The 269020-nt window shown below is 54.4% G+C and overlaps 73 protein-coding genes across 73 annotated transcripts, besides 1 other annotated feature; 39 read left to right on the forward strand and 34 right to left on the reverse strand.

The window, feature by feature from the left end:
- Positions 1–2483: 2483 nt before the first annotated feature.
- CORC01_04290 (uncharacterized protein) lies at positions 2484–4066 on the forward strand (the record flags this gene model as incomplete). The annotated part of the gene is made up of 5 exons (XM_022615938.1): positions 2484–2597; positions 2671–2718; positions 2786–3071; positions 3134–3906; positions 3959–4066. The coding sequence occupies 5 exons, from the start codon at positions 2484–2486 to the stop codon at positions 4064–4066; spliced, it is 1329 nt and encodes a 442-aa protein (XP_022477453.1).
- A 727-nt stretch (positions 4067–4793) lies between these two features.
- CORC01_04291 (signal recognition particle subunit SRP19) lies at positions 4794–5711 on the forward strand (the record flags this gene model as incomplete). Its single annotated transcript, XM_022615939.1, has 1 exon — positions 4794–5711. One exon carries the CDS (start codon positions 4794–4796, stop codon positions 5709–5711), a length of 918 nt encoding a protein of 305 aa, XP_022477454.1.
- A 301-nt stretch (positions 5712–6012) lies between these two features.
- On the reverse strand, positions 6013–10016 carry CORC01_04292 (CAP-Gly domain-containing protein; the record flags this gene model as incomplete). Its single annotated transcript, XM_022615940.1, has 2 exons — positions 6013–9564; positions 9621–10016. The coding sequence occupies 2 exons, from the start codon at positions 10014–10016 to the stop codon at positions 6013–6015; spliced, it is 3948 nt and encodes a 1315-aa protein (XP_022477455.1).
- A 727-nt stretch (positions 10017–10743) lies between these two features.
- CORC01_04293 (HMG box protein) lies at positions 10744–12949 on the reverse strand (the record flags this gene model as incomplete). Its single annotated transcript, XM_022615941.1, has 2 exons — positions 10744–12488; positions 12652–12949. 2 exons carry the CDS (start codon positions 12947–12949, stop codon positions 10744–10746), a joined length of 2043 nt encoding a protein of 680 aa, XP_022477456.1.
- Positions 12950–14359: 1410 nt separating this feature from the next.
- Positions 14360–14608, forward strand: CORC01_04294 (uncharacterized protein; the record flags this gene model as incomplete). Its single annotated transcript, XM_022615942.1, has 1 exon — positions 14360–14608. A coding segment is annotated over one exon (249 nt), but the record flags the coding sequence as incomplete, so codon positions are not given.
- Positions 14609–15495: 887 nt separating this feature from the next.
- On the reverse strand, positions 15496–17139 carry CORC01_04295 (uncharacterized protein; the record flags this gene model as incomplete). Its single annotated transcript, XM_022615943.1, has 4 exons — positions 15496–15628; positions 15773–16104; positions 16169–16936; positions 16996–17139. The coding sequence occupies 4 exons, from the start codon at positions 17137–17139 to the stop codon at positions 15496–15498; spliced, it is 1377 nt and encodes a 458-aa protein (XP_022477458.1).
- Positions 17140–18824: 1685 nt separating this feature from the next.
- Positions 18825–20261, reverse strand: CORC01_04296 (integral membrane protein DUF6; the record flags this gene model as incomplete). The annotated part of the gene is made up of 1 exon (XM_022615944.1): positions 18825–20261. The coding sequence occupies one exon, from the start codon at positions 20259–20261 to the stop codon at positions 18825–18827; it is 1437 nt and encodes a 478-aa protein (XP_022477459.1).
- A 1086-nt stretch (positions 20262–21347) lies between these two features.
- CORC01_04297 (uncharacterized protein) lies at positions 21348–22172 on the reverse strand (the record flags this gene model as incomplete). The annotated part of the gene is made up of 3 exons (XM_022615945.1): positions 21348–21502; positions 21563–21679; positions 21737–22172. The coding sequence occupies 3 exons, from the start codon at positions 22170–22172 to the stop codon at positions 21348–21350; spliced, it is 708 nt and encodes a 235-aa protein (XP_022477460.1).
- Positions 22173–23951: 1779 nt separating this feature from the next.
- Positions 23952–24875, forward strand: CORC01_04298 (uncharacterized protein; the record flags this gene model as incomplete). Its single annotated transcript, XM_022615946.1, has 1 exon — positions 23952–24875. One exon carries the CDS (start codon positions 23952–23954, stop codon positions 24873–24875), a length of 924 nt encoding a protein of 307 aa, XP_022477461.1.
- A 3164-nt stretch (positions 24876–28039) lies between these two features.
- Positions 28040–29650, forward strand: CORC01_04299 (uncharacterized protein; the record flags this gene model as incomplete). The annotated part of the gene is made up of 1 exon (XM_022615947.1): positions 28040–29650. The coding sequence occupies one exon, from the start codon at positions 28040–28042 to the stop codon at positions 29648–29650; it is 1611 nt and encodes a 536-aa protein (XP_022477462.1).
- Positions 29651–29966: 316 nt separating this feature from the next.
- On the reverse strand, positions 29967–32565 carry CORC01_04300 (uncharacterized protein; the record flags this gene model as incomplete). Its single annotated transcript, XM_022615948.1, has 2 exons — positions 29967–32184; positions 32288–32565. Coding segments are annotated over 2 exons (2496 nt in total), but the record flags the coding sequence as incomplete, so codon positions are not given.
- Positions 32566–33520: 955 nt separating this feature from the next.
- On the forward strand, positions 33521–35339 carry CORC01_04301 (uncharacterized protein; the record flags this gene model as incomplete). Its single annotated transcript, XM_022615949.1, has 2 exons — positions 33521–33954; positions 34010–35339. The coding sequence occupies 2 exons, from the start codon at positions 33521–33523 to the stop codon at positions 35337–35339; spliced, it is 1764 nt and encodes a 587-aa protein (XP_022477464.1).
- Positions 35340–35737: 398 nt separating this feature from the next.
- On the forward strand, positions 35738–37279 carry CORC01_04302 (seryl-tRNA synthetase; the record flags this gene model as incomplete). The annotated part of the gene is made up of 1 exon (XM_022615950.1): positions 35738–37279. One exon carries the CDS (start codon positions 35738–35740, stop codon positions 37277–37279), a length of 1542 nt encoding a protein of 513 aa, XP_022477465.1.
- Positions 37280–37705: 426 nt separating this feature from the next.
- CORC01_04303 (chromosome segregation ATPase) lies at positions 37706–44603 on the reverse strand (the record flags this gene model as incomplete). The annotated part of the gene is made up of 2 exons (XM_022615951.1): positions 37706–44408; positions 44506–44603. The coding sequence occupies 2 exons, from the start codon at positions 44601–44603 to the stop codon at positions 37706–37708; spliced, it is 6801 nt and encodes a 2266-aa protein (XP_022477466.1).
- A 6778-nt stretch (positions 44604–51381) lies between these two features.
- On the forward strand, positions 51382–52538 carry CORC01_04304 (chitin synthase export chaperone; the record flags this gene model as incomplete). The annotated part of the gene is made up of 5 exons (XM_022615952.1): positions 51382–51411; positions 51469–51504; positions 51594–51775; positions 51836–51929; positions 51993–52538. The coding sequence occupies 5 exons, from the start codon at positions 51382–51384 to the stop codon at positions 52536–52538; spliced, it is 888 nt and encodes a 295-aa protein (XP_022477467.1).
- A 1432-nt stretch (positions 52539–53970) lies between these two features.
- On the reverse strand, positions 53971–54801 carry CORC01_04305 (cytochrome b561; the record flags this gene model as incomplete). The annotated part of the gene is made up of 2 exons (XM_022615953.1): positions 53971–54575; positions 54654–54801. 2 exons carry the CDS (start codon positions 54799–54801, stop codon positions 53971–53973), a joined length of 753 nt encoding a protein of 250 aa, XP_022477468.1.
- Positions 54802–56894: 2093 nt separating this feature from the next.
- Positions 56895–58053, forward strand: CORC01_04306 (allantoicase; the record flags this gene model as incomplete). Its single annotated transcript, XM_022615954.1, has 2 exons — positions 56895–56988; positions 57083–58053. The coding sequence occupies 2 exons, from the start codon at positions 56895–56897 to the stop codon at positions 58051–58053; spliced, it is 1065 nt and encodes a 354-aa protein (XP_022477469.1).
- A 1027-nt stretch (positions 58054–59080) lies between these two features.
- On the forward strand, positions 59081–61684 carry CORC01_04307 (DIL domain-containing protein; the record flags this gene model as incomplete). The annotated part of the gene is made up of 4 exons (XM_022615955.1): positions 59081–59222; positions 59310–59686; positions 59739–60137; positions 60188–61684. 4 exons carry the CDS (start codon positions 59081–59083, stop codon positions 61682–61684), a joined length of 2415 nt encoding a protein of 804 aa, XP_022477470.1.
- A 4862-nt stretch (positions 61685–66546) lies between these two features.
- CORC01_04308 (TBC domain-containing protein) lies at positions 66547–69496 on the forward strand (the record flags this gene model as incomplete). Its single annotated transcript, XM_022615956.1, has 3 exons — positions 66547–67943; positions 68011–69094; positions 69149–69496. The coding sequence occupies 3 exons, from the start codon at positions 66547–66549 to the stop codon at positions 69494–69496; spliced, it is 2829 nt and encodes a 942-aa protein (XP_022477471.1).
- Positions 69497–73653: 4157 nt separating this feature from the next.
- Positions 73654–74394, forward strand: CORC01_04309 (uncharacterized protein; the record flags this gene model as incomplete). Its single annotated transcript, XM_022615957.1, has 3 exons — positions 73654–73706; positions 73770–73846; positions 74102–74394. 3 exons carry the CDS (start codon positions 73654–73656, stop codon positions 74392–74394), a joined length of 423 nt encoding a protein of 140 aa, XP_022477472.1.
- Positions 74395–75803: 1409 nt separating this feature from the next.
- On the reverse strand, positions 75804–77329 carry CORC01_04310 (uncharacterized protein; the record flags this gene model as incomplete). Its single annotated transcript, XM_022615958.1, has 2 exons — positions 75804–76240; positions 76309–77329. 2 exons carry the CDS (start codon positions 77327–77329, stop codon positions 75804–75806), a joined length of 1458 nt encoding a protein of 485 aa, XP_022477473.1.
- A 1257-nt stretch (positions 77330–78586) lies between these two features.
- Positions 78587–78961, reverse strand: CORC01_04311 (uncharacterized protein; the record flags this gene model as incomplete). Its single annotated transcript, XM_022615959.1, has 1 exon — positions 78587–78961. The coding sequence occupies one exon, from the start codon at positions 78959–78961 to the stop codon at positions 78587–78589; it is 375 nt and encodes a 124-aa protein (XP_022477474.1).
- Positions 78962–79685: 724 nt separating this feature from the next.
- Positions 79686–80000, forward strand: CORC01_04312 (uncharacterized protein; the record flags this gene model as incomplete). Its single annotated transcript, XM_022615960.1, has 1 exon — positions 79686–80000. The coding sequence occupies one exon, from the start codon at positions 79686–79688 to the stop codon at positions 79998–80000; it is 315 nt and encodes a 104-aa protein (XP_022477475.1).
- Positions 80001–80216: 216 nt separating this feature from the next.
- CORC01_04313 (uncharacterized protein) lies at positions 80217–80627 on the reverse strand (the record flags this gene model as incomplete). Its single annotated transcript, XM_022615961.1, has 1 exon — positions 80217–80627. The coding sequence occupies one exon, from the start codon at positions 80625–80627 to the stop codon at positions 80217–80219; it is 411 nt and encodes a 136-aa protein (XP_022477476.1).
- Positions 80443–80556, forward strand: CORC01_04314 (uncharacterized protein; the record flags this gene model as incomplete). The annotated part of the gene is made up of 1 exon (XM_022615962.1): positions 80443–80556. One exon carries the CDS (start codon positions 80443–80445, stop codon positions 80554–80556), a length of 114 nt encoding a protein of 37 aa, XP_022477477.1.
- Positions 80628–81955: 1328 nt separating the features above from the next.
- CORC01_04315 (uncharacterized protein) lies at positions 81956–82084 on the forward strand (the record flags this gene model as incomplete). Its single annotated transcript, XM_022615963.1, has 1 exon — positions 81956–82084. One exon carries the CDS (start codon positions 81956–81958, stop codon positions 82082–82084), a length of 129 nt encoding a protein of 42 aa, XP_022477478.1.
- Positions 82085–94338: 12254 nt separating this feature from the next.
- CORC01_04316 (hsp90-like protein) lies at positions 94339–102073 on the reverse strand (the record flags this gene model as incomplete). Its single annotated transcript, XM_022615964.1, has 4 exons — positions 94339–94782; positions 94836–99362; positions 99442–101830; positions 101943–102073. 4 exons carry the CDS (start codon positions 102071–102073, stop codon positions 94339–94341), a joined length of 7491 nt encoding a protein of 2496 aa, XP_022477479.1.
- A 447-nt stretch (positions 102074–102520) lies between these two features.
- Positions 102521–102736, reverse strand: CORC01_04317 (uncharacterized protein; the record flags this gene model as incomplete). The annotated part of the gene is made up of 1 exon (XM_022615965.1): positions 102521–102736. The coding sequence occupies one exon, from the start codon at positions 102734–102736 to the stop codon at positions 102521–102523; it is 216 nt and encodes a 71-aa protein (XP_022477480.1).
- A 3193-nt stretch (positions 102737–105929) lies between these two features.
- CORC01_04318 (UDP-galactopyranose mutase) lies at positions 105930–107841 on the reverse strand (the record flags this gene model as incomplete). Its single annotated transcript, XM_022615966.1, has 5 exons — positions 105930–106964; positions 107026–107376; positions 107470–107550; positions 107618–107687; positions 107831–107841. The coding sequence occupies 5 exons, from the start codon at positions 107839–107841 to the stop codon at positions 105930–105932; spliced, it is 1548 nt and encodes a 515-aa protein (XP_022477481.1).
- Positions 107842–116366: 8525 nt separating this feature from the next.
- On the forward strand, positions 116367–117758 carry CORC01_04319 (triose-phosphate transporter; the record flags this gene model as incomplete). The annotated part of the gene is made up of 4 exons (XM_022615967.1): positions 116367–116509; positions 116573–116640; positions 116697–117328; positions 117384–117758. 4 exons carry the CDS (start codon positions 116367–116369, stop codon positions 117756–117758), a joined length of 1218 nt encoding a protein of 405 aa, XP_022477482.1.
- Positions 117759–118957: 1199 nt separating this feature from the next.
- Positions 118958–119796, reverse strand: CORC01_04320 (ribosomal protein L27; the record flags this gene model as incomplete). The annotated part of the gene is made up of 2 exons (XM_022615968.1): positions 118958–119365; positions 119734–119796. 2 exons carry the CDS (start codon positions 119794–119796, stop codon positions 118958–118960), a joined length of 471 nt encoding a protein of 156 aa, XP_022477483.1.
- A 411-nt stretch (positions 119797–120207) lies between these two features.
- On the forward strand, positions 120208–120446 carry CORC01_04321 (uncharacterized protein; the record flags this gene model as incomplete). Its single annotated transcript, XM_022615969.1, has 2 exons — positions 120208–120356; positions 120416–120446. 2 exons carry the CDS (start codon positions 120208–120210, stop codon positions 120444–120446), a joined length of 180 nt encoding a protein of 59 aa, XP_022477484.1.
- A 92-nt stretch (positions 120447–120538) lies between these two features.
- On the reverse strand, positions 120539–121333 carry CORC01_04322 (uncharacterized protein; the record flags this gene model as incomplete). Its single annotated transcript, XM_022615970.1, has 1 exon — positions 120539–121333. One exon carries the CDS (start codon positions 121331–121333, stop codon positions 120539–120541), a length of 795 nt encoding a protein of 264 aa, XP_022477485.1.
- Positions 121334–121439: 106 nt separating this feature from the next.
- CORC01_04323 (uncharacterized protein) lies at positions 121440–122099 on the forward strand (the record flags this gene model as incomplete). Its single annotated transcript, XM_022615971.1, has 2 exons — positions 121440–121618; positions 121751–122099. The coding sequence occupies 2 exons, from the start codon at positions 121440–121442 to the stop codon at positions 122097–122099; spliced, it is 528 nt and encodes a 175-aa protein (XP_022477486.1).
- A 323-nt stretch (positions 122100–122422) lies between these two features.
- On the forward strand, positions 122423–123679 carry CORC01_04324 (4-hydroxyphenylpyruvate dioxygenase; the record flags this gene model as incomplete). Its single annotated transcript, XM_022615972.1, has 1 exon — positions 122423–123679. One exon carries the CDS (start codon positions 122423–122425, stop codon positions 123677–123679), a length of 1257 nt encoding a protein of 418 aa, XP_022477487.1.
- Positions 123680–124027: 348 nt separating this feature from the next.
- Positions 124028–125526, reverse strand: CORC01_04325 (uncharacterized protein; the record flags this gene model as incomplete). Its single annotated transcript, XM_022615973.1, has 2 exons — positions 124028–124916; positions 124973–125526. The coding sequence occupies 2 exons, from the start codon at positions 125524–125526 to the stop codon at positions 124028–124030; spliced, it is 1443 nt and encodes a 480-aa protein (XP_022477488.1).
- A 10294-nt stretch (positions 125527–135820) lies between these two features.
- On the forward strand, positions 135821–141847 carry CORC01_04326 (hsp90-like protein; the record flags this gene model as incomplete). The annotated part of the gene is made up of 2 exons (XM_022615974.1): positions 135821–141577; positions 141629–141847. The coding sequence occupies 2 exons, from the start codon at positions 135821–135823 to the stop codon at positions 141845–141847; spliced, it is 5976 nt and encodes a 1991-aa protein (XP_022477489.1).
- Positions 141848–143489: 1642 nt separating this feature from the next.
- On the forward strand, positions 143490–145551 carry CORC01_04327 (uncharacterized protein; the record flags this gene model as incomplete). Its single annotated transcript, XM_022615975.1, has 4 exons — positions 143490–143700; positions 143928–144207; positions 144326–144739; positions 144792–145551. 4 exons carry the CDS (start codon positions 143490–143492, stop codon positions 145549–145551), a joined length of 1665 nt encoding a protein of 554 aa, XP_022477490.1.
- Positions 145552–146146: 595 nt separating this feature from the next.
- On the forward strand, positions 146147–148094 carry CORC01_04328 (T-complex protein 1; the record flags this gene model as incomplete). The annotated part of the gene is made up of 6 exons (XM_022615976.1): positions 146147–146171; positions 146255–146321; positions 146372–146580; positions 146633–147223; positions 147273–147910; positions 148002–148094. 6 exons carry the CDS (start codon positions 146147–146149, stop codon positions 148092–148094), a joined length of 1623 nt encoding a protein of 540 aa, XP_022477491.1.
- Positions 148095–148532: 438 nt separating this feature from the next.
- Positions 148533–149186, reverse strand: CORC01_04329 (uncharacterized protein; the record flags this gene model as incomplete). Its single annotated transcript, XM_022615977.1, has 1 exon — positions 148533–149186. One exon carries the CDS (start codon positions 149184–149186, stop codon positions 148533–148535), a length of 654 nt encoding a protein of 217 aa, XP_022477492.1.
- A 2455-nt stretch (positions 149187–151641) lies between these two features.
- CORC01_04330 (phosphoglycerate mutase) lies at positions 151642–153272 on the forward strand (the record flags this gene model as incomplete). Its single annotated transcript, XM_022615978.1, has 3 exons — positions 151642–151696; positions 151772–152227; positions 152278–153272. The coding sequence occupies 3 exons, from the start codon at positions 151642–151644 to the stop codon at positions 153270–153272; spliced, it is 1506 nt and encodes a 501-aa protein (XP_022477493.1).
- A 1207-nt stretch (positions 153273–154479) lies between these two features.
- On the reverse strand, positions 154480–155766 carry CORC01_04331 (uncharacterized protein; the record flags this gene model as incomplete). The annotated part of the gene is made up of 3 exons (XM_022615979.1): positions 154480–155205; positions 155266–155412; positions 155464–155766. 3 exons carry the CDS (start codon positions 155764–155766, stop codon positions 154480–154482), a joined length of 1176 nt encoding a protein of 391 aa, XP_022477494.1.
- A 4564-nt stretch (positions 155767–160330) lies between these two features.
- On the forward strand, positions 160331–160655 carry CORC01_04332 (uncharacterized protein; the record flags this gene model as incomplete). Its single annotated transcript, XM_022615980.1, has 2 exons — positions 160331–160415; positions 160471–160655. 2 exons carry the CDS (start codon positions 160331–160333, stop codon positions 160653–160655), a joined length of 270 nt encoding a protein of 89 aa, XP_022477495.1.
- Positions 160656–166406: 5751 nt separating this feature from the next.
- On the reverse strand, positions 166407–167347 carry CORC01_04333 (uncharacterized protein; the record flags this gene model as incomplete). The annotated part of the gene is made up of 3 exons (XM_022615981.1): positions 166407–166561; positions 166923–167100; positions 167183–167347. The coding sequence occupies 3 exons, from the start codon at positions 167345–167347 to the stop codon at positions 166407–166409; spliced, it is 498 nt and encodes a 165-aa protein (XP_022477496.1).
- Positions 167348–173677: 6330 nt separating this feature from the next.
- On the forward strand, positions 173678–174142 carry CORC01_04334 (uncharacterized protein; the record flags this gene model as incomplete). Its single annotated transcript, XM_022615982.1, has 1 exon — positions 173678–174142. One exon carries the CDS (start codon positions 173678–173680, stop codon positions 174140–174142), a length of 465 nt encoding a protein of 154 aa, XP_022477497.1.
- Positions 174143–176657: 2515 nt separating this feature from the next.
- Positions 176658–177134, forward strand: CORC01_04335 (uncharacterized protein; the record flags this gene model as incomplete). Its single annotated transcript, XM_022615983.1, has 1 exon — positions 176658–177134. The coding sequence occupies one exon, from the start codon at positions 176658–176660 to the stop codon at positions 177132–177134; it is 477 nt and encodes a 158-aa protein (XP_022477498.1).
- Positions 177135–191280: 14146 nt separating this feature from the next.
- On the forward strand, positions 191281–192757 carry CORC01_04336 (3' exoribonuclease family protein; the record flags this gene model as incomplete). The annotated part of the gene is made up of 2 exons (XM_022615984.1): positions 191281–192060; positions 192131–192757. Coding segments are annotated over 2 exons (1407 nt in total), but the record flags the coding sequence as incomplete, so codon positions are not given.
- A 188-nt stretch (positions 192758–192945) lies between these two features.
- On the reverse strand, positions 192946–193843 carry CORC01_04337 (uncharacterized protein; the record flags this gene model as incomplete). Its single annotated transcript, XM_022615985.1, has 2 exons — positions 192946–193350; positions 193445–193843. The coding sequence occupies 2 exons, from the start codon at positions 193841–193843 to the stop codon at positions 192946–192948; spliced, it is 804 nt and encodes a 267-aa protein (XP_022477500.1).
- A 1625-nt stretch (positions 193844–195468) lies between these two features.
- Positions 195469–195952, forward strand: CORC01_04338 (cytochrome c; the record flags this gene model as incomplete). Its single annotated transcript, XM_022615986.1, has 3 exons — positions 195469–195705; positions 195776–195870; positions 195928–195952. The coding sequence occupies 3 exons, from the start codon at positions 195469–195471 to the stop codon at positions 195950–195952; spliced, it is 357 nt and encodes a 118-aa protein (XP_022477501.1).
- A 2326-nt stretch (positions 195953–198278) lies between these two features.
- CORC01_04339 (ATPase) lies at positions 198279–200675 on the reverse strand (the record flags this gene model as incomplete). The annotated part of the gene is made up of 2 exons (XM_022615987.1): positions 198279–200309; positions 200361–200675. The coding sequence occupies 2 exons, from the start codon at positions 200673–200675 to the stop codon at positions 198279–198281; spliced, it is 2346 nt and encodes a 781-aa protein (XP_022477502.1).
- Positions 200676–201779: 1104 nt separating this feature from the next.
- On the reverse strand, positions 201780–205471 carry CORC01_04340 (uncharacterized protein; the record flags this gene model as incomplete). Its single annotated transcript, XM_022615988.1, has 9 exons — positions 201780–202017; positions 202069–202867; positions 202922–203392; positions 203442–204210; positions 204264–204985; positions 205035–205106; positions 205163–205235; positions 205302–205331; positions 205406–205471. 9 exons carry the CDS (start codon positions 205469–205471, stop codon positions 201780–201782), a joined length of 3240 nt encoding a protein of 1079 aa, XP_022477503.1.
- Positions 205472–207026: 1555 nt separating this feature from the next.
- CORC01_04341 (alanine-glyoxylate aminotransferase) lies at positions 207027–208327 on the reverse strand (the record flags this gene model as incomplete). Its single annotated transcript, XM_022615989.1, has 3 exons — positions 207027–207469; positions 207523–208148; positions 208239–208327. The coding sequence occupies 3 exons, from the start codon at positions 208325–208327 to the stop codon at positions 207027–207029; spliced, it is 1158 nt and encodes a 385-aa protein (XP_022477504.1).
- Positions 208328–209633: 1306 nt separating this feature from the next.
- On the forward strand, positions 209634–210387 carry CORC01_04342 (MJ0936 family phosphodiesterase; the record flags this gene model as incomplete). The annotated part of the gene is made up of 3 exons (XM_022615990.1): positions 209634–209702; positions 209770–210180; positions 210265–210387. The coding sequence occupies 3 exons, from the start codon at positions 209634–209636 to the stop codon at positions 210385–210387; spliced, it is 603 nt and encodes a 200-aa protein (XP_022477505.1).
- Positions 210388–210741: 354 nt separating this feature from the next.
- Positions 210742–213088, reverse strand: CORC01_04343 (shugoshin; the record flags this gene model as incomplete). The annotated part of the gene is made up of 3 exons (XM_022615991.1): positions 210742–212482; positions 212535–212979; positions 213040–213088. The coding sequence occupies 3 exons, from the start codon at positions 213086–213088 to the stop codon at positions 210742–210744; spliced, it is 2235 nt and encodes a 744-aa protein (XP_022477506.1).
- A 443-nt stretch (positions 213089–213531) lies between these two features.
- On the forward strand, positions 213532–214080 carry CORC01_04344 (DASH complex subunit Dad2; the record flags this gene model as incomplete). Its single annotated transcript, XM_022615992.1, has 3 exons — positions 213532–213745; positions 213800–213859; positions 213914–214080. 3 exons carry the CDS (start codon positions 213532–213534, stop codon positions 214078–214080), a joined length of 441 nt encoding a protein of 146 aa, XP_022477507.1.
- A 1000-nt stretch (positions 214081–215080) lies between these two features.
- CORC01_04345 (uncharacterized protein) lies at positions 215081–217340 on the forward strand (the record flags this gene model as incomplete). Its single annotated transcript, XM_022615993.1, has 2 exons — positions 215081–215597; positions 215647–217340. 2 exons carry the CDS (start codon positions 215081–215083, stop codon positions 217338–217340), a joined length of 2211 nt encoding a protein of 736 aa, XP_022477508.1.
- A 746-nt stretch (positions 217341–218086) lies between these two features.
- On the forward strand, positions 218087–220058 carry CORC01_04346 (carboxylesterase; the record flags this gene model as incomplete). Its single annotated transcript, XM_022615994.1, has 3 exons — positions 218087–218426; positions 218483–218757; positions 218856–220058. The coding sequence occupies 3 exons, from the start codon at positions 218087–218089 to the stop codon at positions 220056–220058; spliced, it is 1818 nt and encodes a 605-aa protein (XP_022477509.1).
- Positions 220059–220744: 686 nt separating this feature from the next.
- CORC01_04347 (transmembrane alpha-helix domain-containing protein) lies at positions 220745–222028 on the reverse strand (the record flags this gene model as incomplete). Its single annotated transcript, XM_022615995.1, has 1 exon — positions 220745–222028. One exon carries the CDS (start codon positions 222026–222028, stop codon positions 220745–220747), a length of 1284 nt encoding a protein of 427 aa, XP_022477510.1.
- A 207-nt stretch (positions 222029–222235) lies between these two features.
- CORC01_04348 (uncharacterized protein) lies at positions 222236–222574 on the forward strand (the record flags this gene model as incomplete). The annotated part of the gene is made up of 1 exon (XM_022615996.1): positions 222236–222574. The coding sequence occupies one exon, from the start codon at positions 222236–222238 to the stop codon at positions 222572–222574; it is 339 nt and encodes a 112-aa protein (XP_022477511.1).
- Positions 222575–224446: 1872 nt separating this feature from the next.
- CORC01_04349 (uncharacterized protein) lies at positions 224447–224809 on the reverse strand (the record flags this gene model as incomplete). Its single annotated transcript, XM_022615997.1, has 1 exon — positions 224447–224809. The coding sequence occupies one exon, from the start codon at positions 224807–224809 to the stop codon at positions 224447–224449; it is 363 nt and encodes a 120-aa protein (XP_022477512.1).
- A 3351-nt stretch (positions 224810–228160) lies between these two features.
- Positions 228161–230615, reverse strand: CORC01_04350 (uncharacterized protein; the record flags this gene model as incomplete). The annotated part of the gene is made up of 3 exons (XM_022615998.1): positions 228161–228404; positions 228460–230352; positions 230407–230615. 3 exons carry the CDS (start codon positions 230613–230615, stop codon positions 228161–228163), a joined length of 2346 nt encoding a protein of 781 aa, XP_022477513.1.
- Positions 230616–235277: 4662 nt separating this feature from the next.
- On the reverse strand, positions 235278–237374 carry CORC01_04351 (helicase associated domain-containing protein; the record flags this gene model as incomplete). Its single annotated transcript, XM_022615999.1, has 1 exon — positions 235278–237374. One exon carries the CDS (start codon positions 237372–237374, stop codon positions 235278–235280), a length of 2097 nt encoding a protein of 698 aa, XP_022477514.1.
- Positions 237375–238037: 663 nt separating this feature from the next.
- CORC01_04352 (CUE domain-containing protein) lies at positions 238038–239598 on the forward strand (the record flags this gene model as incomplete). The annotated part of the gene is made up of 4 exons (XM_022616000.1): positions 238038–238058; positions 238148–238478; positions 238540–239094; positions 239162–239598. The coding sequence occupies 4 exons, from the start codon at positions 238038–238040 to the stop codon at positions 239596–239598; spliced, it is 1344 nt and encodes a 447-aa protein (XP_022477515.1).
- A 4204-nt stretch (positions 239599–243802) lies between these two features.
- CORC01_04353 (ankyrin repeat protein nuc-2) lies at positions 243803–247404 on the forward strand (the record flags this gene model as incomplete). Its single annotated transcript, XM_022616001.1, has 7 exons — positions 243803–243808; positions 243882–243962; positions 244204–244326; positions 244390–244440; positions 244505–245306; positions 245365–247157; positions 247222–247404. 7 exons carry the CDS (start codon positions 243803–243805, stop codon positions 247402–247404), a joined length of 3039 nt encoding a protein of 1012 aa, XP_022477516.1.
- A 223-nt stretch (positions 247405–247627) lies between these two features.
- On the reverse strand, positions 247628–248455 carry CORC01_04354 (uncharacterized protein; the record flags this gene model as incomplete). The annotated part of the gene is made up of 2 exons (XM_022616002.1): positions 247628–248238; positions 248353–248455. The coding sequence occupies 2 exons, from the start codon at positions 248453–248455 to the stop codon at positions 247628–247630; spliced, it is 714 nt and encodes a 237-aa protein (XP_022477517.1).
- A 553-nt stretch (positions 248456–249008) lies between these two features.
- CORC01_04355 (cytochrome oxidase assembly) lies at positions 249009–249743 on the forward strand (the record flags this gene model as incomplete). Its single annotated transcript, XM_022616003.1, has 2 exons — positions 249009–249180; positions 249256–249743. 2 exons carry the CDS (start codon positions 249009–249011, stop codon positions 249741–249743), a joined length of 660 nt encoding a protein of 219 aa, XP_022477518.1.
- A 282-nt stretch (positions 249744–250025) lies between these two features.
- On the reverse strand, positions 250026–251078 carry CORC01_04356 (50S ribosomal protein L3; the record flags this gene model as incomplete). Its single annotated transcript, XM_022616004.1, has 1 exon — positions 250026–251078. One exon carries the CDS (start codon positions 251076–251078, stop codon positions 250026–250028), a length of 1053 nt encoding a protein of 350 aa, XP_022477519.1.
- Positions 251079–251403: 325 nt separating this feature from the next.
- Positions 251404–251917, forward strand: CORC01_04357 (uncharacterized protein; the record flags this gene model as incomplete). Its single annotated transcript, XM_022616005.1, has 2 exons — positions 251404–251753; positions 251821–251917. The coding sequence occupies 2 exons, from the start codon at positions 251404–251406 to the stop codon at positions 251915–251917; spliced, it is 447 nt and encodes a 148-aa protein (XP_022477520.1).
- Positions 251918–254226: 2309 nt separating this feature from the next.
- On the forward strand, positions 254227–255496 carry CORC01_04358 (uncharacterized protein; the record flags this gene model as incomplete). Its single annotated transcript, XM_022616006.1, has 4 exons — positions 254227–254500; positions 254599–255021; positions 255075–255227; positions 255282–255496. 4 exons carry the CDS (start codon positions 254227–254229, stop codon positions 255494–255496), a joined length of 1065 nt encoding a protein of 354 aa, XP_022477521.1.
- Positions 255497–256550: 1054 nt separating this feature from the next.
- On the forward strand, positions 256551–259378 carry CORC01_04359 (uncharacterized protein; the record flags this gene model as incomplete). Its single annotated transcript, XM_022616007.1, has 5 exons — positions 256551–256766; positions 256834–256950; positions 257008–257280; positions 257339–259140; positions 259198–259378. 5 exons carry the CDS (start codon positions 256551–256553, stop codon positions 259376–259378), a joined length of 2589 nt encoding a protein of 862 aa, XP_022477522.1.
- A 7-nt stretch (positions 259379–259385) lies between these two features.
- Positions 259386–259469: a sequence feature (Short protein (CORC01_04360, OHF00379.1) was converted to a misc_feature.).
- Positions 259470–261125: 1656 nt separating this feature from the next.
- Positions 261126–262024, reverse strand: CORC01_04361 (Snf7 family protein; the record flags this gene model as incomplete). Its single annotated transcript, XM_022616008.1, has 3 exons — positions 261126–261359; positions 261472–261835; positions 261987–262024. 3 exons carry the CDS (start codon positions 262022–262024, stop codon positions 261126–261128), a joined length of 636 nt encoding a protein of 211 aa, XP_022477523.1.
- Positions 262025–264168: 2144 nt separating this feature from the next.
- On the reverse strand, positions 264169–265464 carry CORC01_04362 (arginine-tRNA-protein transferase; the record flags this gene model as incomplete). The annotated part of the gene is made up of 1 exon (XM_022616009.1): positions 264169–265464. One exon carries the CDS (start codon positions 265462–265464, stop codon positions 264169–264171), a length of 1296 nt encoding a protein of 431 aa, XP_022477524.1.
- Positions 265465–266511: 1047 nt separating this feature from the next.
- Positions 266512–266721, reverse strand: CORC01_04363 (uncharacterized protein; the record flags this gene model as incomplete). The annotated part of the gene is made up of 1 exon (XM_022616010.1): positions 266512–266721. A coding segment is annotated over one exon (210 nt), but the record flags the coding sequence as incomplete, so codon positions are not given.
- Between the last annotated feature and the right edge of the window lie 2299 nt (positions 266722–269020).

Raw genomic sequence — 269020 nt, forward strand, 5'->3', positions numbered from 1 at the left:
ACGCCTTTGTATTGTGGCGTGTCCAACAACTTATGGGACGCTTGCTTTTTTGCATTGCAAGTATCTTCCCCACCCTTTTTGATATTATTATTTTACGTGAATGATTTCCAATTTCTTAAAGAGGCCCAGCTCTACTTACTTTACCTAGTCCTAGAAGTTTGCACACCCTCCACACCCCGGCGAGTGCTCTTCCCGTCTTACGTCTCCCGGGTCCTAGCAGATCAATATATAGGATTACTGCTTCACCGCTGCTTCTTCCTCTCACCCTACTGTCAGGTATCGATCGGGAGAGAAAGTAGACTACGGACGACGGGCATCTTAAAAACTCAAAACCGTTTGTCGCTGCGTTGTTCCGTCTCGCAGGCCCCTTCGTAATATTTATTCGGTTTTTTTTCTTCTCTTTTCACCTCCTACATAAAACCGAAAGACCGTCTTATTCATCGTTCGTAAGGCGCGGGAGACCAAAAAAAAAAAAAAACCAAGGAAAAAAAAAACAGTCGTATATTCAGAACTGACGGCGAGAGCTACCCTTTTTTCCCATCTCCCCGGCACCCACCGTTATTGACTTATCTCATGTCAACCTCAGACATACGCCCTTCTCCCTTCACCATTCTCGTCCTAATCCCTCATCGTCGTTTTGCCTTGCGTTGCAGTGCCTTGCTTCTCCTTACTCAACGGTCCATCCACCACAGAGGCTTTCTGGCACTACCTACTTCAACTTCACCCGGCCACACCTCACCGTCTGGCTCAGGTACCACCTATTTATCCGTACCTTGCCTGACCGACCATCTTGAACGTCGTCTCCAGCCCCAGACCCAGCCCTATTCAGCTACCAACCTTATCAAAGCCATCGCCGATCGACTAGAAGTAAGCAGCGCTAGCCCGGTGTCTGTCTCTCCTGCTCGTCTTTGGCTACATCTCGCTCTGCTTTCCCCTTCTTACATTTTTGTTACCTACCTTACTCCCAACCCACCAGCCTAAGCTTTCTGCTGCACGGCCCTCATTTTTCATCCAGCAGCTCACGCAAAGGTCTGAAAGTGAAGGGTTCAGCTCCAAAAGATTGTATTTCCATACCTGATTATTACACCAACCAGCCAAGACGGAACCTGCTAGGTGCGCACTGGCTAGGTGTATTTCTTGCTATCCCAACACCTGCGTCAGGGCACATCTCATTATCTACCTGATCCGGCTGGGCCATCACACCAAGCATCACAAGCACAAGAGGCAGGCACGGTACCGTACTATCACCTTTACTTAGCTAGGTACCCTACCTAGGTACCCAACCAAAGGTAAGGTTGTCTACGTCCCGTCCAAGCACATACTCTCACCCAACTGCCACCGTACCTGCACCTGCATCCCGGCGCCAATAGAGAGTACAGCGGTTGAGACTACCGCCGCAACTTCTTGCCTCGTCTCTTTGGCACACAAGGACTGCAGCGTCCGCCTCACCTTTTTGATTTGCTCGCCCCTAGGCTTTCTTCTCTCTCCAACTCTATTTCATTTTCATTCGTTGTCCTGACGGCAGAAAAGAAGCAGCCCGGTCAGCCCAAGAGAGGGGGACCAAAAAAAAAAAGAATATGCCCACCACCACCCATACCACGACCGCCAGGTCCGCCTTTGACACCAACACAAACTTGGCCCCTGTTCTTCCACCTTACCTTCGCGCCAGTAGCCAGTCCCCGTTGCCTTCTTTTCCTTTCTCGCCGAGCAACACGTTTCCCTCGGCCATCGGAACTGGCACACCAAAAGAAAAATCGTCTACCAAAATGGCCTTAAATAATGCTGAGATCATGGACTTTGTCACTCGGTATCAGACATTGCAGGGCTTTCAGAACGCCAGCGACCAGCTGATGAAAGTGGGTTTGCGCCTTTCACTTACCTATTGTTTGACCCAGCCCCCCCCCCGCCCCCTCACCCTCTCGCCCCTGGCCCCCCTCCCGCTCCTGTCTCGCGGGGGCGCAGCTCCGCGCGCCCTCCCCCGCTCCGCTCCCCGCCCCCCCCCCCCCTTCCCATTTGATCTTCAGCGTCTTTCCACGGCGTCTTCTGCGTCTGCAGAGAGACCAAGCTTCCTCTCCCTTCCCCAGTAGCGTCCCGCAGCAAAGCCACCCCCGGATTGAGCTCTTTGAAGAAGGTCGTCAACTTGTTGGCTACTGCGTCTAGTGCATTACGTCGTTGGCGTTGGCGTTGGCGTTGACTTTGGCATTGGCTTTGGTGCTACAGCTATCATCATTGACGCGCTTGGGCTGCTGATCCCCTACTCTCTCACCTCATCGCCACAATCTCAAGTCTACACAACCCACCTCCCTGCACGAGACGCGACGAACTGCTGTTCCTGTTGATCCAAACATGGCCCGCCCCTCTGAACAAGGTTATGAACCTGGCGATCAAAGTTACATCACACTAACCTCGTTTGATTTCCCACTCTGCAGGACCTTTTGATATACTGCAAAAAAATTCAGGGCCAATATGCCGATGAAAACCAGATGCTCAAGAAGGAGCTACACAATGTGAAGCTTGACCTCGAGCATGCCACGACTTCCAGGAGAGAGATGCAGCAGGCGCTGCAGGACCTTGATTTTGATAACAACTACATGAAGGTAGACAGCGGCATCGCCTGCTGCGCAGCAGCTTTCCCCCCACCTTTTCTTTCCGAGTGACTAAACCTCACAGAACCGAAATCCCTATGTCTTGATTCTAATTGATGGAGACGGACTCCTTGTACGTGGTCCCAACCTGCCTTCTTAGTGTGCATCGACCTGATGCTGACCGCGGCGCCTCTCAACAGTTTCAAGAAACGTTTATCAGACAAGGCATCGAGGGCGGCAAGCAAGCCGCTTACGCTCTCCGAACCGCCGTTGCCGAGTACGTTGGCAGCCAGTCGAGTGAAGTTGAAATTGTCGCCAAAGTTTGCGCCAACCTATCGGGCCTTGGACGTGCCATGCGCAGAGACGGCTGTCTAGACAGCGAGTCCGAGCTCAAGGAGTTTTCTTTGGGTTTCACCCAAGCCAAAGCTTCGTTTGATTTCATCGACGTCGGTCACGGTAAGGAACGTGCCGACTCGAAGATCAAAGGTACAATACCTTCAAATGTCTTTCGTCATGTTGCAACGACAGATGGACTAACCTTGCCTCAGAGGCCACCCGTTGGCATTTGCGAAACTACAACTGCAGACAGATTTTGCTAGGTATTTCCCACGATGCGGGTTACGCCCCTTTTCTCGATGAGATCCTTCAGGATGCAGATACTCGTTCGAGAGTCAGTGTAATTGAGGGCATCGCTGCGGTCAGAGAGCTAAAAAACACCAACGTTCATATCCTCGACCCGCTGCCCAGCCTTTTCCGAAACCAAAAGCTCATTGATAGAAGTGGCGACCGCGCTGCTAACTACAGTGCGGAGGCGGCATACGCCAGATCGTCGGTGCCGGCTCCGGCACCTTTCTATCCGGCTCCATCGAGGGCCTCGACATCTTCGCCTGCCTTGGTCCTAGCTTCGCCGACCTCGCCTTCTGCCCCGACAACCTCCTCTTGGGCCGGAGTTACCGCTAAGGCGAGCCCGCCGCCTGTCGTCACGACCCCTTTGGCCAACAAATCCGTCAATGTTCCGGTTCGAAAGGCCCCGGAGCCAAAGGCGTCAACACCCGCGTGGAACCCGGGCGACCGCGGCATCGATCCTCACATTCCCATCAACCCGACGGCCCTGGATAATATTAAGAAACGAACGGGTAAGGACAAGCTGTGCAATAACCACTACCTACGCGGACCTTGCGCCAAGGGCGACGAGTGCTGCTTTGAACACAAGTACAAGCCCAACGCGGACGAGATCAACGCCATTGCCCACTTGACTCGTCTCAACCCTTGCACCAGCGGTCAGGAGTGCGACGTAGACAATTGCATCTACGGACATCATGTAAGTTGCAACTTTTACGGTTGCGAGGCCGTTGCGCTAACAACCATCGCAGTGTCCTAGTGTGATGGGTACCACCTGCACCCACCCATACTGCAAGTTCAGAGTTGAAGATCATCCTCCTGGCACAAAGTTCAAGAACGCCAAGATTCACGAAAACTGAGAAGCTTTGAGAGACTGGTTTTCCAGGGGCCAGGGACAGAGAGAGAGAGAGAGAGAGAGAGGGAGGGTGTGTGTGTTTGCCTTGGCACGGGGGAAATAAGTGTGGCACTAGGAGCCGCAACGCATCTGCTCTTGAGGCCAAAATGTGGTGGGCAACTGGCATTGCTTTTGAGCATGAAATCGCGTATGTTTGGCCTGCTCGCTAGCAGCTAGAGAATTGCACCACTTCGAGCTCGCTCCATAGAGCTAGCTATACATTGAGATACTTCTTCAGAATGTTGACCATCATGTGAAGCTTTGAAGGAGTATTCAGGCATCAATTCATTGCGAAATAAAGCTGCTGTGACCTTGCAGAGCCATTAAATGATGCTCTAGCTGTAAGATAAGTGTAGATGACCCAAAGCTGCTTGCCCTGTCTGCCGAACCCCGGCCGGATAGTGGACCCCGCCACTTCAGCAAACCCCACCACGAACCGTGGTCTTCCCAACCCCACACACTTGGGCCAAAATCCCAGAGGGGACTAGCAGCGAGCCCTCCTCTTCAGTCGACAACTGTATCCTCACCTCACATCCCACGCACGACCCGACCCAACCCACCAACGACGAGGTTACCAGCGGTTGCATAGACGACAGAAAGCACTCGGCGCGGTCGATAGCTTCGATTTACGAGGTTAATCGGCACACCATTACCAAAAAGGCGAACGGCGACCAACTAGATACACAGACATCATGTCGCACCCACGCATAGAAGAGGTCGAGGACAGCGACCTCGAGGCATCAGACCCCTCCGAAGGCGACATTGACGACTTCGCCGACCACGACATTATGCGGCGCGTCGAGCCCAAATCCTCTGCATCCTCATCAGCAGCAGCAGCAGCAGCCGCCGCCGCCCGCGCAACTCAAATCAACCCCTCCAACATCCCCGCCGCTGCCGCCCCTCGCCCCGGCGCCCCTGGCTCCGAATTCCAAACGACCGTCGACCAGAAACAATACGCAGACTTCCAGTGTCTCTACCCAGTCTACTTTGACGCCCGCCGCACCCGCGCCGAAGGCCGCCGCGTGCCAAAGTCCCTGGCCGTAGAGAACCCCATTGCCCGCGAAATCGTCAACGCGTGCGCCTCCCTCCGCCTCCCCACGCTCTTTGAGCCCGCCAAATTCCACCCAAAAGACTGGTCGAACCCGGGCCGCGTCAAGATTCGCACGCGCTTCGGCGGCCAGCAAGGCCAAAACGGCGGCAAAGCGAGCGCGTCCGCGCGGCCGGCGGGGTCCCCCGAGATCAAGAACAAGCACCACCTCTACATCCTCGTCGCCGAGCACCTGCGCAGGAACCCGACGACGGAGGACAGCCCCGCGCTCAAGGCGCGCGTGCAGGGCGCGCCGGCGCACGACCCGAGCAAGCCCTGGCCTAGGCCCGCTGTTCCGCGGGGCTGGAAGATGGGCGAGCTGCTGCCGTACATCAGCCCCGCCATGACGGGCGGCGGCGTGAGCGAGAACCTGTTCAAGGATATGATGAAGGAGATGCAGGGGGGTGGGGATCCGATGGCGGCGCTGATGCAGCAGGCTCAGGGCGGTGCTTTGGGCGGCGGCGGCGGTGGCGGCGGTGAGGAGAAGGCGGGTAAGAAGAAGAAGGGCAAGGGCAAGGCTTGAAGGAATTTGTCAATTGAAAGAGCTTTCAACCGAGGTGCGGTTCATGGGGGAACCAGAAGGGGGAGCGGGCGGCCTCATTCAAGTCTGGCTAGGCGTGGCCATGGAGGTCTGACCAGGTCGACAGTCAACGTTCAATAACGACGTCACGGAGGGACAAATGCGGAACCATGGAAAAGCTGCACCAAAAGAACCCAGTCATGAGACACTAGAACCTGAAGAATAAGGGTTGGGGGATTTCGGTCGGGGGTATCGAACATCCTACTACTAGTCATCTTACCACAAACCGTCGCTTGCTTGATAATCATACTGCCGCCAGTCGGCCCTGTATCCCCTCCCACTCGCGCGATCCCATAATCTGCACATCCCTCCCGCCGCCGGGCACCGTCTTGCCGTCCACGTCCGGCAGACGGATCTGCAACCTCGCCGCCACGCTCTTCATCATCTGCCTCTTCTCCGCCGCCGCGCCGTCCTTGCGCCCCAGCACGACCTCTGACTTCTTGAGCACCGAGTTCCGCCAGCTGTTCCAAGCCGCGAGGTCCTCCCTCTGCTTGGCCGCGAGATACTGCGGCGTGCTGCGCGCGGGCTTCCACGCGAGCTTGTCCTCCGGCAGGGCAGCGAGGTCATAGACGCGGGCGGACGTCGTGAACTTGACCAGCTCGCTGAGAACGTCCTTGCCCTCCGCTACGACGAGGGCGCGGCGCTGCTCAACGACAGATGGCGACCTGGTGAGCGGCTCGGCCAACCAATCGTAGTTGTGCTGCTCCGTCGTCCTGGCGCGCCTGTTGTCCTCGCGGAGGTATCGCACGGCAGCTTGCAGGCTCGCAATCTCGCTCTTGAGAGCATCCATCTCGCGCGCCGTGGCGACCGCTCGCTCCTGGCCGGCCTTTGCGCCCGCTGCACCGGCACCGTCGGCGAAAGCCTTGCTGTCGCCGGCAATCTTTTTCCACTTGTCGCGGTCCGTCTCCAGCGTCTTGAGCTCGCGGTCCTGCTTGTCAATGTCCTCCTTTAAGCTGGCAGCTTTTTGCTTGGCAGCCTCGATCTGCGCCTCGAGGTCCTCGATGCGGGATGCCTTGGCATTGGCGTCCTTCATCCTCGACTCGAGGGTCTCGATCTTGAGGTTGGCCGTGCTGAGATTCTCGTCGCGCTGTGCAATCGCCACGCGGGCTTCGTTGTGCTCCTCCTTAAGGCGGCGCATCTCCTCCTCCGCGTCGACAGGGATCGTCTTGATGGCCTTGAGCTCCTGGGAACGAAGCTTCCACGGTGCAGGGCTGACTTCAAACTCTTGTGTCTGAGATAAATCTGCGCTGAGCGCGGCCAGGTCTGAAATCTGGCTAGTAAGGGTACGAAGCCTGGACAGGTATGTCGAAAAGAGATCGGACTCGCTCGACATGGTGACCTTGGTGGTGGCCTTGGAGATTGTGTCTTGGACTTCGCGGTACGTGAAGGGCTCGTTACGACCTTCCTCGTGCAGGAGCGTATGCAAGTCGGAGCCAATCTCACGAGCCAAAGCCGCCAGCTGTTGGGTAGCCTCCTGGCACTGCTCAAAGGATTCCTTCGTCTCTTGCGGCAACGCTAGCGAGCGAGACTTGAGGTCTTGCAGAGCCCGAACAGCCTTTCCAGCAATGACCTTGGCACTCCGGGTCTGGGTGACGACAAACTCCGATTTCTTGCTAAAGTGCTGCGCCATCTCGTCGTCTTCGGACTCAGAGGGTACAGCTCTCTGTACCATTCCTCGCAAGGCAGCGAAGGTGGCCCCCGCAGACTCAAGATGGCTCTGCATAACGACAGTCTGCATGTACGTGTCCTCGGCGAAGTCGGGCAGCTCGTTGGTGAGGTGGACCTCGGCGAGATGAGACATGAGCGCGATCGTGCGCTGGAGTTCGTCCGCACACTTCTGCTCCTTGAGATCATCCCGTCGCAAGCCGTCAATCCATCCGTTCAGCGCACGCTCCACCGGCTCTAGTTCGAACAAGGCGTTCTGGAACCGCTGGAATTGCTCGATCGAGCAGTGGCTAATGGCGTTAGTGAAGCGCTCACACATAGAGGCGACCCATGTCAGCTTGTCGATGGCATCGCAGCCAGAGAAGACGTCATCCTCGTGGCCGGGGTGGGGCTGGCCGTTGACGCGCTCCTTGATGAATGACTGCAGGAGCTCTGCTTTGAAAGCTAATCTTCTGAATCTCAACAGTGCAAGCACAGAGTCCTGGTCCTCCTTGTAAGTGTCGGGAAGGAACATCTTGACAATCTCCAGGTGCTGCTCGGCCTCCTGAGCCTCCAGTCTTCGCAGCTCGAGGTCGATGGTCTTGACTTGGGCCTTGGAGGCGGAGATCTGGAGCTTCATGTTCAGGTCCATCATAGCGCGGGACTTGCTGTTAAGCTGCTCGGATTCCGTCTCCGTCACAGCGTGCGACGCCCGTATGTCCTCGAGGTCGCTCTGTAGGCTGGTTACCAGTCCCCTGAATCGAGACAGGGTGTATTCCATGTCCTCCAGGGCCTCTTCCTGCTCGCCCGCCCGTCGGGCCTGCTCTGTAATGACGCTATCCTTGAAGTCGAGGTCCTCTTGCATCTCCTTTTCGTTCTGGACATGGTTGATCTCCAGCTCGTCGTTGATCTCCTTGAGGTTCTCGAGGTCTTCGATAACAGCCTTGAGTTCTTCAATTTGCTCAGACATGCTCATGTTCCGCTCCGTGAGGTCCTCGATCATATCTTCGGCGCCCAAAGCATTGTCTAGCTGTTGCCGAAGATCCTCAACGGCAGCCTCCGATTGAGCCAACTTTTCCTTTGCCGCATTGAATTGCTCCTTGACGGTACCAAATTCCAGGAGGTCGTCCTCCAATGTCTTAATTTGGTCCTTGAGCTCCTCCTCCTGCTGCTGTGTGAGGTCACGTAATCGCAGCAGAGCCTCGCGAAGACGGTCGTTGGTCCTCTCCATTTGTAGCCACCCGGTGCTGGCTCGGTCTTCCGCCGACATGCCCTGGCCGAACTCTGCATTCTCTTCCCGGAGAATCTCCACCTCGAGCTCCAGCTCCTCCGACTTCTGTTTCAGAGCCTCGAGTTCAACCTTAAGAACCTCGGCCGTCTCTTCAGCCATCTCGCGGTCCAACGTGGCTAGCTCTAGGGCGGTCTCATGCTCCATTTGCATCGACTCGATCGACTCGAACCTCTCCTCTGCCTCCTTCAGCTGTTTCCGCAATTCATTATTCTCGCTCTGCTGAGGCTGGTATTTTGCCTGCAACTTTTCTATAATCGACTGGAACCTGTCCCGCTCGCCTTGAACCTGGTCCAACTGTTTCAACTTCTCCCTGTCTTCCAACCTCTTCCTCTCAAGCACTTTAAGTTTGGCCTTGAGGTCCTCTATTTCTCTATTCGCAGCGGCGGCATTTGGTGTAGAACGGGCGGTTGGCGCTGGTTTTGTTGAGCTCGTAGGCGTAGTGGACGCCGAGCCTGACGTGAGCTTCTCTAAAGCCTTTGTCCTTGCTCTCACCGGGCTTGTCTCGCCGTCTTTGTTGGGCGACGTGGCACCGCCATCTTCGCCGCTGTCGGCATTCTTCCCAGCTCCCAGGTCCGCGGATGGCCTTCTCGCAGAACCGGCCGTCCGTCCAGTCATGGAGAGTCGACCACTCGCTGGCCTGCCGGGGGTGGGTCGTGTTGGCGCCGAAGATGTTGAGGGCTGTCTTGTTGTTCTGGTGGTAGGTATTGGCGGAGGTCCCATGGAACTACGAGAGGTTCCCACACTTGGCCGCGTTTTGGCGGCTACAGCTGGTGTGCGGGTATTGGACGGTGTGGTGGTTCGCGATGGCGCGGTACTCGATGTCGCTGATCCGAGCTGTTTTGTGGGTGACTTGGTGGGTGACTGCACGCACATTGTTACTCGCTGCTCCTAATACACAGAGGTATCTGCATACTCACCCTCAATGTGCTCGTCGGCCGTGGCGCCTTAGGTCCCGGGCTCGGACTTGGAGCATTCAGGCTCATTCTCTTGGTCAGTCCCGTATCGCTGGTCGTTCGGCCAGCACCTGGGTTGAAGCTGCTCGGCCGGCTAGGCCTGCGAGCTGCTGGCTTCGACGTCGGAGCAGGCGCCTGGGCGATGATAGCCAACGTCGTCGGGCGCACAAACATGCCATGTCCGAGGACACAGTCGAAGTACCGCTCTCCCTGGACGCTTCCATCGTTCTTCCCGCTGTCATCCTCGAGCTCGATGCCCACCCAATCGCCGCTCGCGAAATGCGTCCCACCGGCGAAGCGCACGATGCCAGTACGGCCGTCTGATAGACGCACCGTCTGGCCAATTGCGAGCTCCGACATTGTTTCGCAACTGTGACTCTACTGGAAGATAACCATGTTCGTAATTACTGTCGGTGGTCGTGTGGCATGGGCCAGTCGTTGAGGCCCCGTCGTCGTGATGCGTGATGTGTACTTGGACGATTACGTTGTGTTTGGATGTCACTTAGGGAGCCACTCAGAGCGCGTCCCAGTCGGATAAACGCGCAGGAGCTTGGAGCTTGCTGCTGCTCTGGCGCCTGCAACTAAGGTAGTAACTGGTAAGGTGGGGGTGACAAGGGGTTCATCTGGGGTGATGTCAATACAAAGCCTGCGCCTGATTGGCTACTCCTCCTATGAAATTAAACCATATTAAGAAAGATAATTGCATAAATTGACGTAGAGTAAGGCAGTCGACAATGCTTTCTCTTACCACAAAGCAAACGGGCTTCAAAGAAAGTCTCATACCCTTCAGCGCAACACTCGTGGAACGTATTATTCGATGAAATTGTCATTGCGCGGCAGATTGGCTCTCGATGCAACACAGGGAGAAATGGTTTGACCTCTTCAGATGCATTCACACTTGCACTCGCCGTCTCAGTATTCAACTAAGTACGTATGCTCAGTATTTTGGTTTTCCTATCTACGCCTACGCTATCCTATTGTCAGGAAAATTCAAATATATGTCTCAATCAAAAAAGCAAAAATCTGGAAATTCGTCACTCCATCCCGTTGAAATCATTACATTATTAAGTTCGCTTTTGTGGCAACCTCAACCTCGCCCAAATCCCTCCTGGTAGCTACCTCCTCGAATCCACTCCACCACCTCAAAAGAGATGCGCCGCCCGGTCTTCTCGTCCAGCGACTTCTGGTGCGCAATCCTAACCACCATGACACCGGGACCTTGAAACTCAACGGCGCCTCCGCGAGTAACTTCTTCCTCCGCCACCGAATTCACGTAGATGACGAGGTCCGGTCCAATGATTCCCCTCCACAAAGTCGACATCCATTGCCAGTGGTCGACCGGGGCGTAGGAATCTCTGATGGGTGTTGTGCAAGCGTACTTGTCTGACATGGTCAAGCTGAATCCCGCAGGGAGCAGGGCGATTGGCGTTTTACTGATGCAGGGTGCCGATATCGAGTTGTGCCGGGACCCGACAGCCTCCCCTTCCGATGCCCGTCTCGTGAGCGGAGGCGCGTCCGGTCCGAAAACCGGCCTAGTGGATACGTGCTTGATGATCTCTCGCGATTTTACACGCCACTTCAACATGGTCTCCATGTAGTCAGAGAACAGGTCTGAGGCTTGTAAGTTGAGCTGCGAATGGCTGCTCTTCCTGCTGCTGCCAACAGAGGCGGTGTCGTTCATCTTGACGTCTTCTTCGGCTGATAGGATAGACACCGGCGTGCTTGGTCCATCGCTCCACGTCTTCAGATCGATCTCGCCTAAGCCAAGGAGAGACCGGTGCACTGCCGTTCCCACCTGCTCCAGTTGTCGAGGATCAGCTCCTTCAACGGCGACGACTGCGCCACGAATCTCAACGTCAGGGCTGTCCGGCCCCGGCGGAGCCAAAGTCGGACTAATTTTTTGCAAGACCATGAGCTTGCTCCAGAAAGGGATCTTCATGATCTTTGCCTCGAGGCTTTTAGCATTGCTATCTCTCAAATTTGCGATGCCCAAGCCAGTCACTGGGTGTGCACTCGGGCGGTCGTTCCCATCGCTGTCTCTGTAGAGTGGCGGGGACGACTGGGTCTGCAGGGGTGGCAGTCGAAGACTCTCATCATAACCCGGGCCACGGCTCGGCCCTGCGTATGCTGGATGATGCGGTCGTGGAGGGGGCGCCATATTGCCATGCCCGGTCCTTGCAAGTGACGATGGGCCGGGCAACGGTCCGTAACTGGCGACCGGCGGCGTGGGAGGCGTGCTCAGCGACGATCTGGGCTGCCTCGATAGAGGATGGCCCGTGTATGGCCCGGGTGAAGAGACTGCCTGATAATGTCCTGCGGCATTGAATCGGCGTCGTTTGAGCTCGGGAGATGGCGACATTGGCTCGTACTCTTCTTCCACCTCCTGCACGTTACTATGTTGGTATTGATAAGGCTGGTTCCCTCCTGGTAACATACGTCGGAGGTGATCGCTGTCGCCGCTGCGAATGTCGCTCGGGGGGTTGGGCTGCATGTTCGATTTTGCGGCTGTTGGTGTGCCGAGCGGCGTGGACGGTGTTCTCAGTGTTGCGATATATCTGCCACCGCACTTGGTGCACTGTCCTGAATCAGCCGAGGGCGACGAGCCTGGTCGACTGCCGGGCCTACCGCCGCGGCGAGGTCGATACCGGTAGTCCGGGTATTGTCGTTGGTGTCGAAGCTTCTCCTCTTCTGCAAGTTGCTTCCAGCTGTCCTTGACTTCTGGGTCCTGTTTTCTCCACTGCTCTCCTATGATTTTGGATATCTCTGGGTTGGAAAGACCTGGGTGGTCGGCAATCACCTGGGCCTGGTGGTGCTGCCTATACAAGATAAAGGCTATCAAAGAACAAGTCAGCCAACGGGCATTGCACAAGTGTCTAGCAGTCTGTTTGGATTGTCCGACAAAGATGAGTCCCTGGAGGCCGGTCTCAGACCAGATTTGTGACGAAGATATGTCGACCGATGATGGTGGGCGAAGAGAAAAGGATGTGCGACTCACCGTTGCGAGGCCTTGGAACCTTAAGAGCGGGCGTGCAGAGACAGATAGAGTCCTTGCTCCCCTCGCTACTCATTGGTTCAGTCTCTAAGCTGAAATTTCTCACTCTGGGGCTATTCGCTTCCTCGATATCGATGAACGCAGCACGCTTTCTGCTCGCGCGACTGCCAGCAAAGCCTGCGGAGTCTGCTCCCTCGTCCGTATCCTGACTTGCTCTTCGTTCCATGACCGAGTGGACAGAGATATCCCCGGAGAAAGAGGTTGACCGCTGTGGCCGAGAAGTGTAGACCACATCTGTCATCTTTTGGGTTGGAAGGGTTTGCAGGTGTGCAAACGGATGCGAGTAGGAAATGGGGACAAGCGGGCGAGGCGTTCGAAGCTATGCAACGTTTGGACTTACAAACCATGCTTCGGAAGGGGGCGTTTGAAGAAGTAGAAGTAGGTAGAAGAGACAAGGGGTGGATGTACGCTGTTGACGGTGAGAGAGACACGACGGGATGCTAGGGTTGGATTTGGGTTTGAAGAGAGTTGGTGAATCGGCGTAGCTGTGGACTTGGGCGAGCAGGAAAGACAGCAATGATTTGAGAGACGTGAGAGAGACAGGTGAAACAGTTATCGGGAAATTGGAACGAGACGAGACGGGGCCGAGATCACCTCTGTTTGATGGCTTATTGTCCACTCCGACCTTTTTCCCTTCTCCTTTGTGATATCGAGACGACGGCTACTCATTCAGCAGAAATCGAGCAGACAATGACCGTCTGACTCAATGACTTTATGTTCAAAGATGGAGGTTGCCATTATGGGGGAGAAAGGGCATCAGGGTAGGCAGGGCGGGCGGTACGATGCTGTTGAGACCCCGGCGACGAACAGCGACCAGCCCCAACAACGACGGGTAACCGGCGGCGAGGAGGAGGAAAGGAGACAGTTCTGAGTGGTGAGCAAAGGGAGAGGCGGGGAGGACGAACGAACGAACAGAGATGAAGAAATGGAACAGAGGTGAGAAGGGGAAGCTGAAGGCGCGCGAGAGAGAAAATGATGGTCCTTGGGGGGGTGGGAAATGTGTCTCGGGAATGTACCGGAGACCCAAGGTCGTTGCAGATGAGGAAAATGGGATCCTTTGTGAAGAAGCGTTTGCCCTGTGGTGGCCGGTGCCCGCGTCGTCTCTTTCTGCCCCTTCTCTAGTACTCGCCCAGGCGTTCCATTCGCATGGAGCGTTGTAGAGAGAGAGCGAGAGAGAGAGAGAGAGAGAATCTGGGCCAAGGAATGGGCAAATGCCTTTCTCGCCCTCCGACCTTGAGAACAAGAAATGGGCAAGTTTCGGGTCCCAAGTCCGAAGATGAAGCCGAAGAAGGCGGGAAAGGATGTGGCGGTAACAAGAGCGACCAGACGAGGACGCAAAAGATGAATGATCACTCAAAGGTATGAACAACGACGAGACACGGAGACGCGACTTTGAAGAATATCCCTTCGTCTTCAAGTTCAAGTCACGTTGGGTGAGGGTGGAGGTTTATTCTGGTTGGATGAAAGACGAGGGAAGCGTTGTGCTGCTCAAAGCAGTCGGATTTTCCTCCTCCCCCCCATGTTGTTTTAGGCATTTCGTTCTTTCACGCCATCAGCAATACAGTCAAGCCCAGACCATCCACAATGTCCATCCCGCATGTGTTGCTGCTGCTACTAATGCAGCAGCCGCTGCCTCTGCCGCCGCTACTGGGCTCTTCCTCCTGTCCCTGTCTTGCCAGCCGGCCCCTCTCTTCAAAGGAAGCTGCAGACCAACTGCAGACTCTTGCGCTGGTGGGACGTCAGAAACAATGACCCTTGGGGTGGGTGTGGCCAGGACCAGAATGAGGACTGTGTACCGGGGGAGAAGATTAAAGGCGCCGGCAAAGGAATGAATGCAACGAGAGGAGGACAGCGCTGTCCTCCCCGGTTGGAATGTTCAATCATAAGCACGCCCCGGTAAAGGAACAAAGACAATGGAAGAAGTCTGCCCCCCTCCCTCTCCTCACTCAACCCGGGCCGAAATTAGGCTAGGTTGGTTGGACACATCTCCCACGTGATGAACAGAAGAGAAGGGTGGATAACCTGGGTCCATGAGGAAATTCCTCTGCTTCATTCTTCTACTTGTTGGGTCCTAGAAATTTTAAAATTTGATCGGCAGGACACAATGCGTTTGGCGCTGGTGATGTCTCTGATGACAGACGCAAAAGTATGGACGGATGGGAAGGGGGAACCAGGGTTCAGAACGGGAACTCTGGGAGAGCAGCAAGAAAAGACAGGACGCCGTGAAGGGCATTTTCCCATCTAGTTGGGGAAGAATAGCACTGGCACTGGCACTGGCACTGGCATTAGCGGTGCGTGGATTGTCTCTCGTTAAACTTGCATTTTTCTGGTTCGCGGCCTGTAATGTCTCAAAACTTTCGGGATGGGCGGTTCTATTTTTTCCTCATCTGGAAAGCTTGACAGTCGTCTTGTTTTGCAAACAGCGCGCTCTCTTCTCCAAACCTCAGGACGCCCAGCCAGGCCGAGTGGGATAACGAGAAAAGGAATCAATGCCTTTGCTCGCAGCTTCAAGGCGTGCGCTGCGCCCTGTCGTCTAACCACACCCGTTTACTGATTCAACCACATACAGTCGGGTCCCCCAGACCGCTTCTCGACAGATGACTGGTCCTCTCTCCCAGTAGAATATCTCATGTCAAAGAACAACTCCATGGATTACCTGTTGGTCTCGATAATTGTAACAAGTTCTTTTTTACAACGCCGCCGCCGTCCTTCATTCGAGGAAGAAGCCGGCATAGTCCCCGTGACTCCTTCTCGCGTATCATCCAACCATTATCTTTCGTGCTCGTCTCACGAAATGTATGCTTTGCCGCTTTCGCTGCTCAAGAGACTGGCGCTGCGCCGCGAATCCAAAAAGAGGTCTTCGCACTCGGCCACATCCTGAACGTCGATTTGGCTGCGGCCGTTTGCCTTGGAAAGAATGCTTTCATTGGGGTTAGCTCACATGTCTCACACTAGCCGGTCGATCCATGATCCACAACAGGGAGGGGATGGGGAACAGCTTTAAAGGATGAAGCAAAGGCGGTGGGAAACAAGGCAAAGTTGTCATAGTTCACCGTGAACTTACCTGGCGGGTGTCAGCAGCTGCAGGCAGTACCGCAAGCTGATGCGGACGCCGTGCTCCGCGATCTTGTCCAGGGCGGCGTCGGTAATAGGCACACCCTCGGTGGTGGCCCTGATGCGAACAATACGCTTGATCTCATCGGCCTGGTACGGCGTGGTTGGAATGATGAGCATGCGGGTCAGAAAGTCTGCCGGAATGCCGTGCGCCGCGACAATATCATCCGTACCGCGAAGCGTGGCCATTCCTCTGTTTGATGCCAGAATGACAATCGGGGCAATGGGCGACTCCAGAGCCCGGTTCAGGTACGTGAAACACTCGACATCGAGCATGTGTGCCTGTTGTTCAAGATTAACCCCACCGGTCCCAGTCGACACCACCAGACAGTCGGAACTCTCTTACCTCGTCGATGAAGAGCACACCGGGGACGAGCTCGGCAACACCTTGATCAATGTACTTGCTCACCACCTTGTTGATTTCTCCGCGCAGCTTGTCCGTGATCTCGGTCATCTTGGGCTTCATCAGCTGGCCCATCATGCTCATGATGTCCTGGCCACCCTGGGGCCGCGCGTTGGCAACATCGAGGTCGTGTAGCGTCACATCCTGCACGATCTCCTTCTTCTTGTGTACCTCGCCCTTTGGAATAGGGACGTACTCCTCGGCCTCGAGGTCGAACTCGGTCGCATAGGCATCTGATCTTCCCACGCGCTTGCAAGCGCCCGTGTTCGCCTCAATATAGACAACATCTCCCACTGACACTCTCTCCTTCTGGATAGCCTCGTATATGCTGGGGTCCAAGCGCAGCTTCTTCTGTCCCTTTGCGCTCTTCAGGCCGATCAAGAGCGTGCTGATGGTCTTGCCGTATCCTCCCAGAGGATTCTCAGCCTCCTCAGGTGTGAGCTCTGTAACCTCGCCTTCGTACACCTCCTTCGTTTCCCTAACTTTCAAGCCAATGGCTCGGCGGAAGTTCTCCATCAACATCTCCGTCTTCTTCACTTCTGTCGAGTAAATTTCGCTGCCGACAATCGGACAGAACGGGATCTTGGTTCCGAGTTCTTGGCTGATGGCGAGAGCGAGAGCCGTCTTTCCAGTGCCAGGTCCGCCTGCCAACAAAACGCCGCGGCCAGCCATCTTGTGCGCTTTAATGAGGTCTACTACAACACCAGCTGCCTGTCGCCAAATTAGTGACTGCCTAACTATGAGGTTTTGAGCATCAACTGTCGACGCACCTCTCTTGCCGTCGACTGGCCGACAAAGCCAGCGGCTTGCTTCTCTGCTGTGCCATCTTGCTTCAATCCCAGCCCCTTGATGTGGGTGTGGGCAGCCGTGCGGTTCTCGCGACTATTTCCCTTCACCTCGCTGATTTGGACCATCTTCACGGCGGAAGCGTCGGGTGCCGGCGGTCAATTCGTGTTATATAAACAATTCAATCGTGTGCGAGGAAGTCGATCGGATTATCGGCAAATTTGTTGCGGTCGTGATTGTTCGATGGCGTCGAGGATGGGTAGTTGGTGTCAGACAGATTTGGATGAAGCTCTAGAAGATTTTGGGGCGACGCGCCTCACTCTATCCCTGCAAAACTTCCTGGCGCACAGTGCAGGCGCCGACTAACACATTAGGAACCAGGAACCCCACACGTGACCTGTGGATAGCTTCCCGTTTGCGCCTCACTCAACTTCATCTCAACCCTTACTGTTTGTCTACTTGCACTACGATAAAATTTTGAAATTGAAGCTATTTTAACACTTAAATTGGCACTCATAGTACTCTCTTTAACTCCCATGACAAGATGATGGAGCTAGGATGTCACTTAATCGAATGCTGTACACAATTTCGAAGCAGGGACCGACACGGAATCCACGGACCGAAACGACTTCCACTTATTTCGTACAAGACGTGCCACCACTCACCAGCGCCCGACCTTCTTCGAATATTCCGCAGAGGAAAGAAGCTATCGTTACACAAAATGTCTCTCACAAATCGAAGAATTTCTCATCGGGTCATTATGAGCAATCGAACCCGTCTAAACCCATGTGCGCAAGCCAAAATTGACTCAAAAGCTAATTTCAATTACGATTCTGTTCCCGCGTTCGGGAATGTTGAGACTGCTGTCCCACCAGGACACTTTTCACCCAGTATAGCCCACAAACAGCGTCCCGCCGTGCTGGAATCCTGAAGTCACCCCTTGGGTGCACACGCCACGATATGCTTGGAGAGGATTTGAGGTGTCAGTCCAGAGAAAGGCCCATCGACGATGCTCGGAGACTGTCGCCGAAGTTCGGCTTCACGTAGGGAGACGAAGTGAGTGTTTCCTGACCAAAATTCTACATCACTTTTATTTGTCCTGTCCCAAGCTGGGGCTTTGATGCACACAAATCATTATTCGAATTTTGATTGAAACAAGTTGGGCGCTTAAAGTAGGAGATTCGCGCCGAGAAGCGAGGTGATACGGCGACCCGATGTTCTTCCCAAGACTTCAAACAAACACGTCGATTGTTAGGCCGCATCCACCTCTTCTTTCCATAAGCCTACATTTTCAACGCCATTTGCATTACAGGATGAGATGTGATTGGGTACCTATTGTACGGAATAATTTGGGCCCTCAGTACCTTAGGTATTTGGTGCTCATCCAAAAGCGAGAGCTTTGTTTCCTCACAATGTGTGGTCTGTCCCTTTCCTTCTGTCCTTCCATACTATCCCCAATGAGGCTCTATGCACAGGTACCTACGCATGGAGGCTCGAAGAGATTGGCAAGCTCGTTATCATGGGCACGCCGTACTAACAACTCACAGGCTCGGTCGAGTAACAGCTCGGGTGAAATTGTCGTGCAAAGCCCCGTCAAACAGCATGTTGAGTGGGGACTACTACGTCAACACGTTTGGATGTCTGTTGCCCAGCTCCGCAGCGAATATTGGTATAATCTAGCCCAAGAACCCTTCCTGCAAGCGTCTATCAAGTCTCGCCAGACTTTGGCCGGTAAATCTAATCCCCGAGTTCCTTTTGATCATCTTGTGGCCCCATATCTGATCAGCGTACATCGTCAAATCGTCATACATCATCACCTCACCCTCTGAAGCTCAAAATCCTCATCCCGTCCACCATCCATATCCGCCAACATCGGTACAGCCTCCGTATCTCGGACGTTGGCAACCTCCACATCCGCCACGACCTCCCTCTTCGGCGCCGGTGTCCTCTTCGTCAGTACGACCCACATTGCGCTTCCTATGATTAGCCCGCAGCCCGCGAGGCTCATCCACCCCATGACGTTCCCGAAGATGAAGCGGTCGAACCCAGCCGCAAAGAGCATGTGCGTGTACACCATGGCATTCGCCCTGTTCGACCGATCCGTGCCGAGCCCTGCCGTGAGGAGGAACTGCATGACGAACCCAAACACGCCCAGCAGCACGAGGAAGAGCCACTGCCGTCCCGTCTGCGGCAGGCCCCATCGCAGCGCGGGCTGTCCAATCTCGAGCATGGGCGCGGTGGTGAGCACAAGGGTGCAGACAATGGTGCACCACGTTGCGAAGTAATTCACTGAGATCAGCGGGTGCGCCCGCTTCCCGATCCATCGGATTGTCGTAAACGCCCCCGCGGCGCCGAATACACCCACTATCGCAACCGCGATAGCTGTCAATCGCTCCGCCGTCGTAGCCTGGTGGTTCAATCCCGGTAGCGTCGACGTCATCGTCCCATTATTCGGGCCCGGGATTTCCGGCGCGGTAGCGGCGGCCGTGGACGTCGAGTCTCCGGAGAAGAGCGAGGTCGGATGGGCGATGAGGACGACGCCGAAGAAGGCGATCACGGTGCCGATTTGCTCGTTTCGGGTAAACGGTTCGCGGAGGGCGAGGTAGCACACATAGCCGGCGACACTGGGTGCCAGGAAGGTGATGACCGTGGCCTCAGCGAGGGGGAGGTACATCATCGAGTACCACATGCCAAAGATGCCGAAGAAGCCCGTCACGCCTCTAGCTATGAGCAGCCACCTGATTTCTCTCTTTCCAAATGGGAAGTCGGGCGTCTTCATGTAGTACATGTAGAGACAGCAACACACCATCGTGACGCTCTGCCGAGCGAAAAGCACTTGGAGTGGGTGCATCCCTTCGCCTTCGAGCTCAAGGAGCCGTGCTGTAAGGTTCATCAGAGCACCGAAGAGTTGCGACAAGGCCACCAAGACGACGCCCTTGTTGGTCTGCCATAATGCCAGCAGTTTTCCCTTCTTTTGAGGACTCTGTAATATCGGCGGAGAGTACTCTGCCCCTGGTAATGGCGACGCCCTCCCATTCTGGAACGGGCTTGTAGAGTACCTGCGGAACGTTTCTGGATCTGGTAGGGCTGAGAGTTCCTTTCCATGGTCATGTGACCAGGACATCTTGCTGTCTATCGATAACCTCTGGCTGGCTTCATCCGTGTGCTCTGGCTCAATATCATATCTCGCCTTGGGCTCGGTACTTTGAGGAACCGTCAGGTTATCATGGTTCTGCTTCTGTTCGGACATGGCGGCTGGGTGAGGTCATGTCTATAGGTACAAGGCTAAGTAGGGGTATAAGCAGTAGAGCCGCCGTAGGAAAATACAAAACTAGAACAGTATCTCCAATGCGAGAAGTTATCTCCGACGGCTCACTTAGTATTCGAAATAAGAACAAACTCTCACTTGAACAGAGAAAGACAGAGATTTCCAACCATGCAGTGAAGCGGGGTGTCGTCATGGAAATGGAAAATAAAAGGTGCAGAATGGAAGGGACTCCCATTGTTCATCGGAAGTGGGGAGACTGGACTAGTCAGTCACTCGGGATCGTTCCTCGCCTGGGCGGAGAGGGGGCCGGAGTTGGGAGCGGAGGAGTAAGGTATCGATGGGCAAAATGTGTTGGCTGATTGCGTGCGGCGGCGTGGGCACATGCTACCTAGCGTGTCTGCATAGCCCACCACCAACCACGTCTCCCACCCCTACATCTTCTCTTGCTGGTGTTAGTGGCAGATGCATGAGAAAATGACACCCGCTCACTCAGCTTAGCTAGAATATCACCGGATGCCTCTGGCTCTGGACGGTAACGACAGCCGGGCAATGAAGTGAGAGTATACCAGTATAATTATTGTATCCTGCGGAGCAAAGCTTCCACAAACGTGATAATCTCAACCATTATATTTGGAAGTCTGCAAAACTAGCCTATACGATTCGACGAGTCTTAAGGGTGTCTCAAATTATCATGTCGAGCAGCCGCTGTAGCTGTCATCTGTCATCTCTTACAAGCTGCCTTTCCGCACTCGTCTCTCTGCGACGTTTGGCTAAGGTAGCTTACTAAACCGCTCTCCGCTCGACGGGCACTTTCTTTACTCCCGTAACACCCCTCTGCCGATGTACCAATCATTGCGACAATTTCATGCCGGACCGGCGGCCTTGAAAAGCTGCGCACCAAGCCCTTACTCCCATCGCTTCGCCTGCCTCTATTATGCCGAGTCATGTCCCTCGTCACGTCCGTCCCGGTAAGTTGCCGTGAGACGCCGTATTTCCATCCCGTGCGAGACCGAACCTTCCAAATCTACCATGCCGCCGTGTTGCAAGACAGCCTCGGGAGTGATTTCTTCAGTAGGAATTGATGCTCTCGCACCATGTCGAGGCGATCTCGAAGCAGGATTCAATAAATTCGGGGGAAGAGGCGGCCTGCTGCTTGGCGCCGTATATGCCCCCTGCAGCCGTCCTTGGTGTTGAGCTTCGGACAGATTGCTTGGCGTCTGAAGCTGCGATGTCTCCATCTCCGCGTCATCGTGGATAGTTATTTGTCGCAAGGCCTGCATTACCACTGCGTGGTTGTCTTGATATAGGGCAGCGGGTGTTCGTGTTGGCAGTGTCTCCAGCGCCATATGTGCATTGCGTCTTGGTTCGCTTGAATGCAGGTCCCTCGGCAGCCAAATCATCTGCCGGACAACGAAGGTCAGCCCATTGCTAGCTGGCACCCAACCTTGAACACCAACGGACATTTCCAGGTTGGTTCGTTGATGTTGTTACTCTTGTTGTTGCGGAGAACGGCAGAGGGAGCGGCAACCTCGAGGTGGATAGGCTCGGTGTCAGGTCATTATAGAGCCCATCCCGTGTCCTGCTTCCATCGCCACTGGAGGATCTGTTGGTCTTTTCGTCGTCATCATCATCATCATCAATAACAACAATATCATCATTGTCAGGGTCGAGGACAGGTGAACCGGTATACGTCTCAATAACCTCTCGGGCGGATGCAGCATCGTGTTGCAGGAAGCCGAGTTGTTGCGAATGGTGACTTGTGTTGCTGCATGGTTGCGGGTTGAAACGGCCAATGGTACCCCGCCTGCTGCGGTCCTCAGTCTTTTGCTGATGTTCAAACAGCTTTACATCTGAGGTGGTCACGCGAATGACGGTGGGATCCAGCCGCAACATTGTCGATCAGATGGGTTCCTGTCTGGCGGCACTATGACTGAAGAATCTCTCAGAAGGTTGCTCAAACAAGCATTATGTTGTGGTTTCATACGACGAATGCCGTCGTCCATGGACAATCAGCTTACCTCGTACCTTGTAGCATCAAGTCGGGGGGAAGGCATGTCCCAAAGACTACGAGAAGGTGCCAAGTCACTGCCGAGTCACTGCCGAGTCGCTGGCAAGTCGCCAACACTGTAACCATGGCAAGACAGAGACTAACAAGTACCTGACAAGCAGCTGCTCTCGGTAGCAAGTAGAAAACAAAGAGGACTGCGATGGAATCAAGACAATTGTCGCAAAGTCGACAGTCGAGAGCACGTTGATGGTGGCTCCGCCGAACTCACGGATCCCAGGCCAGCTTCAACGCGTTGACTGTGCACACGCACGACTTCACCTACTTCAATTGGCCAAAAACCATACATTGTAACACCGCTAGCGTCTGCACCGTCAGATATGAACTCGAACGCCGTCTCGCCAGGGCTGAGTTGAGTACCTTGTGGTTAAGCAGTCACGTTAGTCGTCCCGTTCCTCGAGTATCGAGGCCATCGAGCAGCGAATATTCAGAAAACGGGGGCGCATCGTGGTAGCGTGGGTAGGTCCCATCCCTAGATCTTCATAGCGAGGCGCAATACGACGCCAGACTGCAGCTGTAGCAACTGCGGGCGAGCATGCTTCCCAGCCAGCCCTGATTCGGCAAGGATGCGTAGGGAACAAGGACCCAAGTTTGCCTCGTTTGCCGGTACATAAAATGCTGACAGATACTAACTCGATTTTGAGAGCTGAACTTACAAGTGGGGACCTGAGCACCAAAGACTGCCCGTGTTCTCCGTGCAAAACAGAAGTATCCTGTCTGGCGGACTGGGATCCTGCGCCCGTGCTCAAGATGACCTGCCATACGCCCAATCTCGCGCGCCATCGTGGAACGAGGCTCGTTGAAGTAGCGACAGGTACGTACCTCCAACAGATTGCCCTAAGCTGAGAGTCTCTCGGCAACAACACTTGAGACCGGGGGTAGGACGGCTCGCAATGGAAGGCGGCGTTCCCTTGTCTACCACCATCCAACCCTCCAAACCTTTTCGTCGGCCCTTTCCTGCCTATTACCCGTTGCTCGCGTCTTCCTTCCGTCTCTCAATTGACCTTGTAGGATACAAAAGGATAGCTCCTTCTGCTGCCGTCCACTTACTGGCGGCCCTTCCCTCCCTCTTCCTCACCAGTTCATCCACTCTCCTACCGCATCTCGTCTAGTCTTTGTCTCTTGGACAACGTCTTTCCTGATACATCTGCCAACTCTTACATGTCTGCTTTCTGCCATCTTGTCAGACGCCTTTCACTGTTCAATTAACATCTTCTCTCCTGCCTACTCAGACTCCCATCTCATCTGGTACTGAACAGGTTCCTCGACCTTGCCCATCTCCTCCTTCTTTCAAACAACCTGCTCCTACCCATCATCTTGGGTCTGCCGCTAGCTCGCTGTCACCATTTCCAGGCCGCGGCTTCTTTACCTGCCTGCCAATAACTACCCATCGTCCATCACCACCCGGCCATCGCCTTCTTGTTGACATACACCAAGGAAGCAGCCGTTCTTGGGCCCTTTCACACGCCACAACCATCCAGCCATCAGACCTTGCAGTCAATCTTCTCACCACGAACGTCTTGCAACTACTAACACGTAGTGATTCGTAAAAGAGTTACTTGAATCTGAAGTCTGAACTTACCTTGCGCAGGTCTAACAATACAGCCATGTCTTCCTTCGGTCGGTCTTTTTCCGCTGCTTCACCCGTTATGGCTCTTCCTCCCCAGCCCGCCCATCAAGCGAGCTTCGGCATGGAACCATACGCACCCCAGGCCGCGCCCTTTGGCCAACCCACCGCCTTCAAACGCTGCCCTGCGCCGCCGGCAAAGCCTGCCGCAAGCTTTCGAGTCGCCGGTCGCAAACGCTCTCGCGACGAGGCTGCCCCCAACCTGGTTACGGACGAGCCTGAACCACACGCCGCCCCCAAAGAACCCGAGGAAGAGTGGGAGTATGGCCCTGGCATGGTTCTCATCAAGAAGGGTGGCTACGTTGCGGACGCCAGCAGTCAGTCTGGTACCTGGGTTGAGGAAAAGGCGGCGCAGGAGGATGTTCGCAAATCACAGGAGGCCATCACACGTCTCCACGAACAGCAACAACGCCCGTCTTTGCGTAGCAACAAGTCTCAACGTCTTACTCAGGCCATCATGCCAACCCTCGACGTCGCCCAGCCAGCCATGGCGTCTACATCCGAGCCTCTGCCTCTGGAGAACTCCATGCAACCAATTATCGACCAGTTCACACTTCACCTCGGCATTGGCTGGAGACGCATCAGCGAAGACCAACACATTCAAGCCGCGGCACGCGGCTGGGCCCGATTTATTGAGAACCATTACCCTGTTTCTTCCGCCATTGTTCGGCTGGAAAGCAAGGGACTACAATCGTACCTCGTCGAGGCCGCGGAGGGTTTCTTCCTCTTCGCAGAGGATCTCCGTCAAGGCCGTCTTGTAAGCAGAGACGCGGAGGGCGCTATGAAGAATCTTCAGTGCTCGCCTCCGACTTTTGATGGTTCAGAGACTTTGATTGCGACAGAATCGCCGGCAGCAACAGGACCAGCCAACATGATGGAGGCTGACAGCAATATGGTCATGTAAACCGCGACCAGGCGATCCACAGCGGCGTACTCAGTTTCATTTTATTTCCTTGGGAATCACATAACAAAACGGCAGGCTCTGGGGGGGCGCAATGGTCTTTTTCTTCAGAGGTTCACTTGGTGGGGTCGGGTTGGATGGTCTGAGTATCTGGGTGAATGTACATCACATCGTCACGGCAAGCAAATGATGGCAGCCAGCGAAAAAAAAGTATTTCACAATCTGGGCACACTAGTAACGAAACCCGGTTATCATTCACCATTCTGGTTTGTTACTGCTTGTTTCACGTTACGCCATCGCGTAGAGGAGGCCGTTTTGCGATGCCAGCAAAACACAACAGACAAAGAAAATACAAGTGACAGAAAGCAAAGTGGCATTCGCTTGCAATCTATTGATTTGCGTCTATCGATTATCATAAATCAGAGCACACGCCTGTTGGTGTTTGGCGTTTAATCGGTGATTATCGCAGCGCAAGTCATGTTTGGCATGAGAATACCTTGCTCTATGTCTTTTTCGGAATGAGATTTCCTGCGTTGCCGAGGCGTCCAAGGCCGTTTGCAAGACAAGAAAAGTCTGACAGCGCTCGATGCAAACCCGAGTCAAGACGCGAGTGACCTTGGACGAGACGAGACAAGGTGGACGGGCCTGCTACTTTAGCCAGCGATGGAAATATGTGGGTGTAAGTGCCAAATCCGTCGTCCAGTGTGGCAGGAGGGACAGTCAGCGCCAGTGGAGCGCCAATGGGCAGAGCTAAGGTAGGTATGCTGGCTCAAGGTTGGAGCACGAGACCCGGGAGACTGTAGTGGGCAAGCATCCACCTCCGCCCCGGGTGAGACCGTGAGACCGAGACCTTAGGGAAAGGGGTCACGACACGCAACTACCGTCCAGTGTCGACGAAGGTCACGGGTGGACCGGGGTGGTAGAACGGCAAGTTCCAGCATGGCGCCGCCAGACAGACATGGGTCGTCGGAGTGATCCAGGAGTGAGTGGTGGACCGTGGTGGATGGCTGGATAGTGGGAACCATTGGATGCCCGGGGAACCTGCCTCCAGCTAGGTACCTTGTCACTCCTTTGCGCGACACGACGAGTCTGTGAGGGCTGCACGGAGGTTTGCGACAAGCGGGCAACGCATTGAAGTCATTGGCCGCAGGCATTGGCGTCTCGGAGAGGGAAATACGGGGCGCTCGCTCTGGTGGGTGGAGAAGTCGGCATTGTGCAGGTGAGCGCGGCCAATGGAATGGTGCTAAAGCAGTAAGAAACTGCTGAGATGACGAAATACTTTGATCGACATGCAAGCTCAACTGAGTTTCGGGGTACCCAGCTATTGTAATAATTGTGGCCAATCAAAAGTTATATTCACAGACTCCAGCGGAGCCGCCAAAATCCGGAGGCTGGAACTGGGAACTTGGAAGCAGTCCAAGGACAGCTTTGATTCTCGTTCTCATTCACGTGACCAGAACCTTGAAGCTCGGGCCCACGGAATGAGGATCGGGTAATCAAGAGCTCCGTCAAGAACGGGCAATATGCCGCCTCTCGGACCACTCAAATCCACATCCTGTCACGTTCAGGCTTCTTCTCCTAACCCTGACCGTTATCTTCGCACTTGGTCTGGTTCGGTTCCATTCGCAGGCTGTTGCGGGCAAGCAAAGTCCCGTCGTGAACTGGCGCCCGGGGTGGCCAAGGTGAGGTGCATGTGGGAGGACGGTGGCCAGTCTGCCTTGCCAGCATGCACGATGATCCCCCCTGCATCTCCTCGCCTCATCAGAGCGAGCAATGGTTGGATGACGATGAGAGGAGGCGACTGGCCTGCACCCAGTATCGGCGAGCGCAGACTCAGACGCAGCTTCGAATTCACCGTCGTCCTATGAAGCCAGGCTAGCTGGGCAAGATTCCTCCTTTTGTGTCCCTCATAGTATCAAGGCGGATTGTCGCCTCCCGCTCTTTGGAAAGGTTGGGCACATCGACCCATCTTTCACCCGTCATCTGTCACCCGTCATCTGTCACCCGTCATCCATCATCCCGACTTACATTATTATTAAGGCACGTTTGGTTGGTGGGTTATGGGTGCTTCAAACCTGGTCAGTGATTTCTCTGAACGCTTCCAGGTCCCTCGCCCAGCTCCTTACCCAGGGCAGCCCGTCCATTAAGCCTGTCTTCGCTACCTTATTGGCAGCTGCTGACCGCAGAGCTTGCCGACCATGTCCCTGTCCCACTTCTCGTCACCGGCGCCGTCGCAATAACCTGGTTCACCGTTCACTCTTGGGCTCTACGCGTCCAACACGTCTGTCTCATCGTACAGCTATTTTCTCATCCTGCTCTACGCCAACACTCTCTTGGCTTGTGCTAATCTACGCTCCTCGCCATTGTTGAAGTGTTTTGTATGGTCTTGTCGCCAGCAGTTGTATCACGGGGTGCTCATTATCCGTAGCGTCTTCCCGTTCGAGACACCTCCCTCCTCAGTGGCTCAGACTCGGTCTGGTCTTGCTTCTTGATTTCTCCATCTTCGGTTGTCTCCGTGCTGATTACCTTGCCCCAAGACCCCGTTAGATCAGCAACAAATCAACACATCTACAGCTCAACCAAGCTCGCTTCTATCCTCTACACGCTTCGCCTCTTCGTTGATCTTCTTGGCATACTTTTACCTTTCTCCATCACCACACACCGTGTTTCTAGCTCCCGCCATCGCAGCTATTTACCTCGTCACTGGCGCACTGCACGCACGCACGCACACTCTTCCCCCGCGCATCGCGACACGAACAAATTCAGCCGCCCGTCCGCTCCCCGCCTCCTCACCTTTTCTTGGTGCAAGCAATCCCGTAGTTCTTGGGACTCTCTAGCTTTCGGTGACTCGGCTCGATCCTGTCAAACTGTCGCACGCCTCCGTTGTTGTTGCTTTTGTGCGCCCGCCGTCGCAGAATCACCACCCAGACCCTTAAGCCCGGCGGCAGCTTCCCCGTCACACAAAAGTGGTCAACTCTCGGTCCATTTTTTTGATCGACGCCTCTCCGCCAGCTGCGCGCTTCTTGCGCGCTCCTTGTGTCGCACCTTCGTTTACTGTTTGTCCACCGCAACGGGACCCCCAGTGCGCGCTCCTCCATGTCCAAGCCGCCGTAGGCCGTCAGTCCTTCCTCAGACCTTCGCGGCCTTGGTCTCGATACGCCTTCTTCATGGTCTCGCAGCCCGACTCCGCGTCCTCCCTCACCCTGCGAGGCCCCTCCTCGGTCGTTTCGCGTCCTTCACTATCGCGCACGAAGCGATACAACAGGTCTCACGTTGGCGGTGCATCCTATATATCCCAAAATGAGTTTCCCGTGTTCAACAATTCGGGCGATGTCGAGATCATAGTCCAGGCTGGTGGTCACCACAACCGTTACCTGCTGCATCGCCACACCCTCACTCAATGTTCCGGCTTCTTTGAGGCTAGCACAAGTCTTGAGTGGTCCAAAGCAGTTCCCGATGGCACCTCGAGCGACCTAGCCCGTATTAGCGACGGGTCTTCGGTCGACTCGTACAATAATCCTCTGGCCTCCAGCCGGGCCTTGACGAGTTCATCTGCACTACCAAAAAAACGATGGCGCTATGAATTGGATCCAGGCATGGGGGATGGCGATATACCAATGCTGGTACAAAAGGCCGATGATCGCTCAAAGGGTCTGAGCGCTGTCAATAACTCTGGGTCTCTGTTTGGTTCTGGCAGCGCGGCAAACAACGACCAACCCGCAACATATTCGCGGAGCAAGACGTCGGGCCATTCCCATTCCTCGTCCGCACATTCGAACCATACCTTCTTCCGCTCCGTTGCCAATCTGAGCCTCGTGCCGAGCTCGACAGCGACGGCGACAGCGACAAGTCAGCCACTTGCGCAGGCCGACCAGGATCTGCTGCGCGATTACGACAACCTCTTCCGCATCTTTTACAACCACTCTCCGATACTAGACGGCGTCAACATCGCTGATGCCTACGTGCAATGCAAATCTCTCATCACCTTGGCGGACCTGTATGACGCATTGGCCGTGGTTGGCCCCAGGGTCGACCACCATCTACTTCAATTCCAGTCGCGACTATGGAAACAGATTGCCAAGTATCCAATCTCATACCTACGTCTTGGCTACCTTGCCCGCAGCAGGGTCATCTTTCAGGAGGCCCTGATACACGTGGTCGGGCAATGGCCGGCAGGAGAACGCAGCCTTCGTGCTGCACTTCCCGATATAGTTCTAGACATTATCGAAGACAAAGTTGACGAGCTGGAAGAGGTGGTTAGTCGCGTCGAAGGCCGTCTCTTCCGATTGAACTTGACGACAGCGAGGGGCGAACGTGTCACACCGCAGACGAATTATCTGGACTGGCTAGCCGTCAGCCTATTCCGTCAGTGGCTAGCAGACAACACCAGTCCTCCGCCTCCAGACCGGCGAACCCAAAGCTCACGCGACAGTCGGAATGGAAATACGCAGCAGCTGGCCCTCCCAGCAGCTGTCCCGCCGTTGGCAACCGTCGGCCGCACCTATCGCACACTGGGCGCCGCCTCATCTGCCTATCTCGGCCATGACGAGTGCAAACGATTCTTAAAATTGACACCTGAGCTGTACAGCCGGGACAACCTCCGACGCTTTGAGAAGCGCATTGACGAGTTGAAGTCGATGGCTCGCGACATTGTCCGGCCATTGATGGGCAGCGGTCTCGAGCTGGATATTAACAGCGGGAGGGCCGCCGATGGGATTGGCTACCTAACGTGCATCACAGTTGGGGATCGCGACCTCCCATGGCATGGCGAGCATTGACACGGAAGAATCGCTCTAATACCCGGCTGCACACGGCTGCATACGGCTGCAGAAGGAGATGAAGAAGCATAATGGTTATTCTTCCGTCTAATGATATACGAAATTACTGGCCAACTTTTTGTTTTAATCCTTTTTGTTCGATTTTCTTTTTATTTGATTGTTGGACGGATATATTTTGGGATACCCATTGATGAGCCCGCATCCTGCGTCGACACTGCAAAGGCCTGGAATCAGGAGGCATATAGCATTAGATTTCAGACATATTCCACCTTCATTAGTCGAATGAGACTGATTTGCTTGGTAGTAGTACAGGGTATCATTGTTCGTCGTCTCCTGTGAGATCTATGATGGAAATCTCGCTCTGTCTCCAAGTGCCCTTTGTTAAGCGCTTCGATGCCGTCACCTTTGATCCGGCTATCCCCTCCTCGTCGCTCACTTCGACCACGCGGAAGAATCCGCTGACGCTTGTCCGTGGCACCATTCTTTTCCTGGCCTCTCTCGAAGCTTTTGCTTCGGGCTCCGGCGCAAAATCATCGTCAGAGTCTATCCAAGAAACTGCGGCTTTGGTCGTTCGGAGATTCAAACTGGACCTGGCATTGACAGTCTGGCTAGTGGAAGTGGATGGTACCGAGCGAATGTGGCTCTGGATCCCCGGCTGCCTCTGGTTACTTCCCTGTTCCGTTTGCCTCGTGGTGCCAGTCACAAATGACTCCATGCGGGTTTGCTTCAAACCCCGCTGGCTCCTCGACGGAGTGGTGGGCAATACTGGTGATGGACCCTCTGTCGGCCGAGGTTCCCCGGAGATTTGAGAGAGACGAGGTGCAGGCATGGCAGGCACGTCCGACTTTTTAGTTGCCCGGGTGGGCTCGACGAAGGGCGTTCCATCGAGGCCGGACAAGTCAATAATGTGCTGAGGTGAAGCTGGACGCGGCGGGCTCAGCGACGAACGAGCAGGCGCAGGCGAAACGCGCACGGGGCTAGATGACAGGAGAATCGGCTCTGCGGGCTGCCGAGACTTGGTGATCCTAGGCATATGTTGTGAGCCAGCGTATGCCCAGGGGTTACTGTGCGCGGTCGGTTCCGCGGCGGCAGACACTTTCCCGTTGGACCTGGATTGCTTACTTCGGTTGGTTGATCTCGGCAAGGGGCTCGGTCGTTGCGACGAGAAGGTTGGAAACGTTGCCGTTGTCTTTGATGGATCAGGTCTCAGAATAGGTGGCCGAGGTGGAAGGGTTAACGGGAGGACGTCTTCGTCGTCTACGTGATGTTGCGATGCTGCGCCGGCCTTGGCCGACGTTGTGCCCTTTGTGATTTGCATCCACTTATCAAGAGCGCCGGCTTCGGCTGGGGCGGCTTTGGTAGACTTCCTCTTACTGATAACCTTACCGGCGCTCTTGGCCTTGCTAGACACACGACCGCCCGCCTTGGAGCGCTGCTTCTCCTCCCAGTCCTCGACAGTCAGAGGTGCGCCCAGCTTGACGAGCGACTCGGGCAGCCAAATCAGCTGAGCGGAATATGGATCGAATGTGCTCTTTGACGGGACTTGGCTGCTCGCTGGATCTCCCTCGCCGTCGATGGCGGCTTCGAACTCGTCGTCACTATTGAGCCCGAGACCCTGACGATCAAATGGCACTTCTTCAGCTTCTTCTAGCTCCAGTGAAAGGTCAAGACCGACTATGTCAGTCGGGATGTGTGCTACACGCAACTCTTGAATGCCATCGGTGCTGTGATGGCGTCGAGTTCCGGTTATACGTTTGATCAGTTCCGATTCTTCCTCGCCCATCTCCCTTGCTGTCTGGTTGCTCGCCTGGTCGGAAAGGTGCCTCTCTAGCAACTTGTGAACGAGCACTCCAGGAGACAAAACCCGAGTGAGTTTGGTGGCACCGATTCTATTCACCCAGTCGAGCGTCTCCTCGGCAAAGTACCGGAGGCCTCGCACGTCAATCGGGCGACTCCAATCGAGACCCGCCTTCAACTTGTTTATGTTAGCGACAGTTGAGACAACCGGGTGGGTATAATGCCTCAGCACTTGGCGACTCGGAAACTCATCCGGGATGGACAAGGCTTTATGCCGGACCCTGAAGAAGCCGCTCTCGTTGGTGCGCAGTTCGTGTCGTAACGTCTCCCTCCACTGCTCAAATTGCATATCATCGTCGATTTTCAAGCGACAGATCGACTTGCCGAAACCAGCCTTTGCCGCTTCGCAGGCCACCTTGACGCCACACCCGGGTACACCCTCCGGTATGTAGTCGCCTCCACTCATCAGTGCGACCAACACCATGCCCTCTCGATCGAGGCCCGTTTCAGCAAGCAACAAATCGTCGACATCGTACATGCTGACGTGGGTGGGCGTCTTGGCCCCGCGAGTCCCCTCTGACGTCCAGTTTCGCAGAGTTCGAGTGCAGCCAAACATGATTGTGTCGACATCTTCGCTTAGGACTGCGTCGACGATATCCTGTTGTTGTAGGAGAGCGCATTCGGCCTCTGCTTCTCCCGGTGCGTCATGTACTGGGAACCCAAAGAGGCGAATGACCCTTTTTGCCATGGCTGTTGCAACGCCATCCCCTCTGCCGGAGCGCTTATTGCGCTTGAAAGCCGGCTTATGAGGACCATCAAAGACAAAAATGGGGTGTATACCAAGGTTTAGGAGTCGCACTAGGCGATAAAACAGAGTCCTTATTGCAGGATTCGTTCCGCCTGAGGAAGTTTGTCAGCTCTAAAGAGACGGGGTCGGGCGCAGAGTTGACGCTACCTCGTGCGGCTTGTGTTTGGAACTGCCAGATGGCAATGTCAATGGCAATCCGCAACGGCCGGCTTGTGCTTTCGAGTTTCTCCGTGGCCAGCTTGGAAAGGGATATTCTCTTGCCTGGCCCAAGTTCACGATAAATGCTATGGTTGAGACATGAGTATGAGCCCACTGTGATGGTAAGAAGAAGACAGGGGTGTTCGTAGATACCCTTTGATTCCCATCGCAATATTCCAATCGCTCGAATTCCAGGAAAGAAAGAAAAACTTAAGCCAAGAAGGAAAAAGGGGGCACGAGAAGGTCCGTGTGTCGAGTCTGACTTGTTGGATGTAGAATTCCGTTCGAGGAGTGGAGGGGGAGGGGGGGCGAAAGGCAGGAGGTTGCGGATTGCGTCGACGATTCGGACAGCCTTACTTTGGGAATAGGCCAAAAAGGACAGCCGTGCAACGCTGGAAATAGAAGAGTTAAATAATTGTGGTGAAATGAGTTCCCAAAGGACCCGCTAGAGGCGAATCATTGTGCTCAATATCTCATATATAAGTCGTATCCTAGGATTTCTTTAATACCAGATCTGTCTGACGAGGGGTAGGTAGGTGCCTTTCGGTGTGTTGACTGGAAGGGACGTTGACAGTTGGTCACCTCCAAGTGGTTACTGGGACTACGGACAGTGACCTTGCAGAGAACCCCACTCCCCCTTTTCTTTAATAACACCCTTTTGCTAAATACATTTTAGGGAACAGTGTTTTACCCCACTCACAGACGACTGTCTTAGGTAGGGAACTACTTACTTCTTACCTTGCCTTGTACATTGGATCAGCTCTGAGCTTCCGGCGCAGGCTCCCCCAATCTACTTCAGCCTTACGACCAATCCCTCATACGCGCGGAAATACAACAAAAGGTCCAGCCCAGAACGTTGTCCCATTGACAACACACCATTATATTAGTAGACGATCCCACGAGCTTCCCGTTGCCGCCACCTTCCACCTCGGCCATCAAATGCGCAAGCAGTGTCTCTTGACATTGGTAAAGGGCAACCTCTGACGGCCAGAGACGTGAGGCATGGGCTGCTAAACCCGAGCGCAACGCTCCCAACCCTACCTCGTTTCTTTGGCGCCTCCTGCAAGATGTCGTCGTCAGCAGCACCGAGCCTCGCCCACCGATCCATTGCCAATATCCGAACGGAGACAGGCTCTGGCATCAGCGGTGGTCCCGCAAGTCCACACACCCCTTCTCGCAACATCTCGTCCACATTCGGCTCCCCATCCAGTCTACGCGCCGAGGAAGACAACATCGTTATAGAGCTGGGTTCTCGCTTCATTAAGCTTGGGTTCGCCGGAGAGCCAGCACCGAAAGCTGTACTGTCTCTAGGCCCCGAACAAGTGCGACGTGTTGGCGATTTCCGCACCTGGGACCCAGAACACAAAGATGATTGGCGGCGACGCCCAACGGGCAAGACTTGGGGAAGTGACCACGAGCTCTGGCAGTATGACGTGCGGACTGTTGACTTGGGGCTCGTGGAGGACAAGATAGATCGGTCCATTCGAGAAGCATTAAACAAGTGAGGCTTCCTCGCCCTAGGAGTCCATCACGAATCACTAATTTCCGTCATCCAGGTTCCTGCTCATCGACTCACGGCCGCGAAGGACTTCTCTCGTTCTTTCCTCGTCGATACCCCTGCCATTGCTGTCATCCACCCTCGACGTTCTTTTCCAACGCTTTCAGGCACCAACTGTATCTTTGATGTCATCTGCAGTCACGTCGGTTGTGGGAGCTGGCACTCGGTCAGCATTGGTTGTGGATCTTGGCTGGGCCGAGACCAGTGTGACGAGCGTCTATGAATACCGCGAGATCCGCACAACAAGGACCACCCGGGCAGGCAAGATGCTAGTTAATGAGACACACAACCTGTTGCAGGATGCACTGTCGACTTCACCGGCGCACTCGCATAAGACTCGTCGCGAACGGGAGCAAGGGCAGCATTCTCTAAGCTTTGAGGAGTGCGAAGAAGTCGCCTGCCGCCTCGTCTGGTGTCGCCAAGTCAAACGTGGTGATCTACCAAGTGTTAGGCGGCAGCAGCAGCAGCAGCAGCAGCAACAACAGAAATCCGAAGGAGAAACATTGCCCACAGTCGAGGAACAGGACGAGTACTCGCCTCCATCGCCCGTTGACGAGGAGCGGTCTGATGGTAATGTGGAGGTTGTGATTCGATCTGTGGAACCAGCCGAGAACCTGAGCTTGCCATTTCAACAACTGTCCGAGCCGTGCGAAAACACCTACTTTGCACCACATTACTCACGAAGTAGCTTCGACGACGACGAGCTCCCTGTCCATCGCCTCATCTACCAGCATCTTGTCCAACTTCCCATAGACGCTCGCGCAGTCTGTATGTCGCGCATTGTATTTATTGGCGGCTGCGCCAGAGTCATTGGCTTAAGGCGCAGGATATTCGATGAGCTGTCAAAATTAGTACACGAGCGTGGCTGGAACCCCGTTCAGGGGCGTGCACCAAAGCAGTACGAGGATAATACGCTGCTGAAGAGAGGCAGCCGCCGGGCAACCGACGGCCCTACGGAGATCGAGTCGGCCGCAAGGGAGACGGAAGACGGCAGAGTTACGGGCGAAGATGAAGCTCGAAGCGCAGCGGATGTCATCGAGGATTCCCTGAAGAAGCGAGACAGCCACTATCCTAGAATCCAAGGCACCCTCCGGCCTCTGGGTTCGCTCGGGCCATGGGGAGGGGCCAGCCTGGCGTGCCAGCTCAAAGTGATGGCGATGGCCAACATTGACCGTGAGCTGTGGCTACAACAGGGGGTCAACGGGGCTTCACGGCCGAATGAAGTCGACGTAAAGGCTCAGCAACGTCAAAGCATGGGCCCCGGTGGATTGATGCGCGGAGCCGGAGGTCAATCGAATTGGACGTTGGGGGCATGGGGATCTTTATAGCGAGGTAGGCGTAGTGGCGGAAAGCGGTGAGAACAGTATCCGCCGGCATGTGGAACAAGGCATTGATACCCCGAGGGCCTACTAGTCTTTTACTTGTGAAGAGAAAATAAATCAGAGTCAAGGTATTCGACGATACACTGCTGCACGTATTTTCAGCGGAGTGACCACACCTGTAGCTCAGTCCACCTTCCTTACCTTAAATATGCATTAAATGAGCGAATCGACCAGTGAAAGATACCCTGTCATTATGCTTGTAAGCGGCTCATACAACTAATACATCGCCCTCACATCAGCTCATTTCCTCGTGGGGTAGGCAGCTCACTTTGAATAAGGATTGAGACAGACACTCTAGAATCTCAGTCTTGAAACCTCCCCTCCCCGGTCATCGTTCTTCAAAAATGGGGAGAGATCCAACATGTCTCCTGCGCAGCTCACTAGGGGCAGCAAGGAAGCGCCTCCTGCCAATCTCACCCACGCCGCGCATCAGCAGAGTTAACTGCCTGGCACCCCAACGTCGTGCCTTTGCCGACGTCAAGCGCCCCTCGACTGCGCCAAAACCCATCATCGACATCAGACACATCAGGGAGAACCCGGAACTACACGAGCAAAACTGTCGCGAGCGCAATTACGTCCAACAGAGCAAGAGCCCCGCCCGCATCAAGGAAATCTTTGCACAATGGCAGGCCCTCCAAAAGGACAGCCGCGCCGTGCGCGAAAGGTCGAACCTCTTGCGGCGCCAGATCGCCAACCCAGTGTCCAGCCGCGACGACGCAGATTTTGAAGACAGTAGGCAAAAGTCTCGCGACGAGCTGCTCGAGGAGGCGCGTGTGCTCAAGCAGAAGCTCTCGGCGGTGGAGCAGGAAGAGGCGAAGCTCGTCGAGGAGATGGAGGCCCTCGCCCTGGCCATCCCCAATCTCACCAGTGAGGTCACCCCCGTCGGCGATGAGCCGCGGCTGCTGAGCTACATCAACGAACACCCGGCCGAGACGCCCAGCGCCTCGGACAAGGTGTGGCGATCTCATGTCCACATTGGCTCGGAACTGGGCCTGCTCGACTTCGCCGCCGCCGGCAACACCTCGGGCTGGGGCTGGTACTACCTCCTCGACGAGGCTGCTCAGCTGGAACAGGCCCTCGTCCAGTATGCCCTCGCAGTCGCCACGAGACACGGCTGGCGACAGGTCGCTCCGCCCAGCGTCGTCTACAGCCACATCGCCTCGGCCTGCGGCTTCCAGCCACGCGACCAAAATGGCGAGCAGCAAATCTACGCCCTCGCGCAGTCCCAGGCCGACGCGGACCGCGGTAAGCCAGAACTCTCCCTCGCGGGGACCTCGGAGATCCCCCTGGCGGGCATGAAGGCCGAAACGACCCTGGACGCCTCGGAGCTCCCGATGAAGCGCGTCGCCGTCTCTCGATGCTACCGCGCCGAGGCCGGCGCCCGCGGCGCGAGCACAAAGGGGCTGTACCGCGTACACGAGTTCACAAAGGTTGAAATGTTCGCCTGGACCCCGCCAGACGCCGACGAGACTGTCGACGTGTTTGAAGAGATGCTCGACATCCAAACCGAAATCCTCGGGTCTCTAGGCCTGCACTGCCGCGTCCTTGAGATGCCGACCGCGGACCTCGGTGCCTCTGCCGTCCGCAAGTGCGACATCGAGGCCTTCTTCCCGTCTCGGCAGGAACAGAACGACGGTTGGGGCGAGGTCACGTCCGCCAGCATCTGCACCGACTACCAGACGCGAAGGCTCGCCACGCGGGCCAAGATTGACGGCAAGCTCACATTCCCCTGGACTGTCAACGGCACTGCTCTCGCTGTCCCGAGAGTGTTAGCTGCGCTCTTGGAAGCCGGATGGAACGAACAGGAAATGTCCGTCTCCATTCCAACTTGCCTGCAGCCTTGGATGGATGGAAAAGAAAAGATCGTCCGGAAGACTATCTCATAGCACACTTCACAACTCCTTACTTTGACTGAGTACAGGTACATTGTGTCTTGTAACAACACCTTTATTCGCACTTCCAGACATAATAATAAGCAATGCCCACGTGCATCTGGCGCGTCTCGGAAAGAAAGTCCGAGGCGTAGACGCTTACCAAACGCATGGTCATCCCGTGGCATTAAACAGTCGCGAGGAGGAGCTACTTCTGTACTTTACTACTCCCAAAACACTACCTACAATACTAGACATTGACTGGGCCCATCCTAGCATTACCAATTGCAGACAAAAGAGAAAGGAAACCCAGTAACTCCATTTTGATACAAACTGCCGTTAAACCCAGATGACGCCTACCAAACTGGCTCATGCGTTATTCAGTAATCGTCAATGTTTCCATGTGATAGGCGCCGTTTGATGGACACCAATCTCGCCACCTCAGGCCGCTTCCCCCACTATTGCGACCTCATCATTGAGAGTCTCTTGACTAAGGTTGGAGCCAACGTCTGAATTGAGATTAGAACTGACGTTTGAGCTTACGACACTCTCGGTCCACTCGTTCTGGAGGTCACTCTGTAAATCGCTTTGGTTGTCGTCATAATAGTCTGAATAGTCTCCGTCGCCAGTATAGTTGTCGGTGCTCTCCGTTACGACAGTTGTACCGCGGCTTCCACGGCTCATACGGCTGCCATGACTGCTACGACGCAATGTCTCGGTATCACTGGGATCATCGCCACTGGCTGGATTTTCGTGCATTGTTGGCGTGGGACTGGGCATATTCTCCTCCTCAGTCTCCTTCAATGACATGTTCTCCTTGTCGAGATCTCCGTAGCCCTTCGAAAAGCCTCCAGCCCAGCTAGACTTGCGATGGCCCTTCGCACCAGCAGTCCTGACGCTCTGGCTGCGCTGAACACCACCACTAGGCACATTGTTCGTAATCTGGCTCAGGGACAGGATGCGGCGGGCAGCACCCGCTTGCGATGGAGGCTTCAGGTTGCGTTTGGCAGAAAGAGCCAAGTTGACGGCAGGGGATGCAGGCTTCTCAGGCACCCCGTTCTCTTGACCCGGCTTCTGGTCCCGGACACGCTTACGGCTCATAGCGTCGCGCCCTTTGGTAGCCTTTGACATCAGAAGGACGCGGGAATGGTCCATAACGCCTTCCAGGATGCGGCGCTCCAGCCCCTCGGCACGAGATTCCATGTCGTGAAGCTCGTCTCGACGAATGTGCAGTGCAGTCTCTAGAGACGAGACATCACCTGTGAGCCTTGTCTTCTGGCGAATGAGACTTTCTTGCTCCGTTCGCAGTCCGAGAACAGAAGCCCTAAGTCTCTCTTCCTCCTGTTTCAGATCCAGCAAGCTGGCCTCGATCTGCTCCTTGAGAGCAAACTTGCGTTCTAGATCGATGGTGACTTCTTGGAGGGTCTGTTCTCTGTCGTCCTCTTCCTCTTTGATCTTCTTGGCCTGGCTAGCAAGGAAGAGCGAGATGTCCGTGGCTGTTTGAATTACTTGCTGATGGACCTTTTCAAGAGTGTCAAGCTGGCCAAGCGCCTTCTCAGCAGCGTGACTATGGTCAACAAGCTCGTCCAGCTTCACGTGAACGGCCGCATCGTCGTACTTGTCGATGGGAATCAAAGCCTGCTGCTCGGCAATACTGTCCAGCTTGTCTCGCACAGCTGCGTCGTCGTACTTGTCGGTCGGGATCAGCAACTGCTGTTCGGCTAGAATTCCTAGCTGTTCCCGAATTGCTGTGTCATCGTACTTTTCGGTTGGAATCAACGACTGCTGCTCAGCGAGCTTGTCCAGCTTCTCATGCACTGCCACGTCATCGTACTTCTCCGTGGGGATCAGAGACTGCCCACAGGCAAGCATGTCGAGCTTCTCTTGAACCGCCGCGTCGTCGTACTTCTCGGTTGGGAGCAGAGACTGGAACTCAGCAATCCTGTCGAGCTTTTCATGGACCACTGCGTCGTCGTACTTCTCCGTTGGGATCAACAACTGCTGCTCAGAGAGTTTGTCAAGCTTCTCATGCACTGGCGTATCGTCGTACTTCTCGACAGGCACCTGAGAGTGCTCCACAAGTTTGTCGAGTTTCTCATGAACGGGCGTGTCATCGTACTTCTCGACAGGCACCTGAGAGTGCTCTACAAGTTTGTCAAGTTTCTCATGCACTGGCGCATCGTCGTATTTCTCGACAGGCACTTGAGAATGTTCTACAAGCTTGTCAAGCTTTTCATGAACGGGCGTATCGTCGTACTTCTCTACTGGCGTAGAAACATGGTCCACAATCTTGTCAAGCTTCTCATGTACTGGCGCGTCGTCGTACTTCTCAGGAGGGACTGAAGCATGTTCGACGAGCTTGTCAAGCTTTTCGTGAACACCTGCGTCATCATATTTCTCGACCGGAACCTCGGAATGCTCGATCAGCTTGGTAAGTTTCTCGAGGACCACAGTGTCGTCATATTTCTCGGGAATTGGTGGCAGAGCGAGCTCGACTGGTTTAGCATCCTCGATTGTCTTCTGGATGTCGTTTGTTGACGTCTTGGCGTAATCGTAATGTTGACCGACGATGAGCAAGACATCTTTGATCGATTCCAGGATCTGAGGCTGGGATTCAACAAGCTGACCCTGAATACCTTCGACGGCCTCGACAGCTTGTTTCAGGTGGTCCCGAGTTTGCTGGTGCTCGGCTTTCCCATCCGAATGGTTCTCCTCCGACTTCATCATGAGATCCTCAACCCTAGTGAACACGGTCTTGGACGCCTCCTCCATCTTCTCCATCGAATCGGTAACTGCAGCGCCAAGTGTGTCAACGAGAGATTTGAGCTCTTCGGCAACAGCCTTGGTACCCAGGACCGCCTCTTCAGTGCTGGCATCTCTTTCCTCCCCGGCCTTTGCGCGGTCATCGAGGGCAACGTGAAACTCATCGTATTTGGTCATTAGAGCCGTGACATTTTCCTCAATCTTGGCGCTCAGAGCATCGGTGGTTTGCTGGAACTTTTCGTCGGACTCCAACTTAGCACCCACTACGCCGGCCTTGGACTCCTCGAATTCTATCTTCATCATGTCAGAGAGATCCTTCAGGTCCTGGCTCACGGATGCGTTGTTCTCTACTGCTGTCGACACACCCTCGAGCAGCTTTGAGAGGCTTTCGACTCCAGTGGCACCCTCTTCGAGTTTGCCGTTGACCAAATCCCGGAACTCTCCAAGGAGGGTCTTGACTTCGGTGACACGTTCGCCAACACCGACAATCTCGGCCTGGCGCTCTTCGCCCCCTTTGTCGTGTGACTCGGTCAGGGAGTCAAGTCGTGTCTTGAGCTCCTCGAGTGGAGTCTTGAGCTCCTCCATCGGAGTCTTCAGTTCCGTCTTCAGTTCAGTCTTCAACTCGTCCAATGGGGCTTTGATACCCTCCTGCAGTCCTTCCTTGAGCCCCTCCAGGACAACCAAAGCCTGGAGGGGGCCTTTGAGTTCCTCCAAGGTCGTCTGTGTCTTTTTCAGATCTTCCTTGGTGACTAGGACCGCCATATCCGTCTTGAGCATTTGGTCGAATACGTCCTTGATATCGTGGCATGCGGCTTCCACAGCCTCAACGTCAGTCTTGGTGACACGCTCGGGATCCTCCAATTGCTTGGCAGCGCTCTCCTTCATTTCTTCGAAGCCTGCAGCAACTTGCGTAACCAATGCTTCCACGGATGTCACGTCATCCCTTTTCGGGAGAGAATCCAGCTGCGTTGTAATGAGATTGATGGCCTCTCTGGTTTCCAGTATGGTGTTCTCCAGGCTGTCCAGGTGCTCTTTTCGCACAGCTTGCTCATTATCGATGAGATCGTCCAGCCGACCCTTGGTATTACGAAGGATGGTTTCAATCGCTTGGACGTCCTCCTTGGTTGAAGCATCGGTGCTTACCGGGCTCTCCTTGGACTTGACCCACTCCTGAATTGGCTGAATTGCTTCCTCCAGACGTGCTACGTCCTCCTTGGTCACGGAATTCTGGGCATTGAGCAAGACTTCTTCGATCCGGGAAGTCTCGTCCTTAGAGACGGACTCTTGTACGAGTCGAAGCATGTCCTCGAGACGGAGTATGTCGTCCTTGGATGCAGATTCCTGAAGAGAATGAAGCATATCCTCCATACGGGTAAGATCGTCTTTGGCGACAGGGTCGGCGTTCGCAGGTTCCATGGCTTCGATCTTGATCCGGAGCTGGGTGATGAGTACCTCGAGGTTCTTGATGTCATCCTGCTTGAGGGTATCAGCCGGGACAATAGCGCCGTCATGCATGGTCGTCAAAGCCTTGTCGTTCTGGCCTTGCTGTTCCCGAAGGCTATCGATTTCCGAGCGAACGTTGTCCAGCCCGGCTTTCAATACATCGAGAATCTCATCGTTGGCTGTAAGATCGGCTGGCCGGTTCGCGACCTTATCGATGCTGATGCGCACATCCGCCAAGCCATCATGAAGAGCGTCCAAAATGTCCGTGACTCCGGCAAAGGGTCGGCGCAGCTCTGCACGCACGCTGTCAATTCCTTCTCTTACAGCTTCGATGATCTCCTTCTGGTTGACTTGTGGAGTTACTGGCACCATGGAGGAGTTGACAGTATCGCGGAGTGACTCCATGTGTGTCTCGATTGTCGACCTGGAATCGCTCGAAACGCGGTCGACCAACAAAGCCATCTCGTCTCTGAAGGTATCCAATGTGCCGAGAAGAGTCTGGGTGATGTCTTCTTGCTCGGTGCTGCCGCTCAAATGACTGACAAATGCCTCCATGTCGGCACGAAGCTTCTCCAGACCGTCCTTGGTGGCATCCAGAATCTGCTCAGTATCGCGTCCGTTGGCGGCGGCGTTCACTTTTGCATCCTCTGTCACTGCTCGGAATTCCCCACGCATGTACTCAAGGATCTCCTGCAAACGAGTGACGACCTCCTCGTTGTTGTTCTGGTGGGGTACTAGAGCTCCGGCGCTGGGCAGATCGTATCCGCTGAGGCCTTCCTTGACCGCCTGAAGCATGTCCTCTCGGGTGAGCTCTTGGGTGAATGCCGATGGGGCAACAGGGAACTCGAATTCCTCCAGACACTCGCGAACAGCTTCGAGAATCTCGTCTCGCGAGAGGCTTGCTGGTGTCTCGACGCGAGGCGGTGAGAAATGCTTGAGACCCTCAACGACTGCTTGGAAAACCTCCTCTCGCGAGGCTCCCACGGGCCCCTGGTCCCTGTCCACGTAGTCCTGCAAGCCTTCTTTGAGGTACTCTAGGATCTCCTCCCGCCCGAGGCCGGGATCTTGGTTTTCAATCTCTGGCTTATAGTTTTCCCAGGCGTCCCTGACAGCCTCAATGACATCCTCCCGGTTCAGATCGGGCTCCTTCTCCTGCGATGATTGAGAATCTCGGAGCGCTGCTCTCATAGCATTATAAATTTCTTGATAGTCGACTGCTATTGCCCTTGACGACACAGAGTTGGCGGACTGTCGTCGATGCTCACGAAGAAGCTCGTCCATGTGCTCTCTCATCTGTTCGAGGCCCTCGTGTACAATCTTCGAAATTTCGTCATTATCGGTCGAAGGCTCGGCAGACGTTGGTTGCGCGTGGGCCTCGTCCAGTCTCCTACCAATTTCCCGTCCCATACCGAGGACTTCGCCACGAAGCTCCCGGACGAGAGCCTTGACTTCTGCAGTAAGGCCGCCCCCCTGTGCTACGCTATCCTTGACGGTACGAATAATTTTGAGCACTTCGTCACTGACAATCTCAGAAGCATTGGCAGATGGCGCAGCAGATCTTGAGGCAGGCTCGTTGTATAACGCCCTCTCGGATCGGTGGGTGAGCTGACTTGCGTATCCAGGGTCGAAATCAAAGTCCATGCTGTTGGTATCATCGTCGAAGCCAGCTGCGCGAGGCAAGTTCCTGTTGCTCTCTCCATGGCCGCCGCCACTTCGTGAGATAATGGCATCAGCTGGCTTAGTCTTGACGAGCTGGATCAGCTCATCGACCTTTGAAGCGGGCGCCACTCCAGCAAGCTTCTCGACAACGTCAGTCAGGCGAGCAAGAAGAAGGTCGTGTCCCTCCTTCGTACCCATGTCCCTGATAATCTTGTCCAGTATCGCGATGGTAGTCGGGGACTCTGAGTTACAAAGCGAGGGCGTACTCAAGGCATCTCGATCTATGTTTGCCGCAAAGCTATTGGGTGAAGGAATTCTAGGCAGAGAAAAAGGGCGTCCAGATTTGCTTGGTGGAGGGGAAGTGTGGTGGGGCTTGCTATCGAGGAACAAGCTGTTGACAAAGGGGTCGCGAGAGCTCGGCCTGCTGCTCGCTGCATCCTGGGCATTATTGATGAGCTCGCGCAAGCTCTTGCGGATATCCTCGTCCCGAGCTTTTGTTGCTTCCTTCAGGCTCAGCAAGTCGGTGGCATTGTCGCGACTGCGTCGGCTCAATTGGGCCATGTCTTTCTGAAGAGCTGTAGCGATACCAGTGAGGCTCAGGATCTGCCCTGAAAGGGCTTCGACCTGTTGAGGAGCCTTGACGAGTGCAGTAGAGCCATTTGCAACGTTCTCTTTTTCCTGCTGACCTTGAAGCGGCATATTCTGTATGGCAAGCATGGTAGCAGATTGCGGAGGTGTGTTTTCACCCAAAATGCTTTGTTGTTGTCGTTTCATTGCCGGACGCGCGACTGGCGTCTGACTTTGAACTGAAGACGGCGTGGTCGCCTCTCTCTCCGTAGATCTCAGGTCTGCAAAGCTATCTCTTCGGCTGTCGGCAAAGCTGTCTCTTCTTGTATCGGCAAAGCTGTCTCTTCTGTTCGCTGCCGGGGTGGAAGGACGCGTCCGCTCGGGGGACTTGGTTGGAGACGGGGGATTGGACTGCTGGCCACTCTCCAACAGCAGGCTAAGGTCTCTGACGTTTCCTGGTTGTAGGGATTGCATGCGTTTGTGGTGGGAACCTTTGATAAGAGAACGCTCGGGGGAGGTTTCTGTATTCCTTTTGGTCAAGGGTGCCGGAAGCATGGCGCTTTCGCGAGCCCTTTCGTTCAGAGCGGCGTGGGCAGACTGAATGGCAACAGAAGTTCCTTTTCTAGAGGTTGTAACTGGCGATTGCGGATTCATGGGCAAAGGCGGTGGTGCCCTGTCGGGATCTGAGCTGTCCCACCTGGTCTTCATCAGTCTACGCCAGATAGCAGACATGGCCAGCGCATCATGAACGGGGTGTATAGGGAATAAGTGTGACGGTAGAGGAGGTTTTGTGTGTTTCGGCGACTTACATGGGCACCAGAGCTCTGCCCTGATCAGACGACATTGATTGCCTGTGTCTCAGAGGACGATCAGCGTCCCTGGAAGCTTCGCGCTCCACGGGCGCCATTGTTCTCGAAAGGGGCGACGAGGTGAGTGGAATGTGAACAAGGTCGGGTGGGTGATGTTGGTGGTGAGGCTAAGAGGCCTTGGAATGCGGGCGCGAGGTACGTAAGTCAATGCAATGCGACACAGTCCTCTAGGCACTTGGGTGGTGATGATGGGATTATGGTGTTAGTCGTGCGTGAGCGCCGCCGCAATGCACAAGCAGGAATGGCGTAAAGCGGTAATAGCTAGGAGCAAGCAGATCTAAAGGAGCTCTGCGGGAGGTGAGGAGAGCGAATGCGCAACGCAAAGCAAAGCAACACGAGGTAATGTCAAGTCAAGGTCATCCGGGACTCTGTGATCCAGGGCAAAGGTCGAGTCGGTGACAGCGGTGATATGGGTGGGCGCTGTCTTAAGAGCCGGTGGGGGCTTCAATGTTTGTTACCCGGGGGAGTTGGATGTGGATGGGGCTGCGGAAGAGTGTGGATGTGACGACGACGTGGTGCGGTGAGATGTTGTTCGGGGGGCGCTCACTTTGATGGGCCCCTGCCAATCGAGGTTGACGGCATTTATTTTGTTAGCCGTTGCGGAGCAACCAGCCCCAAGCAGCGGTGCCGTCGGCGCTGTTGCTCAATGTTTGGCTGCGTTGATCGGGCACCCACTCGCGGCTGCATCCAAGCGGGGGCCGCTAGCGAAGCGCCCGTACCCAACCTAAGGTACTGTGTATCCGTAAGGTACGTGCCAAATCCGCCAGGTAAGCGACTTCCAGGTTCCATTGGATGACATGATGTGGTGGACATGAAGGTGCGATAAGATAAGAGAGGGACATTTCAAGGCGTTCGTTTCCTTCCATCCACCTTCCTGCGCTTCTCAACTCATTGGGCTTGTGAATCATTCCAGCCGTGGTGCTTTCCATTAGTCTGCCAGTGCCGTTAACTTCATGCCGGGTTTTGTGGATAACGTCAGTGGTAGTAGATACATTTGGCGAGGCGCAAAACTTGCTGGCTGTCACTCCCATCGCAGGGCCTCAGCGCCAAGGTCATCAATCTACTTGGAAGAGAAATCTACGCCGTACCTTTTTGGGATCACTTATAAAGACGTCTACAGATTTGTAACATCGTGATTATGTCTTCATCAGCTGATGGCTTTGGATTCTGGTTAGCGACGTCTATGTCAAAAAGCGAGGCCTGTTCACAGGGGTATCTAGGTTTGATTGACACCGGCTGACAGCGTGACCGACGTCAAGAAATCGCGGGTTCAAGATTTTCAAGTCCTTGGGTAATTTCGAATTGACCGGGACCTGGAACACTTTCTAATCCAGATATTTCCTTGGTTCAAAACGTCGAGGCGAAGGGAGTGCCAAAGGACATTCCCATAAGCAAGTCACCTCCGTCAAAGACACAAGCTCAAAACCTCTTAGTTCTTGTATATTAGTCCTGCAGAAGCGGCCACATCGTCTTTGGGTGGCACTGGACACAATACCAAGTCCGTTTGCGAGGGTTGCTGCTGAGACAGAAGCTCAACTACACCATTCATTGAGTCTGCCATCTACAAAGCCGAAGATTCACTAGTAGTAGCTCGATCAAGTACAACTTTCCGAATCGGAAACGACGGACTCTGGGGTCCCGTCCATTCGAAATCAATTGTAAATCTGCGCCCACTTACTTCCCTCCACGAGGCCTCCACGAGGTTTCCATAATCCGCATTGCACATTTGTATGAAGACACACTTATACATGACACCCCGCGCAGTTGAGGGTAGGGTAGGCGATGATCGACGCGAGGGATCCAATAACTCTAATTTTGTTCCTCAGTCGCCACATTGGCGGGGCGGCACGTACGCTGCGAAGGCTTGGCCACAGTTACCGAGAGACGACATAAGAAGTATAAAAAGGTTGTGCCACTGCTGGTGAGGTTCATATCCCATCCTTGGGTCCGCGCCTGGAAGTGGCAATTTTCATGTACACTAACACAAGCCATGGTCTGGCCATTAACCCCCTCCTCGCAAGGTGTCTTGCATGGGTTGAAGGCAGATTGTGGTTGTCCGACGTTAGACGCACTGCCACATTTACAAATCCCGCAGAGAGAGTGGCGCAAAGTGCCGCGCTGCTGTCCAGAGTGTTGGAGGCCCGAGGGTTGCCACCAAGGAAGTTTTGCCAGATTCTAGAACGACTCTTCAGCACGGCCAGGATGTTCAGACGTAAATTCTTCAGTCCGCAACCGCTATACCGAGTGGCAAGACGGAGCGGCGAAAGGCCGAAGCAGTGGCAGAGCCAATCTTCATGCTGTTGAATCAATTGACGTACTGTCGAGAGACTCAGTGAGGGGCGGTGTGTTATGCTGCGTGTCCGAACAAACTTCATACTCCATTCAATGGTAGGGAGACCCTCGGTCTCGTCGAGTATGGGACCCTCATGGGACGTCTTGCTCCAGTCAGTTGCAGTCCATCTCAGCCCTTCAAGCCCACGACCGGCTTGGGTCAATGCGCTCCTACTGCGTCATTCCAATCAACAAATCGAAAAGATTTTCCCGTCCGTTAAAAACACAATATGTGACCCATGACACCCACAGTACCAAAAGAGCGGATGCCGTTGAAAGATGGCTTGGTTGGTGGCAAAGATTTGACAGCCACGGCGACAAGCCTGTAAGAGTATCCGTAGGTAAATAGTAATTCGCTGCAGGAAGGTTCTGCAGTGTGTTGGCTCATTGAAATAACGAGGGCGCTCTCGATTGTTATCGAAACCATGGGAAGACCCCTGCTTCGAAGTGTAGCCAGCCGAAAATTCGATCTGGGGCTAAGCCATCGTGGGCCGCGTTCAGGTGGGAGCACCGGTAGACTGCGAGGCGGTGGACAGGCGGTGGACAGGCGATGGACAGGTTGGTAAGACGCGTTAATGGGCGGTGTCCGTTGTCTAGCATTTGATATCCGACATTTGAGTGTGAAGTGGGCTATCTACAGGGCCTCGCGATAGTTCAGCGGACTACGGATAAAACCAGACGGAAAAAAAAAACAGCCCTGACCGAGGAACCCCAAAGTTTGGAGGCTGGGGCCCGGTCGAGGCTAGCGGCCTTCCTGTCCCGGCTTGGTTCCGTTCGAGCCGGCCGCGGTGTGCGAGTGTGCTACCAAGCTACTTCCCCCTGGCAGGCTTGCTTGCAAGATGTGCGGGGGCGAGTACCAAGGTTCTGACGACCGGTGTGAGGTGTCCTTTGTCTTCCTCTGCACCTATGGAGCTTGAGGTGACAAGATCCAGGAAGTATTCGAGAGTCGGAACGCTGGTTCAGACTCCCTGCAGTTGCGAGGGCCATCTCATTGGCCAAGCGGCGACGAAACTGGTTCAGGATGCTTTCATTGGGCGGCGGCCGTTGGCTAGCAGACGTTGAATGCGTGCGGCAGACACGTGCGAGGTAGGTAGGCGACTGATGTACAGATGGCTCTTGTTTTGGATCCGGGCGGCAACGGGTGGCCAGTTGGCGGCATTTGCGAGGTGGGCAGTCGTTACTGAAGGCCGTAGAGCCAAACGTTTGCAAGGCTTTCCTCCTGGATTATCGATCGAGTTTTATCCGCTGTAAAGATCTTTCTCCTGCGCCTGCATGCGATTCCCGATGCAGTGCGCAAGAGTTGGATCGGGCCGGGAACAAGCGAAATTGAAGCCATGAGCAGTACTCTGTCGTCGGCGTGGACTGTGGACAGAGCAGCTCGGCAGGTCAAGCTTGATACTTGCGGCCGTGGAACGTGTAGGGTGCAGAGACATCTTATTACCTACACTAGTGATGACACTGATGAGGGCTATGAGTCTGTGCTAGGGTGGTGGACGCGGGTCTGCTGGGAATTGGGTGGTGGCGCATCTTGATTGATGAGACGGTGTACGATAAACGATGCGCTAGGTGTGGAGTGATGCACGGTGTCTCTCGGTGGGTACTTTGTACCTTGCGATGCCATGCGATGGTCTCGAGATGCTGTAAAGGAATGCGAAGCACAGGCTCCAGGGTGCTGCATCCGTAGGGCGAGGGAATACCGATATCTCGGCCGAGCTGAGCTGAACCTCTGAAGCGCGTTTGATTCGGATGCGCTGTCGTTGCGAAACACGACGGGAATGGATAGCATGTAGTGGTACGGATAATGGGCCGTCGCAACTGGAGTAAAGGGAAGAGATAGAGAGGACCAAGGGCCGACGCCGTGACGCTTCAATAATGCTGGGCTCTTAGTGGAGCACAGGGAGTGGGGAGGGCCAGGCAAGTGACGATCATGGAGTTTGCGACGGCCGTGGAGGTATGGCGAGGGAGTGGGCGAATACAGATGAAGAGGATAATTAGCACAGGATGAGGAAGGAAGGTGGTGTATCCGTATGCCCACCCGTACTGTGTAGAGCAACATGGTACGGTGGTTATGGGAAGAAAGGGGAATGCCATGGCTGCGAAACTCGAAAGGGAGGTGTGATGTTGCAGATGGCGACTTCCCAGCTCATCGCGCATGAAAGCCGCCAATTTACCGGCTTTATTGCCAAGGCGGCGCAAGAGTCCAAGACCCAGCCAGCTCCTGCTCTTCTTACAGCGTGGGTACTCGACGAATCGGCCCCGAGATGGCGCAACATACGATTCCGCTTGCTTTTGTCTGGTCCTATTCAGCCGTCTCTCGAGTCACCCTTCTTTCCCTCTGCCATCCCCTGTCCCGAGTCGGGTTGCTGCGATGCCATCTTCTCCATTTGAATTGAATGACGACAAGGCTTCATTTGGTATTAGGGCAGCCTTGGATCAATTATTTCGACGGTGAGGATAGAGCTTTCCGATGAGCTAAGCTAGGTAGATACACTGTACTCAGCGGCTATTGAGTCGCAGTGATGGTACGGAGGATATAGTGATGATGCGTAACTGTCGAGCGCGAATGAGGTGGCGTATACTCCGTATCTGCCACACTACCAAGGGCCGACCGGAAGACGGCGAGGAGGTGGTGGTAGTAGTTCCCACCCGTATCTGGTGTACGACATCAAACGAGCGTCGTCTCCGTCGCACTTGGAAACCCGCTCTATTCGTGCCTCGCGGTCTACCTATGAATGCCTGTCGCGAATCTATCTGCCCCGGGCTGCCTATTTTCCTTCCTTGTCTCGAAAATAAAAATGAACAGATGCGGCAAGAGGCTGGTGAGTACGAGAGCAGTGGCTGCACTGCCGTGATACAGAGAGAACTGCAACCAAAAGATTCAAAGCAGGGGAGAGGACACCAGACCGGGGGGTCGCCAAATTACACGTCGCAAGGACCCGCCAATTGTTGGCGAGTTGCCTGGAAATCTTTCGTCCCAAGTGGCTGCATCGTCCAATCATGGCGCGTGCAGCTGCAGCTCGGAAGCGCCAGTTGCTTAGCGTCACCAGCCAGGGGTGTGGTGAGGTATTACCTACAGTGCAGATACACTACCAAAGGTGTAATTCATCGCAGCAAACTTGGAAAGAAAACCTACTAGGTAGGCACGGAATACGTCGAGTCTCGAGTGCCTCAAACCCTCTCCAGGAGTCCAGGTGGGCCGCGGCTGGTGAGTGACTTTGTACACTTGCATCCAAATCTTGTCAGTTCCATTAGACGCGCCCAGCTCTGTCGCTTCAAGTTCAGGTGCTCAGGTGCCTTGTCGATTTCAAGTCTGGAAGGTGACAAGCAGCTGAAGATACCCTTCCAATTCCTTGCCCGACGTGCTACGGTGTAAGGTGAGTAAAGAGGGAAGGAAAGAAGAAGACGCTCGGGACGTACCCCCGTCCTCAAGCTGGGCCCCCTCCCCCCCAAAGCTACCTAAGACAGCAACGGGCACTTGGAAGCAATCTCGTACATTAAAGGTACTTATCCGAGGTCCCTCAGCCCAGTGCTTCGCTAAGAAGGCTATCCCCCCACCTCAGGCATGATTCCCCAGGTACCTGCCTGTACCTTGTTCCTGCCTTAGCAGCCCTCCTCCCTGCTTTCCTGCCATTGCTAAGGTACCTCACCACCTCACTACTTACCCAGTTGTCAATCCTCTCCCCCGGTCAATCGCCCATCAGCGCTATTACTCGAAGGGCACCGCACGAAACCTCTCTAGGACTAAACACCTCCACTCTTAACTCACTTGGCTTATATTGTCCCACCGCCCACTGCGCCGCCTCCGACGTCCCTCACGCCTTTCCCGTTAATTTGCGCCTGCGAAACCAGCTGCACCCCCAGCTGCAACCTGCCTGCATCTGCTACCCACCGTCTTCCTCGCTGTCGTCCTACTTTATCCCCAAAGAAACCGCGTCCCCCAAAATCCGACACCAATCGAGACTTTCAGTCGCATCATCCTTCAACCATTGCGCATTCCTGCCGACAGTCACTATCGCGGGACCGACAATCCACACAAGTGGGAACTGCGAGAGAAGAAACGGTCATCGAAAGCCGAGCAACCGCTACCTCGAAATCAGCCGAGAGGGAAGTCGCATCGCGTTTACGGGGGAAGGATTGAAAACGAGGCTGCGAAACAGGACCCGCTCTCTCAACCAGCCACCCGATAACATATTCCTCATCTTCGCCAACTTTTGCAGACAATCACCAACCTCAACCGAGGAGCAACAAGACTCGTGGCCATCAGCCGACCGTTACCGTTTTACCGCCTCGCCGTTCTATGTGCACCTCCACGACGCGACTCTAATACTAGCTACGCAGTTCGAACCCACTCGTCCTCGAGACATTAAAGCCTTTGTTGTTCTTGCCGCCTACAAAAGCTCTTCGAATTTGGGCGCATTTGACGTTCAAAGGAAGGGAACACCCGTTGGCACGCAGCCGTTAGTTTCGCCACAGACGTCAGCCACAATGGGATCAACAGAATTTGGCAATTTTTTTGTAAGTAGTGCCCGCCACGTCGCTCCTCGCCTATCACGATGCTAACCAAGTTCACAGAACTTCTGCCGAGACTCAACACTGCCCGTCTGCAATGTAGGTTGAATGTTGAATCGACGTCTCGCGATATGCTCTGCCGAGCTTTCGCGAGCTTACGCAACGCAAACTAACTGGTTATGCCTTAGGTGCTATCCAACAACCACAGTCAATCCGGGCCGTGGGACAAATGCGTGTTGAAGGGAATCTCTCTCAGTGGAGGCCGCAAGCTGGGAAATCTCGGCTCGATTCTCATTGCCGCCCTTGCCATCGTCGTGACGCTTTTTCTATTACTTCGGTCTGAGCGCAAGAAAGCTGCAGTTGGTCGGAGGTAAGCCCGAGACGTCGCTCATGCACTGCGCCCGACCGCCATGCTAACCTTGACGCACAGAGAAATGCAATTGTTCCTCGTTAGCTTCATCATCATTGAAATTTGCGAAATCTTCACCGTTGGAGACTTTCCATTGGCTGAAAATGTTCGAATTGTCAGTTCCCCCTGTTGGATGGAGCCAGAACTTTGGGGGGCAACCATACTAATTAGCGTATAGGCTTTCACCGGAATTCATATTGGTATGATTATTGCGTCGACCTGGATCCTAATGCTTAATGCGGTCGTTGGCTATCAAATTGTCGACGATGGAACGCCAACGTCTATGGGGTTGATCATTGCTTCAGCCACCATCCTTTTGGGCGGTACACTCTACATCACGCTTGACACCGGCTTCAAGTGGACGAATCACTGGAATTCATCATACAACCCGCCAAACCGCCATATCGCACTGTATGTCTTGTACCAGCTTGCGCCGCTAATCTTCCTCGTGGCGTTTTTCGTCCTCGAAGCTATCCTAGTCGTCCGGGTTCTAGGCGAGATGCGACCGATGATCTACCTGACCGCGGCCTTGCTTCTCTTTGCTATTGGCCAAATCTTCAACTACGTCGTGAGCTCTCACATCTGCACTGGCACTGATGGTGCAATCGACGGTGCGCTCTTCGAAACCTTGTTCACCCTGCTTGCGGTCGTAGCAGTCTGGGTCTTCTGGTCCAGCATTACCGAGGACGACTGGCCCATGCCTGTCGGAAACACTTTCCCCTAGAGAGGAGGCCATACTACCAAGAGAGGAAGCGGCACGACGAGGCCGTACCGAAGCAGATTTGTTGAGCACTTTGACAACGAAGTCCAGTCGTAGCAACGTTGGTGCTACTTTCAAGACAGTGATATCATACGGGTCTGGGCCACCATCTATGCCGTCGCAACGGGTCGGCTCGCTCCGACGGCACTCCATACCTGGGCATTGGTGGCTGTGTACTCCGTATGTGAAGACATATTCAATTGGCGCTATCCACCGGACTATGCAGCGGAGAACCGATGACAGTCGGAGAGGTTGAGCTAGTCGCATTGAGCCAACGACGACCCACAACGAGGTCGCACCCATAATCGAAGCCGGAGACACCCATGGCTCATTCTGAATATTTTTCTTTACACTCTTTCGCGTTGGACGGCCTGAAAGGTCGAACGATGTGCACGAATTTTGGATATGGAGGGCATGCGACATGACACATGCATGGTGAATATTTCATAATTTCAATCCCACCGACCACTGAAAGGTTGGGAATGGTAATGAGGCGAAACACTACGTCGTCGGTATGAAGAGGCAGAGGGAGAGAGAGGAGATGCCTCTTGGGCATACTCATGACGTTTGGAGGAGTATTTTCATGTTTGGAAAAGCGCAAATGCATGAGACGATGAATGGACGAGCGAGACGTCTCGTCTTGTTTGTACAGCGTATGGATTCTGATATTCTACGTAGCGGCGGACAGTATACCCCAGAGGAGCGACTAATGTATATGAAGGTCGAATGATGGAATTGACAGATGAATGATTTACTTGAGTGTTTGTTTCGGCAAAGAACGTATACATAGTGTTATTGCTAGACCGGCAGCATAGAAGCGATGTAATTCTATTTGACCATTATTGTGAAACATACAATAATGCCCAAAGCCACATTGAAGTCTGTGTAGTCGATCCCGTCGACGGGTAATGACCGAGTCACACCCTACTCCTGCTCCCAAAAAAACAAGACTTGAACCGCGGTAACGTCCCCTTAGATGACCCAATTGGGCTTCTTGTCGTACAGAGCACACGGCTAGCTGTGATTCAATTTGATCTAGAAGTGCAGCATTAAAATGACCTTACGTAAATAACTAGATAGCCACTCCGGAACTCGCGATCGCTACGAGCAATATAAAAAATAAATCAATAAATCATAGTAACAACGCCTGGTAGCGACAGCCCATGCGAGTTGATCCCAACATGTGAAGTCTGAGAAAACCGCACCAAAGAAGCAAACGCTTGTGCGATATCTTGCAGTTTGGCCAAATTGCCAACCTTCCCCTCTCAAGCCCCCGTCAGTACCCCAATCTCTCTCATCGTTCTTCATTTGAGACGAGCGGATCTGACCTGGGAGCGATGTGCGAAGACCAGCCTCCTCCGTGAGCTGGTAATGATGCAGTCCTTATCCACCATGTCTAGGACGAGAAACCAAGCTTCTGCTTTTGCACACGAGGGATGATACCCACAAGAATCAAGAGGGACGTGACGATGACAGCCCAGAGCTTCAGCTTCAGAACGGTGTAGTTGAAGGATGTGTCAATGGCCGTGGCAGCCGTCACGAGCAGGAGCACAAGAACGACGTAACCGCTCCAGCGGTGATACTTCCAGATGGACTTGGCGGTGTCCTCACCTCCGTACAGCTTCGGGGTAGCCCACATCGTGAAGCCGACGATATACTGCAATAGAAGGATGATGGAAACGATGACGCCGAGGTAGCCATGAACAGAGTGGAAGTGGGAGGTCGGGCCCTGCAGGAACTTATTGTACTCTATGATGCCAACACCGACCACGAGGAACAAGAAAGCAAGCAGGTTGAGGACGGCGTGAACACGCTGACCGACGCGCTTCTGGTCGGGGGTGTGCGTCGGCTGCAGCGAGAGGATCGACTGGGTGAGGGTGAAGATGGCGAGACTCTGTGCGAGCGGATGGCCAGAGAAGAGGATTACGTCTTTGGTCAGCACAGCGGCCCAGATCATGGCGACGAAGATGACTGCGCCGAACTGGGCGATGATGCCGGTGCCTACAGCCAAAAATTGGGAAATCAGCTACTGGGAAACGGCAAAGGGAGGAAGGACGGGTGCGACCGTGCAGAGCATACCGATGACAAGGTTCTTAGCGATGAATTGGCCCGGTGGCTGCTGGGCGTCGCCAGGTCGACCGAGCAGAGGCTCCAACTCATTCTCGCCATCGCCTCGTTCCTGGTCCTGGGAGGGGGGTGGTTCCGGAAGCCCTGTGGCGGAGGACATTGTCGTCGCTGTCGTCGGTGGGAAGTGAAAGCAACCTCGAGGAATGCTTTTTTGTATGTCTAAGAGCGAGGCGCAACGTGCGACGGTTTCTATCCTCGATTGGTGCAAACGAAGATTGGAATTGTACTTGTGACAAGTACTCAGAGTCAGTCAAGATGAAGAAACAACGTTGGGCTAAGCACGCATAGCGTTGTTGAAGTTAAGATGTGTTCCAGCACCGTTGAGCATTGAGGAGGAGCCGGGTTTGGAAGGAGGGTAAGGCGGGTGAGGGAAAAGGTGGCATTTTGGCGGTCGGAAAAGGTCTAGAGAGGTCGTCGATGGCGGCATCGATGACGGCGAGGTTGTCTCGAGCTGTGACCTATCGGAGGCCGTGTATTTCGGATTGAGCACCAGTTGCAGGGGGTGACTGCAGGGAACGGTGCGCTAATGGTTACAGGTGGGGTAACCTGTCGCTACTGGTCCGCGCTGTAGAATTCGGGGCAAGGGTAAGGTACCGCAGGAACGTACTCTGTGCAGGCAACCGCCACAATCGATCTTACCGACCATCCCGCACAGCTGGCCACCTCATTGCACGCTAAGGACGGTTACTCTCAAGCTTCCCCCCAGCATGGGCCGGTTCGCATTGTTGTTGCCATTTAGTCGTCTATGCATTCGTCTGCATGAGCGGCGTCCGGCTTCTGTCTGGGTGATGACTGTTGCGCGTCTGAAAATGTCAAAGACAGCAGCACCTTGCCAATGAGCCAATGGCGAAGAAGAAGAACAAGAAGAGGAGGAGGAGGAGGAAGCGGTCGGCCGGACGACGTCCTACGGTGACCAACGAAGAGGTCGATAGAGGAAGACATGAGATGTGTGCCCAGGAATTAGAGCTCATACTGACACCTATTCACTGCCTTGCCTTGGCTACTTTGCAGTATGCTACATCCTGGAACCGCAGGTAGTGTGCGTGTCATCCATCCCGTACGAAAGAGTGTGAAGGGGGTTGGTTGTTGGTGTTGCTGATGCGGCCTGGGTTCGTTGCGGCTCACGTGATGGAACGAAGGAGGAGTGGTTCTTTGCCCCCTTTGTTTCTCTTTCGCAATTCTTCCTAGCCGCGCTATACGACATCTTGACATGCAGGCAGCAGCAACATGCTCCCCGTAATGGGTGACCAGGCTGACAGTGGTAATGGTTGTCGGAGCGTTCGTTGCCATTTCTTATCAGATCATCATGATTGCAGGATCATCGATGTTTTAGAGAATCCAAACTTTCACGCTGCAGATTGCTACCGTAGTACTGGACTTGAACCATGTACATCACACACGCATAGTGTACACACAGAGAGTGGGGGAGGGAGAGAGCGGCCTATACGTAGTTCGGCACACAGACCTTCCATAGTAAAATCTGGGCTTCCATAATATCATATCATATTATCATATGTTCAGTAAAGATCGGGAAGTCTTCCGGATGGCAGTATCTCAGAGCCTCCAGTCCGACCTTGGCTCGCGTATCGGGCTGGACCCCAATTTCTCGGCGTCAGTTCTCCCTGGAGCCTCCCGCCCCGCCGACCGAATAGCGGGGTCACACTTACTGGGCCGGTGGGATTGCGGGGAAGAAGGAAAGCAGCTGCGAACGGGAAAAGTCGCAGATTGGTCCGCCGTCTGGCTGTTAGCTAATTCACTCGAATCATTACGCCTTTTTTTTTTTGCTTATCGCCCGCGACTGCCAGCGACTGCCCGCTGGCCGCCGGCCGCCGGTCGCCCCTCGACCCCTCCACTGCGGCCGTCAGCTGTGGCCGCCCGACCTCGGAAATGGCCGCTCGGCGCAATGCTCAAAGAACTATGGACGTGGGCGAGGCGAGACGCCGAACGGCCAGAGCCATGACTCTTGCGCGGCTTTTACTTCTCGTCAACCGATAATATTCACATTCAATTCTTCATTCACTTCTCTTCTAATTCCCTTCCTTCAGTCCAAGATCCGCAAATTTCAAGTTTGGAATCCGTCCATCCATTCACCCTCAAAGGACTCATATCTTGGTGAAACTCGGACCCCACGCCCAAGTTGCTCTGGTCTACCCCTCTTCAATTCTCTCGATACCACGCAATTCAACCTTCACCATGGCCAGCGAACAAGAATACACCCTCGAGCAGGTCAAGGCTTCTAGGGTCGCCTCAGATGAAATTGACACAACGTTCCGCTCAAGCAGTATTGGTCAGTAATGAAGGAGAGATCTCATCGTCAACCCGACCTCGTACACATGAGAACCTCAACGCAACAAAGAAAACGCACTGACTCTCCCCTCCAGACTTGATCTCTGCTGCTCTGGGTGGAAAGATTCTCGCCTTCTCAGATGAATGGTTCGCCGAGGCTACCAACTTGCTGACGCCAACCGCACCCATCAGGCAACCGGGAAAGATGGTCTACACCGGCGCCTGGTACGACGGCTGGGAGACCAGGCGTCACAACACGGAGCCCTTTGACTGGGTCATTGTCCGTCTCGGTGTTGCCTCGGGCACTGTCGAGGGTGTCGAGGTCGACACTGCCTTCTTCTCCGGCAACCACGCCCCCTCAATCTCGGTCGAGGGCTGCTTCAACCTCAATGACGACGAGGTCGTCTCATGGAAAGGCGGTAGGGGCCAATGGGAGACGATCCTCGGTAACGAAGAATGTGGTCCGTCGCAGCGATTTGGATGGAAGCTGGCCGAACCCAAACAGAAGCAGTACACTCACGTTCGTCTAAACATGTACCCGGACGGAGGTATCGCTAGATTCCGCCTCTTTGGCCACGCCGTGCCCGTCTTCCCCGACGACAAGGAGGCCATCTTCGACCTGGCTGCCGCTCAGAACGGCGGCGTGGCCATCTCCTGTAGCGATCAGCACTTTGGCACCAAGGACAACCTCCTGCTGCCGGGCCGCGGCAAGGACATGGGAGACGGATGGGAGACGGCCAGATCGCGGAGCAAGGGCCACGTCGACTGGACCATTGTTCGTCTCGGCGCCCCCGGTTACGTGCAGAACGTGGTCGTTGACACGGCGCACTTCCGTGGTAATTTCCCGCAAAAGTCAAAGATTGATGCCATCTCATGGATCGAGAGCGGCGAGCCTGGCGCGGACGCTGCCGGCTGGACGGAGATTGTGGCGCCTAGCAAATGCGGACCGGATGCGGAGCACGAGTTCCTCAGCGCCGTCAAGGACAAGGCGTTCACACACGTCAAGATCACCATTATTCCGGATGGTGGAGTGAAGAGACTGCGCGTCTTTGGCAAGAGAGCATAGACATTGCGGAGCGGAATATGCAAGCTAGATATTCGGTGTTTTGGATTTTCTACAAACACGGAAGTATGGGTTGCGAAGAAGGAAAAAACCCAAAATAAAAAAAGATAAATACAGACAGAAGAGCAAATCTCATCTAAAAAAAAAAAAAATTGGACTAAGCGAATAAAAGAATAACTAACGTCTTGCCAGGACCGACCTTGCTCCGTCATGTCTGTGGGTGAGTGTGCGTGAAGCCGGTCCTCCGATGGTTTGTCCGGCCTGGTTGATCATGAGGTAGGTTACCTTGCCTACCTATATAAGGGAGAAGAGGCGTAACGGTCTGTATACAGCCTCACTATTCTCACTTATGCCGCTGTTGAGGCTCCAAAGAGATATGATCAGTGCATGTAAAGTCCAAGTACGTATGATGAAGCCATGGAGGTGTTAATGGGAGAGAGTGATCCCAAGGTGGTAAAGTTCTGTCAGGGGGAAGCTTAGTGGGTGGGACCCGACGGAACGCTGTATTACACAGCAAGGCGGGGGCCGCTGGAGAGCTTTCCTCCAGCGCCGCCTGGGTCCAATATTTGGGTGTTCGGGCAGTGCGTGAAAGGAACGTACGTGCCCGTTGTAATCAATTAGTGACATCAACAGCCCGATCGCCCGTCGTTCATATACCTTGCCTGAACTGGGCCCCGTTGGCGTGGACCGTTGCGGGACTCGGGCACTGAAAGTGCTTTCCTATGGGACAGGACTGGGACCGGGATTGGGCACGCTGCACACACAACTCGACTGGACACGGAACACTTCGACATCACACGACAGTAGCGGCGCCGAGCGCTATTTCGATTCTATACGACTACCTCTACCATCCAGTGCGGAAGAGACAGACCTCGCTCGACATCTCACCTTGGAGCCACGAAACTTTCCGTGCGCTGTTTCCCACAAACACCCGTCCCGCGTCTTGCATCGAAACTCGCACCGCATAAAACAATACCCTCGGCCGACTCATTAATGCCTACCGGGCCTCCTGGTTGCCCCTCCTCCCACCATGGACTTCGAGGACGCTAGTGGTGGTTTCGGCGACAAGAAGCCACGCCCACTGCCAGACGACCTGCCCAAGTCTCTCAACGACCGCAGTCGCCGTCCCGTCGAGTTGGTTCCCGAGACGGAGATGTATGATGGATGGCAAGGTTTGTAGAGGTTCCCACGTCATCCGCACACTGCCCACGAGCAAGAGGGGGGAATCGCATACTGACGACGCTCAACACATCACACAGGACAATCACAGTTTCTGACCACGCCTGTCCTCGCAAAGCCGCTCAACTTTGGCGACCTGAGTTTAGACAATCGCACCTATGACGAGGACATTACAGCCGGCCCCAAGAACAGCGACGCGCGCCTAATGGAGATGATTGCTGCACAAGCCGCCCACCGGGTCGGGCCCGGCTTCGACGACGAAGAAACAATACTTGCAAACGAAAAGCTGTCCGAGGACGAAAAGAAAGACTCGCTGCAAAGAGCTCTGAACATGGCTGCCAGCAATGGCGACGTCGAGAGGGTCAGCAACATCGTAGGCGGCAAGGCAAAGGCCTATGTCGATATCAATGCGCCGGACGAAGACGGGACCCCGCCGCTGATATATGCCAGCTGCTTCGTGAGTCAAGGCCTGACGCAGGGCGGGAGTGCTATCGCTGACTCGGATCCAGGGCCACGAAGGTGTCGTGCAAGCGCTCATCGACGCCGGCGCAGACGTCGACAAGCAAGACCGGAATCAGTGGAGCGCTCTTATGTGGGCGATGACGAATAGGCATAAGAGCATCGCAAAGATCCTCCTCGATAACGGTGCTTCAGCTGAACAAAAGACGTCGTCTGGCCGGACGGCATTTGACTTCGTCCCTCCTGACAGCGACATGTCCTTCTACCTACACGATAGCGGCTACAACATTGGCAATGCCGGTACCGACGATTTCTACAACCCTGGATTTTCACAGGATCGGTTCGAGGAAGAAATGGCCGAAAACGAATTGCGGAGACGGATGATGATGGATAGCGCTCGGGACCTTGAGGTCGATCTAGGCAACGTTGGCATGGATGACCAGCCAGAGGTAGGCTTTGTTCAGGTGCATCTTGCCGACCTGCTTGCTGACTTATACAGAACTCCGAGGAGCTCGAGGAAGAGCAACCAGAGTTCGAATGGTCACGCTGCCTCCACGACCAGATGTTTGTATTTCAGGAACACGAGCTCGACCGCATTCTCGACATCATAATTACCAACATGACTCCCCAGCGATCACCGGCACAAAAACCCGTACCGGCGAACATGATTTTTCTAAGCGCACGATACGCGCACTACCATTCTAGCCCCGATCTCCTAGCCAAGCTAATGATATCGGCCATGGACAAGATCAACGATGTTGTCGAACAATACCAGTGGGACATGACGATACTGGCCTTTTGGATATCAAACGCCACGTTGTTGCTTCACTACCTAAAGAAAGACGCCGGGCTTGTGGAGGCCACGGCCGAGTTCCAGGCTCAGCTGTCCGAGCTTATCAACGAGATATTCATCCTCATCGTACGTGACGCCGAGAGACGTTTAGACAAGGTGCTTGACGCAGCGATGCTAGACCATGAGACAATCCCAGGCTTCGAAGACATCGCGTTTCAGAACGAGTGGAGGATCTTCAAACGAAAAGCCCAAGTCAAGGAAGAGCCCATGGAGAAGCGCTTCCGGCCACCCTCTCCAAAACAACGGGCGAAGCCTGCTCCGCGCAACGTCACTTCCTTACTCTCATCCACCTTGTTCGTTCTTGATCTTTATGATATCCACTCAGTTATTACGGCGCAAATCATCTCTCAACTGCTTTACTGGCTGGGCGCCGAGCTCTTCAACCGCATCATGTCCAACCGGAAATATTTAGCTCGGACAAAGGCGATGCAAATCCGCATGAATGTATCGACATTGGAGGACTGGGCTAGGACCAACAACCGCCAACCAGAACACTACGAAGGAGGCGAGACGAAGTCATCGGGAGAGACGACAGTTGACGCTGCGAGGCGGCACATGGCCCCCGTTATCCAGCTGCTCCAATGGCTGCAGTGCTTCTCGTCACTTGGCGCCGACGACCTTGAGGCCTTGGTCGGCACCCTACAACAGTTGAAGAGGCTGAGCCCGCAGCAGCTCATTCATGCAGCTTCCCATTACAGGCCGGAGGTTGGCGAAAAGGGGTTGCCCAAAAGCGCACTCAAGTATCTCAACGCGATCCAGGCGGAACACGTGCGTCGGAAGGAAGACCGTAAGAGCAGCGCTCCGTCAACGCCAGTCAAGGCGAAGCCCGCAAACGGCGGTATCACGGAAACGCCAGGGAGCCAGACGGCAACAAAGACACCAGGGGCCGACGAGAGTGACGAGGAGGAGGACGACGCGCCGGAGAATCTTCTCATGGACCCGGCCATGATGCTACCCTTTACCCTGCCATCGGTCACGGATATGCTAGTCTCCTACGGCGCCGGCTTCGGCGGCATCAACAGAGAGAGGGCACGCAAATACATACCCACAGTGCCACCCGAGTTTCTGTCGAAGCTCGAAGCTAGTGGCGCACGAAAGGGCCCGATGTTTAGTGAGAAGGACTGGGAGAATGAAGAGGTTTGAGGTGCAAACCTGCGGAGGGTGGATAAAGTATATGAGTAATGGGAATCAGTATTCGACGTTCAGGTGGCTGCCCCATCGGGCGCCGAGGCGCAGATACCCGCACAGCATCAGGGTATGGGTGAGAAGACGAGTAGCAAGTCCTTCTAGGACATGACACGATCGAGGGCACAAAGACCGCAATATGCATAGCGTTTGATTGATTCGATGGAACGTGAGAAGAGGCGGCCGCAGGTAGCACGGGCGATGCAAGGGCAAGCGGGCAGGGGCCACTGCGATATTGCGATAGTTCCCGGAGGGGAAATCTTGCAGACCAGCGCACTTCTCGTTCATGTTGGACTTTGGTCTGTTCCGAAGCGAAAGGCAACGCTCGAGAAGGAGAAATGGCGGCGCGATGGGAAGACGCCTGGTCTGCGACTTGGTTAAGGAGACGGATACTTTGGCTGGCAGATGCCCCGCCTATACGATGAGGAGATGGGAACAGCACACGCTGTGCTAACCAAGGGCAGAAGAGCTCGGCGGGGGGTTAGAGAATATTCAGTCTATTCCAGAAAAAAGTGACCCACGCGCCGTCTTCTCTTGGTGTCCACGGGCACCTTTGATTGATTTGACTCATGCTGAATTGCGGTGGCCCCGTCCCTCCGTGGCTTCGAAAGGTGGTTCCCACTTGCCCGTTTGCTCGTGGGCGTAGCGGGGAGAGGGAGAGAGGGGCAACAAGAGGGGAGGGGAGAAATGCAGGCACGCGGTATGGCGATAGTATTTCGTCCCCGAGTCAGAGTCAGTTTGACTTGAGCCACGTTGACGAGGCACAAGAGTCACAAGATGTCGAGATCCACGAGGAGCCGCGGCTCAGCAGTTTAGTCATTTCGCGTTTCGCTCCTCCTCGAGATTTGCTTGACGTGGATCGTCGTCCAGGGGCGAGAGGGGGGGGGGATGCAAAGCTACCTATGAATATTCAGTGCACACTTTTGCTAGACGGCGCGGTAGACCGTGGAACGCCTGGTGGGACGACCCAGTAACACGGAAAGGGGGGGCGAAAGAAGGTCATGGGAAGGGGTGTGGAGGACCCTGAAGTTTGAACTGGAGAAGGGGGGAGTTCATCAAGCCGAACCCAAATGCGGGATATCGAAGAAGTGAGGTACGGATATTTCTTGTACTGTTGTGTACCGGTATGTCTCGGATCCCTCCGACTAGAGCCATGGTATCCGTACCTACCTATGAAAGGGTGAGGGAACAATTGGTTGGCCCTGGCCGTGTGTCCTTCGGGGACTAGAGTGAGTGTGCCACGTCAGATCTTTGTTCCTGTGCCGCTGGCCTGGGCACTGCGCCGAACTGCACCGCCTATTCCTCTCGAGGAAAGCGGGCGGCTTTTCCAAAAGTCCAAGAGACGGGACGCAAACGCTGTTGGCGCTTGGCCTTGTATGTATTATCTCTGCGCCTACTCCTACCCTTCATAAGGGCCAAATACTCCGTATGGCATATCCATATGCATCACACCAACCGCGCTGATGCGTCGTGAGACAAAAGGGGGAACGACATGAACAGGGCTCACAGAATTCCCTTTGCTCCAATATGCTGTACCAAGGCGTGGCATGTTGATCCGTTGCAATTTGGAGTAATTTGTCCGGGATGGAGGAAGAAGAAGGGGGAGGGGAGGGGGAGAGAAGAAAACAAAATGACTTGAGCTGCCGAGACGATGTTGCGCATTCCTGGGCATGCTCCCGAATGAACGACTACTTTTCACTCACCTGACGGAGCATGGTGCCTGGGCGAGCCGAGAAAGATAAAAAATCGAAACGTTCGAAACCCCTCACTTCATTTCAGAATCCTCGTCGACAGCCTTTTCGATCCGTATTCATTCGAAGGTTTCAGCTCCACGTGAAAAGGGAGGGCATTTGGCCTTTATTTTACATGGGCATGTAAGTAGGGCAGGTGGAAGTCAACAAATTTGTTTTGGCCGACCAGCCACAATTCTGTTATCAGCTTTCGGCTGATATGCGTCGTTCATTAACCTTCCCTGCTCGTCTTAGTCTGACCCCTACAGTGTCTCTGAAGGACATGGAAGGCTGAGACAAAGGGTATTAGATTTTGTTCCAGACGAGCCGCATCAGAGGGCCTGTCGATCAAGGGATGACTTTAAGCTAGCTACATCGTGTGTTTACCGGCGATGATGTGCGGCACGGCTTCAGATCTGGCTTGAGGGCAACCTTGGGACCGGGAGCAAGGGAGACGGGAAGCTGCCCCATGTGACTGTGGCCGACTTGGATTGGTCGCCAGACGGGCAATGGCTGTCGACAAGTCGTAGATTGCAGCCTCCCGCATCGCTAAATCCATCAAAGGTCGACAAAGAGAACTGGTTGCAAACGGAGAGAGTCTGGGGTCAAGGGCTCGAGCGCGTTTGTCCGCATTGGATGTCGGTTGACGGAAGGTCTCTCCTCTCCGCTTTTTTCCCCTCCTTTCTTCTTCTTCTTCTTCTTCTTCTCTTGTTCTATATCGTAGATTAGCGGGCGTAGGAGAGATGTGTTTCCGATGGCCGGTGCATAATTAGTGACGGCTGCCGCCAACGTAGAGGGAGCTGGGACTGAGAGCTCCAGAGACGCTTGGCTCTTGGCCGTGACCAACCAGGCCCGAGGTAGGAGATAACGGAAGAGGGATATATCGTGCTGCTTCTTCACCTCGGACATGTGTGACGGCAATTTACCACTGCCTCAGCCGGCCGTTTTTGTGTCGCTGTGCAGAGATGGGGATGTAACTGTGTATCCGTAAGGCAGGCCGGAGATCAAACGGGCCAACCACCCAACAACCAACCCATGTTGCACCATCGTCGGTTGTTGCTGTGGTTGTCGCCCTGAGATTTGGCGGTCATGAAGAAACCAGCCATGCGGACGGAGCTCACCATGCAGCAGCGTGGGTCCGTCAATGATTGAATCGCAAGTAGCGGTATCTTCTGCAGTGACGAAGAGACGGAAAGAATGCTCACCGACTCAATGGCATACCCTGGCGACGAGGGTGAAGTAGGGCCCTTTCTTTCTCTCCCACTCTTTGGGTAGGGACGCAGGGACAGATGGCGGGAAACGGGGCCAGTGACCCGATCAAGAATCGTTTGCTGTCCAGGGTGACATGGATCGTTGGCGATGTGGCTGACTGACCATGTCTCTCTGCTTTCTTTTCCTCATCATCGTCGTCGTCGTTGCTTCTGTCCGCCTGTCTCGTTTTCCCATGCGAGCATCCATATCAAGTGAGTGCTGTGCCTGGCTACACTGTACTTGAATGTTTCCCCAGCCCACGGTCACGACTGGCAGACAACATGTGCCTCGAAGTCAAGGACGGCCTTTCCTCTCCAGATGACAAGTTCAGACGACGACACCCACTTCCATTGCCGGGTGTGTCGAAGCAGGGGAATCCACTCGGGCCGGCCAGCCCAGGCCACTGTCTGTCCAATAAGACAATTACTTGTGGTGGACCCACAGCCCGTCTGGGACGGAAAGCTGCCAGCATATGAAGGTGGGAACGTGCTAACCTCAGGCAAGTTCCGATTCCAGAAATGTACGTCCCCGAGACACCCTAGGCACCTGACCTTACCTTACCTAGATACTCTCGCTACGAGCGCGTTCCCCACCCCCGACCGCCTCCAACCTTACTACATTGTATGTACGTGTTGTGGACGTGTGTGGACTCGTGGTTCTGGTGCCGGGCCACTACCGCGATGTATTGCTGCCACCGCCGCTGCCACCGCTTCCTGCATTTGCAACCCGACCCTGCCGGGCTTGAGAACGACGGCCATCAGCCTGTCATCCGTGCCGTTTTCTATTCAGTCAGACGAAGACGGCAAGGACGGCTGGGTGTGTAGGAAATAGAGGGGTGACCATTGCGGAAGAAACAAGAGAAAAGTAAGGATGCCCGGCTCTCTCTCTCTATTTTCCAGCCCATGTATCCATACTTTCCATTGCCTTTGCCTCGTCCTGCTCCTCCTTCTTTGCTATTTCGCATCCGGACCTTGGATTTCCACATTCACCAGCTCAAGTCTACATACATCCTCCTCTACCTTCAAGAGGCTTTCTTTCCTGCACCTGGCATTCATACAGTCATCGCCTCCAAAGGCCCCCCCCTTCCCCAATAGACCGCCTTGGAGCACCCGATTCTAAACACTACCAATCTCATCCATCCGATCTCTCTCACCTCATAAAGGTAACCCTCCCTACCAACCGTCCCTTCACCTTCAGGCTCCAACGCAACGTTGAATAGTATTTTAACTTTTTTCTTGCTCAGTCTTACCTTGGCCTTGCTGCTCTTTTGCTATTCGGCACAGACTCGCCCAGGTGACTTACACGACGCTGGCACCACACCATCCTCTCATCATCATCTTTATCATCGTCGACCTTACATCCTGCTTCATCCTACCTGTTCGACCCTCGATCATCGCCGCACGTAATACGTCACGGCTTTTCTGGATCTGCCTCCGACGACCTCCTCTTGGGTTGTTGACAGAATTGCACTGCATCCCTCTCCATTCCTCACCTCGGGCTCTTCATCTTGTTTTCCCGATCTAGCTAGCGCCCATCTACCTAGTCCCCCGGGTCTTAATTTGGCACACCTGAAATCCAAGCTTACGGCCCTCTGCGCCCTCGACGGTGAGCCACTCACCCTCCACTTATATCGTCACCACACCCGCCTTGGCCGCTTCTTCAGTCCATCTTTGGGTCCTGTTGTGCTCCTACTGGCGTGCTGCCCATCACCGAGGAGCCTTCAGCCCGACGCCGGCCCCCAGATATCGCGGCTCGGCCTGCTACTGAGCAGTTGAGCACGGTCGGATCGGCCTCAGCAGCCCACTCGCGCCCCGGCCGGAGCACCCTGAATACCACGCTATGGCACCCCAAAAATTCCCCAGCATGCGCTTGAAGTCCCGGCCTACGCTCGTGCCCTTCAAGGACGATGCTAGCCTCATTGCTCTCCGCTACGAGAAGACGGTCCAGGCAGAGCCTCCCATCCCTATTCTTACACGAATTCCCCAAAGATCTCTCTCCGTCTCGACGCGCCGAACTTCCACCTCTGCATCATCGTCCTCCTTCTCGAGCCCGCCCTCCAGCCCTGCCGTTGTTGTTGTTGTTGCTCCTCCGCCCGCCATCGAACAACACCCTGCGTTCCGTTCCCGCGCCGCGGCTCGCAACACCACGGTCAACGATTGGAAGAGAGATTCTGGGCTGGCACCTACAACATCGTCTTCGGCCACCATCGCAGAGGAGGATTGCGAAGACGAAGAGAGTCGTGCATTCGCCAAGATTGCTGCACTGGATGCCAACACGATTGTGCAACAAACGGAACATCCTGTGACACCTTCCGTCTGCGAAGGTACTTCCATCGATGAGTTGGTTTTGAGCAAACAAATCTCTGGTCGTTGGTGCACGCCGTCAACCGATAACGAGGTCGCCGGCATGGATCATTGTCAAGATGCGCAGCTCGAAATTGCTGAACCACAAAAGTCTGGGAGTCTGAGCAGCAGCAACTCGTTGGTCGATTCTCCCGTCGAGTTGCGGGACAAGAGTCTCAGTGACCTATCACCTGCATCAGCGCCAACCATCCCCCAGTCTCGAAGCTCCTTTGCAGCCTCCGATAACTCGCCTAATTTCTCCCCTGTCAACCTCAACGAAGACTTGCATCTCCTGAGCAAGGATGCCGTTCACTTTTCTCCCATTTCAGTGTCCATCCCCACCGACAACCTCCTCGAAGATGATTTCCTGACCACCTTGTCCTTCTCCAATCGAGGCAGTCTCATGTTTGGTGGTCTTCGAGCGTTCCCCGCACAAACCACCGACGGGACAATGGATGGACAGGCGCAAACGGACAAAGCCCACGCGCCTCCGCCGACCCCTGCCGAAGCCCCTGCCGAAGCCCCCATCCTCCACATTCAATACGAGGAGCCGCCCCAGCCCACTGCCGTCAGCACCACTGAGACCAGCGCGAACCCCATGAGCGCCACTGACACGACCACGACCACGACCACGACCGAAGCAACGACGCAAGAGACGACGGCGACTGACACAACGACGGCAGAGACGACCGCAGAGTCGGCGTCGCAAGCCACGATGACGACCCCGAGCATCTGCGTCTTGTCCGCGGACGTGGAGATGGAATCTCGAAAGGTGAGATCGCTCTATGAATCCGGCGAAGGCCTCAGATGGGAAGACGGTGCTCAACCGTCGGATGTTGGCGAGCGCCTCAACTCGACCGCTGAAAATCCGACGGAGGAGGTCGAGAATGATCCGTATGGTTTCCTTTCTTTTGCCTGGACCGGCGCACAACCAATATGCTAACGTGTGTCCTGTCTGCAGCGTCGCCGAACTACAGCCTCCCGCTTGGGGCACTCCAAGATCTGGAAGTTCTTATTCCCAAAGACCCGAAACACGCAGCGAGTATGAGGTGGCCGGCGGTCTCGAAGACTGGGAAGACCTCGACGGATATGATATCGACCGTTACGGCTTCATCAGCCCACGCAAGCCAGAGAAGAGCAATGGCACATCCACGGACCTTGGGTCGTCGCAGTCAGCGCCCAGAAGGAAGCACGTCTTCTCCAAACGAGATGCTTTTGGTCTAGCCTTGCCATCCAGAGGACCCAGCCGCAAGGTGTCTGCTAGATCTCTCAACACCCAAGGATCGAAGGCTTCTGTTGCGTCTCGTCGGTCGACCCGATCGGCAATCAGACAAGCAGGAAACCTGCTCCCACACAACCGCGATCGACGATGGATGGACGAGGCTGGAGAGATGCTTTCGCTTTCCCTAGGAGATGAAGAGAAGGTGGAGAAGATCTCCGAGGCCATCAAAAAGAAGGAATGGGATAGATCTGAAAAGTGGCGTAAAATGGCCAAAATCGTCAAGAAGGGGAAAGACGGCGAAGGCATGGAGTTCGATTTCGATGTCAAGAACCAAAAACTCATTGATAGGACGTGGAAAGGCATTCCCGACCGATGGAGAGCCTCTGCCTGGTACTCGTTCATGGCAACCAGCGCCAGGGCTCACAAGGACTCACCATCTGAGGATTCCATCATCACCGACTTCCATCGGCTTCAGTGCAGAGGATCGCCGGACGATGTGCAGATTGACTTGGACGTCCCTCGCACCATCAGCAGGCACGTCATGTTCCGGAAGCGCTATCGAGGCGGTCAGCGTTTGTTGTTCCGGGTTTTGCACGCATTATCGCTCTACTTCCTGAATACTGGCTACGTCCAGGGCATGGCCTCGTTGGCGGCGACGCTGCTCTGCTACTTTGACGAGGAGAAGTGTTTCGTTATGCTTGTCCGCATGTGGCAATTACGGGGACTAGAGAAGCTGTATTGTCCCGGCTTTGATGGCCTGATGGCGGCTCTGAACGATTTTCAAACCAAGTGGCTGGACGGCAAGGACGTTGCCAAGAAGCTGGTAAGAGACACCCATATGCCTCTCGACCGAGGACGTCGGACTGACCTATTCTAGACTGAGCTCTGCATCGATCCTACAGCCTATGGTACCCGATGGTATCTGACACTATTCAACTTATCCATCCCCTTCGCGGCCCAGCTTCGCGTCTGGGATGTCTTCCTGCTCCTTGGAGAAAACCCTGGAGACTCTAACAAAGTGCCTGAATCACCCGTCACCATGAACGGCATTGATATTCTGCACTCTACCAGCGCGGCTTTGATTCATGCGCTGCGCGACGTTCTTCTTGACGCGGACTTTGAGAACGCCATGAAGGCATTGACCTCTTGGATTCCGGTCAAAGATGAGGACATATTGATGAAGGTGACACGGGCCGAGTGGAAGGCCGGACAGAAGAGGAAGTAGAGGGTCTTGCTTTTGATGCCTGCTTGAATGTCGGCTGGCTCGCTGCCACATTTCCTTTGTTTCACACCACGACCTCCGATTTATGGATATCCGTGCAAGGCGTTTATGGAGTCGATCATGTTGACTTCGACGCATGTCGTCGACCAATACCCCGGGATGGACTGCAAACCTCGTTTCTGCTGCTGCGGGGGATTTCATTTGTGCACTTGAAATGACCGAGATGCTGGAGAGAGCAACGTGGGTTGCGGGAAGCGCTAGCGAAAAGCGGTTCAAGAGGAATGGGACCACACACAGCACGGATTTTTCATATACCCTTTTATGCCATACAATAGCCTGGTGCCAACCTCATATAGAGCATCAAACCAATATATAATGTATTATTCGAGTAAACTTTAACCACGTCATCTGCCATGTCAAGTTGTCAAGGTCCTTGGGGGAAGCGGGCAACAACGATTCCGGTACCGCTACTGTTCTGTCTCGATAGCTATCTGCTGGGCCTTGCTGGGCCTCTTCGGCCTCGTTCTCGGTGATTCTACCCTTCCCTGTAGTATTGACGAGACGGTGGCAGTGAGGATGCGCTTGTCCACAGGTCGAAGGCTAAGAGCATGTAGTATTTCTCATGGCAGTCATGCTGTTCGTGTTTCTATCATGCGTGTACCGCAAGGCTAAATGCGTCCTTTTAGTCTTCATGTGTGGATTTTGCTACACAAGAAGATCTCTTCCGCAACATGGCCTTTGCTAAAGCTTTCGAGGGTTGCTTTCACTAGAGACGCTTTCCTTTTATAAAACGAGGTCTGTCACATTCCCTTCCTGTGCTATTCCAGGTGGTAACAATGTGTTCACCTTGCCTACACACTATTGAGTTGCAAAACATTGTTGTCTTTGACACTGCTCGGACGCCCCTTTTTCTTCACCGTTTCATCGTTGGGTTCTCTTGGAGGACGAAGAGGTGTGTGGTCTTTTCAGGTACAATTTGAAGCTGAGGTTTCTCTGACAAAACGTTTGTAACTACTGGGGTCTCGGGCGAGAGAGACAGATACAGGGAGGGGGAGAGAGAGAGAGAGAGAGAGAGAGAGAGAGAGAGAGAGAGAGAGAGAGAGGAACTTCAGCTTGGCTGATATGGATCACGATCAGTTGGCAAACATCAGCTGTGTGCAGCAAGAGGGTGACGTTTGCAAGGATAATTATAATCCATTTATGACAAAGTCTCGCCCTCCACGGGCAGTCGGAACGGAGGACGCCAAGACGGAATTCATGGACTTAGTGATAGCACCGTTGATCGGGCTTCAAGCTCGACTATCATGTCAGTGAAGAGGGCACCATTCAGACCTCGGTATTACAGTCTAGGATTCTAGACATTGCCACTACATGGCATGCCCTCCTCCAAAGCACTGTTCCCAGTCTCGTGGTATAACGAGTAACGACAAGCTGCCTGCCGGACGCGATCAATCGTCACCCACCGCAACCCACCACAACTCGCCACCACGGAAACACTACGATGCAAAAAATAATTGCAAAAAACATACAACACCAGGTATTCGCTGGTCGTCACCGACCCAACTACTAATCCGGCCCTCATTAGCTTATCTATGGGAGAGCGGACGGGATCCCGAGTTTTCCAATGGGTATGGTCGTATGTGACAGAACGAGCCGTGGAAGGAAGCTATAGCCTACCAGTGCGCGGCACAAACACACACCGTGAGCTTCGCCAAGACCGGAACAAGAGCCCCCCCACAGGCGCGTCATTGGTATTCCTACATCTCTTTCATGGTCTATCTTTTTTGAAAAACGCAGGTAGGCAAATTTGCCTGTAGGCTTGCGCAATGATGTGCCTAGCATGTGCTCCCGGCCAGTACAGATGAAGTGTGGCTTACACGGTTCTAGGGGGTGTTTAGTGTCGACTTCTACTAACTTTGAACATTAGCAGGCCGCGGTGGGAACTTTGTCAAATACACGAGAGCCTCGAGAGACAAGTATTTTCAGGTACCTGCCCGTCATTCCGTATGATTTACGTTCTCCCTCATCTCCCGGGGCTGTTGGAAGGCTTAGGTGGTGGGCAATGGCTCAACGGACAACAAGCAATGCTATAAGAGCGGTACAAGGCCATGAGGATATGGCAGGCACATGAGTGGGAAACATTTTCAATGGGCCGAGGGTATGAAGTTGAATGCCGTTGTCGGCTGTATACCTACGGATTGAACTTCTTCCATCTACATACTGGCCCGGGTGACCCGTGATCACAGCGCCCGACTTGCGGCAGGAGGAGGCGCGAAGCGTGTTCGTCGAGTCCTTATTACTCCCAATGCCACACAATTACTCCAGAAATCAGTATGGTCTCCAATATATGCTTGGAGAGGCATTGTATCGATCCCCCCGGTCGCCGACATGCCATTGACAGGCGGCCTTGACCCTGGCCACCCTTCTCCTGTCCTCCCAGGGTCCCCGTGCCATCGAACAATGTCACCTCAATGTCCCAGACGATGATGCAGCAATCTCGTCGAATGTCCGTCCGTTCACAGGTACATTTCGCAAACCAGTGCCGAGCAAGGTCCCAACATCGAGCCTGGGAGATTTGTCCTGGTCCCGTGTGACCCCCCCACCGGGGTGGAAGACGTTTGCTACTTTGCAACTTTCCCGTTCTGGTCTGGGTGTGCTCAGATCACCGTTGCAACCTCCAAAGTATGCTGAATACCTGCTTTCCTGGCATCGGGTAACATCTGACAGCCGGGAGCATTTAAAAAAACCGGAATTCTCTCCCTTGTGTCCTTGACGAGATTGCACCGTCCAGCTCCGCTAACGGGAAAGATCAGCATCGGTCTCCGTCCCGGGAGAAGACCCCATATGCCCCGAGAGCAGGTTTTTGTGCCCGGGCGGCACCCTGACAGGTCGATTCAACATGCAAAGCTGGATTCGACGGGAGGTCTCTCTCTTTTTTTTTTTTTTTTTTTTTTTTAAACTTTTTTTCATAAATTTTTTTTTATAGATTTGCTTTGCTGGTGGGCTGCTGGTTACCTTGCGGGATTGTCTTGATCATGCCGAAATGTCGATGGACCCTGCATACTCATCCCGCGTAGTACGTCAACAACGATGCTCCATCATCGGGGCTGAAATGAGACCGGCCATAGGCGCTATCGGAGCGTGGCACCAAGAGCGAACTTCAAATAGCTGCAGGAATTCGGTCGTGATTGTCGGACCGAAGCACCATCGGACCTCCTTCGCAACTTCCACATGATCATTCTGGAACGCTCAAAAGGTGGCTCTGAATCGAGCCATTCAATTGGAACATCCGAACAGGGAGAAAAGAACCACAAGATGCCCAGGGCAGGCTGTCGGTTTTCTGTGCCACCTTTTTGAGAACATGTTAATGTTGTACGGTAGCTAGCGGCTTATACCGTCACACGGTAACAGACTTTGCTACTAAGCGCCGACTGAACAGGCGCCCGAAGCGCACAACCAAAGAGACAGAAGCCGGCCCTCTGAATCTCTCACAACGGCCCCGTCCCGGGGCCCCCCCCCGCCTAACCCCCACAACACTGTGAATCCACATCCGTGCGCGCGCCATCACCACCGGACAGCCCTATATCAGGCTGGCTATTAAGACACACTCCCGTATTAGTCCTCCTGGAATAACCGAGAAATAGCTCAGCTGATTCAACGTCGACAAAGAGATAAGGGGGGGGGGGGGTTCTATGAGGAAAAGTTTGGCCTGCCATCCCATCATACCCTTCATCCGGCCATGGTTCGCCTCGTACCACCGCATCCATTCTCGGCGTACCTCGATTTACCTAATTACCGGTACTCGCACGTGCAGACAAACAAGCATTTTTTAAGGAGGACATCCTTCTCAGCTCTCCGACACCCATGCCTGCCTGTTGTACAATAATCTCATTCAACAGACAATTCCGCAAATAGCCCGAACCCAAGCAACCTCCAGAAACCCAAGCGCAAGGGGGGGAAAGGCCCGAGGTGAGATCGGGCATGGCGAACAGGGAATTAATTGCAGTGACAAGAACGTCCCATCTCATCCATGGCTACATTCATGACCAGGACGTAGTACTGCCCAGGAACCGGTCAAGTCCCAATCAGGAAAGCACGCCAATGCCCCATGCCCAGCCAAAACGCCTACGGATACTTCTCAAAGGTCTCGATCCCAGACAATGCCCACATTCCCTCCCGTCAAGAGGAGGACGGATAGCGCCCTGGCTGCCAGGTCAACCAAGAGGAAAGACACGACGAAACGAGCTACGGACAATTAATTAGACTTGCGTCAAAGTCAGGCGGCGGCGGCCATTCTTGCTGCCGCCGAGCAGCTGTCGTGCCTCTCCAGTGACGACGACGCCCCTCCTCCAAGTCCCCTTCCGGACGGACGGTGGGAGGGGACATGGAATGAAGCGAATACCTGCCATTGTTTCGGGTTGAATCAGAACCTGCCTGCGTATTGCCCCCGCCCCAATGCCATTGAGCATGCAGGCCGGAGAGATATACAGCCAACCACCAAAATACTTGCCCAAGTTTTTCAACGTGACCGAGAAACGCTCTGAATTTACCCACGTCAACGAACGCGGTTGAGCCGCCCACGCACCGCAACAACCCCCCGCCTCCCAGTCAACCCGGTTTCGAGACGCACTGTCCTCAACCCGACCCGCGCGCTGTGCCCCAAGCCAATAACCAAACCAAATCGTCCCATCCAGGGCTTTGCATGTGCGTGTGTAGCCATCGCCTTGGCCAGATCGGTAGCAGCAACCCACCCACAACCCGAACCCAACGTTGGAAGGGGCAAAAACTCTCCTTTACCGACGTTGACGCAACCTCGAGGTCCGGGCGCACGGCCGGGCATTGACGGCGGCGGCGGCGGCGGCGGGCGGGAGGGCGGCGGCAGCGGACGGGGCAACCGGTAGCCCCACCGGGACACCTGTGAGGGGAAAAATAAAATAGAGGGTAAAAAAAGGCCAAAAAAAAAAAGGGACAAGCCAAGAATTCCCCACCTCGTCACCATCGATGAGGGGGATGCTAATCTCCCGCCCCAAGCTTAATCCAGCTTTGCTATCCCATCGTCATCCCTTCTCAGCGTAGTCTCCCCCCACCCAACTCTCGAAGCTTGGCCCGCGCCGGGTCGGCTCAACCCTACATCGACCGAGGTAGGTAATGCAACGTCCGAAGCGATGAGGGACTTTCCCACTCTTCCTTCCCATTCTCCTCATCTCTGCCATATCCGGCCAGCGGCAAGGGGGTTTCATGCCAGGAAATGGCGAGAGAGGAGGGGTAAAAGAAGACTTGGTGCAGGCGTCATCTAATTTACCCTGGTTCCCCGGCCCCCTTCCCAAATCACCCCTCCGAGCCTTCCCACACCCCCAACGCGCAATAATCAAACAAGCGAGATAAGGTATCAATCTTCAGGGGGTTGAAACACGTCTGTCCGTCTCTGCAATAATGCGTCTTGTCTTGTTTTTTGGTCTTTTCTGCAGGGTATCATGATACATGTAAGATTGCCCAAAAGAAGCCAGCCCTAGATTTCAAGAACCAACAAGAGTGAAGATATTGCCAAAGCCAACCCCGTCCATTTCGAAAACTTGTCCAAATCGAGAAGTTGAAAAATAAAAAAAAAACTCCAACCTGAGTCTCAATGCTCTCACCAGCCCCTTGGTGAGTCTCACCTCGCAGATAAATTTTGGCCGGCCGTTGATGATTCACCACACCCGACAACTATAGGTACACCCAAACAAAAAATGCAGTGTTGACAGTACCTTACACATCAATACACCGAGTGTGGTAGAAAAGAAAAGCAGAGGATTCGAATCCATGAAAAACCAGAGGCTCGTCGGCTGTGGATGTACCCGCCCGCCTAAAAGAAGGAGAAAAAGAATCGAAGAATCGAAGTAGTGCCGTGACCCGTGCATGCCTTTGGAAGAAGTGAAGAATGCGTGCCTCCAGCTCCAGGTCATCTGGAATGGCATCAGCTGGAGAAATCTAAGCCTCTCTCTCTTTGAAATCGAAATCATCGACGGCAATCCAAAGCCGTTGAGTGCTCTCACTGCCCTTTCCATCCCCACGTCGTTCTGTCACAAAGGTCGGAAGAGGCCGAGAGTCGTAGCCGAATATAAAAAGAATTTGTGGAGGAATGAATCCAATGGAAGCGAAAAATTCGGAGGAAAATGTCGTACTCGTGCATCTCGTTTCGCGGAGTTTGGCCGTGATGGTATGGCTGAAACAAGTCGTAAAATTGGCCCGAGCCAAATCTCAATCAGTGCTGCCTGTCGCACGGCTGCTATACCTGCGACCCCACGCGTCCGTCCCGTCCGCTCACCCCTCACAACGGGGATCGTCGTCTTTCCTCGCCCTGCCCTTGATAAGCCTCCGTTGGCGTCGGACCATACTGAGCTGCGCGCGATGGCTCTTCGGATAACAAGGATGATACCGAGTGTCCGCCAACACCCCTCGGTGCTTGTTGCTGTGGTTGAGCAGATGTCGAACTGGCGCTTCCATATTCCGGGGCCGTGCTGAAGCTTGCGACCTGCGGAGACATGCCTCGAGGCGTCCCAAAACTCTCACCTCGGCCACGACCCGTCGGCCGATACGACGAAAGATCGCTACGTTGTCGTGTATGTCCCCGTCTTCGCCCCGGCGGGGGATTCTCGAGGGTTGATCCACCGTGGAAAGGAGGCGACCGCAGACGTTGATGCTGACTTGGCGGTGGTGGGGCTGGCTGCGGGCCTGTGGCCTTGCGCTTGTTCCTAGGAGACTCCCCTAACGGCCACACCAGCCAAGGTTAGCCTACAGCGACTCTCTCTTTCTTTTGGTTTTGCTGGACGCACCGGAGGGTGTCGCAGGCTGGGTAGAGCCACCTCCGGCTTGGGATGTCGGCGGGTGCCAGTGGTGAAAGTAGATGGACGGGCTCGGCTGGGCCTCTTGCTGAGACTGCACAGACTGCGAAGCTGCGTGCTGGTGACTCTGCAGTGCTGACGGGCCTGGTGGACCAGAATGGGGGACGTTGGTGTTGAGGCTGGGCAGATTGCCAGATCCGAGCGGCCGGGAAACCGAACCCGTCGAGGACAGAGTCGTTGCCCGTCCCCGCTGGGGAGAGCCCGGGTAGGCGGGGAACCCGTGAGGCCCGGGGGCGGAGCTCGGCGTTGAAGGGACGCCCGCATATTGACCATAAGGCTGGGACTGAGAATCGCGGCGATGCTCGGGTGAAACAGGACCTTGGGAGGGAAGCAGCTGGGCATGTTGCGGCTGTCCTTGCTGGGCGAGAAACTGCTGCGCCCACTCCAAAGCGGCTGGAGGAACACCGCCTCCCATTCCAGCAAAGACGAGAGGAACAATGGGCGGAGGGATTCCGCCGTTTAAAGAGGTCCGCAGCATGTCGGCCTCGATACGCCGTTGCTCGAGGCGCAGAGTCTCCTGCCTCGTCTTCTCCTCCTCCTGTCTCCTGCGCTCTTCCTCGGTCTTTGCTGCCAGCCAGCTTCTCATGGAATCCTCGGCGCCTTGCCACTGCGGCGGAGGCCCGGGCAGCTGGCCCATCAGGTGGCCATGGCTAGATTGAGCTTGACTGATGGATTGAGGCGCCGGGGGCGGTGGCGGAGGAGGAGCCGAGCTTGGGTGAGGCGGCTGGGGCGGCAAAGTCATGGCCGCCGGGGGAGGCAGGCCACGATGATGTGCCGACATAGGCTGGCCAACTGGACTGTGACTGCGGGGAATGGACGGCAGCAGCTTGTGCGAAGGGTGATCTTGGTAAGCCAAGGGAGGCGAGGGTCGGGATGTTGAGGGTGGAGTAGGTAGGTCATGGACGGACTTGTAGCCGTAGTGTGTTGGCTGCTTGACTGTGAGCATGGTCATGTATACTCATGTGCTCCAAGTGATTCAAAAGTTGTTCAACGTAAAATCAGGCAACATGGGTGGATGATTTGTATTTCGTGTTGATGCGTGTTTTTCGGGTTGTAGTGTATGGATTCGTGTCGAGTCAAGAAAGTGAAGCTGAAGCTGCTGAAGAAGAAGAAGGAGCAGCTGGAGGAGAAGAAACCGAGACAAAGGGGAGTTTGAAGGAAGGTCAAGAAGTTGAAAAGTGAGAAAAAAGCTGCTGGCTGGCCAGGCAAGATGGGTGGAAGGAAGACAGGCGAAGAAAGGTTGAAGAAAAACCCACGGCGAGAGAGGTGAGGTAAGGTAGATAGGAAAGAACAAATGGAGGTATGGGGGGGTGCAGGTGGTGGAAATAACCTTTTTTACAGGCGCGAAGCTGGAGGGCAGCCAGCTCCAAGTTGGGAAAGAGACTTGGAAGGGAAAGGGACAGACACCACGCCTGGACACATCACGCCCAAGAGGGGGGGGGTACGTATCTTTCTCAGACTCTGACCCAGCAGCTTTCCAAAAGGACGAGGGACCCAGAGAACCAGACCCAGACCCAGACCCAGACCCGGGCCCTAGGGCCTAGAGAGAGAATGAGAGGTAACTCCGTGCCCAGCTGGGACTAGTAAGGCACGGCAACTTGCAAGGAACAGACTAGCAGCGTTGCCGTCGTCGGTCATAGGTGTGTTGTGAGTGAACGGTGAGCCAAGGTAGGGAAAGGAAAGGTATCCGTACCGTGGGCTCCTCGCCCTCATCCTCGTCCTCGTTTCTCCAAGATGGGCTTTACTGTGTCCATCCGTATCGGGATTCGTAATACAGACCACGGGCGGGGCATACGGTGATGAACCCAACTCCACGGACGGGCCCAGCCTCATTTACCTATGGAGACGTTGTTAGTGCCCACTTCGTAAGGCACGGGTGGGAGGGCTGAGAGTGTTGTTTCTGGGTTGGCACAGTTGGCTCAGCACAGCAAGCAAAGTTCATAGGGAACAACTCGCATCGTGAGCTCGAGGTACGGATACATGTAGAGAGAGATGCTCGAGGCAGACACAGCCGGGCGACCTAGAACTTGGTACTTACCCCAAGGTCCCATACGGTAGGCATCCGGAGCCTCGAGACCTCCACGGGCAGGATATGGGGTGAATCAAAGCGTTCGATGCTGACGATATGCCGATGCATCGCTGGAGCAGTAACAGCAGCCGAGGCGTAACTGTGGGTATTGTAATATGTGGTTTCTGGGAGGAGAACGGATCATGGAGGGTGGGCAGGCACTGAACGGTTTCTGTTCTTTGGGAACCCGCGGGCCCACCAGCGGGAAGGGTGACGGGGGTGTGTCCTGTAAAAGTGTGGTGCGCGAGTGTCTGTATATGGAAATCTGTACGGAGTATCTATGCGCCTACACCTATCCCTCATAAGGGCCTGATACTCCGTATGTATCTCTCCCTCTTTCGTTATTTCGTTATTTCCCTTTCCCAAGGAACCCCGGGCGGCGGGAGGGCAGGTGCGGATACTGATGCAGATGCAGATGCTGGATGGAGACATGGGAAAGGAGATGAACCACTCCAGCAAGGCCCGACTGATTTGATGAGGCGTGCAGGAGGGATGTCCAGGTCCATCCAAGGCCATCGAGGAGGGAGCCAGTCTTCAACTGCCCTGGCAAATTTGAACGGCGAACCGCAAGCACCGCAAGGTCAGTGATAAGAGAAGCAAAGGGCAGAGAGAGGCAAGGGAAACTGGCCCGGCCGTTTACGGACAGTTCAGGATAAGGCTCGGTGCGGAATGGATGGTGGTAGAGGTGCGTTGCCCGCGGTGGAGAATGACAACGAGCCTGGTTTATTTCATTTACAAAATGCGCGTATCAGAAGAGATGACACATGGAGGGGGATGAGCACAGGGGGGTGCGTGTTGTTTGTGTCCAAGCCCAGCCCAGTCCAGTCCGCGGTCCCAACCCACAGATCAAGTGGCGCGAGGCGGGGGGGGGGGGGGGGGGGGGGGCCCGGGGGGGGGCGGGGTGTTTTTGTGCGTACCACCCCCCCCCCGCCCCCGCTCCCCCCACCCCCAGACCAAGGGGGCCGGGGCGGGGGGGGGGGGGGTAGCTGCACGCCCACGCCCACATGGACGCCTCCCACTCCCGGAACCCAGCAACGGGGTGGGGGTGAAGGAAGAGGGTGTGAACCCGGGAATTGTGGCGAAGGCAGCTAGTCAGCATTGGGCCAAGATGGGGAAATCTCACGCTGGCGTCGACTCAGACTTGAAGATGAACTGACGGCCACCGGAGGCGAACGAGGAATGAGGAACGAGGGATGTGTGATGGAGATGTGGACGTGGGTGTGATGTCTGTGGATGCCAGATGCCAGATGCTGGAGTGTTAGGATGCCGGATGATGGATGCTGCAGCAAAGACGGTTGGGAATCGGAGGTTGGGGGCGAGAAGTGATGTAAGAAATCTACCGATCACTCTCCCGGAAGAGGCTGCATGGTTGGGTTGGGAGTCAAGGAGGACGACGTCTTCGGCCCGGCTTTTGCCTTTTCTTGTCCACATGCTGTTGTACGGATATATTATGGTGTTTTGTACCAATATCGCTGCGTATTCGTGCGACAGTGAGCTAGAAGCATCAACCCATCCGCCGACACAACTCTGCTGCACCGTGACCCAACATCTATGATCTGTGTAAAGAGTAGCCGCATACCTACAGTACTGGGCTCTCATACAAGCCAAAAAGCACGAGCGGGGAATGGACTGCGGTCGCGGTCGAAGTGAGACGAGAACATGAAGAGACCAGTGTCCGGTGGCAAGGCGCAAGCCACCCTCACTGACAGAACACGCACGACACGCACGACACGCAAGACAATGCATAAGCAACGCTACGTATGGCTAGCTATCAAGGAGGGTTGGCCAACCGGCCCAAGTGAGGGTAGGGCAAGATGAGCCGGGACATGAGAGGGTCGACAATGGCCTTGATGTCGACGTCCATTTGCTGCACGCTGACGCTGCCACCGCCGATGAGGCTGCTGTAGCTGGCCCCCTCTCTTCGCGCAAGGTGCTTCTTGCTCGCATCGCACACAGTCATCTTTGTCCCTGGTCTGTCGAGAATTCTCCGCGGCCTTATGCTTGGCATGCAGCTTTGTGACCTGATTGTATATAGAGACTCCGCCAGGAGCTGCTGTCGGTGGGTAAGCATTGTAGCTTTGCCTAGCTTCCGAAAGTGGATAGGTGCTTGAGGGGTGTCGTCGTCGGGAAACCGTGTGCGCGTATACGTGCCGCCGTGCTCTGTGTTTGTGCAGTTCAACATCCGTAGCCAGCAGGGATGGCCTGGCACGCATCTTGGAGGCAGCAGACGAATACAGAAGAAGTATGTGAGTAGAGTTCACCCAAAGACGCAGGGTCGATCCTGATGACCAGTCGACGACACCATCGCCTGGAAGAAAGAAGGGAAGAAAGAGGAGAAGCAGCAAAAGCGCGGGGAAAATGAAGATAGGAAAACGAGGTTGATATCAGGAAACTCGGGGACAATACAACCAATCGCTTTTACCGCAGCCCATGATTGAGGCTCCATCTTGACTCTCGAGTCTCAAGAGCGATTTACCTCTCATACTGTCTCGCTACCGACACCTCCGAGATGTAGCTGGGCGGGTTTATTACCGCTCAACGGCTCGGAAGGCGAGTTCGCTCGCAAACCTATCGTTTAAGGGACACTGATTGGACGCTACTGCTGCAGATGCTAATGGGACGCTGCGCGGTTTCGTGCTTCACTAACCAAGGTGGCAGGCAAGAACAAGGATATGTTTCCAGGCTGTGCTGAGGTTTTATCTCGCCCGTCTTGTCTCGTCTGGCGGATTGTTGGTGCCTGTCTGTATATGGAAGTCGCATCGTGGAGGAAATATAACCTTTTGAGGTTTTCCAGGCCATATAATTTGCTTTACTCGGTCTCTTTTGCTTTCTCGCACCAACAGCCCACAGACCTCATCCAACCGTCATCGGACCAGACGACATCGTTGTATCCAAGAAGCACGGTAAAGCACCTGTACCTGGACGGTTGAATCGTGTTGAGCGATGGTTGGAATGTCGAGCTCAACTGTCAGGTCCCTGGCCTGGCTATATTCGATACAGAACTCTCTCTACTACGACTGCCTTTCCGCGTCTGCCTCCTGCAATCGTCATCCTTGGCCGTGTAAGCAAAGAGTTTGGCCCAAAAGAAAGAACGAGGCACTGATGCTGTAACCTTTGGTAAACATGTTCGAGCTCTGCAGCAGCGCAACAAGTCGGATGGGAATGGGTATCCGCAATCGAAGCGGAATTCAAAAGAGGTGGAAAGGGCCAGCCACAGTTAATGGTCTGCTGCGCAGAGCTGAAAGAAAGGGTGTGAAGATGACAAAAAGGGAGAGGGGGCGGGGTGGGGGGGTGTTGTTGCTGTTGTTGTTAAACTGGTAAACGGGCTGTCGTTGTTGGTGTGAGAGAAGTCCAACCTGGGAGAACGAACGAGCTGGGGATGGGTAGGCAGGCACGCAGGAAGACAACAGGGGGGGTTGCCTTGTTACACGCCCTAGTGAGGTACGTAATTGAGAAAGGACGTACCGAGCTCTCCAGGGGTGGGCGGCGTGTGCGTCCGAAGGATTCTGGATGCTCGGGAGATACCTGGACACGTTACATCGGTACGTATTAGTGGCCCTGTGCCATCGCAGTGCCCTACGTACCAAGCTGCCTGGGGAGGTAAGGTCGGCCCTCACCAGTGTACGGATACTCAGCTGAAATCTACCATGAAGCTTGACTATTGGGAGGAAGAGCCCAAGTCGAGGAAAGCCGTGCTTCTTAGGACTGCCAACTCTGTTCTGTTATGCCAAGGTACTGATAGCTGGAGTATGCTATAGACAAAGAGCAGTTACTTACGAAATCGGCCCTGATTGAAATGCGTGTCTTGACGTTGGTTTTGGCAGCCTGTCAGCGAGGCCGTCGCCCAAATGCCGTTGAAAGTCATCCGGCTAGTACAGACAAGACGGATGGAACTACCAGGCGTTTAACGCATTTGATCAACCGCTGAGATGAGTCGACGTCATTTTTTGTAGGCGTCCGCAGACCGAGTATATAGGTAAACACGTGTGACAATGGCAATGCGTAAGGGCATGGTAAAGTCATGCTGTCAACTTTGATTTGAGTTCATACACAAACAACGTCGAGGAGTATTTCCAAAGCACACAACTGTAGTCGTCGGCCTAAGGGCTGCGGTTCGGGGTATTCCATTGTCTGAGATCTTGGGCCCGCTCCAGATGGCGGGATGCGTGAGGTCAAGTTCAACATGTCAAAATGCCAATGTCCAGAAGCACTTTGATGTGGAATCGGAGAACTTTCCCAGGGATCGATATCCAGCAAGCCATTCTACGTTGAGCAAGCCTTCTCGACCAGGCAATCTGGTGGCACAATCCCTCCACATTCCGGCGGCGTGGCTGATACCCGAGGGGGGGAGGGGGGGTCAATCAAGACAAGGCGAACCGCGAGGTTGAGATCGATAAACTACCTTGGTCTGTGGGCGCTTTCGTGGCGCTGTCTCTTGCTCTCTTGCTGCTTGGAAACCTGTCAATGGAGGTCGTTCGGAAGAGCCAGGCTGCCGGGGCCTGATGCTTTGCTGGCCGAGATGTCATGGAGAGACCCCAATCCTGAACGGCCCGCTCCAGAATAATCCGGTGGTAGCGGCGGGAATCCTAACTGGTTCAACGGCGCCAGGTCCCAACGGCCGCAGCTCGGGTGCAAGTTCTTGTATCGTCTGCCGCCCACCAGCGCTCGTCTCACCCTCTGTAGTCTGCGGCAGGCAAGGAAAGGCCTCTTCCTCCACTCCTGTACCGCCTTGCCCCGATCAAGCCATGCGTACATTTGCTATCCGTACATTGGCTTTGAAAAAGGACTGCACCCGGAGATGGTGCAGGTCTGCCATCGCGTTGTCTACGTGCAGAGCAAGCAGCGGAAGCAAGTACTCGGATGTACGTATAGATAGTCATAGCTTGTTTTGATACTGGTTTAGCTACAGGGGACTGACCGGAACGGGAATGGTGGTCGAACGCACCGAGAACCGAGAAGATTGCAAGCGTTATGAGCGCGGTCCACATTGGCAACTGTGCGCAGATGAGGTAAAACTTCAAAGTGATCAATCCAAATTGCCCAACGGTCAAGGCACCATTATCAGGCAATGTCCGGCTAGGCGGCGAAGTGACGAACCGCAATCTGGGCCTACTCGAATCTGTGCTGCCGTCGCCTGCGGTAGTGTCATGGCTTCAACCAATGGTGGTAGGCGGCAGAGTTCTTGCTGTCCATACGCAGTAGAGCCGCAGCAGGCGATGGCGACCTTGACGTGGGCCTGGCCTCGTTGCCTCGGTCATCCATCACCTTAGCCCTGCCACTCAAGCAAGGTGAGTCTGAGGCGCTATCAGCTGGCAAGCTAGGTGCCACCGACATGCGGGATCAGTCACGCAGAAGTCTATCGCGGGATTCGACATGGAGGAAGAAGTGATAAGTGACCAGGAGCCGGGGTTGAGGTTGTTGCAGGTTGAATTTACATCGTTCTGTGCATTGTGTAGATGAGATGCTCGGCTCGACATCTTGTTCGTAGGTAGTAGAAAGGGACAGCAGCGAGCACTCACATCAGGGAACTATTACCCCAGGGATTGGATGGCGTAAGGTTACACCCGGCAAGATTCCTGAGAGGCGGTTGCTGGATATCATTCTGTCAACCGAATATGGAATGGTCGATCAGCACCGCAAGAGGGGTTATGCCGACAGGCTCATCCTGGATTCCCTGGCTGACTGCTCACGCTGCTTCAACTCGGCTCACTTACAGAGTGGTTCAGAGACGGGTTTTGGCCGCGTCATTGGATGCAACTCCCAGCCAGCAGCGGCGCAGTTGCCAAAAGAGGATATAAACTCTCTTCAGTAGTTTCTCGTTACGCAGCATGGAGGAAGGCGGTGGCGGCCAAGATTTCGGAGCATTCGCCCATGTAGAAGCGAGCGGTACCCTGTACACCCAGGGTCGGTGCCCGGTGGTACAGAACTCGCTCGACTGTACTGTGGCTTACTTCCATTGAGACTCGAGGGGCCGGTCAGCTGTAAAAATAGCCTTTGGCGTTGCACTGGGTACGAGAAATGGTGTTCTCGCCATGCCCGTTGCACCGTTTTGATGGACTCGACATGGTATCAGAATATATCCCGTGAATAGCAATGCATAGCGACAAGAAACAGACAATAAACACGAAGACAAGGAAGAGGGGAAAACAAACCTGAGCGTGATAGGGAATGTGTGTGTGTGCGTGTGTACTCTGTGCGCAGTAGAAAGCCGGTAGGGTCGCCGTGGCTGTGGGTGTTGTTGATTTCTTTTTTGGTGGTGGGGTTTGGTGTGCCTCTCTTCGTGGCGGACTGAGGGACTGGGCTAGACCGAAATCTGGAATCCAGATTCTCGACTTTTGGACCCAGCAAATCTCTTTGCACTTGCAAATGCGATGGCACCCGGACGATCCCAGATCGCCTTCATCGAATGTTGGCCAATCAGCAGGGGCGGCACTTTCTCCTCTGAGAAGTTTGTGGCAGGCGCGGCCCCGTCTCTCATTTGGCTCTAGGCTTCTTCTGGATGAGGATGGAGACCAATCTGCATGTTCTCGCGGTACGTATCGCGTCGAGGGTGTGAGAACAGGGGAGATGCGTGGATGTATCTCGCTCCTTCTTCACAACCACGACGTTTTCCTGAAAACCCCACCCCTGCTCATCCACCCAGTCGGAATGAGCTCTGAGGGAAAGACATTGGGAAGCTAAAAGCTTGCGGAGCTGGACGACAGGAGTACCCCTGTCGAGACTATGAATCTGAAACACGGTGACGAGGAAACAGGGGTCATCCATTTCACCCACGTTGACCACCACTGCAGTCACAACTGACCTTACGACTCACCATCACCAAGTACATAGGAGCGGGAGAAGGAAGGAGGATGACCGAAAAAAAAAAAAGAAATGAAAATGAAAAAGGAAATGACGCTCAACTTTATGAGAGATAGGAAGCAGCAATTACCAAACAACTACCGCTCATGGAACCAACTTTAATTTTCCGGAATTGCATACCTAGGCTCGGCCAGAACGCGTTGGAATTGTCCAATCCGTCGCCAGGCGCAATCCGGTTCACTCCCTCGATTTGAGGTTCCTTTCATCCCGTTGCAGCTATTCAACCTCACTACGACAGACCTTTCCCAGCCCTCGTCCAAGCATCCTGCAAAACATATACTATCTATCCACTCTGTATCCGTACCCACTCGTCAATCCGCCATTTTCGTTGCCAGGGACGTCGTCTCTTACGGACGTACGCATGTATTACTCCGTATCATTCAGACCCCAACGCCCACAAACGCTCTCCACCGCTGTAAATGGCCGCGGACGACCTGGCGTTGACGTGCTGGGCGACCGCCACCTTGGCATAATCTATACTGGTAGTCTATCCATACGATTACTTCCTCTTTCTCTCGTCCGAAACCAAAACAGGTTGAAGCTGCTCGGAACGTGCATGACAAGCTTCGGCCGACGCCACGGATCTCAACACTAATTTTGCGGCTCTGGGGCATGTCTCTTTGCTGGCTTGGGGCTCGATCCAACAGTTGGCCTTCATCTTCGACGCCAGCTCAGTTTGTCGAGACTGATGCATGCCACCAACCACCATCACTCGGCCTTCCATCTCTTACCGAAATCCATCATGTCGCCTCTTCCGGCCAGCGTGAAGCCGCGCCTTTGTTGATGCATTTGCAAGCCCGCCAACAGCGACACCGCAGCGCACGCGAGATGCTCTGTCAATTTCATCTGGGAATTGTGCGACGGTGTTGCACTTCCGTGATGGCCCACGGAACACCGAGGCATGGCCGCTGCCCCCATCCTCGGGGCCGGACAACGCCACATCCCTGCCCGTTCAGTTCACCCAACCGCTGCACGAATCCCTAAATCACAATTTCCCCAATGCCGTCAGCCCTGGGCCCGTCAGACCCTGCTAGGCCGCTGCTGGATACATCCACACCCTCCTCAGCCTTCCACTGACCAATTTGGTGGCGGTTTCACTTCACCGTTCTCTTCAAGTGCTCACGAGGGAGTTGGGAGGCTCTCGAACTCGGATATGAAAAAGTACCCTCTAAGGCACAGCTATATTACGGTGTATTCGGTTCGGAGTCCGCCATGCTCAACATCAACAAACTGGCATCGCGAACATACGGAATGACGCACCAGGGCTTGAGATTCCTCCTTCGACTGCACTGAACCTACCGTTTGCCACCCCGCCGCTATCAGAGGAACTTTCTCAGTTACCGCAACCCAGGGGCTCAACTGAAGACTTTGCGGCGACGATTATGAAATCGCGGACTTCCGGGGAGAACAATTGCGGAGTGAACGGTGCGCCAATTGCCCACGACCGCGAGCGCATGTCCCGCTGCACCAGCCAAGCATGATTTCAGCATGTGACGATTTGCAGCGCAGAACTGCTTATCTGCATTCTGTGTCGATGTTCACCAACGGGACACGCAAAGCGCATTCCTCAGCTGCAACCGACAATTTGCTTGGTTTCGTCCAACCGAAAGCTTTGTCCAGAGTAGTGCCCATGCCTACGACTCCCGCAGCCTGCTAACTTCAGTATTTATTGGTCCCAAGGCTGGGGTCTGATCCAGCTCGGTTCCCGCCGGTAAGGTGAAAGTCGAGACCGACCTGGCATTGTTCTCCAACGATTTCAGCCCTTCTAAATCTCGGCGTGGTACGGATATCAGGCAGGCATGTTCTGTCAGATGCCACCTCAAAGGACGGTCAGCTCAACATAGCCAATATCGAAGCTAGCTAGGCAGGCACCTGGACGGGAATAAGGCACGATCGCCAAAGACGGCCCAGCCGTATGTGGCAAACATGTGCTTTGCATGCGTTGCGCGGTGCGTGCTGCTCGTGCTTTTGCTACGCTGATCCTCCACGAAGCTTGCCCTAAAGATCGGCATGGGAGAGGGGGAAGGGGCCTGGCTATCGGCGGAACGCGATCGATGGGCCAGGGAGAACAGGACGGGGACGGATAATGAATATCAACCAGCCCCACGGGCGACACCTCAACAGCTCGCCAGCTTTGCCTGCACACCCACACCGTTCGAGTGGCATCGCTACGCAACAAGTCCCGTTCCTTCGGCTCGTGGGAGCTCGCGCAACTGTCCTACATGCCTAAAAAGATCTGTTGACCGAGCTGATCCGCGATGAGGCTGCATGACGATCCTGGACCGCGTGATTAGCGAAGTGGAAGAGTATCCTCAACCAAGCTCAAGCTCCGGTAGCGCAGTCTTTCAGGGCAGCCTAGACTTGAGCAACGAAGACGCATCTGTGTGACTACCATCACACAGTAGTCTTGCCCTGTTCTTCTCGTTCGAGACTCTGTGACTTTCCAGCGCGCCGTTCTCGCGCCGTCCCTCACGAGCCACTTGGTCTGCGAACCTTGCGCCAAGGTGGACCCTCAATCAGAAGCCGGGTTGGATCATGCAGTCAGCTAACAGCTTTGCCGCTGCGAGCGGCGCCAGACTAGCCTCTGTGCCTCTTTGACCTGTTACATCTTCGTGCAGTAAAATGGCTTCGACAAGCACGCCGCAGTATTGGCTCGCCTCTGCCTGTCACAGGGCAGATCAACACATCATTCGGAAGGCGTGTAAGGTTGACAGGTGTCTCCCCAAAGCGACGACAACACGGTACGCTATTTCATGGCTCCCTGAGACAATATCGTCTCTATCGAACCCATGAGCTGGCCCTGGCAGGCGACTGCATGCCATGTTCTGCCAGGCTGCCCTTTCTGTGTGAACTCAATCTCCTGGCTCAAATGTCCGTACTTGTGTCTCGACTCTCGAGGGGCTCTGGCCACCGGTTCCCGAGTCGACGCTAAGTCATGGAGAATTCTGTATCGAAGCACCTCTTCGTCATCTCCTGTGCGAGGAACCATGGCTGGCCTGCTCGTGGGTTCCAGAGAGATTGGAGGGCAAAATGTCGCCAGGTTTCCCCTTCCGATCCCCCTTCCGCTCTCCAGAACGCCAATGTGGCCGGGGACTAGGGTCTTCTCAGCCGGCTCTCCGACATTCTGTTGATTGGATCAAAGTTTCAATGGGAGTCTCTAGCGAGGTGAAGCTCGACTGATTGCGGCATTGGACTCGCTAGCTTTTGTCACAAGTTTATTAGGTGGAGAAAGTCAACCCGCTTGCCCTCCCATCTTATGCATCTCGTCTCATTTCTTTCTGCTCGACTCGACGATGGTGCTAGGGAGGGGCCCGTAACGCGCTGGCTGATTCGGGACCATGGCCTCTCGAGTATCCCTGCCGTTCCGTTTTGAGACGACTGGACACTTCAAGTATAAGGCCGCCGTCCGAAATGCTCTTCGACGATGCTTATAAGGCTTTCGTCAAAGATAAATGAAGGTAGCGAGGGATACTACCCTGCCACGCCTCGGATCCTCGGAGAAGGAGATGGACCCGCACATCAAGGTGACTCCCTGTTCCCACCGCCTCTTGCTAGGGGGAGCCGGGCGAATGTCCATAGGCAGGTCCAGGCCAGACTCGCGAGAGCTCGCCTAAGCGTACAACAACCTCATTCTGTCGTGAAGTGGGGGATGCACAAGCAAGGAGAGGATATGCGAGTGTTCCTGGCAGATGCGGGCTGGACGGCAAGACGGTAGCATCCAATTTGCAAGGCGCAAGACCTTGTTTCCCTCCTTTTTAGGCCTCGTAGGGTTTCATCTCTTCCATCACGGCGAACTCAGCAACATCTCGGCCGACTATGCGAGGGCATTTGCTGAAGCATAGCACCGCCCGCTTGTCAGATTAGGCTAAGATTCTGACTGAGGCTAGATTCAAGGCACGTCATTCACACGAGTTTTTTTTCCCCCGTTATGCAATGGCGTCCCAAGGGCAGTGTGCAGGGAGGGCAGCCATTGTGAACAGGAGTTGGAGGCGGCTAGACATACCTAGTCCAGGTCATCAGCGCCCTACCGAGACAACGGCAGGGCTAGTCAGTGGCACTTGGCCATGCGGACGTTCCCCGGCGAGAAGAGGCCTTTCTCTTTCCACCCAGCGCCCCGATATAGAAATGATCTTTGAGGGTTGCATCTCGAAGCATACGGATACTGTAGCCAAACCCGTTTTCCAACCTCCAGTGTCCAAAGCCCCCCAATCCACAAATACCACATCCGGCGAGTCGCATAACGACAGGCCAACCAGCCAGGGAACCGGGACTGGCACCGAGTTGCCAGAGGCATGGGGTGCCACTAATTCCGCACTATGTTTTCTCTCCATGTTCTCACACGCCCAAATCCCTACCCATGCTAACTGTTGTGCCTGAGAGGATGAGGCTTGAGCGAGCTCATCCGCATCGGAGGCTTAAGGCGAAACAAATGTTCGCCTCCCGTCTCACGGGCTTGTGTCTGCCGTGTGCACCGAGGAGGTTCTTTACCATTCCCACCTTCCAAGAGAAAAACAGACTATGATTGTACGCGGATAACGGAGTAGGGGCGGCACGGGGATAGGACAGAGTCAGCAGGACGCATTGCGGAAGAAGGAAGGGAACGGGGTGACGGGCGACGCGAGGATGGACGGACGGACGGACGGAGAATGGCGAGGCAGACACTACTACGTAGGTGTTGGGCGACTCTGAGTCTGAGTCTGAGTCTGCACCCCTCCCCCCCCTACAACCGAGGGAGATTGAAGCCGCGCTGGACAAGCGGAGGGGCGGAAATCATCATGGTTAGGCGAAGAAGCCAAGCAGGGTGCTCTCGCAACGGTCGGTACGAAACGGTAATCAGGCACCTCTCTCCAGAACCTTCCCGCCCTCGCCCAGCCCTTCCCTTCCCTTCCCTTCCCCACCACCAGGGAGATGAGAAATAGATGGATCGCGGGGGCTTGGCATCAAGCAGAAGGAAAGGAAGCAGCATGAGAAGCTCTAGAAGGAAAAGCAAAGCCTCATCATTAAAGGGATCCTGGGGTCCTCCTCGCCATTGCCCCTCTCCCCGGTCATGAGTGGGTCCTCGTCGTGTTTTCGGCATTTCCTCAACTCGGCGTAAGCATCCACATGGAGAGAGAGAGGCTGGGGGCAAGCATTCAGGACGTGTAACTTGTGAGTTGAACGTCGTGTTCCGACGACCGACGAGCGTCTTGAAATATTTTGGCGTGGCAGGCTGATGTTCTGCCCACAACCCACCCCACCGGCCCCGACTCATCTCTGTCTGTTATCCATTTCCCCTCCTGACTGCCCCTCTTCCTGCTTCAATCTCAACCTGGAATCAGAGTTTGAACTCTGAAGATGAGATGGAAAATTTTGCTTGTCACGAAGCCTCCATGGAGGTGAGATCATGCCTGTTGGTTATCAGGCGACGAAATGGGATCTGCGATAGACCGAGTATGGACGACGGCAGCGAAATAAGACCGCATAATGAGCTAGCACAGACGTGAGGGGGTGTGAACTCTGTTGGTCCGAACATGGGATGATCCTGTGATCTGAGCTGCTGCATGACGTGGACGACGAGCAGCCTTTTTTATTTTATTTTTTTAAACTACCTCTTGATTTTTTTTTTCTGCTCCTCTTGGGTGTAGGGAACATACGTGCTCGATCCGGACAAAAGGTGTGATGACATGGGACGGAAACCATCTACTCATCACTTGTTTCCTAGTCCGATCCAACATTCTGCTGATGCGAACTAGTGCGCGTTTGGGTTTGTGACCATCAGACTGACCCAATATCGAAACGAATGGAGCTCGCCTCCCTATTGTGGGATGATGCCTCTGTTTAGAATGAGCGTTTCATGGGATTTGTATTTATTTTTTCTGGAACTAGACGGAGGGGCGAGCACAACGAATCAGGCAAGAGGCAGAGCGGAACGGAAATAGGCAAGGGAAAGAGAAAAAAAAAAAAAAGGAAGAAAAAATTTCGTGTCGAGTTTCATCAAAGTACATGCCCAGTCACAAAACGGCGAGGCAGATTTTCTCCCTTGGTTCGTGAAAAATATCATCCCTCTCCTGTACCTGCCTGCGAGAGAAAGAGAGAGGGAGTGAGGAAGAGGCCCCAGCAGTAGAGGAAGAAGATAGCTCCGGATAGAAACACAGAAGGAAACGAAGCTCCACATCGGCCCTTCTCTCACATTGCGGCGGCTTCGTTGCCGGACTCCGGTTGACGAGTACGTTGGCCCCAAGTTGCTCGGCGATGGATTCAGGTGCAATCTCGTTTTTCTCTCTCTAGCTCTCTTTCTCTCTGTCTCTCTCTCCAATCTCTATCTATCTCTTCCCTTTCCCTCTTTGTGTTGCATGTAATCACATCCCCTTGGTGGTCATCTTGTTTTCTCTTCTCTGAGCTCTTCTACAGTGAGAATGGGTGACGTGAAGTCATGGGGGAGGCCGGGAGGGAGGGGGCCCTTCCTACAAATGAGGCCATTTTGCGAGTCGTTCTTGTTAAAGCTGATGACGATGGACATTTTTCTTCATCTATGATAAACCCTCTTTATTTATTTCCTTCCCTACGGAGAGTATTGTGGCCCCCATCCATCAGCTTCCCACGCCCACGTCCACGCCCACGTCCATGCCCACCCCCCCATCCACACACAAGGCTAATCTGGAGCTCCGAGGGACTGAACCCCAGTGATTCAATTTCGACATCCTTGTCCAGCTGATAAGATGTGGCGATGCGTTATAGGCCTGTTCAGGGTTCTTCTTTTCTGAATGAAGCTTGGATCGCAGAGCCCCCGGACGAAAAGAGAGAGAGAGAGAAAGGAGCCGTAGTAGATGCAAAATCCTCACGAGATCGCCAAATGGGGACTACTACGGGTTCCCAGCAAGCATAGAAACCTGCCGGTCCACCCCTTCGCGTTCTTCCTTCCATTTGAAATTCCAAACGGCCCCCCGCCCCAAACGGTGAATAGACATTCCCCCTTGCCCCGGCTTTCCCGGCAAGGTAACGGGTATGAATGAGATGAACTGTATCGTCCTCACCGCTGGCCGTCGGCCGTGTAAGTAAGATGAAGACGACGATGACGGGCGGTGGGAGTTGCGGACAAGGCGTGAACGCGTAGACCCTGTCCTTCTTCTTCCTTCTCCTCCTCCTCCTCTTCCTCCTCCTTCCTTACGTCCCTTCTCCCTCCCCAGTCCTTGCCCAAGGGCAGTTGCTGCTAGATGAACAATACGAGGGAAATCTGAATCCTCAGAACCGCAAAAGGGGGGAAGAACACATAGAGTCATTGGTAAGGGGGTGGGGATGCTATCCCCCAACCTTCCTTCCACCTCCTCCGTTTGACTTATTTGAGAAGCCCGCTGAAAATGTTTTTTTTTTGTGATTCACCACCCGCGCGATCACCCGTTCAGCAGTCGGATGCGAGCGAGCGAGGCGAGGCGAGGGAACGAGGCGAGACGAGCAACCTGGCTTCTAGCTTCTTCCCCTCCTTTTCCCATCCCCAAGACCCTTGGCTTGTCTTTTGATGGCCAAGTGAAATGCTCCGTGTCTCATTCTGTGATATCCAGCCAGGCGCGATGGAGGGATCCGAAACCTCGCAGTCACAGGGCCCGTCGTAAACTTCCGAGGAGAAGACCAGTTTGGGGCCCCGAAAGGGGCAAGGAACTCGCGCGCAAGAGAGACAGAAATAGAAGGAGAGCGTGATAATGAGTCTGTGAGAAAGAGAGAGAGAGAGAGACAGAGAGGGGAGAAAGAGAGGAAAAAGAAAGAATCAAGAGAGACGAACCGCAATGTCTTAGACGCTAAATCAAATCAAAAAAAAAGGATATTCTTCTTTCCCATGTAGGATCGGGGATCGTGGGTGAGACACAGTTGGGGGCTGGGCGCCCCGATTAGGGATGAGAGAGAGAGAGAGAGAGTGTTGGATGGGATTTGCATTTCTGGATCTTGTCGTCCTCTTCCTCCTTTCCAATGTCCCCGATATCAGACATGCCAAAGACCGTGTGTGTGTGGCTGGTGTAGTGCAAAAGGGCGGCCGCGCGAGCGCAATCTGCAGGTTCCAAAAAAAAAGGGGGCGGAAGGGGGTGTATTGTGGTGGTGGTGGTGGTTCGTTTGTTGTTGGTGAATGGGCGGGTACGCGGGGAGAGTGAGGGACCAAACAGACAATCGGCAGAGGATTTGCAATTCTAGCTCGTCTAGGCCCATCTGTACATTCCCGTTGTCTCAAACCATCTCATGCACGTCAACGGCGCCTCTTGCAACAGGCTGGGCTGACTGTAACAGACGCAGACAAGAGAGACAATACGTACATGCAAAGATACCAGACAGAGGGAGCAGAGGGAGGGTGAGAGACGGAGAGAGAGAGAGACTGGGGTGGACGGCTCCCCGTCATCGGCTTACCTCTCTGCACCGTACGTACGGGCATGCTGGACATAAGCTGCTTCACCTTCAGACTCTTGGCAAGACAGGACGAGGCAACCGCTCAACTGCAAGATGCGGAAGATGGCCCGACGATCATTTGCAATGAAGTAAGATTCCTTTTGCCTCCTAAACTCCCTTAACCGTCGACGGGCAGGCTACGTGTCCTGGCGATGCTATGGCCCGGAACTCGGATACTTGGAAGATGCCGTTGAACTCCCTTGGTTCCCCTTCCGGTAATATCAGACACGATTCCCTCAACTGTTAAACAAATCAATGGCGGAGACGCCTCGCCTCCCGCGTGGACAGAGACCAATGAGTCTCCTTGAGTCTCTTTTCCCTCCCTTCTTTTGACCCTATGCTGTGCACCTATTAGGCCATGTTGAGGTGAGACAACACAGGAGATAATCGGGACCGAGTTGAAGTAAATCCAGCTTCCACTCTGACCACCCGCGTTTTCCATGTCTGCTGGAATCACGCCCTTCACGTAAGACTCTCCCCCTTCTCCACCTCGGCCACATTTGCCTAGGCTGGCATGTACCGAATGTCTTTTCTAATTAGACGGCATCGTTCACCCGTTTCGACACCCCTGCCTAAACGTCCAGTCCCGTGGATCGAAAGGGAAGGAGGCGGCCTCTGTCGCCTTAGCTTGGGAAGATCTTGTCTCTGCTGCTGGACCCCTGCGAACTCATACTACTGCGGTTTGTGTGGTATGGTAAATTCTCCGGCTTGAGATTTTCATCCGTCGACGAGGCTATACCCTGGCGCTGCGGCGCTTTTTTGGTGAGCACTGCCCTAGGTTTCTCGGCCGGTAGCGACTCGCTGCTGGTACGTGTCTTGGTCAGCTTGCGAGACGCACGTTTCTGCGATGGCGCTTGCGACTGCGTCTCGGCAATGGAACCCAGGTCCGTAGTGGACCTGAAGTCGCTCGATACGCGGCTGGGTGTCGAGCTACTGTCCGATGGTCGGCTATACGCCGGGTTATCTCTGATTGGGAGATGGAAGCTGGCTGCGGCTCCGTTGAGGTCGGTGGTTATGTACGACGGCGAAGTGGAAGAAGAGCGGATGGCATCAGGAGATGAGGCGGCCTGGGTGGCTGTTAGCGTTGAAGCCTCGAAAATCCGAACAGAGACTCGCTTACAGATGCTTGAGGGCTGACATAGGTGTCCAGCTTCTTCTTCAACACCTCCGAGCGCACCGGCTTCGCAAGATAGTCGTTCATGCCGGCCGCCAAACACTTCTCTCGATCCCCTTGAATGGCCGAAGCCGTCATGGCAATAACGAGGACTTTCCGTACAACATCTATAGAATCCTTCCGAATCATCTTGGTTGCCTCGTAGCCGTCTAGCACGGGCATCTGGACGTCCATGAGGACCACATGATAAGGTCGACCTTCTCTAGCCTTCTGCCGCAAGCCCTCGACTGCCTTCAACCCGTTCTCGTAGGCATCCACGGTGGTATAGCCCAGTCGCTGCGCATATTGGATGGCAATTTTCTGGTTGATGGGGTTGTCCTCTGCGACGCAAATCCTAATTTGATCCTTGGGAATAGCGGTGAGGTCCAAGAACGGATTGGGTGACTCGCTGCGCTCGAGGAATGCAGAGCGCTCGACGGCGGGAGGAGATTTCATCTGTTGCGCGTCTCCGGCAGACACGTCGGACTTGGCCTTGTCGAAAGTTACCTTGAACCATGCCGTTGTTCCTACGCCTTCTTGGCTGTCGAGTTGGATCTTGCCTTTCATCATAGTTTCGATCAAAGACTTGCAGATACTCAGACCGAGGCCGCTACCGCCGTACTTGCGCGCTGTGCTGGTGTCTGCCTGGCTAAACGGTTGGAAAAGTTTGACCAATTGCTGCTGGGGAATACCAATCCCAGTGTCCTGAACCCTGAAGAGCAATGTTGCTTTGTCGTTGGTCTCCGAGTCCACCCGAGCACCAATTGTGATTGAACCGTCCTCGGTAAATTTCAAACTGTTGCTGATGAGGTTGCCCAGTACTTGATGGAGTCTGATGGGGTCTCCAAATATGAGCAGCGATGGCAGGTCGATGTCCTGTATAATCTTCACGTTCTTCTGTTTTGTCTTTTGCCGGTTACTGTAGGACACCGCGCGAACAACCTCTCGGACCATTTCTTCAGGATTAAAGGCGATCACGTAGAGCTTCATTTTATCGGCTTCCATTCTGGAGAAGTCGAGTATGTCGTTGATGACTGTCAACAACAGCTCTGCCGATACCTTGATGTTATCCGCCATCTCTTGCTGATCCTTGTCCAACTCGGTGTCTTTGAGCAACTCTGAGTTGCCAATAACACCGTTGAGCGGTGTCCGCAGTTCATGTGAAACGTTGGCAAGAAATATGGACTTGGCCTTGGCGGCTTCTTCGGCGAGCTTGACGTTACGCTTGGCTTCGGCTTCAGCGTGCTTCGCTTTGGTCTCTGCTTCCAGCGCCTTAGCAAGGGCGCGCTTTTGCAGCGCAACCATGGAGACATTCTCTGCCGAAACTTTCTCTACAGCCTTCATAGCCAGGGCATTGGAGTAACTGATACCGATCTGGTTGACCAGAAGTTGGAGGACGGAAACGTTACGATCGGTGAATGAGCCTGGCTCGCCTTCCAAATAGAGCACTCCGAGAAGCGATTTAGAGCCGTGGCAGATGGGGATCGCGATGATGGCCTTGCTGAGGACGTTCCGCTGCAGCCAAGCCTCGCTCACATTACCAAAGCGCTCGTCACTGATGATGTCGGGAATGAAGACAGCCTCTCGGAAACGTGTGCAGTACAGAATAACGTTTTCGGCGACGAGGGAGGTGCCAGCGAGTGGAAGACCAGGGATATGGGCCGACGCTCCCCGTTCCGGATCGCCGCTGGCCGCGAGAGACCACCCAGACTCGTCCGAATCCTGCACCACAATGGCGGCTAGCGTAGCCGAGCCGCCGCAAGTCTGCAGAATGACATCGCACATGGTCTTGAGGAGCTCGTCGACCCGCAGAACACCGGAGATGACCTGGGATGAGAGCAGGATCGCGTGCAAATCGATCATATCGAGTGCTGGCAGACCTGCCCCAGGTTCGTTGTGCTCATGCATCGAGCCACGCCACGCACCAATCCGCTCGCCCTTGATATCGGCGATGGCTGTGTGATTGGGCTGCTGCATCCCTTCTGGTCCTTCTTCACCATCAACTGCGCGGTAGTCCACCGTGCCACTGTCTCCGGCAAAGTCGGTCTGAACCGCAGCGTCCATCGCTCTGGGGTTTCTCGTCGGGCTATGAAGGAGAACGGCGTGCTCTTCCTCAAGACGCTCAGCCACGGCCACGGCGCCGAACTGACGGTAGAACGAAATGGCATCCCTGAAAGCAGAGCGAGCTAGCCGTCGAGCCTTGCGCCTGACGAGCGCGCCGGCCATCAACGTGTTGCCTAGCGCCGCTTCAAAAATGTAATTATGCTCCTCGGCGTTATCCAGAGCCTCCTCGTAGAGCCTGACCGCGCCTCCATAATCGCCGGTCAATTCTGCGATCTGGGCCTCCAGGATCCTGGACCACGAAAGGTAGTTCACTTCGGTATAGACCTCCCACTCCTTGATCCGCTTGGTCAGATCGCGAAGGTTGTGGAGGATACTTTCGGTTTCGCCGGCCAGACTGCTAGGATCTAGACGGGGGTCATTGAGCCTCCGAAGCATGCTCCCTGCGAGAGCAAGACCGTAGAAGAACATGACCAACCTGCTGTTCCGAGCTGACCATAGATTCTGGATGGACTCGTAGCACGCTTCACCGATCTCAATGGCGCGATCGTAGTGACCGTAAATGAAGAGGGGGACTATCTCGATGCTCTCATACCAAAGAACCGACCTGTTGTCGTTTTGTGTGTTGGCTCTCAGCCATGACTTGTAGTTGGCCGAATTATGATGATCGTCAGTCATGACCTCGAGGGGATCGGTGGTCCGCGTTTTGCCCTGCAAGGCTCGACAAGCCTGCCGAACGGAGATGAGGAGGGTGCCGCCCCGCGTGTCCTGATGCCAGTTGGGGATTTCTTCACAGCCGTACTGGCAGAAAGCCTCCAGGTCGGCGCAGTTCTCGCTTGCAAAGAACTTGAGCTGTGCCGCAAGTCCAAAGCTCAGGATCGAGGAAATGCGATCCCCTGCTGCCGCTGCAAAATCGACCGAGCCCTCCAAGTGCGTCAACGCCACAGCTATCGGGATTTGAACATGCCCGATGAAGTTGGCGTACAGCATGTAGCCTCTAGCCATTGAGAAGGGATCGCGATATCGGCCGAGCAGCTCGATGCAGACGTTGCCCACCTCAACTGCGAAGCTCACCATGTTGAATCTGGCCAGGGCGATGAGACCAAGATGCAGAAAGGCCATTCCCGATTGAGGGAAGGCGCCGTGAGTGAGGTGTAGATCCAACATGACCAGGGACAGGTGGTAAAATCGCAAATAGTCGCTCCACCATGCAGCGCTGACAGTCTCTGCTAGCACGGCACCAATAGACGGCAAACTGGGGTCTGATGACGGTGGCGGATTCATGAGCTCGTTCTTGTCCATCGTCTGTATCCTCACAGACATCTTCTCGAACTGATCGTCGCATTTCTCAAAGGTCGGTTCGTCATCGAATTGCACGTCAAGTGTCTGCAGACATTCTTTCAGCGCAGCCAGCGCGGCCCTGGCATTGCCACTTTGCGCCAGTGTTCTGGACTGGAGAACATAGGCCGGCGCCTTGTCGAGAGGGCTTCGTGCACACTGGAAAATTGTCTCTAGGAGGGAGTTGGCTGCAACATGGCTGCCCATGTAGAGGTAGCATTCCGCAGCTCGTAAATGCAGCTGTATCGTCTCGTCATACGAGACATCCTCGAGGTCGTCGTTCCATGGATCCGGCTGGAGGAGGGCGACCGCTGTACTGTACAGTTTTGAGCCGGTCGGACGGGCACAATTCTCCACGGCCGACTGTGCGCATTCGGATAGTAACTTGCGGTATGACTGACGTTTAGGAACGCGCTTCTTGATAATATCGACAGACTCGCAGATGTGCGCGGCGGTGTTGTCTTTTGCTCTGGGATCAACAGAGTAATACTTCAAAAGCGTCTGCGCAATCACGAAGTGCATCTTCCGCGCATTGCATTCCTTCAGTGCTGCCGACGCCTGGATGAATCGGTCGTGGGCGAAGCGAAACCTGTCGTCAGTCTCGCTTGGAACGATGATGTAGGCCTGGACCGCGGCTTGCAGTCCATTGATTGCTTCCTGCTGAGAGTACGTCGCGTGGTATTGTTCGTTGCCCGGGCCTTGACACGATGCCTCGTCGTTGTCGTGATACTGAAACTCGCCACTGAGAAGTCGGCAAATGAGCTCAAATGAGAACGAAGACCCGAGGAGTGCCGCCCATGCCAGTATCGCTCTAGAGGCCGGGGGCAACTCGTTCAACCTCCGAGTGATGAAACCAGTATCGAGTATATCATAGTCGCTCGCGCCTTTGAAGTGCTCGAAGAGTCTATCAAGATCGAAATGCCAGTTGCTATCTCTGTAGTCGTACCAGATGCACTTCTTCCGGTAACACGCGCTCAGCATTTCCCGCATGTAGAACGGGTTGCCTGCTGTTTTGGACTGTATGACCAGAGCCAATGGGAGAACCTCCTCCTTTGGTCTGCACAGCGTCGTCGCGACGTATTGGATTATGTCGTCCTCGCACAGGGGTGTGAGTTTGATTCGGGTTACCACGGGACCTCCTGATCGTGGGAACTCTGCTTCGTGGTCAGCACACAGTGGCAGTGTTCGCAGGTGTGGGAAACTTGCCTTCAGATTCAGGGGGGTGAATGATAGATTGGACTTGTTCCGGTGATAGCTCCTCTGGCCGGTATGTTATGATGACGACCATTTTCATGCGCGCCCCAATGATCTGGGTAATCAACTCCATGGATTCATCATCTGCAAAGTGGAGATCATCCAGCACAAAGCAAATGAACTTGTGGGATGTGAACATGCGAAGCACGTCAAGAAACGTGTTCATCAACCGCATGGTTTTCGTTGCTCCGCCAGCTCGCAAGAAGTCCTGGGACGCCTGTGAAGATATGACAGTAGGCTTGTTCAAGCGGCCAGGTGAGCTTCCTGGCGATGAGCCGCGCCTCTTGAGCCCTGCTCTGATAGAGCGGGTCTGAGTTATGCCCTGGGTGATGGACACTGATCGAGGAACCGAGCTGTCCAGGGCGCCAATGAGAAAATCCGGCAACCCAAGAACCTTGTGCAGTGTCGGCCACACTGGCCGAACGTACTGCTTCAACGCCTGATGGAACGGTGTATCCGTATTCCGCTCACCGAATACCTGTTTGAACAGTGACGACAGCAGCTTAAGCAGCGGTCCGAAAGCAGTTCGGCGGGCCGTATCGAATTTTGCCGTGGCACAATATCCTCTCCTCCTGGCTTCCGCAAGGACCGACTGGTAAAGGCAGCTCTTGCCGAGGCCGCCGGCTCCTTCGACGAGGACGATCTCGCAGTGCCCTCGCCTTCGGAATTTGGCTGATCCGAGTTGACGTGACAAACTCGAGGACGATGATTCTACTGCACTGAGCCGGTTGCTGTCCGTTGGTGTACCGACACCGTCGATGAGACTCCGAGTTTCGATCGAGACCGACTGGTGTCTTTCCCATTGCCTCTCCCACGGCCTGGTCATCCTCGCAAACGGCCCAGAATTGGACGAGGCGATCGTGTCACCGGAGATTGTCTGGGTATCGGATAGAACGGATGGAACAAAACTAGCCTTTGACTGCCTAGGATCAGAGGACGTAGTATGTGTGAAGGAGCCGCTGCGCCGTGTTGTGCCTTCCGCCGAGCTTGCGCCCTCGCTCGACAGGTCTCCGCAGTCGGGGAGTTCAACGGATAGCTGTGAACCGTCAGAGAAGCGGTTATTTGCTGTCGACTTTTGGTTCATTGCGTGGCTCTTCGCGACCCGCTCAATGACTCTGATCACTTCTGCTCTCTCCTTTTGCCGCCCGATCATCATACTAGGTAGAATAAAGAAGGACGAGATGTCTTTTTCGCCAATCTTCCACTCCTTAAGCGCCAGCCAGTCGCCGTCGGTCAAAAACTGCTGTACCTTGAGAAGGTCATGCTTCAAACCACTGGCCGAGTGATATCGATCCGCAACGGTCTTGGCCGTGCATTTCTGTATGATACGTCCAATGACGTCGGGTATGTCAAGCCGAACTTGCGATACGTTGGGAATTCTCCGGCCTAAAACGCCTTGCACGATGTCTAGGGGCGCCTCGCCGTCAAACACTGGCTGTTGTGTAAGCAATGTCCAGAAAACGACTCCTAGGGAGTAGATGTCGGTCCGACTATCAGGTTCCGCCGGCATACGACCTGTCTGCTCCGGACTAATGTAGAGGAGCTTATTCTTCGCGCCCAACTTTCTCGATAAGCTCGACCACGAGGTGCTCGATAAGCCGCCCTCGAATGATCTTGTGCCCGTACCGTAGTTGATCAGCTTGACTGAATTCGTCTCAATGTTGAAGTGAAAGGCGTCCGGCCTGATCTCTCCATGCGTAATCACCTGTCCATAGTGGAGGATTTCCAGGCATTGACTGGCGCCAATTGCAAAGTCAAGAAAATATTGCAGGTCTATCGGGGGCTTCAAGCGTAAGTTCTGTTTGCGATACGCCTCGTATCGGTCATCAACCTTCCTAGCCTTGTAAAAGGCCGGCCCCATGTCCATTAGATCAAAGAGGTAGTTCTGGCCAGGATGCTGGTAGATTGCAACTACAATGGAACCGCGATCGCCGGGGTGAGGGGCAAGACGGATGAAGTCGAGTGGCTTAACAATATGCAACCCTTGAGGGTCGGCCGTGGCGAATAGGTTCTTAGCTATGTGGAAGGCTCTCTCCTCGCGAAGCACATGGTAGGAGACGCGAGCCACTACTGGCTCTTCTACATAAGATATCTCTGCGGCTCCGGAGGGTATGGCGGGCGGAGAGGTCGCCGAGAAGTCGCTGCTCGCATCGCTGGGCAGGCCTGAGTGAAGGCTTGAGGAGCTCGCATGTTCGGAGGGCGACGGCCGGCCCGACTGTAGTCTCGCGATCGAGCCGGGACTCGAGGCGGGTAAGGATGAAGAGGAAGAGGGCTGGTAAGGAGATACGAATCTGGTGCCACAAACGTGCCTGTCCGCGCAAGTTAGATATCATCATATTATGTGAATAAAGAAAAGATGATAGAAATTGTCGCCGGTGCCCAGCTGGTGACAAGCCATTGGAGGGTGGGAGCGGGACTCACCAGATGTCGTAAGACGTGTGAAAGGGAAGCCGGGACTCGTCCCAGGTATAGCCGGCAATCTGGCGAAGGCGCTCAAAAAGGCGCGATGGAGGGTCGAAATTGTCGTCCGACACGAGGGCAGTGTCGTCCATCATTGAGGCCGATCATAGGCGCAAGCCGGAGCTTGGACGCCGAGAGAAGTTGTCGATGGTGGGGTTGGATGGGTGGGTGGGTGTGTGGGATTTCGGTGCGCGCAGTACTTTGGTATCGGTATCGGCCTTTGTTTCGCAGTCGGCGATGTCGTCGTCGCGAGTGTCAAAATTGACGTAGATGGGATCGTGGTTGTCAGCTAGAGACTGATGTCCATTTCATATCTTCATGGGAAGCTCGAGGCGTAGACTTTACGACGGTGGTTGGTAGACGGAGGATTAAAGTATGGTGGTGTTGATGTGTCGCGCGCGCAATCGGATCAAGTGGGCAAGGCGTGGTTGGTCTTGCGATGGATATGGCGAGAAGCAACAGCAACACAGTCTCAAAATATCCAGGATTTGGGAAGACGAAGATGACTGACTGACTACCTCGTGCATCGGAGAGCGTCGTCAGGCGGCGGACGGGTGAGCGAGTGGGCAGTTATCGGAGGAAGACAAACCGACGTCTGGCGGTGCTGTTTGAACCTCGCACCTTGGACCTCGACCTTTCCTTGGGCGCCGCCTTGCTGACCACTTAGGTTCAAGATGGGGGCACGCCGCACGGAGACGTTGGGCGATGGTGGCATTCGGCGACAGGGCAGCCGTAGGTTGCTTAAGCTGCGGCATTGGACGGCGCGGGCAAGGGCAGGCTAAACTTCTGAAGCAGCAGCACCCTTGGGGGGTGGAGTACGTAATGATTTAAAAGAGGAGCAAAGGGCACCTTCCAAGCGCCAGGGACCAAGCCCACGCCTCCGAGTCTGCGTTCCTCCCTGCCTACCTGACTGGTGTAAGGTAAGGTACGGAGTAAGGCAGGTGCTGAGGTATCCGCAATGGGACATATCTCTCCAACATTTGCACCTTGAAAACTTGAACCAAACCAGACCAACTCCGAGCACTGCAACCTCCCAGCTGTCTCTCGGAACTGTTCCAAGGAAGCAGAGACTGCACTTGGAAGCTCCAGTTGCACCGACGTGGGGATTATAATATCTTGCGGACATGAAAACCACCGCAAGGCACTCGAGTCCATGCGCCTTACTAAGTGAGCGGCCGTGGTGCATCTAATGGGGCAGGCGTCCAGTATCAAAACGCCTCACCAAACTCGCCTCATCAAACTTGCAAACGTTGGTGTCTCTGTTAAACGAAAACGGGCCCACGCCAGTGACATCTCGGCGTCTTTTCCTTGTCTCGACCCTCTTCGTTTCCCAAGCACCTTTCTCCCTTTAGTTTCCTCTAGACTCTACCAGGGAACCCCGTGCTTTTGGGAATAGGACGCCGCAGCGGACAACTCTGTGCTCAAATTCGTAATACAGATGAACAAACCAGATCCCAAGACGAGGAGAAGGAAGACGCACGCCAATCTGACCCCTGGTCACGACAGTGGAGGAGGAACCCAGCTATCCACTTATTTGGGGGCTCTAGGCCCTTGGGAAAAAAGGTGCCCAGCCGTGCCAGCCATCATGATCCGTCCTATCTCCAATGGAAATATTCTCCTCTCCCGTCATTGCAGATGAACGTGGGTGGCGTAGGCAACACCTGTCCGTGACCGTACTGACTGGCATCGCTCAAACATGAAAAAAAAAACAGTGGGAGAAAGGGGTAAACATCCGCCATTGGCAATGATTGGCAGGAACAAAACATTCAAGGCTACGCGTGTTTGGCTGAGCTCGCAAAAACACATGTCGATCATCGGAGCTCTCAGCCGTCCACATTCACACGATAATAAAGCTAGCTGGACTCTCTAGAGTGACACAGAGCACGTTGCTCATGCCTCCATGTCCATGCCCCATCGTTGCTCGAATCAGGCCGACTCTCCAATTCGGGCGAGTGTCATCTTTCGCCTAGAGTCGGGCTATTGCTAAAACTTAGAAGATGACGAAGACGGGGATGGCAAAAAACTCTCGTCTGCTCTTGATCCGTCCGCCTCCTCTCCCATTGCCAGAGCCTTTGTTCCCTCTTTTGTCCGTCACAGTTCCCGCTGCTTCTCCCGTCGTTTCTCCGCGTGCTAGGTCCGCCGCATCATGCCTATGTAGCCACCACCGGCTTTCTCCCCGTCCCCTTGGATCCCAACTACCGGCTTCCCTCTATCGAGCCGTTGACCGCTACTGTTCCGTCTCGAAACCCAGGTCCTTTCTTTCTTTGCTGATCACTGCCCGCCCGAAAATCCGCCGGACTTCCGCGGCAGCTGACACTTCAATTCGAGCCTTGCGTCGAACGCAAAACATTTCATTATTCAAACAGCGACATATCACCCGGCCATCCAGGTGCAGTGTTGCCCTAAGTTCCACCTAATGTGTGGTCGTTTAGGGGCAAAGTTCAATCTGAACCAAACATTCAGCCGTTTCCTCTGACCAGGGTAAAAAAGACGCCGTCTTCTCGTCAGGGAAATAAAATATAAGCCCCCCACCCCGGCCGTGCGCTCCGCCCGCCTTTCTCAACTGACAGAGCCGTCGCGACTCATTTGCAAACCCACTAACCCCTGCTCCCCAAGTTCCTAGTCCCAATCCAAGCTCCCCAAAGAAGTTCTTGAAAGGGGGGAGGTGGAATTCTAGTGTCTACTACGTAGACGGAAGCGTCCATCGCATCTTTTTCAAGATTGTTGCGCGAAACCTGAGTCGTGGCATAAAGTAACCACACTCCCCGCTCTGCTTCACTTCACGGGTTCAGAGTTCAGGGCGACAAGTATAGCTAAAGAAAGAAAGAAAAAAGCAAAACAAAATGATGTCATTGGTGCACAGCCCCTTGCCTGTGCTACCTCACTCGGACCCTGAGATTTTTGCCTCGAGTCGTTTTCGCTGATGCGCGTCGCAAGAGAAAGGACGAAGATGGAGAAGGCTGAAGAAGGAAAATCTGCTCTTGATGCGATGTTTGTTTGCTATGCGGCTATAGATACTCCACCCTCTCTCTCTCTCTCTCTCTCTCGTTTCCGTCTATTGTTATTAACGAGCTCCAGTTCTCTTACCCGCGGGGTCTGGGGATATTACTAAGGGTCTCAGAGACCAAAATTCACACCTTCCAATTCCCTGTACCAGGTGTAATACCGTTCTGGACTATAGGGCCCTGAACCAGTTTCCCGATGGACATGAGCGTGGTATCCCACTGACTATCCAGAGAAATTCAGGATTCAGCGTCACATTGCGACACGCAGGATCTCATGCTTGCTGGTCTTAACGGCGGCCCATTCCGTGGTTTCAATGAGTGGGCCAGGCAGCTACGCAGACTAACTTATCAGAACATGAGAAAACGAGAAAACAAGCAAACAAGGACTTATCAGATGTCAGAGACAGGGGTGCATCACTCAACGGTTCACTGGATCGTGACTTTTCAGACAGGCGCTAGTCGACCGGAAGGCGGACCGTCTCCGTCGGTACTTATCGCGCATCTGTCACGCTACGGCATTATGCACAAGGGTCGCAGCTATGCAGACGCACTTCCGACTTCGAGGCAACGCAGGGAAACATCATGGTAGTATCAAGTCAATCAACAAATGCTTGAATGGTGTGCGATTGTAGAAGCCAAACATCTATACTCTATGTAGATATTCCTTTTCGAGGGCAAGTCAGCCCCCCCACGCCTACAGCTGCGCACGACTTTCAACATCAACATCGTGGGTATGGCGCACCGGATGATTTCCCCCAATTCAACATCGTAAAAACTCCCAGGTATTCTCTTTATGCTTAGCCAAAAGCTCCCTTTTCCCGAGCTTGCCTCCTTCCATTGGTCATGCTCATGCTTCTTTCTATTGCTTTATAGCAACAAGGCTGAAAAATCAATGCAATTCTTTGCCTCCTGTTCTAACGACTTCCGCCACCACATCGCAAGCTTACTTGCTGTGCGAAGGCAGGGCGGTGCCGTTGGCCTGGGAGCCGAAGGCGAATGACGCGGCAAGGCGGCGCTCTTCGTTCTTGCGGCTGTTGACGAAGTCGGGGTAGTTGAGCGTGAGCTCAACGGCGCCGTTGACAATGTTGTCAGCAGCCTCGACACCCAGCATAAAGGAGTGGTCCTGGTTGCCGACCTCGTATCTCCAGGAGCCGAAGCGGCCACGGGAGTAGATGCCCTGGTCGAGGAGCTTGGGCAGGAGGTCCTTGAGGACGCCCTCTCTCTCAAGCGAGGGGGTGGGGTAGCCGTGGTTGAAGCGGCGGTGGTATGTGGAAACAATCTCGTCCTCGGGCTTGATCATCTCGGTGTTGATGAGACCCTGGATGCACTGCTGGAGGAGCTTCTCCTGCTCGACGGGCTTCAGGGAGGACTCGGAGACCTCGAGCATGATGGACCAGTAGGGACCCTCCTTAGCCTCGGTAGACTCAGCCTTCTCGCCGTTGGCCAGGTACAATGTAGGCAGCTTCACGCCGGCCTCGGGCTGGTTGTAGGGGGAGTAGTTGGAGAAGATGGTGGCGCGGTAGAACGGGCAGTTGTCCTCGGGGAAGTACAGCCAGCACTTGTCACCGATGCGGTCGGGGCGCTCGCCACGGATACCGACACCGATGACGTGAGTAGAGGAGTAGAACAAGCCCTTGGACAGGCTGACGAGCTCCTGGTTGCCCATGCGCTCGACGAGCTGGTCGACGTTCATGGTGGAGATGAGCTTGCCGTACTGGACCTTGGTGCCATCCTTGAGGGTGACAATTTTCTTCTCAGCGTCGACCTTCTCGACGGTGCCCGTCTCGCCGTAACGGGTCTTCTCTTTGGGCAGGGTGTTCGCAACGGCGGTCCAGATACCACCGGTACCGTCACGGGCGGGGAACTTGAAGGTGGCGTTGGGGCCCCAGTTACCAGCAACCTTGTTCCTGACGATGTTCTCGGTGACGAGCTTCAGGTTGGGGGCAGCCACGCGCTCACCGAGCCACGCGCATTGCATCTGAAGATTGCTATTAGCAAGCCGATCCAATATCGAGGCGTTCACGTGGAAGGTTGCTTACCTTGGTCGTGGGAACTGCCCAAACCTTGTAGTTGTAAGGGCGCATGAAGAAGTTGGCGACACCCTCACCGCAGTTGCGGATAATCCACTCATCGAAGTCCTTGGGCTTCTTGTCGGCGACACGGCACTCGAGAGCGGCATCAATGAGGCCGTTCATGCACGTGACCTGGTCCTCCTTGGGCAGGATAGAAATATTGTTCTGGAAGGGGTAGGGGACCCAGATGCCCTTGTAGCGGACGTAGGAGACACGCTCGTGCGTGAACCAGTCATCGTCCTTGGGAAGCGCCTCCTCGATGCAGTCGTCGAAGTACTTGTAGTGGGAGAAGATGACGTGGCCACCAACATCGTAGAGCTGTTCAATGGAGTCTGGTTAAGAAATATTCGGCAAAACAATGTCCCTGGCAGGTTTATTGCTGCTGGGAAGGATGGAACAGGAGGCACTTACGAAGCCCTCAGGGGTGGTATCAGTGCCAGCAAGACCTCCAGCCTTCTCGGCGGAGTCAACAAGCAGCCATGAAGGGCCGTTCTGCAGTCGAGGTTAGCATTGAACAATGGGCGGCCGGGGTGGTGGCAATTTGGCGGTGAGGACGCACAATCTGGTTCAGACGCTTCGCAGCACCGAGACCGGTTGGGCCAGCGCCGATAACCAAGACGTCAACGTTGCTAAATGAGGGGAAACCACAGTCAGTCGAAATTCTTCAATGTTTTGGGCATCTGGAATGCCAGGTAGATCCAAGGTCGTGGCTCTGGAATGGGCGCAATGGGGGTTTGCGAAAGACAGAGGCGGGAAGGTGAGAATAACTCACATATCAGCCATGGTGGGGGATGTGCGTAGAAGGCGAGGATAATGCAGCAACAGAAAGAGAGCGGCTCTTGTTGGAGATGATCTGGCAACAAGAAAAGATTGCAAGATCAATGAGCAAGCGATGCACCAGGAAAGAGGAAGGGAGGAGAGGATTGGCAGCAAAGAAAGGAAGGAGGAGGAAGAAAAGTCGTGCGGCAGGTGATAGCCGTGGCCGTTGCTGTAGATATGGGTTTCTGGTTTCGACCGGTTCCAGAAGAGAAAAAGGGGACAGACTAGACTGGTCTGCTCTTGTCCAAGGAACCGTACCTTATTCTGTACCTGCTTCCCTGCTCCTGCTACCTTAGCCGGCGGGATATGGTGGTGGCGGAGGTGGTGGTGGTGGTAGTGGTGCTGCTGCTGCTGCGCTGATACTTCCTCCTTCCCGCACCGCAATTGTGATGGAGGGGCCAAATTATTATTTGGGACAAGGGGTGTAGCGGGGCCCCCTGGTCAAGGACATGAAGCTCACATTTGGTGTCTTTCATGGGTCCATGGTGCCAAGTGCCAACGGTACGTACCGCTACTCCCAGTGCCATTTTCCTAGATGCTCCGTCCACCAAGGCAGGCCGTACCAGACACTCTCTAGACATGCTCCATATTTTGAGATATCGCACATTGACAACAGAAACACACACACACACACACACACCACACCACACGCGTCAGTACTGCCACTTGGATGGTGCTGTGCTGCTACTCTACTTCGTCCATGTCCTTGTTCTCTTTCCTCTCTGCAAGGCACTGCTGTTGCTGCAGATTCTCAGCATCAAGTGGATTCCCAGTGTCAAGGCTTTATGGCGTCGAGGTGGAGGCGTCCCCGTACGGCAGAGTTGTTGCTTGCCTTGCCGAACTGGCGGCGAGCTACTTCATCTGCAGCCACTGCATGCCTCGTCGTCACCAGAGACTAGAGCTCCAAGTAAAGCGAGGTGGCCAAGCGTGTGTCTCGTCTCTATAAACGTTTACTACGCTCCGGCACGTCCTGTTCCGCTACTTGAGACAAGGTCTTATTATGACAGGAAATCTCCTTGCCTCGTGGCAACCGCCGCTATCATCGTTTATCCGCACACTCTACTATGGTACACTCTATTTGTACCTTACAGATGACAAGCCAGCAAAAAAGTCCCTCATCGTGTCGTCGGTCATCAGCCAAGACTAACCACCTTATCCTGCTTCTCCCAAGGGGGGCTGGCTCTGGCCTGCATAGCAAAACTGGAACGGGACGTCGACAGGCGGCGCGGACGGCAGCGAACCGCAACCCTAGGCCGGGCCCTCGTGCTGGCCTCGCCACGCTTGTTTCCTTCCCATGCCCCCTTGCTCAACCCCCAACCTCTGGATTCTGGGCATTTCATGGTGGAAGTGGGAAAAGAAGAAAGACGCGGCGGCCGTATGCTCACCACTACAGGGCGCGGGGGGAGGGGGGGCAGGGAGTGGGCGCGGCGGCCCCACGCACCCACCGACGTACCAGAGCACGCGGGCGCAGCCCGCGCCCCCCCCGACCCGCCCGGGGGCGGGGGCGGGGGGGGGGGGGGGGGGGGGGGGTGGGGGGGGGGTAGACGACGGATGTCAATCCACCACCACACCATCCAAAGACTGACCGTACCGTATTCCAGTCTCCAATGCTCCAGTAGCGGCACTGGGTGAGTCCTGCGACCCACGGCGGGTTACAGAGCTGAGAGTGGGCTGTCTGCAATTGACTTCGCGGACGGTATCATAAGAGACGAGTGGGCTTTCCTTGCTTTCTGCTATGCAAAGGCACTGAGGCATATGGCCGTACGAATACGTAGGGGGTCGAGACCGAGAGTGAGACCAAGACTCGAGAGACAGAGGCTGAATCAGCACTACACCGTGAGTTGAGGCATGAGAGAAGTGAGCGCGAGATGATCCGAGGTCAGGCCCCTGGTGAGGTTCAAAGTGGGATGAAGCAGAGATATGGGCCAGCCGTCATCCACCTGGGTCTGGTCTGGTCTGTCCTGTTCTCTATCCACAGTCCTTTTGTATGTGTGTGTGGTCTGGCAACCGGGAAATTGAGAGCTGTGGAGGCAACTCGCCTTCGCTACCCCAAGGACTCAAGGACACGTTCCCTACTTTTCCATTTTTTTTCTCCCCTCCCCCCGTGGGTGCACATTTACCACTTACGCACGCGCACACAAACCCGTCAACCCGTTCCAATACACTAGTAAGGGGTGGAGGAGGAAGAGGAACAGTTCATGGTCCACCCTCGTTAGGTCCGCAACCCCTCCATCATGGACACAGGTACGGGATGCTAGGTTTGCCAGTATGGTAGGGAAGCGTGGCGAGCCGGCAAGAGTCTCGCAGAGTCGCAACAAAGTACAAACACGGCGGGCAGGCAATGGCATGACGGGAAGACTTATTGCCCTACAAATTTTGACACCTCAGAGATTGACTTTGCAAACATGCAGATCGTCCGTAATGTAATCATTAATCAACGACAGACGGGCACAGGGAAGAGCCCGCAAGGTTCGCAACCCAATCTCGAATCTATGTCGAGCGTAGAAGGATCGTCGCGAAACTAGGAAACACAGGCTGCACGGTCGCTCGTTATTCTGATTGATGAAAATCTCTAATCTAATTTGGCCTCGATTGCACCGTTCGCGCGCCGCGGCTCGGTGCACCCATCAGTGACCACCCACACACAACGACGGTGACAGACCGCCAAGGCGATGTTAACCTTGTCTGGCCTGTCTGTGTTGCTGACCGCCTCCCGTCGGGGATACAGTGCCTTGGTCCGCCACTGCTGCTCGTTCAGCTGCCGGCAAACCAGAAGAGGGGGAAGGGCCTCGACAGCAACCGTCTCTCTCTCGTTCACTGCAGGGTCCCTGGTCTTGCCGCCAAAGCAAGGCTCCCGAATGGTCAATTGCCCATCAGTTTGTCGGACGCCGTTGGTGCTGCTTTACTGCCCGCCGCCGCTCCTTACCCTGTCCCGGACTCCCGGCAACGCAGATCCTATGCTGGCTCCTGAAGCTCACGATCTTCTTCAGGCTAACTCGTTGTTGCTCTGAATACCTACCTAGTCCTCGACAACTCGGTCGTTCCCAAAAAGCGTTTGGCTGTGCCGTGCTGTTTCCGTCCCATACCGTCCGGGCAGTGAGCGGCGCTTTTGTGAACTGTCAGTTCCCGGATGCTGGCATGCCAATCAACCTCTCCGCCATTGAGAAGTGGGTTCGACCTTTGATGTGGCTTGCGCTAATAATTGTTGATAATTCGGAGTCAAACCCACACTCAATCTGCATTCACACGCTGTTTTTGCCTCCATTTCCCAGTTGGGCAGCTGCCGTCCCGTCATTTCGCTCAGACTTTCAGACTCCGGGGCTTCAAGCCTTCGCCTGTCATTGTTTACTTGTGCGTCTGTGTGCCTGCCGCTGCCGCTGCCGCTCCCGCCACATTATCGTCCTTCCGTGGGGTTTGACCAACCAAGTTGATATGGTTGCCCGGGGAAGGATTCTACTCATCTTGGCTATCCTTCGAACATTAGCCAGATGGTAGACCACGTTTCTGCGTGGTTTGATTCGCGTGCTATAGAGCCTCCATGGTGACATGAATTACGGGCGGACTAAGGTAAGGTAGTCTGGACCTATTGCAGCCTGCCATCTCAGAGATGAAAGAGCCCTAAGCCGAGTTGCGATGTCCTCGATAACGGAACCCTGCTCAGTGTAATCTCATAAGATGAGCGCAATCCCACCTCCGTGGGCACGCTGCAGCTGGTCAAGAACCCGTCATGCAAAACAAACTTGCCTCAATTTGTTGTCCCGCACGGCAGCAATGACACCATGGCCTGTAGGCTATTGTGAACCGTTTCGGCCTGGCGCCAACTCGGCCGTTCTCCATGAGTCGGGTACGTGTCCAGGGCCAAGTCTGAGTCGCAGATAAATGCCTATTCGTACCTTTACTCCATACGAATAGGTACAAAGAGCCGAAACGTGATATCCGTCGACGTTTTGGACTACATTCATGCCGGCGCGCCTCAAGCTACTGCTGCGTCTACACCAGCCAGACAGGCCGAGAAGGGACGCCAGCAGTGTTGTGATTCAGTGTCCCGTCGCCTCTACCCGCACTTTACCCTAGCGGTATGGGGCTCTCCAATCGCCTGCTTGCACAAGCCCATGTTCCATCTGCTCATTTTCATCAACTTCGTGCGTCGCCAATCAAGATGCGGGCAGGGATATCGTTGTTTCCCGGGCTGGTGCGAGGTGGTCTGCATCTCGCCTTTCGGCCAGCGATCGTCGTCTCGAGAGATTTGGAGTCGGTCTTTCTTATTTCTCCTCGCCTACTGATGCCCATGCTCCCCCCACGGAGCCACCGAGCTTGTTGTGCTTTTATGTCCGCATGCTATCCGCACACTAAGGAAATAAGATGAGCCAGGGCAAAAGCGGTGCAAGGGACTGGGAGACAGCACTCGGGCCAAGTGCCACCGTTTGAACTCTGAAAATCTGGCAATCTGGGAAATCTTCCCGTGCCCTCTCTTCACTCCTGGTCCGTTGTCGTCACCGCTGGGTCTGCGTTGGACTGTTGATGGAGCTGCTCGACTTAATTTCGATCCGTCGGTAGTTGTTACAAACAGACGCCGTTCTGGGTCCCTGGCAAGCTTTTGTCGTTGGCGACTGACGTTTCCATCCCAATGCGGGACTGCCCCTGCCTCTCATCTGCGGAGCAGCAAAGGAGGCTGTGAAAGTCGATGACCAATTACTGGTCGTCGGTCTGGTCAGTTGGCAAGTGGTCCTTTTGATAGCATCTCCATGTGCATGCATTCAAGCACGCGTGTCGCCCCCTCCACCACCTCCAGACTCTAGTATCGAAAGACGGCATCTCCCCCGAACAAGACATTTGCTGGAGTGCCTGCCCGGCAGCCGGCACAGGGGTACAGGACCCATCTCATCAACAGTCTGAAACAGACAAACTGGGCCTCTTGTAGATCAGCCTGGTCAGTTTCGGGGCGCTGCATGAACCTCGACGTGATCAGCCGTCGATTCAGGGAAGCACTCCAAACACTGAGTTTCTAATAACAGCAACTCCAGCTGGAGAATTGCAGCGGAGACTTTGGCTGACAGGATGCTTGCTATCGAGGCTGTGATCACATCACTCATCCGTCGAGCGAGTAGGGAGTACCGAGCGACTTGAAGGTACTTGGACTTGAGAAGGTACTTTCATCCGATGAAAATACGGATAATCGGTGTTGTAGGCACAGGTCACGGGTTGATGTTGTTCAACAAGCTGCAATTCCGCGGACAAGAATGCAAAGAGCAACATCAAGGGGATGCAAGCCAAGCTGCATGGCCCATCTGGCAGATCCAGACGAATGGGCCCAATGATATTTGCGAGCTTTTTCAAGATGACAGTGGCAGCCTTGTCGGAAACACAAAAATCTGAAGCTTTCTGAGGCGACCGCACATCGGTGGTTTGCATCTGCAGAAACGGCATGTTGAGTCGAGGCTTGGTTGCCGGCTCCGGTATCTGTATTATCGTGTTACATGCCACATGCTACATGCCACACGGCACCCGCCTCGGTTGAGTTTGGACATGGTCGTACTGAGGAATGGCTTGGTACGGCAAGTGTGGCAGCCACGCAAGAGGCAGTATGAGTAAGGCTGAAGTGAGACCTGGCCGGACGCAGAAGTTGGAATGAACTCTTCGGGCCCAGAGACGAGGGCCAAAGGTATGGAGGACGTGAGGCGAGCAAGCTTCAGCCTGCCGGGCCCCAAGGACCCAAGCGGCCGGTGTCCACGGTCTGTCACCTGTCCGAGGGAACCCGAAAGGCGCCTCACGGCAGGCATGGCGACGGCGGCGTCCCATCTTTCAGAGCAGGGCGATGAGAGGACCAGGGGGGAGCTTGAAGCTGTAGCCCATGGACCAGCACCCACGTCCTAGATTCCGCTTTTCGGGACATTTCAGCAACAACTTGGCAAACTGATGGGCGACATGTTGACGGATTTGGTCCTTGAAGGCGACAAGAACAAGAACCGTGGACGAGAGAGCGAAGGCAGTGCTTGTCAGTCGTTGGACGATCCATAACCAAGTTGGGTAAGGTAGGCGCAAAAAATAGGGTCCCACCAACTCGCGACTCGTGGGATGAAGAGGCAATCAACTGGGTTGAAAGACTCGGGACGAGAAGACAACGTCTCGGGCGTCTGAGACTCTGAGATGTGGAAATGCAAGTGTCATGGAAGGTGCAACTCCCTTACAGACGGACCCATCCGGAGCGGTTCTATGTACACGCGCAAACCTGGAAGGCACCGTGGCACCTAGAGAGAAGGAAGCACTGACTGACGGGAGGATGGGGTGTTGAACCGCACGTGTTCGAGAAGGGTCTGTAACCAGGAAAGCAAGTGCAAGTCTGACATTAATTACAGCCGAGGAAGGTGACCATGTCAGAATAGCGAGTTAGTGCTGCCGTAGTCTGTAGAAGACGCAAAGAAGCTGCGCTAATGCATAAGCTTCCCTCCCAGGGAATCAAGTTTCGTTTCTTTTCTTTCCTCCTGCGGCTCCTAGCTTATTTTCAAGATCAGTTCAAATTGCAGCGTTGAGATTGAGAAATGGTGTGTCCGTACGGATACCTCAGATCCATAACCAAAGACATCAAATATAGTCACATAGGGCGGTATGCCAGTTCTGATTGTCTGTCCCAATAATTTTGGAGGCGTGTTACTGTTACTCTATCACATGGCAAGAGACCAGGACCATGAGGTTGATAGACGTGATGATAACGGTGCTACTGCCACGAACGCATAGAGACATCATTTGAACCCTGGCGACAAGACCTGACCGAGACTTGCCTTAGCTGCGGCTGTATGGTCAAGGCCCGAAGTGTGAGACTATGAGACTGAGGCGAGGCCAAAGTGGCTTGGCTCCCCTTTCGGAGCAATTGTCCAATTCTCTCAACCAACAGCAAGAGCCTCCCTCTACTTGCCTATCACGGCACGGCAGCGATAGCACAATCGAGTTTGAATGGTGGTGATGGGACTGGATTCGTCAACGGCTGCACTGGTTACAAGGTACATGTGCGGATACAGCCAAACGGGACAGGAGCTGCATGAGCTGCAGTCCAATGTAATATCGAGTGCCTGCCACAGTAGGTATACCTTACCTATCGAGTCCCATTAGGACTAGGCGGTGGCACGGGGGTAGTGTACCTGAAGGTATCCATAGCAAGCGGGACACTTTCATGATGGTTCCTTGACAAGAGTCAAGCCTCTCTTTGCAGGCAGGACAACCAAGACTCACTTGATTTTCATAAGTGTTGCTATGCTCGGCCAGGCAGAAACGACCTTTCCAACACTGTCAGCAGTGCCATCGCGGCTCGCGGTCTTTGGGCCTGCTCTCCCACTGTTGTTTGGGTTCTGAGTTCAGAGGAGAGAGGGCCAGATGCCGTGGTGCCTCGCCTTGGTCACTTCGTTGGTGAGATGCCAAGGACCAGAACGTGGGTGAGCGGGCAGAGCTTGATTTGCGGCCCCTATCCAAGATTGGCAGCACTAATATTAGTCCCATCGGAGCCCCTGAGAGGGTGGCGTACCACGGCCGACGCTGCGCGAGTCTGGACAAGTGGCTCCCCCCTCCATCCTGCTCTCTCCCTCACAGTGGCAGAGTGGGTACCGTATCCCTGTGCCCAATACATGCGGGCTGCGCTCCGGCCAAGGTGCCACCACCTGCTGGCGGGTAATCCGCTCCACTCCACCAAGTATCCGTGACTGTATATCGCCTGCCAGATCCTGGATTGGGCGGGCTTGATCGCGTCAACGTGAACCTCAATTTCCAGAACCAGAGCAGCAGCAAGGAGAGAGAGGGTACCTATGCGACACCACACAGACCTGCCACACAGTGTACGGTAGACACCGCAGAGAAGGAAACGAAAAGGCAGAGGAGAGAGAGGGGCGGGAAATAGAGACGAAGAAATCTTTTTTTTTTCTCTCACGCCCATCGCTGCTAATTGCCGGGGGCCATCCATATCTTTGCTGCACTACAACCTCGCCTACCGCCCCCCTCCTCTTTTTCTTTCCTTCTTCCCCTTTCCCTTTCCAACACCCTCCAAACAGCCGCAGTCCTCTTTTTCAGACCTCTATTAAATTCTGCTCGGAGGGTCGTGGTAGTCAAGAGCTTCCTGTTTTCGGCTTTTCTTTCGATTCTCCTTCTTCCTTCACCACAGGTTACAGATTCCCAAAGCCGTGCTCAGCCACATTCCAAGGTTTGAACCGGCTCAGGTACCACCACAGGTGTCCGTTAACGTCTTAACTTTGGGACCCCCCCATCGCATACTGTTAAAGTACCTGTCGCCTACCCCACGACACCTTTAACGAGTTGCTTGGCCGTCCCGTCCATTCGCTCGCTCTCATTTTTGCGCGTCTCGTCTTTTTTTGCTCTCGAGCGGTATCAACTTGCTCCTACATCAACATCACCGCCCAATCTCGACGACTTCATCAAACCCTCCGTTTGCCTCAACCACTCGTCCTTTACTTCCTTTTCGCCAATCCGCCCCCAAAACCGTCACAATGGGTGCAGACGAGAAGACACGCGTCTCAGGCGAGGTTCCCCGTGGAGAGAACGGGTCTATCCTGCCTACCACGAACCAGGACGCCGAGAAGTCCTCTCCCCAATCCAAGGGTCCTCAGATTCATCCCGCTCTCTACGTCATGTAAGAATCCAACCATTCGACTCACGGATGCTGTGATGGTTCGCTGACCTCCTCCTCTCCCAGTGTCTGGATCTCGCTGTCCTCATCCGTCATTCTGTTCAACAAATGGATCCTCGACACCCTCAACTTCCGTAAGCCGATCGAGACGGAAACTTCGAGCTTTGAACAGCACGCTGATTGACCACAGGCTACCCGGTTATCCTGACGACCTACCACTTGACCTTCGCGACCATTATGACCCAGATTCTTGCTCGCTGGACCCACGTTCTCGATGGACGCAAGTCGGTTAAGATGACTGGCCGCGTGTACGTGCGTGCCATCATGCCCATCGGTGTCTTTTTCAGCTTGAGCTTGATCTGCGGCAACTTGACCTATCTGTACCTGTCGGTCGCTTTCATCCAGATGCTCAAGGCCACGACTCCCGTCGCAGTCCTGTTGTCCGGATGGGCCCTTGGTGTCTCCCAACCCAACCTCAAGGTCTTCCTCAACGTCTCCGTCATCGTCCTGGGTGTCATTATCGCTTCCATTGGCGAGATCAAGTTCGTCTGGATTGGTGTCATCTTCCAGATTGGTGGTGTCATCTTCGAGGCACTTCGTCTTACCATGGTCCAGCGCTTGCTCAGCTCTGCCGACTACAAGATGGACCCCCTCGTCTCCGTGTACTACTTTGCTCCCATCTGCGCTGTCATGAACTTGGCCGTCGCTCTCATCTGGGAGATTCCCAAGGTCACCATGGACCAGGTCTACAACGTTGGCCTGTTCACTTTCTTCCTGAACGGTCTCTGCGCCTTCTTGTTGAACGTGTCCGTCGTCTTCTTGGTAAGTTTTGCTGCCTCCAGGATTGGCCAATCATCGTTGCTAACTCTCCACCTAGATTGGCAAGACCTCCTCCCTGGTTCTCACTCTCTGCGGCGTCCTCAAGGACGTCATGTTGGTTGCCGCCTCGATGGCCATTTGGGGCACCCAGGTGTCTGGTCTCCAGTTCTTCGGCTACAGCATCGCTCTTGGTGGCATGGTCTACTACAAGCTCGGCTTTGAGCAGATCAAGGGATACATGGGGGAGGGCGGTCGCCAATGGGCCGAGTTCGGTCAGCGCAAGCCGATTCTTCGCAAGCTCACCATCATCGTGTTCTCCGCCTTTGTACTCTTCACAATGCTTGGCGGCCTAGCACCGACGTACGCTCCTGAGTACGACCCCCACAACCTGATCAACGAGGTCAACAGCCGCTTCGGCAGCAGCAGGGCATAGGTTATAGGATAGACGGCGACCCCATCTTTTCTTTGGCCTGTCATTTTCCTATCTGTGGGCGTAGAGATGTGATGATACCAACTCTCTCCGCGACGATTACCCTGTTCTGAGTACATATTACGAACTTCTTTTCACCCGTGTGCCCTGTTGACCTCTCCTTTTTTTCTTCTCCTTTTATTAAAATCCGGAAAACGGAACCAACTATTGTTTGCTTCGGGAGTGACACCCGTGTACAGCTATAGAGCAACGGCGCAGAGCGCAAAAGGGTCCAGGTTGCACAGCCTGCATCATGAAGTTCTAATCTGATGTACTCTAGATGGAGGAGGATATAGACATGTACGTACGCAATGATACACCAAACTTTGAGCAAAAAAGGGGGAAACTCGGAACAAGACTGGCAGTGACCGACGTGATGTGAAATGCGCGTGGATTGGGACTCAGACAAGCCGTTTAGAAATACCACTGACTTGATTCACTTGGGACTGTTTGCGAAGCAGTGCACGGGAATAGAAGCTGGGGAAGAGCGTTGCTGGCTACCCACAGCCAGAGGAGACAGCGGTATGACTTAGGGCGGCCAAAAAACAATTTCAACAGAGGTCGTCTTCAGGTCAGCCGTCGTTCAATACGCCACAATGTAACGCGCGGCCTAAACAGCAATAACGTCAACGTCTGACTTGGTTCGCAGTCGGGCCTTGTCATGTAATCAAGGGTTGTTGGTTGAGTACATTATTTCGTGCAACAATCAATGTGTGTCGGCCGTGGTAAGCGGTGGTGGGCACCGGATACATAATTGTCGGCGTTAAATTATGCAATTGAAGCACGCAGCAGATGATGAGCGGCATCACGACCTGGCTTGGCTGGAAAAGTTGATTTGACTTGCTTATTTCATGTTCCATTGATCATGGCCATCCCACGGCCGAGGGCTGAATCATACCCATCAGTCATCATAGACCCTTGACCCCTTTTTTTCTCATCTTGTCTATCACTCTCCGGTCACAGCAGCAGCGGCGGCATTCCATTGTTGAGGTATCACAGGCAAACGTCTTGATTTCAATGGTTTCTCATTGGGAGCCCTTAAACCGAGGACCTCAAATGCCAATTGATGCTCTTTACAAGCCAGCCCAACTCCCCGACCTGTTGACGATTGCAGAAAACGGTTTTCCCTTTAAAATCCTGCGCAAGGGTGTTAGAACATCGTTTCATGGGCCGACGCGAAGATCATCCTCGTGAGAACCGAGGTACCACACGACCGATGGAGGGAGTGACATACTAAGAGGCGTGAAGAACCATCTGTTCTTTCCGCTCGTGTAACGCTCCTCCAGAACCTTCTTCACCGTCTTCTTGGCGTCCTCACGCTGGGTGACCTCCTTGAAGGTGTCGTTGCTGACAACACCCTTGAGACCCTCGAGCTCCAGGGTGTAGCGGGTGGGCATCAAGTGGTTGTAATTGACGAGCTTGACGAAGGGCTTGATCTTGTTGCGCTTCTCCTGGCGAGTCTTGCTCATGCGGCGGGTGATCTTGGAGGGGTAGCGCTCGATGCCGGCGACCAGGGCGTGGCCGAAGGGGTGAGCCTTGTTGCCAGAGTCGACAGGCTGGATGATGACGACCTGCAGAGGAAGGAACGTTAGCAATCGCTCGTGTTCGTTGTGTGTATTTGTGTGTGTGGCCAAGTGTCCAGAGTCCACTGGCGTTCTCCTCCGCAGTAATGTTCGTAGATGCCCTCAAATATCGGACGCTCGAGGGGGGAAAAGTGTTTGGTCGGCCGGTGTTCCCTCCTTCTCTTGTTCCCATTCGTAGTCGTGTCGTGTAATCGTCGCCATGTTTTCCTCCAAGCCATCCCTGACCAAACACATTTACACCCCTCGGCGTCGAAGTTGGAGGGTTTTTTTCATCCTCGCGCCCCTCATTCTCGCGAAGAAGTTGGGGGGATAGTACTGCGGCGGGTAGGCTTCTCGGAATTTTCGTGTAATCGTACCTTCTTGCCGGCATAACGGCCGTGGGTGATGATGGCGACTCGGCCGACCTTGAGGAACTTCATTTTGACCTGCGCTGTCGGTGGGTGCTGGGCGTGCTGGGCGTTGGTGAAAGTTGCTGCGACGTGAGATCCTGGATTTGATAACCTAGAGGAAATTTCAAAATTGATCCGTGGGAGGGAGCGACCTAAGCATGTGCCCGGTCACGTGGTCTGATTTGTGGAGAGTAGGCGAATCAATCGAGGTGGGTGGTGTTGGAAGTGGGTCGTTTGGAAGGACGCTTGACCGTCCTTGACTGTGTCCGCGCTGGAGCTCTAATGGTACGGGTACCTACCGTGTACGTCCATAATTTTGCTCCACTTCCCAAGCTGACCACGGAGCCCTTCGCGAACTTTCTCGGATCCTTTCAATAACAGCCAGACCACACCCCTCGAATAACGCGACCTCCCGTGGCTTCGATACACCAACCGTACACTATGGCTGCTCCTCCTGCGTACATCATCTCCAAGGTCGCCGACCCCATCTTCGCCTTGGTGATTGGCCTTGGTGCCGCTGCCACCAGAATCAATCGCGAAGAGAAGGAAAAGGGCAAGACTACGCAGGAGACCATAGCGGCGGCCAAAAGGTACGGCAGTTCTCATCAGTACGTTGGCGCGAGTCCTGGCTAATGAGCTTGAACTCTAGACGTCTCGGACTTCTCAAGGCTTCCACATAGGCACTCATCGTCACAGCCATTAACAAGGGAGGAGACGCGACGCCTCAATCGCATTGGCTTGCATTCAAGTTATTGATACCTATATATACCCTTTACTCGCCGTAGGACGGCCCATACTCCTTCTTCATCGCCTCCCGAACCATCTGCCCGCACAGCTTCGCTGTGGGATTCGTGCTCACTGCCAGACCCTTGGCAATCTCATTGCCGTATCTTCCGCCATAGGCAAAGTCCCGGGATGCCGCCTCTTCGAATGCGAGCTTCGTCCAGTGAGCTTCCCGTCTCCCCTCCGCGACCTGAACGCTGTGCTCTTCGACAAGCTTAGCAGTCATGTGGTAGATGGCGGCGCGCTGGGTGTACGCCAACGACAGGGTTTTGGCTGCTTGAGGCGACATCGCGCCTAACATCGTACGCGGCGTCAAGAGGGAGATGGACTTCTCAGTGTCTTCCAGGGCGATCTTGGAGTACTGGACCAACTCGGCGCTCTCGGGCGCATGGACGAGTCGCTGGGGCGTTGCTGGTGCTCCCGCCAACAGCATTGTGTCTCCGTACAGCCGCCTCAATGCTTGTACGCGGTTGTTCCTTGCGCTTGCATAGTTGGGATACTCTTCAATGAAGTCGTCGAGCTTCGAGAGAAGGCTCTTGTACTCGTGAACCGGCTCAGATACAGTTCTAGGTCGCAATCCTGCCAATTGAAGTTCGAGTTGCTGCATGGATAGGACGATTTCACGTTCCTTCTGTATAACACGCTCATAGACGGCCGTATCAGCGATATGAGGATCTCTGGGTAAGGCTGGGTCGAGGAGGACGTTGGCCGAGGGATCGGATTCGGGGTCCTTGATCTTGTCAAGTACGTTTACGTCTCGTCGAGTCAGGTCCACAGAAGCCATCTTGCAGTATTGACTTGGGGAGCAAGCGGTTTTGAAAAAGATTGCTGATGTTCCTCGTCGAAGGAACAGATTCGAGATGAAGTCAGACTTTTTCGATGCGTGACGAATGGCCGACCACAGTTTCTTCCAATTTGACAGTGACTTGCGCCACGAGGACTCTAAGGCGACACAGCAACATTTATCAGACGCAGCACTTTGCGAACGGCTCCAGCGGGGAAGGGAGGTAGCCGAGCAGCACGTCCTCACATTCCGCACTGCAACGGCTGCGAATGGGTTTCAGAGGCCGTGCGATAAGGCATATGCCGTCATGGTGGGGACCCACCCATCCTTGAGGCAGAGTGCCCAGACATACCGGACCCCAGGATGAACGGAAACAGCGGCTTGGTCGCCTCTGCCCTCATGTTCTTTGTATCCCAGGTTGGAACTGGGAGGTGCCAGGCGGGATGGCGGGCATAGCCTGGAGCATCCGAAGCATTGTGGGGAAGCCGTCAAAGCCGCGCCGCACCTGGGCCGGCCAGTGGCGGCTTATCGCGGCTCAGTGCGGCGATCACATTCGGCCGGCGCCTTTCCGCTTGCGATTGGCATCTCAACACTGCACCGGCTCTACGCTTTACCGCTGCCAACCTCTCCTTCTACTTCGGGACGTTACTATCAGGAATCGAGGCCATTCCAGGATGGCGCCCGTCCCGTCACGAATATTACCTTTGCGCAAGGACAGAGACAGGCTCCAGAGGCTACCCCCGCCTGGGGGAAGGTCAGCCAGTGACAAGCGTTGGATGCGGCGACGGGAGCCACCAATCTACGGGCGTGGCATGCAGGGTTACTGTAGTCCTTGTACTCCAAAGGCGGAAGTCCGTTGTTGAATAAGGTTCACATCTGATATACAGTGTCAGTGCCTTGGTACTTATAGGATGGACGGTACGCCGTACATAACAAGGAAACTTCCCCCCTTCCTCGCCCAGCAACGTCTACTGTCTCATTGGCTTAAACATCGACTTTGCCTCTTATCAGAGAATCCCAACGCACTTACACACCAACCAACACCTCCTTGACCCTAGTCCTGTTACCCCCGAAAACTTCTGAGTGTCAATGTCCCCTTCTGCCATCACAGACTCCCCGCCACAGAACGCCGCCTACCCGGCATCAACAGATCTCGGCGATGGACTCGCAGTGCAGCACCCGCCGCCCAATTTCCAGGGCTACGATCACGTAACCTGGTGGGTTGGCAATGCTAAGCAGGCCGCTGCTTACTACACCACTCTCTTCGGCTTCAAAACCGTAGCGTACAAGGGCCTAGAGACGGGCAGCAGGTATATTGCCTCGTACGCCGTCGCCAACAACGACGTCCGTTTCGTCTTCACTTCCCCGGTGCGATCTCTGGCCCACCTCCCCGAGGATGAGCCCATCTCAGACGCGGAGCGAGAGCTCCTGCGCGAGATTCATGCCCACCTCGAGAAGCATGGCGATGCCGTAAAGGATGTCGCCTTCGAGGTCGACAATGTCGAGGGCGTATACAACAAAGCTGTCCAAGAGGGCGCCGATGCCGTTCAGCCCCCGACTGTCCTCAAGGACGAGGAATACGGCAACGTCTTGACCGCCGTCATCCGCACGTATGGCGACACGACGCACACGCTCATCTCCCGCAACGGCTATTCGGGCCCTTTCCTCCCCGGCTTCCGTGCCGCAAAGCCCACCACCGCCACCGTCACGCTCCCCAACGTGCCCCTGGCCCGTATCGATCACTGCGTCGGCAACCAATCCTGGAACGAAATGGTCTCCGCCTGCGCCTTTTACGAGCAGTGCCTCTCCTTCCACCGCTTCTGGTCCGTCGACGACTCGCAGATCTGTACAGAGTTCTCGGCCCTCAACTCCATCGTCATGGCCTCGGCCAACAACATGGTCAAGATGCCCATCAACGAACCCGCCCCGGGCAAGAAGAAGTCCCAGATCGAGGAGTACGTCGTCTTCAACTCGGGCGCCGGCGTCCAGCACATCGCCCTGCTGACCCAGGACATCATCACCACCGTGTCGGCCATGCGCGCCCGCGGCGTCGAATTCATCAACGTCCCCTCGACCTACTATGACACCATGCGCCACCGCCTCAAGACGGAGAAGCGCAACTGGGAGCTCAAGGAGGACCTCGCCACCATCGAGGCACTCAACATCCTCATCGACTATGATGAGCAAGGCTACCTGCTGCAGCTCTTCACCAAGCCGCTGATGGATCGCCCGACTGTCTTTGTTGAGATTATCCAGCGCAACCACTTTGAGGGATTCGGCGCTGGTAATTTCAAGAGCTTATTCGAGGCCATTGAGCGCGAGCAGGCCGAGCGTGGAAACCTGTAAAGTAGTTGAACTGGTTGAAGAATCAAGTCAAAAACTACTCCAGTGGTCACTAACGCACATGTCCGTACTAGTGACTGCAAGAACTTTGAGGGCCAGGTGACGCTTGCCTCCGTAACTCCTTCTTATTGATGGACTCTGCAGGATACAATAGGTATATTTATAAACATGGTCCCGAACCGGACCCCTTGCGCCAATGTAGCATGTTGTTCTCCAATCCCTGTGCTCCGTTGATGCTGCCATCCCGTTTGTCCAAATGTGAACTGCAAATTGACGGCCCACTCCACGGAAACGACGTCTCCTCGGAAGTTTGCCGTCCTATATTCGATTCCCGTATATCTTTTCTAAGTGTCATGAGTCCAGCACCATGGCTGTCCCGTTGGTTTGATGCTCATGTGTTCCATTTGTCTCGTTTATCACCTCCATCGCCGCCCCGCGGGTATCGCTTTGACATCCAGGGCAATTATGAATGACCTCGTGGGCGTAGACATCGCAGTCGATGCAAAAGTGATTATCACACACCGTGCAGGCATATCGTCCACTTTCGCTGACCCCCTTCAGCTCAGCCGCCTTTACTGGGGTCGGAGCGACTGGACCCGTCGTCGTAAGAACACCATCATGATCCTTGCCCTTGTCCCTCTTCTTGGAAGCCTTGGGTGGTTCCGGGAAGTTGGTGAGGCACGAGTAGCAAGCTTTGGACTTGGCGGCTGCGGCCCAAGGAACCTCGACCCAGTTCCTCAACGGGAAGAGATGGTGGTATGAGCGGGCGAGATGGGTGGAGAGGATGAGTGTCAGGCTGCAGGCGGGGCACTCGATGGGCAGACGGCACACACGGGTAGCGCAGCGTGTGCAGAGGTAGCCTTCGCGGGCGGGCTTGTTGTGGCAAGCGCATACCGCTGTCGAATCGCCCTGCGCGAGGGTGCGAGAGGGGAAGCCCATCATGAGCAAGGAGGCTGTGCTCTGAGCGACCGTCCGGGTGACGGGCGGGGTCGTGGCGGCGAGGAGGAGGTCGCGAAAGTGGGCATCGTTCATGCAGACGCTGTACTGGGTATCGTCGCCGGCGTTGGTGCGGCTGCACAATTCGGCGCAGATGGCGACCTGCGCCGCGAGGCCGACAATGGTTACGCGGATTCGGTCGGTTATGAGGGAGGATATTGTGTCGTGGATGTCGCCCGGGTCGGAGGACAGGAGGGCGCCGAATGCGATGAGGACTTCTCGTGTGCCATGGGAGGGCGCGTGGCTGGCGGAACAGGTCAGCATGGTCTGTAGAGCTCGGGGGCGGGCGCTGTCCCGTACAAAAGTGCACCGCGGCACATCTCGAGCGCATTCTGCAGACTCGGATTGCCTGACGGATCTTGGCCCTCGAACGTCTTCAGCTTCTCCAGGTGGTCTGTCGGATTGCCGCTCATCTCGCTGATCCGAATCGCTACGCCGTCCCGCATTCCGATGATGCCCAGCTGCGAAATTGGGTTCTGCTCAAAGTACTCCTTGACAAAGTCGGCCGCGTATGCCCAGGCTACACGGTAGCGATTCGGTAGCATGTCCTTCTCGGTCATGGCAAATGACATGTCTAGCACCAGCACCAAGTGCCTGATGATTCCGCGCTGCAGTGGCGTCGTATCTCTGAGTAGTCTCCTCCTCTTCTCAGCCTCCAAGCTTGCCCCGACCGCGAGACTGCCGTCGGCGCCTTCTGTGACTTGCTCCCAACTTCGCTTGACCTCCTCCCATCGCGCCTTGGAGTTGCCGCTCTTTGCCTTCTTTCCACTTTTTATCGCATCGCCGCCTTTCCCGTTGGCGACCTGCAAGTCATCATCGGACATGTCATGGTACTCGCCATCGGAGTCGGCCATGATGGATGATGACGTCGATCGGAGGCCTCGATCGCAGTGCTATGTCGTATGTCGGGGTTCGCTCGCTCGAATATTTCTGTCTGGCGGTCGCAAAGACCTGGCACTATGTCTCGCAGCTCACGATTTGTTTGCGGAAGAAATTAGCAGGTGATCGGGTAGGTGTGTTGCAAGAACTGAAAGTGGGCGCCACAAGGCTATGGGAAAAAGATCGCAGCCTCGCACTATAGGCCTGGAAGCTCTTTCTCTACAACCAATCAGAAGGCGCGTAATGCACACCCTTGTTGGCGGATGCTTCACATGCTACCGCACTTTACCATTGTATATGCGATCTTTTCTAATCGCTGAATTTTTGCCATTTATGATATGAGCTTGGTGCAAGCACAGCCTACTAATTTTTACCTATTACGGAGTCCAAGAGCCTGTCGGTCCTAACAAATGTGAGAACATTGCAGCTCCAACCATTGCCTCTGCAAGATGTTGCAAGGGGAGTCTCGCAACAATTACCACCGAGTCACTTGGCATGATTCTGGATGCTGTCAGCCATGTATTTGAGTCCTCGAAACTGCCATTGTCAGCGGCGAGCCCTCCCGATAATCTTCTTCTGCTGCCGCGTTGATAGAGTACGCTAGTTTGCTGCATACTATTCGACTAGCCAGACCGCTTACCATGTTGCACGCGTGTATTCCTAGTAAGGCATTCACCATGATGCACTCCTCCGATGTCAAAATAGGTACGTTGGCGGAGCTATGGTGGGGTCTGACAGGGGGACGCCCGAATCCCGGAGCTCCCGGGGGTTCGGCTTCGCGGCTCCATCCGGATCGGCGCCGATTCAATCAGAGTGGAGAACATACCCGTCTGGCCTTCCGAGTTGAGCCAGCCTTGGATAAGCAGAGAACACACAGTGTGCAAGCAACCATGTTACTAGCCTCTATCACGTCGACCGACTATTTGGTACCTTGGCGAGATGCTGTCGCGTCTTACTCCTTTTTACCAAATGCAGCAAATTTGCATCCCCAAGTTCCAATCCCGCTAGTTTCGGCCTATTCAACCAGTCGTATACGCACGCACGAGATGATGTTGAGTTTGGGTGTAAGGTTTGGCAAGTCTAACAGCCAACACTTGCAAAGCATATGTCTGCCTCCAAAGCAATGGCATTTGTCTAGCGGCGCACAAATCTCGCACCTGGGACACATTTCTATAGCAGATCAACCTCACTTCTGCAGAGACTGAACTGGTACGGCTCATTCCTTCAAGCAAAATATATCACAGTGCCACAATCATATTGGTCACGATGGGTGCTGCTTTTAAGTGAACGACTTCACATTTTCAATGATGATGTACAAATATGCTCTGGCGCAAATCTTGTTGTCCTTGGATGACCTTAGTAGGGTCTCAATTCTAGTTATACGACTCAAGATGAGACAAGTTTCGACGTTTGATAAAAAATCTGGGCACCGGATCTGAACGTTTGTGAAGATAAGCGGTCTTCATCGGCACGTTGAGATGTGAGCATCCAACCGAATGAACAAGTGGCATGGACAGCTTGTAACGAGGGAGTCGGTGGGACTCCCTCGCATTTCAGACAAGCATACGGAAGAAGAGATCTCAGTGAGATTTGCCGTTATGTGGTGTATCTTACTTTGGCGGACACGCACAACAGGCCTTCAGAAAGGCAGCGAGTGCTGAGTGTTGACATGGCCAACTCCCTGCACGACCCGTGAGTATAGCTGCAACGCATGTCGTCTGTTGGAAGAGGTGATGTCCTACGATAGTGCGAAGCTACCCAGCTATAAGCGATGCCTGTGGGAACAGAAACTTCTCAAACCAAAGGCTTCATCTCAGATGAAAAGACGCCGTGCGTAATCGTTCCGGGTCTGCTGGAAGTTCCTGATTGAATGCCCCTTGTCGACTATCCTGAAAAAATCTCATTACATCTTTGAAACCGGAGGCCTATCTACTCTGCCTGCCATGTCTGACCTCATTTCTTGTGTAACTGTCCGCCAGCGAGCCAAACAGATCTGCCTATCATATTCATAAACGAGGCCTTGTTCTGGAGAGGCCAGTCGATGGCAAGTGAAGGGAGCACACAATATATCTGGCTTATTCACCCTGTCCTTCAAGTTTCTTTAATTTGTGACAGCAAATCATTGAAACTCGCTCGAACACTCCAGGCTCCCTAATGAATTTCTTGAACGTGCCATTTGAGCACCAAGATAAAGCGAAGCATATGCTTATGTCAGTTCATCGTGTTCTCGAATCGATTCCAAAGACCTATACATTTTGGCAGCGGCTGGTCGATAGAGCTGGCATTGCAACCTGAGGTCCTGGATTAAACACAGAACTTCTCGCTGTCATACAATCATAAAGGGTAATCCCTTCTGCATATGAAATTCACAGAGAATTTCTGCCATGATTCTCGGCACTCCTCAACATGATGAAAAGCCTGCACACCATGGGTCGGTCAAAGCATCCATGAACCAAGAAAACTCAAAGACAGAACATTTGTAATATACATTCGATAGAGACATTCCTCAAGTAGTCCCCGTTCATACATCCCATGTTATATGAGTTGTGGCGGGTTCGAGGTGCCCTGCGAACTTTTTCAAACTACTAGGCACACACGCATAAGCACCCAGAAGCTATAAGCCTGGCCATCCTACGGGGGAGTAAATCAATGAGAGCACGGCTCGGTTGTACAGGTGCAGTACTCGGCAACACTTGTATCTAGTTTGACTTGGTCTTCTGGGATATAGGGTACGGAGACTGCTGCGGTTAATGACGTTCGGCAGATTGACATTGCTAGAACACCACACCGTATTAACGATAATCAAGCGAGGACCCTTTTATAAAAACAAAGAAAAGACAGACGCAAAGACAATTTTCCACTTCGAGGCTCTCTCAAACAATTGTGGGGACCAAGGTCAGAGCCGCAACATTCTGCATTGTGAAGTCCTCCCCGTCACGATATGTTCAACTCTGCCTCAGGTTTCTGCCACATACGACCATACCCACTGGAAAACTCGGGATCCCGTCCGCTCTCCCATAGATAAGCTAATGAGGGCTGGATTAGTAGTTGGGTCGGTGACGACCAGCGAATACCTGGTGTTGTATGTCTTTTGTTTTTGCGAGATGATGGTATTGCTCTTTGCTGAGCGCAGCGATCTTTTGACCTTGCTTGCCTGGGCAGCCAGGGCCCAATCGAGGTATTAGCAGCAAGGCACGTTGTGAGGCGTTGGAAACAGAACCAGTTCACATATGTGGGTGTCTCTCTTTGTTGTAATTCGTGAAGATGTATGTAAAACAGTCGAGGGGATTCGGGAGTAGTTGGCAATGCTCGGATATTCCACGGTAGCTGCCGAGTCTGGCCCAGTGTCCAAGAGCCCGGCTCCAGCTGGCACCAGGGACAATCTTCTTATTCTGGATTGCACAAGGACAGGATCTGTCCGTTCTGCAGAGCGGTAGCCAGTCCAGAAGTTCGTAATCCTGCCTGCTACGGCTGAGTATTAGCCGTCAAGCGGAAAGCTACCCTGCATGGGGTCGGTAGATGAGGTAAGACCAGCTCAAAGTGGGCCTGTGTACCGAGGTGTCCGGAGTCTACTCCTGACGTTGGTTCTTATTTCATGTCAACTGGGGTCGACTTGCCAGGATCACCGGCCAGCACGAGGCAGAAGTCAAAGTGATTCGCCTTCCTTGGAGAGTCGGTTCACTTCCACAACACTGACAGAACCTTTGTCGATGTCGATGTTAAATAGCGACGAGTCACCCTCGGGATGAATCCAAGCAAGCATGAAGCTTCTTGCTTAGAGCTCGTTGAAGTTCTTGTGCTTGTCGGGTCTGTAAATTCACAAGCAAGCGCTGAAGACCCTACTAAATAGTTGGAATCCGAGACCAAACTTTATCGAGAAGTTCGGGAACCAACCTTCGAGCCAGGAATGGAATTGTCTCTAGCGAGTGAGAAAGGAGCTACATTCGTCGAGATCGACAATAACGGATTGGTGTTGGAGAGGAAAGGACTTCATCCACCGTCTCGGCTTTCGTCTGTCGACGCTAGCGTCCGAGGGAGTGGGAACTTATCCACAAAGCGTTAGCCAGCAGGGCTGCAAACTCCCGAGGACCACCATAAACTCGGGACACGTTTGAAGGTTTTCGGTGCCAACGGAAATTTCAGCAAATTTCGGGTTGATTGGTTGGTCATACCGTGTAAGTACCATCCGCTATGGCCGCCACGCCCAAAGGAGTGAAGTCTTGGGCTAGAACTCTAGATATGCGCGTGCTTCATCAATAAGGGCCCGCCAGCAACAGTCGATCGATTGGTACCTGCTGTCTATTGAGTTCAAGTTCAAACCCTGAGTGTACTAGGCCCATCAAGACGTGAGTTGGATGAGAGAAATCAGGGGATACTCACAGGTGAAGGTCACGATGGTCGTATGTCGTGGCTAAAAGACAACCTCGGTGTGGCTGAAAATTGTGGCTTGGAAAAAACGGGGATCAGCTTTCCAGCATGTCCGTTGCCGAAGGTCCGTCTTGTCGGTTCCGGGCCTTGATATGGCAAAGCTTGGCACGAACAAGAAAGTCTCAGCGACGATCAAGGCAACGCTGTGGGTTTCGCAACGACCGATCGGGTCCCGCTGCTTCCGCCATTCGCGGTCTCAGGAACGCGTTGATAGAGGCAAGTTAAACCCGTTCTTGCCCCCTCCTCTTCGAATTTGGTAAGCCTTTCTGCCTTAATATGGCTTTCGTCTCAGTTCATCCCAAGTCGACGCCGGAAGGACAAGCATGCTCCCCACGCTCGTCTGAACGTTTAATCATAGGTGTATGGGGCCTTTGGGTTGACCTGTAGTGTACTTTGTAGTCGCGATGACTAAACCCCGACAAAGATGCCCGCCCGGCACGCTGAAGGCGGGAGTGCTGCGTGTACCGGGGTGCAGATAATGTGCGTGTAATGTGCGTGCGTGCCTGCCGCAACCCAAATGTAGCACGGGCGCCGCCGTGGCTGGGAAATGTCGGACTGCTGCACGTCAACCAATGCGGATAAGTAGGAGAAAATTGCGGTGCCGCTCCGTCTCCTTGATTGGCTTGGTCGAATGCTGAGAAGTACCTACGCGTGCCGCGGTGGTTAGACGGAAGAGGAAGGCTTCTAGAGCGCTGTTAGTATCGTGGCAGTCTTACGGAATGGACAGGCGAGAGGAGGTCCGAGGCTCATTGGCCTGCTCTCAAGCAAGGCGCAGGAGCTGGGCAGAAAAAGCCGTGAAGTCCACGGTGATCGTTATGTTTGGGACGGTGGTCTGCTGGGGGATGGCTTGTGTGGAGCGCGGACCAAAGCGATCGGGAACGAGGCCAAGCTCGCCTTTGATTTGACTCCATCAACTTATCTTTAGTAGTGAGTAATGAGTCGAGATAGTAGGCAAGGTGAGCGCCCTATGGGTGTCAATACGTAATCTTACACTGCAAAAAGGATGCTCGGATGGATGGGAAAATGGAACAATTCGCTGCAAGGCGGTTACGATAGGTCACAGGTACCTTTGTGCCTCATCGAGGAACCGAGGGGCCAGGTTCCCAATCCCCGTTTCACTGACCAGGATGCCCATTACAGTTAGGGCGCCATCGAGAAAGCCGCTTGGCTAACGACGCATACTGACGTCATCGTGTCCTCAATTAGCGTGGCAGAGACAAGCTTCAGGGGTCTGAAAGGTCATGCGTTGTCGAAAAAAATGGATCTGCCCGTGGAGAGAGCGCAAGTCGTGAGCTGCGCAAGAGTTGACTCCTCCTCAAACCGTACTTTGGAATTCACAAGTCACGATACTGTCTCCTGTGGGGTGTCGTATACAGAGTAGTTAACAAGGTTCTTGACTTTGGCTCTCCCTTGTATCCGGAGCAGCGTCCGTTAGCTCGGTGAATTGTCTGTTGCTGTAAGACGCTGTCCTGTTCGCTCTGTAGGAACGACATGAGGGGCTCAACCTGGATTCGGGGTAGAGAGGGGTGTTAATTGTAGTGGAGGATACTCATCCATCGCTTTCCGTTGTCTCTCGCTTGACGTGCTGAGTGAGTGTGCATCCCGAGCTGGAGTTGTCGAGGTTGTCGCACTACCTATCTCGTCACCGAGCCTCGGGCCTTCGGTCTATCGAAATGATGAGGAGGAGCAAGGCAGGCCGGGTGATTATTTGTGCTTTTGCTGCTACCAGGGGAAGGACGACCAGCGAGTGAGTACTTGTATGGTTGTTGTTGCTTGAGGAAATAGAAGGGGGCAAATGAGAGCATTCGGCGCATAGTCAGACAAAAACAAACGTGCCTGGCAAATACGCGACCTAGCCGCGAATCAAACGTGGACGGAACGGAACCCCTGGTACGGCAGCATCGCCGGTCCCCTTCAGCCACCTCCGAAGTTATCGCATCTTTCACGCAGGTTAGCGAAAACCGGCGCAGTGGCGGGACACCCGCTCGGGCTGCAGAGCCAGAATGGAATGGCCACATTCTCTTCTGGAACTGGTGCCATTTAGCCAATCCGCTAACGATCATGCCCCCTTCGTAAGTCTGTCTATGGCATTCACCGATGGCCTGACAAGCTTGTTTTGCTCCATAGACCGCGCGTTAGTGAGGTTCAGGACGCAGATGTGAGTTAGTCAGTCATTCCATTGGGCTGCCCATGCGCTCCACGTTCGGCGTAAGTGAATAGGGTATCCGTAAAAGAGTCCTGTTTTCACTGATCAGCTCATCAACAAGTGAGCAAAAGATTGACCCCTTGAGCACCGAACTGCCGGTAAAGCTGAAAAGGGACGGGAAATTTTTGCAAAGCGAGGCTGCTGCGTCAACGTGTCGTCGTTCCAACTCACCGTTTCCCAGGGCATATCCCAATCTCCTGCCACGGTGTGGTGGAGTTCATCAACAGGTCAAGCATATCAAACCCCACATCATCGATCAGACTCGTTGACTGAATGAAGCCTTAAATCGCGACCAAATAGCGTCGCCCAATAAGTAGGCAACCAAGCTCACCCTCATGCGGGGAGCAGGGCGGGAGCTTTGTCAGTTGACCGCCTACAAATCTATAGAAGGCCTAGCATACCTTGCCGTGCTAGCTTGTCGTGAGTTAAGCTACGTGAACGGAAACGGAAATGGAAGCTGGGGTCCGGCGTGGACGGGCGGCAAACCGTGTGGCGATTCAATCCTGACCACGTGAGTCGGAACAATGACGGCGGTCACCAGTACGCAGTCCAGATGAATTAATATCGCGCGCGGCCCGTCGTGTCGTACACGAAGTCGCGGACGGAGTGGGCGGGCGCTCCGTAATCGTGATATATCCGTCACTCGCTCGCGAGTCTCGCGACACTGCACAAGAGTACACTTACAATGTACATGGCAAGCCGACTTTCTTTCCACGTCTGTTGTTGGACATGATCGCCTTGGGTGCCGTCTTAGTTTTGAACTTGCTGCAACGACGTTGTAATTGTGTTCGACCTTGCAGCATGCCGTTCTGAAATTCTTGTGGGCAACCGGGTGAGAATTGACCGCAGCTCAGTGTGTTGGGGGTTGCCCTGGCTTTGCTGGTTTGTTTGTGGTCAATACGGCGGGGATGCCATGAGCGTGATGGACGATCTAAGAGTTGTGCACCATGATTTTGAAGTTTTCGATGGCCGCGTGGTATCTCAAATCGGGCCGGATTGCTTGAGTAGTTCCGTCCGAATTATTGAGCTGGGGTGTTCCGTGTCCCGTGTCCCGTGTCGTGTCTAGGACATCCCGCCAACCTCCAACGTGTTACAACTCCGTGGACGCATACGCTGATGGTGAGAAGCGCAGAGTCATGAGCTTGTCTCTGCCTTGGAGGTTGAACGGAGGCACCATGGTCCGGGAGCGTTCGATATGTCAAAACAAGGCCGACTAGTCGTTGACTTCTGGCGGCTCATGTATGCGAGGCGAAGGCAAAGGCCCTGCTCAGGTATGGGAGTCCCGGCCAAGAGAGCGGCCGGTCTGGGTTCCGTTACGGGAGACGTGGAGTTTGCCATTGAAACGGCGGACAGAATCCGATGGAGCCTCCTCTACCTCTGGCTCCGAGTTTCCCAGAGCCGCGAGCCGCGAGCCGCCGAGTCGCTGCTAGGGGCAGTGCGATGCGGTGCGGCGTAGTCTGGGGTTGGAACCGCGGAGGAAAAGGGGGAGGAGACTGCCCTGTGTGTGTACCTTGCGTGCTCAGATACGAATTCGTTCCACGGCTGAGATGCTTTGCTCAAGTCGCCGGTGCGGAAAACAAGGGCCACCACCAATGCAGAAACGGACGAGTTGGAGACGGAAGACTTTGGAGAAGCAAGTATTAGGTAGTCGTGGATAGACGGGTATAACGAAGACGGAGAGGCAGGTTTGAGTGGATGCCGCGCGTGTGGAGCTTGGGGGCCAGCGGCAGCCACGCCCGTGTGATGTAATGGGGCACGTATCGGTACGGATACAGGACTCCCCACATCTAACCAGGGCACGTACATTACACTGCACAGGTACCTCCACTCTTGTAGAAGGTATCCGCGACTTGAATGTGCGTGCTCTGACTGCCACACCGGCTGCGACTGGCGTGCTGAGATACCACCTCACACTATTGTAGCCACTGCTACCTACCTTACTCAAGCGTGTCAACGTAGGGCGTTACGGCGTAGATGCCTCTGTATTTTGCGGCCCGGACAGCACGAGTCCAGCTGGAAGTAAAATTGCGGCGACGAGTTGAAGGGTTCCTTTCTTGTGCTGATAGCAGATGATGGTGATGGCAGGACAAGTAAGCTGGTGTAAGGCAGGTAAGGTAGGTAATGAGAATATTCCATAGAAGGCACCTCAAGTGCATAGGCACGACGAGTATCGGTACGTCGAGCAGGCAGGGATCCTAGGCCCACCAGGCCAGTTATCTTTCAAGGAAGCACCCATAGGTTGGCAGAACGGTCCAGCGTGTTTTCTTCTTGCTTCCCTTTGCCTTGGTGGCTGCCCGTAATTAGCTATTTACTGCCCAAGAACCTTGGGAAAGAGCTTGGTTTGATGAACCGGAAAGGAGACCATGGCCGGTGATTCCAATACCTGGCCAGCTATCTTACCTAAATTGGATTCAGTAAACTGCATGCTGCTTTGCTGCATTCTTGGCCGAGACATTGACAACGCTGAGCAGCGGTCGCCTCGAGCCGCCCTTCCCCCGTTGGGTTGCCCCCCACCTATAGCTGAAGCTGACTGATTTGCTGCCGCCGCCGCTGCCTCTCGCATGCCGTGCGGTTGGATTTTTGGCCATCCCGTACATTTTTCTCACTTAGGCCCCGGGGCTACCTACGTCATAAGGTAGGCCCCCCGGTGGACCGTCCACCCTTTCCTTTCTTGTTCTTTTTGTCCATTGTACCCTCTCGTTCCCACGCCCACCTGCTGCGTTTCTCGCTTCGCTTCGTTTCCTACAGTCTTCTGCCTGCCCCCCCGCCCCCTGTTGTCCGTCATCCGTCATCCGTCACCCTCATCCGTCACCCTCACCGTTCCTGTCAGGCCCGCCGTCGACGCAGACTTTTGAGAGACGAGAGACCGAGGAGACAGACCCATTCTGACAGAAACTGAGAAAGCCAGAGCAACCAAGATTGCACACGCCCCGCCACACACGACGACTGGCGTTACCGACTTGCTCCTGTCCCCATTGCCAGTCCAAAGACCTGCACTACTGGGTAGTCCTGGTCCCAGTCCCGTACGCTTCCAGTCCATACCTCTTTCAGTTCAGTCCAAACGCACATCCCATCCGTACCATCCCACACCAACCTTGCCTCACACTCACCACGAGCTACCAACACAATCCAAACCGTTACAATCCTCCTCCACCACCGCAGCGCGCGCTTCCACCCACGGCATTTTCCTTCGACTTCCAGATTGTCGCCTTCGTTCGCCTCACCGCAATCCTGCCCACCGAACTTTTTCACTGCAGTGTCCCCCACACCTTTACTCCAAAATACCGCGACCGAACCCCCTCGTTGACCATCCTTTCGACTTTGCCACGAGACGCTCATTCACCGTTACCGTTCGTCACAATCCGGCCGAACGCCTTCTTGGCGCGACATCACCACTTCCGACCAGGACCTTGGGACTTTTGTGTATGGGGCGTTCTATTCTATGAGGAATGCCAAGCACGAGCCTTCCAGCAGACAAGAAAGACTCGTCCTCTGCGCGTCGGCTTAGCCTTCCAAGACGAACCACGCCCGAATCGAAAAAGTCGCCCACCAGAGAATCGCCCGTCAACCTCCCGAGTCCCCGTTATGGACTGACCCTCGATTCTCTCAAATCGGGTAGAAATGCGCGAGTCGCAATGCCGGGTGCGTCCAAGGAGCAGACTTCCAAGTCTTCGACCGACCGCTCCCGGGCGCAAATCGAACCCTTCGTCACCAAGGCCGCGAGTCCTGGCGGTATTGGTCCGGATACTAACCTAAGGCGCAGCGTGGGTGTGTCTAGGGCTGATGATGACGTTGCTGGTGGCATGGGCGGCAAGGAAGCAAAAAGTAAGACTGAGAATGCTGTAGGGGCCGACGACGATACGCCACCGGCCCTCTCAGAATCTCAGATACAGCTGAATCGATACCGAGAGCGACTGGCACGAGACTTGGAGAAGCGCGAGATGGCGACAAGAGGCTTGATGGCGACGACCCCAGAGAAGATGCGCGTGTCGCCAATTCAGGAGGAAACTGGCAATTCGCCGCGCACACAGGCTGGAATCGCGGGCTTGGCAACGACATTGTCCAATTTAACAACAACGTCCACCGAATCCGGGAACACCATTCGCGGCGGGATTACGCCCGGTCATGTCGCAGGCACGCCCTCTTACCCCTTCCCGCGCATGTACACGCCGGGGTACGGTCCCGGCGCGATGAACCGACCATTCGGGAATATGTCACCAACTGCCGCCGCCTTCATGTCGCAGGGCATGTCGTTCGAGGGTTTTGGTGCCGCTCAGGACAGAGTTATGTCCGGTTCCTCGACACCCGCATCGGCCCTGACCTTTCTCCCCGCTGGAGTTACTGGCCAATTGGAGGGCGATTTTCCGAGTCCAAACCTCTACGACCTGTCGCTGATGCTCAATGCCGAGCCGGGAATGGACGCGTGGTGGAACACTGTCGTTCAGATCATGAGAGATGTGTACAAAGCCGAGAGGGTGACACTCTCTGTGCCAGCTGACTCTACGGATATCGAGAACGTGCCCTGGGGCCAAAAAGCAACGTACAACGAGCACCAGGAAGATGATCTCAGCCTCGGATACATGGCGAGGGGAAGCAGCTTGATACCAAGCAGCGCTGGCGATATTGGCTCAGAAGAATCTCCTTTACCTGAAGACCAGGCACGACCTAGGCTGCTGTCTCGGCCCAGTCTGCAGACGCGGCACTCGTTCACGACATACGAGGAGAACAGAGAACGAAAAGGGAACAGCACCGAAAGACTCTTGCCTTCACGCCGCCCCGCACAACTAGGCAGAAGCAAGAGCTACTTTCCGCCTGGCAAGGCGACAGAGGATAGTGCTCAAGAGCCACTAGGCCCGGCATTGAACCAGTCTGCTCTCGCTGAGCATGATGCCGAAGAGCAAAATGTTCCGAGTTGGGAGGCTCCAATCGGGGCTCACTCCGAAACCGAGGGCAGGGTGCTTCCTGTACTTCAAGCCCTAGATTACGAGGCCGATCCTCTTATCGACCACGGCGGCGTGATGCGTGTTCTTGAACGCGGCAAGGTTATCGCGCTGACAAGAAGCTACCCCTACCTTCAGAATTTGCCAGAGGAGGCGCCAACCAAGTCAAAAGTGACTGCCAATACAACTTCGGCTGAGGCAGCAAGGAAAAAGCTGAAAAGGGGCAAGATCGAATCCGGCCAGAAGCTATCAACGATCTTTGGTGGTTCAAATTCCTCCTGGAGTTCTAGCCGTAGTCACAGCGGTGACAAGCCATCTAGCATAATTTCGCGACTTTCTGAGGACGATCCACGCCCACCCACGCCAAAGTACGAAGAGTTCGAGCAGGCACCACCATCTCCCTGGTCTCAGTCTCCGGCGCCTTCTCCCGCCGTGCGGGCAGATCCGAATGAAAATCCTTTCTTCACTGATGCCATGGTCGACGAGGACTCTTTCAACCCTGAGTCTGCACCTGCAGACTACACAGGAATGCAACCACCTGAAGCTATTGGCGTGGACAACGCGTGGACCGTCCTTCACATTCCGTTGACGCACCTGCTGCTCTCGAAACCTGTCCATCCTTTCAAGCTTGACACCACTGTACTGGAGCAAAAGTCTCACTCTCGCAACCGTAGCGAGTCTCAGGACCCTTCTGGCGGCGGTGAAGATGACGACGCCGTCTCTTCCTCGTGGCAGCGGAAAGATAAGCCTGCGCCCATCGCTATCCTGTCGATTCTCAGTCCCGTCATCCCGTATCCCTCAAACCTACGCCATTCGTTGGAGTATCTTGCCCCGCACCTAGCAACCTCCTTTTCTCTATGTCGTCATTACACGAATTTGGAGACAGAGCTTGCTGGCCTCAACCGGCGTAGGCCTCAGACTGCTGGGTTTGGCGCGCTTGCTGCCGACGGCCGCCCCCTGGCCGACCCTACCAGCATCGGCAATCTAAGCTTCATGGCTTCGGACGACATGGCTGCCCAACGTTCGCTGGCGGGCAGTATTACCAGTCCCAGCGATTATTCCGGCGTTTCCAAGAGTGCTGCTGGCTCCCCGCTCGGCACTCCTGGTTCAATACACCATGCCATTGATAAGAGTGGATTTGCAACCAGCCCTGCGCAAGTTGGGGGAGACAGCTACTTCGGCACCAAGCAGAAGTCGGGCAACCCGAGGATTGAGACATCATCTGCGAGCTCCCAGAGGGCGAGGAGGAGTTCAAAGGAGGATTCGCCGATGGACAAGCGCCAAGCTCGACTCTCCGCATCGTACAAGCTACTTAATAAGGAGCCTGCGCAGACGCCCGGGGAGAGCGAAGACTTGGTCGAGCTCAATGTCGAAAGCCGAGTATCGACACCGGGAGGTTCCAGGAGAGTGCTCTCCCACGAACTCAAAAATTACCTGGAGGAAATCGCGGTGCTCGAACCTCGACTCAAATCAACTGACCAGAAGAGCTCGGAACAGGGCCACCACACCCTGCTGCATTCCTACGGTGCCGACTTTGCGACGAGCTTCCAGTCGCTACCACCCAGCTCGAGCGTGGTCAGCAGGCCGGTGCCCCATACCGCACCGACCCGAACCGGCTCGATTACTGTCGGTCCAGTGGACATGCCACCGCCATCAGACCGTCTCAAGGGCCTCATCCTAGACTCTCTACCTGCTCATGTCTTTGTCTCGCTTCCGCAGTCGGGTGAAATAGTCTGGGTGAATAGTCGGTACCTAACGTATCGCGGACAAACGGTCTCCGACTTAGCTGCCGACCCTTGGGGCAGCATCCACCCGGACGACAGAGACGAATATCTCAAGGCATGGAGTCATTCCCTGCGAACTGGCGAGCAATTCTCGAGAACTGTTCGCATCAGACGCTTCGATGGGGCCTACCGATGGTTCTATGCCCGTGCCGTTGCGTCTCGCGATAAACGAGGGGTTATGATGCAGTTCCTCGGCTCTTACATGGATATCCATGACCAACATATTGCGGAACTCAAGGCTGCACGGCAAGAGGAAATTGAGGCCTCGGAGGCAAAGCACAGGCTCTTAGCCAACCTCATCCCTCAAATCATATTCACTGCAACTGAAGACGAAGGTATCACGTTTGCCAATGAGCAGTGGCTTTCGTACACAGGGCAGAGCTTCGAAGACTGCCTCGGGCTGGGTTTCATGGACTTCGTGCATCCTGAGGATCTGGCTAAATGTCAAATACCCACAGACCGACCACCAACACCGATGCCGTCCAAATTCGACCGTACAGGACATCAGGAGCCAGTGCCGTCTGAGGCGACGTTGGCCAGCCTCATATCGGGCAAAACGCAAATCCAGCTGGAAACAAACCTTCGAGGCATCCACCAAGCACTGTCGCGGAATAACAGCTCGAGTAGTAGCTCAGTCTACGAAATGCCCACCGCTGATCTCACGGCTTTGGCTAGGCAGGGCGTCATCAAAGTGACAACCGACAGCAACGGCAGACTATCATACACTACGGAGGTGCGGTTGCGTTCCAAGAACGGAGAGTACAGGTGGCACCTAATTCGTTGCGTCGAGATCGACACTATTGACTTTGGAAACGGGGCCAGCTCCTACTTTGGCTCGGCAACGGACATCAACGACCACAAGCTGCTTGAAGCCAAACTCAAGGAGGCTATGGAGTCTAAGAGTAGATTCCTGAGCAACATGTCGCACGAGATTCGGACGCCACTCATCGGCATTTCGGGAATGGTCAGCTTCCTACAAGACACAATTCTCAATGAAGAGCAGCGCGACTATACCAACACCATCCAGACGAGTGCCAACAGCCTCTTGATGATTATCAACGACATCCTAGATTTGTCAAAGGTCGACGCCGGAATGATGAAGCTCAAGTATGAATGGTTCCACACGCGCTCCCTCATTGAAGATGTCAATGAATTGGTATCCACCATGGCTATTGCAAAGAGACTTGAGCTTAATTACATTGTAGAGGAGGATGTCCCGGCCTGGGTCAAGGGCGACAAGGTCCGCATTCGCCAAGTCCTCCTAAACGTCATTGGCAATGCCATCAAGTTCACTGCCGAGGGCGAGGTGTTTAGCCGGTGCAGGGTCTATGCCACCAAAGATTCGGCTCAGGACCAGAAAGAGATCATGCTCGAATTCGCCATCATCGACACAGGGCGTGGTTTCTCACAGGAGGAGGCAGACCTCATCTTCAAGCCGTTCAGTCAAATAGATGGGAGCAGTACCAGACAGCATGGTGGAAGTGGTCTGGGGCTGGTTATTTCAAGACAGTTGGTGGAGCTTCACGGAGGCAAGATGGAAGGTAGCGCTGTCCCTGGCAAAGGCTCAACTTTCACCTTCACTGCCAGGTTTGCTTTACCGACAAAGGAGGATCATCCCGACGCGCCCCTGAGCCCAGAGAGCTTGCATCCCATCTCCAGGGTCACCCCAGACCTGACCATCGTTCGTCGTTCAAAGAACGTGCCTTCACCCACGGTTGCATCGACAGACAGCCCCAAGACCGATACCGAGTTCACGTCGCCCGCTGTTGCTTCTAGTGGAAGTTCAGCCCCGTCAATCCAGTCCAGCGTTTCTCGGGCTACAGAACTTACGTCCGTGTCTTCAATCAATGTTGGGCTTGTCCACTTCAGCGAAGCTGCAAGAGCAAGCGGTCAAGACCTGTCGCAGATGAAGCTCGAGCTGCCCTCCAGCGAATCCTCACCGGACAAGACACCCACACCGGAGACCTCCAAATTTACCAAGCCCGAAGACTTGAAGCCTCCCATGTACTCCATCCTCATCATCTGCCCCCAGACCCATAGCCGTGAGGCTACTACGCAACACATTGAGATGACGTTGCCAAAGGACGTACCCCATCAAATAACCGCACTAGACTCTACTGAAAAGGCACAAAAGTTGCTTGGGGGAGACGAGTCTGTCAATTTCACCCATATTGTCCTCAACTTGCCGTCCCCAGAGGAGATTATCGGCCTCATGGAGCAGATCACCAAGACGACAACAATCAGCAACACAACAATCCTCATTCTGTCAGACTCAGTCCAACGGCAAGCAGTGATAAGGCTCGCGACAGATACCAAGTATGAGAAGCTTGTGTCGGAAAATGCTGTCACCTTCATCTACAAACCTGTCAAGCCGTCGAGGTTTGCTGTCATTTTCGATCCTGACAAGGTTCGCGATTTGAGCGTCGACCGGAACCGCTCAACCGCGCAAAGGATGGTTGAAACCCAGAAGGCGAGTTACCAGGAGATTGGGAAACGTATGGGCAACAAGGGGTATAAGGTGCTCCTGGTTGAAGACAACCCTGTAAACCAAAAGGTTTTACAAAAGTACTTGAAGAAGGTCGGCGTGGAGGTCGAAGTGGCGGCCGACGGCGCCGAGTGCACCGAAATGGTGTTTGGCCACGTCCATAACTACTACTCCTTGATACTTGTAGGTTCTCATCATTCCGCAAGGAGATCCACCAGCTAATACGCTTCCCAGTGCGACTTGCATATGCCACGCAAGGATGGCTACCAGGCCTGCCGAGAGATTCGACAATGGGAGAAAGAACAGGGCTTTAAGAAGTTGCCCATCATTGCGCTTTCGGCCAACGTCATGTCCGACGTCCAGGACAAGTGCGTCGCCGCCGGTTTCAGCGACTACGTCACCAAGCCTGTCGATTTCATCGATCTCAGCAGAGCCATGTCCAGGTTCTTTTGAAGTCTAGAGAAGGGCGCAAAACCAGAATAATAATAACGAGAGGCGGGACTATTATGCCATGCCCCATACACTTTTGTTTGCCTGCTGTATTCGCACAGGTACTCGCACTACAATTTACATTCAAACACAAAATGGGGCTATTACTAGCAGGGCATGATATTTGGGGGGTGGGAACAGGCGTTTAGGGGTTTACGAAAGATCTGGTTCATCATGATTAATTATGGTCCTTTCTGCTCATCGTGTACAACTGCTTCGAGGCGGATACCATCATAGAGACGTACCTCTAGAGGAGGGTCTTTTGCGGGGGGAATACTTCAGGATTATACATTAGCTTTTATTCTTCTCATGGATTCATGTTAGGGATGACACTCGTCGCCGTAGCTTGGCGATGCATGTAAATGGCGTCCAAAGTCTGGGCCAATACTGGGCTTGAGAAGAGGGATGGGCAAGCTCGTCGTGACGGGGTTACTACCATTTTATTGGGTACGGGATGGGTGTTCGGAGGTCAGCCGGGGCGTAAGGAAGCAACTCGACGAATACTTGCCGTGTGTTTGGGGGGTTTGTGGAGAGAAAAACGTGGTAATTGTGATCGAGACACGACGATATCCCAACACAACAAATGAACCTATAGTTGCGTACGTAGTTGCTTCGCTTCTGCTTGTGTACGAGGGAAGAGATTGAGCAACCGTCGGACTCGTCCAGAGAAAGACTGAACTAGACATACACATTCGCCATCTTGTTGAAGCTGGCTGGCTCATTACTCAAGGTTGGGACCATTTTGTTCCCGCTTCGTAAAGATGATATCATTCTAGCCACCTTCCTGTAATCTCCTCCTCTCTTTCCCGGAATATGGTAACACACAGGATTCACCTGCTCTATCGGGGCTAGGCAAATTACAAGGTACCGAAAAAAGCGTCGTGGGAGTTTTGGCTCTGTGTTGAGCCGACTCGACTCTGCCGGTTCCACTTCTAGGCGTCTTTGTTTGATCTATAGCCCAATCGAGGCCAGATGAGGCCTTGCCCGCTTGAAGTTGACACAGGATATTGCTGAAGATCCAGTCTTCTACCACACCGCAAAGGTCTTTCGTTCCTCTCAAACCGACCTTGTCATTCCTTTGCCTCGGAGCCTGGGCGTCTACAAGACTCCCATTAATTCTTTTCCCTTCTTCGATGAAGGGCCCAGTCGTTTGTCTCGCACCTACTTGCCTCTCTGCTGGTTCCGGACGCCTACTTCAACATCGGTGTAAGGCGGCCGTGAATGGCTTCCTTTCGTTTCTTCAAGGTACAACCTTTCTCGCCTGCGATTACTTTATTAGAGTCGAATATTCCTCCTTCGTCTCTAGAATTCCGGTTCTACGCACCATAGACAACTTGCTTCCAACCTTTCCACTGGCTAATATTACCCGGTGATACGTGGCGGCCGTCTTCGAGCCCGCCTTTCCGCAAAGTCTTCTAGCCTCCCGACAATAACGACTGCCGCAGCCCACTCGATAGGAGATACCGAATACAAGCGATAAGGCCGCTCTATTCATTGCTCTGAGCTTCGTACAGCAATCATCCTCGAGACATCTCCAGACGCTTCACTTAGTTCACCACCAACACGACATCTTCTTCGACCAGCAAAGGACGCGGCAACTGACAGAATGGCATTTCCATGGGCTCAAAGTTGCAAGAGACAGGCGAGCGAGGTTCTGGACAGTGCGCCCAAGAGAACACGGGTCGACCACCATGTCCATTGGGGTGTGGCCGCACCCACGGCGGGACCTGAGTTAATTGCGAACGCGGACCAACAACAGCGAGAACCTCAGGCCCACAAGGTGAGGCACAGAAGGAGCATGGCGGTCGCGAATCCAGGTATGATATAAAGGGTTGTGGCCGACCTATGGCTTCACGTTGCTGTGCCTAAAATATCCTTGCCTGATCTGTTGCAGAACTAGGCTCAGGAATTCGACCACCGCGACCAACTCGACTTGGCCATTTCTTAGAAGTCTCCCGCCACAGTCAGTATGATGAATAAGTCAAACATTTGCTTTAGTTAACCATAGCGGTAGGAACGGTGGCGCTTTGCCGGAATCCAACAGATATCCAAGCCGAGACCGATGCCGGCTACAAACTTGCGAAAATGGCCGAGTTCAAGCCTGGCATGAGCGTTCAGGAAAAGCTGTCATTAGGATTTCGTACTGGATTGCAAAAAAGAGACGAGCACCAGACCAGGATTCAACAAGAACCAGAGCGTTCGCTGACTGGATCCCGCAACGAGATAATGGCTTTAGGTGGCATCGATCTAACCGATCATGCCCTCGGGTTGCCAATCTCTCTGCGACAGGGTGCCGTCGCCTTCGACGCGGAAACTAAGAAAAGGTGCTTAGGTATCACATCCACGGAAACTACGTTGACAAAAAATAGCCCGGAGATCAAACTAGCCCAAGAGAGGAATATGCTTAGAGATCACTACAGAGCTAGATCGCTCTTTGCGTAGGTCCTCTTCTAATTGGCAGAGAACCTTTGACTCATCAGTGCAAAGTATAGGGGCCTGCCGCAGGCTGACGACGGTGATGCGACCCTATATCAGGACTATTCATACGATTCCGGGTCTTAATGCTCGGCGGCGGGCTGGTCAGATCATGAATGTCGAGTGGCAACACAACTACCACGGCATGTCAATGAACATGAGCTTCAGCGCTTTACAAGCCAGATCAATGGAATTGAACGGATACCGGAGGCGCACGATACAGTGCATACACTTCCAGAGGGAGGAAGTCATGACACAAAAGCCGTTTCCGGGGCCGCCCCTGGGTGCTGACACGGCGGAGGCCTACGGAGCCAGTTCCAGCACGGAAATGTTTTTCGGGCATGATCAGGATCACAGACTTTCGTTGGTCGATTTGTATATGTGAGTCATTTGCACTTGCTCGAGGCAGATCCAGGCTGACATTTGCTCCAAGCACCGACATCAACGGAGTGAGACGCAGATGGGTATGCATCGAGATAGCCAAGCCCCTAGTCCAGGTCAAAGGCCCAGTCCCTATGGAACTGACGCCGATGCCGCAATCATACGTCAAGATTGCTGCGCCTGGTGACAAGATCCTGATATTGAAGGACACGAGCCAGCCACTGCCTATCGAGGAAGAGCAACGGGACAAAAATGAGCCTCCACAGCTCGGCGACTTTGAAAAGCTCTCGATATGTGGGCCCATAGATGGTCGAGAGGACGTCAAGATGAGGCTGAGGATGTGCAGAGACGGTATGCCGATTTTTGCAACCGGGTCCAAAAAAGGTCACATCCCAGGATCCAGCCGTGTTGAGGACTTTCTCTCTGCGTCAGAAGTAACTGGCCTCCCTTGGAAAGAAACAGACAGACGGGTCCACCAAAATACAGTCTTGAAGAGAAAGAATGAGTTCTGGGACCGCTTACGCTCAGCGGCAGAGATCGACAAGCAGCGATGGGCTTCACTCCAGGACGCCATAGCCAGAAATGACTGCGTCGTAGACATCACGTTCCAGGGTGAATGGCAAGAGTTTGCCCCAGTCATCCAGGCGTCTCAGTCCATGTGGACACCAGCTTTACCGCCGCTACAACCTGGGACGCCACGCTTACCACACACGATTCAGCTGCCTGGTCTCAACAAAGTGCCACGCAACAGATACGAAGGCAAAGTGGTTGGTCCTCGAAGTTCTGGGCTCCGCAACGAAGTCCATTGGTAGAGCCTACACCCGTAGTGGCGATTGGGAATGGTGTGGAGAATCGCCGAATTAGAAGCGAATATTGCAGAAAGTTGAGCAATGGCGTCGTACTGCTTTACACTATTCGGGGACGAATACATCCAATATTCGGGGTCTGGCCTCCTGGGCTGGCCCGCGCTTCTCTAGAGACAGCACACTCACCGCGGCTCTACAGTGGTCTTGGGGATGTTTGATAGCGATAGCTCCATAGGAAAATATACCATAATCTTGAGCATCAGCGATGAAGTGCACCCTCGTGGTCTTCCTTCGCCGATGGAGTAGTTCAAAAGTGAATGGGACGTTGCCATAAGTGGGTCTGTCGGTATCCTGTGCCAGAAGCCAGGTGAAGCTCGGTGAAGCCGGGAAATAGGTTCCGCCGCGCTCCAGCTTCATCCCGCCGAAAAACAAACCCGCCCAGCGAACTTTTTAGAAGCCCGGTGCCTTGAGTAGCAGCAGCACCACCACCCCCGCCATCTCCACGGTTTCCTTTGCAACGGTGAAGCTCTTCGCCGAAACACCCCCCTTGACGATATCAGGTTTTTTTTTTTCAAATTTTTGAAATCGTCGTCGCACAACCATGCAGGCTCCAGTAGTGGTAATGAGTACGGCAGCCCCTCCTTCCCCAGAGCTCTGACTAGCTACCCCCTACAATATCACGACCAGGTACTAACTGCGCATTCTCCAGACACCGGCGCCGGTGAAAGGCAGACGGGTCGCAAGGCCCAGATGTCCAACATCGCGGCTGCCAAGACGTACGATTCCCTTTCGATTTCCTATAGACACTCGCTAATCCCACCATCAGCGTCGCCGACATTATTCGATCATGCTTGGGACCCAAGGCCATGTTGAAGATGCTTCTGGACCCCATGGGAGGTATCGTCCTTACCAACGATGGCCACGCCATCCTCAGAGAGATCGAGGTCTCGCACCCCGCAGCAAAGAGCATGATTGAGCTCAGCCGGACACAAGACGAAGAGGTTGGCGATGGCACAACGACTGTCATTATTCTGGGTAAGCCCCTGAAGCTATCCTGCTTATAAAGCCAGAAACTGACCCGGCGCAGCTGGCGAGATGCTTGCGCAGTCCCTTCCCCAGCTCGAGCGTAACATCCACCCCGTCCAGATCATCGCCGCCTTCCGCCGGGCGCTGAAGGACGCCCTCGAGATCGTCGACGACATCTCCCTCCCCATCGACGTTAACGACGACAAGGCCATGCGCGGCCTCATCTCCTCCTCTATAGGCACCAAGTTTGTCTCGAGATGGTCCGACCTGATGTGCGACCTGGCCCTCCGCGCTGTCCGCACCGTCACCTGGGAGGCCGGTAACGGAAAGACCGAGGTTGACATCAAGCGATACGCACGTGTGGAGAAGGTGCCGGGCGGTGAGATCGAGGACAGCAGAGTGCTGGACGGCGTCATGCTCAACAAGGACATCACCCACCCCAAAATGCGCCGGAGAATAGAAAACCCCAGAATCGTCCTCCTCGACTGCCCCCTGGAGTACAAGAAGGGCGAGTCGCAAACCAACATTGAGATTTCCAAGGAGGAGGACTGGAACCGCATCCTGCAGATCGAAGAGGAGCAGGTCAAGGCCATGTGCGAGAGCATCCTTGCCCTCAAGCCCGACTTGGTCATCACCGAGAAGGGCGTCTCAGGTGAGTTGAGATCGACCACGTGCTGGGGAATAGGGCTAACATTCAATAGATCTCGCTCAGCACTACTTTATGAAGGCTAACGTTACCGCTCTCCGCCGTGTGCGCAAGACGGACAACAACAGAATAGCAAGAGCGACGGGCGCCACCATTGTCAACCGCGTCGACGACATCCAAGACTCCGACGTCGGCACGCTCTGCGGCCTGTTCGAGATTGAAAAGATTGGCGACGAGTACTTCACCTTCCTCACCGGATGCAAGAACCCCAAGGCCTGCACAGTGCTCCTCCGCGGCCCGTCGAAGGACGTGCTTAACGAGATTGAGCGTAATCTGCAGGATGCCATGGGCGTTGCCCGCAATGTCATGTTCAACCCCAGACTTTCCCCTGGTGGTGGTGCGACGGAGATGGCCGTCTCGGTGCGGTTGAGTCAGCTCGCAAAGGGTGTCGAGGGCGTCCAGCAATGGCCGTACAAGGCCGTCGCCGACGCGCTCGAGGTCATCCCCCGCACGCTGGTTCAGAACGCCGGTGCCAGCCCGGTCAGAGTACTGACCGACCTGCGCGCCAAGCACGCAGAGGGCAAGCACTCGTGGGGTATCAACGGAGACTCTGGCGTGGTCGCCGACATGAAGGAGTACGGTGTGTGGGAGCCGGAGGCTATTAAGCTGCAGAGCATCAAGACGGCGATTGAGGTATGTCTAAACATCGATTTTACGACTTTTCATCTTCCCCCCCTTTTTTGGTTTTACAGTACTTTCCACAATACTTATACATGACTCACAGTCCGCTTGCTTGCTCCTCAGAGTAGACGACATTTGCAGCGCAAGGAAGGCGGCGCAAATGGGCAACGGCCTGCACGGTGGCGGCGACGAATGAGATGCCTGTTGAAGTTAGTCGGCTTGGTATTTTCTTCAGGACGGAGAGAAAGTTGTTGATGTGTCGCGCGATGAGAAGTGATTATGAAGAAGAAAAAAAAGGTCATACCCTGTATGGATGATGCATAGACATGGGAGTAGAATTTACCTAGACGACTGAAGTTCTCGGGACATTTCCAAAGTAGCTCCAAAGGAGCTCCAAAGGAAGAAGAAAAAAAGCTTTGATGCTCATGCTCATGCTCATGCTCTGGGGGTGCCCCCCCTTGCCTAGGTTGTTGGTGGCGTCTCCTGTCTGTCATTCCAATTTTTTTTTTTTTGGACGGGACCCGACCCACCGGACTTTTGGTGTTTGGTCTGAAGTTATTTTTGGGTGACGCCAAGCTTACGTTCAAGCTTGAAATCCTCGAAACAACTGTCAACCCCCTCAACCACGGATGAATCAGTCGTCGTCGTGGATTACAATACCGTGGGGCTGAGCAGCTCCTGACGAGGATGTCGTCGCCGTGTCTGCGCCCTTGCTCCTCCCGTCCCTGTCCTCCTTGGCATCGTCATGCTCCTTGTTTGTAGATGTTTCCGCCGCAGTCCTTGCATCACCTCCGCTCGAGGAAGCTGTGGTAGGTCCTTTTGCCACAGCAGCAGCACCACCACCACCACCGGGGCCCTTTTTGCCCTTTTGCTTCTTCTTATCCCTCTTCTCGCGGTTCTTCCTCGTGCGCTCCTCATCCTTGGCAGCGCGCTCGGCCTTTTGGCGCTCAAACTCGTCATTTTCCTTTTCCTGCCTCACCTCCTCGTCCATGGCGCGCAGTCGGTCGTACTCGCGGCGTCGACTGGCCTTGTAGACGTGGAACTCGCCGGAGCCGGCGCCGGCGGAGGAACCCTGGACATTCGTGACGATTTCGGGGGGCGCGGCGACGGCGCGTTTGGCGACGGCGCCGGGGGCGGGTGGGAGGCGGATTTCTTGGTCGGGTTTGGAGAAGAGGGTTTCGAGGTGTTTTGCGTGTTCGGACACGGGGGTGAGGGCGCGTTTCTTGGTCGGGCGGCGGGAGCGGGGGTCCGCTGAGGTGGGGATTGATTCGGGGCCTTCGCCGGACATGCTTGCTGCTGCTGCTGTTCCGGGAATGGAGCCGTCGGTCGGTCTGCGGGTTCGGCGTGGGCGGTTGCGTTGTGAACTTGAGATTTGGGAAAGGGGGGGGGGGGGGGGGGGGGGGGGGGGTGGGGCGGGGGGGGGGGGGGGGGGGGGGGGGGGGGGGGTGGGGGGGGGGGGGGGGGGGGGGGGGGGTGTGGGGGGGGGGGGGGGGGGGGGGGGGGGGGGGGGGGGGGGGGGGTTCGGTCGTATGATTGTGGGATGAGGCTGGGATGTGGAATGGGCTGATCCGGGGCAAGGAACGCGGTAGGCCCGGCTACGAGTTTGTGCTATGGTATCCGATGCGGACTGGCGGGCGGGCGGTCGGGCGAGCGCATGTGATAGTGGCCGTCTGCGTGCGTGGTTGTATGCGTCTTCCCGGTATAGGTAACGTGTGATTGTTGGTGACTGTTGGTGACTGTTGGTGATTGTTGGTGATTGTTGGTGACTGATGTCTGATGCGAGTTTCCCTAGAGATCGCGAGATAGAGGCGCGCGCGGCGTAATCAAGAAGGAAAAGATTGGCGTTCGAGGTCGGTTGTGGGCGGCTACCTAGGAGAGGGCCGGGGGTGGGAGTGGCGGCGGCGGCGGCAGCTGGTGTTCGACCTGCCCGTTGGTAAACCGTAAGGTAAGGTACGTTTGCGGCGAGGCGTGGTTCCTGTGGTGTGGTGCCTGTTGGAAAGGCTGAGGAAAACGGAGAGGAATGATTGGGACGACGTGCGACGCAGGTGTGGATTAGGTGGGGAACATGAATCGAATGACAACGCTGGGAATGGGCGGTTCTGGCCAACGCGTCTATCGGAGCATGCAGATGAACCACGCCAGATGGGATGCGGATTGACACGAGCGGCGCAGGCGCACTTTTGGAGTGATGGGGTTGCACCGCGGTTGGTTGTCAGGCGGCAAGACAGGTTGGAGATGGAGGTGATGAGTGAATCACAGTCACAGGAAGAGAAATTGGTTGAGAAGACTGCAGCCACGTCCAACAGAATGTCTGCAGTTGTCATCCGTCTGTTGGTTTACTTGCAGTTTGCGTAGCATTTTTGCTTCACTCTGGATGCGGGCATCTTCTGCAGGTAAGACAGCTCTGGCCAGTGCCGGCAGACCCTGTTCCCCTCCTCTTCACAATCAATCCACAGTTGTCCGTTGGTAATAAAAATTGAAGAGGGAAGGAAAGGGAGTGGGGAAAAAAAAAAGACTTACCCACTGCGTGCAAGTGCCGCCGTGCCGCCGCAAGGTGGGGTACACAGCCTCGCCGCTTGTCGGAGGGTCGGTGCGCCAATCAGGGACCGCGGATTCCCTGTCTTAAGGTGCTAGCTTGAGCCCTGCTTCTGACGTCTGGTTGGCTGACAGGGCGTTCAGATCTTCCGATGTGCCCCGCTGGAGAGCGACAGATGGCCAGGGGCCGTGGCCCGTTGGAACAATGGAACTCGGAGGGGGGGGGGGCGGCTCTGTCCTGCGATGCCTGCCTGGTCCCCCCGCGGAACAAAGAGCCTGAAGTGCCCTGCAGTCGGTTCGGTTGTCTTCTGAGTGTGGATGGGTCATGTTTGACTGTCATTCATTTGGGTAGGATGAGGGGTCGTTTTCTCTGGTATACGGATACCTCCGGCGGTTTGCCATGGCAATGCCCAAAAATACCTGGGACACGAGGGGCAACGCGACGTCGATTAATGTACAGTCCTGATGCCTTATGCGGGAGTTGATCTTGGTCACTAATGGCGGCAGCGGCACAAGATAGGTAGATACGTATCGCATGCATGCATGTATGCATGCAATACACCAGACAACCTAACAGTCCCTGAGAGTCCCCGAGAGTCACGCCTCTGAACAATACACAGCGAATCCCCAAAAACACTGGATCCCTGTGACTCTCGCAATGACAGACATGTCCATTCCGTCCCACTTGAACCACTCCTTGCTACGCCTTACGTTCCTTGCACCTTCAACCCAAACTCAACCCATCTCAACCTCTTCAACCTGTTGGTCGGAAACGTCCGTACACTACTAAAGCAGGCTCCATCCCTCTCCCCGTCGGCCCCGAAGGTTAAGGTTGGCATAAACCGATACACGTACAACGGCAGCCCCGTCCCAAGGTTTGCCTCTGCGACCAGCATCCGCCCCCCGTCCACCAGTGTCCTGCCTTTGCCCCGCCAAGCCTCATTCTTTTCCCTACACTACACTTCCCTACCCTTCCCGGTCAACAGGGTTCCCAACGCTACGATTTTTGCGACCTGCGGCTCGATTTTCTTTGCTCAGAGCTTTGGTCGCCTTTCATTGATATCTCCCGAGCAATAAAGAACCCTTGTTCCTAACATCAACACCATTGCCCAACACACCGCCGTCACCATCTCTGTCGACCGCTTCACAATTTTGGGGCACCCGACTTCGATTACAAACCCGCCAAACGCTCGTCACAACCCGACACCATGGTTAAACCGAGGCTCATCATCCTCATCCGGCACGCTCAGTCCGAGGGCAACAGTGCGACTCTCTCTTCCCCCCCAAGACCGAGAAATCCCCGTTCGGCCGGATTGCTAACCAGCGCTGAAAACACAGAGAACCGCGATATTCACCAGACGATTCCCGACCACCGAGTAAAGCTGACACAAGATGGCTGGCAACAAGCCTACGAAGCCGGCCGCAATCTGCGCAAGCTGTTGCGCGCTGACGACACACTACACTTCTTCACCTCCCCTTACCGCCGGACCCGCGAGACAACCGAAGGCATCCTCTCGACGTTGACATCCGACGAGGAGGACCCTTCGCCCTTCAAACGCTCCAACATCAAAGTTTACGAGGAGCCCCGCCTGCGTGAGCAGGACTTTGGCAACTTCCAGCCATGCTCCGCCGAGATGGAACGCATGTGGCAAGAGCGCGCCGACTACGGCCACTTCTTCTACCGCATTCCCAATGGCGAGAGCGCCGCAGACGCCTACGACAGAGTTAGTGGCTTCAACGAGAGCCTGTGGCGTCAGTTTGGCGAAAATGACTTTGCCAGCGTCTGCGTGCTAGGTATGTCGGGCATCTCCGAGCAGTCGATTCTGTGTTGCTGAACCGTGCAGTTACCCACGGCCTCATGTCCCGTGTCTTCTTGATGAAGTGGTATCACTTCACCGTCGAGTACTTCGAGGACCTGCGGAACGTTAACCATTGCGAGTTCCTCATCATGCGCAAGCAGGAGGAGAGCGGCAAATACACCCTCGAGAATAAACTCCGGACATGGTCAGAGCTACGTAAGGAGCGCGCTGAGATAAAGGAGAAAGAAGACAAAGAACGGAGCGAGATTGAGGGAGACCAGGAAATAGCCAACAAGGATGCCAAGACGGGTACTCTAATCGAACGCAGTAAGACTTTCATCGTCACGCGGCGTTGGGGTGGCTGTCCTAACGGGTGTAATCACAAGAGCCACTATCAGAGGCGAGACGATCTGGAAGCCCTTCGCCAAACGGACGAAGTCACCTCTAATGGGACCCTGAGTGGCCTCTCACGTCGTCAGTCCCCTGCCCCAGGGCGGCGACCCGTTAAGCGATGCGAGCAGGGGTACACATCCGACGAGGGCACCGACAGCGATGGCCGGCCACCGCAGATCGACGTCGCCCGGGCCCGCCATGAGATTGTGTCATCCCCCGACGGCACCCCGTCCTTCATCTCCGCAGAGGATCGTCTTCGGAGCATGATCTCGCCGCATCTCAATCTTGGCCGCGACTTTGGCGGCACCTTTTCCGGGCAGACCTCGATTGCCGGCAGTGACACGGACTCTTCCGAGGAGGACGGCCACAGACCAGAGATTACAGCCGTGGCTAAGATCAAAATGGGCATTGCGTCCAACGGTGACAACAACGGGGTTAATGGCAGTATCAACAGCATCGTGGGTGGCCATACCAAGGGAAATATGACACCAAGCACGGAGGACGAGCAGTCGGATGACAAAGGCAGGCGTCGCCGCGCCAACCGCCTTGGTGATACCAACAGCAGCGATCGAGGTTCCGAAGTAGACGAAGACGATATTGACGCCGCGGAGAAGCGAGACAGAAGTATCCTGGGGAGTGTTTACTGAACGGTGTATGACGGTGGCGTCGCGGTGGTTGATCCAGGGCCACATGAAGCTTAACGATTTTCTTGTGGAAGGGGCGCATCTACGGATATGGGACCTGTGCAGGAATGCGGTTTTTTCTTCTCCTAGCTCATGAACGATTTACAGGCATGAGATTGGGGGTTTCTACGCATTAGACGGGCACGGGTTACTTCATTGATGGGGCCTTGTTGGGTTCGTTGTTTACTATTGGTCACGTCACGAGGAGGATATACCTAGATTGCATGGCGCGTGAATAGATAAAAAGGGCAGTCATGTCAATGCCCAAAAAGTTTTGAAATATTCAAGCGCACTCCATCAGTATGAGTGATTTGTACATGCGTTGCATCAGTGATTAATTCGCCGTTCAGAATCTGCGGTCTGTGATGTCCAATCGCTTGCCGGCGTGAAGGATCTCGCAACTCCTTCAACGCCCAGTCGAATGCCAGGAGACGGAGAGGTTCACACTCTCGAATCAAACGAGATACTACAAATCCATCACTTATATTGCTTCATCCGTTCGACGACTGCGGCTCATCGTCGGCCCTCTCCATTGTGAAATCGTTTTTCTTTTTCTCTTAGGCAAGTCTTGATGTGAGTCCATGACCACGGGCTCCTGGGCTCCATTGATTGCCTGTTGACCTACTGTTGTAAACCGCCCCCCCTTTCTGGATCGGTTCTATGATCCCTGGCGATCCGTTGAAACTTTTTTTTTTGCTCGCCGAAGCCACGATGCTGTTGAGATGGTAGCTGTCACGTTCAGCGAGGTCTTGGGTCACCTAACATGAAAAACGGCTGTGTCTTCTCGAACTCTTTTTATCATTTTACTACACTACATGTCTAGTGTGACGGAATACCTTGTTGGGCTCAAGATTTCGATAAGTAGTATTGGCTACCATTCAAACTACTTGAACGATACGTTCGGCCTTTTAACGTCAAGGATTGTCTTTAAACATCATGTCGAGAGAGCAGATACCATGTTGTCCTGATCAAAGCAATGAAATATCCCAGAGGCCTGTTTACCTCTCTGTCTTCTTTCCAGGCAACCAGTACGCCGCCACCAAACTCCAACATGCCGCACGCTATGCCGTCTCTCATCTCCTCACACGTCTCAATAGTGAATAATCCAGTTGGTTAGTCTTGGTATCGGGAAAAGCTCGAACTGCGACAGTCCCAGCAAACTGAAATGTACTTAGTGAGGGTGGCAAATCCATAGGTTGTCGTCAATCACAGAAATGGCCTTGCTGTCGACCTGTGTGCCACTGGCAAAGGGGCAGACGCGGCGCAGACCGCACTTGATGTCGCAATCACCCTCCGTCTCGCCCTTGCACAGCGCAACCTCGTAGCGGCTGGCGTGACGGTCGTGGCCATCCCTGCAGCGGCCCGTGGTGACGGTGTACTGCGCGCGTGGGCCCCAGCCCTTGAGCGGGGTGAAGCCCCAGTTGTCCGTGTCCTGGCCGGCCATGTTGGAGCGGCAGTTCTGGTGGACTGCGAGGTGGGTGTAGTTGTTGGCGGTCATGTAGGTATCGGTGTGGTTGTCGAGGATGAAGCTGTAGGAGGAGAAGTTGCCGTCGGACGGAATGAGGCCGGGGAGGCACTGGGGGATCACGCGGGTGGTGTACTCCTCGCAGCCGTAGGCGTCGTTGACGGCCTTGAAGTCGTTGGGCGTGGGGGAATCCCAGGGGTCGATGGCCTTGGACGTCTTGGATTCCATGGTGTGCTTACCGGCGGTCTTGGCAAAGGCCTTTGCGTCGTAGAGCATGACGGAGTTGTAGTCGAACGGCAAAGAGGTACTGGCATTCGCCGCGACAGCGAACTGAGGAAGCTTGGACTTTTGAATGCGGTTTTCCAGGATAGTAACGTAGGCATCGCGGTCGGGGCGTTGTTGCTCGTGGGTGAGTCCGATGACATGTCCAAGCTAGAGTACTCATGTGAGTCTCCATGTGTGGACGAGATGACAAGGTGGATGAATTCTTACCTCGTGTACAGCCACACGGCCCTCGGCGCAGCCATCATAGGTCCCCAAGGAATTGGCCTTCTGCCAAATGTTCGGGTAATCGAGGTTCACGATCGTCTCTCCCTCTTTAGGAGAGCCCAATATACCGGACCAGCATCCTCTGTCGAACTAGCAGTCCGGTGAGTAAGCACTTTGGATCGAGTTCGCTATGAGTCTTACCTTTTTGAAGTTAACCCAGGCACCTTGGCTCGCCTTGGGGAGGAAGCGGATACATGTGGACTGTTCCCACTCTCTCATGCCATCGCGGATCAACTCTGACAGGTCGTGGGGGAGTTCTTCCAGGATGTAAGGAACTTCTGCCGAGTCCCATAGTTGCTTGGTGTCCATGGCGCCGCGCTTCTCTAGAGGCATGGCCTCGATCTCAGAACGGGTGAACATGTTGCTCGGGAACACGGCGGCAAGAGCCGGCTGCGAGAGGACGAGGGCCAAAGCCGCGAGCACCCTGAGCGAAACAGAGGCCATTTCAACGTTGAGACTCGAACTGTTACTGATAAAAAAAAAAAAAAGAGTGGATGCTGGGTTTCCTTCAAGGAGTGATGGAAGACGCTAGCCTGTCGAATTACAATATCGCAACGTGATGGCAAAGAGAGACTGGAGTGAGATTCACGATGATCATTTCTTGCGCCTTTTGAATCTGAAAAGACGAGAGGACTTATACCCTCGTGGACTTACACCCTTGTGGAACCGAATTGAGACTGTCTACTGCTAAGTCGGTTTCCGGTTCGGGACTCCCGCAACAAACACTATAATTCTCAGCAGAGTTTAATTGCAGGTTCTGACATGAATCGGTTGAAAGCGTAAAGAGGCCGGGAATGTGGAAGAAGCAGGGGGCCGGTCAATTTGAAAAGGTTCTCTCTAGAAGCGTCTTCTCGAGTCGGAGAGTTTTCCTGTGGCTGATAGCCCACTGAGGAGGTCGTGTGTCCGCGCAGAGCCCGTCTGTGTTCAAAGCATAAGGCAATTTGGGACTAGTATTTGAGTAGCGGGAACGTCGCTGTGGCAGGTAAGGACTTCCCTGGGACGACGAATGTGGCGTAGCTTGTAAATCGTCTCTGCGGTTGTCCAGCACGAGTCACGAAGTTATAAGTACATCGATCTCGCCTTGAGAAGGCAAGGGGATGGCCCTGATGGACACGGTTTTGCGGGAGTGTTGCAAGCGTAGAGATTACTTTTGAAGACTTGCGAAGGAGCCCGTGGGTGCCTTTTGTTCTCTTTCAATAGCACATTAGTTGCGCATCGTTTGATTATTGAATGATACACTCTCCATGTCTGTGCTCTTGTTGTGCCACACGCAAAAAGGTCAAGAGTATTGTGTAACAAGCTGGGAAAATGCGTTGCCTCTAAACCTTGGCTGCCCAATAGCTGGGTAGAATATCAACGACCAGTTTCCCCGACGCAAGTCCAAGTACCCTTACCCTCAAGAAGGAAAAGCTTACTTGCCGAGACGACCCTGAAATTTCGACAGGATACATTGTGATTGGCTCCGACTTCAGACTGTGTGTAGTCACAAACTTGAAGTTCTCGCACCGTGTCGCTTATAATAGCTTCAATTATTATCGGCCTAACCGAGTTGCATCCACCATATGAGCAGGTAATCCTCACCTTCGGTGTCTACTGGTGATGTCAGTCGTTCAAACTTCGCAGGTGTCTCGGCTGCTTTCAAGTGGACCCGCCTGTATAGTTTTCTAGTGTTCATCTCGTCAAGGGTCTTCTGATGGCAGCCTCTGGCGACTGTTGTGGAATAGGATGGAGGCTTCGTTCGTGGCCGGCTCTCCCAAGTGTGTTTTTCCTTTTTCGGTCCTTAATTATCCGGTTTGAAAAAGAGGATGAAACTTTCGCCTCCATGGTCTCCAACGGAACGAGTAGTCGAAGAGAACATATAGTGTCTCCTTGACGATGTGAAGCGGGCCACAAGTGAGCTGCAAAGCCGAAACGTAGCAGGCCGCACTCAAGAACCATTCAATTTGCCGCGCCACTGGGATACATCAGCAGCCCATGTCATCAATTTTTGTACTAGTTCTGGTGTTCGGCTGGGAATTCCGTCGCTTTTCAAGATTCCTACTTCAGCGTTTATCCAAGGCACGTCTTCTTCAGCTTGTTTAAATCAGTGCGGTGATTGGTCAGAGGAACCAGATGTGCCGAGATGCCGTTGTGGGTCCACACCGGAGCACACCCCGGAGAGCCCGAGACCCGGAAGAGGAATCGACAAATGTCGCCTTGTTATGCCTCCCTTGCTATTCAAACCATCCCGCTGAGCTTTGATTTTCACATTGATCACCAAATGAAAGGCGGCGCCACGGCAGGGACGGGTAGCAAACCTGCAGATGGAACAGCTGCCGGCGACAACAACCGTTGCCCCCTCTAAAGTTCAACTCCGGGGGCCGCCGGTGGCCTTTCTCCGCCTCATCGATCTGTACATATGAAGACGCAGTCGGAAATTTCACCAAGCTCTTCCGGACCACCAGCAAACATCCTGACAACGTAAAGGGCCAACGAGACCAAGCGTGTGCTTGGAGGCCTGGGTGACTCCTTCTCATCACCAGGCCCCGTTGAGCAAGGTTGCAACGAGAAGTCAAAAGCTGAACAACCGTTTGTAACTTTGTTCTACGAGCAGCATCAGCAATCAAGTTGGGCCAGAAGCAGGAGATTGTCCCTCTAGATATGCAGAACAGCATGGTATCAATCCATAACTGTTCATACGTTGAAGACCTTGTCATCCATCATCGCTTCGAACTCGAGCCGGTTTCGAACTAGAGCCGCATGTTCCAAGAACCTGCTTGAAAGCTTTACGACTTCGGCTCTATCTTTTGCGAGAGCATTACTTTCCTGGCGGTCAAAACCGCCGCAATATCAGGGAGTAAGTTTCGCTAGACGCTGCAGCCGTTCCTCCTCGTCAAGTGCGAGTCTCTTGAAGCCCACAAGCCTGATGCGCGAGCTTATCATGGCTAATCTCAACAGACCTCTGAACCGTGTACAAGTGCACATTGATACGACACAGCGAGGTCGCTAGGATTTTGCCGAAGGACCTATGTAAAAGGACCAGTACTCAAAGCAATTTGGTATCAGTATGGCCCCAATACGGGCGTTGAACAGGACGTTGTTGTTTCATAAATGCCAAGTGAGCTGCCTTTTATAGTACTCCATGCTGAATATTCTTCGATGAACATCTAAGAGAACACCATTGCAACTTGATGAGCTCGCATGGAAATAGTGCAGCGTGTACGCTGCGGCCTTGCCTGCGCCCACCAACTCGTCTATTAGTAGCAATCATACTGGCACCATTTCTCCTGCCACCATCTAGCAGCGTAAAGACTCGTCGGAATCCCAGACGACTTGATGATCGCCATCGTCGGCCCGACGTTAAGATAAGCCGCCATGAGTTTTCTGCCTGCTCATCTTACCTGGTCGATTCGTTGGTGCGCCCCGGTCCAGCAGTTTCTTTATTTCTCTGCCAAGGGCAAAAGATTTGCCTCAATTTGCCACAATATTACCTTCGAGTATTGAAAAGGTGTGTTCCTTTCGTCAAACGAGTTTGGCATCAAGCAGTCAGGGTGAACAGTCAGAGATACGGTTTGCATTTATCTTTAGGCTCGACTCTCTTTACATCTACACATACCACTCGGTGCACAATGCAATCTGTCTTAATTTTGACGACCTTGACTGCGGCTTCATCCCCTCTTCAGCAAGCCAGGGCTTTGCCGTACTCTTCTCTCCTCGCTCGTCCATCCCACCCGTGGATCACACTCTACTCAGGACGACGACAACTCAGATATTTCGAGCTTCAGGGAGACTATCTGAGGCCCTCTGGAAAGCGATCCATAGGCAGCTGAAGTGAGACAGCAAGCCAGGCTAGCTCTGGGCCTCTCGCAAGCATTTCTTAACTAGATGTAATCTGTCAGAATCTCGTACACTGCAATCAACCATCGGCGCAGTCAAGCTAAAAAAAAAAGGTGTCATCTTTGCCACGAAGAAGCAAAATCGAGCCCGAGATAGCCAATTCAACGCGCCTTCCCGTGACATACGCGGTGTTGTCAGCTTCGTGAACCCCCCCTACGTCGGACGAGAACTGTCCAAGATCGATATCCAGACCACTTCACTTCACACTCCCCCCCAAGAGAGTGTCTATAGCTCCACGAGCGGTCTCTATACTGACCCTCCCTCCATCGATTGGATCCCAAGGTCCGTCCTGTCGCCAGATCCATGAGCCAAGAACCGTCTGGCTACGATGTCACGATGTCTATCCCTGTCATCGAAGAATTGTCTTTGGAATCATAACGAGCCCGGAGCAAGCCCTATCCTCCAATGGCCTGTATCCCTCGAGCGTGCAAACCCGGTAAAGGGAAGAGACACGACGAAGGACTCCCACCCCGAGGAAGGGGTGAGACAGATGATGGAGAGAGAAGCACCGACAGTCGAGGATTGCATGATCGTGGCGCATCATCTGTCGGGTAGCCGCAGCATACTGTTTGTGCAACTCGGCGCGGCGCAGGTCGAGGTCGTGCAACATGCCAGCCTGCCTTCCTGCGCTCTACGACCACTCACTCGTACCATTTTACCACTTGGTCGGGGCTGTCACTCACTCACTCCTTGGCAAAGAAGTCCAAAACAGTCTTTGAGATGACGTGTATTGCCCAACACAGCTTCATGATGAATCATGGAGGAAAAGGAGCGCTTCCAGACGGGAAGGTGCTCATATCAGTTGCTGAATGAGGAGCCAAGGAAACCGCAGAATTGGAATCGTTTCTGTTTCGTCACCGTGATGCTTTCCAAGAGCATCGCCCCCTCCCCGCAGATAGACAGGGGGGATCTCTTTCGTACTCGCCAAGATGGATAAGTTGAAAAAGAAAAGAAAAGGGAAAAAAGCCCCCCAACAGACAAAACGACCTCAGCCAAAAATCCCGAAATCTATGACCCGTACGATCTCAAACCCCTGGCCGTCTAGATCGTCCGCCCATTGCCCATCCCCAACACCGACCGACCTGTGGATAATGAACCGGAAATGCTCTCCGCGACTGATCTCCTCCCCAAAATGGCAATCGGCAGCCAGACCGATCTGTCTCTAACCGAGATACGCTTCCTTCATCGTGATGAGACCTGCATGAAGAAACGATCCGGTCGATGCGTGAAGCACACATTACGGGTCCCTCCACTCACGCGCATTCCCACTAGGAGACATGCATCCAGCTCTCCACGTCCCGTCTGCACAGCAGCAGCAGCAGCTCATCCTCACCGGGAGGGGTAGCTATCACGCCGAAAGCCTCACGGATGCTGGCATTCTCGACGCGATCTCCCGTCTCTCCTCATCATCATCGTCAGAGCTGAGTGGCCTGGATGGCGTCGCGCGACCAAGCTAGGCAAGCCGAGCTGATGGTGATGATGCGCGGGCACCCGCATCATCGTCCGCCTATCCAACACTCGCAGACCGAAAAGCAAGGGAGAGAGAGAGAGAGAGAGAGCGCCGCCACGGCCCACGGCTCCCCAACATGCCCCATTTCCGACCGAAAACTGCCGCCTCCCGTCTCTTGTTCCCCTTCCAGTTCCAGGTGCTTCTTCTCCTTCTTCCCCCCTCGCTTCCCATGATCCATCGCCCCATATCCCACCGGTGTGGAGCCCAGCTCCCGCGCCGGAGGCTCATCTTGCCGGCCAGCAACAAGCGGGCATGGAGGAAGAAAAAGAAAGTCCGGGGCCCTCATCGGTGAAGACTGGGAGTCTGTGCGACAGCTCACCGGCTGTTTCCGTCACAAATCTGATTTTCTCATTTTTTTTCTCCAATTCTTGTTTCTCAACTGCCGTTGTGAATCAAGAGTCGAGCCCATCAGTAGTGCCAAAGTTGTCAAGGGGTAGGCAGGTAGTATCATCACCTCCGATACGCCCGTCTCTGCAACTGCCAGCTACCATCCGGGATCTGCCAGTGCTGTGCCCCTCGGGATCTGGATTACCTACCTTAAAGCCGTGTCTACCCATCTGGACAAGATCAGCATTTGAATCAAATAACCGGTTAATGTCCGTCAGAGAAAAGGCTCCAGGGGAGGGGTGTTCTTCATTGATCAAAGTCCAAATTCCTGTCCTCCGACCAGGGTGGGAAGAGAAATGACAAGGGGGAAGTAGAGTATGAACGGCGGTCCAGGCCCGGCGGCTCGGTAGAGGGACGGTACCATTAATTGGATCCCCAAAACTCCGTGGTTCTCGCCGTTAGTCGCTCTGCCTCACACAGGGCCCCGGCCGGAACCCGGCCAAAAATTTCAGAGCATCTCCAATGAAGGCTCGCCGACAGGGCTCTGGTTCCCCCCCTGGCGGCCATAAATGAGCCGCATGAGAAAAATGATCCAAGTGTTGGTGATCCGTAAGCCAGCCAACTCGACAACGCCCGCTCTCGAGCGAGAAACTGCAATTACATGGATTTGGCCCCCCCTTTGACCTTGGTCCCAAACGGAGGGAATGATCCCCTTGCCCCTGGCAGATTCGGTAGGAAAGGAAGAAGGGAAAAGAAATGCCGAGGAGAGAGGTGCCTTCAGGAACGAAGATGGCCGCCTCTCATTGGACCGCTGACCGGGAGTGACCTCCCTCTTCGCCAGGGCTGGACCGGCTCACCTGTCTCGGTGACCTTGCCCACTGGACCATGAAATTGGGAGGGGGGGTTCGCGATAGGAAATATCCCGTGAGGCTGGCTGACCTGACGGGGAATGGTGGATGCGTTGCCGAGTTGCGAAAGCAGGCTGAGAGCAAAATTTCTGCTTCATCAGGAGGACGGGCATGGCCAGGTGAGCCAAATCAATTATATCGTCCCAGGGAGGTGGGCAGGACAAACCTCAGCACGACGCCGCCTGTCACCAGCCCTTCCTGCGCCTTCCTGCTCGCGGTGTGTATCCGGTCAGCCCGGTCTGATGCAGGCCACACCTTCATGACCAGATTGGGACGCCAGACGGGAAGTTGGTGGGCGCGGAACGGCTGGATGTGGACGGGGAGGTGGGAACAGTCTTAGCTGAGCGTCCATGTTTCGCCCCTACATAGACCTGGGTGGCAAGGAGAAGGGGGAGGAGGAGGAGGAGGGAAATGACCTGCCTGGCTTGGGGAGACAGACTGTTGTTGAGGGTTTGGCGTCGAGTGACTGGTTGACGATAGCTGCACAGCGAAATGGAGGGGTCGCAACCACCACATACAAAACTGGCGTAGAATGGGTGGGAAGGAGAGGGGGAGGCAAGCCCGCGCGAGGGTGTCTGTAAGGTCTAGCTCCCCTTCCCGACCTAGAAATGGGACGACAGTGGTGGTGATGGTTGGCGTCGATGGTGGTGGCCGGGAATCTGCACACTCGTGCATCCCGTCACAGATGCGTGCCTCTTCTTTGGGACGGAGCGTGGGACGAGGGGCAGGAGGAGGAGGAAGAGGACGTTGCTGAATAGGCCACTGGGCGCCGTGGGCAGAACACCCAGCGAAGACAAGCTGAAGCTTTTGGGAGCGACGCCTCTCGTCGACCGGCGACGTGCTGTGTGGCGTTGGACATGTCATTTCCTCGTGCTTTTCGATTGGCAGTCTAAAAACTGGTTGTCTGCACATCGGCGTGGTTTTGAAGCAAGGGGTGAGAGGAATGGGTCGATGAGACTTGGAGGAGGAGGAGGAGGAGGAGATGGAGGAGGAGTGAGGCCTCGTTCATCCCTCTTTTCTTCCTTCATTGTTATTGTATGCTACGGATACTGAGAGAGAGAATGTTTGTCTTTGCCACACACGCGGAGAGAGAGAGACTAGGAGACGTGAAGAGAAAACACGCCCGCGAAAAGAAGAAAGCTGAGACTTACGAGGCTAACGGCGTCGAAGCGACCATGCGCGCGTGGGTTTGCGTTCCAGACGGACACCCACCACCAACGGGTCTTGGAGAGGGAGGGGGAATAAAACACCTTGACCGTTGGAAAAAAAGGGCAGAGAACAATTCGCAGAGGCGAAATGATTACATACCACTGGCAACTCATGATGCCTGGCTCTCACACCAGCAGTCGATCAAGGCGTGTGTGTGTGTGTGTGTGTGTGTGTGTAGCATTGAGTGCCGAGAGGGCCAAGCCTGATGGAGCACAGAGTGACCCGCGAGATGGTGTCGTCCATCACGATGTGGTTTTCCCGAGAAGTGGAAGCCCTCTCAAGCTCCAAAGGCGCACACTGCTCGTCGTCTCGTCTCTGGACGGACGCACTCAGATGATTAGGCCTGGGCGGTTGGGACGGCCAAAGGCACGTACTCTTTCTCGCCTTCTACAACCCTCCACCCCAACCTCACTTTCGCTTCGTCAATGGGCAGCTATGAACTAAGGTATACCAAAAGTGTCGATGATTGGATCCTCGCCGCCGTTGTCAGTCGACAGCCACCTCGGAGGGCGCCGCCAGGGTATCACGGACCAACAAATGAGCCTTCCACGCTCCTCACCAACCGATCATGGATGGCTCTGCCCGGGAATAGTCAGGACTGCAGTCATTCGCGTAATACGACGACGGCTTGCGTCGTCAATTCCGAATCCCCTCACCCACGCATGACTTGGTCTTGGTGAAGTAGCGAGCGACGGCCACTCGCCCCGAGACAGACGTTTCGAGTAACATGGAATGCATACAGAATGACAAGTCAACACCTAGGTAGCAATAATGGCTCATGCATGGAGAGACCTAGGCACCCCCCAAAGAGCCCACAACGCCAACTTCAAGTTTATCAACGAGTTCGTCGCAGACCGAGACAAATTGTTGTTTACTGCGCACAGTCCCACACAAAACGAACGCCCGCGGCCGCCCACCCCGCAGCTTTTGTCAGTTATCACGACCGTTGCGTCAGATAGTCCTATCAAAAATCCTTCGTTTCTCTCATCCTAGCGGCCTAGGTTGTAAGCGCTGTCCTAAAAGCATGGCAACCACCCCCCCTTGCAATAAGGCACTCCAGGCTAGAACGGCAGTGTCGGATACAACAGTGTCCGGAGACTAGTGCTTCGCCTGCTGATACTCGACTTGTCAGCTCGAGGCCTGTAAGAGACCCTCCTCCCCTCCAAGGACTCGGACGACGCTAAGCAAGCATTGAGTGCGTGATCGCCTTGGAGCAAGGTAAACCCCAGGTCCCCTAAGCCTACGAACACACAACACTTACGGGGTTGGGTTAGGGGGGGGAGGGACGCCACGGGCAGGCCAACCACCATCTCGACCGTTGCTCACCATCAACCAGAAATTGCATTCGTTCGGTGCCACTGGCCCTGACATGTTCGGATATGCATGACCCCCTTTGCGTCAACTCTCTCTGTGCTTCCTTTGGTGCTTACTGCGTGTCACCTTATCCGTACTCCCCTTCTCGGTTCCTCTGGATAAGCGTTGCAAAATGAACAGTCCGACAAGGAATGCACCCGTTGCTGCAGCTAAACCCCCCTGGCAGGTTGGGGTAAGAATGGACACGGAAACGGGGGGTCGACCTTCGTGGCTTTGAAAATCAATAGTTGACAGGGCCCAGCTGGGTAGTGTGGCGTTATGCCTGAGGTGATGCTATTCGTGGATTGGGGCCTTTGCCTCTCGTCTGATGTGTCACTTCGTCCGAATATCAAAAACTAGACAAGTCAATCCGTGGCAGTCATATCGGGGCCAGATTCGAACCCGCGTCTTCAAGCTCTCTGTTTGGAGCAAAGCCCGGCTGGATACGGAGTAGCACCCATCCATATTGGGTTATCGTGAACGAATGCATCGTCAATTGCTGGGTTCGTGGCCGCTTCGACATCGTGGCCGGGGAGGAATTACACCTGTGGAATACGGATACTGCGTATATCGGTATCCGTACATATCTTAAATGGAGAGAAACTCAAGTCGCAAGGATAAGAGAGCAGGTGGACTGTGTGCAAACTTGGGTTGTTGGTCGATGTGAGCCATGCATTGGATGCTCCACCCATCATCTCGCCAGGAATGCGGGGGAGGAATTAAAGTGATACGAGATGCCCGTCGTACAAGTCTCATTTTGGCCCCGACGCGATTGCATCACTGCTCACTCAGTATCACTCCATACTCCGCACCCAAGTTGTTTAGGTACCCTACTTGGGAGAAGCTGTCTTCGCCATCCATGACCACCGGTCAGCCGCTCGTGAACCGTGACCCCATCTCATCGTCTTGCATGTCTCGCCACGCCTGCGCCGCTTCCACGGACCCGCCCGTTTGAGATGAAGGAGAGCCACCAAGAATGCGGAGAAAAAACACAATGTCGTTTCGACGCAACGCTGAACCGGCCCATTTGACACGAACAGTGGGCCCATCACCAGATCACCTCTCAGACTCGTAGTCCAAACGAGGCTTAGCAAATCACGCTCTCCCAGACTAAACCTTTTTCTCCGCGACCTACGCCGCACGAGCACTTGCGAAAAAAGCAATATTATGTGAGACAGGAGAGAAAGGCAAGGGGCCTTCGAGGATGTTGGCTGGAGGGCATCTGGGGCCATTTATTAGTCAGCCGACTTGTGCTGCTAGTCCATGATGAATACTTATGGTCCAATATACGGATGCCATCGGATTCACTTGATACATGGTGTCATGGGCCAATCAAGAGAACAGGCTGCTCCGAAATGAGGACAAGAGGCTGACAAGATGCGGTTGACACCATTGAGCAAACCGACAAACACATACCTGGTCGTCGCAAGGGCGCGAGCATGCCTGCGTATGTTTGCTGATGGCACTGGCCGTAAGTGCCGGAGCCCGTCGTCCACTCGTCTTTGAATCCAGCACGGTGGTTAGGCAACGGGAACAGAGCGGCCCTTCGCCTGAGGGCTCTCCCGCCTGTGTTCCTCATCATTGGGATTGTTATCATGTGAGGGTTGACACCACTTGCCCTTGCTGCATTCGGCACAGTCTCACCGCGGTGGCGGACGCTCACCTCAGCGCGATGCTCTCCAGTTCCCAACTCGGTCGTTGAGACTGGCGCCTGGTAAATGTCCACCGTCGTCCTAGTACAAGTTCCGGTTCTGTTGCCCAAACAAGACACGAAGTTGCAACAACACCGCGTGTCTTAGACTACTGTGTATGCGTCTCGCGAAGCCGGGGTGAACTCGAGTTATGAAAGGGGCTGCGATATGCCGGAGCCGCTCTACGTCCATCCGCCGCTCCTAAGAGTCCTATTCCAGATGGTTGACACGGTTGTCCAAACGCGGGCTATAGCAAAGGATTTGAATGGACAGGCCTCCCCTGCCCATCCCTGTCGCTATCGCCAGTCGGCCATTTTCTTCGCACAACCTCCTGACACTGTAGTTACACTGCAGCTTCAGCATATCGATTTTGACCAGGGCTAATATTGGTCAGTCCTCTCGCCAAGGATTGAAAGAAAAAGAAAGGAAAAATAGTGAGAGCGTGGGGGTCGCTGAGCAAGCACTGCAGAGGGGTGACTCTAAGACAGCGCCTCTCGGGTTGCTGACATGGGAGAGCAGAGGCCGCGAGTAACGATCGCGCTTACGTGGTGGCTAAGATCGAATCAAACCAATTATGATGTCTGTGTGTAAATAATGTGCTTTCCGGAGGCCAGTCCTGATTTGGTCCAGGGCAGAGTTTGGGCAATGATGGCGACTCGAGTACGGAATATTGAAGAAATTTTTTTGGCCTGTCCCTCGACGCCTTCAGGGGCGTAATTGACTCATATTTGGACATCGTTGAGCCGTGGAATTCTGTGTCCCGAACCATGGAATTTTTTTTTTCACTTCGTAAGCCGGCAATTCTGCTCCTGAGCTCAGGGGTCGGGAACTTGAATCTTGCCATTGCTTCTTCAGGCCTGGCGAACTCAATCTGCCCGTCGAGCGAACTACTTGCCGTGCTCCACTAATGATATCGGATGAGATGAAATCTTTTTGTATGGTGCTTCGAGGAGTGAGCTATTGTTCTACTGCAAGGTACGCGGTACGTGGCCAGAGTCGATGCGGCCGCAGATGTAGGCACGCAAACACGCAACCAGATCCAACGAACTAAGGAAGAGCACCGCGGCTTGTTTGTTGTCGCTCGACGTGGTTCGACGTCTGGTCTGGGTGAATGTCAGCAACAGCCATTGGGAGTCTCGCTGGTGCTTCATCAATTGCGTACATTGCCATCACACAACAATCACCCGACGCCACGAGGGCTTCCAAAACGCGCCCGCACTTAGCGAGCCAGCCCTCATTGAGCAGTGGTGCCTTCGTTGTTTATCGGTTGCGCTTCGATAGCATGGTTCCTGCTGCACTGAAAGTCCTACCTCTCAGTCATACCAAACAAGGCTAGCCCTGGCGTTCGCAATCAAGCTGTAGTTTTCGACTCGTCCAATGAGATGCGGGTAGGCGCTGACAAAATCTCAGCTTGGGCAGAAAAGGACAGTGTCACGGGATGACTGTGAGACATTGCGGGTGTTCTGGAGAATTCCAGCGGCTAGGTAGTCGTTATGATCGGGCTTGACGTAGGGATACCGACGACAATGGATCAATGAGAACCGCTCGATACCATGTCAGCCCAGGTGACAGCTGGGTAGACTCGCTGCGGGCTTGAGACTATCCTTGAACCTTGATCGTGAACATCATTTTCAAATATCTGCGTCGGCCTCAGCGACTGCTTGCCGCACTTGATCCACCTGGCATCGTCGAAAAGTCGAACGGGCCGAGTCTAAGGGTTGCAGCCAGAGATAAGCGGCAACTCAGATGCCTGGGTATTGAAACCCAGGAGACATTTTTGCGATGCTCGACGTCGGGAGACAGACAAAGATGGACTTGGCCCGAACACGCCTTCTCGACCTCCACCTCATCCCCAGTCCTCCTCTGCAGACGGAGCAGGGCTAGTCCCTGTTTTCTCGCATGGCCCGTGTCAGGAACACGGCAGCGCGCTCTCTAGTCTTGACTTGTGGTCTTCGGTGCGGCATCTGGTATCAAAACTGGTTCTCGCCATGGGTGATGACGATGGACATTCTTCGTGCTGATCAAGATACAGATCCTCGGTGTTGCATTCCTATTGCTAGAGTTCGTTTGGCGGCCGTCGTGAAGGGTTTGTGAGATAAGGGCTAGCACAGGACATTGCGGGATCATGATTATCGGCGGGCATTGAAGTAAATGACTACCCCCAGCTTCTTCCACCCTCTCCCCATTTCGCCGGATCCGACCGAGATAATGCTCGGGGCATGGCTCAATTGAGACTGCTGTCCTCTTCAGCAGCAGCTGAGAGCTACGGCATCTCCAGAAAACAACATGACCGAATAACAACTGCCAGACTGTGGGCCAGGTATTCATTGACCGTTTGCCGCATGGTGGGGGTTGTGATTGAGTTGGTGTCCGCTGTCCTTCGTCTGTGGCCCTCCTTGAATTGACCTATCCCACCAAGACGCAGATAAGTGTAGGAGCTCGCCAACAATGCAATTATCAGGTTTGAGGCTGGTTCCTGCTTCAGCATACCAACGGCTTTAGACTGGAGCCAGTGCGAATCCTTTGTCGCTAGCCTCCATCCCGGCCGCAACTCGATCGAACTCTATTGCTTTCTTCATCTAAGCGAAGTCCGAGGCTCCCGCCTTCAGAGGTTTAAAGTTAACTTTGGCAGGATTGGGAGGGTTCCGTCTTCATGCTATCCGCTGCACGCAACGGATGCCGACAATTCCGATGGAGGCTATTCCGTGCTCGCTCGGGCGCGCTCTCTCTCTTGGTCCGAGTGGACTGTATGAAGTTGCTGCGTGCCGTCAAGGTAATGGGAATAGACTTGCTCAACAGCCGACTAAGAAATCTTGGCTAGGAGATCTACGAGATCCATATCTCCTGCCTCCCAAACGTTTCTTCGCTCTGTATTAAGTGGACTAGGCGCTTGTATGCGTCTTACTTGGGGGCGAAATACTTCCTTGTGCGGGCGCAGAGCACAAGTAACCCAAGCCACGCGCGTACTGATAACTCGAGGGGCTCGCATTCACCCTCAGAATCCCACGCCAGATCGCTGCGAGCCGTCGGAGTACGCAAGTTTGGTCACACCAACCCCACAACCTCCCGGATATGAGTGGGTTGATTGTTGGCGAGGCCCAGGAGCTTGATGCAGATATCAGTGGGCGGCGGATTAAATGATCATCCTGACAATATGTCTCTGTGACGTGTGCCAGTTCCTGGAAGAAGCGTCTCGGCAAGGTTGAACCAAGCCGCGTGATTGGCTGTGCGCATAAAGAGATGGCTTATCTGAAGGGTGCCGCTACGTTGAAACCAAGCTAATAGGAGTCATGGGGTTCTTGTCTCTCTACTATTGTCAGAGACAATAATTTCGTGATCGCAATCGCCATCATTATTTGGATCAGCGCCTTAACAAGATAACCGCGGCAGCCTTGTCGAAAGAGCGGCCGGCACTCGAGGGTCGATCACGGCGACAATCGCAAAGATGGCGAGATGGATCATCTTGTGCGTCGGCTTTGATTGGCTTCCGGCGTTGAAGGCTGTAGTTGAACGACCCAAAAGTTCGCCCCTCGCACTGGTTTGCTAGCCCCAGTCGTTGCGGCACAGAAAGCTCTTGAAGCCCCTGAGGTGCGGTTTATTTGACAGCCCCGGGCGCTCGTAAGACGTCAGTTCCCCCAAAGTGATGATGGCGACGAACTCCTCTGACCCATAAGAGAACCGGCTCCAGGGTCAGGTCCTGCAACAATCCGCGATGCAGAAGCTGCATGCATGTTTGTGCGAAGGCGTCAGTACGGTTGGTCAGGTGGGCAATCCAGACGGCCTTCTTTGCCATCGGTTGACTCGGGAGGTATGGTGCTAGTGTGGGGAGGCATGCTGTGACGCTGATTTGTTCAACGTTGTGGGCCTGTTCCCGCCCCCCCGCCGCTTCAGAGCGTACGTAGTATGCGGGCGGTGGTTGAACCGGTTTAGCCGCTCTTGGCCCGCATCAAATTCCAACTGCATGGATGAACGACCACGGAGGGCCTCAACGGAGACTTCGACGGCGAATAGCGGCTGCAGACGACAGAAGCTTTAGGAAGACACTTAGTTGATGTGACGAGCACTCTGCGTCTACCACCATCGTTGCGTCTCCATGCATCCATCGTCACGGACGGTGTCATAGTGCACCCAACAGAACCGTGGCATTGCAGCCTCCAGACTTGCCTCTGCAACACTGCTTCTTTCTGTCGTCGGCTTAGGGCGGAGACATCGGGTTGCTGAAGCACAAGGTCTCCGATATCTTTGACCAGATGGCTCCATAATTATTACTTGAGGAGGAGAACGATGCGGATGGCGTACTCGGACTTTTGCAAGAGCTTGGAATTACTCCCAAGCTGTACTAGTTCCTAGGCCCGCATGAGCTAGGAAGACAGCATGTTTCGCAGTGTCTGTAACGCAGACGAATGGGCCAGGAAAACAGACGATGATGACAGAAGGCAGACCAGCCGATCGAGGGTGACATAGCTTCGGGGTGTTGTGATGCCACAGTGCATGCTGCAAGGTTGAGTGAGACCCATGGATGGAGGTGGAGTCGTCCGTTGCAAAATAACGTTTGGTTGTCATGCCAGGTTCACCTGGGTTGAGGCGGTCATGAGGTGTGTATCGAAACTCTCGAAACCAGGACACAGCCCTCTCGTCAACGGCAAACGATGGGTATTTCGCAATGCTCCAAGACCACGACGAAATCTCAATTGCGTGCTGGGATGGGCGGATAGCGATGGTGAACCCCAGGTTTTCGCTCTGACGCCACCCCGCGACAAGATGGTGTTGAAATTGGCGTTGGATCTGCACAATTTGGACGGCGGCCAATGAGGAGCACGACGGCTTTCACCTGGTTTCTGTCCCCCTACCCTCGCCCTCCTCCTGGCTACTGCAGCAGGGCCGATCAGTTGCGGTTGTCGTTACGTGGTTTTGGTGGGCTAAGAGAAGGGAATCGTCTCGAGACAGAGGCGGCAACACGAAAAGAGACCACTGGGCACACGAAAACGTCAACTTGCTTGGTTGGTCGCACCAGCGTCCGTCAGTTGTCTGAATTTTGAAGGGACCAGCGTCCAGTTTGCCGTCCCCACCAGCTACCGCCATCGTAGCATTCAATGGCAGTCTATCTTGGCCCGGCGTGTGGTGTGTTGCCGTCGCCGTTGGCCTCACTGCTGCCGCTCTGCCGCTCGAGGGAAATTCTCCAGAGAGTGGAGAATGGAGAAGGGGACGGCCGCTGTTGCTATTTTTGCGGATACCAACCCCCACGCGGCTCCATGCTTCATATCATTCGACAAAGGGCTGATTTGATTCCATCATCTTGGGCTGATACCCGTTTCGTCCATGTATGTGCCCCCGAGGACATCATACCAGCGACGGGAATTGTGAGGAAACCGATCATGATGGACACGGGAGATGTAGGGTCTCGGAGAGTGTTGGGAAACCAACAGGGAGATTGAGGTCGTAGAGTTTTCATTTCTCCATCTCCAGCTCCTGGCTCCTAGCCCGGGTTCGCCCAGGCGAGGAGGGAACAACCGCGATCTGGGCTGGTCCAGCCAGCTCCCAAGGCCCGGTGCTTGTATAGAGTGGCGTTGAATGGGATCGAGCTCTGGGCGTGCTGCTGGGCTTTGAGGGCGAAAGTGTAAGTTGCAGTCCAGTCGCATTTCTCATTAGCCATCCCAATTCAACATGTCCTCGTCGTTCGACGGTGGCCAGAAGCCCATGTAGGGTACGAATACTGACGGCGGTGGTGGTGTGCTGCTGTTGCCAGCGCCCAGCAAGCAACACAGGAAGAAAAAAGACGATAGTGCAGCTCTGGATCTGACCAAACACCTGACTGTCCTTTGAGGGGAGGCCGGGGTTGAGCCCTGCTAGTATCAATTGGGAGGGCGTGGGCGTCGATCATAGGTTTGAATTTGGGCAAGGGAAAGACGGAGAAAGTGGGTCAGCTTTCCGACAGCACGAGGGGCGTGAGGGAACGACCGAAGACAAGCTTGGGCCAATGGCATCCGCACGCACTAGACCGAAACAATGTTAGCGCGTATGTATCCACTCAGCGCATTCTCACTGGCTCAGGAGGAGTGGGTTCGGCTCAGCGTCTGCAGCAGCCCTCTGTACTCATGCCTGAGGTAGTCTTCCACTGCGATCCATTGCATTACTGTCAAGAGCGGGCGGACCCGTACCTGGCGATACAAATTGAAGAGGTACAGATATTGGTTGCCTTCTTGCTGCCCACGCCATTTGTATCCACTCTGTGCTGCTGCCGTGGACTGCTGCGTTATGTAGCTCTCGGATGTCCACACGCCCCCTGGCGTCATTGTCGACAGTTGGCTCTCTCTGGCTGGCCTGTCTTGGGACCGTCGCATCCTTTGCAGATAACGCAAGAGCAGCATCGGAGCAGACAAGAGCAAGTATCTCGCAGCTCAGTTTCAACTAGCCACTACCGCTGACCCGCTTCTTTGCACTTCTTCCCAGCTCCACGCCATCATGAATTATGTTTTTGCACCCCCTCCACCCCCCTTCTCTCTCTCTCCTTACCCCCATCCATACACTTTGCTGAGCACAATTGTCGCCTTTGACGCAGAAAATTTTCAGAGGAAATCATCACACGCCCGTGTCTGCTGGATGGTCCCCTGCTCCCTCTCCCCTGCCCTCCCGAAGTGAGGGACGTACCCTTTTCCTTTGCCTCCACCTCCCCTCACAAATCTCTCGCTCTCTCTCTCTCTCCCAATCTGCTAATCTCGCCCATCTCGCTCCCCTCCTCTCCCACCTCCCCTCCCCTCTCCTCTCATTCACTCCCGCCTGCTCGCTCACCCCTCCCCGCCCCTCTACCTATGCCTTTCCTTCCCACCCCCCTCTCCTTCAGTCGGCGCTATCTGCTGCAGGGCATGAGAACTTGAAGTGGGGTCCTGGCTCAGCCCATCAGATTGCCAATGCCATCCTTGCTGTCTCTCTGCCCTCCATCTCCATCTTGCCATCTCCACCCCGGACCTGCACACTAGCGGCCACTTCCTGCCCTTGTGCTTGTGTGTGCATGTTTGTGTGGTTGGTGGGTGTCTTGTCGCTCTCTCTATCCACTTCCAAGTATCTTCTCACTCACTTGTGCCAGGCCCGGTACTTGCCATGCACCATAGGCCTTGTCTTGGGCGTGCTCCCACTGGTGGGCAGGCTGTGCTTCGAGGATAGATACATATGAGCCGACCTCTTTCCACCCCTCGATCCACCTCTCGTCCTCTCATCATTCGACTTCACTCGTCTTCTCCTCCGGCATTTGTTCGTAGCTCATTCTCTTGCCTGTGGCTTCCAGTTCTGTTCATATATCGACTGCAACCCGTCCAACTCGGTCAATACTTGCCACCATTCACCAACAACACTACAGCTTGCCCACATACCAACATACCAATTCCATCCAGTCCACCACAGACAAGACCAGAACACTGGTTGACTCGACTCGCTTCGGCTCACACAAGGCACCAACTACAATTTCAAAACATTAACCAGACGCAATGGCCGCTTTCGACCTCTGGACTCACGAATTCTGCCTCGGCTGCGACAAGCAGACCGACGGCACTGCCTACTGCTCCGAATCATGCCGCCTGGCCGACTTCGAGAAGACGTCGACACCCAGCTCGGTTGCCAGCTCGCCCGGCTTGAACACCCCCTCCTATCCTTGGACTGCCTCACGCCAACAGTCCAACACTTTCTACCTCTCGCCGGCTTACGACTTCACCAATGCTCAGCCCTACGGCAGCACTCCCTCTAGACAGTCCTACCTCTCTTCAACAAGAACACCCTCCACCATCCGCCGCACTTTGACCACCTCGAGCTCCAACTCCAGCCTCTGCTCGATGCAGAGCACAACATCTTCAAACACCGACGCCAGCCAACTCTCAGAGAAGGCCAAAAGGGAGCTCCAAGCATATGCCGTGTCTTTCGATCAAGCGAGGCTCCAGCGCCGACGTTCCGCCTGAGTCAAGCACGACATCTTCCTTCCACACTGTTCAATATACCCTTAGTCACTTTTAAAGAGTGGCACTTTCTCCATTTTCCAGCACAGCACGCAACTCAGTTTACTCGATACACCATCGGCACACCGACTCTTTCTTCTTTCTTTGGGTTTGACTTTTGTTGTAACAAAACGGGCATTACATCGGAGCACTGCATTATAAAAAAAAGTTTGGGTCAACTACGGGGAGTACTTGGCTTGGCAGGAAACCTGCCTCAATCATCTCAGGGCGCAACAATGGGAAACAACGGGATTGTACCACGACATTAGGGGCTTGTGACCAAGGGTTGATCACAAGCATGGCACCGAGGGGTTGAGGAGACACCCTCTGGCTTCATTACATTTCGCCAGGAATTTGACGAGGCAGGGAGGCTTTCATGCGAGCGAAAGGGCTCCCATTACGACGAAGGAGGTTGGGTCAAGACTCTGGCATTGGACGGAGTCTCGAGGGACAAGGCCTCATATGGAGGTTGTACTGGCAAAGGCAACGGGCATTACCAAAGTGACGGATCAACTAGGGAGTGGAGGTACGAACTTCAGAGGAATGGACTAGTGCAGGACCCCGTCAGATTGAGATGGATCAGAATAAAAAAAAAACATCAATACTAGTTCAAAGCTTGACAAGAAATTCCACTTCTGCTTACATTGGTGACTGATGACTTGTGATCAACGATGACTCTGTACAAGGCACCACCGTCCGCATCCACTTCTGGAGCATCCGTGGCAGAGCTGTGGGTCTGCGGGAAAAGTCGTCATAGTGCCGGAAAGTTCAGAATTCCCCATTACACTTTGGGAGCCCCTGGCCAAGGTGCTATGGAGTTTGGTCCGAAGGGAGGAAAATTTGGTGAAAATTTGGCCAGGATCCCACGCCAAGATTATTTTTGCTCGCTCGGAAGTTGCCAAACATTCAATAGGCTGGGAGGCGACAGTGGACGGGGGTCGGACATGGCGCACAATTCGGGAACAACTCACAATTAATGGAGACCAGTGGCTTTTCTTCCCCTTGTCTTTTTTTCTTTCTTTTTCTTATTGCAGACTTTTGACAACGGCTCAATTGCCCACGTTGACAACCTGCAGCCCAAGCCCCCAGGGATAGGTAGACAGGAAAAGGATAGAATGGAGACTCAGATACACGTGTTGTCAATCTTTGTGGTCTTGACGAGACGAAAAGCGAACCAGCAAGAAGTGAGAGATGATGGAATTGACAAATGCATGGTGCGATTGGAAGGGGCAGTGTCCATCCATCACTGTCGGGCACGCAATGCACTTTCCATGCACTTTCCCATTCCGTACTTTTTCGATGTGAATTTCCAGAGCCTTACGGATCCCCTACTATCTAGCTGTCCTTCTTCCTCTCTTATTCATCCGCCACCTTGTCCGTTGCCTCCTTTCCATATTACCTACCCCCTTCCCGCCTTGCAAAGAACCTTGGGTGGTAACATACCTTTGTACAGGGAGCGAGGGGATGGCAAGGTACCGGACCCTAGGTACCTTAGCTGAGGTGAGGTAAGGTAGGCTAGGTACCAAGCATTAGCCGTCCTTAGGTAGTAATTAAGAAACTGCGTTCGAGGGCATGAAACCTGTGCCTTGGTAGGTACCAACGTACCTTAGCCTCTTGCTTCAACGACAAGTCGTTACTCGCACCTGCGCAAGCACGCAAAACATAGTAATGCATGGTGTTGTCCCACTGGTGGAGGTCATCTGGATGACGCACAGTTCGCAATCTCGCACCAAGATTGAGCAAGCGAAAAAGATGAGATGCTTTCAGCAATCCGTCTGCCTGTCATCCACCAGCCGCCACGACTTCTCGCTCTCCGACCGGAGTGGTCCATGTCTCCGAGCACCGCAGCCGCAGCACAGGCACCACCTCAACTATGCCCGATGTCAATCCCAAAAAGGGCGAATATGCACGCCGCCCCCCCCTCTGGACCATTCCCCGCCAAACACGCACACGCCTCCGCCTGCTCAACCACACGCCATCCATCGTCAATTCAATTTTTTTTTTTTAACTGTTCTTTGCGGCAGCAGGGGATCCGTAAACTACGATGCCGCCTACATGACCGTCATGACGTGAGCCGCGCGAGAAAACATGCCATTCTCCCGCCCCCTCGTCTTCTGACGTAGCTCGAGCCCAATGGAGGCGGCTTTCGAAGCCGAACCCTATTTTCCACTCAGATCCATGATCCACAAGAGGGGGGAGACGCATTTGACAGGAGGACCCCCGCCAAGTTGTGAGAGCCTCTTTTCATGTGCGATGGAATCTCGGTTGCAGCCGCAATCTGACCATTTCAAGCAACGACTAATTACCACCCACCCCTCCGCGCGTGGTACGGTGCAGGGCGGTTCGGATATGGACAGGAATGTCAACAATGGCAACGAGCTAGCCGAAGGGGCGGCGAGGAGAGGCGAAAAAAGGGCACTTCAGCACTGGGGGGGTAGCCTTTCAAATCAGCTGTTTGCTAACACGGCCCAGACGGACGATGTGCACATCATCAAAGACTGCTCCTCATCTCGGAGCTGGCTCACAACCATGGCGACTCTTCACGCCCCGATGCCCGGAGCCTCAAGGAAATTTCTTCGAGGACCGAGGAGCCGCCTGGTTCGAGCACTGGCTGGACCTGGACCTGGGCCTGGGCCTGGACCTGGACCGAATCCGTGGGGTGTCGAGGGCGGCCCGAACGCTAACCTGGACATTCATTCACTCCTCAATCCGTACAGGTGTGCACTTCACGCGACATCTACAAGCAGCCGTCGAAGCAGCCGCTATTGGCAAGCTCGGTTGGGATACTCAGGATGAGAACAGCCTGGTCCAAATTGCGGCCAGCTTTGATATCCTCGAGCAGGGGGTGTGGCGGCCCAGTAGAAGCGTTGGTGGTGCTATGGAACGCTCCAGCACCACAGGCGCCATGCTGAGGATAGGTGGGAAACAGGGCGGCTTGCTCAGGCGTCTCGCCTGATGTAGGTGGCCAAAACAGGGTCCCAAACCAACATGGGAATTTCCAGCAGATGAGGCGTCCGCATCTCAGCGCTCGCCTGAAGGCGTGCTTCATTCACCCAGCAAAGCCCGCATCTTGTTGCAGATTGCAGATCACCATTGTCCAAGTCCATTCTGCACAACAGCTTCAGCTCCGTGGTATTATTCAGGCAGCCAGACTCATCACTGGCCGGCGCCCGCCAGCCGTTTTTGTCTCTTTGCAGGCTCTGTGTGACAAAGAACCTCTGACAGCGCCGAGCCTCTGGCGGTCGCCTCAGTTCGCCCTCAGTTCGCCTCTATCTGTTCACATTTGCCTTGACGAATTGGAATTGCAAAACAATCCGACAGGAAGATAATGCCTCACAACCATGTCGGCCAACAAGCAGGCATGAGGGCCGCAGGCATGCTTTTGCCTTTCATCTGCAGCTTACGCCTCTCCCTCTGCCTCTGAAGCAGCAACACTTTGCACAACAGCCAACTGGACGATGACTTCCAATTGCGGACACGGTGCATTGTGACGGTGTTGGCAGCGTTTGATACGACTTGTCTATTATGCCTCCATCTTTGTGAGTTTGTTGGGGGAGTGGCTACAGAGATTCATTCCTTCAACTACTACTCGTCAAACCAGCCATTCTGCGTTTTGACACACCTTTCCCTGGCTGTCGCTTCATTTCAGGGTTGGTGCAGAGATGGAAAAATTTTTACAGCATGGATCAGTCTCTGAATCTTCTTTTCTCTCCGTCTCCCTTCGGAAAGCGCAACGTTGGGATCGATCGATCCATGGTGCCTGGTCTCCGTGCGCCCGGCCACGGTCTGGGTACGTTCTTGCTGGTTGTGTCCGCTCTGGCCTTTAGTTGCTTTACCCTCCGTTCTGTTTTACATTGAAGGGTGAGTTATTCTAGAGACACGTACCAAGAGACAATAACAACAAACAAAACAGAACAAAGTTTTGCTTCGTTATACGCCCAGCGGTCTTGGTCTACACCTCCCGTCGCAACTGGTTTATGTTTATCCTTATCCGAGACGGGTTTCGTCGGCTCGCTTCCGTTGTGCCCCAATGCCTGCTGCATACCTCGTTCCTCAGAGCGCCTAACAGCATTCGAAAACAGCCCGGAAGTCTCCAGTCGAACCACAAAGGCACTTCAAACCGGGTGTTCTGCCGTTGCATCGCCTGGAATTCTGAGCCTCCGCAGCGCTGTCTCTTTTACACCTCGGATGCATTGGATCCTTTTCTGCTCAGCGAACATTGGGTGTAAATGCATTGCATAGGAATGCGTGCCACGGCGATCGGCCCTCTCCAGCTTATCTCCATTGAACAACTTCGTTTCACCCGCTGTAGTATGAGCACTAGACATATTTTGCCGTCCAACCACACAAACGGGTGCTGCAGTAACAGCACACTCTTGCAACGAGGCAGGGGCCGTCTCACCCGCATATCTCACGAGTGTACGGAGGACTATGTACGGACAACTTAGGTAATAGGATTGAATGGAAACATGGAGACTGTTGTCTAGGACCGGGCGAAAGAGGCTGCTCTCATCAGTGCGTTCCGAACTCGGGTGGGACTCTCTCATATGCTCGTCGGCCACGCCCCATCGTCGAGAGCTCTGGGTTGGCTCACGTAATACGATTTCCCCCTTGAACCACGGCAAGCCGACAATGACGTCAAGCTTCCATGTCCTCTTACCTTACGGACACCGGTTTCATCTTCCAGTCTGGACTGATCTGAAGAGCACGGCATTCCAGGTCCCTGGGAAGAAGACTACGCAGGCCCGTGACACACGGCAAGGTCAGACGCTTGGTGGCCAAGCATTATCAGCGGAAACGCTGACAGGAAGAGCAGCAGCAGCGAACAGATCAGTTGTCCCAGGTGTGTCGTTGTTCTGCTGTCTAGGCCACGGCTGCTAAGGAGGAATCTGAGACAAACTTGTGCCGTGCCTCGTCCCGTGTCCGGCATCGTTGCAAGGAACCTCTCTGAGAAATACCCGCACCTTAGGTGAACGCAGGGCACATTTGGCGGGAACCCGTCCCAAGGCAATGGCGTTGAAAGTTTCTGGGACGGAGGACGGGACAAGGGGTTGAGCCGAACCCAAAGCTTCCCGGGCAGCCACGGCAAACGAGGTTCAAACAACGAGACCCTCTATATTCGTGTCCAAAGTTCCAACCAATGCTCCAAGCAGCCTTTGACGAAGCTTGAATGCCGTGCTGTGTGGGAAAAGGTACGGGAGAAAAAGGCCGAATACTGGAGATGCGTCAGCAATTTGCCAGTCAAAAATAGACACGTTCACAAGTCGTCGAATCTCGGGCGGCTCTCGTTTCACCCACCTCGGTTGACTTTGTTGACTTTGACCCAACATCAGGCCGAATCATATGCTTGCTAGAACGGTCCAGACGTTTTGCAATTATCCGGGGTGAGTCGCAGCCAAAATCTTGTTTGGTTCCTGAACAACCCAGGCCACCGCACTAATTAATTGCACTTTTCAGGCCTCGTTGCCAATCGGGGCGATGCCTCGCCGCATTGTAATTGCCTCATGCCGTTGCCGCTCACTGTCAGCAATTGCAAATGGGCAGACAGATTTGCACACTGACACGGGCCGCCCCAAGGCTTTTTGTTGGGACAGCGAGAAGTGTTGTTTCCCATTTCCAACATTGACCCCCTCGCGTCGTCTGGCCTGGCTCCGTTTCATCCGTAATCGGCTCCTCTTGTGTCTCTTCACCTTGGCCGTCGTCGGAGGGAGTGTCGTCCCGGCCTGGTCAGACAATGGTTCGATCTCGGAGCGATGAATGCTGGGCTTTCCCGCTTCCGATGGAACGGTCACATCTTCCCCCGACTGGGTCTTCCCCGACTGGGCTTGTTCACAATCTCACTTGTGAAAGAAAGACAGATCGTATCCGCCCGCCGTCGTTCCGCGGCCCGCTTGCTGGGAAGCAGCAGGGAGCGGGGGAAATTCCCCGCCTCGTTTGGCTTCAGATCACCGATTCAGCTTGTCATTGACCCCGTACTTCAAATGATCTGATGATTTTGTCTTCCTCGTCTACGGTATTAGGAGCTGGAGCCGGAGCCAGCCTACGTCCAGTGAATGGGCTGCTATGCGGGAACCAGACGCACCGGAAGGGATGAGAAAGGTTTTTTTCTTCTTTTCACCCAATTTTTTTTCTGCCCCTTTCTTTTTCCTCGTCTTTGATGCCCGTCATCCATGCTGGCGACGTGTCATATTGGCATATGCATATTTTCCGTCCCTCCCCACGTCGTTGAAGCCTCAAGATTAGAAAACGGCCCCTCTCGGCCTGACGGGACGTGGGAACTTGTGCTTCACCGGTAAGGATGTGGATCTCTCTTGTGAAAATTCTCGAAGCGAAGGCTTCGGCAGGTTGCAGCTGGAGCGAGACAGTTCCTCCAGTGGGCTTGCGTACCACTAATCCCATTGCGGGCTCACGGACCCCCGAGAGAAGTGGATGAGACTGAGACTGAGACTATACAGTCAAGCCTGCGTGGAGGAGTTGTTCGCTGATGGCCTGATTCCCGTCGTATCGGTGCGTGTTGGGCAGAGAGCCACACAAGCGTTGCGGGCCGGTCGTGTGTAAATCAGGAAGCTTACCCCAGGACAAGAGGGATAGCTAGGAGCTAGCTAGCAACACGAGCGGCTTGGGAGGGTAATGTGTCACGACGGTTGGTGAGCCTTACGAGCCTGGCATTCCAGAGGGAGAGCCGGGGCTAGGGCACAGGGCTTGCCGTTGTTATTTTGTGCTTGTAGCTCGAAGCTCGAAACTCAGCAAATCCGGCTGGTAGATACATTGGTGAAGAGATTTTTTTTTTCCCCTCGCGTATTAGGTTTTGAAAGTGCAAGACAAGACACGAACCCGGCTGACGAGGCTAGTAGGCTGAAACATGGCCTTTTGGGCCATTTGATAATCGATGAGTTGAGAGAGTGTAAGTGTATCGATGGTAGTGCAAGTTCACCAATGCGCGCCCTGTCGTGAAATTTTTTTTTCCCTTGCAAATTCTTTTTTTATATTCGAACGGATACAATGCGCAGCATTACGAGTGAGAGAGATGTGTGGGTGTGTGTTTTGTGCCCAAGGCACTCATAGGTAGGTGCGTGCGTTATCGCACACGCCCAGAGCTCCTCGAATAGTGTTAGCCGGCACCGGGGTGCGGGATGTGCCGGTGGGAGACATTATAGGTTAGGTAGGTCGGTATCCGTACCTTTGTCCATTCCATCCATGCCCCTCCCTCTCTACCTAAGGTACCCTGCCTCAGCCTGAGAAGCTCAGGGAAAGAAGCTGGCGTGGGTGGAGCCACGGGGAAGATCTCCCGGGCATGGGTCGTTCTTTTCTTGGGGTCAACGTTTGCCCTACCTAGTGTACAGTGAGCCAGCCCCTAGGGCAGGAGGCCAGGCAGGGCAAGGCTGGGCAGTCGACTACAAACCTAGGTACGAAGTTAGGCATAATGTCCGTATCTAGGTGCTAGGTGGGAAGCCTCTCTCTGTTTGAGGGTACGGCATGGGAAGTGTTGAGAGAGAAAGAGGCTCGTGCAGGCTCCGGTCTGGGCTGATGAAATTTTCAAGGGTTCGAGGGGGGTTTCTGGTGCCAAATGATGAAGTGCCTACTTCTGGATCAAAGGGAAAACTCTGTCACGTTGTACGACGCCGGCGTGGGTAGGGATGGGGGGCGCGCGTCGTCGACGCAATAATGATCTTGGATGTCGGAAATGGCGAACCAAGGGGGGGGATCATGCCATCTCACGCCAGGCGAAGTTACAGAGTACCGTTGAGTAAACTATTCCCTCATGCCTCAGACGTCTGTTCACAAGGCGCGACGAAGAGACAGAGAGAGAGTGTGTGTGGGGGGGATCAGGAGGAAAGGAGGACGGAAAAAACTTTTCTCGTCAATTATGTACACAATGTATCCGTACCATGTACAGATACGACACGACGTTTCAATTCATGTTCACGGCAATGTGCGCAGTGTACGCAGTAGTGGTGTGTCTAGAGGAAAACGAAGAAGTCTCGGACCGTTCGTGTTACTGCGCTGAGCCTTTGGGATATACCGGCGGTCCTTCCCGGTTCGTCGGTACAAGGCTGACTTGACTCTGATGGAGAGACATGTTCACAACTGGGAACGAGGCACTCCGGCAGGGCGGGTTATCGATGATGACAATGGTGATGATGATGAAATGACTTGAAAATTCTGTATCTTGGCTGAGCTTACGAGGCCATAAGCAGCCCGTTGGAATGCGGACTCACACGGGAAGCATTGGGTGAGTGGGTGTATGGACCGTCTAGCTGGATCGAGACATAAGAAATCAAGACTTTTTATGGCGTGCGTGGGGGGGCCTACTGGTATCGCTACGAATGCATCTACATATATCCGTAAATAAGGTGGCAGAAGGAGAAGGAGGGGGACGCCCCCCCCCCGGCTTAGAGACATTCTTCGATCAAGGGGTGGAATGCTAATTAGAAAATATGGCATTTTGCCAACCCACGGGCGAAAAAAGCAAGCAAGATGTGCGTACAATGCCATGCACGCACCAAAAGACTAGGAATATGCAAAAGATGGATGTGTAAACCTGCGTGAGTGTGGCACAAGCAAGAGGCAGACGACGCCATACCCCGTTTAGGAAGGAGTCCCTCTCCATCTTTGATCTTGACCATGATCCAGATTCTTGTGACCTTTGAACACAGTACAGCTCGGGGTTTTTGCACCAAGGCGCTGGAGACGAGTTCGCGCGGGCTTGCATTTCACAAATGCGAGACCACAGGGGTAAACTAATTGAAATGTCCGACCATTGCCCGGTTCCCTTGGTAGGTTAAGATACGGATACTCTGTGAGGTACCTTGCCTGAAGAGCGGTGCCAAATGGAAAGAATTGGAAACGACGAAACCAAGAAAAAGCTAAGGGAGGGGCGGATAGGCGGGATTAGAGACAGGGTTCTCGGAGCTGTCAACGCGGGATGCCGCGGCGCTGGGTCCAACTGGGAGGGGCGCAGAGAACAGAAGCTATTCCCCTTGCAGGTTTTTTTGGTTTTTTTTTTGGGTGCTGCAAATTTTCTTACCATGTGAAGCTGTGACTCTTCTATTTTGCGGGTTTCGTCCACTTTTTTTTTTATTTCTCCTTTTCCATCGTCTCGGCTCCCTATCCGGGTGACTGTTTTTTTCTTCCATTTGGTGGAACGGGCAGATTGGATCCTCGTGATCCTCGAGATTTCTCTTGCCATTAACTTCCTCGCTCAGCTTCATGGAGAGGTACTTTGTAACTTCGTTTCCGACAAAGCAAGGTACCGTACTGGGCCTCGGGACCCGGTTCCAACTTTCTTCGCATTCTTTTGGGGGGCCTATTTTCGGTTCTCCGGCTAGCGTTCCCTGTTGACATTCAGGTACACCATAGCCATGGCCCAAGTATCTACCTTGGGTTTGGTAGCCTCTCTCTGCCTTGGCAGCTAGGTGACGTCCTGGCTTGCTGACGTTGACTCATCCTCTCCTTGTCTCGACTTCCAAGGGCTCTGGGTCGCTGGGTCGCTGATAACCTTGCAACTCTGTTTGCCCGCCGCTATTTCTCTCCGTCAAGTCAAGGATGCGTTGCACATTTCGACTGAGGCTGTGCAACCCTCTTGCTTTTTCGAATGCCCGGTGGAGGTAAGGAACCGTAGTAAGTAGTAGCTTTGTCGGTCTTTTCGTTTATGCTCTAAAGCAAACAGAGCAATAAGCAATCTACAACGTTATGCAACGCCTTGATTAACTTGTTCAAAGCGAAACATGGCGCACATTCCCCATTCCAATGGAGGGGGGGGGGGAAAGGAATAAAACAAAGTTTCGAAATGGGAGCAGAAACTCCGCCCACAAACATGCAACTAGTGGGAACTTTGCGTGTGCAATCGTGCAACTGCAATCGTGCATGTGTATCCGTACAGATATCGCTGGATAATGCGGCCTCCAAGTCAACAACGTCTGGGTTTGTTTTGTCTAAATTGAGCTGCACTCTGCTCTTTTGTGCGTTGTACAGTCCAATCGCCGAGACCTGCTGTTTCACTGTCCAGCCCTTAACGTTGATGCCATCACGTCGAGTCTCGGCCCAGCGTGTTCTGCATGGCGTGCGACCATGGGCCTCTGTTGTGATATCACGTAGTGTGGGACTCGTTGCAATCAATATCTTCGACACGCTGGTCGTGACAAGTTGTGCCCTATGTTTCCGGTCTAGACCAAGCGCCGTCGAAACAATGCTAGGTATTGCGGAGTACATGTTTCTCTTGTCATCGTACCCACCAAAAGACGTCCCTCGATGCACTAACTGGCGTTTATTCCTCCGTAGTGCGCATCTCGTGATGCGTACCTGGATGGGGGTGGGAGCAGAGGTGGTTCCCTACACTGCGACCGGGGGGAACGTAGGTGAAGGTACGAGAGACCCTCTCGTTCCAGTCATGCCATAATCATCCACAGCATCTTCTCGCTTCTCAAAGAATCACGGTAGCGAGGCTCCATCACTTGCGTTTGCGAACCAGACGGAGCTGAAGTGGGCTCTAGTTCCTGTACGGTCTTGATGCTGTGCGACGTCTCTATGCGCATCTTGTGCTGCGTCACCGGTTCCTGGTTTCCCCTGCGGATCCCCCGTCACAGGAAATACCTTCTTCTGTGGAAACGCAAGAGTCTGGACCTGTTGGAACCAAAAAGAGCGCACTATCGCGGACGACCACGCTTGCCACGGTAGCATCCAAATCCCCCACCGGGCGTCTTGAAACGACGGAGGCATACTTACCTAAGCCAGGCCGGCGGTCGATGAAGAGTCTGGATGCTTCACAGGGCTGGAGCATAACTGGGGAATTGGAACCTGAGGTTTCCAAGTCCATTGACTACCATACCTAGTACCTAGTGAACATGCATAGTAGAAACAAAGCTTGGCAGTGTGCCTGCCTGTGGATTTGTTTGCTCTGTGACGGCCTACGCCCCTCCCCCCAATCAATCTCCCTCAAAAGTTTAGACCCGTGACTCTCCCGATGTCCCCATAATTCCACCTTTTGCCTGACAGACCATAGGTACAATAGTACAGACCACACGGACTTGACGGCCTCTGTGCCGAGCAAGAGCAAGCCCAGGTGGATCTGGCGATGCGTTGTCTTTAGGTCTGCTTCGATCGCCGTCACAGGCCGGGGAGAGCCGGCCAGCACCGGCGACAGGGAAAGCACCGCAGCGGCCTGGCTCCACAGGCCAAGGCGCCCCCCAACCTCTCTCTCTCCCGGACGCCGCCAGCCCGCTCCGGACTCCGTGGAGTGAATGTAGACTAGGGGTGCGTAATCCGAGGACGCCGAGTACCCACACGTGCCACGCACCCCACGCTACAGAGCAAGGACAGCCCAGCACAAGCCAGCATTGATAGACACACGCCTTTTATGTAAGTCTGCACAAATGACTACCATAGTACAGTTTTTTAGTGTCCCGTCATGAAGGATTCATCCTTGGACCGTCCACTAAACAAGAAACTTAGTCGACGATGCTTTTCCTTTTGCAGTCCACTTGGGCTGTGTCTTTGCCATGTTTTACGTACTGAAGCAATCACTAGCAGCGCAGTAGCTCAATCTAGCCGAGCTAGCTCTCCCCAGGATTTCTAGAGCCATCGAGCAAGGCCTCAGCAAGGCCTCAGCCAGGCCTCGAACAAGAATCTATACACGATGGAGTCGTCTAGTGTTGGGACGAGGCCTGGCTGCCCGAATGACCGGTGCAGATTTTTTTTATTTAGCTCGGCACCACGGGAGCCGGCGCCGACGTTTGGTTTAGTGGGAATGGGTGAAGGGGGAGGGTGATGGTTGAGAGTAGATGGGATCGTCCATTGCTTGTCCGCATCCCTGGATTCGACCGGTCTTGTTTAGACACGTCAAAAAACAAAGCTCCATCTGCGGCGGCGCTGCTGCCCAAGGCTCGGTAGCGTTGGCTTGGATCGTCGCCAGGACACATGTGAAGGCAGAAAGAAAGCAAGACCCTTGACAGCCCTGGGGAGATTTTTTTTCTCAACTTTTTTTTCTAATCCACCATCAGCATCGATTCGTCGATCCGAGGGGTCCTCCTTTTCGATCTAGCAAGGCGTAGGCCGATGATCTACTATCAAAGGGGGGGGGGGGGGGCACAGGGCTTTATTCGGGCCTCTTTCAGCACCCCTCGTCGTCACACTGACTCGGGGACGCAATATGGAAAGGTCGGCCTCGATAGATTGGGGTCCAGCACGCAAGCGCGCGCGAGACAGGCGCCGCACTACGAATTGTCCATGCCCGTCCATAGACTGATTCTGCAAGTCTCTATCTCATCACCTTGTCTCAAAGATTTCCAAACCAACATATGGTAGCGTCGAACCGGAGCCAAGACTATGGCTTGGATGGCAGATGGCAAATTCGGCTGCTCCATCAATCTTATCTCGAAAAAAAAGACGTGGGTAGTCTCTTTGCGTCTCTCTCCCCAAGAATCCTTCAGCGGCCGTTGATTCCTTTGTCTGTCTCTGTTGGTTGATCTGGCGCACCCCGCGGCTTGGTTGAAGAATCACGCACATCACTGCCGTCCTCGGCGACGGCGCCGGCCAGCGCAAACGCCAGCGGAAAGCTGGAAGTCTGTTTTGCGGACCCGGGAGGGGGTGGGGCGGCACTACAGACGCAATCTTAGGGCAGAGTCTGTTAGCCATGATCGGCGGACCAGCCGGGCGCGCAATCGCTCTCTACACTACGGGTAGCTTGTACGCCTCGCGGCGCTGTCCGTCTGGGGGGATTGGCCGCGGTGGAGAGCGGGGGGACACAGTGGAATCGTTTACGGATACTGCTACTGCTGCCAACGTAGGTTGCAGATCACCGAGGCCGAATGATACCACCGATCAGGCTTTTGTCGCGATGTGGGCGGCAAAACCGGATATGAGCGGGCGGATGGGTTGCCCCATAAGGTAATGCGTGTGTGGGGGTTCTGGTATCTGAACATCTGCAATGCAACACCACGGCAAGTCCTATCTATCTACTAGGTATATGCTATCGACACATTAAACACCCTGGCTACGTGCTCTTTTCTTCGCTCTTTTTTTCTTCAACGGCCCCCAATGCTACCTCGGCGGGAAAGCGTACACTACTGATAGCAGGAATCGGTTGCTTGAGCCAAAGGAGGAGCGTATGTCCGTACATGCCAGGGGAGAGGGGTGTTGCGGGCAGGGCCGTGAAAGTTTATCGTGTCGTGATCGCGAAGGCAACGCCATCCAGCGGCGCGGGACATGGACCCTTGGATTTGGATGAGAATGGAACACTGAAAGTTTTTTCTCCTTTTCCTGCGGTGGTAAGTGGCGACGGGAATCTGACATTTTGATGCTTTGAGGGGGGTGTAGTGAGGATAGGGGGCCAAAAGTGGCCAGCCTTTCCGCTCTCAGCACATCTGGAACTCCATAGAAGGATCAAAACTCTTGGTTGGGGTTCTTTAACCGCTATGGCGATACTTTCCTTGACGCGCTATTTTCGGGGCAAGCTTTTTCTCAATGTTGAAGGTGTGAGGAAGCTCATGTGTAAGAATCACAACATGCAAGGTTAGACTTTCGGGTAGTTGAAAGGTTGAGTAGTCCGTTGTTTTCACACAAACGGGCATGCGTGCTCAACACGAGCCCGAGAGGAGCTAAACGAGGTTGAAAATCCCTCATCGCATCTCCTTTCATTCTGACTGTTGTACGAGCATAGGGCTCGTTTCAGAAGCAGAGTTGAGGTTTGAGCTTCTTTTTTCCGTCATCCTTTGCGCAATGGAGCTTGATGGCTGGAAGGTTCGGGAAGGGAGGTCCACTAGGAGGGGAAAGTGCTCCGGCCGGGCGGTTTCGGGAGCTGCGGGTGTCCTGGCGGCCATGGGTGAACGTTAACAAAAGTATGGCCGGGGGATTCGGGGTCGAGCGGTACGACGCCGAGGAGGATGCGAGATACGGGGGGTCTGTGTGCCGAGCCAATGCGCTGTGTCTGATGTGAACACCTACGAATGAGGTTTTGTGGTAGAGAGAGGCACAGACGAGGTTGTCTGATCGACGGGGGGGCTCGGACGGGCTTGGGGTTGTTGTCGCCGTGATGATAAGCCCCATAGCCGGGCCGTGACTGAAGTGTTGTATCGAGCCGGAGCCGGTGGAGCCGGTTTATGCGGGATACGGGAGATTCTTGCAATTTGTTCATACAAATGTTGAGCTGCAGGTGTCTCCGGTGGCTGAATTTGCGCTTGGAGAAAAGATACGGGCAGGTTTCGTGATCCAGCTTGGACTTGTTGTGATCTATGCGTTCCGTTTTTCTAGCAAGGGGCTTGGCTCAGTGTGTTCTGGAAATCATATGCGTCGGCTGCAGACGTCAGAATATTGTTCGGTGGCTGACTTGGTGTATGATGGAACTTTTGAACTAGTCTTTCCTGCAGACTACACTTCTCACTCGGACGATACATCATCACAACCCTTAGATGGCTTCTCAATTTCCTCGCCGTCTTTGCGATTCACGAAAGTGACCAGATTGAAGAGGGCATTGAGATGTAAATGAGTGCAGGGGGCTCCTGTAACATCTCGGAGGCTTTGAATTGTAGCCTGGGTTTGTCGTTGGGTGTTTCAAGATAGCTTCACGAGACGATGTAAATTGGGCGCACATCTGTGCCATAATTAGCAGCCTTCTGCTCGCTTCATGCTACACTAGTTGATCATTCCACTTGTTTCGCAGAACAATACCCGGTTCAGAATATTTCAAACAGCTCTGCGAGCTTGGATTATTGGGTTCAAGTCTACAACTAGTTGAAAGGAACATATCCAAATCCTTACAACTGTCTTATTACGGATACTAGCAGTACCTCAGAGGTCTAGACGGGGACAAAACTTCACACATGCTGCCCCGAGTCGCGGTTATTGAGAGGCCCGTAAGAGGTTATCGCTATCAAGAAGGCCGTTGCTATTGCAATTTGCTCCATATAACATACCCATCAATCTCTAAACCAGCCATGTCACAATTCAACTCCCCCCTAGATATGTAATCTGTCCTGCACACCTCCAACTCTCAACTAAAGACAGCGCCTCTGCTTAGATCCAGACTTCATGTCTCAGCCAGCCCTAAAGAACGTCCGATCCCTCTACAATCACCGCAGGCCTCCTCCGCTTCATCGGCTTAAGCCACCCAAACGTGCAAGAGTTTCCTGTTAACCTCCTACACGGTAATCTTGGGATCTCATGATATCTGTTTACTTTTCCGCATGACTAAGGATCGAAAAGGGGCTCCCTGCTACTCCGTAGGAATGTAAAAAATATCAGGACCGTATTATACTTTAGGACAAATAGCTGCTCCGCAAGGGGAGCAGCGAAGTCCTGCCTGAGCCGAAATATCTCCATGGGCCTTGCCCTCTACTAATGCCGCTTCCGCCCCTCTCTCTGCCATGACCGCCTCGATGTCGATATCATCCCTTCGAATACCTCTTCGATGATTGCTATGAGGTGCGTAATGCTATTCCATTGCGTAGGGGCTTCCCCCTCACACTGGATATACACAGAACTTGAGCTTCTGGCAGATTGTTCAGGCAGTGGTCAACCTTTTCGAAATCCCATTCAAGTCGCATCAACTATCTCGATGTTGCCACCGAGCCATCGAAAGCCCGCAATTCAGCGTTAGCAACTATACGGATGCCGTTGTTAGTAATGTCGATGTAGCTGGCTGAGGCTCTCTGGATAGGGTCTCCCTATCTCTCATTTTTTATTACTAGATGAATGTATCAACAGCGTTATCAAGAGGTTTAGCCTTCATCGCCATGACCTCACCAGATACTAGATGCACTATGGGCCAGAAACACCATGTTCTTCCACCTCTAGTCATGTGAATAGGAATCTGGCCACGTCACAAAGCCCTTCATCGTATAGTCGGATGAAAGGAAAAAAGTCCACAAGGTTATTTCACAGCTGAACACGCACACTCTACCCGTATGATGGTGCAGAAAGTCTTGTTTTCACGGTCAATACAGGGATAGGAAGATTCTCGTCGATGATTGTATTCGCATTTATTGCAATCGAATCTCTTCGGAAGAAAAAGTTTGTTGAATCTCTTGGCCACTACGACCTGGAATCTCCTATGAGGACCCAAACTCGGGGCATCTTGACCGAGGTCCCAGCTGCAGTAAACAGGTTTTCTTAGATGAAGTATTGGACAGGGATACTTAATGATATGATCGAGCTGAAAAATAAGAGATAGAGTTGATTATAGGAAGCCTGAGAGAGACATGAATAGTATGCGTGACTTTTATAGACTTTGGAATAGGTTGCAGAGGGCTGTACGTGAGGAATACGAGGATGGATTTTCCACAAGCTCTAGACTACGGTCACGCTTGTCAACATATTTCCCCATTTCGTCTAACACACTTTATAAGAAAGTCAAGTGCATCGTTTCAAGTACAGACCCTCCGTATAGAAGCTATAGTTTGAATAGCACGTACAATTCTCGAGAGGCTTCATTACGGGTAAAGCGAGTCAATGAGTTCATGATATCGTGCCAGTATCGGAGAACCTAAGCAATGGCTCCACATACAATCAACGTATGAACAGGTTTTCGTTTCACTTCTGAGAATTCTGACAGTCAATTTTGAATCATAGCCTGTAAGCAAAATGAGGTGCTTCCATTCAAGACTCTCATAGTATTCACAGTCTTATGCCCGAATCTGGCATGCCCGAACAGGTGGCTTTGAAAATGGAGCTTTCAGTCTCAACTCGGCCTGAACACATGAAACCAATCGCCGGAGTGTGACTGAAGCATTAAACTGGGAGAAAGGGCTTGCAAGCAGAAGCGTGGCGGCGGAAGAAGCAACAGTTGATGCCCATCTCCATAGCCCCGATCTTGTCTATTTCCCGGGACTCTATCACTCAGAAGATTGCGTGTTAAAACGGTCACGTATGTTTTATACAGAGTTTGAGACGGTGAAGATGAAGACCTCCATAGTTTGTTTAGAAGCCAACTGCTATAATTTTCTTGTCTCTCTCCTTCCTGACCTGGTCTTCCAAAGCCTCCCTGAGCGCCAAACACGATGCAGCCGGCTAGACTTATATGCATCACGATACGGAATGCGTATGAGAAATGTTAGAGGCAAGCGCCTGGACTTGTAAAGCTGGATACGTGCGAAGCCGTTGACCACAGATGTCCGTTTAAGCCACATCCAACGCCACAAGACACCGATCCGGACAGCTCGCGCCGGTCGGCCCCACACCCCGCGGACCCCACCATCAAAAAACCCCTGCTTCCTTTGACTTTGCTCGGGCGACGTCCAAATCCTACCAACTTTTTGCGACCACATCCCGCCCGAAAATTCGAGCTCCCCGAACCGCGACCACTAGACGAACCGCCGATTAGGTTGAAGCTCACTCATAGCTACACGAACCGCGAGCGCCATCCCCAACTCTGTGATCAGGAACGAACACATCGCGCCAGAGAAGCAATGGCGTCTGCACAGCAGGTTCTGCTCTCCCCGGCAGAGCTCGCCTACCTGCACTCTACCCTCTCCCTCACGCCGCCCATCCGCCCAGACGGCCGCAAGTCAAACCAGTTCCGCCCTCTCACCGCGGAGACGGGCATTCTTCCAGGCACCAATGGTAGCGCGCGCATTTGCTTCTCCGACGGAACGGAGGCCATCGTTGGCGTAAAGGCAGAGATCGAGAAGACGAGCAGCCCGTTCGGCGCAGACGCAGACAGCGAAGATGCGGCAGAGAAGAGGAAAGACGTAGACTCAGCAGCCAAGAAAGAGGAGATCAAGGGCAACAATGACTGGCTCGAGATGACAGTTGAGATCCCGGCCTCTAGAGAGGACGACGCCGCGACCGTGTTCCTCGCCAACATGCTCAGCGAAGCGCTGCTGGCCGACGGGGAGTTCACCAAGAAGTTGCGGATTAACAGTCGGTTCCACTGGAAGCTCTACCTAGATGTTTGTCAAACCCCCCCTCCCCTACGGCATACCGTCTTTTAGAGCCAGAAGCTAATAGATTTTTCAACAGATCCTCCTCATCTCCCCGCCCCTGTCCTACCCCCTCCCCCTCCTATCACTCACAACTCACCTCGCGCTCCTCGCAACCCGCCTCCCGCGCCTCAAGTCAGAGGGCGACGAAGACCCCATGTTCGACGACGACTGGGAGGCCTCCACGTTTCTGTACCCGCGCGACGGCAGCGCGCCGGTCGTCGGCTCGCGGCCGCCCATAACACTGCTCGTCATCGCCATCGGCGGTAACGTCATTTTCGACCCCGCGCGCGAGGAGCTCGCCGTGGCGGAGTCGGCGCTGGCAGTTTCGGTTGCCGAGGAGAAGACCGCAGCTGTGGCTGGCGGTATGGACGTGGACGGTCGCCAGCTGAAGCTGCTCTCCGTGCGGACGGTTGACCCGCCTTCGCGACTGACAGCGCCCGGCGTGCCCAACTCGGTGAACCCGGCCACTGTCCTCGCTGGCACACCGTCAAAGGCACCGCCGGCTCCGCCGGCTGCGCAGGGCCAGGCGGCGGAGGGCGTTTGGAAGCCGCCTATAGGAGGTATCAAGGTGCACGTAATCGAGGGGATGATCTCCAAGGTCCTGGAGAAGGGAGGCGTCGCAGATGAGGTGCTGGAGGCCATTGCCGCGGTGGAGCTGGCCTAGTTGTTTCCGGGACTGGATTTCGGTTTTTACGTTTGCGACATATCAGGATGGCAATGGAAAGACAAAAGTCATGATACCAATTGGTGGTTCTGGTTTGGAACGTCGTGTTGTATATGGTTCGGTAAGGGTATATTACAAAATAGCGTCTCATCCCTGTCACATCTTAAACAGAGATGGGCCTCTTTTTTTCAGAAGATGCCAAACCACTTCTTCTTCTGCTCGTTCTCTGCGGGTGCAATCGCCTCGGCGTTTCCAGCTACGGGCGAAGCCTCGACTGCCGCAGCGGCAGCGGCCTTGTCCTCCTCTGACTCCTCCTTCATGCCGAGGAAGTTCGCAATGGGATTCTCCTTATCCAATCCGTGGACCTTGCGGTAGTACTGGCGCTTCGCGACGTCGTCAGTATGGCGCGAGTGCATGGCAATGGCCTTCTCGTTGCGGTCGCGCTCGTGGAGCTGCAGTACGTGAGCCCACGTGCGGATGAACGCAATTGGGCTGCTCCAGAACTCGGACGCGGGGGGGAGGAGGTGCTTGAACGGGGATGTCTGCGAAAAGTTGAGGATCAACGTCGAGATGGCCAGCGTTGTCAGTGTTCCCTGAAAGTTTTAATGTTAGCTCATCCGGTGGCCCAATAAGTGACGGTACGAATGTGTGGGTTCCATTCGAGAGGGAACACCAGGTTCTACTCACCAAGGAGATGAAGAGGTGGACTTTGCGGCTGTTGAAGAACCAATGCGCCCACGTCCCCTCAGGAGCCATCATGCCGGGATACTCGCGCGTGCGCTGGGCGCGCACTTCCTGGCCGCTGAGCGGGCCGCCATAGTGCTTTGGGCCACTGTTCTTGGGCAACCGCGTGCCGTGCGAGGGCGGGTTGAATTTGGCCGGCTTCTCGAGGATGAGGGGTCCTTTCTGAGTAGCCTTTGTCGGCTTGGACGAGGCGTATCGAATCGTCCACACCGCGTTCCGGCGGAGCGCCGCCGAAGCCGCCGTTGCGGCCGGCCGGCCGGTCGAGGTCGCTGCTACGCGCCACATGGGGCTCAAAGCCGGGAGGAGGAACCTGGGGAGGAGGGTCGTGGCCGAAGTCGTCATTGATGTCGTGGTTCGCCACTATCGAGCAGCGGCGGCAAAAGGTGCAGGACCCTACAACTAACTGCCTCGCCGATGTCTGCCGACTCGCAAAAGGCGGTGGAAGGGGCAGAGAAAAGTAGGTCACCTGGACGGGCGATGTTTTAGACTTTCGGAGTTCAGGCTTATGTCTCACGCCGTCATTGAGGCTCTGGCACGGATCAACGGGATCATCAGGTGCGCGCCGGTAGGATCGGTCGGGGCTGGAAAAATCGAAGCTCCAGAAGAATTTCTCTGCGCAAAGAAGTTATAGTGGAGCTATGCAGCTATGATGAGAGAATGGAAGCTAAAGGGTCGCCGAACTACCCCCGTCGCACATCCGGGTACATGCACAGTACGTACCTGGTTCGTACGCGGTCACCCCTGCCCACTTCAATTGACGATCACGATGGCCACAGCGGCAGCAACATTAACACTCCATTGATGTGCCTGCAAGATTGACACTTCGGGATCTGGGATAAACCGACGCCGAGGTGGAAGAGGTCAGAAAACATCGATAGGGGTAGATTTGGGAACCCCAGTCGAAGCTCGGCGAACGGGATGGCAGACTCTCTTGGTGACAGAGAGCAAGTAGGAGAAGAAGAAAAGCTAATGGCAGGAAAGGAAGCCGACAAAGGTCCCCGCTGGCCCGCCGCGCCGCCCCGTTGGTCGAGTCGTTGACCTGCCAAAAAGCCTGCAAGATTGGTCTCCAAAACACCGAGGCGCAGCGGAGAAAGCGTTCTTCCGCAATAGTATCCGGTTTTGCCCGGGTAGCGACCCCGGACCCATCACCTTCTGACCAATGCTGCATACCTGATTGGCGGTCGCGTCGCCACACCGTGTGGCTTGTGCGCCGCGGCACCCAAGTCAGCGAGCCATTCCAGGCTTTTTTGGCCCTTGTGCTGGGTACGTTGTCTGGGTGGTGCGGCGTGCGCCAGGCCAGGTGCCTTTCCCGCCGGGTGTTGTCATAATTAAAATCGGATAGCCTTTTGCGTACTGTCGTCTCGTCTTTTTTTTTTTCACCTGGCCCGATCCGATCCTAAAAGTTTTTCTTTCCCTCTTCCTTCTCCTCCATTCCACTCTCAATCATCTACAGACCAACGACCTATTTGACGACCTGCAAAAGACATTTCTCTTTTGCACCTTCTGCCTGATACCCCTTTTCAAAATCTTTTAATTATCCTATAGACTATCAAAATGGCTGGTGGTAAGTTCTCACCTCACGCGCCCTCTCCGTCCGTGTTCGCTATGCTTGGCGGATCCCGATGATTGTCCCTCCCGAGCGCTTCATTCCGCCACGAGCCATTGAGCAGCGACGTCGCCCTCGCTGAGTCTGGAACGAATCGGAACTGCCTCGCGGGCCAACTCGGCCTCGATCTGACCCTATGCGACACGTCCATCTTGAACGATTCGTTTCTCTGAGCACCTCCGACGTCTTGCGCCAATTTCCTGGCATTTCGCTTGATGGGGCAAAAAACAGGGGTCGATGAGTGAGAGGCATGGGCAGGCATCGGCAAGGATCGCTCGCTGCGACGCAACGAACACGTTCATGATAACGCGGCCCGGCTTCATCGGGACTCTCAATCAAAGCGAAAACGGACCGTCGCGGAATGCACACATCACGTCCTATATCAGTGACTGACCTTGAGGAATTAGGTGACGCCAAGAAGGGTGCTACCCTCTTCAAGACCCGTTGCGCTCAGTGCCACACCGTCGATGCCGACGGCGGCAACAAGATCGGCCCTGCTCTTCACGGCCTTTGGGGCCGCAAGACTGGCTCCGTTGAGGGCTACTCCTACACCGACGCCAACAAGAAGAAGGGCATCGAGTGGAACGACCAGACTCTGGTAGGCAGCCTTCAACCCGTTCACCTCACGACAACCTGAACCTGCTTGCTAACCATGACCCTTCTCACAGTTCGAGTACCTCGAGAACCCCAAGAAGTACATTCCCGGCACCAAGATGGCGTTTGGCGGTCTCAAGAAGGAGAAGGACCGCAACGACCTGATTGCGTACGTTGACCCAAACTCGATGAAACCCCTCAGACTCATTCACTAACCATCGCGCAGCTTCCTCAAGGACTCCACCAAATAGACGGATTGATGTGTAACGATAGGATTGCATTAGACGAACTGGCGATTTGCGATTTGTACCAATAGACCACTTTAGAACAGTGTACTTGGGGGCTCACTCGATGCCCATTTTCTCTGGAAAATTCTCCCCTTTCAGACGTTGTAATACAACACTTTTATTGTGCGAAACAAAAAAAATCCCACCCGTCCATCATCTTGCGGTGCCTGCAAATCACTACCGTATCCATGATGTCAACCTAGAGCGCCTCTGGCCGGAGGTGCCCGGAAACTTGCTTACTCAAGTGTGCAGTAGTGCGGCCACTCTGTCCCCTTCAGCCAGTCAGATGACTCGCCAGGGGTCGATACCTTGTCCTGGCAACTTCGTCATAGGTAGGTCCATCCTGTACCGAGTGTCAGGAACGTCCGACGGAAGAGGATCGGCCAATTGTCAAAAACAGCAACTTTTGAGGTCACGGACATTGGCGGCTCGAGCTGGTGGTCGCTGGGCAAGCTGCAAGCATAAAGAAAAAAAGCATAACTTCTGCATGCCCGACTCATGTGGACGACTGTCACTTCTCCACTCTCAGTGGTCAGTGAGTCTTGATCCAATCACACCATCGTCGTGTCAGCATAAGGACTTTCTCCAACTTCTTTTTCAGTTGAATGTCGTCTTGTCGTTCAGTCAAGCCTTTTGGGACGGAGGTCTGGGTGTGAGATTCCCAGCTCAGACACGAATACGTCTTGGGAGCGTCCGGCCGGTACGAATAATAGCTGTCAGTGGACGTGCGCTCCACCCTGAAGCTCCTGTTGTTCTTGGGCAAAATGCCAAAGGCAAAGATGCGATTTGGATGCATAAGCAGCTAGAATACGCAAAACGATCATGGAAACAAGTGTCTTGCATCTAAATTTTGAATAGTCCAGGTGTTTTCGAGAGAAGTCTTGCAGGCATGGCTTCTAGGTATGGGTGTCCATCTTTCTATCCCTTTTATATACTTCCGCCCTTTGGAAACTATCTTCCACAGCATAGGGTTGAGGGGAAAGAAGAGTATGTGTGAGAGTTTGCACAATATTGTCGAGCCTATAGCACAGCTGATCTATAGAAAATCACACGACGATGTGCAACTGAAGCTATCGTCGACATTGCCCTTGCTTTATGCACCTTCACAGGACGCGATCTCGGCCCAGCTCTAAGGTGAAGGGCTGGACATCGTCTCGAATCTCGGCCTCCTGATGCTTTACGTCATTGAGTTGCCATCTGCTTGAATTCTATATACTAGCATCTGTAGCCTATTTGATATCCTGGTATCGAGACAGAAGCTATGCCTGGTTGAGGGTGCAGAGGTATGCCCATCAAGGTCTCATTTAATAACTAGTATCAATCACCGAAGAAATCAGTCATATCGTATGGAGATTTGACTGATTATATGGTGTCTCACTTGGTTCTGATACATTTCGACCCACCAGCATGTCCCGCTCTGTTTGATCATATTCGCATATTCGGAGGGCAGGTGCAGACCAGCAGACTGGTCTGGCGGAATAAGCAGGCACACCACCCTTCCCCGCCACTCGCAAAGGTCCATAAGGAAGAGCTCCATGAGGGAAGGTATGAGAAGCGTCTGAAGTGTAGATGACCTAGTGGCTTGGCGCCGAGGTGAGTAGATTTTGAATCTGTCGCTGGTGTTTTTTGAACGCATTTGGTGATCTGGCGATGGTGTTCGCTCCTTGCTCCTTCATGAAATGTAGACCACAGGTAAAACAAATAAGACCTCCGTTCCCTCCTTGAAAGATAGAAGATATTCTCAGTAAAAGTGATGCAAGGCTAGGAGAGAAGAAAAATATTTGGAAAGCATCTGGTTTAGTCATCACGTGGAAGGAGTTTTGCTGCTTGCCTCCTTCATTTCCATATCCCAAGTTCTAGCGAGTGAAGCCAACCTCGGCCTCTTGTTCACTGCGCTTTGAATGCAACGCTCAATGAAAAGTTATGGATTTGAGACAAGAAAGGCAGGAAGAGGGTTGGCGGTTCGCTCGTCCATACGTAGACGCATGTTGATGACCTAGGTAGATAAGTTCTGATTCAACCTGCAGGGAAACATATTCTTTTCACTCCTCTCCCTCTCGCCGGCGGGATAATCTCCTGATTCTCTGACAGCGGCAGAGCTAAAAAAGCATACAACCTCTATTCACCTCTTGTTCGCCTTTCTCAAGTTCCTGACTGTGTGGACGGATATCCATGAAATGAGCCCGATGATTCCGGAGACGCCAGACACACACCCGACAACGAGAACAACAAGTATAGCAACAAAATAGACAAGGTCAACGTTTCTCTATCAGTCTATATCCAGCCCTCCCTACGTTTGATGATGCAACTTGGCCGCCAACCTCCTATACGTCTCCGGATTCGGCACACTAGGCTTCGTCTTGCTCAGCGCGGCCTCCCAGTCCTCCCTCGTCAACGCCGGCTCGCCGCCCTCGTACCTCAAAACACACTCGTCCAGAGCATTCTTGTACAGCCCGTACAGATCCGCACCGCTGAAGCCGGCGCACCGCTTGTCGCGCGCGATCGCCTCAACGTCCACGGCGTCCTCGCCCTCCTGCACGCCCCCGCCGATGCCGTTGCGCACAATGGTACGCAAAATATCGACGCGCTCGTCTTCGGTAGGCAGGTCGACAAACAATAGCTTGTCGAGGCGTCCCGGGCGGAGGATGGCCGGGTCAATCATGTCGGGCCGGTTACTGGTGCCAATGACGTAGACCTCGCCCCTGTCCCCCGCGCCGTCGAGCTCCGCAAGTAGCGCGTTGACGACGCGGGCGCCTGCCTCGGTGGTGGTATTCTCCCTCTTGGGCACCAGCGAGTCCATCTCGTCAAAGAAGAGGATGCAGGGCGCGCAGGATTTCGCGCGGGTAAAGAGCTCGCGGATTGCGCGCTCCGACTCGCCCACGTACTTGTTGAGCAGCTCGGGGCCCTTGATGAGGATGAAGCTGGCCTGCGCGTCGTTGGCGACTGCCTTTGCGACGAGCGTCTTTCCGCAGCCGGGGGGCCCGAAGAGGAGCACGCCGGCGGGTCGCTGCTTGCCAAACTTTTGGAAGAGGAGGGGCTCCTTGATGCGCCGGACGATGGAGACCTGGAACGCGGCGCGGACGGAGTGCAGGGCGCCGACCTCGGACCAGGAGGTGCTGGGGATGGAGCTGAAGCCTTCGCGGCGCATGTAAGGGGTGTGCTCGGCGATGGCGTCGACAAAGTCTTGCTGGCTGACGTGCACGCGGGTCGGCTCCGTGTAGGAAGGGTGCTCGATGTAGTCGTACCACAGGCAGGCGTCCTCGAGGTCGCGGTCCCAAGGGGCGTCGTCCGAGGTCTCCATCCTCTCGGCCTGGATGGTGTTCTTGGCGCGCGCCTGCTCAATGTCCATGAAGCGATCGCTGGCCTTGCGGTTCGCGACTTGGATCACGGCGCGGATGTCGTCGCCGACGAAGCCGTGCGTGCGGACCGCCAGGGCCTGGAAGTCGACCTCTGACGGTATGTCGAGGTCCCTTGTCAGGGCTTTGAAAATCTCTTCTCTGGCGTCCGTGTTGGGCACCTTGACTGTGATGGTCTGGGCGAAGTAGTCTGGTCTCCGCAGGGTAGGGTCGACCAGCTCGAGTTTGCTCGTCGTGCCCACGATGACCACTCGGAGGCCCTCGCGTTCCCATTCTCTCAAACGCCGAAGACCCAGCTTTAGTTGTGAAATGACCTCGTGGTCAAATTCGCTGTGACTGTTGCCCGACTTGGTCATGTACTCGTCCATGTGGTCGAAGACAACGACGCATGGCGCAACCTTCTTCGCCTCGTCCAGCACGTCGGTGAAGATTTTGCTCACTTTCTCGGGCGATCGCGTCTCACTCAGGTACCGCCCGAGTGAGATGACAGGAGTCCTCGTCCTCCACGACAGTGATCGCACAAGGGACTGCTTGCCCGTTCCCGGAGGCCCCGAGATGAGAATTCCCATAGGCTGCTCTCCAAAGCACGCGAAATCCTCTGGCTTCCGCGTGCGCGCAAAGACGTACCGTTGCAGCTCTTCTATGATCCCCCGGACGCCGCCCAGGACGACCGAGCCAGGCGGGATCTGCTCGGGGCCGTACTTGCTCGGCTTGAGCGCCTTCTTCGTGATGACCGCTGGAGTCTCTGACACGTCGCCGCTCTTGGACTTGGCCGCCTTGGAAACGATGGCAGAGGCGTCGCTCACATTACCGGTGCCGGTGCCGTTGCCGTTGGCGGCTTCGGGCTCGGGTGAGATGCGGCGTTTCTTGGTGCTCTTGCCGTCCGCCCCCTGGGCAGTGGGCACCGCCGGAGCAACGTTCCAGTGCTTCGTCATTTGTCTGTTGAGAAGAAACCGATCTTCTGGCTACGGCAAGGGGTCAGAAAGGAAACATCGAGTGAAGAAGGGGAAACCCACCTTGTATTCCTCAGCCTGCTCCAAGAGGTCGTCACTGTCCTCAGATTCAGCCTCTTCTTCTCGGCGAAAGTCCAACACCCTTTCGATGGCGTCTTCCAGTGGTTTCCTCTTTTGTCGGCCAAGGCTCGAGTTCGACTTTTTAATTGATTCGTAGATCGCCGTCACCGTCAGCCGTGGCGGCCTCTTTCTCTTTGCACCACCGTCCCTGTCCCTTGACTTTTTTGCCTGCCACTCTCCGTCCCTCTCGTCCTCCAGCTTCTTCACAATTTGGTACACGTCTCTGTCAAGACCGTGACGAAGGCTTATTCGGGCCATTGTGGACGACGATAATGTGGACACTGATGAGACTTACTGAGGGGGTAGTGAGTCTCTCACTCCGGCAGCACAGCGTCGAAGGCGAACGGCAGAAAAAAAAAGATTGTAGGTGGGATGTGCGAATAACGTACCATGATTGGTTGTTTTGTGTTGCTGACCCCACAAATTAATTGCCGTTTCTGCGTACTCGGGACAAGCCTCTCCATCACCGTCAACCCGGAGGTGTTAATGTCGTGCTTACATGCACCGTCAATTAAATATCCTTTGAGAAACTCCGCCATCCCATATCGATATTTTCATCATGTGTTGCTTGAATCGGCCGAGGATGCATGTGGCGGACTGAATCGTGACAGCCGGAACCTACGATAGATTCTTAAATGCCGGCAAATACTCAAAGCCTGTAGCAACCTTGGCGGACTGCAAGATGAACTTGTTACATTGTCACTAACCTTATTGCCCGTGCTGCTGCAGTTACACATTCATGTCTTTTCAAGTTGTATCAAATTTCTGAGCTACAGTGAGAGACACAGAGGCTCAAAAGTGTATCATGAGGCCAGGCGAAGGACGTGGATGCACGAAAGACGTGTTATCTATCTGTTGATTTGCCCACATAAGAAGCTTTCTACCACTAAGATGGGTGTCTCGCCTTGGCTGCATGTATAGCTTTTGTTTTGATTGATTCCTCCTCCCTTCATCATTCCCTCCGCTCGCCTCAGGGTGGGCTCCCAGATCCAATCCTCTCCAGGGAGAGAAAAGACTCGGCACCGAGTCACCCTCCTCACCATTTTCCGTTGCCAGATGAATGAAATGAAATAAAATCGGCCCCGTCTGTGTCAACGCCAGGGGGCCTCAAAGCGGCGAAAGGTTATCCTGCAATCGTCATGTCATCTATCCATGGTATCACTACAGAATGAGCGGGCGGGTGTGGGCCGCAGAGCCAGGGATTGGCGAGTCGTGCTCTAGTCCGTGACGCATGGCTTCTGGTCAGAGCCCGTAGAGCTCCCACTCATCGAAAATGTCCTGCCCCTTGGAATCCCTCGTCGCATTGTCTGCGCTTTCGAGGTTTCTTTTTGGGGCATACTCAGTTCGCAACTCTTGAGCAAGTCACAACTCGTCATCCTCGAGCTCGGAAGGCTTCAGCAGACCGCCAACCTTGCCACGGCGCTCGAGGTCCGCCGCCTTGGCATCCCGCTCCTGTTGCTCCTTCTCAACCTGGAACAGTTCCGCGTTGTCGCCGGCGAATTCCTTCAGGGAGATGAGGAAGTCACGTAGGTTGAGGCGGAACTTGTCGTACTGGGTGTTCAACGTGAACAGGCCCTCGACGAACGTCTGGATTTGAGCGCTATATATCCAATTAGCACTTGTCATGCGCCACTAATCAACTGGTACTTACGGTTGCAGGTTGGGGAAGGCACCACGAAGCAGATTGGCCACGAAGTTAGCAAGGAACTCCTTGTTCGAGGTACCAGCCGCCGCCTGGTCGGGACTGTAGATCGGGCCCTGGATCTTGGGCGCGCTACTGTCGGCAGGCTCCACAAAGTAGAACATCCTCATCAGAACCATAGACTGCGTCTTGAAACCAGCCTTGTGGTCGTTGTCGGTGAGCACGAAGAAGACATCCTGCAGGATGGTAATGAAGAACTGCTGGAAGAAGGCGTTGGCCGTCTGCACATCAGTCTTCTCCGCAATGTTGTTGATAAGCTCCAAGCACATGTTAAGTCCGGCAGCCTCCACATCGCGGTTGTCGTGCTTGAATGCCCACGAGCACGAGTCGATCACGAACTTGAACTGGCGGTTGTCGAGCTTCAACAGCGCGGGGAAGCAGTGAAGGTTGATTGCCCGAAGAAGGTTGAAGAACTCAACGCGGTGCTCGGGGAACTCGGAGAAGTCCTTGTTAATCATGTCCAGAGTGCACTCAAAGACGTTCTCCATGATGTTCGGGACCTGGTCCTCCATCAAAGTGGACAATTTGGTGATAATGGCAGACATGGCCTTGAGGACTTCGGCGTCACGGGCTCCCGGCACGTTGCGGTTGTAGTCGATGAGGATGGACTCCAGCAGGGGTGGCACCATCTGCTGGCGCACAGATTGCAGATCCTCGGCCTTCTCAACGTACGTCTCAACGAGCTTGAGAATCTCCTTCTTGATGGTGCGCAGTCCACGGACATGCGGCATCTTGGTTGCGATCTCGCCTGTGAAAATATTTAGCAATAATTTTGTTTATGAGGCAAAATGTGCAAACCCACCCTGCTTTTGGACCGCCTCGGAGATTAGTTCACTGGTGGCACGGTACATTTGGAGCATGTCGAGGAAGATGCGACCAATCTGGGGGTAAAAGTACGGGCCGATCGATGTGCAGGCTGAGACGTTGGTCTTCATGATGTTGCCGATAACCTTGATCGTCTCGGCGTCCTGAAGAATGACAGGATTGACCCGGGCCTGCTTGATAATCTCATCCCACGCCGCATTTGGAATGGCCATCAGGTCGCTGAGCAGACGCTCCTGCTGGTGCTTGTTGCCCTGGGCAGCTACCATGTATCCGCAGGCCTCGTAGAAAGTGTGCACTTGCTGAGGCGAGAGATCGCAAGTAATCTTGTGCATGTTACGAACGATCTCCTCGATGAAGGGCTCCTGCTCGCTCGGCTGCAGAGCAACGAAGTGGCGGCGACATTGCCTCGCGATCTTGATGAAAGTATCGCAAGCCATGTCTTGGACACCTGCGAGGAGTCAGTATCAGATCGATGTACAACAGTGAGCGAGACATACCCTCATGCGACTCGTGCATGAACTCGAAGAGCTTGTTGACGACAGTCTTAAGGAACTTCCAGTGAGCCTTCAAGAACCGGGGGTATTGTCCAACAATGTACATGATGTTGGAGGCGACGACGGCCTTGTTATCCTTGCCACGCTTCATCTCGGTAAGACCCAGGAGATCCTTGATAACGGTGACGAGGAACCGCTTCTCGGTCTCTTCGTTCATGGCCAGGGAAATCGAACCAATGGCCCAGCAGAGAACGTTGCAATTATGCCATGACCACTCACTGCCATCGACCTGGCGGGCAAGCTTCTCCGTCATGATGTTCTCGGTGTCCACGACGTCCAAGTGCGTCAGATACACCAAGCATTCTCTTATGGTCTTGTAAAGCTGTACCGTGTCGCTCTCCTTGACAAACTCGCGGACGATTTCTCCCTCATCGTTTTCGACAATCAGAACCTCCTCGGGACGCACCATCTTCTCGATCATAACGGTGCGAAGGTTGGACAGGACCTCGTTGTACTTGTGCTTGCGGAGAGGGTAGTTATTGAGCAGCGACGGGTTTGGCGCGCCAGCTCCGGACATGCCACCGGCCATGCCCATCAGGGGGTTGAGCTCGGTCATGGGGAGCTGCTGCATCTCATCGTAGAGCTCGTTGACAAGCTTCAGCCAGTAGTCGAGACAGATCTTGAAGATCTCGCGGTCGTCGATCTGGGATATGCGAATTAGGTAATAATGACCGTGAGTAAGGAAGTCCCGATTAGGCAAGTTCTCGATCAGCTGCAAGCTGTTAGCGTCGACACAACAACAGCAGCCGGGAAGACTGGTCTCACGTTCAGGTGCATGCCGAAGAAATTGCACAGAAACAGAGCCAGGTTCTGAATGAACTCTTGGTCTCTGGAGTTACTTTGGGGATATGTCGACTTGAGGTCGAGGCTAATGGGAATGATGGTGGCGATGGTTGTTAGCACCTCGGTGAACATCTTGACCAGTTGCTCGTCGTACGAATTAGGCTGGCCAGGCCCACCGGTTTGTAGACCGCCAATCTCGGTCAAACACTGCAGGGCGACATTTCGGAACTCGGGGACGGGCAAAAACCGTGTACGCAGGGTGTCGATGAGGGGCGTCTCGAAGATGTAGCCGAGGGGGATCCAGTTGCAGAAGCGCAATAATGTCTCGAGGGTGGCCTTGACCAGGCTCGGCTGGTCGGCGGTGTTCAGGACCTCCTGGCAGAGAGTGAAGATTTGGGAAAACTCGGCGCACATGGTAGTCTTCAGATTCCGGGTCTTGGTTGATGTCATTTGCTCGGCAGAATAGTCGAAAACCTCCTCGGACAGCAGGCGCAGAATGACCATGTTGTTCTCGCAAATGGACAGACTGGAGTGGCATGAAGTGATGATTTCGTTGATAAATGTGGGCCAGTTGTGAGGCCATTCTTGCTTCAGGATCGAGATGAGAACGAGGTTGAGCTTGTTGAGGAGGGTTTTCTGCTCCTTCATGGACTCTTCGGAGCTGGAACACTGGATAATGAACTGCACGACGAAGTTGCGGATTCCTGAACATGTCAGTGGGAGTGTGGGAGTAAAAGATGCGAGACCACAAACCTTGACACTGGTCTCTTGGGAGGACCTTCCATCTCGTCATAATGACATTGTCGAGCACCTGCAATCCCAAGACTAAAATCGTCAGCTATTTTGCACCCTGCCGTCTCAGTGGTTCAGGCCCAACATACACTTCGTTTGGGGGTAGGTCGCTTCGGCGAGAATCTTGTCGACAAGGAGCCAGGAATCTTGGTCTTCCTTGAACTGCAAAAAGAATCGAGTTAGAGGCTGAGATTATGCTTCATGGGCGGGCGGTTGTTGGTCGCGTACCTGGTTAAGCGTAGCTTGCGCTTGCTTTTGCTATATTGGGAGAATCATCGGTCAGCCTCGGCCAAAAATCTCAGACAGAGCCGGGGCAGAAAACCGCAGCGCACCTGTTCTCCACGGCCCTCGTAGAAGGAGCGGACGATCTCGTCCAGCTCCGGGATCGTGATAGCCATCGCTGGTGGTGCGGTACGGTGGGCGGGGTGTGGTGGACGACAGGTCGATCTCGATCGCAAGACGCAGCAACGGGTGAGGGGGAATCTGGTCGCGGCACAACTCTCCCCAAGTCAGGAGTAGGGCGGGGGACGAAAGCGAAGCCGCGGTCGCGGGGGTTGTATACGAGCGCTACGGCTAATGCAGCAAAAAAGACGAGGTCGTTTGTTGTTCGCGAGCAAGATTTGTGCAATTGGAAGAGAGAAGGAAAGCGGCAGAGGGGTGGGAGGTGAGGAAAGTCTGCCGGGCGTGAAGGACAGGATAGGTTGGTTATCGAGAGAGCAAAAGAGGCGGATGGCGGGGGGCAACCAATTTTGTCAGCCGCCCGCTAACTCCACCAGCCACAGGTAGCGATACCTTCCCACGCCCACGGTACCTTAGCGACCTGCCTTACGGTCAGTATTGGTCTCTCCCTTACCGACCTTTTAGTCTCCAATTTACAAGTCACCTTGTCTAAGGTAATTAATTACTACAGGGCAGCTGCGAAGTTTGGGCATGGGCCAGCCCTCAGACCCATATACCTCACTTCGTTTCTTCAGTGGAAGACTTGTGTTTCCATCCCTCCAGTCTGCCTACCTTAGGTACCTTACCTTACTTACTTGAGGTGTCGATGTTGCTGCGTTGCTGCACAGCACCCCTCTTTTCCACCAGCAATCACCTGGCGCTTTGAACCCTGTCAGGCCCAGCCTCACCTAGCAACCACGCAGCGTGACAGCTACTGCCATTTTGACAGTCCACCGATGCGCGTCATCGGTGTCATGTCTACACCGACACCTCACCTTATCGGCACCTCCTCACCTCATCTCCATCGGCGGAAGCGCGTATGAAATTGCAGGGGCGCACGGCCTCGGGCTTCTCTTCCAGTCGCCCATCTGTTGGTTTGCCTCCCAGGTTGGCCACCCAGTCAGTTCAAACACCGATACAAGTCACGCAGATTTCCCGCCGCCTTCAGTCCCCTCACCCCACCTCCCTTACAGTATCTTTACACAGTATCTCTTCACTTCGGAGAATTAGACGGCAATGTGTCCGACAGATTATATTTTTGCAACGCATCATCAATGTTTCCTCATCTTTTGAGAAGGGGAAAAAACCTGGCAAAGCTCAGAGGCCGTTTTCCAGAGACTCGATGAGACTGATCATTTATTCAAGAAGAAGAAGAAGAGCTGAATCGGCAACACTGAGCTGCACCAGTTCATTGACTCGTTGACCATGCCATCTGGGGACCACTCTTTGACCGGATAAGATGATCCCGCCTCATTGTAGCCTGACAGGTAAACAAGTTGACAAGGTGGCTGACATCAATACCGCGCGCCTGACCCGAAACCCCCTGCGGCCAAGCAGAACGAATTGTTACCATCACGGTTTGACTTTCATCGAATAATCACATTAAGCGCCACTTGCCATGGCTTTCCGTCCTTGTGACTTCTAGGAATTTGTTTGAGCTTTGAATTTTCTCACACTGTGATTAAAGATGCCATGTCAGATCTAGTGAACAAATGACAGTCTATACACCCTTGTCTACTCCTTTTGGTAGCCAACCTCAAACAAACTGTCTTGCAAAGCCTTGATCGCGTTGTCGATATCCTTTCGGTTGGGGTCCGTCACACTGACGCCCATGTGTCCGAAACGGATGTACTTGGGCGCAATCTCCTTGTGAATACCGCCGGCAAAGATGATGCCCTTCTTGGCGAGGCTAGGCAGGACGTCGGTCGCCTTGACGCTCTCGGGGAGATAAATAGCAGTCATGCCGTGGGCCTGGTCATCAGGGTTGGCGGCGACCTGCTTGAGTCCCAGGTCCGCGACGGCCTTCTTGACCTTGTCGGAGACCTCCTTGTGCCTGGCAAACCGCTCGGACAGGGGCTTCGAGAGAATCTGGGTGAGACCGGTGTGGAGGGCGTGGATCAGCTGGGGAGAGGGCGTCGCGAAGTAGGAGGGCTTCTTTGCCTCGTAGTTTTGCATCACTATACTTGATTAGCGATCCAGTCTCCTGTTCTGATTGCGCCGCGATACCTACCAGGGGTCCAGTTCTTGAAGGAAGCAAAGTACGACGCAGGAGGGGTCTTGCGCTGGGCAAATGCCTTCATAGCCGCGCCGCTGAACATGGAAATCGACAGACCGGCGGGGACGCCAATGGCCTTCTGGCTGGCCGTGATGACACCGTCGAGCTTCCACTCGTCAAACTGTATCTCCTCGACACCGACACTGCATACGCCGTCGACGATGACGAGGGTCTCGGGGGAGACCTTCTTGACCAGGGCGGTCAACTCCTTGAGCTCGCTCAACACAGCGGTCGAAGTGTCGACGTGAGTGACGGTCAGGACCTTGTACTTCTTCTCGGACAAGGCCTTCTCGATCTCGGGGAGCTGGGGGCGGGATCCGACAGGGGCTCTCAGCTCGGTGACGTTGGCACCGTAGGTCTTGAAGCAGTCCGTGAAACCGTTGCTGAAGTAGCCAGTGGCGAGGACGAGGACATCCTCGCCGGCCTCGACGAGGTTTGCGGCGACCAAGTCCCAGCCGAGGGTACCGGAGCCAGAGATGACAAAGGGTTGCGCTGAGGGGTCCTTGGTGATGAAGAGCTGGCGCAGCATGGACAGCGCCTCACCAAAGGTATTTACGAAACCGGGACCGACATGGCTCTCACTGCAGACAGGCGCAAGTCAGCGTGGTGCCCTAGTTAGACCAGGAGGGCATCCGCTGTAGACGGAAGATATTCCGGGATGGAGTTCAGACCTGTAGTGGCTCATGGCCTGGAGGACGGCATCGTCGAATTCGATGGGCCCGGGGATGAGGAGGGTCGAGTGAGGTGGTTGAGAAGACATTGTGGAAACTGGTCGTACCTGTTGTATGTTATGGGTGTGAGAAAAAAGGTTGGGTCATCATTCGGGAGTTGATCTAGGTAGGTCAAAAAGAGGTGGACTTACAGCCTTTGATGTAGTCGTCGCAGGTTCCGATGGTCGCAGGTGTCTCGAGATGAGAGATACCCGAGCTGATGAGGGGTTGCTGAGGTTGTGGAGGGGCATTCTCCCCTGCTTCGCCAACGTGCGGAGAGGGAGCTGGAGCCGCCTTAGGGGAACGTGCATGTGCGCCTATGCGTCATTCACACCTCGGAAGGTAAGCCGATAGTCTTTATCGGACGGAGGACGCAATTGGTCTAGGAACAAAGAGTTGTAAGGACTCTTACGATTTTGCTCGGATCAGTCCCGTCGCGGGGAGGCCAAGTCTAGGAAGAGTAGGCCAAGAACGACTTTAAAGGAGCGGATACAGGGGCCGAAGGCTTCTGAGGACCCTTGCTTAGACTACATTGGGTAAATTATAAGCATCAGAGTACGCAATGTCATGGAGTAATCCTTGCCTTTTTTTCTTCTTTTTAATTATGTTAGACGACAATGCTGCTGTCTGTCTGGCTGCTGTGTCCCCGCCTCTAAAAAGTGGCTGGGCTTTGGGGGGCTTTTCTGGAGCACACTAGGGAGCGTGGAGGGACAGACAAGTTCGCGTTTGGAAACTCTTGTCAAGCAGCACAAGGAAGACAGGGAGGAAACTCGGCATTCAAGTCCGAGCTAGGAGAGTGCCGTTGTCTCTCACCGGTGTCCTGGCGTCGGAAAGTGGAGAGCTCCGAGTCCTGATGAGCACCTAAGTAATTACGGATGTGTTGACTGGATGGGATGAGAAGGTCCCGAACTCGGGGGACGACACCGGACGACATCGGCGCTTTCCCAAGTTGAGGACAAACTTGTTGAGCCACACATAGTGGAAGATTCCGCAGTGGACGGTGGCTTGACCTACACCACCAGCCCCACTTGAACGTTGCAACTGAGGCTGGGAAAGCGGCCACAGCGGCGGTACATTGTGAGCTACATACGCAGAGCATATACAGCTTAGCTACCTTATCAACGACTACTACGTCGAACAAACGAGCGAACAATTCGAGATCTCGTCTTTGGAGTCGCGTAGCTCATTACCGCATCATTTGAGCGATCCACGCGCACCCTACGCCGGAATCGCCCCGGCCCGCGGACCTCCCATCGGCCGCGCAACTCTAAGGAGGCAAGCTCCTGAATCCCCGGCGCTCCCATCACCACCTCTTAGGCTGCATCACCCACCACCACCTTAACATTCCGCGCAAACATGGCGTTCTTAATTCTAGTCATTGGCGACCTGCACATCCCAGATCGCGCCCTCGACATTCCCCCAAAAGTACACATCCCTGCCGGTGCTCCTCCGCAATGCCTTCAGCAGCTAACACACTCGTTCTCCAACACAGTTCAAGAAGCTCCTCGCCCCAGGAAAGATCGGCCAGACCTTATGCCTGGGCAACCTGACCGACAAGCATACGTACGAGTACCTCCGCACCATCGCGCCGGACCTCAAGATCGTCAAAGGCCGTTTCGACGTCGAGGCTACCAGCCTACCCCTCACCCAGGTCGTCACCCACGGCTCCCTGCGCATCGGCTTCCTCGAGGGCTTCACCCTCGTCTCCAACGAGCCCGACCTCCTCCTCGCCGAGGCCAACAAGCTCGACGTCGACGTCCTTTGCTGGGGCGGCACCCACAAATTCGATGCCTTTGAATATATGGACAAGTTCTTTGTCAACCCCGGTAGTGCCACAGGCGCTTTCACCGCAGGCTGGGGCAAGGATGGAGAGGAGCCCGTCCCGAGTTTCTGCTTGATGGACGTAAGTGTGCCCAATGTCACTAGCTAGGAGAATCATATTCTACAGGATGGGCCGCCTGTCGTACTTTTGCTGACCATACTGCAGGTGCAAGGAATCTCGCTCACTCTATACGTATACCAACTACGGAAAGATGACAAAGGCAATGAAAATGTTGCTGTAGAAAAGGTCACATACACGAAACCCGTGGAGCCATCGGCTGCAGCATAAATGACGGCGGAATGATGAGAGTGCGTTTAATCAAGGACGTGGGCATTTGCGAAAAAGTGGAAGATTCAGCCATGATCGACTGGTTTGTCATGATTCAAGACCACACCATCGTAGGCAAATGATGATCATGATAATAATATAAGTTTCAGCCGGCCATTCTCTAGGGCCTCATGCTCGCAGTGCTCCTCTATTTCCACGATTAACCCAATCGCGGGTCCCCTGTGGTATCCACACAGCAACAACCATTCTGGGAGCCTCCCCAGAAACATGAACGAAACAAGGAGAATGGTATTTGAGAACGTATCCAACTCCAAAAACACCAGTGCTAGCCGTCAGTCCATCATAGGGTGGTCATTACAACATCATGCTCCTTCTCCGCATTGAGACTTTCGAACTTGTTTCCTGAAAGTCGCTGCTCTCCACACTCTCAAAGCTACTATCCTCGAGGCCTTCTGCTTCTGCGCGATTCCTTTTGGGCAAGACCATCGACGCTCTCTTTCTGGGCCCGCTGGATTTGGGTCTCTGGCTCCCGTCTGCCCCATCAACTGTGAAGTCCTCTCTCATAGCAGAAGATGCTCGTCTCGAAGACTTGGACTGGCGCGCTGGCAGAGTGAGGTCCTTCGCTTCGGCAATACGGGGCGTATCGCTACCTGGGGTCGAGGCGGGAAATTCGTAAGGATCAGCCTCGCACTCGGGCGACGGCGCCGGTCGACTGTTAGCGGTCTTCTCCAAGGAAGCAGAGCCGCCAGGGTTTTGTTGAAAGGGCCTCTGTCCTTCGCTTTCGCTTGTTGAGCCCGACATCATGGAAGACGACCTTTTCTTACGAAGTGGCTTCGTCACGCCGAGCCACTGTTCCGGCGATGTCGGATTGTCAACAGGTTTGTGGGGGCTCTTCTGACTTTGCCGGACAATCGCGGATGGCGACGCAGCGGCCGCGATCTGTTTCCAAGTAGCATCGTCGCTAGATTCGCGTTTGATTATTGGTGCCGTGTCCGCCGCAGACGGATCCGAACTGGCGCTGCCGCTGCGCTGCAGATACCTCGTTTGGCCAGTAACGGCGTCATATAGTTCCTTCGTAGGGCGTCGCATTTTGTCACGCAAATTCGGCTCTGCATAGCTGACAGAAGCTCGTGCCCGCCTGCTTGGCCGGGATGTTTCACCCTGAGAAGAGATGTCGTTGGGCGGGGGCGTATCACGAACACTCGGCAGGCTCGTTCTAGACGCTGGCTCAGGGGATGCCGGCGATAGGAGGCCGGCTTCAATGGGTACGGTCTCTGTGCTTGGCAAAACGTTAAGAGCAGGCACCGGTGATGGAGCAGCGGCAACAATCATTTCGACGTGCTCAGGCTCGGACCTGGCTTCGGCCTCGGCCTCTCTGATCTTCTGCGCAGCCCGCTGGCTTGCTGCGCGCGGCTTCGGCTTCTCAGAAGCGATCTTAGGGTCATTTGCTGCGTCCTTGGCGCTCTTCACAGGAGATGCCATGTCGTCATTCGTGCTCTTGGCCGACAAAGGCTTTCTCGAATTGACTGGTGCCGACATCCGTTCTCTAGCTTCACGGCGTCTGTTGGCGAGTTCCTTCAAGGTCTGTCCGCTAGGTTGTTCGCGTGCCTCAAGAGGGCGTTGTTCCGGCTCTTTCGACTTCGAGGGCTCAGTTGGTGATTTGGTGATTTTGCTTAGGTCGTCTCCCATGCTGTGCTTTCTTTTCGACCCAGCCTTGACGATGGTCTGAGGCATCGGGGGTAAGATGGGAGTCTCCTTGGGTGGCCGCTTGGCATCAGGTCTAGCGTCTTCAGTCTTTGTTGCATTATCGGGTCGCACAATAATATTCCTCTCGGGTTTCTGCGTTGTTCGGGAGGCTGGTGCCGGGGTTATTACTGGCGCTAGTGATGGCGATTGCACCGGCGAGCCCTCAGTAGCCGCCTGCGGTTCTGCGGCACCCAGGGCTTGACGAGGGGATCCGATATCGACGGAGTCTGTATCGACGAATCGGGACATTGGTGGCGGACCAAGTTCGGGGGAGTCGGTGGTATCGGCAATGTCTGTCGTGTCTGTTGTGTCGGCGGCTTCCGAGCATAGAGCAAGGATCTGCTCACGGCTGTGGTATGTTAACATCACAAGCTGATCAACAACTATTGCGGCTGACTTACTCCATTGTTGCCCTGGTCAATGACTTATTCTCTGCAATAGGAGGCAAACGACCCTCCTGCAGCGCCCGAGCCTCTGTATCCTTCACTGGCTCGCGTGGCGGCCGCCTCTGCGGAGGACTGCCACGCGGCAAACTTGCTCTGGAAATCCTTCTGCCTCGAGGGCTCGCGTGCCTTTTAGTGGGAGGCTCCTGGCCGAGGCTGGAAAGCAGCGACATGCAGTCCATCAACTGAGATTCGAGCCTGGACCTGATGTCCAGGGCGTGGTCTGCTATCCTCCGAGCATTGCTGTCCTCGAGCTCCTTCTCTAACTCGATAATTCGGCCATTCAACTGGAGGTTTTCTGATAGAGATCGAGAATAGTCTGCTTCGAGGTTGTGGATGCGGTTCAAGTGGACGGCGTTGGCTCTGGCAAGGTCTCTGTTTTGGCGCAAAAGCTTCCTACGTACTACAATAACACAAGTTAGTCGACGGAGATGAAGAAGTGAAGGCGAGAAAGTGAACATACGCGTGTCAATGCTATCTGTAGATACGGGTGGTTCGTTTAGTCGGGCCATGGTGCATTCTGGAGAAGTAAAAAAAGCCAACGCGCGATGAGACCAAAATTGAGGAATGAGGGAGTCAGCTCGGCGAAGCACGACAAGAAGGTGGCTGGGACAGTGACGATGGGGTCGGGGGGAGGGAGAAAATTTACCGAACTGTCATTTATTTACACTCGCCCTAATTGAGACTAGCGTCAACAATCGTGCAGGGAAGAGGAGGTTGCTGGGGGCGCATTCGGATGGGTCCAGCTCTCCACCGCCTGCCGCATCCTTTTCATGTGCACTTTCATCAGCCTACCTTTGACGGTTTCTGTGACCTGCTGATCGCTTTCAGCTCAGCTTTCTGATTAAGTCCCTACCCCGCCATAACTTTCATTTTAGCTATTCCCGACTCGAACGCAGACCACGACAACTTTTTCAGGAAGCCGACCTCATAGACTCGTCTACTATCTAGAAAGATGTCCTTCCCAACCCGATCCCTCTCGACTCGACTCCCCGGCGCGGGGTCGCAAAACGCTTCTACAGGCCCGTCGCCCATGCTGGTCGCACGCATCGCAGAGAAGAAGGCAGAGCTGGAGCACTTGAAGGATCTGCGGGACCTCAGCGCTGCCGTTGCCGGCCAGATGGAAGCACTGGAGCAAAAGCTGTCGACGCTTTCTGATGGCACAGAAGGTCAGCACGACCCACCGAGGGACCATAATGAGAAGCCAGGCTGATGGATGACAGCGATTGCGATGGTTATTAGCAACTGGCATAACGTGCTGCGCGCCATCAATATGGCATCCGGTAGGTCAAAGCTGCATGCAGTACACACGATTGCGACTGACAATAAACGTGCAGCCCAACTTGCCAAGACGCCTCCGCAAGAAGAAACGTTGAAATCGGAGGAATCCAGCATGTCTCTGCCGCAGACACTGGTTCGCATTCCGACAGAGCATGCTCCGACGCTCCAGGCGCAGGCTGAAAACGCAGCAGAGAATATAGAGAGCAGCTTGGCTACGCCATGAAGAGCATCGCATGAAACGGATCTTTGGCCCGGAAAGCAAAATATGCCTTTAGATGCGACGGATTACGAACGGGGGTTACTTTTTTGGTCGCTGACTATACCAGCGTGTCTGGTCAGCATGCGCGACCAGGCTGTTGAGGTTCCTCGCAGATGCAGAAAGAGGGGAAGCCATCACTGGGGAACGGGCCAGAACGAGACGGAACCTCGCATCGTTGTCGGAACCTTCCAATCTGTTGCAAGCCCAAGTATTGGCGGAGGGCTACACAAAGTGTGTCCTCCTCGGGCAGTTTGATGCCGACGCTGGATTGGGCAGGGAAGCTCCACCCAAGTCAACAAACACTAACTGACGGGTGAGGTGCGGGGTCCCGAACGGACGGGAAGGACGCGACCTGAATCGGAACGCGTCTCTTAGTCATCTCACACGTTGCCATAGAGCAGATGCAGCGAAACGGGAGGTGCTTCGCCCTCGTGGCTACCCGCAAGCCCGAAGGCCCTTGGCTCTTGGGGACAGACCTATCGAACCTGCCGCGCCCGTGCCCGGTGGCTGTTGGTTGGTGGCTCTGGTGGCAGGAAACTAACATGTAGGGGAAAGATCAAATTGAAGCCAATTTCCTGTCATCTCGGTGGCTGCCAGGTTAGAAATCCATCTCTTCCACGTCACTCTGTTTGTCTTGCTTCCACTCCGCTTCCATCTCCAAGCGCCAAACACTTTAGTCCATTATTTTCGAAGAGCTCTTCTTTTTGGACACCTTCAGCCCTCTCCAGACTTTGTCTTGAACCAGAATCATACGGCCAATACAGAGTACCGTGTACGAAGTAGAGTTGCAGCCAATAACCCCGCCATATTGCACGTATCCCGGCTGGTCCCAAGCGAAATTGCTCGCCAATCCCAAACAGTCCACTGTCTCCTACGTTTTGCGGCCCGTTGTCTTTCAATTTGTCTGGGGTCGGCGGCGGTTCCCTGTCTGGGTTCAGGTCGGCATCGGAGATTGTAGAGCATAATGGGTCGCCTCTCTCGATCCAAGACCGTAGGCCACGGCTTCGGTATCCTCGAGGACACCTCTGGTCTCAGCCACCATGCCTCATCCGACGCAATCGGCGCTCACACCTCCACCCACCTCGCTGCTCTCGAAGATTGTGACACTAACAGCCGCCAAAGAACGTCGGAGTTCATCGACTCTTTAACCGACAAACTCAAGGAACTACATATTTACAGTCCTAAAAAAAACCGCGCCGAAAGATCACTGCTGCAACCTGCGCGACGCCGCTTGACTCGATCGTCCATTGACAACAAAACCTTCCCAACCCTTCAACACATCAGGGAAGAAGTTGAAATCTGTGACGGAAACTCGACCGTGACTAGCCCTACGCAAGGACCATTCCCTGCCGACCTACCTCAAGAGACCAAAGAAGACGAGGGTATCCCGTCGTCAACTGAAACACGTGCTGCCGTACCTACTTCCCCCCGTCTGTCGTCGAATTCACTTGAAGCCAACAGATCCGACTTCTCTTCTCAAGGTTCGCTCATCTGATTATTGCCATGTGGTTTTTCAACTAACCATATTAGTCCTACGCGCAACTGGCCTCGAACGCCACCATCCTGACATCGATTCTAACATCGAGACGTCCATCGCACGGCACAGGGCAGGTCAGTATGACTATGTACTTTCGATTCCGAACCCAGACGGCTCGGCTAAGCGCGACAATGCGCTCCGTGGACGAGGAGACTCCATGCTAGACTATGGCTGCAACGTCTTGGTCCCGGCCGACCGCACTGAGGAAGCTTTCTGCAGTCAGCGCAAACCGGCTAATGCCTTCAAACTTCTAGCTACACCTCTGATAACTGACGAAGAAACTTGGAGTGCGTCGTATTCATCTTCAGAAAACGAGGACAACATGGCTGTTGCAGAACCACTTGTTCGGCATGTTTCTCCAGCGCCTGCTGGACAAGAAAATTCCATGACAAAATCTGCCATAACTGTATCCGTCGTTGATCAGAGCCATTCCAAGGAGTCCTCTTTGGATCACGTCAGCCACCCCAAGGACCGAGTAGTTTCCTTCTCGTCTACAGACGAGAGCAGCGGCCCGATGGACGACGTTCCCCGCACTCCTTCCAGGTCGACCTCAAGCAGCTCGCGGTCTCGAATTGAGGACTCCGTGGAAGCCATTGATAAACTCGAGGAGGAATTGGAGGCCATAAATACACGCTTGGCGACACCAAGCAAGTCGCGACGAATTCAATCTATGACCGATGAGTCTACCACTACAGCCTCCACAAACGAAACGGTCTTCAAGCGGCCCGCCTCGACACTGAAGCGCACCCAATCAATTGGCGCTGCAGCAAGAACATCATCCCAGGCACGCGCAAGCCAGAGGAATTCTGTTAACTTTGATAGCGACACCCAAAATGGATCACCCGGACAGGCCCTTGCTAGAAGGCCTGCTGTGGCTCGTCCAACCAGTCTGCTGCCCCCCAAGCCGCCTGCCAAATCCAAAAAGGCACCTACGAAGCCCTCGTTTGAGCTGCCAGGAGAGGCCGTTGCTCGCCGTATCAAGGAGCAGCGCGAAAATCGCCTGGCTCAACAGGCCCAGGAGAAAGCCGCTGCGGCAGTCCCCCAGCGAACTAGATCACTCAAGGCCCCGACCCGGCCCAACTTTGAGCTACCTGGCGAGGCGATTTCCAGGCGCAAGAGGGAGGAACGAGATGCCCGTCTCCAAAAACAAGAAGAGGATGAGCGAAGGCGTCGCGAGTTCAAAGCGAGTCCTATCAAGGCGAGGCTTGGTTCCGCTGCGCAACCTCGGGAAACTGTGGCTAGTCGAGCTCGCCAGAACAAGGGATCCGAGGCCAGCGACATGGAAAGCCCGTCAAAGCGCTCAACAATTGTGGGCACCCCTCGTACACTTGCGAGGTCAAGTTCCACGAGGTCACCACAGGCTCGCGGCAGAGGTACCTCACAAGCCGGTCCGGAAACTCAGCTCAGCCGTACTACATCTACATCTACGGGCAGCATGAGCAGCAAGCGAAGCGCGCTATCCGTCGAGGAAATTGAGCAACAAAAAGTCAAGGGTCGCGAAATCTTCCACCGCGACAACTCTTACATCGAAGACAAGGAGCGGGAGCGCCGCGAACGCGAGTGGAATGCTAAGATGGCCCGCGAGCAAGCTGCGGAACGCTCCAGGCAAGCGAGCCGAGAGTGGGCTGAGAAGCAGAGACGCAGGCAGCTAGCTGTCCTGGCTGCCACGGCGGGCCAAGCAGCATGATTTGCCGGACGTAAGGAGTTGTGAGGCTCCATTTGGCAGATATCTGCCTTGTGAATTATTTGGCTTTTGTGCACGGAGCTTGGCAATTTTATCGAGACTGCGCGAAGTTTGGGGCAACGGTATCAACCGTTCAGCTGGCAATGTTGACAGACAGCCGCTGTAAAGGAGTTTTGTTGTTTAGTTTTAGAACTTGGCTTGGTTTAAGCATCGATAGGTCGATTGCCGTTATTGACTAGAGTTTATTTGGACTCCTCGACAGCTGGGAGATAATTTTATTTTACACCGCAAGAATGCAAGCCTCCAGTGATGTAAGTCTAAACGTTAGAGCGGCTGTTGATCAACAACGTCAGATTCAGGTCAATTGATGTGTCTATGATTCTGGTGAACATCTACTGCTCAGATTTAATGGCGAGTCAATCAGCTCATAGTCAATGGTCATAGAAGCGCGTTGCAAATCACGATCTGCGGCCGGCCGGGGAGAAAACGCGGGACCACACGGCCGGCTAGCGTGCCGGCGCTAGCGGAGCACGCCAACGACATCCGTTTGACTGGGTCCTGACGAGGTAGTGGCTCACTTTTACCTTCCATTACATCAACATCTCAACATTGATAATTGGGAGGAACCAAAGTAGGCCAGAGGAGAATTCAGCATTCTGGCACCACAAATTCCGAGCGACCTATTTACCTTTTGATATACCTCGGCACCATCGTCCGCAAATATTCAGGTACTACTGCGAACCCGGAAAATGAGTCCCGCAGCCTCAATCCCGTCGCAATCCCAGCCGACGGTGCGCCTGGATCAGGGGGCGTTCGTCGGCACCACCATCGCGGAACCCGCTTTCCCGCGCAGCGTCGAAGCCTTTCTCGGCGTGCCGTATGCGAAATGCGAGCGTCTTCGCCGGCCGGAGGCGCCAGAGGCGTCTGGTGATTCGTTCGACGCGGCAGAGTACGGCCCGGTTTGTCCCACTGCGGACCCCTCGTACCCGGCGGCCGAAGAGGGGTGTTTGAACGCCAACATCTTTCGCCCGGCGTCAAGTGCCACTTTTTCGGACGGGGAAAGGAAGAAGGTCCCGGTATTGGTGTACAGTAGGTTATCCGGCAATGATTTCGTTCCATCAACCACTTACAAACGTCTCACTCAGCACACGGCGGGGCCTTCAATTTTGGGAGGGGAGGGGACAGGAATCTGGCGGCGTTTGTCTCGTTCTCCAAGCGCGACGTCGTGGCCGTGAGCTTCAACTACCGCCTCGGTCCGCTAGGCTTCCTACCGTGTGGGGTTGCCGCTGGGGAAGGTATCGCGAACCTAGGGTTATTGGACCAGAGGGCGCTGCTCGAGTGGGTGCAGCGGAATATTGGAAAGTTTGGCGGCGATGAGGGGTCCGTCACGGTGATGGGGTTCAGCGCTGGTGCGCATTCGGTTTGTGCTTCTTTTCTCCCCTTTATCTTTTATCTCACCCTGTGTCGGCCTCACTCTGGTTGTAGGATTCAGCGGGGTGCTAATGCAGAAAACACCAGCTCGGCCATCATCTCCTCTCGCCTCCCTCCCGCCGCCTCTTCCACCGTGCAATCCTCGAATCCGGCGCCCCAACGGCCCGTTCCGTCCTCGCGGCGACGCACCCTCGCCACGAGGCCCAGTTCGCCCGGCTCCTAACCCACGCCGGCCTCTCTCGGCTCTCCTCCACGCCAAAGCAGATCCTCCCCGCCCTCCGCGCCCTTCCTCTCGAGAAACTCCTGCAAGCCTCGCTAGCAACCTGGTCAGAGTGCGCCCCCTCCGTCCAGTGGCCCTTCCAGCCATCCATCGAAGCGGGCAGCAACGACGTTGACCAAAGGACACCAGCCGTCATCCCCCTCGCCCCAATCAAAACCTGGACCTCTTCCTCATTACCATCCCTCCCGCCCCTCCTGACAGGCTTCAATACCTCCGAAGGCACAATGTTTGTCCCAGCCTCAGCATCTGCACCAACAGCCCTGTCAGACTTCTTCTCCGCCCTCATCCCCTCCCTCTCCGCCCAAGACCTCGAAACCCTCGAGAGCCTGTACCCGCCCGCTTCCACGTACCCGGCCCCGCCGACCGCCTCCCACGGCTCTCAGTTCCGGCGACTGGCACAGGCGTACGGGCATTACGGATACATTGCCCCACTCCTCCACTCGGCGCACTTTGCCTCGAAAAAAGCCGGTGCCGCCGGCAGTGATGCTCCCGCTCCGGTCTGGGTATACGAGTACGCCGCGCATGCCGACCTCGGCGCCGCAAACCACGGCGACCACGTCCCCGCCGCAACGCACGACACAGACATCCTCTTCTCCCCCAAAACGCCGGGCCTGCTCGCCGTCTCGGACGCAATGCACGGGTACTGGTCGTCCTTTGTCACGATGAGCTCCGCCCCGCCCGAAAAAGGCAGTAGTAATCCCAACGACCCCGACAACCCGAACCCCAGCGGAATCGCCTGGCCTCGCTTCATCTCCCCTTTTGGCGACACGGCCGCGAACGATTACGTCCCCAGACCGGCGGACGACCCCACCGAGACCAGGGGTAAGATCCTCGTCTTTGGTGAGGGTAACGACGAGCTCATGGGCCGCGCGGGCCAGCGGCGCCGGGGCACGGTGGCGCGCGTGCGTACGTTGACCGAAGCCGAGGTGAAGCAGTTCCGGTTCTGGTGGGATCGGGTTAGGCTGAGCGAGGGAATGGGGTCTGCTGAAGAGGACGAGTCCAGGTTGTAATACATCAGCTGTGGATTAGATATGAGTGAGAAGGTTGATTTGAGCAAGCATTAGACTTTCCACACTGAAGTAGTCCAGAACGCAAATGAACTGAAAGCGACAAGAATAGATTGACAAAGGAATATTCGTTCATACGTGTCTACGAGACTGTGTTCCGAGATCTTGGCGATCTCGACTATCCTACTCTTTTTCTACCTAGTACTATACTAAAATCCTTCAACTTTCCTTGTGCGGCAGCTCCCCGCCGTCAAGACAGTCCTGGTTGCTCGTCCGAGACAGCAGCAAATGATGTTGCCTGTGCGCGCCCTTCGTTGGATTGCTATGTACAACAGATTAAAACGGAGCAACACGCTGTGGAGGGCAATGGTCGGAACAGGTCCCCGAGATGGTTATGTATATGACAAATAAATCATGTGCGTCGAAGTGGATGATGAGCTCCGTGGCATTTCGCTGGCCTTGACGTGTGGCCAGGCAGGACAGCGGAGCCGATGATATTAAAAATGAAGAAGTTTCGCGAGGCAGTGAAATGCCGCCGTGTAGCATGATTCCATAAATCCGTAACGCCGTTGTATGTAACTTGACTTCGAGGTCGAAGGCCTGATGGGGATGATGGGTATCTTCAGAACAGAACCCCAGCGGCTAGTAAACAACAAACAAAACTTTTGAGTTGGCACACAAGACCTTGTCTAAAAGTTCTGGGAAATGCCAGCGTTTTGTTGTTGAGGGTAGTGCGAAGGGTTCTCGATCCGAGTGTTGCGACGGGCTGGGTTGTCGCGAATGACCGGTTGGCCAGGTAGCTCAGTCGCTGGGTTGGGGTAAGAGCTGTCAGAGTACGGATTGTTGGCGTACTGGTCGTAGTAACCATTGCCGTTGCCATTACCGTTGGTGTTGCCGTTGCCGTTACCGTTACCGTTGCTACCGCTGCCGCCGTACGCCATGCCGATTCCGTCAGAGGTATCTGAGTGATTTCCGGCGCTGTAGGAGGATGACGCATTGGAAGGTCCACGTTGGACACCGCCTCCGCGGTTCATGGATGCTGAAGGGCCCATGGCGCCGAGGATCTCGCCATCGGGTGAGTGTGAGCCCTCGTTAATCAAAGGCTCTCCTGAACGGGTGTCAGTTCCTCCGTGGCTTGGTGAAGTTGTGTCCGAGTATGCCGCACCTGTGTTGCCTCCGGACATGGTCGTGGACGCCTTACGTCCGGTCGAGCCAGCGAGAGTGGTGGAACCCCAGCCACGGTATCCGGATGAGCCTGCATCTTCCTTCATTTCGTACGAACCGCCATCGCCAAGAGACGGGATGGTGGGATCAGCGTTCGGGTTGTAGGCGTAGTCCTCGACCTCCTTTCGTCGCTCCTCCTCGGCCTCCTTGCGCTGCTTTCTCTTCCTCCAGAAGTATAGGCCAGCCAAGATGAGCAGGGCAACAGCAGCAATGGGCACGACAACGGCAACCGCGATAGTGCCCCCATTGCCAAGTCCACTGTTTGACTTGCCACCAGAGTTGATGGCACCGCCCGAGGCTGTTGCAGAAGCAGACGAGCTGGCAGCGGTTCCGCTCTGTGTAACGCCCTTGGTCTGAGTGATGACGGTGAATATGGTACTCGTCTGACCTCCTGCTTCGGTTGGCGTGATGATGACTGTAGTTGCGACGAGAGTCGTTTGCGGTTGCTGCGGAGTCTCAGTCGGTTGAGTTGTCGGAGTCGGGGTTTCCTGCGGCGGCGAAGTAGTTGGTGCTGCTGCTGCCTGGGAAGTTGTCGGTGGCGGGGGTGGAGGTGTAGTAGACGCCGCTGCCGCCGAAGTTTGGGGAGTCGTCGATTGTTGCGCAGTGGTAGGAGCCGCTGCCTGCGAGGTTTCCGCCGGAGGAGTAGTGGTGACAGCGGCGGCACTCGTTTCCGCGGGTGCGGAACTGCCCGGTGTCGCGGCGGGAGTCGTTGAGGCCTCACCACCCGGAGTAGTAGCATTCGACGACATTGCGTTTTCCTGTCTCAGCAATATCTGTGGCGATTGACTGTGCGAGAGAGACATGTTAGCGACTGGCGAGGGAGCAGCGTCGATGGCATCGCCAAATTCCGAACAAGGGACGACGGGTATTCAACAAAACAAGACGGAAGGCTTGAAATGGGAAGACAAGTTGGATATTTGACAACCGAGGCAGACGACCCAATCATTTTGTGCGCAATGAACACAAAAGATGCAGCAGGTTTCTTGGGAGGCAAATTGGTGATCGGCAGAGATGCCGTAGTGCACTCGGCCAAATCTGGGAAGCACAGCGTCGTACTACGTACCTCCAATGAGAGCGAGTGGTTCACACGCAGCTTTTGCAAGGCGCAGAAAGGGAGAAGTTTCAATACAAGCGATTCCGCAAAGAGCAATTCGTCGACGAAGAAGCTTGGTCGATTTCAGCGACACCGCGAAGAGGCCAACCGGCGATACACGTGGAACTGGCGGCGGTACGAGGCCTCAGTTCAGGGCGACACGGGTGCGTCGGGGGTGTCGAGGACGGACGGAGTTCTCTGAAAACTATGGGAAGTTGCTGTCGCGTCTAGGCGGAAACAACGGCGATCGAACGACGGGTGCTCAGACAAGACGAACGGTCAATAATTGGCGCGGGTGGCTGAGTCAGGTTCAGGTGGTGCCTGTGAGGGAGCGACCAAGACGGACCGCCTCCTGGCTACTGCGCGGGTCGGTGTTGGGTCGGGGGTTGGCAGGGCCTACTTGGCTTCGTACAGGCGGTGCCTGGTGAACAGTATCCGTAGTGCCGCGCGAGTATTGTCGATCGGCAATGACCAAGTGGGATCGATTGGCGACGGCCTGAGGAAAGCGGGAAAAGCAAAAGGGCAGGGCAGAGAAACTGCAAGAGTTAGAGCGAGAGGAGAAAGGGAAGACCCAGGAGAAATGGGGAAGAGGGGAAAAGAGGAGGAAGGAGGCCAGCAAGTCGCGATTTCTTGGAAGGATGCGGACTGATGCTGATGCCGCTGCCAATTGAAAGTGAAAGAGGAAGGGCCGGGCAGGGGTGACGAGCGAGGATGGACGGGACGGGGGTGGTGGAAGGATATTGACGGAGAGCAACGAAAGGGAGGGAGAGGGAAAGGGGGGTTTGCTAGGTAGCTCCGGAGGAGCTGCAGAGGAGGGCGCGGGAATATGTATGTTTTGAGCAATGGGCGTTGACAGGAACCTTCGTGCCTGCCCAGGTGAGGTGGACCGACCGCCCTCCTCCGTCCTCACAGCCTCCCGCCCTGTCGTCCATACCTCTCTTACCTCGATCGGGTTCGAGTCCATGGCTCAGGACTCACTATCCGCCGCCGCCAACCTTGCTGGCGTGTGTCTGTCTCGGGTCCAGCTATCTAGCTCCGAGGAACTGCATTGGAAGCCAGCCGCAAGTGCAGGTGTAAAGCCAGAGGTGCAGCAGGGCCAAAAACGGAACATGATGGTGGACTGATCTGACCATCCACCGTTGAGGTGGTGGGTGGCTCAGCGGAACATAGGGCTGTTGCTTCAGTGGCAGGGCGCTGAGCTAAGGCATGCTGTAACCAGGCTCAGGTCAGCCGAGCCGAGCCCAGTATCCGTACGGATGCTTCCTCCCCCATATAAAATCCCTGGCTGGTGCATGTGCGGATGAGGTACCTTTTCAGCGGACCTGGAGTGGACCTGGAGGGAACCCGAGTACCTAGGACACCCGGCAAGGTAACTAATAGAACGGGCCGATCTGCAGTTCGCTCGAATTTGCGAAGCTGCAAGGCATCACAGTATGGCACGATGCAATGAATTGCATCGAGGAAGTCCGTACGAAGGCAGAGCGATTGAGTCGAGTCTTGACAAACAGACTGACAGCTTCTGTCGCGTGGTCGAGAGCGACAAGACGGCTTCTGCCGTTCATCATCTGTCATGTCTCATTCATTTCGCAGCTGCTAAGGGACATGCCTGTTGAGATTGCGAATTGCTGAGCCGCCGCCTTCTCTGGCTCGCAGGGGCCACAAAGTCCCGAGAGACCCCTGGCACGAATAAAAGCCTAAAGCTCTTAGAGCTGCCCTGGCTTGCCGACAGAGCATTTCGACCAGATACTTCCAAGTTCCTACCCGGGAATGCTGGCTCCTTCCTTTCATATCGTCGAATGCCTGCCGAGTCTTGAGAGTCTTGCTCTGGTCCAAACGGGGCCAAAGAAGGAAAGACCACCTCTCTCCAACATGTGCGTTCCCCATGTCGCGGCCTCGACACTTGTCAACCAGAGACATGAATGCAAAATACGACGCCTCAAACGTGACACGCCAGGCAGATACGCAAGCAACTCGGAGCCAGGCATGCCGGTCAAGTTTCATCTGCTCTCTCGTCTGCTGTCTCCTCTCTCCCAAACCTAAAGACTTCAGATTTCAGACGACGGACAGCCCGCGATCAAAAAAATTCAATCCTGCTGTGTATCCCGGCAGGCCACCCTTCAACAAGTCCCTGCACCGGCCGTGCCTCACTGCTGTGCGGCATGCCCTCGCTCCTCTCCCTCTCCCTCGGGCCCGTGGAGCAATGTGCCTCATAAACGGGGTTCGCGAATTCGCTTCGTTTTGCCGGGGACACCAGAAGGTCCGTCCGCTCCCTCTCGTATCCAGAGTGACGGTCGACGGCTCCAGAACCAGCTAATTTCCCTTGCCCAGCGAACATGCACCTTCCCAGTAAACCACGCCAGCTGCCAGGTCCACCGTCCGCAACCCTCGAGATGGCATCATTTGCTCCCGGAGAAAAAGAAGACGGAAAGCAACGCATCATTGCCTTCCTGCGATGGTTAGTCAACGCAATCCCGAGGCGTTGAGGTTGGTAAATGTCCCCCACTCGTCGTTGGTTGTAGTCTACGCCAGCCTGGCCTTGGTCCTCGTTGGCGTGTCTTACACACACGCCATCACCTGGTCTGGAATGTTGGCGACATTCATAGGGCAAGACGTAGACCTCACAGGCCATAGCTGGTCAGCGTCCGAATTTCTCCCCGTGCCTCCGAGGCTCTGTTATCTATTGGCTCTGCCAGTCACACCATGATTGACAACTACACACATTTCTTTCGGCTTGTTTATTTTGAAACTCATGTCCGCCTTGCTCTCCCTCACGTCTTTTCTACACGAGCAACTTCCGCCTTCGGCAACTTGAGCATTTGCCTCCGTCTGCAGGCTGCTCGGGACCTATGGAGCCGCTCGTATCCCCAAAATAAAGGCTGCTGATCCTCAGCCGGTGCCTTTCCCTCGGCGAGCACCGCATTGGATCTCTTGTGCGATCCCATCGATCTACAAAGGTAGCGAGCGGTATATTGTCAATTGCGCGCTTCTATTGGTTAGATCGGTGGGAGTTTGGCCCGCTTGACCAAGCACCACGCCGCCAGCTTTTCAAGCACGACGGGACGAAATTTCGAACGAGAGCCGATCGGATGGAGAAAAACCCGGACAACCCCGTGGCGAGTGACGACCACCGCGGCAGCCCACGTCGGATGAAAGTTTGAGCCTTCCGGCTGGAGCTGAACAGCGATCGATCTTCGTTCCCGAAGATTGGCTGGCATGACGTTGCTGATGCTTTTAGGGCTGCCCTTTCTGACAGGTGCTTGCCTGACTAAATAACAGCTGGCCATCTCTCCATCGCCATGCCATTGGCACAAGCTTGTTTACCTTTGGTTTGCATCCCATCCTTTCCGTTAGCCTTGGTCAGCTGTTGTACAACAAGCAGAGTCTCCTGTCATCCAGACCGTTCCAGAAGTTAGTCACTTAAGCCTCGAAGCTGCATAGTCCATAGTCCGGATCAAACAACTCCATCGCTGCCTTTCCGCAAGCCACAACTCAGGGTCTCTTGTCTTCACTCAACACAATCCTCATACTCGCTTATCTCTTTGTATGAGTAACAAGGCATTCCGAGTCTGACTGTATCGGGCATAATGGCGGGTTCTGTGGTCACGGTCGCCTGCTATCATGACTTCAATGACACACATATCTCCATCCATATGATGTCCACTTTCCCGACTCCGGCCCAGCATCCGCCAGCAACAGCCGGGTGAAAGTTTTTGATTGCCAAGGTTTGTCCCAGGATGTCGAGTTCTCAGGAGGGATTGGCGTAGTAGCAGCAGATTCAACACGCCCTCGGTTCGGATTGTCCTCCTCCAAGCAAGCAAATGATCAGCAGCAACCAACGTCATTCCCCCCTCACGTCCCTCCACACTCACGGAGCATTGACCAAACTTCGATGGCCTCTGTCCGTGGAAAGCATTTCGCTAAAGGGTCTCAATGTCACTTCGTCCAATCATCTTCCGCCCAGACTCAATCGTCACTACACAACTATTCTTCGGACCAAATTCGATGATGGCGATGCCGGTACGTCGGATCGCCTTGAGGCAATCAACACTGCTCTGCATCGTATCACGTCAGGCGCATGCACCGTCAAACTGTCGGGGTTCTCTCACCGATAGTATGAACCATCGATCTGTGTTGTCCCACGCCACTTCGCCGGAAACGTGCATTCCGCACGAGGCAAAGTCGCGCGCATGGCTTGCATAGACTCGAAGGTGTCTGCACTCGACGTTGCTTGCCAGATCCGTGCCGACACCATTTGGCTCATCGAATCAGCAATGGGGAATTCCAGGCTCCAATTGGACTTTCCAAGAGATCGTTCTTTGTCTCCCATTCTATTTTCCCGTCTCCAGATTGACACTTGATTAGCCTAACGGCGCTCAATCGACTTTCACCACGGAGCCACGCTACCCGAGCTAAGGTCTCGTCTCCAAAACCGCCACACACATGGCTGTGCCCTCCCAAATACCATACAAGTTATAACCCAAACCCCATCCATTGGCTCGTGCGGGAGCCCCCTCCTCTGGAACAAACGCCACTGACTGTAAGCCTGATCAAGCGCGAGCCTTTCCCGCTCCACAAGAGCCATCCAATTGTCCGATGTAAAAATAACTTTACCGTTAAGCTCTTTCGGATGCTCGTGAAAATTCCCGTCTTCTCGAAGCACTCCTTAGCCGATCCCGGTCCCGACGGCGGTGCAGTCTGCCAGGTGTTCCTATGTGCCAAAGGCTGGCTTCTGTAGTCGCGAGAATGTGGGAAACAGCTGCCGACAAGCCTTTGACTGGCTCGCCCAAAACAGCTGTACGCAGCGGCATGGTTGGTTGCTTACTGACGGAACATCCATCGTCTTTGAAGGCAAAGGTTCCTCATTGAACTAGTTGGGGGGTAACTCGCCAAGCGCGCCCCCGACCGAGGGGCCGCGGACGTATGGTCTTTCTAAGTTGCTGTTTGCACAGGACTGTGGCGGCGGCTGTGTCTAAGGTATCTGCACGTGTCCCATGATCCGCTTGTCCATGTCGAAATGGGGGTCACCGTCCCGGAGGCCGTCAGATCTGCCCCCAGGCTGAGGAGGGTATGCTGCCTGCCATCCTGCCGCTTCTGCCCAGGGAGGCCTCGAGCCTGGGTATGCCATTGCATTGACGCCCTCCAGTGATGTAAGCATGGGAGGTATGGACATTATAATCGGACAGCGTGCCATGGGACACAGTATTGAATGCCTATCGCAGTACACGAAGCAAGCTTACACACTTCAATATCACCAATAGTGGTAAGCGTGTACGAAAGTGAGCAGCAGGTGGCGAGAGCTCACAAGGCAAAGACAATCATCACTTGCAATTTAGGAATGGGAGCCGATTCTTATTTTACTTTCTGTTCATCATCTAGTTGTTGATGGTTGGCGGACGGTAACAATGTTCCGAGCCCTTCCCTTTTCTATATGCAAACCCCCCCCAAATTGAGGCTGAAGGGGGGGCTGGTTGGAAAAAATGAAAACTATTTGTCGTGACCCAAATACTCCACGCAGCGAAACAGAAAAAGGGTTGTCAACACGAAAAAAGACATTAGCAGTATATCGCTACTAAATGCGAGGAAGTAATAACACCGTTATGCAAAATTTAATCCCGTAAAAGGTAGGTAGAAGGCTCCTCTTTTTGTTTGTCCGCGCAAACTCACGTACAAGGATGATCCCAGTGCCTGCGAATTTGCGCAAAAGTCGTGACCGTGGATGTGGCGCTGCCGTATCAATACGCGGAAGTCAAAGTAATGATATCAACAAGGAGAAAAACGTCGTTGTCGATTAAGGACGCATGCCCCATTGCGGCTTGAGCTGGTCGTCGAGGGCCGTCGGCGTGAACACCATATCGCCAGGCAAGCGGCTGACTCTGCCGGCACCGCTGCGAAGAGCGGCCTGCTGGACAGCCGAGATACCGCTGCGGTTGCTGCGAATGCTACCGGCATCGCTCATGTTGTCACCATCCTTGAACTTGCGGGGAGGAGCAAAGTCGAGACCAGTGAAGGTTCCGGATTTGCGCAACAAGTGACTGTTCAAACGTTAGTGTCTCAGAGAGGTATATATGTCGATGGGGTGTAACTTACGGGCTGGGCATGGCAGGCATATCTTCGAAACTGCTGACCAATGGGGAGTGGATAGGAATTTGGGGCGCTGCATACGGGCGTCTCTCTCCCGCCGGGCTCTGAGAACGGCCACGGGCGCGGGAGGAGAAGGTCTCGGGGGGGGCGAAGTCGAGAGGGTTGAGGATGGAGAAGGAGTCATCCTTGAGCTTGGAGGGATTGGGCATGGTAGTCAAATCGGCAGGGGGAGGTCCCTTGGGCTTAGGTCTACCTCCGGCAGTCATATTGGAAACCGAAGAGCCAGGTCGAGGAGTGTACTGGCTTGACATGTCGGAACCTGGACGAGAAGGTCCGAGCCGGCTGGACATGACCGAGCCGGCACGAGGAGGAGGACGCCTGCCGCCAGGGCCGGGGCTGGCCATGCGACCACCCATGGATCCGTGCATGGCCCGGGGAGGAGGCGGGCCTCGGAAACGAGAGCCGTTGGGTGGTGGCGTCATCGCACGACGAGTGACGGGCTGAGCGTAGGGCATGACGAACGAGTTGCTCTCAGGGTCAAAGTAAGCATCGCCGCCGGCAGGACCTTTGTAGCTGGGGTCGTAGTCTTCGTAGTACTGAGGTCCGCTGGGAGGTCCTCTGGCAGGTCCTCTGGCAGGTCCGCGAGGTCCTTGAGGCATGGGAGGCGGAGCCTGGCCAGCGTGCGGGTTATCAGGGTCAAAATACTCCTTGTAGAATGATCTGATCCTATTGGCACGTTCTTCAGGGTCCTCGGACTCCATAACCTCATCGGGAGGGAGGGGCCGGAACCCAACAGAGAGCCTCTTGGCTTCCTGTTCCGGAACACCAAGTGCACGTGATAAACGGTTGTCGTTCATATCTACAGAGCGTCTCTGGGGTCGGCCTCTGTCCTCAAAGTCAAAGTCGTAATAGTCCTGGTCGTCGCGGTCATAAGCATTCGTTTCCTCTGGAACATTGGCTGGGAGTGTTGAAGGAGCAGCATCCTTTTGGGCCCGGGGGTTGGTGGGAAGGGCGCCGCTTGCCGGTGGTGATTGATGGTTCAAGTGAGCAGAGGAGCTCATATCGTCAAGACCAAGGCCAACAGGGGCCGCTGCCGGAGTGCTATCCAACTCTTGAGCTTCGGGAATGGACGGGTTTCTAGCAGGCGGGCGAGGGTTGCCTGGAAGTCCCTTCAGAGCAACAGGGGCAGGTTCTGGGACGTCTTGAATCTGAGGAAGAGAATCACCGTTTCTGTCATCGGGATACGGCATGGTTTCGATCTTGGGAATGATGGGCTCGGCGATGAGGGGGCTTCGAATGACCGGAGACGTGGGTGACAAGACGACGGGCGAGTTTGTCGTCATGATTTCGAGAGCAGGGGAGCCAGACCTAGACTTGGGCGTGGCAAAGGGGTCTGCCGTGGCAGGAGGGGGCCTGGGGAGGGAGTTTTGCCTAGGAGGCAACGTGTTCTGCGTCATGGTGGTGCGGCCAGTCATGGCGGAACCCCGTCGGCTCGTCGATTTGGTGTAAACGGAAGCGCCATCGGGCTTGTACGATCGGATGGAACCGACATCGCTGCCGGTGTACCCAGCCACGGGTCGGTAGGGGTCTGCCTCGCTGTGGAGGGTCCTCGCGAGAGAATGCAGAGACTCACGTGAGCTCTGAAGACCGGGGGGGAGGAGGTAGGGGCTGTCCAAGTTCATGTCCATGGACAATTGGCGATGCTTCGTGTCGAGACCCATTCCCTTCTCACGGAACATGGTGCTCTTGCGCTTTCCTTTTCCACCTATGTCGGAGCTGGTTTCGCCCAGTCCGAAATCTAGGCCACGGTTGGGATCAGTTGCGTCCTCCTGCCTCTGCCTCTTGACATTTCTCCGGTGGAAGTAAAACAGCAGAAACAAAGCGCCAACAATGGGGATCCTAGAAACCGTCAGCCCATCCGCATCTGCTTCTTGAGAAATTCCTTTGACCTACGAGACACCCAAAGTGATGGGCAGTGTGAGGGTAGAAGGGTCAACTGGCTTCTCACACTGGCTAGCCGAGCCGGTACAGGTTTCTCTGGTTCCAATAATACGAGAGACGATTCGCAGAGGCGCGGCACTCCTCTCATTGTTGATCGGCTGAACATCCCGCATAGGAATCCGGGAGGCCATCACGTAGCCGTTGGCGTTAAACGAAGCCATCTGAACTGGGGCGGTTTCGAAGATGAGATACCGTGGTACCTTGGAGCAACTCTCCACTAATAGCCGGCGTTCTCTCGTTGAGGTCGACGGTTGACCTCGAGACGTTCTCCTTCCTTCACTTGTTGAAATTACCACTATGCACCATTACCAGACTAGTGATCGTATCGGGAGTCGGGACGGGTTTCGAGAGTATGGGACAGCAGGTAGAATGTCAAGGCACCAAAGCAGCTGGTCGAAGGTTTCGAGTTTCAAATCGAATCTCGTGCGAAGTGAACGGTTCCGAACGCCTGGGCGGGATGCTGATACAAAAGAGTGACAACCACCGAGGATATAAGTCGGTGGAAATTCTGGGTTTGTTGTGTTGAGTAAAGAACGACTTGCGAGTTTGACAGGTCGGTTAGGTCCGTTGATCCATTCACACAATCCACGATGTTCCAAAAACAAAAAAAAGAGTGACGAGCCCGCTGGCAGGCAGAGAGGTTTGGATTGTGGAAAGTCGGCGGATGTCACTGGCCGAGGAAGATCAGAGTAACGACCGACGATGGGGGGGAAGGGACGGAAGGAAAGAGGAACGAGAGTGAGTCCCTTTTGGGGGTGAGGGCGAGCAAAAGAGAGGTGAGAAGAGATCCGAGAGTGGGAGCGAAGGAGACCACAGCAGCGACAGGCTGCAGGTCAAGCGAAACGAGCCAACGAGTGAACGGGGAGGAGGAGATTGAGCAACAACCGACCAACGAGACAGCGACTCTTGCACCTGGCCTTGACCCGGACCTGGACCTGGACGACTGCCTCCTCTCTCTGCTCCTTTGCGCCTTGCTCCTTGTACTATGGAGAGAGAACCTTGAACATTGACCCATGACCATGAGCCTGGACCTTGTAAGACGCCGGGATGACAATAGCTAGGCCCGTCGTGGGCATCCCACGCCGTCCTACCGCCAGGCACGAGAGAGAGTGCCACCATTGGATCAAATGGAGTTACTATTCAGTAGGTAGCATAGGGGACTCGGGACAGAAGGGGGGAGGAACCAGTGGATTGTGGGCGGGCGGTACGTACCCATGATGAAAAGGGGGGGTGGTGCCTGTCAACCTGGGAGTCCAGGATAAGTGACCGGGGTTGGAAAGAACGGTTTTTGTGGAAACGGGCGAATGAAAAGCAATTTCCTCAAATGAGCCGGGGCTGGCGCGACTTTTACCCCTGGTCCGAGCAGAGGGCAGCACGGCACAATTCGATCTCTTCTTCTTTCTTTCTTTCTCTCTTTCTTTCTTATCTTCTTTCCAGCATAAGATGCCGATTATTTGCTTTGGTTGTCCATATTTAGCTGCTGACGACCTTTTGCTCACCACATTCGTTGCCATTGCATCTTTCTCAATGTCGCTGTTTCTGTTTCGGCCTACCCTAATGTACTACAACGCCGCATACCACGCCATCGTCAATTCGCGTCATTGGCTTCCTACCCGCGCTGTCCACATCCAACCATTTCATTGAGCCGTACAGCGTAGCCGTACAGCGTAGCCGCAAGTCAGGTACGGGCGACCGCTGACTGGTTAATGCTGCCTGTGCCATCCCAAGAGCGTTGCACTAAAATCGATACAAGCGCATGGTCCTACAGGGGCTCCCCTTGTCTAGCGCAGGGATTTACTGCAGGAACGCGCCCCTCCGAGTACCTTGGACAGCTCCGGCGGGTGGAGGTCGTTCATCAGATGGGATCAAATTGGATGGACGGGACGGTGAGCAATATCAGTCAGCAGCAGCATCAGCACGGTCAACAGACACCGTGCAGAAGATTACTGCTCTTACGATCGATTTCTGTTCTCCCCTCCTAACGGCCAGGCCCTATTCAAGCTCGTCCCAGCACTTTGCTGTTCGGTCTTTCGTCCAAAGCATTGGCTCCTTCTCCACACTGTGTTCCATTCAATTCTGACCGATGGAAGAAGAAGAAGAAGAAGAAGAAGAAGAAGAAGAAACACAGAGGGAAGATATTGGGAAGAAACGGGAAAACGAAGTGTTTTGCGACTTGTTCACTGCCCGCTCACGCACAAGAAAACAACCACACCGCAGCTCACCACCAGCGCTAACCAATCCTCCCGTTGAGCTAGTGGCGTCAGTGGCTTCTAGATCCTCGGCCGCTGTTTCTGGACCCAGACTGGTCTCAGATACCCCCAGTATGTGTTCATCGTTGCTGTTATGAAATCACTTTGCGTATTGTTATGCAATGAACACCGGGAGACTCCGCCGACACTCCTCGAGCCCAGACTGTCTCGTGGGCGAAACCACGCCCAGACCCAGCCAGGTCTCTACCGAGATTGGAGCCGTTACCTGAAGCTGGCTCGGGTCCTTTGTCTCTCCTCTTGAAGTCGGGCCCGGATGTTACCAAGGGGGGTGCCGGACGATTACGACGCCGGCGACACCTCTGGGCCAAGGAGTGAGGTTGTCACGGCCTGGCAGGCGGGCACCCCCGGGGTCAAGTTGAACCCTTTTGATAACCTCATCGAGGACGGTGAGCTCCCACCCGCTCTCCACCTTGCTCCCCGCTGGCGCGTTCGCGATCCACGACAGTTTATGCCTCCTCTCTTTCCTTTGACTCGCCGGTTACCCATAGCAGCTTGCCTATTTTGGTCCAACTTCCAGCTGGATCACTCAACGAGGACGCCTCTCGAACAAATCATCCCATGAGAGGCAGAGATAGGCCTTGCAGCTCCTACTTTTAGCTGCTGTCGTTGAACGGTGCTACGCACCTCCTTACTTGCGCGCCCCGCATCGGAATTTGCTTCGTAGTCTACGTATTTATCACTGTATCCGCACATAATCGTTCTAAATCGCGCGCACGGTTTCTAACTTTGATCAGCGTTTCTGCATAGAACAACGAACAGATAAGCGCACAGCACAACAGGCTAAGCTTACCAAAAAGCAGCAGCAACAAGTTACGACAACACCGACGCGGCATCTCGAGCCGTCATTTCGGCTCTAGGTGGGGGTGGGCAATCCCAGTAGCACCTCTAGTGTACCGTAGTAGCGACGATCACTCACCTCATTCAGGGTTAACACCTCTGTTCAATCAGAAGGAAACAAGGAAACAAAGGCTCCCCTCTTGACCGGGACCTCCCAGCTTCCCATCACGCGTTCGCCGCGTCGCACCTGTCCCCTTTTACGGGGGTTCCATGCAGCGACAACGGAGGGCCGGGTTAAGGGGCCGGTGAAAAAAAGACGTGCGGCAGTTGTCCGGCTCAGCGCATCGCATCTGGAACCTTTCCCGCCGCCACCGATAATCGAGGGATTCCGGGTCGCGACTCGCATGTCATCGCGATGCATTGCTGTTCCATTCCCTGAGAAGTTGAGCCAGGTGTCTGCCATGGCCCGTTGCTAATCGGTTCTCGTCCGGTTCTGTCGCGCGAGAATGACCCCCATCGGGTTTCTAGCCCTTGCTGACGCCAAGCTACATAGTATAAAGGAGGGGAGAACTCGTCCCCTTTTGCAAGACAGTCCCTGATTTCACCGACGTTCTAATGTCCCCGCCGGGCCCGCCGGGTTCTTCTACATGAGGAGAGGCAGAATCGCTCCGCCTGCGTGTCTATAAACGCATGTTTCCAGAGAAACAAGCATAGACGTATGTCTTGTCTCACGTGCCATCCGGATAAGACAATGTCACCTCATCCGAGTGCGAGAACAATGAAGCTACTCAAACACTTGTCGGCTTCAAATTCCCAGCAACCCTATGTCGTCCCAGGACTCAGGGGTGGGCGGCTCTGAACTGGCTAGACCAGCCGCTGATGATGACGAGAAAAGTCAATCCCATTGCTGGCTTGACAAAACCAGTCAAAAAAGTCCAAATCATAATTGGCAAGGCCTAGTGGGCCCCTAGTCGATTAATTAAGCTAATCTCGGTGGATCCTCCAAAGCTTGTCATTGGCCGAGAAATCTTGATCTGCCCCATCCTTTCATATGCTCGAGCTTCGCTGTTGCCAATCACCTTGCACAGTGTTCGGCCGCTATCACTCCATTCTGCAGCACTCGTAAAATCGGCTACTACACGGATGTATTTCATAATGCTGTGTCTCTCGGCACAATTTCCTTTCCTACCACTATGTACGTACAAAGTGCGTATCACCTAATGTATGTAGAAGCGCCCCGTACTGAGAGCCAGAGCACCCACTCTGGATTCCTGACCGGCGGGTCAATTTTGAGCCTTGCGACGCCGCCATGAACTTGCAGTAGACACTGCCCGACAGCTGCACTAGGCCCGCCCTATGAAAGACAGCGGTAGCGATCCGGCCCTTTTTTGGAATCGTCAAATCTGCCGCAACACATGGTCGAGCCTTGAGCCGTGTGAACCAATGTCTCTGTTCTACATTGTATCCGCCTTCTGCGAAGGCACTGAGATTTCATCCCTCAGGAAACTCCGAAGTTTGAAACAGCCTCTTGCCTCCTGTACCGTCTGTGAGGCTCTGCGACCATGTGGCCATGGTATACGTAGTAGGTAACTCAAAGCCATGTTAGAATACGGCATAACATTCGCTCCTTCGAGACTCCCAACTGCCCAGCCTCATCGAACCCCCCGCCGCCTAATCTCGTCTCGTCTCCGCCTCGTACGACGGCCAACTTGTCAAGCCCCCTTCCCCTACCCCTCTCATGCTGCTTCACCCAGTGCCCTACACCGCGTTTCAGCTTCAGCCTCGCGTGCTCGCCGAACCGCCCGCGAGTTGATAGAACTCCGGCGCGTACTCCACCAGCCAAGTCTTTTCAATCTTTGTGATGTCCCGTATGTATATCTTTGTGCCCGTCTCCATGACCTCGTGAAAAATGACCCAGTCAGCCTTGCGGTTGAACATGAGGGAGCTGGGGTGCGCGTGGAGCGTCGTCTCGCCCGAGACGTTGCGGAACGTGCCGTCCGGCTGCATCCTCGCCGCGTGCGCAAAGTAGCCCGTCGTGAGGCACCTCCGGATCTGCTCCGCCTTTGTGGAATTGTCTTGCTGCCGGGACTTTGCTAGGCCCGGCCCGGATTCCTGCTCGTTGTCGACGGCGATGCCAAACTTTTCGAGGTAGCGCTTCAGCTGCGCCCGTATACTGACGGCCCGCGTCATGGTCTTGAAGTTGAGGTTGTGGTCCCGGCAGAACTTGGACTCCTTCCTGCCCTTGGTCACGAACGCCTGGTAGGCGTTGAGCAGCGTCAGGTGGTCGCCCTCCTCGGCGGCGAACTTTCTCCGCGAAATCTCCATCTGCTTCCTCTCGCCGTCGTGGTGGAACCAGACGTTGTTCCCGCCGGCGCTGGTCATGGCCGCGATGGTGAGGATCTCGCTCAGGCACCCAAACGACGGCGCGCTGAGCAGGGTCTTGCCCATCATCGGCTCAACGGCAAGCTCGGCCATCCTGTAGCCCAGCGGCTTCGTCAGCTTGGCGTACTCGTCGAGGGCGCCTAGGGAGTACAGGAGCTCCAGGGCTTTGGCCATCAGCTCCGAGGGCGGCGGGCTGAGGAAGTTGAAGCGTAGAACGTTGTCGATGCCGAGGGCTTTGAGCTGCAGTATAAAGGGCGCAAGGTTGGAGCGCTGCATCTCGGGGACGGTGAACTCGGGGAGGCCGAGGTAGGCATCTTCCGTATAGAGCCGGAAGCACTTCCCGGGCCGGGTGCGTCCCGCTCTGCCGGCGCGCTGAGACGCTGAGGCTTTGGATATCGCCGTCGTGGAGAGGGATTCGATGCCCGTTCGCGGGTTGTAGGCCCTCAGCTTCACGAAGCCCGTGTCGACTACGTAGACGATGCCGTCGATGGTGATGGACGCTTCGGCAATGTTGGTCGCGAAGACTACTTTCCGCGTGCCCTCGGGAGGTTTGTCAAAGACGTACATTTGCTGTTCTGTTGATAGGCCCGCGTAAAGAGGTAACGCTTGTAGTGATTGCTGGCCCCGAGGTTGATTTGGGTCCAGCAGGCGGTCGGCGACGGCCTGGACGGCCTTGTCGATCTCTTCCCGGCCTGTGAGGAAGACGAGTATGTCACCTTCGGGCTCCATTGTGTGTATGTCAAAGACAGTGGAGATTGCTTTTTCCACATAGTCCTCGGTTGGTGATTCCAGGTAGAGGATGTCGACGTGATGTGTTCTGCCCTCCAAGCTGATAATTGCACCCTTTTCGTCGTTGTCGTCGGGGCCAGTTTCTCCATCCTTGTTCTCCGGAACGGTCAACTGCTTCTTCTGCTCATCCCCGGGGGAGGTTGTGAAAAACTTTAAGAATTCTTCGGCCTGAAGTGTCGCACTACTGATGATGATGCGCAGCTCAGGCCTCTTCTTCAGAATCTTTTTCAGCAGGCCGAGGAGGATATCGGTACTGATGGAGCGCTCGTGGGCCTCGTCAACCATAATGACGGAGTACCGCGTGAGTAAGGGGTCCACGAGGGCCTCCCTGATGAGCAGGCCGTCCGTCATGAACTTAATGTGCGTCTGCGCCGAGGTGAGGTCCTCGAATCGGATGGCGTAGCCGACCTCCTGGCCGATCTCACAGCCGACCTCTTCGGCGACGCGGAGCGCGACCGTCGTCGCTGCCACGCGGCGCGGCTGCGTGATGCCGATGACTTTGCCTTCTGAGCACCATCCTGCGGCTTCGAGGAATTGGGGGATCTGCGTGGTCTTGCCTGAGCCGGTCTGGCCGACGACAATGGTGACTTGTTTGGTCTCGATGAGGTAGAGCAGGGCCTCGCGGTGCTTTGCAATGGGGAGGAGGGCTGATGGCTTGTGCAGGGCCGGGATGAAGGCCGAGTTGAGATCAAAGTCTGCCATCGTTGTAAGAAGCCTTGGCTATTGACTAGATACTGTATGTAGGTTAGAATCAAGTGAAAGGTTTATTTAAAATGGTGACTATTCCTTCGAATTCCGGTAACTGACCTTGCATCTATCATTCAGATGAGAGGTTTCTTGTAAGTCAGAAGTCTCTTCACCTTTTATATCTCATTTTGACTGGCGGTTTCTCTTGTAAGTGTGTTTTGGCCTCACTCACACACAATTGGCCTCGTTTGCCAGTGGCTGTCGACATTGGAGGTTGCAAATTGAGGTGAGATAAGTGTGACCAGCTGTCGCCAGACGGGCGCATATGGTTCCTCTCCAATTACTATTCCTGGACTAAAGACCAATTGTGGCGGCAGGATTGTGGCTTAGCTTTAAGCTCAACTGGCGCCTAAAAGTTCCCCAAGGAGGCGCGGCGTCATCAGCTTCGTAACCCACTTTAATGTCATCTCGCCAGCTCTCTCAACCCCTCCGTCCGGGCGCGCGCATTCCAACGTCCTTGCACGAACAATCTCGCGAAAGCAGCAAATTACCCCATCCTTGAGCGCTGCTTGCTCCTCCTTTTCTTTCCTGGGGACTTCATCTTACACCATACCGCTCTTCAAGCTGAAAGCTCTCACTGCCGAGGAGAAGGAATAAAAAGAGCGACGAACAGTAGCCATGTCTGCCCCCATCGAAACAGTGCGCATATCCCGTCCCGAAACAACCCAAACTTCATGCGGATGTACCCTGTCGGACTGACACCTCATCTCTTTTTTGGCAATCTCTAGAACAAGCTTACTTCCTCGAGCGGGCCCGAGTCGCCTACAACAGTCCGACCATTGGATTTATCTGACGACGACGACGTCCAAGAAACAGGTGTTCTCAGCGGTGAGGCTCCTACATCCCAGGCTACCACCAACAACACCACCTCGTCCGACATGGCGTCCTCGACACCCGCTGTCGAAGCGGCCCCACCAAAGCCCCCGAGGCCCTCCGGCGAGACTCAGAAGACTGAGGACATCTTGAAGGAGGCGTTCCCCAGCATCGATATCTCCGTCATCAAGGCGGTCTTGAGAGCTAGTGGCGGAAAGATCGACCCTGCTTTCAATGCCCTCCTGGGTATGTGTATCGCCTGACCGTCACTGCTCCCCCAAGCTCTGTACTGACGGGTTACACACAGAAATGACCGACCCCGATGCGGCTCAGCACGAGACCACCGACGAACAACCCCCTCCTCAGCCTCCCCGCCCCCAAGGCGGCGCGCAGCTGTCCCAGCTCGAGGCGGACGAGCTGTATGCGCGACAGCTGGCGGAGCATTTTGACAACGTCGGCAGCTACGAGGCTAGAACTTCTAACCGGAGCCCCGGCACCGGCGGCGGCCGTGTGAAAAGGCAGCAGACTGGCCTCGAGCCCAGGCCGAACGCGGAGGACCGCGAGCCCAACTTCTTCGACGACGAGTTGCCGGTGATTCAGGAGAAACTACGCAAGGGATTCGTGGAGACGCAGGGCAAGGTCAACAGCTGGATCACTACAATGAAGAAGAGGTTTGACGAGGAGTTTGCCGATGAGGACGACACCAGCCACCAGCGACCTGGCCAAAGCCAGGGCCAGGGCCAGTATGGTGCCCGGCGACCCGGAGAGTCGAGCCGTCGGAGCGGTGATTACGAGAGATACGACGCCGATCCTCAGGTGCTAAGCGACGACTTTGCGGGTATGAAGTTCACCGCTGACGGAAGTGAGTCTGACACTATGGCGGCGAGCCCCCTTTTCACTGTCATGGGTCCGCGCTAACAGCAAACCAGCCCCTCTCCGCGACAACAACAGACCTTTGTCGAACCCTGACCTCTACAAGCCTCCCCCACCCTCCAAGTCGCCCAAGTCTCACGACGGTCGCAAGGTTGCGTTCAGAGAAGGCGCCGAAGAGATCGACGTGTACGGCTCGTCGCCCAGGCGCTCTGCTGAAGACCTCTCAGGCTCAAAGGCCAAGGCCAGCAAGTGGCAGCCCCTGTCGACGGTTGACCCGAACCCCATCAGCGACAACGACCCCTTCAGCTTGGGCGATAGTGAAGACGAGCGGGAAGCGAAGGAGAAGGCTGCCTCCAGCAAGGTTACCAAAGACGCCAGCTCGGAGGACAGCGAGAGGCTCAAGAAGGCCGCCGCGGAGGCAATGGCGGATAGTCTCGTCGAGTCCAAGGGCGACGAGGCAGCGGGTGCTGCTGCTGCCACCAAGAAGAACTGAGCTACCAACAGCGGCGGCGTGACTGTGATCTGAGGAGAAGGCGGCTTTTGCGTTGACACAAGACTTTCATTTCAGATATCCAAAAACCCCCCCTTTGGCTTGAGCGACAAGGCAAGACAGCCTGGCAAACGGGGGGTCTCGGGAGGCATGGCGAACTTGGGATTTCGTGATTCCCCTTTCATTTCACTAGGAAACGTACCTCTAGTTAGGACATCTAAATTGAGAAGTATTCCGCAATATTACTATTGCCGCTTTGGAACCAGGCCGGTTCACCGACTTGGCGGTGGTGTGGATTGGAACGCCGATTATGAATAAATAGGATGGTTACGCGGATCATGCATAGAAACAGGCGTGATAATGGCAATGTACGGGTGAGTAGACACCGAGGCATACAAGGACCACTTCCACAAGACCCTTGTTGGTCGATCGGCCTCTGACGTAATGAGATCATCTCGGCGCATTCTGCGAGGACGAGTTCGTACGTCGTGAGCTTATTTGTTGTTCTTGACGCGGCAAGCAGCGGCTGGAAATGGGTGCCGCGGCTTTTTCACGCATGTTCAGTTGCCAGGTCCCCAAGTTAAGTGCGGATGCCAACTCGTCAAGGTTCTGTAGCATGCAGCTGATGTGCCCCGCCATGCTGCCTTCCCATCCCCGAACAGCCGCATCGTAATTACTAGGTATGGACGATCCACGGCGACAGGAGGCCCCAGTTGAGTTGCTTAGCGTTCCTCGACTGCTGTTCACTGGCGAGATGCTCCAAGAAAAAAGGCCCATGGCTACGTCGGCAGTTTCCATGCTCGACGATCGGAATTCCATCCTCGGGCTTTGATAGACCCCATAATAGTCTTTCGCTGATTGGTTCCCTTTTCCGACAAAAACAAGCATTTTGATTCGAAAGGGTTTACAACAACAAGTTAAAAACCCCGTCAAGAACAGCGGACTGGGATCGTCTCACCCACTTTTTGGGTCGTTGGACTCGCACGACGGTTTGTGAAGCGAGCCCGAAGAGCGAGAAGTGGCCGTCGCACGCTGGATGTCCCTCGCGGGTTTGAATGCCCCGCACCGCATTGATTGGACGGGGAAGTTTTGGTGTGGTTTTTCTGCCCACCACTCCGGCTGGTTCCGTATTGATGCAGGATGCTGGAGCTGCTACTGCTACTGCTACTGCGAGTCTGGGCGTGAAGCATTCCAAGCGGTTAGAACTGAGAGGGCACCCCATACCCTCTGCCAAAGCAGTTTGGAAAAGGCCAGGCAAGTCCGCCGGTAACAGATGGATGGAGTCGGACGTTCAGAACCGTATTTGTCTTTACTCAAGCAGCACTGCGCAGCGGGATATCTCGGTGAAATTGAAAGCCTATTGTGCCGTACGGGGGCTTCGCCAGGTTGACCCGTTTCGAAGGGGATTTAGTCCAAAAGAAAATCTCGGATCCATCCAGCCTACAAATAAACCTTAGCTCGAGGACCAACGCAGATGTAGACGAAACTGAGGTTTCACTAGGGAAACAATGAAAATGGACAATTTCTTTTTTCAATGGCTCGACGCCCGAGTTTTTGGCAGTGGTCTGCTACACCTCTCAGCCTCGTCCTTGGCACGTCGAGAGAAAAACGTGGTTCGTATGCGAGCCGTCATTGGCTGGCGGTCTGAAGACTTAGCTATGGGGGCAGCGAATCAAGCGCAGATGTGGGTGGGATGGGACTCCACGGGTGTTCCTTGAGGCTAAGTACATGTTGTTAGGCACATGTTGTCGACAGACTTTTGCAGTCGCCTATCGAGGTATTCGTGCTGCTGGTGACGACTGCGGCTATTGAATAGCAGGACCCGAGACAAGGCGTTGCCTGACAGGAATCATGGGATACTGTCGTTCCGACCCTTCCAGGATCCACGCAGAAGTCATGGGCAACTGCACACGTGCTCAGTTTCTGTGATATTATACACTACCGGACGTAACGCATTGTTTGAATAGTAACAAAGCGGGTACATTTGACGGATCAGATCGTCTAACTATTTTCCTCGTTCCCGAGATGGCGCGAGAACTCCCCCGAGTAGGTAGGTGTATGCTGAAAATGTTCCCTATGATGTTGGCCCAGACAGACAAGGTCGGAAGACGGTGGAGGCGCAAGATGCGACAGACCTGGTAGGTAAGGTGAGGTAGGTAGCGAGAGGTTTCGTTGGATCTCATCGTCGTCGACGTTGGGAGACTTTCCAAGTACGTCGAAACGGCATGGCACCGGCCACCAAACGGTCAGAGCCACACTTGACACTTGATCCCTTCCGCTTCTCGCAGCTCTTGCAGCTCTTTCTTGTAGTTCTTGCAGGTGCTACGTCGTCTTCAGTACGCAAGGGTGACAGGAGTGACAAGAGAAAGGTACCCCGCACCACACAAGTGGACAGGGGAGGGGCTCCAGACCCAGGGTAGGCAAGTGGACCCACCCGCTGGACCGTTGCTGGCCCCCCTCAGCTCTGCCATTGGACAGACCGATACTATGGTTGGCCAAGACCCCGGTTGGCACCCATTTGCATTTCACGACTTTGACTGCCACTGCCTCTGCCACTGCCCTGCTGGCCCATCGATTCTGAACGTTGTCGGTCTACCTTAGGTAGAGAAAGAGAAGGAGGTCAGGTACACACGGCAGCGCTTCCGTTCACATCTCCGAACCTGGACCTCTTCTAGTCCCAGAGTCGCATCTCACCTTTCACTCACCACCCCAAAACTCGAAATCTAGATCTAGACCGCCGACATTCCTACTGCCGCCGCCCTGCAAACCTCAACGTGCGGATAACGTAGACTTGCAGAAGCGTGAGAGACAGCTCTTCCATGTCGCCGGTCCTCGGTTTGCCTTATTCGACCTCACTTCCACACCACACCAAGACCACCGCACACGCCACGACCACTTCTCACTGCAACTTCGGAAAGCACTATTCTCAACTAAAGAAAATATATTGAAGCTGATCATCGCTTGAACCTGCCATCTTACCCGGTAAGCATGACCGTACTCTGGCAAACAAGCTCGTGATCACTTCCAAATCGGTGCAAGTCTGTTTACGATTGCCCTTGCTTGCTTCCTCACTATGCGTCACATCATATCACTTTATCCTCCATCTCTTGATCCTAGCTTTGCTGCTTCTCTTGCGCAGTACCCATCACCATCATCAACGACGCAATCATCTCCTCTTCTTCCCAAGTCAAGGCAGGAAACGGAACCAGCATCCTAGACGAGACGACGTCCTGGTTCCCAGCCGTGCCTCGTTTTCCTATCCTCACCCCCCGTCCATCCCGTTACTAGATCTGGTCCTGGACCAGCTCAGGCCTTGCTTTCCAGTTTGGAGACAAGAACGGATGCACCAACCGACACTGGCGCTGACATGGTATACTGTCATCCACTGGGAGCCAGTACCTACAGCCATTCACCGTCCCCCCTGTCCCCACGCAGCATCTGGCATCGATTGTATTACCTACTTGTGGCACCTATTCAAAGCACCCGCCGATCATACCCATGCCATGAGAGCCGCGAGCGTTGTTGCCCCTCTTTCTTCAGAGCCTGGTTGTCACCGAGGCAAACCCGGGATAGCTTCAGAATACCCCCACCTCCTATCCTTCCCGCTCGCTACACATTATAGTCGTTACGGGCACTGGTTTTGGGTTCCTTCTCCTTCTGTGTGTGCTCAGTTTTTCTTAGCCACAGCAACTTGAATGCTTTGCCGGCCAAGCGGCCAGTTCGTTGCACGACGTACTTCTCTCGGTCATCACCTGCTTTCGCCCAAACAACCATTTCCTAACTCAATCAGCAGCTTCGAACCTTCAACTCAAATAAGACATTCGTTTGTCTCTACCCCTTCGTCCTGTTTACGCGGCAGATTCTATTTCGAGGATCATCAACAAGGGCCTTGATTCCCCCAACTCCTCATCCGACCAGCTCACGCCACTGGAGAGCCCCCCCACGTGCGGTTCTCTTCATCAACTTATAGCTGCTCCGGACACATCTGCTGTCCGTCGACGCCACTCAGCGCACCCCTGTATCAGTGGCTAGGTACTTTGCTTGCCTGCCGCCGACGCATTACCACGCCGGCAGAGCCTCCCGCTGTCATCCAGCGTTCTCATCTGCAGACTTCCACTGCCAGCTTGCCAGTAACGGAGAGCTCTCATACTGCGGTCTTTCACAAGTGTTCCGTCACCTTTGGATCGGGTGATTTCCACGGGCCAATATGTCAGTTTTAGCCCCTACTCCGCTACCCCCCCTGATCTGTCCTTATTGGCGAACTGGGCTGATATCCCAACAGGAAGTTCGGCAAGCAGATTCAGAAGCGCCAGCTTGAGGTTCCAGAGTATGCCGCTAGCTTCGTCAACTACAAGGCTCTCAAGAAGGTATGTCTCATATGTTTCGGCAGCTCTCTCCTCAGTCCTCGATCCCCGTTGTAGCCCCATTTCCTCGCTTCTCTTCCGTACTGGGAGCGCGCCCGGTATGCAAACCACAAAAAGGAAAAATGCCCTCCAGGATTTAGTCATATCGGTACCCGACACTGTTCCGTCAGGGGCAAGTGAATGGAGCAGGCCCCCATACCAATGGCTAATCACATGCGGCATTGCCACTGACACCCGCTACTAGCTGATCAAGAAACTATCGGCTACGCCCACGCTGAGCGCACAACATGACCCTCTCCGCTCCGCAATATCTATAGACTCCCAGGCTGCTCTTCAGGCCAACAAGGCCACATTCTTCTTCCAATTGGTATGTATCCAGTCATGGGTCAGTGCGATGAAGTTCCCACCGCACTTACTGACTCTCGGACAGGAACGAGAGCTCGAAAAGGTCAACGCCTTTTACTTACAAAAGGAGGCAGAGGTATGCAATCGTTTCCTTTGTCTGTTATGACGACTTTCCCTGGTCAAAACTGATCTTCTCGTAGCTCAAAGTGCGACTGAAGACCCTTCTCGACAAGAAGAAGGTATTGCAATCTCGCAATGGTGTATCCAGACGTTCAGCCAAGTTCACAACACTCGAGGAGGGCTTCCAACAGTTTGCTAGCGACTTGAATAAGCTGCAGCAATTTGTTGAGATCAACGGAACCGCCTTCTCCAAAATCCTCAAAAAGTGGGACAAGACATCAAAGTCGAAAACCAAAGAACTCTACCTTTCCAGAGCAGTCGAGGTGCAGCCCTTCTTCAACGCCACCGTCATCAGCGAGCTATCCGACCAGGCCACAACCAGTCTCCAAGATTTGGGGGCCTGGGCGGAAGGTGACAATGTCAGCTTCGAGCCTCGCAGTGATCATATCGTGAGTAGTCAGCACCTGCTCGGAACCGACGAAGGTGATGCGGACACACTACTGCTCGACACGGTCATCTCGGGGAACATCGAGGCATTGAGGGATCTGCTGGTTCGGATGCGGACGGCTGCTAGCTCATCCTCGGGTTCCGACATTTCTTTGATGGAGAGAGTAACTAGAACTTTCCTCGCCGCCATCCACGAAGCGCCTAAAGAGACTCTACAGGCTCTTCTCGACACGGATTTGGTCGACATTCAGTCGGAGGATGACATCAACGAACGGAATTGCCTACACCAAGCTGCCATATACGGAAATTCGTTTGTTCTCGAGTACGGCCTGGCGAAAGGTGTTGCTGTCAGTCGTACCGATGTGTATGGCAGGGTCCCGCTGCATTATGCCAGCATGCATGGACGCCTGGACATGCTTGATGCTCTCACGAGTGGTAAGTTAGAGGAAGAAGCAACGTGGTTAATCACGTAATTGCTGACCTTGCCCTACAGCGGATACCTCAACGATAGATCTCATAGACCACGACAACTTCACGCCACTGGTACATTCAATTATCCACGGCCATCTGCAGTGTGTAGAGCGATTACTGGCAAAGTCCGCTCGAATCGACCCGGTTTCTGATGCAGATCATGTCCCATTGAACCTTGCCTGCGAGCACGGTTCGTTGGCAATCGTGGAGATGCTCCTGCAGCATGGAGCACAGATTGTTCCCGACGCTGAAGGACTATATCCCCAGCATCTCGTAGCTCGATCCGGCCAAAAGCCAGAACTCCTGCTTTTGCTCAAGAACTTCGGAGCAAATCTTGATCAGGTCGACAAATTGTACGGTTGGACGCCATTGGTCCATGCTGCGAGCGAAGGCAATGTTCCCTGCCTCCAGGGGTTGTTGGACGTGGGAGCAGACCCCAACATCGTCGATGAGAAGGACTTGCCGGCAATGTACTATGCGGTATGGGAGGGCCACCTCGAATGTATGCAATTGCTTGCTCCGTACAACGCGAGGACAAGGGCGAGCCCCATGATCATGCAGCCCGGACTGGGTCCCATGATGGCCAGCAGCGGGCCCGACCCGATGGCCCTCGACCCGGATGCCATCCCCGAGCTTGAGCTGCCGCCGCCGATAATACCACTGCGCCGGTACGGACACAACTTCCTGGACACCAAGACCGTTATCCAGATCAGTTTCGAGGAGAATGGGGACCAGCCTCTGGTTTTCTTCCACGACGGAAAGTACCCTGCCGCTCGGCTCACGATTTCGTCCAAGGTTTCCGATCTCATCCCGAAGAATATCATGCTACCTTTCCAAGAAGATACCCGAATTGTTTCCTTTCAAATCGACAACCTGGAGTCATTCACTCTGGATTTTGACGTTTTCCCCACCTACGGCGCGAAAATTATTGCGAAGACGGTGGCCCTTCCTAACACCTTCAAAGCGCTGCTTAGCAGCTCCGGAAAGTGCTGTCTGCCCCTTTTCGATCCGAGGTTACGCGCTATTGGCCAGATCAGCTTCCACACCCAGGTCATCAAGCCTTTCAACGGCAAACCACTCGAGATCACGGATTTCGAGACATATTGGAAGGCGACAAGCCAGTTCGACCGCAGTCCAAGCACATTTGTGACGGGTTCGAGTTTGTCAGGCGACTTTGTCCAACTCTTCGTTCAGCACACCAGCGATGGTGTGCCCGTCTTGTGGCCCAGATGGACGATACCGTGTGGAGGGATCGACCTACCAATCTCAAGATTGACAATGGAGCAGTTTAATACGATCACATCAAGGAGCCCCAGCAGAGCCGAGTTGGCATCACTGCCGACGAGGCCTCTGGATGCGATCGCGGATGTTCATCGAGTTCTTGCGACAGCCGGTATTCCTCTCAACGAGGCGCTGGCTTTACTCCCGCATGGCATGCATGTCAACATCCAGATCCTGTACCCGTCACTGGACGAGGAAAGATCACTGGGTCTGGGTCCATCGCTGGATCTGAACACATTTGTTGACTCTCTTCTCACCATTGTATTTGACCACGCCCGCGCCCAGCGAGCCCAGTCGCTTGAGTCGGTTCGTTCTGTGGTGTTCAGTTCATATAACCCAAGCATGTGCACAGCACTCAACTGGAAGCAGCCCAACTTCCCCGTCTTCCTGTGCAACGATTTGGGACGAGAGGATGTCATGGCTCCGCCGGACATCATTCAGAGCCATGGCCGAAGGTCTGCATCGATCAAGGAGGTGGTTCGGGTTGCGCAAGGCAACAACTTCATGGGCTTGATTTGCTGCTCGCGGCTCTTGGTATGTTTGCGCCCTTTTCGAGCCTACATCGGTGGCGGTGGAATTCTTACTGACTTCTTTACAGGAAATGGTTCCTGCCTTGGTGGACGCCATCAAGTCACAGGGTCTTGCGCTGGTCACAGACAAGTCGCTGGATCCGTCCTCGACACATTCTCTGACCGATCCGTTCCCGCGGCTGCCCAAGGGGGTGGACGGTGTTCTCAAAAGTCACGGTGTTTTGCGCTTCAACGAATCCATAGACGTGTAGATAGAGTGTTACAATTTCGTGTCAGCAAAATGAGTAGACTCGTGCACTCTTCTCAATCTCAAGTCGTGGCCCGACTCCGGACATTCTTGTTCGCGCTCCATAACAATACGTAGGTCATTTCAGCATAAGTCGTAAAGTAACTCCCTCCGCTCCGTGGTATTTGTAGTAAAATAAACAAAGACATAGAATCCCGCGGCATCATAAAGTCATGTACGTAGCTAGCTCATGCGCCCTTGAAGCCATACTTGAGTGCGGCCAACTCCTTTTCCGGATCTACGCTGCCCATGACCACCTTGGCGATCAAAACAACAATGTACACAATAGCGGGCAGATTACCCAGTCCCATGTGGGCAAATGTAGGATTCTCATTGGACTTCGTAGCCAAGCCCGCCAAAACGAGCACTGCGCAGAGTCCGAGGTTGAGATAGGGCAAGTACAGCTCCAACGGCCCCTTTTGCTCTTCTGCGAACGAGAACGAGCTCCTCCTCCTCCTCCTTTGCGATGTCTGAATGGGTTGGTACTGCGATGAAGAACCGGCCATGGACGACGTCGACGAATCGAGCGAAGAGGCGGGGCTGGGGCGCGGGGTCTTCGGTCGGGACCAGGCGTCTAGTGGTGGCATTCCGGTCACGCCTGGGGGTTGGGTGTGGATGAGGTAGGCCGTCGAGAGGAGGGACGTGAGGGAGAGGAGGGATGTGAGCGGGGACGAGAGACGGACGAGGGCGAAGAGGTAGGGTATTGTCGTGAGGAGGGGGAGGGCGAGGAGGGCGGTATTGAATTGGGCGTTTCGGGTGGCGTTATCTTCTGCGAGGCGCTGGATGAGGGTTTCTTGCTCTGTTGGGGGGTTGTCAGTGGATGTTTGGAGGGACTTGAAGAGAGTGAGAGAGAGAGAGGGAAAGACAGAGCGAAAGATAAACCTGGGAAAGAAGATTTTGGTGTCTCACGTACCCTCTTCATCCATGGCTTCTGGCTGTGAGTCTGCCGAATCGTCGTCTGTGGGATAGTGGAATGTGCGCCGCAGACGTGCGGCTGCGCCTCCCAGTTCCGCCATTTGGATATTAGATTTGTCGAAAAGACGATGGGCTGTAGCGGATCGCTGATGTTCCGCGAAGATGGTCGTTCTGTTAAAGGCACAAGCACTTGGTCTTGGAGTCGATGGAGTTGTTGGAGACAGATTCACATAAGCTTAGGCAGGTGGCTACCCACTGGTGTAAATAGGAGCTTACCTTACCTTTCGCAGAGGGGGCACCGTGACCACTCAGCCTTATGACGCGCGCCAGCTGGACATGTGCAGCAGGGGTCTTGAGTCGAGAAAATGATTGGCCGCAGAGCTATCGATTGCTTTTTTCTCGAATTGCGGGCGCTTCTTTCCTTCTGCTCCGCCAGGTCCCCGGGGTTTTTTTTTTTTTTTTTTTTTTTTGGTAGAGAGCTTTGGCCCGCTCACCGAGACACCCCGATCGACCGACCGAACTTGCATGGTCTGATTCGGAGCATCCCGAGAATTTGACCTAAGCTTCACGAAATCCAAACGACCACACTCACCGACGCGGTAGCCCAATTTCACTCAAAGGGTGCTTTTGCTACCACGGTAATCTGTTTCCAGCATGTTCTCAAACACAGTCGTCAGAAGGTTCGCCTCTTCGCTGCGCAGCGCCGCCGCACGGCAGCGTCAGCAGCAGCAGCTCAGAGCGCAGGCTCAGAGGAGATGGGCGACCGCAGCGCCGAAACCCGGGTCAGGACCGCTGATGGAGCGGCGCGCTGACCGAGAACTCCCAGGTAAATTTTCGCCTGTCTCTCCTCATTGTCCTTTCCCCTTTGACGATCGTTTACTGATCCCCCCGGGTTCGCCAGACCTCAGCCAAATCACCTTCCGCTGGTCCCGCACCCTCCCCCTCTTCGCCGCCGCCATCGCCCTCAGCAGCCTCGCAATCTTCAACTACCAAAAGTCCTCCTCCCCCGTCATCGCCTCGACGCTCTACGCGCTGCGTACCTCACCCAAGGCGCGCGAGTACCTCGGCGACGAGGTGCAGTTCAAGCATCAGATCCCCTGGATCGCCGGCGAGATGAACCAGCTCCATGGGCGCATCGACATTAGCTTCAGCGTCAAAGGTTCGCGCAACGAGGCCGTCATGAAGTTTGCGAGCTTCCGGACGGCGCACAAGGGCCTATTTGAGACGACCGAGTGGAGCCTCGAGACGCCTGACGGGAGCAAGATTGATTTGCTCGACGGCACGGATCCGTTCAAGGGGTCCATTCCGGGAGATGATCTGGATGATGACGACCTCGAGGCTGTAGTGTCGGCGGCGGAGACGAGGGGGTTCAGGCAGAATATCAAGTGAGACAGAGACAGGCTTGCTGGGGTGGGGATGGATGGTTGAGCACAGCAGCACGGTTACTTGAAAGACATACTGTCAACTAAGGACCTCGCGGGGACTTGTCATTAAAAGTATGAATGGGGATAAGGTGGTAAGTCATTGGGTTGAAATTCGGGTCGGGCGAGATAATGACCCTAAGCTATGCGCCTCTCTTAGGGTGTGATAAATGTACAACATGTATAGTACACAGACTTCGTAAACAACAACGGGAGAAAAGGGGAGCATGGGTGGGTGGGCGGGCGATATCTATACAAGTGATGAAGTCTCTCTCCTCTCCTTCTTCAGCTCCAAGTGCCTCTCTCTGGCATCCTGCAATCTCGCTTCGCCGTCCACGTTGGCCTCCAACAGCTCCTTCAGCTTATCCTGTCTGTAAGGAAGCGCCGGCGCCTTCCTCTTGACGGCGTCCTGCAGCTTCACGATGCAGTTCTTGGGGCCCGCGACGGCGCCCTTGACGAGCACGACGCCCAGCTCGTTGTCCACCTTGAGCACCGTGAGGTTCTGCACCGTGACGCGCTCGTTGCCCATCCGTCCGGGCATCTTCTTGCCGGGAAGGACTCTGGAACCGGAACCCTGCGAAGGGCCGGTGGTACCAATGGTACGATGGTTGAGCGAGTTACCGTGGGACGCCTCCTGACCCGCAAAGCCGTGGCGCTTCATGCCACCGGCAAAGCCCATGCCGCGGCTGTTGGAGCGGACGTCGACGTACTGGCCCGTCTGGAACCAGTCGGGGAACAGCTGGGCGCCGACGGGCAGCAGGCCCTCCTTGGTGCGGACCTTGAACTCGGCGAGGTGGCGCTTGGGCGCGATGCCCTTGGCCTCGTAGTAGCCCAGCATCGGCCGCTCGACGTTGCGCGGCTCCTTGGAGCCGGCGCCGATCTGGACGGCCCAGTAGCCATTGGCCTGGCGGGTCTTGTTGGCGACGACCTGGACCTGGTCGAGCTGGAGGACGGTGCAGGGAACGCGCTTCTTGCCGTAGTAGATGGCGGTCATGCCCTTCTTGACGGCGAGGACGCCGGTGCGGAGGGGCGTCGTCTTCTCGCGGCGGGCGAGGGCGGCGGCGGGACCGGTGGTGAGGACGGGGAGGCCAGCGGTCGGCTGGTTGAAGCGGGCGGGCTTGCTGCGCTTGGGGGCCGTCGACCAGCCGTACTTTACGCCGCGCTTCGCGGTGAAAGGGAGGAGCTGGAGCCGTGGGGCGATGACGGCCGAGGCATTGGCGGCGGCGGAGCAGGTGTTTGATAGCGTCGTCCTCGTCGTCGATCGGAGGAGCTGTAGGCAGCTGGGGGGTAGTCGGGGCGCCATGGTGGATGGCCGGGGATAGTTGGGGCGGGTGAGGTGGTGAGATGTGAGGTCGGCGATGGCGTTCGTTCGGGATGCAATTTTTTGGGGTTGATGTCGGATCAGGGTGCCTGGGGGTGGAAATCTTGAAATGGTCCGTGCACCTCCTTGGATTGAAATGGTCACTGAGCTTCTTGGGAGCTCAATCCAAGATGTTTTCTCGCTTATACATGTAATCACTAGCTTGCCATCAAGCAAACTACTAAAATACTTGTTCTTGTCTTTCGTTTTCCAAATCTTGAAGCACAAGAATTCAAGATAATTATTCCAGCGAAACGCATCCCCCACAATGGCCAAGTCCTGGGATAAGTTGGCGGCGACAGTGGCCAAGGGGAACCCAAATCCCATTGTCCATGCCTATAGGCACCTCTACCGCGAGCTCCTCCGGGCGGTCCAGTTCGCAACGCCGTATAGGTTCATCGTCCGCGACCAGCTCAGGGCGGCATTCCGCGAAAAGGGCGCCGTGTGGGATCCGGAAGTGAGCAAGAGGACGCTGTGGTTCATTCACGCGGCGCGCAAGGAGACCGGCCTCGAGCACAAAGTCCTCAAGAACCTCATCCGCGTGGCGCATGAGAGGCAGAAGTTGGACCCGTGGAAAGTGAGCTTCCGCAAGGACCAGGACGCTCAGAACAAGGAAGTGTGAGTGTGGAGAATTTCCGTTCAGTTCAGTAGTGAGGCACACGGTTGCTGACGTGGGATCCTTTAGCATCCAAGAGGCCAAGAACATGAAGTCTACAGTCTTCAATCACTATGACATGACGGTGACTATGCTGAACAAGTCAATGGGCATTCGACTGAGATAATGGACTTGAGATTGTCGCTATGCTCTGGGTCAAAATGTCACTCACATGCATACACTTGGAACTTCACGCATATCTTCACGTGCCTCCACCAAAGGTTGCAAATTTGGACTCATTCCTGAGGCTCCCAAACAGTACGGACATACGACTATGTCAGGACTCACTCGATGCTGGTGGCACAGGCATTCACAGAGACGTTTCTGCCCCGGCTCCGATTGATTGACCACCTTCGGCACGCCCAGACGGGATCGTCAGCGCAGACACCACGTATCAAGGCTTGTTGTGGTGTCAGTCTGGAAAGACGGCGGAAAGACGGAACGGAGCACGATAAACCCCAGGGGCGTCACGATGCAGCATTCTCATATCCGAGGATAAGCTATTGGAGGAAACTGGCGTCGAGGAGGCAGACGATCGCTGGTGCGACCCTTTTCCAGGCGGGCGATCTGCAGACGGCGCGGGGTCAGCAAATAAAACGGCTTACCTGTGGTTGGCTGGCACATAATTAAGCCTACGCCTGCGAAATGGCCGCAGTAGCCCGTTGAGAGCTATCGAGGTCGCTTTTTGGGGGAGATGATGTAAGGCCAAGGGAAGGGGGTTGGGGGTTGGAACAGAATGTCTGGCGCGACCAAACATGACTCTTGTTGATGGTTGCATGGTCGATAATTTGCTGGCAAAGCGCTGCTGGCGCCCGCTTCCACGGTGATTGTTGCCGATTCTGAGCTCATTACCATCGCCTCTTGCGGAACGCTGGCTGGCTGTTCCCGAATGAGGCCATGAGTACTGAGACAGTATTGCTCAAGAGAGGAAACTCGAAAGGTTGATGGGGGATATGAGTCGATATCTGCGTCTCGGAGACAATTGCGTTGTTACACATAACGGGCGGTCTGCCCCAAGGGTGGAGAAGCGAGCGAGAAGTAACTCTTCGCACCGAGAAATGTGTTGTCGTTACGGATACTCCCATCTGATTCTGCGGAGGATTTGGGGAATTGCTGAGTGGGGAGTTGAGGCGAACCTCCGTGTACACCCCCCGTGTCGGAGCCAAGAGTATCGGCCGCCAGGGCGGTGGTGGTCGGCCCTTTGCCGGTACGGGGAGATAAAGAGCGGTTCTCCATGGGTCTGCTTTTGAATGCCAAAAATATCCAATTCGGAAACAAGTATGTCTCGCCCCATGAAACCGACCCGCCGTTATCGTAAGGTGGTCGACCGAGTTGTCCGTTTGGACATGTACGATGTCCCCAAAGCTCGGGTGAGGAAACACTCAGTGACAATGAGATAGCCCGCCAGGGAGAGGCGTTTCTGGCTTGTGACGGTGGATTCTGAGCTGGTGCAACTGGCCCAATCTGGGCTGTTTAGTATTAGCGGCCGCTAACACCGGGATGAACAAATGAGAAGCGCAGAATCTTTAGAGATCCAACGGGGCCCTGGTCCCGTTTCAGTGGACCCAGAGACTAAGGTATCCGCTGCTGCGTGCTGCGAGGTGCGTTTTGAGATACCAATCAGCAGTGGCACGACTGGTAGCTGGGCGGGGCCGAAGGAGGCCCGGGGGCCTTCCACCTTGACGGAAAGGATGCAGCTTTCCGCACCATGAACTGCCCTGGCTCTGCAGCTCTGGAATGGTCCCGTCGTTTTGAAGGTATCTCCTGATACAACCAGTGCAGAGTCGAAACCTCTACCCGGTCGCTGGAGTTGAGGTAAGAAGGGGATGAGGGGGGCCAGGTGCTGGGCTGAGCTTGCCATGAGGTCAGGCAAAGGCAAGGTTGGGTGCTGTAGTTGTAGCCGTAATCGTACCTTGACTACCTACCTTACCTTACCTTACTTGGCTGAGGCGACCCTAAGGTACGAATACCTACAAGGGTCTGTGATGCGGGTGCATCTTTCTATGCCGTAGATTCCCGACCCCGCAATCCACGGCAAGGTAGAAGTAGTTCACGCCTACGCTTCTGCACTTCTCTTTACCTCTCTTTCAACTCAACCCGCAAATCTCTCATGGTTAGCGGGCACAACAGCGTCAATTCCCGGGGGTTCAGCTCTCGATTCCCCAGACTGCCTTAAGACAACTCTTTCTGCATCTCCGACCGCTCGACTCGTTATCACCACCATCGTCTCTGTTTGTCTCTATTCCTCGCCTTCTATCTTCCGAACCTCGCGACCACATCAGCCGTTTGTCGTCGAAACCATACTCCGCCTGCAGCGGTCTGGATGGACCAACCCCTCAACTGGCAAAGGGCCGTATCACGACCGCGCTGAAGACCTTGATCTCCCCCCACGAGATCACCGTCTGAAGGCGCTGCCACATCGCCACTGCTAGAAGCATGCCAGCGACAGAAGCCGAATATCACCCAAGACACCATGTTCCGGCCCACCAACCGACTGCGATCATGCCTCGAGCTCAGGAAGAGCGCCCGCAGAGGCTGGTCAAGCGCTACCGCACCGAGATCGCCGCCAGCACGTCGAGCATGTTCTCGACTGTCCTCGCCTTTCCCCTCGATAGCGTGAAAACCCGAATGCAGACCTACCGATACGAAGGCTTCCTCGACTGTGTGAGGCACACGTACCGCACCGAGAAGTTGAGAGGCTTCTTTCGGGGTGAGGAGTCCCTCTCCCTCCTCCTCCCTTGCACCCGCGACCCCTCATCTCGCTTCAAGTCATGATCCCGTTAACTAACCTTTGTTGCCCCTCACTAGGTGTTCTTGCCCCAATGGCTAGTATCACACTCGTCCGAACCATGTCCTTTTCGATTTACCAACGCGCAAAACACAATTATTCGGGCTGGGTCAAAAACGCCTTGGGATTCGACGTGCTGCAACATGTCAATAAGAAAGGCACTTATCCCAACTTATACTCCATTGCCTGCTTTGGAGCTGCCGGCGCCACCGCCGGCTCATGCATCACGCTTCTCGCCTGCCCCTTTGAGCTGACCAAGCTCAGCGCGCAGGTGTCTGTCTTGTTATCAGATCAGCAAAAGCTCAAGGAAGCAAACTGCCGAGCCACCAATGGCCACCAGGTTGCAGCAAGTTACCAGAACAAGGGCACTTTCAAAACCATGCGCAACATTGTTCGTCACAGGGGTGCTCTGGGGCTTTACACTGGCTTCAACTTGCACTTGTGTAAGTCTGCCCAGGCGTACACCCCCATCAAAACCCTCAGCTGACCATTCTAGTGCGTGATACGTTGGGTACGGCCATCTACTTTATGGTCTACGAGAGCGGAAAGCAGCTCGGAACCACATTTGGTGGCGATCACCCAACGACTAACAAGTTGGCGGTTGTCATCTCTGGGGGCATGTGCGGGATAGTGTCCTGGGCAATGATATGTATGTGCTTCTAGTATAAGGAATGTGGGCAATCGATGCTAATACTATTGACAGATCCCATTGACTCAGCAAAGAGCATCTATCAGCGGAACTCTCTCCTGTACTCGAAAGGGCAACAAGTTGAGCCGCCCCCGAAGATTGAATTCTTCAAGCGACACATGTATCGCGGCCTCGGAGTTTCAATGGGTCGCTCATGCGTGGTCAACGCGATCTTTTTTTCTGCCTTCGAATTCACAAAGAAGCATCTCAACTCTCTGGATGATAACTAAGAAATTGAGATTCGCATAAACACCTGCTAAGTGTCATCATCGCAGTTGAACAAACGCATACATAATAGTTGGTGGCGGTGTGGCTCGGTGGTTAGGATGGCAATCAACGAACACATTCAGGGACAACGAAATGAAAACAAGGACAGGAATCAAGTTGTAGTTTGGATTCGACTGCAATCAATTCACGGTATGAAACAAAATTCAATGGTCACGGTTGATGACCTCATACCGTCCACGAATGCGATGGTGATTCTTGCCTTGACCATCAAAGCATTCAAGCAAAGAGAAGGGTCGGAGACAGGGTCCAGATGCGTCCTCCATACTCTAAAGTTTTTGATTGAAACAACCTCGGTCTACTCATTTGGACCTCCCTGCTCAGCCTCTTGACGATTCCTTCGTAGGGCGCTGAAACTCGGAATATGGCTTTAGACCAGGTAGGCAATTAAGCATACCTAAGTGTTCACGCACCTGGTGTTAAGATCTGTGGGTCTGTGCACGCCTACCGACCCCGCCACTATCATCACGTGTCGATAAAAGGGTAGCAGGAATCCGAGTTGCGACCCGACCTCTTTTGGGCCTTCTTGCATCTTCATCCGGGACGGCTATGCTTCAGCTAGCCCTGGCGTTTCCGTCGTGACTTGTGACCTTTTGCTCCCACGCATTTAGCATCCAAGCACCGCCCGCCCGTCCTTTGCAACAAGCTCCTGCCGCAGCTGTTTGACGAGTCGCAGATTTCAAGTCTCCGTCGCCTGGAAACTTGAACTTTCCTTCTTGTCTTCTACCTTGCGTGATCACTGCTTTAACGTCTCCTCCGCGCGCAGCAAGTACCACTTGCTGACGCCGACGCCTTCGGGAAGAAGGTGCAACTTTGCAGACGCGCCATTTCTGGCTTGACGTACTTGACTTGAACACCATCCTGTGTTGGCTTTGGCGTGGGACAAAGATTGCCATCCTTCTCACTAACTGTCGTTATATCATCCTTTTCCTTAGGGGGCAGCGTAAGACAGCTCTCGAACCACCATGGTAAGCTGATAACAAAAGAGGATCATCAGACATGGGGAGAGAGAAGAAAACGCACCCTGGCCCGGGTACCACGGCCAAGGACCGACACAAAAAGGCTGGCAAGGTCGGCAAGGCCATTGACCGTAGCGCGCCTCTGCCTCCGGGACTCGTCGCCGCAAAGCCGGTCAATGTGGTCAACAACAGCAAACATCAGTCATACTTCGAGTTCATTGAAAATAAAGACAAGAAGAAGCCTCTACTCTTCCAGGTACGCCGCGCTGAGGCGAGGATCCCGCGACACCCCTCAACCATCAGACTAACCACCAATACGCCAGATTACGACAAACAAAAACCCGCCTCCTGGAATGAGGCATATCCCTCTCGGTAACCCTGAACTGACCGAACGATGCAAGGACATCTCGAGAGAAACGGGAGCCTCAGTGTACATTGTGGTAAGACAGTGTCGAAAACAGTTCATCGGAGATGGGTATTGATCAGACGAAATCTAGACCATGGCGAAGAATAATGCCTCGGACCTGAGTCAACAAATCCACCGTGTCGGACATCACATTCGCGAGTATATTGTCGACAGGGCGCTAGAGGAACTAGGACTGGACAGTGTCAACGAGCCGGAACTCATCGGTCAAGGCGACGCACAGGTCGAGAAAATCCCTGAGAAACAGAACGACATCGATAAACAGGCGGACGCCGCGCTGCGAGAACTATTCCCTAGAATTCCGAACACCGACCGACAACAGATTATCGACCATGCGTTTCAGAAGGTTTGTCGTGCCGCGAAGTTTGTGGGGGTATCCGGTGGGTGCTAACAAACCATTACAGGGGACATATTTCAAAGGCGACCTAGTTGTAGGGCTCCAGCAGGACTTGTCTCTTTCGCGGCGAGTGCAGCTTGCCGTCCTGGCACATATTCGACATAACCATACCAGATATGACGAGCTTCTTAGGGAGACGACCTGGCACAACGCTAGGCGAGCTACAGAGCAGCTCTGCCTAGATTTCCTCGTCAAGTGGCGAGGTGACGACGAGAATGGCCGTAACCAGCTTGACGAAATCCTTCGCGAAGTAGTGGTTCTGTCAGATGACTCTGACGACGAGGACTCAGGCGAGGAGCCCGACTCCGAGTCGTCAGAGATATTCATCAGCAGGTCCCATGACGTTGGCAGAGTGTCGGCACCAGCCATGGCCCAGAACGTCGCTAACCACGATAAACGCTTGTCGACAGCGATACCATCTCATCCAGGATCGCCGATGCTCCTTGCAACGCCCGGAACATCCAGAAGGAATGCCAAAAAGGCACGCAGACAGGCTAAGCACCGTGAACGTAACTTTAGCCGTTATGAGGCTGCCGCAAATGCTGCCTGGAATAACGCCAGGCAGCGGCAGCGGGGGCCCGATGATCGAACGAATCAGGCGGACAACTCCGTTAGTCACGGAGCGCATCCACAGGGCCAGCCTGTTGAATTCATTGGCAACAGGGTTCCCATTGAGCATAAAGATCGTGCGGGCTCGCAGTTGAGGCTACCCCCTGCACAGCCCGGCGGCAATTCTTATGAGACCAGGCAGCACATGGATGATGCATTTGGCACCCAGTCCCAGCTTGCCCGATCTCAGTACTTCTCTTCTGGTCCAATGAGACACAAGGTAAATGAAGCTGGCGGCGTTCCCAGCCTCGGCTCCTCCAACAATGCAGGTGTCCGGGCTCGAGAGAGCCACCAGCTGCAAGACTTCCTGCACCCATCAATTGAGCCGAGATCCCCCGACGCCGTGAGGTCTCCATCACGCTATTCCCGTGGCATGGTGGAATTCATGGACCGCAGAGGCGATGAGCTATACCCGCGTCTGAACTCCCCTCCCCTTGGCCCTATGGTACGAGAAGAGCGCTACAACCATCAACCCCAGATCCACCAAAGTCATCCCATCCGTGCGAGACCTTTGCGTGATGGCCAGGACATTGTTCAAGCACCTGAATTATCATATCGCAATGTGCCACGGGATTCCGCTCGACCAGTCGCGTATCAGCCCATGCGAGAGTATGGCCCTCCTCGACCTCAGGTTTACGCTGACAGAATCACCCACCGCGAGGACAACCTGAGACGACGTCAAGGGAGTGTCATGGGAGAGAGAGCCAATCCCATCATGATTGAGGATCACAATGTTCACCCAGGTACAGTCGTTCTCGGCACAGGTGAGAGCGTCCGAGACAGATTTGGCCCCAATGTCGAGATTCTCGCTGTCCATCGCCCCATACGTGATGGTGGCCCAGACACACAGCGTTTTAATTCAATGGACGAAGGCTTCATTCGCTTGCGGGAAAACAACATGGATCAGCGGAGGTTGGAAGAGGAGGGCTTTCTCAGGCTTAGAGAGCGCCCTATCGCCGAACCCAGGCATTCTGCATTTCCTACTGATGGACGTTCTCATCTTGACGGCTACCGGACTGCGCAACAGCCACAGCAATACCGCCCAGCTGAACCACCCGGGCAAGCCATCTACGTGAGGCGCGTCGAAAGGCCGCCCCCGGCTGACCTATCCTATTCGGGGCATAGTTATGAACGTGTGGAGACGGTCAGAAATGATAGTCTTGCTCAGCGAAGAGTCCCGTCGCCTGCATATCGGGGAGCGTAAGTCTTGTACTAGACGATGCGCTCGAAATCTACCGGCTAACTGAGCAACGTCAGGCCATACGAGCATCATCATCATCATTCGGTGCAGGGAGCATACGGTGTTCCTGTTCACCGACACGCCATGTCAGCTCAACGGCTTGAAGACTCGTTCAGATCTGACAGACATCGACCATCGCCACCCCGCGCATCGCGCCAGTGGCCACGAGCAAACGATGATGTGATCGTGCTTGAGTAAGCAGCGACTAGATATGAAACAGGTTTCCAACACTGTGCATACTCGGAATGGCTATGCAGACATGCGTGGTTAGTATCATGGACGATGGCATGTACGAGGCGTTTAAGGATTATCAGCATTCATCAACCAGGGGTTTTGGGTTCGTGGCTCATGATGGACGGGTACTTGAAGTAGAGGTCTTTCTTCGTTATGAAACAGGAAGGGTTGGTCAATCAGTGACAGCTTGGGGAGGATGCATGGAAGGAGTTATTAGATATGATACCCATAGTCGACGAGCAAAAACTGCTCTCGTCTGAGCCTTAGCGGAGGGCTGATTTGCATGACCCCTATGAACTTTTTAGCACCATGCGAATAAAAACATCAAGAAGAAATCGTGTTGCAAATCGTTAAACAGGAAGCACCCTACTACTTGTTCGTGGTTTATGTAACTCCACTCCTGTATGAATACAAAGCAAACCTGACCCTACAACCCAGAATGTTCATTCCCCGATACCTCAACTCAAAATATCTATCGGCAATCATCTTGAGGAGTTGCTCGCCTTGTGCTGACGTGAGTTGAAGTTGATATAGCTCGCGGCGGCGGAAAACCGCAGTCGTAATAAATACTCATACTCTTAGCTCTTGCAACAAACTTCAAAATTGGCTGCCAGCACCTGATATGCTTTTTTGCCTCTTGAATTCCTTCTCGAGAGCATCCCGATGTGCATTTTGACACCCCCACCCCCAGCAGTTTCTGCTGCTGCTTGACATGTTCGTATTTGATGTGGTCATGCTTTTCCTTTGCTTTGGTTACTGGCAGTGATATTATAGGTTGTCTAAGTTGGCAGCACAGAGACATTCGTGAGGATGTTTCGTCTGTTCCATATAGCCCAGAGACGGGACAAAACTCACTCAACCTCGCCTGCTGAGCGTCGTCTTAATCCTGAGGAGTATTAATGAGCAATAGTGAGCAGTACTAGCAAAATGAGAGGGAGGGAGTAAAGGGGTAGCGATGGTGAGGGTATGATAGAGCATCCATTCCTCAAGATGAATTGATGATGTGCACCGCTGGTGAAGAAGATGGGTTTTACACAAGTTCGTTGGGTGGGGCTCCCAATTGGGGACACCCGCGCCTTTCATTATACTTACTGGCTGTAGAGGGGGGCCTAGTTGGGAGCGAGTATGTATACGACATAGAGTGGAAGAAGTGAATTCCGAGGTTTGGAGATTTGATCAAACCGTTGTCCGAAGGCTGATGGGAGGAGAAGTAAACCGAGTAGATGAGCATTCTGTCGACTACGTTACTGGGGAGATTGATCTAATAGACCATATATCACATACATCTGCGATTCCATATAAAAGCACCAGATCCTTTGAAGCATTAGGCTCCCTCTCAAATCATGCACCAATCTTTGAAGTAACGTTGAGGTGATCGTCAGCTCGTGTGTATTGAAACTCCTGGGAGTTGATTCTAGCGGCCTCGTAACGGCATATTCCGAAACAATGCAACGATGTAGTCAATGAATCCAAAAAAATGCAAATAGTTCTAGCCGTCCCACCCCCGTCTAGTGCCATATTGCCGCGCGCGCAAAGATGAGGTAATGAACTATAGATGTGAACAGAAAAGACTTGCTCCTAACCTCAACTCCTTGAAAATGCAATCAAATTCCCCCCGCATGCTTGAAGCTCCTGTATCGTCAAGAACGTGAAAGTGAGAAAGTTGTGTTGGAAAACGAAGAAGAAGGGCAAGGAGAAGTGAAAGAGCCCGTTAGGAAGCCAACATGGGCTGCCTCGTCCGAAGCGGCTGCTGCGCCTCCGGCTCTTCCTCTTCGCCCTGCGGGACCGGTAGTTCCGTGTCGGGCACTGTCGGGAGCTTGTGTTGCTTGGGCGGGTTGCGGATGGCGTCTTCGGCGGCGACGCTGGCCTCGAGGGCGGCGAGCTCGTCTTCGACTTCTTCTTCGTCCTGGACTGATATACGGCCGCCGAGCATGTCGCTGACCTCCTATAAAGTGGGTAAAAAAAGACATGTTAGCGATGCATTGTGTCTTGCCACGCTTTCCACAAGCTTTGTTGCGGCTCCGAAACACCCGGATAGCATTGTGACCCCAACGTACCTTTTGGTAAGCAATAGCGTCGGCCGTCTCGCCCATGAGCTTCTCAACGTGCTCGATGCCGCCCATCTCGGAGTGGATCTCCTTGAGCACCTTTGTGCCCTGCTGCAGGCCGAACACGACGTCCTTTTGGATCATGGCGAACTCAACCGACGACGTGAGCTTCTCGAGCTGCTCGAGCTGGGCGTCCGTCTTTTGCAGGAGAGACTCTTGGTATTTTTTGCGGCGGAGGGCGAGGAGGGCGCGCGGCTTGTCGCCCTTTGCGAGCATCTGCTTCGCGACGGCCGTCTCCTTGTCCGTCAGGACCGTGATGCGGCGCTGGTACTGGTGGAGCTTGTCGCGTTGGAGCTTGAGGTCGAGGATTGCCCTGGAGAGGGGGGAGGGGTCGAAGTTAGCGGGTGCGGTTTCTATCTATCATGAGTGCAGTGAGACGGATGGTTGAGGCGCATCGCGCATCGCACATCACGGGCGTCGCATGCGCGCGCGATATTCGGTGGGATTGAGAGCTGAGGACGTACTTGTCCTGGGCGGTGACTTTACTTGCGTTGCCGCCCATTCTGGCTGGAGTGATGTGAGGATGAGGAGGGTCTATAGGATTCGGAACGGTGATTTGTCTCGAGAAGTTGGGGGACCTGTAGGTGGAGGAGGGCGACTTCGTTGCGAAGAGCGTACGTCAACGACAAAACGGCAAGGTGAATGAATGACCGTGTGTGTATGTTTGGGTGCACGAGGTTTCGGAGGTTGGTCGCTCGGTTGGGCGGACGCGCGATACCGGTGATCGGTGACGGAGGAGGAGAGACGTTTGGTCTCGTGCCTGAACCGGCTCAGTTTCGAGGGACACAATGCTGCGACGGAGGATAGGCTAGGGGCACCGCTGTGAGTACTCCGGAGGGGGGAAGGCAGTTCGTCATTGCTTTAGGGTCCCCATGTATCAGGTGGGGGCGATTGCGGACCTCGATAAGATAAGACCGTTTGAGGCTCCCGAAAATACGCCGGGCGCAGCTACTTGTCTTAAGTAATCCACATTACCGGGCCAACGGTTTCGCGACTTCATGTCCTCAACACCATATCGTGATATTGCAGTTTTCCTAAAGGTCGGGTAATAACAAGCGGTCATCTACAGGATTAAGCGGTAACTACATATCTCGACTTATACATATATGATAGATACTAAAGAGACTTCTATCAGCCTACATATCAAAGTAATAATAGCCGTCACATTGTAGTCACACCACTCATGATCATTTAAATGATTGGAAAAGTAGCCACCTCATCATGGGAGGGGATAGACACCAGTCAGCACCAACTACATACACCCATTCAATTAAATACGCAGTAGATATATATATATTGCACAAATCTAGTACCAAATAATCATCAGATATTAAATCGACAAAAGAGTTCACTCACCCCTCCGCCGATGGGGTGAGCTACATCTCTGGTGCACATGCTGGGATAGTCGGATAAGATGTTAACTGGACAGTCAACTCGGTTACAGCACTCGGATCGGCGTGCTCTTGCGCTCGGTTCGGCGCGCGGAAGGGGAATCGAACGGTCGATCTTGGCAATATCGCCCAGACACAGGGGAGTCCGCCTAGGACCTCTATGCCAAGAGTCCCGCCCCTTGTGCTGGCGATGACTACCTATCCAAGAGTTTGTAAATAAACAAGACACTCTGGTGCGTTCTGATGGCCTGATTGGGGGCATGCGGGCGGTGAAGGGTGAGGTTGGGATGAGATGGGATGGAAGACGTTGGCGCGTTGGGAAGGAGCGGGTGAGGGCGCCTCCTTCCCCGGATGGTGATGACCTCTTCATAGTGGAGAATCAATTGGACCAATGTATGGCCGGCTTCCAACTGGCTTCTGGTATCACCTTGTTGATTGCCTCGTCGGTATGTGTTCCGGGTGATAAGGTAGCATATACATTGCCCCTTTTTGAGCGAGATTAGTGCCTCATCAGCACACTTTAGCATCGACGGCGTTCGTGAGCTCGTTAATATTAAAATTCCATGGAATTGACTGCTGGTTCTATTGGAAATGAGAATGCACTGGATAGTACCATGATCTGTGGCCAGGGTTGAGTTTGACATGTACCAATGTTACCGAATGGTGATGTAAGTTCTATGCAAACCAAGCTCTGGACTTTTCGAAATCTCATACTTTATCGAACCACTCTTGGGAAGGTCTTCCAAACATGAATATGCTGTGCATTTTGCTTGAACGTTCTTTGATCAACTACCTGTGTGTTATCTCGCAGCAAGCATGACACACCATCTGATGGCTCAAGATGGAGTAAAATCTTAGCTACCATTAGTAGAGTGTGTGAGCCTAATATACTTGCTGCCTAAGCAAGATATAACCAGACTTGTGTATTAAAGCTCTGCCAGGATCAGATACCGAATTCAGCACCGATCAAAGTTTACGGTGTACATCGATGTGTGTCACAAACCCACATATGTCACTCACTTTACATTACTGAATGGGGGACAGATGTGGCGGTGGTTGATGATCGCCAGAACGGAATGAAATCTCGAGAGGGACACCACGACTGGAAGAGTATTAGGGCACAATAGAAACGGCGTACAAGACCAGACTGTCAACGCTCTAATCTCCTGCGTTCACCTCTTTTAACTGTGTTCTTAGCCGCATTGCAGGTAGAGAAAAACATGACCAGCAGCGGAATCAAGCTGGGCACCATCCTTCACAGATGAGGATTCCAAAAGTCTACCACGACATCCTCCAGTAGCTCAGGCCCCAAAGCCGCCACCAGCTCTGCAATCCCTGCCTTGAGACACCCGCTCACTCCAACATCCTGTCTCTCCCACGCGACCAGGTCGCCGGTTTCAAAAACAAGTCCAGAGCCGTCTATTCGCAGCTTGATATGGTCCATCTCCTCGAGTGAGCGGATCTCATCAAGCGACATGATACCTGGCATCCCCGTGTTGAACAAGAAAGTGTCATCGTCGTCGTCTTCGTCATCGTCATCATCATCGTCGTTGTCCTTGGATTCTTCTGTAGCCTGTCCTTGGCCTGCTGCAAGTTGACCTGAAGCGCCCGTGACCGCTTCGACAGATGGTTCATCAGTTTTCTCCTTTGACAAGCTCAGATACGGCTTCTTGTCGAGAAGGTCCGTTACTCTCTTATCCATGAGATCCCAAGCCAGCGTCTCAGGATCCAGGATATATTGCGGCGTATAGTCCATCTTGTACCGCATCTTGGGACAACTATGGATGTAGAATCCGGGATACCAGTAACGATAACCATCTTCCTGTGCTAGAGCAATCTCACGGATGGCACCTAATTTCCCCGGTGCATATTTATGAATGGACTCGTGGTAGAGGAAGTAAACGGCACTGACGCAGTGGGGAAGCAGGTCCAGGACACCAATGGCTACCAGTTTACCATCTAAGCGATAGCACTGATGGAAAGAACCCAGCTTTTGCTCCTTGCCGTCCGCAGTTGTGATTGTCTTGCGCTGGACCGGAGACTCGCATAGGAAGCGTTGAAAGCCGCGTCGAGTGATGTCGGCTGGTTGTTCCCCATGGACTACTCGCTGGTAGTTTTCATACACTTGGTACTTCTCCTCGGTGAAGACATCATCTTCGAGTGTGACGGTGAAGACGTGGGCGGGCTCAGGAGGCACCTGAAGGAAGTCGTATTCCGCTTCGTGGACCCTCTCGATCAAGTCGAACTCGGAGTCCCGTTTCTTGGCCTGCTCGCGTGACCGAGGGTGGAGACGAGCTGCCTCCTTGATGTAAGCATCGCCCGCCAGATACTTGTTGAACCGGTTGATGGTTTGTCGTTGATCTCGGGTGGGTTTGAATTGAGTAGAGTCCAGGCGAAGGGTGTAATGAACACAGCACGCATGAAGTTGGTCCGGTCGGTAGAGGGTCGTCCCGGAGCGCCTCCAATAGTGATCCAGCAGGGTTTGGTAGTACTCAGGAGTAAGAGATGTGGACTTGGCATAGTAAGAGAAGCCTGTCGAATAGAGGCTCATGTTAGTCACTGTTCAGACCACGGACTCCCACAGTGGCCGACTGCAAGTCACCATTCCGCAAGCCCACGTGGGGCTAACGAGAGACGACATAGAGAACGAGGGATAGCATTCACGTTTTGACTGACTCTTGCCTTGGCGGCCACAATAACCACAGCGCGATGAATTAGAATAGCCTGAGTATGAATTAGCTAACCATAAGCGCGTGAAGTCTTGTTCGCCAACTACCAGACATGCGTAATTCAAAAGCCTCGTTGCCCTGAAGGCTCTTCCCGAGATGTGAAAACCAAACAGTGTAAACAACTTCAAGGGGTTTGTACGATCAGGCATACGAAGCGGAGGGGAAAGGGGGCTAATAAGACCAATCGCGCGCTTGTAGTTTCGATGCAGGTATGGTGAGAACAGCCCGAGCTTTGGAGCCAAGTGGCCTTGTAAGCGTGGGATTCCGCATCCATGGCGTGCAGAGAGACCCCCAACTTGATCCGACTTTGAAGGATTGCAGTCAGAGGTACGTGTGACTGGGAATGGGATGTAGTGACATTGATCGGCGCAGATGCACGAGGAAAAAGGCAACTAAACCAGTTCCAGGACGGCCAAGGGAGCTACCCCATAAAATGCCACGAGCCAACGGCGGCTGAGAGAAGTTGCACGGGGGTAGATGGTTGGAGGAGAGAATAGGACGACCGACTCACCGATTGGAGTTATATAGGACAATGCATCGCCAGGGGTCTGCAGACTTGTGCCTTCCATGACCGTCTGCTGCGACTTGGTCGCTCTGCTAACGCGCCAGGGAAGCAGCCAGCTCGACTAGCGCTGGGCAAAGCACGAAACGTCGGCTGATATTCGAAGTGATCGATTCCGAGGCTGCTTGGCGTACAAACGCCCGGCGGGGAGGAGGGGGTATGCTATGTAAGGTATCCTGTGACGAGGTGAGTGTCGAGGATCGAACCGCCGCCTTCGTTTACTTCCCCTTCTCGACGGATGGCGCTGTTCGGCTACTCGACTTGTGGCAGTGGAATAAAGTCGGAAATGCACTTGTTTGTGGAACTCTCACACCCGCTGTGGCAATTGAGTGGGTGAGTGGGTGACTGTGAAGCGTGGGCGGGCGGGGTTCTGAAGCCTGAAATGGAGTGAGGGGTTAGTCGTCAGACCCGACCTAAGTAACGGCCTTTTCCTTTCTTTAGTTGCAGCGCTGTAATTGCTAGCTGGTTGGCCGTGACGTCTGTTGTCCAGCGCCTGGTCCAGTGCTGCGAGACAAGATGGAGGAATACGAAGTGGATGCGACGCGCGTGAGGCTCGCTCTTTCGAATTGTAAGAAGCTTCCCTGTAAAATGGACCGGTATGTATTTGTAGTCTGCAGTGGCCAGTCAATTTCCAATATGTGGCCTCGAAAACCCCCCCAAAATGAGGTATGACGACGTTGCGTTTGTCTGCCTGCTCACGCGCTCGCCTCACCTTACTGCCCCAGTAAATGTGCCTGCCCGTTCCAGTCTGTTTGTACCTTGTCTACCTTACGCAGACACTCTCATCTTTGACTCGAGCTAGCTCATCGAAGCCCATGTAAGCCGGACTTTGGGCATTGGCCTGGACTGCGCCGGCTCGGTTTAGCTATACGCCGCTATCTGTTTAGCTATACGCCGCTATCTGTTTGCTGTGTGTCTTTGCTGGTTAGTCACCCAACGACGATGGAGGCACGAATATGCAGGCGCTCAGAATCTAGAGCATGTGTGATGCAAACAGGGACCGTTACCCTACAGCAGATGGATAGGTCTGCAATCTCGTTGGCCCGAGGGCCTGTCGCATACAACGTACCAGGATGAGGCGGCGGCGGCTCTGTCGGATCGGAGAATGACGCGAGAAATGAACCTGGATGAGAAGATGATATGAGATAGCTTGAGCTCACGGTGCGGCCTCCGGGTTTCAAGCTGAAAATCCTGCTGGTGGGAGCTGTTGAGTAAAGGTACCAGCTGTAGCAACACGAGGCAAGACCAACCGACACGAGACCTACCTCAGGTAGCAATGCGGCATCGAGATGCGATCGGTGGTGGATGCAGGTGAGCTTCGAGGCGTTGTATTTCGTCGCGTTGCTTCGGTTGTATCCGTACCTCCCCCTAGAACTCGATACAAGAGCGGAAGCTGCGTCCAAGTGCACGTACTCGCCAGCGACCTAACGGCCGAGGATTCTGTACAGACCTTCAGATGCTCTTACAGCCTCCCCGTCTTGTCGAATCACTGGACCTTCCTTGGCTGCTTAACTCGCACACGGTGACCTTGGTCTAAAGCTGCACCCCCACATCCAAACCCTACTATCCGGGACAGGAAAGCATGACTTGGTTGGTGAATCGCTTGTCACTTGAGTGGTCGGTCGACATGCCTCCAGCTCCGATGCAGTGTGGGATGCATCCCGCCAACGTCTGAAATCCAACCAACTGCAATGGGTGTTTGTGGCTGCAGCCTACACCCCTCCCCTGAACTCATGTTTGAACTGGTTCATCGGAACCGCTTATAGAGAGCCAGAGACGAAGGAGTTTTGGTCCATTATCAACAGATATTATTCCGGTAATGATACAGTTGTGAGCCGTACCATATGATTATAATTTTCCAGTCTTGATGTTCTATCGTCGTTATCATCATCTACTTTTCAGACAAGTAACACCGAATCCTCAGTAAGCCAGGAACGTTCTCCGGGTATCAGCAACGTGGATCTGGATGACGTTGGTAGAGCACATCGAAACTCGCAACACCCAATTGGAACCTGCCGCGATGAGTCTACAGTTGGGCCACCAACAGGCTGCGATACAGTTGCAATAAAAAGGTTCACTGTTCGGCACGATAATGTCGGTGGTAAGAGGCTTTGGAAGCACCAAAATATTCATCGTTCAAGTTGATAGCTGTTTGCTGCAGTCGATTTTGGAAGCTCGGTTTCGTTCAAGCAGACGCCGGCCTTCCCGACAGCAGTGCTTGGCTAATTAGAATATAACGTGACCATGCCGATGTCGCCGGAGTTGAGAGAATGGCCCGTAGCCGAACAGCTTGCGGATGAGTCGGTCTCGGTTGAAGGTTGGGCATTGACATCTTGGTTGTGCCCTTAACCTGGACGATTCCCACACGATCCTGAGCCGGACACCCCTCGCTAACTCCAGAAAGAAGTCAAATGGTCTCTCTAAGCCAGCTGTTCGCATGTCAAATGAGGCGCTTGAGTTGGCAAGGGCCGCTATTCGGTTCATGGTGCTTCTCTGTCATCTAAGGAGACCTCGCGTGGTAGCCCAGCAAAGACTTCGATTTGTCTTGTCGAATCAGAGGAACCTATGCTTGCATATAGTGTTCACACAGCACAAAGCGAATAGGCCTTGCAAGTTAAGTTCCCGAGCAGCGTCTCCTGATTTCCGGACCACGAGGACATATACAGTAGGCGCCTGCTGGCCAAACCGGCGCTGTTGCACTTGCTTGTTTTAGCTGGAGCGACACGGCGTGGCTTGCATTGGACACCTGTGCCAGCGAGATGCTTGTTCGTCGCATCGCTTGGCCCGGGGCCCAAGGGAACAACAGATTATGGGGG

Source organism: Colletotrichum orchidophilum (genome assembly GCF_001831195.1).
Source record: "Colletotrichum orchidophilum strain IMI 309357 chromosome Unknown Scaffold_28.1, whole genome shotgun sequence".
NCBI classification, from domain to species: Eukaryota; Fungi; Ascomycota; class Sordariomycetes; order Glomerellales; family Glomerellaceae; genus Colletotrichum; species Colletotrichum orchidophilum.